Source organism: Schistocerca piceifrons, chromosome 10 (assembly GCF_021461385.2).
Source record: "Schistocerca piceifrons isolate TAMUIC-IGC-003096 chromosome 10, iqSchPice1.1, whole genome shotgun sequence".
NCBI lineage: Eukaryota > Metazoa > Arthropoda > Insecta > Orthoptera > Acrididae > Schistocerca > Schistocerca piceifrons.
The window spans coordinates 2,476,592-2,721,070 of record NC_060147.1 but is presented as its reverse complement, the minus strand read 5'-3'; the positions used below and the strand labels follow the sequence as shown (position 1 = coordinate 2,721,070).

Here is a 244,479-nt window from a genome sequence, read left to right as displayed (position 1 = left end):
AAGTGGTGTTATTTCTAAAGCGTTTTGAAAGTTTAACTTTAATTATAATCACCCTGTACATTTGCGAGATAATAAGGCACATTATTTGGTACCAAGATGCAGGCCACACCCCTTTGCACACCATTCTTATGTCATACGTAAGTGTATTTCGCTCTGTAGAATTCGATTGTTTATATTTGCGCCAGAGATTGTCATACGTGAAAGAAATGACTATTGATATCGATACTTTCTCTGGAGAAATGTCTTTGTGGCGGTACCCAAAACCCAAATGAAAGTTCTAACAAATGTGTATGGGAAAAGATTGCCAAAAACTATTTTTGTGGGAAGAAATGCACTTGCCATTGGCGTTTATAATGCAGTTTCATGTTTTAATGATGGTATGCATAGCAGGAAATATGTTTTAGAGAAAATGGGAGGTTCGAGTCCTCCCTCGGGCATGGGTGTGTGTGTTTGTCCTTAGGATAAATTAGGTTAAGCAGTGTGTTAGCTTAGGGACTGCTGACCTTAGCAGTTAAGTCCCATAAGATTTCACACACATTTAAACATTTGAAGAAAATGGGAATGAAGGCCGGAGTGAACCGGACCAAAGCTTTGTATGCCATAGACAGAGAGCGTGTAGTGAAAGCAGATAAATCATTTTTGGAGGTAATAAAATCAGGAAGAGTACATCATAAGAGTGTGAAAAGGAAGAAAACTTATTTAGAAAATGGAAAAGAACCTGCTTATGATGCTGGACAGTTCTAAAAGAATGCCAAATACAAGCAGAAACTTTAACGGCCATTTTCCGCAATACACAAATTTCTGTACTTAGGGACATGTAACATCCAAAATAAATATCCTAGTGCTTTCAAACTTGGTATGTTTATTAAACACAAACTACTTAGTTCAAAACACTAGAATTTTCCAAATCTATTAAAAACTAGCTATAAAATTTAAGTTTTTTCCAAACACGAAGTTTAGAATTTATTCAATTTATGAAAAAATGAATGAGCTGTTATATTTTAGAGTTTCATACATCTGTAAGCGTGGTTTGTATGCTGTGCAAAATTCGTTCAAAAATCTCTCTTACTTATGAAGGAAAGTGTACGTATAGCAACAAATGCAGCCAATAGTAAGTGAGAAAACGATGAAGTTTCACATGTAAAAAAACGTATTTTTTTATGTTTTTGAACTTTCACTGCTACGAGTGTGAATCCTGAATGCTTCCTGGTCGTGTTGACAAAGTTTTATGAATTTATTTGTAAAAGTATAGTCAGTGGAAATTAAAATGTCCTGTGGTGCCTCTCCTGCTCCAAGTCAGCCCGTTTGACGCCCTACTCCCCTTAAGCCCAAAGACTGGTCTAATGCAACTCTCCGTGCCTGTCTCTACAGTGGCTGTGAGGCTGTGCGTAAAGCCCAAGTTCGGCTTTCTGGCCCTAGACTGGTCACTGTGGCCCGACCGTGCGCCGTGCAGGGTGTCTGGTGAGCACACCGCTCCCGCGGCCCTCGTCACCTTCCGTGACTCCGGAACCGCCGCTGCAGACTCGACTACCTCCCCAGGTGTTACACCCTCCGTTCCAGTCCCCCCACCGGGGGAAAACGCCCAGGTATTACCGGAAATCGGGCCCTGGTCCCCCGTATGACAGTCAAGTGGCTCTGAGCACTATGGGACATAACTTCTGAGGTCATCAGCCCCCTAAAACTTACTACTTAAACCTATCTAACATAAGGACATCACACACATCCATGCCCGAGGCAGGATTCGAACCTGCCACCGCAGCGGTCCCGCGGTTCCAGACTGTAGCGTCTAGAACCGCTCGGCCACTCCGGCCGGCCTGCGCTCAGAAGAAAGCGTGGATGGACAGACAAATATTCTGTCGGTGGTTCCATGGAACTTTTGTACCAGCAGTGAGAAAAGAGGTAATTCCAAAATTCCCTGGTCTCTGGTCCGTGGGCTGAATTAAGCTGTCACATCGGGTGGAAGAAAGAGTGCTTGTACATCGGACACGGTTCTGAGCCACCCAGTCTGTGATCACAGCTGCTTTCTCCTAGGTGAGATGGCTCAAAGAGTCCCTCCTACCAATGGTGTCCTTTGCCGTTGCCCATCTTTGGATCTTCCGCCTTTAGGGATGATTTCTCAACCCGAGAACATAGGATGTCTTAATGCCCTAATCTCTAACCGCTCATCCGCCCTGCAAGGAGGACGTTGGCATGGAAGAGGGCGACTCCTTATCCCGGGAGTCACTCGGTCACCAGAGCCTCGTCAATTTACAGCAGGTGAGGATGGCGTTTCTCACCCCTTACACGCCGTACATCGGACTTTAGAGAAACATATGAAGGACGACTGGGAGCATTGTCAATTATAAGGATAGCTTTCAGTGGAAGCTTTTTCTTCTTTAGCTCTTTTCTCACTGCTGGTACAAAAGTTCCATGGAACCACCGACAGAATATTTGTCTGTCCATCCACGCTTTCTTCTGAGTGCAATACTGCACTGGTAGAGTATTTATGTCAGTGTGTTGAAAACAACGTGGATGTTGAGATTTTCCAATCACCATAAGCGGTAGTTTATGACTCCCATTTGCATTACAACACACCGTTAATGTTACACACTGTTTCTGTTGCTTGTAACCACGAGTTTCCTCTCCTTATTGGCAGGTAACGTTTTTGAATGAAGCATCTTGTAAAAGAGTCCTATTTCATCAGCAGTTAAATCTTGTTCCTCTATTATCTTCTGTATCTTGCCTTAGTGGCCGAGCGGTTCTAGGTGCTTCGGTCTGGAACTGTGCAACCGCTACGGTTGCAGGTTCGAATCGTGCCTCGGGCATGGATGTGTGTGATGTCATAAGGTTAGTTAGGTTTAAGTAGTTCTAAGTTCTAGGGGACTGATGACCTCAGATGTTAAGTCCCATGGTGCTCAGAGCCATTTGAATTTACAAACTAATCAACATCCTTATCGTTAGCTGAGCGACTTTCCCCGGTGACTGTCAACTGCCGAATGCTGTGTCGTTTTTTCCAGTTTGACAGCCAACCTTGGCTCGCTGCAAACGAGCTGCTACCTCCAAATGGTTCAAATGGCTCTGAGCACAATGGGACTTAACAGCGGAGGTCATCAGTCCCCTAGAACTTAGAACTACTTAAACCTAACTAACCTAAGGACATCACACACATCCATGCCCAAGGCAGGATTCGAACCTGCGACCGTAGCGGTCTCGCTGTTCCAGACTGAAGCGCCTAGAACCGCTCGGCCACACTGGCCGACTACTACCTCCAAGTCGTTTGTTAAATGCAGCTGCTTTTTCCTTTATAATCAGGCCACTGACTGAAGAACTGGACGTTGCTAGCTGTTTATAAACGGTTCGTACAACAACGCAGTAAAGGAATACCATTCTGTCTTTTGCATAACCTTCCGTTTTCCCAACTCCCTATCCATTTGTGTTGAGTACTGTCGAATAACATCTTCTTTCTTGAATGATATTTTCACTCTGCAGCGGAGTGTGCGCTGATATGAAACTTCCTGGCAGATTAAAACTGTGTGCCCGACCGAGACTCGAACTCGGGACCTTTGCCTTTCGCGGGCAAGTGCTCTACCATCTGAGCTACCGAAGCACGACTCACGCCCGGTACTCACAGCTTTACTTCTGCCAATATCTCGTCTCCTACCTTCCAAACTTTACAGAAGCTCTCCTGCGAACCGTGCAGAACTATCACTCCTGAAAGAAAGGATATTGCGGAGACATGTCTTAGCCACAGCCTGGGGGAGAGCACTTGCCCGCGAAAGGCAAAGGTCCCGAGTTCGAGTCTCGGTCCGGCACACAGTTTTAATCTGCCAGGAAGTTACATATCAGCGCACACTCTGCTGCACAGTGAAAATCTCATTCTGGAAACATCGCCCAGGCTGTGGCTAAGCCATGCCTCCGCAATATCCTTTCTTTCAGGAGTGCTAGTTCTGCAGGGTTCGCAGGAGAGCTTCTGTAAAGTTTGGAAGGTAGGAGACGAGATACTGGCAGTGGTAAAGCTGTGAGGACGGGGCGTGAGTCGTGCTTGGGTAGCTCAGTTGGTAGAGCACTTGCCCGTGAAAGGCAGAGGTCCCGAGTTGGAGTCCGGCACACGGTTTTAATCTGCCAGGAAGTTTCATCTTCGTTCTTTTTGATGTCACAAATAGTTGCTCGTCCAACATTGAACTGAGCAACAATGGCTTTCTGCGAAGAACCTCGATTTAACTTTATCTAAAAATTCTAGTTTCTGCTTGAGGTCTATAACGTGTTGCCTTTTAGAAGACATAATTCCGAACTGTAAGGAAAGCTACAATTTCAAATACAGTATATAAAGCATTGTTTAACTAAGCATTGTTGCGCACGATAATTCACTGTGCACGTGTTTTTGGATGTGCGCCAGGTTACTGAGGGCCGGATTAGCGAGAGTCTAGTGTACGTGCAATGGCGACGTGGATTCGACGAAATTGTATGCCCAAGTCTGCTTAGAGGTTGTCTAGCGTATTCAGTGCGAAATTGACGGCGGACAGTTGTTTCACACTTTGTTTCACGAAATCAAAACACTCCGAGAGCATGCTCCACACCAGTGAAACTAGTCATTTTAATTGTGCAATGCGTTGGCGCTCCTGGTGACGGAAGGGGGTACTGATGCCCTACGTCAAACAAACTTGAGGTTGTTTGCTACAAAACGACACGTCTACCGATTGTGAAAGTTACCACAGTAAAATTCTACACCATTCAACATTTGTAAAGTCTTCATTTTTTTCTGTTTTCCGTAGTTCCCTTCATTACTATAAATACACTAACTGAAGGCATAAATACTTGTTTTGTAAATTGAACTGCATTTTCCTGCTGCCACTTAATTTAATTTTCCCAGACGCGTTTCGGCTTTTTCTTATTCTAAAGCATCCTCAGTGGGGTGGTTTGTTTCCTCTCAACTGGTCTGGAGGTCGCACTACCACTTTATTTCCGACTTACTTGTTAACCACGGTTAGCGAGTGGTTGAAACATGGCGAACAGTGTGAAAAATGTCGAAACTCAAAATTGTGCCTACATGTCGGTAAAAAGTGGTAGTGCGACCCCCAGACCAGTTGAAAGAAAACACAGATCAGAGCAAATGAGCGCACTGATGATGCTTTTAAACATGAAAAAGGCGAAACGCGTCTGGGAAAAATAAATTAAGTGGCAGCAGGAAAAGGCGGTTTTATTTACAAAACAAATATTTCTGTACTTCCAGCGAAGGAGGGCCATGCAAACAAACTGAAGGCTGTTTGTTTATTGCCATACGCATGTCTCTTCTTTTATTTGGGATGCATCTTCAGTGGCCTGTAATGCATGTTTCTTTTTATACCTACAATAAACTTATTATGTGGTAGATTGTAATAATACCTATATTGTATGTATAAAAAGAAACATGTATTACAGGCCACTGAAGATTGAAGATGCTTCGCAAATAAAAGAAGGGAAACGCGCATGTCAATAAACAAATAGCCTTCAATTAGTTGCACAGATGAACCATACCTTCACGAATTGTAAAGTCGTTTTTGACTGACCCTGTAATATATCATAACGTACCAGTGAACAAAAATATGCAAAGTTAACTTACCGACTTTCACGAGGCAACTCGAAACCGTAAGTTACCGAGCGAGGTGGCGCACTGGTCAGCACACTGGATTCGCTTTCTTGAGGAGAACAGTTTAAACCTGCCTTCAGCCATTTTGATTTAGGTTTTCGAGATTCCCCTGAATCGCGCCAGGAAAATGCCGGGACGGTTCCTTTGAAAGGGCACAGCCGATTTCATTCCGCATCTTTCCGTAATCTGACGGGACCGATATCAATCAGCGAAACAGTAAGTTAAACATGTTGTTGAATGTTAACAAGGGGATTGCGCCTGCTCGTCATCACTGATTTGGTCCAGACTCATGGTGTCTGCAGGGCTTGGCGAGATATGAGAGTGACAGAACTGAGGGCCACAGGTGATCAACAGTTTAGGGGGGGCAAAAAGAGTTGGGCTCGACTCAGCCACGTTAGGTGGCAGGAGCAGCTGGTGCAGCCGGAAGAGTCACGGAATCACGTGCCTGTGTGCACACTTCCGAATTTTAATTTTTTCGTTACTTACGTTGCAAATAAACGGAAATGATTGTTAATTTACATTATTTATTACTACACTACTGGCCATTAAAATTGCTACACCAAGAAGAAATGTAGATGATAAATGGGTATTCATTGGACAAATGTACTACACTAGAACTGACATGTGATTACATTTATAACACATTTTGGGTGCATAGATCCTGAGAAATCAATACCCAGAACAACAACCTCTGGCCCTAATAACGACCTTGATGCGCCTGGGCATTGAATCAAACAGAGCTTGGATGGCGTGTACAGGTACAGCTGCCCATGCAGCTTCAGCACGATACCACAGTTCATCAAGAGGAGAGACAGGCGTATATGACGAGCCAGTTGCTCGGACACCATTGACCAGACGTTTTCAATTGGTGAGAGATCTGGAGAATGTGCTGGCCAGGGCAGCAGCCGAACATTTTCTGTATCCAGAAAGGCCCGTACAGGACCTGCAACATGCGGTCGTGCATTATCCTGCTGGAATGTAGGGTTTCGCAGGGATCGAATTAAGGATAGAGCCACGGGTCGTAACACATCTCAAATGTAACGTCCCCTGTTCAAAGTGCAGTCAATGCGAACAAGAGGCGATCGAGACGTAACCAATGGCAACCCATACCATCACGCCAGGTGATACGCCAGTATGGCGATGACGAATGCACGTTTCCAATGTGCGTTCAGAGCGATGTCGCCAAACACGGATGCGACCATCATGATGCTGTAAACAGGACCTGGATTCATCCCAAAAAATGATATTTTGCTATTCGTGCACCCAGGTTCGTCGTTGAGTACACCGCGCAGGCGCTCCTGTCTGTGATGCAGCGTCAAGGGTAACCGCAGCCATGGTCTCCGAGCTGATAGTCCATGCTGCTGCAAACATCGTCGAACTGTTCGTGCAGATGGTTGTTGTCTTGCAAACGTCCCCATCTCGACTCAGGGATCGAGACATGGCTGCACGATCCGTTGCAGCCGTGTGGATAAGATGCCTGTCATCTTGACTGCTAGTGATACGAGGCCGTTGGGATCGAGCACGGCGTTCCGTATTACCCTCCTGAACCCACCGATTCCGTATTCTGCTAACAGTCATTGGATCTCGACCAACGCGAGCAGCAATGTCGCGATACGATAAACCGCAATAGCGGTAGGCTACAATCCGACCTTTATCAAAGTAGGAAACGTGTGGTACGCATTTCTCCTCCTTACACGAGGCATCACAACAACGTTTCAGCAGGCAACGCCGGTCAACTGCTGTTTGTGTATGAGAAATCGGTTGGAAACTTTGCTCATGTCAGCACGTTGTAGGTGTCGCCACCGGCGCTAGCCTTGTCTGAATGCTCTGAAAGCTAATCTTTTTCATATCACAGCATCTTCTTACTGTCGGTTAAATTTCGCGTCTTTAGCACGTCATCTTCGTGGTGTAGCAATTTTAATGGCCAGTAGTGTATATTCATAAAACACATGAAGAAACAAAGAAGAAAATTTGGAACTGGAAAGAAGTTCCACGGAAGGACTGCGCGTGCAGTGTCGGCGAGGACTCTGGAAATAACGCTTTAAGAAGGGACTGTAATTAATGCATACAGGACTTCCTAATCCGTTTGTTTCATTTTGACCGGCGAGCAGCCCTCGGCTGCCGTATGCGAGCAATAGTTTCTCCACGGAGATAAAATCGGCCGTTGGGGAGGCCAGTGACTAGTTACGGCTACGGGGCTCGTCCGCTTGCACGCTCTTCTTTCGGTTCATTCGCAGTGTAAGTAACGGAAAAATTAAAAATAAACAAGTATTCTGCAGAAGGACCGGTCCCCACGATCTCGGGATCACTGTTCCGCACTAACGTAACGGCTCGCGTTTCGCCCGACCCACGCCAAAAATGCTGTCTTTCCCCCAGCAATTGGCCATTTGGAGCTGACATTTCTGTCGCTTTCTGCGTATACCACAAATTCGGACGAAATCGGCGATGACGAGTTGGCGCGATCCCATTGTAAGACCGCTCTGTGCAACGAGAGTGGCGGCACGTTGTGGGGAGGAGAGTCGAAGTTACAGGTTTCCTGCACACACAGCTCTGCCGCGGTACAAGTAACAGCAGGTGCTCCCCGGTGGGCGAGCGAAGTCGCGCGACAGCTGGAAGCGTACTCGGGGGCAGTGCGATTCTGGCGGGCAAAACGTCTGCAGAGCACGCGGATTCCAGCCGTGGTGGAAGTGTGCCAGCGATTCGGCTGCAGACGACAATGAGCGAACAATCGGCGGCCGATTGGCAGCAATCGCAGATTTTCTGTCAGTGACGACGTTCGCACATAGGGTGACCAGACGTCCGGATTAATCCGGACATGTCCTCCTTTTTAGATGTTTGTCCGGGGTCCGGGCGGATTTTTACAGTGTCCGGCTTTTTCGCAAAGTTGAGCGTAATACAGTTAAATCTACAACTCGTCCCGTTCTATTGCTCTTTTCTTAAATACTTTAACTATTGGCACAGCCTTCGTGATAAACACGCACGAAGCCGACGTTAGTACGTGGCACCAGGATCGTCGATGTTATCGTTGCTCGACCTATAAGCGAATGCAAATATCGATTATTTAAAATTTTCGTTTCGTATCTTCGCTTTGTATTGGCTTGGCTTCCTGTAGTGCACGTGTGATTTGTGAGTGTAATTTTTAACCGACTGAGTTACGTAAAATATTTAGCTACGCCTAAACTAAAGTGTACATTTTCTGATGTCCTTTCCTGCAAATATCCTGCTTTCAAGAAAGGGAGAAATGAATTTGAAGCGGAATGTAAGATATGTTGAACTGGAACGTACGACTCAGTGGCCAATAAAGGTAAGAAATAACTCGACAGATTAACTGTCACGGTTTTATTTCATCCATAATTTAGGACTTTATCTTGTAGTAAAAAAACGGGCAAAGATTTTTTTGTGAAAGTAACTCAGATGAGTGTCACTCGGAGTTGCTGAATACTTTTTCAGTATTTCAGGGCACAATTCCGAAAGAATATTTTCTTTAATTACCACATTGTGAACTGATGAGTGGAATAGATTAAACCTTGAATCAGTGCAACGCCTGTTGATGGCCCAATATAATTTCAAAGAATTTTTGTGTGTCATCTTACAATTGTCTGTTAAGTAAGCCTAAACTTCTCGAGGGAACGAATTTTTTGCAGAAGTATCAATAATTGTTAAGGAATGTATGTATGTAATGTCTATAAATAATAAACTCATTTATTAAAATTGAACGTATGTTTGATGGGGAATACTACAGATGAGAATACCACCCGTCAGCTTTGTCCAAGTCACATGAAAGTAGCCAATCGGGAGTGGCGTTTAGGCAGCCGTCTTTGTTAAACTTAAGACTACACATATATATAAAAACAATTGATGCCACACTGTCACCGCAATCAGTGTTTTTAATTTAAAATAAAAAATATTGCTCTGGGAATCACCACCTGACCACCAGTAACAATTAACTACTAGTTATACTGGTAATTCCCGGCAGTCACGTGACTTGTCCAAAGCTGACGGTGGTATCCTTATCTGCATTGACCCGTTCGATGTGTCCTCTTTTTTCTTCCTTTGTCCTCCGTTTTGAAGCTGTTTGCCCTTCTTGTTAAACAACTGCATCTGGTCACGCTATTCGCACAGAGCTTGTGGAATGGCTCCGTGACCGAAGAGCTCGGTGCTGACCGATTGGTAGAACGTTCCGATTGGTGTTGGCAAAGACTTGGGAGACTGTGTTGGAAAATAGTGTCACGTATCTGTGTCAGTATGAAAAAAAAAACTATTAGGTTGCTCCACAAAAAAATAGAGTTTTTCTGTACGTTTAGTAAACGCAACAGATACACATAATAGAGACTTTACTCGTCAATAATATATTCCCCTTCAACGCCAGGGAAACTTCTCGATTCCGAACTGTAGAAATCGCGTGGTTTTAAGGCGAAGCCACGATCGGAGCGCAATTTCATTCGGAAAGGAAGTTCCTTGAAAGTTGTTCGATAGAGATCGGAAATGGTGGAAAGCTGAGGACGCAAGATCAGGCGAATAAGGTGACTTCCCAGCGCAACTCCTGTGTAGTGTTTATTGTCGGGCGGGCGTTATTGTGGAGCAGCATCGCTGAATGCAATCTTTCTGGTCTCGTTCTCGGATCTCTCGGTTGTTGACAGTAAATGTGAGCGGCGATGGCCACTTTCCGGGGAAGCAGTGCGTAGTACACCACACAGCTGCTGTTCCACCAGCATTACCTCTCGTGGACGCTCGCAGATCTTTGTACGAGGGACTTACTGCTTTATTTGGTCCAAGCCTCTCCTCTCTTTCCCTTATGTTAGCGTAAAGACGCCATTCCTCGTCACCAGTAACGATAGAGTATAGGAATGATCGGTGCCAGTCACGAGAAAGCAGAGGTGCACATGTGGCCACCTGCTGATTCTTGTTTTTTCATCTTAGAGCATGCCGTACCCATACACACAAGTTGTAAACCTTTCCCATTGCATGCAAATGTTCCACGATGATGGAATGATGACAGTTCATCACTGAATGCTCTGGCGTTAGGAACTTGCTTATTCTGTATAAGAAATAGTAGTAGATAATAATAGTGATGCTGTAACTGTCGGTTGGTAATATTTACTGGCAAAATGCAACCTAACACCAGATTGCGTACTTACGGCTATCCTGTGTGGCTGTTTTTTAGTACGACTTAAAAAGAGAGAGAGATTATTAATTGATCACCGATGCCTCGGTTCTGGGTTGTGTTCAGGAGACGTACGGATTGATTACGCGAAGGGGTTTCTTAATTGACCTTTTGACCCGGATTGCCTTCACGCAATCAGACTCTTCGATGAAAATACCTAAGAGACCTATTTGAATATAAAAATAGAAATGAAGGCAAATTAGTGTAATTTCGTAAGAGAAAGATTAACAGTTCGGAAGTTGAAGACACTGGTGGTCTCCCAAATACAATCGAGACACCGCGATAAAGAGCGAACCTATAACGAAGCTCATATACAATTTGAACATCATTTTTGGTTAGTGAAAGAAAAGAATAAGAAGAAAATTACTGCATCGTAAAATATTAATATAGTTTGAACAAATTGGCTTTAAACTACTAGACATTGACAAATACACAATAAATGCGTCACTTACATCTGATATTTCTGTTGTGGATGGCGCAGTCGAATAATCGCTGCTCTGTCAGTCCGTTCCTTCTTAAAATTAAATGTCCTTGCGTGTGCGTAAGTACATTGTATCCTCACCCGAGTTACCGAAATGTTTGTTCGTCGTTTCACATAGTTTTCACACAAAATAAAAATACAACTTGTAGCAATGCTATGTAGTACGTCTTAACATGTCGGCGACCGAAAGTACAAGTGATAATGAAGTCTCTAGAATATTTCTTAACAAAAGATAGATCGTTCTTCCAAATGTTTCGCAGCTTATTGCTACCGAGCGCGGTGTGCAATGATTTAAATATCTGCGCCCAGCGGGTCATAGCGTTTATTTGAAATATTTTAACGCTGGACGCTACAACGATATGTTTACGTAGTGTTGTATACATAAACATACAGTTATAAATGTCCCCGTTCGTAGTCGCTAATTGTAACAATATGTTTACTTTTGTGCTGTAACATATAGCTATAATCAGCGGTGGAAATATATTTGCGAACGCCGACCGTGTGCGGCTGTTTCTTGTCGGATCGTCGAATCAGTCGGAAGTTGCATTGCAGAGGAGAGTAAATGCCTATTCAAAATATAATTACTTTTGGATAGCTCAACATGAATTTCCTAAGAGATTGTAGTTTATCATGCATTTACCAGTAGAATATGGCGCGGAGAAAATATTTCGCCGCATGCAACTTCCGTCCGATTTCGACGAAAGAATTCGTGAATGTGAACACTCTATTCGGCAGAAACATAAAGAAAATTAAATAACTTCCTGAAGGAGTGCGACATAGATTCTATATTAAATAAATAGTCTATACACCATCTATTAATTGCCATAAATTCATATTTAAATGGAACTGAACTTACATTGCAATGAAGGATTTAACGTGGATGCCGTTTTGACTGGCACTTCTCTTCTCGTAATGTAAATAATTCCTTTGACGTTTTCACATACACGTCGCACAATAAATCTACTGCTATGCAGTATTGCACTTTTAGTATTGCACTTTTACTTTACACTAAAATAATATTATTTTTAACAATAATAATACGAACCGACTGGAACAGAGAAACTGGCTTACGAAGACAGACAACAGAAGACACGGAAATCACTAGGCATGGTACGAAACGTCTACAAACAACAATGCATTTCCAGAAACACCAAGATCAGACACTATAACACAGTGATCAAACCCGCCGCACTGTATGCCAGCGAAACACTAGCACTCAACAGGAAAATCAAAATTGAAGAAATCGAAAAAGAAGAACGCAAAATCATGAGGAAAATTTTAGGAGGAAGACCCACACCAGATGGCTACAGACTACAGAAGAACTCAACAGTAGAAGCATATTCGAACATCGAGAACGATATGAGAAAAAGGCGCCTTAAATTCTACGGACATTTAGATAGACTCCCTGAAACAAGACTCACCAAGAAAATTCTAGAACACATCAAGACACTTAAAGTCTCGACACCCTGGATGGAAGGAGTCCGAAAAGACCTACAAGCAATTGGCACCACAAACACCACAGACAGAAGCACCTTCCGAAAACACATAGACAATTGGGAAGTAAAGTCAGAAGTGCTAAAACAGCGGACCAAACAAGAATGGTCTGAGGAGAGAAAAGAGGCCCTCTCCAAGAGAATGAAGGAGTACTGGAAGGACAAGAAGAACAAGCCTTCAAAGTCATAAGCTTAACGATTTCCTTTTAGGGAAAATTCGCCAAAAATAAATAAATAAATACGGCGGCATGACATGCGCGTCCGACACAAGTTACAAGAGACAAGAGAAAAATGAGTAACTGTTCATCGACAATACCTCGTACATCAAAAAAATGTGTAAAAGTGAAAACCGCGGCGAGAAAAACGGACAGAAGAACAGTCAATAATTACTCACTGCATCTCTGACGGCGCTTCGACAATAAACACGTTACGTCACAGGACGTTCACCTTTTACAGTCTCGCAACATTATTTGCTAACTGTAGCTGTTGCCGAGCGACTGCTCGATTAGTGAATCATTTAAAATGATAAGCAATCACATAATGTTACACGGCGCGTCTTGGTGTAGCCGCACATTATATAATATTATGTCTCTTTACGCTCGCGCTGTGTTGCTTAGCATCTTTACGAACTACAGCTCGTTGGCTTACCTTTTCTTTTATGGCAAATATCTCATATGCAAAGTATCCAATAATATTACAATGCGTTTAAGCGATCTTCATCAGATCCTCAAGGTTTTCCCGAACGTCGAGATTGACCTATATTAAAACTAGAAAACCATTTTGAGTGCTCTGTCCTGTGGTATTATCCCCCTACACTGCGCAGATGTTTCTACCTGCCTCCGCTGCTATTGAAAAACAGGCGAATACATCGGAAATGTTCCGATTTCTCCAGCAGGCACTCCATTTTCTAGTGCCCACAGCTCCACTTACCATCTTCTCGCAAACTGACCACAAATAAAAAATGACAAACGATGAATAAACCTGTTGTTGCTGTTGTGGTCTTCAGTCCTGGTTTGATGCAGCTCTCCATGCTACACTAACCCGTGCAAGCTTCTTCATCTCCCAGTACCTACTGCAACCTACATCCTTCTGAATCTGTTTAGTGTATTCATCTCTTGGTCTCCCTCTGCGATTTTTACCCTCCACGCTGCCATCCAGTACTAAATTGGTGATCCCTAGATATCTCAGAACATGTCCTACCAACTGATCCCTTCTTCTGGTCAAATTGTGCCACAAACTCCTCTTCTCCCCAATTCTATTCAATACCTCCTCATTAGTTATGTGATCTACCCATCTAATCTTCAGCATTCTTCTGTAGCACGACATTTCGAAAGCTTCTATTCTCTTCTTGTACAACCTATTTATCGTCCACGTTTGACTTCCATACATGGCCACACTCCATACAAATACTTTCAGAAACGACTTCCTGACACTTAAATCTATACTCGATGTTAACAAATTTCTCTTCTTCAGAAACGCTTTCCTTGCCATTGCCAGTCTACATTTTATATCCTGACTACTTCGACCATCTTCTGTTATTTTGCTCCCCAAACAACAAAACTCCTTTACTACTTTAAGTGTCTCATTTCCTACTCTAATTCCCTCAGCATCACCCGACTTAATTCTGCTACATTCCATTATCCTCGTTTTGCTTTTGTTGATGTTCATCTTATATGGTCCTTTCAAGACACTGTCCATTCCGTTCAACTGCTCTTCCAAGTCCTTTGCTGTGTCTGACAGAATTACAATGTTATCGGCGAACCTCAAAGTTTTTATTTCTTCTCCATGGATTTTAATAGCTACTCCGAACTTTTCTTTTGTTTCCTTCACTGCTTGCTTAACATGCAGATTGAATAGCATCGGGGAGAGGCTACAACCCTGTCTCATTCCCTTCCCAACCACTGCTTCCCTTTCATGTCCCTCGACTCTTACAACTGCCATCTGCTTTCTGTACAAATTGTAAATAGCCTTTCGCTCCCTGTATTTTACCCCTGTCACGTTCAGAATTTGAAAGAGAGTATTCCAGTCAAAATTGTCAAAAGCTTTCTCTAAGTCTACAAATGCTAGAAACGTAGGTTTGCCTTTCCTTAATCTTTCTTCTAAGCTAAGTCGTAGGGTCAGTATTGCCTCACGTGTTCCAACATTTCTACGGAATCCAAACTGATCTTCCCCGAGGTCGGCTTCTATCAGTTTTTCCATTCGCCTGTAAAGAATTCGCGTGAGTATTTTGCAGCTGTGACTTATTAAACTGATAGTTCGGTAATTTTCATATCTGTCAACACCTGCTTTCTTTGGAGCAACCCCAATACCAAACTGCAAAACAATAACGGTACAAACTTACACACAACCTAATATTTGGACAAGCAAAAAACCTGTAACCTGCTTTTTGAATACACCCCATTTATCCCGACAGTTGGAAATTACTCTTATGGCACAAGCAGCCGAACGTAACCGTCTTACCGCATCTTCTGTAAGATTTTTTCCACTTTACGTGTTGTCCAGTACGCGACTCCCAGGGACAAGTAGTAGTCGATGTTGAGCGGGAAGTCGCTCGAGTGAAACGGGACACGGGCGCGCACCCCCGCCCAGTGTTCTCGTGAGCGGAAGGGGGGGGGGGGGCACGCAGAAGACAGACGGAATGCCTGAGAGTGAGGGGGGGGGGGGGGGGGGGGCAAATGGTGGGTCGCAGGAGGCCCGCCTAACAGTATGACTCCGCATAGTGGCGTCACAGACTGACAAGGGGAGGGCACGACGTTTGGAACGTGGATTTACTGCAGACTTCGTACACTCGTAGTACTCCACGAGGACAACTAAACGTGTAAGCAGTAGCGCGCACTTCTCAAGCGTTACTGAGAAAATCGCAACATAACTTCGGTCGTCGAATATATATATCTGTGCGTGGCCATTTTAACCAAGAAGCGGCTGCAGCCGAGTAAAGCCGGCACGGTAGCTCAGCGTGTTCGGTCAGAGCGTTGGCTACCCTTTCTAATAAAAAACTGAGTGAACGGATCATCGACAAACTGAATGGGTGTCATTGGACGTCCGCCCTGAACAAATTAAACGAATAATATAGAACAATATTTGTAATCTCTGTGATAACTTCACATGTGGCAATTTCTTTTTGGTGTGTGTGTGTGGGGGGGGGGGGGGGGTGCTTTCCACAATATGGTGCTGTACAAGTTACGTAAGTGCTGGGTATATTTAGGAATATGCGAAAAATGCAATCCTGCAACTTCGCAACAAAATTGCGCGGAATTTTCGACGGCAACAAGACACCAAAAATACTTTGCCACAGTGGAATAATAAAAATCGAAAATGGACGATAATGTAAAGAGTATCTTGAAAGTCATGTGAACAGCCGTCTGATGATGAACTTTCCAGTTCGAAACCGGTAACGGCGCTATTTACCTAAATAAATAGCAGTATTAATAGTGGCTGGTTGCTGTTTTCTTCTCTGTAAGAATTAACCTACATTAATTGTACACGGCCACGGTTTCACCATGTCAGTTTTACACAAAATAGCAATTTTTTTCAAGTGTTTGGCGTTCAAGCCGCTGGATCGCTGGATCGAGTTGCGTTCGTCAGTTATTTTTTTTATTTTCAACTGTGGTGTCACCGCCAGACACCACACTTGCCTTTAAATCGGCCGCGGTCCATTAGTATACGTCGGACCCGCGTGTCGCCACTGTCAGTGATTGCAGACCGAGCGCCGCCACACGGCAGGTCTAGTCTAGAGAGACTCCCTAGCACTCGCCCCAGTTGTACAGCCGACTTTGCTAGTGATGGATCACTGACAAATTACGCTCTCCTTTGTCGAGACGATAGTTAGCATAGCCTTCAGCTACGTCATTTGCTACGACCTAGCAAGGCGCCATTATCATTTGCTATTTATTATATGAAGCATGTACCGTCAAGAGCGATGTACACCCATTATGGATTAAAGTTAAGTATTACATCAACTACGTACTTTATTTGCTACTATTAATTCCCTTAACTGTTACAGACCTCGCGCCAGTCAGCGTGTAATTAAACGCGTGCATTTCGGCCTCCTCTAGCAACACAGTGTTGGCTCTTCTGCCAACACTTCATCAACACTGTCATTTTCTTTATTATTTATATTACAACTGATATAATGGTGAAAGTACGTGTAATCGGATGAAGTATTATTAAATTTACAATGTTATTTGGCAGTCTACTAATTTTTATTATCACAAATAATTTAATATTCATAACTATCGACTAGTAAACGACCAAATGCATAGTCATACTAAAAATGTATGCTTGTCCGTGATTTGAGAAATCCCTTATACCTGGAAGGAGCCCGAAACGACTTGTTACCTCCAAGTTTTGACCGGCACAGACTGCTTTCGAAAGATGTACTCGTAATGTCGAAAGCGACGATTAATTGTACAAGTTGCAGGATGGTATTTTTCGTAAAAACATGGAAAACATAAAGTTAAACGGCACCAGCTCCATTGAATAAATGCCATGTTTCCGCATACGTGAGGTCTTTTGACGTTTTCTGTGGAAAAACAAACCTCGTTAACATTTTCAAAAACCTCTCTTTCGGACGATAGTTTGGAAGCAAACCATGCATAACTCAGTATTTCCTTAAACATCGGCGCTGATAATTAGTTGTGCAGTATCGAGTGTATTTTAATAGCGTCTTTAAATAAGAAAAAATTTTTGTTTTACACTGCTCGCCGAATATGTTCAGGGCGGACGTGCGATGACACCGGTTCAGTTTGTTCGTTCATCTATTTTATTATGAAGGGAAGTTAACGCTCTGACCGAACACGCTGAGCTACCGTGCCGTCACCACTTGGCTGCAGCCGCTTCTTGGTTAAGATGGCCACGCGCAGATATATATATTTGACGACCGAAATTATCTTGCGATTTTCTCAGTAACGCTTGAGAAGTACGCGCTAGTGCCGGCCGCGGTGGTCTAGCGGTTCTAGGCGCTGTCCGGAACCGCGCGACTGCTACGGTCGCAGGTTCGAATCCTGCCTCGGGCATGGATGTGTGTGATGTCCTTAGGTTAGTTAGGTTTAAATAGTTCTAAGTTCTAGGGGACTGATGACCACAGATGTTAAGTCCCATAGTGCTCAGAGCCATTTGAACCAGTACGCGCTACTGCTTACACATTTAGTTGTCCTCGTGGAGTACTACGAGTGTAGGAAGTTTGCAGTAAGTCCGCGTTCCACACGTCGTGGCCACCCCTTGTGAGAGCTACGCACGGACACTGGTGCTAGCAGTTGTGGCCCCGTTTCTAGTAGGAAATTGTGGCGAGGATGCGTATACCGTCATATACAGAACATCTCACGCAGGTACCTTTACACCGCCCAGGAACTGACAAGGGGAATAAAGCCTATATATAAACTCCCCTCAGCAAAAACACTACCACCATCCAGGCGGTCAGTTGCATGCGGCATAAAAAAGAAAGGCACCTCAGAAAAGGGGGCAGGCAAAGTCACACCACTACACACACTTGCATTTATTTTGAAACTGGACAAAAGAAAATTTCAATGTAGTTTACAAGGAAGTAGATCCTTAATTTAAAATAAGTGTTTATGAAAACACTTCCCAAAACTTGACATATCTTTGAAGTACACTACTGGCCATTAAAACTGCTACATCAAGAAGAAATGCAGATGATAAATGGTTATTCATTGGACAAATATATTATACTACAACTGACACTTGATCACATTTTCACGCAATTTGGGTGCATAGATCCTGAGAAATCAGTACCCAGAACAACCACCTCTGGCCGTAATAACGGCCTCGATACGCCTGGGCATTGCATCAAACAGAGCTCGGATGGCGTGTACAGGTACAGCTGCCCATGCAGCTTCAACACGATACCACAGTTCATCAAGAGTAGTGACTGGCGTATTGTGACAAGACAGTTGCTCGGCCACCATTGACCGGACGTTTTTCAATTGGTGAGAGATCTGGAGAATGTGCTTGCCAGGGCAGCAGCCGAACATTTTCTGTATCCAGAAAGATCCGTACAGGACCTGCAACATGCGGCGTGCATTATCCTCGTGAAATGTAAGTTTCGCAGGGATCGAATGAAGGGTAGAGGCACGGGTCGTAACACATCTGAAATGTAGCGTCCAATGTTCAAAGTGCCGTCAATGCGAACAAGATGTGATCCAGACGTGTAACCAATAGTTCAAATGGCTCTGAGCACTATGGGACTCAACATCTTAGGTCATAAGTCCCCTAGAACTTAGAACTACTTAAACCTAACTAACCTAAGGACATCACACACATCCATGCCCGAGGCAGGATTCGAACCTGCGACCGTAACAGTCGCACGGTTCCGGACTGGGCGCCTTAACCGCGAGACCACCGCGGCCGGCTGTAACCAATGCCACCCCATACCATCACGCCAGGTGATACACCAGTATGGCGATGACGAATACACGCTTCCAATGTGCGTCCACCGTGATGTCGCCAAACACGGATGCGGCCATCATGATGCTGTAAACAGAACCTGGATTCATTCGAAAAAATTACATTTTGCCATTCGTGCACCCAGGTTTGTCGTTGAATATACCATCGCAGGCGCTCCTGTCTGTGATGCAGCGTCAAGGGTAACCGTAGTCATCGTCTCCGAACTGATTGTCCATGCTGCTGTAAACGTCGTCGAACTGTTCGTGCAGATGGTTGTTGTCTTGCAAACGTCCCCATCTCTTGACGCAGGGATCGAGACGTGGCTGCACGATCCGTTACACCCATGCGGATAAGATGCCTGTCATCTCCACTGCTAGTGATACGAGGCCGTTGGGATCCAGCGCGGCGTTCCGTATTACCGTCCTGAACCCACCGTTTCCATATTCTGCTAACGGTCATTGGATCTCGACCAACGCGAGCTGCAATGTCGCGATACGATAAACCGCAATCGAGATATCCTACAATCCGACCTTTATCAAAGTCGGAAACGTGATGGTACGCATTTCTCCTCCCTACACGAGGCATCACAAAAACGTTTCACCAGGCAACGCCGGTCAACTGCTGTTTGTGTATAAGAAATCGGTTGGAAACTTTCCTCATGTCAGCACGTTGTAGGTGTTGCCACCGGCGCCATCCTTGTGTGAATGCTCTGAAAAGCTAATCATTTGCACATCACAGAATCTTCTTCCTGTCGCTTAGATTTCGCGTCTGTAGCACGTCATCTTCGTGGCGTAGCAATTTTAATGGCCAGTAGTGTAATTTCCTTCAGGTGCTTACCATAAGTACATGCCTCAGAATTGCAAGTTAGTGACTTGTCATTTCCAGAAGCCTTTTAAAAGCTTCTCTGTAATTTTTGCTTCTTGGGAACGAATTTCGAATGACCACATGTAAATGTTTCAAACAATTGGTATTCGTGAACGGCAATTTTAAGCCCTGATTTAAAGCTTGAAGGCAGCTCGGCACACATTGAGTAAACATAAGAACACCGTTCCTCCCGCTTGTAGAGAACTCGTCACCAGTGATAACAAGTGGCTTACATTTATTGCTACCATGTATGAATTTTCGTAAATAGTGCTAAACATACTGGTAACCTCCTGTGTGGTTTCTACTTCATTTCTGTGTTCCTGGAGGCGCACCAAATGACTAACAAACACTAGTTCCTCAGGCGTTGCTACATCTACATCTACATCTATACTCCGCGAGCCACCTTACGGTGTGTGGCGGAGGGTACTTATTGTACCACTATCTGATCCCCCCTTCCCTGTTCCATTCACGAATTGTGCGTGGGAAGAACGACTGCTTGTAAGTCTCCGTATTTGCTCTAATTTCTCGGATCTTTTCGTTGTGATCATTACGCGAGATATATGTGGGCGGTAGTAATATGTTGCCCATCTCTTCCCGGAATGTGCTCTCTCGTAATTTCGATAATAAACCTCTCTGTATTGCGTAACGCCTTTCTTGAAGTGTCCGCCACTGGAGCTTGTTCAGCATCTCCGTAACGCTCTCGCGCTGACTAAATGTCCCCATGACGAATCGCGCTGCTTTTCGCTGGATCATGTCTATCTCTTCTATTAATCCAACCTGGTAAGGGTCCCATACTGATGAGCAATACTCAAGAATCGGACGAACAAGCGTTTTGTAAGCTACTTCTTTCGTCGATGAGTCACATTTTCTTAGAATTCTTCCTATGAATCTCAACCTGGCGCCTGCTTTTCCCACTATTTGTTTTATGTGATCATTCCACTTCAGATCGCTCCGGATAGTAACTCCTAAGTATTTTACGGTCGTTACCGCTTCCAATAATTTACCACCTATGGCATAATCGTACTGGAATGGATTTCTGCCCCTATGTATGCGCATTATATTACATTTATCTACGTTTAGGGAAAGCTGCCAGCTGTCGCACCATGCATTAATCCTCTGCAGGTCTTCCTGGAGTACGTACGAGTCTTCTGATGTTGCTACTTTCTTGTAGACAACCGTGTCATCTGCAAATAGCCTCACGGAGCTACCGATGTTGTCAACTAAGTCATTTATGTATATTGTAAACAATAAAGGTCCTATCACGCTTCCTTGCGGTACTCCCGAAATTACCTCTACATCTGCAGATTTTGAACCGTTAAGAATGACATGTTGTGTTCTTTCTTCTAGGAACTCAATGTATGCACAGAAGACACCAAACAATGCAGATTTCACATTTAGTTCACTCATACTTTTGGCTCGATCGCTATGAGTGTTATTCAGCCCCCCGAGTTTCCTCAAGGCTCCTACAAGGGAGAGCCACAAACGACGGACTCATATCGAGCAAAGCGAATGTGTCCAGAAATTTATCCCACAGGACGCAACATTCCTAAACTGCTATCCTTAATGTATCTGAGTCTGACAATGTTTGGAGTCAAAAGAAAGAAATTTAACAGTAATTACAGGGGAGACGTCCGCACTTTAGCTGAGTTTCCAGTGTGGCTGACTCCCACTTGGAGGATCTGGCTTCGATTCCTGGTAGTGCCAGGGATTTTCCCTCAGTGGGAGGATTGGTACGGGGTGCAATCAGCCTCGTGAGGCCAACAAAGGAACTGATCTTCCGATTACCAGCAGTTCCAAAGTCAAGAAACCCGACAACGACTGGGGGAGTGATATGCTGACCACATGCCCCTCCTTACTGATGACGCCACTGGCACAGGGTGACATGGCGGTCGGTCAGGCCCGATTGGCTCTTTATATATATATATATATATATATATATATATATATATATATATATATAGGGTGTTACAAGAAGGTACGGCCAAACGTTCAGGAAACATTCCTCACACACAAAGAAAGAAAATATGTTATGTGGACATGTGTCCGGAAACGCTTACTTTCCATGTTAGAGCTCATTTTATTACTTCTCTTCAAATCACATTAATCATGGAATGGAAACACACACCAACAGAACGTACCAGCGTGACTTCTAACACTTTGTTACAGGAAATGTTCAAAATCTTCTCCGTTAGCGAGGATACATGCATCCACCCTCTGTCACATGGAATCCCTGATGCGCTGATGCAGCCCTGGAGAATGGCGTATTGTATCACGCCCGTCCACAATACGAGCACGAAGAGTCTACATTTGGTACCGGGGTTGCGTAGACAAGAGCTTTCAAATGCTCCCATAAATCATAGTCAAGAGGGTTGAGGTCAGGAGAGCGTAGAGGCCATGGAATTTGTCCGCCTCTACCAATCCATCGGTCACCGAATCTGTTGTTGAGAAGCGTACGAACAAATCGACTGAAATGTGCAGGAGCTCCATCGTGCACGAACCACATGTTGTGTCGTACTTGTAAAGGCACATGTTCTAGCAGCACAGGTAGAGTATCCCGTATGAAATCATGATAACTTGCTCCATTGAGCGTAGGTGGAAGAACATGGGGCCCAATCGAGACATCACCAACGATGCCTGCCCAAACGTTCACAGAAAATCTGTGTCGATGACGTGATTGCACAATTGCGTGCGGATTCTCGTCAGATCACACATGTCGATTGTGAAAATTTACAATTTGATCACGTTGGAATGAAGCCTCATCCGTAAAGAGAACATTTTCACTGAAATGAGGATTGACACATTGTCGGATGAACCATTCGCAGATGTGTACCCGTGGAGGCCAATCAGCTGCTGATAGTGCCTCCACACGCTGTACACGGTACGGAAACAACTGGTTCTCCCGTAGCACTCTCCATACAGTGAGGTGGTCAACGTTACGTTGTACAGCAGCAACTTCTCTGACGCTGAATGTTCCGTGCTCCATAAGACGCTGATCAATTGCTTCGAACGTCTTCCTGTCGGGACACCTTCGTTCTGGAAATCTGTCTCGATACAAACGTACCGCGCCACGGGTATTGCCCCGTGCTAATCCGTACATCAAATAGGCATCTGCCAACTTCACATTTGTAAACATTGCACTGACTGCAAAACCACGTTCGTGATGAACACTAACCTGTTGATGCTACGTACTGTAGAGCAATGAGTCGCATGTCAACACAAGCACCGAAGTCAACATTACCTTCCTTCAATTGGGCCAACTGGCGGTGAATCGAGGAAGTACAGTACATACTGACGAAACTAAAATGAGCTCTAACATGGAAATTAAGCGTTTCCGGACACATGTCCACATAACATCTTTTCTTTATTTGTGTGTGAGGAATGTTTCCTGAAAGTTTGGCCGTACCTTTTTGTAACACCCTGTATATATATACACGGTCATTCATCTGCCACTGCCGATGGGTTTTATGCAACCTGCACTGCCTTCAGATACCACACACAAGATGTTAATATTCTCTCACTCGCTTCACGCAAACTCCACTGAGGAGCCAAAGAAACCGGTACGCCTGCCTAATACCTCTGAGGGCCCCCTCGAGCACGCAGAAGTGCAGCAACAAGATGCGGCATAGATTCGGCTAATGTCTGAAGAAGTGCCGGAGGGCTGTCCGTAAATCCGTAAGAGGACGAGTGGGTGGAGATCTCTTCTGAGTGACACGTTGCAAGCCATTGCAGATCTGCTCAGTAATGTTCACGTATGGAGAGTCTGGTGGCCAGCGTAAGTGTTTAAACTCGGGAGAGTTTTCCTGAAGCAACTCTGTAACAGTTCTGGACCTGTGGGGTTTCGCATTGTCCTGCTGGAATTGCGCAAGTCTGTCGGAATGCACAATGGATATGAATCAGACAGGATGCTTACGTACGTGTCACCTGCGCGGGTCATATCTAGACTATAATGGTGTGGAGCATGTGCAGTTGGAGTGACACAGGACTCATTACAGACCCGCCACCAGACTGAACAGGCCCTTGCGGACATGCAGGCTCCGTCGATTCCCGAAGTTGTCTCCGTAACTTTACATGTCCATCTGCTCGATAGAATTTGACACGAGACTCGTTCGACCAGGCAACATGTTTCCAGCCATCAACAGTCCAATGTCGGTGATGATGGGTCCAGGAGAGGCTTAAAGCTTTGTATCGTGCAGCCATCAAAGGGTACACGAGTGGTTGATGGCCCAGCATTGAAATCTGCAACAATTTGCCGTTCTGTCACGTTGAACGGTCGTCGGAGATTTGCTATTTTACCGGATTCTTGATATTCACGGTACACTATTGAAATGGTCGTATGAGAAAAATCCTCACTTCATCGCTATCTTGAAGATGCCGTGTCACATCCGTCTACAACACCACCTTGAAATTCACTTAAATCTTGATAACCTGCCATTGTAGCAGCAGTAACCCATCTAACAACTGCGCCAGACACTTCTTGTCTTATATAGGCGTTGCCGACTGCAGCGCCATATTCTGACTGTTTACATCTTTCTGTGTTTGAACGCTCATGCCTATGCCAGTTTCTTTGGCGCTTCAGTGTAATTACAGCATATATGTTTGTATAGGGTGACTCGGCTGCCCTGCCAGTGGGTTTTATGCAACCTGCAATGACTTCAAATGCCACGCATAAGCTTTTAATATTCTCTCTTGTAGGAAAATTCTGTAATGAGATACGCTTTCACTATTGGCATAGTTTCCGAATTATTCGAGAAAACCTACAAAAGTGACCATCAAAGCCACTTTTCTTGAGTAACTCGAAAACCAGTCCTCCAGCGGAAACATGTCCTAGATGACTATTTAACTTCATTAAATTTCCTGCAAATAGGTTATGTTCATTCATTCTGTAGGATTAATAGTTTGTGCGTAGCGAGCGAGAGAATATGAAAATCACGCACGCGGTTTTTGAAGGCATTGCGGGTTGCATACAACTCATCACCTCGTGTACACGGAGTGTAACAGGTACAAGTGCACATGCTACAGCGTAAAGTCAAGTGCTGGCACGCCAGTTGGGAACGATAGAGGAGAGATGGCTGTGAGAAGAAGTCAGGCGATCTCACTCTGGCCGACCTCTCTCCAGGACGACAGCACGGCGGCAGCGGCCTCTAGGTGAAGAGGACACGAGCGCCGTGCCCGACTGGTCGCGGCCCAGTTTAGTAGTAGTTTCGAGACTAGTGACATGAATACCAGCGACTTAGGATTGTCTGTACTGAAGAAACTGGATTATTTCGTACACTCTGTGATCAAAAGTACCCGGACACCCACAAAAACTTTTGTTTTAAATGTTAGGTGCATTGTGCTGCCACCTGCTGCCACGTACTCCATATCAGCGACCTCAGTAGTCATCAGACATCGTGAGAGAGCAGAATGGGGCGCTGTGTGGAACTCACGGACTTGGAATGTGGTCAGGTGACTGGGTGTCACTTGTGCCATACATTTGTACGCGAGACTTCCACACTCCTAAACATCCCTAGGTACACTGTTTCTGATAGTGAAGTTGAAATGGGAAGGGACACGTACAGCACAAAAGCGTACAGGCCGACCTCGTCTGTCTACTGACGGAGACCGCCGACAGTTGAAGAGGGTCGTAATGTGTAATAGGGCAGACATCTATCTAGACCATCACACAAGAACTCCAAACTGCATCAGGATCCACTGCAAGTACTACGACAGTTAGGCGGAATGTGGGAAAACTTGGATTTCGCTGTCGAGCGGCTGCTCATAAGTCACACACACCGCCGGCAAATGCCAGACGACGCCTCTTTTGGTGTAAGGAGAGAAAACATTGGACGATTGAACAATGGAAAAACGTTGTGTGGAGTGATGAAACACGGTACAAAATGTAGCGATCTGGCAGGCTGTGGGAATGGCGAATGCCCGGTGAACGTCATCTGCCAGCGTGTGTAGTGCTAACAGTAAAATACGGACGCGGTGGTGTTATGGTGTAGTCGTGTTTTTCGTGGAGGGAGCTTGCACCGCTGGTCGTTTTGTGTGGCACTATGACAGCACACACCTACATTGATGTTTTAAGCACCTTCTTGCTTCCCACTGTTGGAGAGGAATTCTGGGATGGCGATTGCATATTTCAACACAATCGAGTGCCTGTTCATAATGCATGGCATGTGGTGGAGTAGTTACACGACTTTAGCATCCCTGTAATGGACTGTCCTGCACACAGTCCTGACCTGAATGCAGAACACCTTTGATATGTTTTGGAACGCCGACTTCGTGCCAGGCCTCACCGACCGACATCGGTACCTCTCCTCAGTGCAGCACTCCCTGAAGAGTGGACTGCCATTCCCCAAGAAACCTTCCAGCACCTGATTGAACGTACGCTTGCGACAGGGGAATCTGTCATCAAGGCTAAGGGTGAGCCCACACCGCATTGAATTCCAGCATTACAGATGGAGGGCACCACGAACTTGTAAGTCAGTTTCAGCGAGGCGTCCAGATACTTTTGACCTCGTAGTATATGTCGCCCTCTGCTTGCGACTCCTCTGTGTAATCGCAAAGTTAATTATTGTATCTTTTCATGTTGTAAAAAAACTTATGAATACTATTTGTTTGAAATGTTTGTCTAGTGAACTGAGCACATAGGATTCCTAGACTGTTCATATTCGATGACGAGCATAGAGACATAAAGGAGGCATTGCTGCTGGTGACTGAGGGAAGTCTACAACATTACCTCAGTATTTACGTTATTTGCAGACCATTAATTATAACTATTAGGAGTAGTATGCTTTTAGGTTGAATAGTACCTCCAAGTACATGTGAAAACAGGCAGTCAAATGGTTCAAATGGCTCTGAGCACTATGGGACTTAACATCTGTGGTCATCAGTCCCGTAGAACTTAGAACTACTGAAACCTAACTAACCTAAGGACATCACACACATCCATACCCGAGGCAGGATTCGAACCTGCGACCGTAGCGGTCACGCGGTTCCAAACTGACGCGCTTAGAACCGCACGGCCACACCGGCCGGCCTCTTTATACCAACTGCTTCATATTCTATTAATTAATTAAATCAAACAACCAAATAAGCATCCTAATTCAGGCGATAGCAAGGAAATTCATTCTCACTAACCGCTTTTTCACTATAAAGAACAGTGGTAATTGTTTATTTCCTATTGTACTTCGACGAAACGTGAGTAATTCATAGTCATACGAACAGCGTTTGTCTGTATTTTGCGTGATTCATTAAGTACTCCAGGATGGGTGTAAACGACGTCGGCGTTAGCGTAATGGTTAATGTGTTTGGCTGCTAAGAAAAAGGTTCTGAGTTCAAATCTTGTTCGGTCTTACTTCATGAACTTTATTCGTTTCAATGTAATTTTTTGAAATTTCTAGTGGCAACCAAAATCGACCATACGGAAAGTATACGCTGTGGACTTTTACCTCTACAAACTCTTCAAAATTTCCTGTAATGGTTTACTACATCTATAATGCTGCACAACAACTGCGTTGAACATCGAAACAAAATTAAGTCATTTATGGGGGGAAGGTATCAGTCTAGATGTGTAAAAATCAAATTTTTGGTCCAGATAGTTTTTGTGAAATCGAATGATAAGTGTGACAAAACAGTCGGAACACCGTGTGTCTGCACAGGCGAGAAGTGCAGTGATGACAAAATCGCGCACAGCGCGGAATGCGGGGAGCACGTCTCTGTAGCAGCGAAAGGGTTAATGCGGCCGTGGTGACTTTAGTTCATAAACTGCGCGCTCCCCCCTAAACTTAAGTTTGCGAACTATACTATGGCGCTGCTTCACTTGGCGCGTGCAACTGGCAACGCAGCAATCTCCCGCGTCTGGGCGGGCATGCGCGAGCCGTCAAGATAAAACAACTGAACTATAACAGAGTAGTTGCGCACAATCGAGTGTCATTACACGTCCCTACCTTACACCTCGCTGTTTCAAACTGACGTTACACCACGACACAGACTCAAATTTGAATAAAACGAAAAATAAAAATAAAAATTAGCGGTAGGGAGGTTTGAACACGGCCCGCCTGCTTGGTCGTTGCCCTACGCCGTAACCACTTTCTTTTAATCTCATTTTGTTTCGTTATTGGTCCTTGTATTTGTTCAGTGCAGGTGCCCCATGAAGCTTGTCGAAGTTCACCGTTGATCCATTCACTCAGTTTTCTTATTACAGAGGGCAGCTAACCCGCGCCGGCGCCTCTTCACCGCGACGCCATTTCTTTTTTCGACTGCTGCTTTGTATTGCACTTCTTGAGCTTGGACATTTCACCGTTTCTATTTTGCTTTTTCCACCTTCTTCCTGTTCTCGTGCCTGTCCACTGGACCATCTTACCTCTGAATCTCTGACGCGTGCGATGGCCAGTTTCCCTTGTAGGAATCTATTCTTGTAGACTGAAGAGACGATTCTCAGTACATCGGCCTTCTTCTCAGAAAAGGAAGCTTAGTGCCCGCACTGGTTAGAAAACATTCTTCCTCTGCACCATTCCTCTCCATAGCTTACTCCGCCAACAACCTGGATCCGGCCTACTGTCCCTAAATCACTTGATTTCTGGGCTTCTTACCTATGAATTGGCAGAAATTGGAAGACTTCAAGCTGGCAATGCTTTGTGTCTCACTGATACCACTTATAATAATAATAATAATAACAATAATAATACTGTTTCAGCACTACAACAATAGAGCTGTCATTACATAATTACTGTTGTATTGTGCTGCCAGTTAGTTCGTTTGTTTATTGTGAAGTGAATAATGAAACAATTCCTGGGTAATTGTGGGAACTACTCGCGACTGAGAGAAGGTATTTTCCTGAGATATTTAAGCATGTATGACGTACACTGAAGAGCACAAAGAAACTGGTACACCTGTCCAATATCACGTAGGGCCCCCGCGAACACGCAGAAGTGCCGCAACACGACGCGGCGTGGACCAGACTAGCGTCTGCAGGGAACTGACACCACGAATCCTGCGGGGCTGTCTGTAAATCCGCAAGAGTACGCGGGCTGCAGATCTCTTCTGATCAGAACGTTGCAAGGCATCCCCGATATGCTCTATAATGTTCACGTCTGGGGAATCCGTTGGCCAGCGTACTCACAAGAGTGTTCCTGGAGCCACTGTCTAGCAATTCTGGACGTGTGGGGTGTCGCATTGTCCTGCTGGAATTGCCCGAGTCGGTCGGGATGCACAATGGACACGAGTGGATGCAGGTGATCAGACAGGATGCGTACGTACTTGTTACCTGTCACAGTGGTATCTACACGTATCAGGGGTCCCACATCACTCCAATTGCACACGCCCCACACCATTACAGAACGTGCACCAGCTTCAACAGCTGACGTGGAGGGGGCCTTCGGCTCCGTGAGCCCGTATCGATGATGCGTCGTCGAATGGTTCGCACACTGACACTTGTTCATGGCGCAGCATTGGAATCTGCAGCAGTTTTCGGAATGGTTGAACTTCTGTGACGTTGAACGATTCTCTTCAGTCGTCATTGATCCCGTTTTTCCGGCCGCAGCGATGTTGGAGGTTTGATGCTCTACCGGATTCCTGAAATTCACAGTACTGTTATGTCAGATGGCCACTTGTTACGGCTTCTGCAGTACTTGTTATGGCCGTTTGCTACTTGTTACGACTTCTGCAGTACTCGTAAGCAGCAGACACAGTGGCTGCGCCAAAGACTGAGACGGCGTGGAGTTTTACAATTGTTTATTGAGCTTTCTTCACAATTTCTCCCTCGTCGTCGCCGCCCATCCCTGCGGATCCTTCCGCCCGGCTGCTGCTGCGTAGATTCTCCGACAATGCGCGCCGCCAGTGCTCCGCTGAGGTCAGGATGCCCTGTGGTGGAGGTGAACTCGTCGCCGTGAGGTCAGCTGCCGCCGCCTGCTGCACCGGCGGCTGGGAAGCCGTCAGTCGCGATGCCCCGTCGTGGGCGGACCACGCGCCGCGGGTCCGGGTTGCCGTGGAGTCCGGGCGTCAGTCCCCGGCGGCGCCTGTGCCCGAGACCGCGCTGCGGCCGGTCCTGCTGGAAGTTGTCGCTGTAGTCAGTCAGCCTCGGTGCCGACCGGACTCGGGCCGACCTCCAGAGCTGAAGTTGACATCTGGCGGTGAGAAGATGACTCCTGCGAGCTGGAACAGACTTCTAGAATCGTCACCTACGCAGATTGAACATTCGGACACGGACCACGTCCGTCCTCAGATCCGAACTGCTTCCTAATGGCTTCTGTCCGTTGCTGTCTGCGCTCTACTATTTATATCCGGCAGGAGGAGGTTTTTTACCGTCGGTGGCAGCTTCTTGTTATTACTCCCGCAGTATATTGCAGCGTAACTTAGCGTGCTGGCCTCACTTCCCTTACTCATCAGTCTCCAGGCTTCGTTCGGTCTGCGTGAGTCCTTGCGTCAGCCGGTTGGTAGACTGCTGCTGACAGCAAGGCTATCTGTGCCGCGCCTACTTCGCAATGCCGCGATCGCCGGCTGCCTCTGTTTTGCCATTCTCCACTGTGTGAAGCAACAGTACACTCGCAAAATGTTCGTACGGGAAAATCCCCACGTCATCGCTACCTCGAGCTACTGTCCCGTTGTTCGTGCGCCGACTATAACACCCATGTTCAAACTCACTTAGGTCGGTTACTACTGCTACAGTGGCAGATTATCGAGATTTAACAACTCCGACAGCCACTTGTCGTCTTACATAAACGTTGCCAATCGCAGCACCGTATTGTGCCTGTTTACATCTCTCTGTATTTGAATATGCATGCCTATACTAGTTTCTTTGGCTGGCTGGGCTGGGCGGATTTGTGGGGAGGAGACCAGACTGCGGGGTCAACGGTCTCTCAGGATTAGGGAAGAATGGGGAAGGAAGTCGGCCGTGCCCTTTCAAAGGAACCATCCCAGAATTTGCCTGAAACGACTTAGGGAAATCACGGGAAAGCTAAATCAAGGTGACCGGACGCGGATTTAAACCGTCGTCCTCCAGTGTGCTAATTACCGGGTGATCAAAAAGTCAGTATAAATTTGAAAACTTAATAAATCACGGAATAATGTAGATAGAGAGGTACAAATTGACACCACATGCTTGGAATGACATGGGGTTTTATTAGAACAAAAGAAATACAAAAGTTCAAAAAATGTCGGACATTTTGTGACCCTTTTTTTTGGTTCTAATAAAACCCCATGCAATTCCAAGCATGTGTGTCAATTTTTACCTCTCTATCGACATTATTCTGTGGTTTATTAAGTTTTCAAATTTATACTGACTTTTTGATCACCCGGTACTGCGCCACCTCGCTCGGTGTTTCTTTGGCGCTTCAGTGTATGTCTCTCAGTTTTAGTGTGAGAAATGCTAGGCACAAAGTAGATGGTGTGTGTGTGTGTGTGTGTGTGTGTGTGTGTGTAGTGAGTGGGCTATGTGAGGAAGGTAATGGATAGATTCGTTTCACAGGCTGTAACCTCCACCACAGTCTGCCTCACGTTAATGCTAGTGTTGGCCGGCCAGGCGCGAGAAGCAATCGCGCACTGCGGGTCCGAACGCAGTTACGTACGTAGAGAGTTACTCCATTCCAGGGATCGAGAATCACGACCATTTTTGCCTGTTATTGACATTGACACTGGCAACATATTCGGGCCACGGGTTAGAAAGCTTTTCGAGAATGTTTTGATTTTGTGACTGTTTACAACGCATCCGGCGGGAAAGCTTGAACAGTTTCCACGGGTTTGCCGCCGGATCACGTTGTGCAAATTCCACAATATTTCCTCGGAGCAACTGCTGGTGGCTAGGTACGACTGCCGGAAATGGCGCATGCGCTATGATTTGCAGATAGATGGATGGTGCCATATTCAAACTCCCTCTGCCGAAAATCGCAGACCGGCTCTCCCTGCGCGTGCGCTGTACGCTGCGTTTGCCAGCAGTCAGGCCAGACGTTACTCACCAACGGCCGCACTAGACAGTGTTATGACGGGCCTGTTATCGAAGAATCTGGATTTAAGGGGACCACACCGTGGTTTTCATCATATTTCGATAGATTAAAGTTTTATTTAAGTACTCCGAAAAAAATTTTTCAGCAAAATCTTTTTCAAGCATTTAAAGAGGATTTGCCTACCAGGTGTGTTCATGTGCCACGCTCACTTTTCTGTCACCCACTTTTCTGCATATATTTTAGATCTTTGTATCCCCTACATTGCACTTTAGGGATTTTTTTTTCACTCCCGAGTGTGTTGGCTATCCTTGCAATGCAACGGTCGGTATTCTTTTGTATCTGCTGTTTGTAAACAACACGCTTTGAAACACGCGGTTAGTTTTGTTCAAGTGTGATTGCGAGTAGTTGTTATACTTATGTTTGCGGTGCTTGATGACTTGTGTTTTCTTGTTCAAAATGGTTCAAATGGCTCTGAGCACTATGGGACTTAACATCTGTGGTCATCAGTCCCCTAGAACTTAGAACTACTTAAACCTAACCAACCTAAGGACATCACACACATCCATGCCCGAGGCCTGCCTGCGACTGTAGCGGTCGCGCGGTTCCAGACTGTAGCGCCTAGAACCGCTCGGCCACCTCGGCCGACTGTGTATTGTTGTGTTTATTGAAGATGACGAAACGTAAAGGCGTTTTCAAGAAACGACAATTTAGAGGAAACAAGTTTAGAAAGCTTTCTGTACAAGAGTTTACGTCGCCTGGCAACGATGTTTCTAATTGTAATTCTTCAACAAGTGCATCATCAAAGAAGCTCTCACCGTTTCAAGAGAGTTACAACGAATTTACTGTAAGTGACAAGGTGTGCAGTGAAATTATTATAAATTTTAGAATATTATGAGATGTAATTTCTAAATTTGTACAATATACACGGTGTGATGAGTCACAGTCTGTGAAAATTTGTGAGAATGCCAGTGGCAGAAAAGGCCTAGCAATTGCTTTGGATTTAATTTGCACTAAATGCTCAGCTGTGATTTCAATTATGAGTTCTTCAAAACCAGATGCAACTGGCCCTTAAGAAATCAATTCTAGATTAGTTTATGCCTTACGATCCATTGGATAGTTTATGCCTTACGATCCATTGGCAAGGGCATGGCTGCAGGTAGGACATTTTGTTCAGTGATGACCTTATCAACCACCAAATAAATTTGAAAAACTGACTGCAATATTAGAGAAAGCTGTATGTGAGGTCAGTGAGAAAAGCATGAAACTGGCTGCTAGAGAAGCAGTGGAAGAAAATGATGGGTGTTCGCATATTCCAGTTGCACTTGATGGAAGTTGGCAGAAAAGAGGACATACTTCTCTGAATGGAGTAGTGACTGCCACGAGTGTAGGCACCGGTAAAGTGTTAGATGTGGAGATAATGTCTAAATATTGCAAATGTTGTAAAGTCAATGAACATAAAGAACACACCTGTGTGGCTAATTTTAGAGGAACAAGTGGTGGTATGGAAGTTCATGGATTACAAGAAATATTTCATCACTCCGTAGAAACAAGAGGCGTACGTTATACCAAATATTTGGGCGATAGTGACAGGCATACAACAATGTGGTGAACTCTCAGCCATATGGCGATGCCATTATTAGCAAAACAGAATGTGTAGGCCATGTTCAAAAACGTTTGGGAACAAGGCTGAGAAAACTAACTGTTGATATGATAGAAAAAAATTAGAAGGAAAATTGTTGACCGGATAGGGTCGGTTAACTAAAACTGAACTAGAAAACTTGCAGGTATACTTTGGACAGGCAATTAGTAGAAATAAAGAAAATCTCGAGGCATTGAAGAGAGATGTTTGGGCCATATTCTTCCATAAGTCCTCTACTGATGACAAGCCATGTCATGGATTGTGTCCATCAGGAGAAAATTCGTGGCGCAAATACAATAGGGCTCAGGCAACTGGAGAATATTATTCTCACCAGCATTCTCTTCCTGCTGCTGTTATTACAGCAATTAAATCTATTTTCTGACAGTTGGCTCATCCTGACCTTCTAAGGAAATGTCTTCATGGGCAGACACAGAACCCAAATGTCTGTTTCAACAGCATAATTTGGAACCGCCTTCCTAAAACTGTATTTGTGGGCATGCATACAATGAAACTAGGAGTGCATGATGCTGTTATTACATTCAGTTGTGGTAATAATGGAAAGTGTTGGGTACTGAAAAAGCTGGGAATTAATCCCGGTGAAAATATGGTCACTGGGCTGCAACACTGCGATAAAATGAGGATAGCCGATGCAGACAGGTCTGCATCTAATATGGCCAAGAAAGCAAGACAAACATCCAGGAAGGTGAAAAAGAAGCTGAAAGACCTGCTAGCGGCCAAAGAATGGCCACCATATGCAGCAGGGCAGTTTTAATTAACTGTAAGTGACTTTAACAAATTTAAAAAGTTTTTTTCTTTAATTTCCCACAAACTAAAATTTTCAGTAGATATGCCCCATTATATCAGAAACTATGATAAATAAATGAATGAAATTTTCAGAGACTCTGCATGACATAAAAAGCCACCTCTGGTACTACATTCATTAATATTCCCCCATTAGGAAGTTCACAAAAAAATATTTTCTGCAGTAAAAACTTAATATTTTTTGTTGATAAAGTTAAAAAAGTATTTCTTAAAAACTATACAATGGATACAGTAGATTTTAGTAAAGTTGACTCTGTTAGCATCATGTAACATAAAGTAAAAATGTTAAGGTCCTGCATCAAATAGTTTTTCTCAGAAATGGGTCAAATACTTGCCTAAATTAACATGGGTTAGATAGGCAGGGTTTGGTCCCCTTAATAGCAGCCAGTGCAAGGTTGCAGGCTGTGCTCAGTTGAAATCCCGCATCCTTGTTGATGAGATTATCGGCTGTACGGATATGTACTGCTTCGTTAATGAAGCAATCCCAGAAAGATGATGCCGGGGATGAAACTTCCGTCTTTTCATAAGTCATCCGATGTCCTGTATTCAGGCAGTGTTCCGCCATTGCCGACTTTTCCGGTTGACGAAGGCGTGTATGACGCTGATATTCATCGCAACGTTCTTGTACTGTGCGGCATGTCCGGCCTATATAAGCTGCGCCACATTGACAAGGAGTCTTGTACACACCACGTTTCCTCGGGCCAAGGTCATCCTTAACCGAACCCAACAGGTTTCTCAGTTTTGCAGCCGATTGAAAAACACACTTAATTCCGTATCTTCCGAGGGCTCTTCCAATTCTTGACGTCATGGCACCAAAATACGGCAAATGTTGTATTTCACTCGACAGGCTTTGAGGATCAGATGTCACATGTGCTCTATGAACTAACGTACGTAATGCACTACCGCATTGTGCAGGATGATGGCAGCTTGTGGCCTGCAGATACAGATCCGTATGCGTTGGCTTGCGGTAGATGCTGTGTCGCAAGGTTCCATCTGCTTTCCTTCGTACCAAAACATCAAGAAAAGGTAAAGTACCGTCTTTTTCCACCTCCATTGTGAAGCTTATATTCGGATGCAGCGAATTCAGATGCTGAAGAAACGTAGGTAGAGTATCAAGTCGATGTGGCCACACCACAAATGTAGCAGCATCCACACATCGCAGAAAACAAGAGGGCTTCAGAGTGGCTTGGTGCTTTTTCTTCAAAGTCCTCCGTAAAATAATTGGCCCCACAGGAGACAGAGGGCTTCCCATGGCGACACCATCCAATTCTTCAAAATATTGGTCATGAAATAAGAAGTATGTTGAAGTAAGCACGTGTTTAAATAATGCTACTATGGCCTCCTCAAACTTGTTGCTAATGAGCTCCAAAGAGTCCTGCAAAGACACGTTTGTAAATAAAGACACAACATCGAAGCTTACTAAGAGGTCCGATGATTGCAATCTAAAAGTTTTCAGGAGACCTAACGAAATCTTCAGAGTTTCGAATGTGGTGGTCGCACTTGCCTACGAGAAGTCCCAATAGTGATGTCAGGTATTTGGCAACAAAATAAGTGGATGCTCCTGTGTTACTTGCTATGGGACGGAGAGGCAGCCCACTCTTGTGGGTCTCGGGTGGGCCGTGGAGTCTAGGGGGAAGTGCAGCCTGTTGACGCAAACTCTTCGACACTTCCGCTGTAATCGAGCTCTTCCTCACGGGTTCCACAGTCTCTCTCTGGACCCTCCCCGTCGGAACACTTTTTAATTTACTATATGCAGGATCGTCGAACAGTTTGTGTATCTTGCTGTTATATTCTGTGCGTGAGAGAAGCTCAGTAGCATTTCCTTTGTCAGCAGGTAAGATGACGATGTCTCGGTCTTCTCTCAATTCTCCTAGAGCAGGGCTTCCCAACTTGTGGTCCGCAGGCCGGCTTTCTAGGGGGGTCCGCGGCCACCTTTCACCAAATCGTGAAAAATAATAAAATTATTGAATAAAAATGTGAAAATCAAATTCATATTTATTTTTTTCGTGTGAAAAACATGTGTACTTTCACTTCAGGTCGTATCCCAAAGCAGCCTTTGCCGTTCCTAAGTGAGAACGTATACACAGTTAGAGAATGCGGCTTCTCTGATCGACTGTTTCGCAAGAATACGGGGGTCGTTTGTGCGCCGGCTCACGGCACCAGATGCGCTGAAACCTTTTACGCATGCGCGGAGCGAGCTTTGTCGACCAATCACAGCGCTTGCTGGCACGTATGCGGCCCCAGGCATCATTAAATGTTAAACTCGCTTTGTCAGTGCACTACCTATTTCATAAGTCGATTTTTGACCAGTTTACTACTTCTAACATGGATCGGTGGCTGAAGTCAGGATCATTGAAGAAGGGTGCAGTTTCTCCATCGTCTTCACAACAAGGGAAGTTTCCAGTTGAAATGAATGAGGAGGGAGGACGACCAAAGAAAGACTTTACATACATTTGAACGTTTTTCTTCGAATTTCACGAAAAACGACACACACACACACACACACACACACACACACACACACGACTGTTACGAAATATGCATGTTCCTTACACAACAGTAGCCAAATAGTGGAAGTGAACAGACCATAAGCGGCAGCTTGTCAACAGCGAAACAGTTCGGACGTGACGTTGATTACTTAGTAATCGAAATTTCACACGATGGAGCTGTCTTCCTCCAAGAGCAATTTTAATCAGGCTATAGTGTGTTGAACAAAGGGAGTAAATCCACTAGTAAGTGTCTGGATAAAGTGGGAATTCAAATTGTATCGTTAATTTCAAGTTGTTTTCATTCATCTCTAAACCAAAGACAATTGATACTTCGGGGGGGAAGGGAAGGGGGGGGAGGTTCATTGGGAACATGGCACTTGCATTAAGAAGCTTTCAGTTCCCATGGGTTTCGCTCTGAAATTTAAAGTTCCTGTGCTCTTGACTGACTAGGGGTCCGCCATGGATTTTCGACTGAAGAAGGAGTCCGCCAGCTGAAAAGGTTGGGAAGCCCTGTCCTAGAGCATTTCTTTCAGCTGAGGTGATATTAAAGTTGGACCTCTTAGATGAAGCTCGAGTCAAGATGCGGCATGTGCCGCGCCTAATCTCTTCGGCAGCATCCTTAGAAAGTTTCCACTGATCACACCTCGCATGGGAATGGTCCCTGGTGTAGGTGCAAAAATCAGACCCTTCCCTAGCACCGAAACTGCAGCGTCGTTTAGAGTCTTCTCCGTGAGATTAAACGCGGTACGTCTTCTTGGCAAGTCTTCTTGCGTTCTGGCTTCGAATCGATCGTGTTTAGTCATCTGACGAACCTTAGCCTGTCGTTCAGTCCAGTTAGCGAGTGCCCAAGCGGCGCTGGCGCTGTCTACCCACTTCCAGGATACTGCTGAGAGGTTCGCTGAAATCTTCAGATGGAGTGATAGTAGCACAATCCCTGACGCATATAGCGCACCCTTTCTCTCGCAAGTGCCCGTCGTTTAATACTAATGGCAGCCGCAGAATTTATACAATGTTTAACTTTAGCAAACATAGGCATGTTTGCTTGTCGCGGCATCGCTGTAAAAATGCAAGGCTGCTTAGCAATCTACCTCTCTTGCGACGTAACTTGTCAAACTCACATACGTTCTTCGCAATCTCCTCCCCGTAAAGACACCAGATGTGACTCTTCAAGCTTTCCCGGCGGACGTTTTGATTTTAATCATATAAATGTGACACAGGAGGCAGGCGACCATTATTATAATAATCACAAGTTCTGCATTCCGGCTGACTGGGTCGCAGTGGTAAAAGTGAGACATCGGACTAGGAATGGCTTCATTGCTCCTGTAACGCGTTCCGGAATGTATCCCTCGCCAGATATGCAGGAGCGACTGCTAACGTAGATACGGCACGTCAACAAACATCAGCAGACAAGTCTGTGTGCAGTAATATCAGCGGTAGAGTCATTCCTTGCCGGATGTCTGACTTTTACGTTGCGACCCACTCAGCCTGAATGCAGAACTACTTACTCATTGTTTTAATTTCGTGTTTAACGTCGGATAACAGATGACAAAATAAATATTATTCTTGTTGTGATATAATTACACTCCTTCGGTTGTTCTGTGGAACCTTGCTCTTAGCCAAATTGCCTGATTCTAGGCCAACGTGAAGTGCGCTATAGATTTTGAGGTGCGACTGTGTGACTATCGAGACATTTGACATATGTGGCCGCGTCATTCGACTACACTGGCGTAGAAGCCAACGTACGTTATACCGCCACGGGACCTTAGTACGTGACATCAATTTCAACTTGACACACTTATGTGTTCCTGAGGAAAAGTGGTCTTGACAGATATATGCACAGAGGGACAGTCTAATAAATAACAAAAAATTTTCTTTCATAAGATATAACGACAAATTAAAAATTCGATTTTTCGCATGACTAGTATAGTGAAGCCATTCTTCTTGCCAAATGTCACGATTCGAGACCAACGGGAAGAACCGTACAGATTTTGATGAGTGAGTTTTTCTGTGTCAAAATCTACGACAACGCCATCAAAAGATACGGACGTTTATTTCGCAAAGTGACCACACACCTCAGTTCAACGTGATACGTCAACCCACTCCTGAGGAAAAGCGCTCTTATCAGCCAGACAGGCACACTGTCGGTCAAGAAATGAGAAAGAAATACTTTTTCGTGTGACATAATTACAAATCAAATTTTTTTCCCATTAAATGGTTCAAATGGCTTTGAGCATTATGGGACTTAACATCTGTGGTCATCAGTCCCCTAGAACTTACAACTACTTAAACCTAACTTACCTAAGGACATCATACACATCCATGCCCGGGGCAGGGTTCGAACCTGCGACCGTAGCGGTCACGCGGTTCGAGACTGAAGCGAGTAGAACCGCACGGCCACGCCGGCCGGCTTTTTCCCATTACTTGTAGTGTGTAACCTAGCTTCTCGCCAAATTTCATGTTTCGAAGTCAACAGCAAGTGCCCTATAGGGTTTGGATGAGTGAGTTTGCGAGTATCAAAACATGTGACAGAAATTGGCGCATCTTTTGATTGCGTCGACTTAGAAGCTTCCATGTTTTACATCCACAAGGGAGTCGTAAATTTCAACTTGATGTATGTCCCCGCTCCTGAGAGAAGATCGACGTAACATACGGACGGACAGACAGACATTTCGATAACAAATGACAAAAAGTTTTTTTCGTGTGATGTAATTACAAATTAACAATTTTCAGATATTTTCCCTATGCTTACTCTGTGATATCCCCCCCCCCCCCTAAGAACAATGGACCTTGCCATTGGTGGGGAGGCTTGCGTGCCTCAGCGATACAGATAGCCGTACCGTAGGTGCAACCACAACGGAAGGGTATCTTCTGAGAGGCCAGACAAACGTGTGGTTCCTGAAGAGGGGCAGCAGCCTTTTCAATAGTTGCAAGGGCAACAGTCTGGAAGATTGACTGATCTGGTCTCGTAACACTAACGCTATAGATACAGCAGTAAGGAATAGCGCAGTAGGCAGTACAGTTGAAGAGGAATGGACATCTCTAAAAAGGGCCATCACGAAGTTGGGAAGGAAAACATAGGTACAAAGAAGGTAGCGGCGAAGAAACCATGGGTAACAGAAGAAATACTTCAGTTGATTGATGAAAGGAGGAAGTACAAACATGTTCCGGGAAAATCAGGAATACAGAAATACAAGTCGCTGAAGAATGAAATAAAGAGGAAGTGCAGGGAAGCTAAGACGAAATGGCTGCAGGAAAAATGTGAAGACATCGAAAAAGATATGAATGTCGGAAGGACAGACTCAGCATACAGGAAAGTCAAAACAACCTTTGGTGACATTAAAAGCAACGGTGGTAACATTAAGAGTGCAACGGGAATCCCACTGTTAAATGCAGAGGAGAGAGCAGATAGGTGGAAAGAATACATTTAAAGCCTCTATGAGGGTGAAGATTTGTCTGATGTGATAGAAGAAGAAACAGGAGTCGATTTAGAAGAGATAGAGAATCCAGTATTAGAATCGAAATTTAAAAGAGCTTTGGAGGACTTACGGTCAAATAAGGCAGAAGGGATAGATAACATTCCATCAGAATTTCTAAAATCATTGGGGGAAGTGGCAACAAAACGACTATTCACGTTGGTGTGTAGAAATATGAGTCTGGCGATATACCATCTGACTTTCGGAAAAGCATCATCCACACAATTCCGAAGACGGCAAGAGCTGACAAGTGCAAGAATTATCGCACAATCAGCTTAACAGCTCATGCATCGAAGCTGCTTACAAGAATAATATACGGAAGAATGGAAAAGAAAATTGAGAATGCGCTAGGTGACGATCAGTTTGGCTTTAGGAAAAGTAAAGGGACGAGAGAGGGAATTCTGACGTTACAGCTAATAATGGAAGCAAGGCTAAAGAAAAATCAGGACACTTTCATAGGATTTGTCGACCTGGAAAAAGCGTTCGACAATATAAAATGGTGCAAGCTGTTCGAGATGCTGAAAAAAGTAGGGGTAAGCTACAGGGAGAGACGGGTCATATACAATATGTACAACAACCAAGAGGAAATAATAAGAGTGGACGATCAAGAACGAAGTGCTCGTATTAAGAAGGGTGTAAGACAAGGCTGTAGCCTTTCGCCCCTACTCTTCAATCTGTACATCGAGGAAGCAATGATGGAAATAAAAGAAAGGTTCAGGAGTGGAATTAAAATGCAAGGTGAAAGGATATCAATGATACGATTCGCTGATGACATTGCTACCCTGAGTGAAAGTGAAGAAGAATTAAATGATCTGCTGAACGGAATGAACAGTCTAATGAGTACACAGTATGGTTTGAGAGTAAATCGGAGAAAGACGAAGGTAATGAGAAGTAGTAGAAATGAGAACAGCGAGAAACTTAACATCAGGATTGATGGTCACGAAGTCAATGAAGTTAAGGAATTCTGCTACCTAGGCAGTAAAATAACCAATGACGGACGGAGCAAGGAGGACATCAAAAGCAGACTCGCTATGGCAAAAAAGGCATTTCTGGCCAAGAGAAGTCTACTAATATCAAATACCGGCCTTAATTTGAGGAAGAAATTTCTGAGGATGTACGTCTGGAGTACAGCATTGTATGGTAGTGAAACATGGACTGCGGGAAAACCGGAACAGAAGAGAATCGAAGCATTTGAAATGTGGTGCTATAGACGAATGTTGAAAATTAGGTGGACTGATAAGGTAAGGAATGAGGAGGTTCTACGCAGAATCGGAGAGGAAAGGAATATGTGGAAAACACTGATAAGGAGAAGGGACAGGATGATAGGACATCTGCTAAGACATGAGGGAATGACTTCCATGGTACTAGAGGGAGCTGTAGAGGGCAAAAACTGTAGAGGAAGACAGAGATTGGAATACGTCAAGCAAATAATTGAGGACGTAGGTTGCAAGTGCTACTCTGAGATGAAGAGGTTGGCACAGGAAAGGAATTCGTGGCGGGCCGCATCAAACCAGTCAGTAGATTGATGACCAAAAAAACACTAACCAAAACGGCCTTGCTGTGCTGGTACTGCGAACGGTTGAAAGCAAGGGTTAACTACAGCCGTAATTTTTCCCGATGGCATGCAGCTTTACTGTATGGTTTAATGATAATGGCGTCCTCTTGAGTAAAATATTCCGGAGGTAAAATAGTCCCCCATCCGGATCTCCGGGCGGGGACTACTCAAGAGGACGTCGTTATCAGGAGAAAGAAAACTGGCGTTCTACGGATCAGAGCGTGGAAAGTCAGATTCCTTAATCGGGCAGGTAGGTTAGAAAATTTAAAAAGGGAATGGATAGGTTAAAGTTAGATATAGTAGGAATTAGTGAAGTTCGCTGGCAGGAGGAGCAAGACTTTTGGTCAGGCGAATACAGGGTTATAAATACAAAATCAAAAAGGGGTAATGCAGGAGTCGGTTTAATAATGAATAAAAAATTAGGAGTGCGGGTAAGCTACTACAAACAGCATAGTGAACGCATTATTGTGACTAAGAGAGACATGAAGCCCACGCCTACTACAGTTGTACAAGTTTATATGCAAACTAGCTCTGCAGATAACGAAGAAATTGAAGAATATGATGAAATAAAAGAAATTATTCAGATAGTGAAGGGAGATGAAAATTTAATAGTCACGGGTGACTGAAATTCGGTAGTAGGAAAAGGGAGAGAAGGAAACGTAGTAGGTGAATATGGATTGGGGCTAAGAAATGAAAGAGGAAGCCGTCTGGTAGAATTTTGCACAGAGCACAATTTAATCATAGCTAACACTTGGTTCAAGAATCGTAAAAGAAGGTTGTATACATGGAAGAAGCCTGGAGATACTGACAGGTTTCAGATAGATTATATAATGAGAAGACAGAGATTTATGGACCAGGTTTTAAACTGTAAGACATTTCCAGGGGCAAATGTGGACTCTCACCACAATCTACTGGTTATGAACTGTAGATTAAAACTGAAGAAACTGATTTAATCAGTTTATCCAGGTCCCATCTCCTTAAATTCCCACCTTTTTGCAGAGGTTGCACAAAGTTTCAGGGAGAGCATAAAGGATCAATTGACAGGAATGGGGGAAAGAAATACAGTAGAAGAAGAATGGGTAGCTTTGAGGGATGAAGTAGTGAAGGCAGCAGAGGATCAAGTAGGTAAAAAGACGAGGGCTAGTAGAAATCCTTGGGTAACAGAAGAAATATTGAATTTAATTGATGAAAGGAGAAAATATAAAACTGCAGTAAATGAAGCAGGCAAAAAGGAATACAAACGTCTCAAAAATTAAATCGACAGGAAGTGCAAAATGGCTAAGCAGGGATGGCTAGAGGACAAATCTAAGGATGTAGATGCTTATCTCACTAGGGGTAAGATAGATACTGCCTACAGGAAAATTAGAGAGACCTTTGGAGAAAAGAGAACAACTTGTATGAATATCAAGAGCTCAGATGGAAACCAGTTCTAAGCAAAGAAGGGAAAGCAGAAAGGTGGAAGGAGTATATAGAGGATCTATACAAGGGCGATGTACTTGAGGACAATATTATGGAAATGGAAGAGGTTGTAGATGAAGATGAAATGGGAGATACGATACTGCGTGAAGAGTGACAGAGCACTGAAAGACCTGAGTCGAAACAAGGCCCCGGAGTAGACAACATTCCATTGGAACTACTGACGGCCTTGGGAGAGCCAGTCCTGACAAAACTCTACCATCTGGTGAGCAAGATGTATGAGACAGGCGAAATACCCTCAGACTTCAAGAAGAATATAATAATTCCAATCCCAAAGAAAGCAGGTGTAGACAGATGTGAAAATTACCGAACTATGAGTTTAGTAAGTCACAGCTGCAAAATACTAACGCGAATTCTTTACAGACGAATGGAAAAACCGGTAGGAGCCGACCTCGGGGAGGATCAGTTTGGATTCCGTAGAAATATCGGAACACGTGAGGCAATACTGACCCTACGACTTACCGTAGGAGCTAGATTAAGGAAAGGCAAACCTACGTTTCTAGCATTTGTAGACTTAGAGAAAGCATTTGACATTGTTGAGTGGAATACTCTCTTTCAAATTCTGAAGGTGGCAGGCGTAAAATACTGGGAGCGAAAGGCTATTTACAATTTGTACAGAAACCAGATGGCTGTTATAAGAGTCGAGGGGTAAGAAAGGGAAGCAGTGGTTGGGGAGGGAATGAGACAGGGTTGTAGCCTCTCCCCAATGTTATTCAATCTGTATACTGAGCAAGCATTGAAGGCAACAATAGAAAAATTCGGAGTAGGTATTAAAATCCAGGAAGAAGAAATAAAAACTTTGACAGAATTACAATGTCATCGGCGAACCTCAGAGACAGCAAAGGACTTGGAAGAGCAGTTGAACGGAATGGACAGTGTCTTGAAAGGAGGATATAAGATGAACATCAACAAAAGCAAAACGAGGATAATGGAATGTAGTCGAATGAAGTCGGGTGGTGATGAGGGAATTAGATTAGGAAATGAGACACTTAAAGTAGTAAAGAAGTTTTGTTATTTGGGGAGCAAAATAACTGATGATGGTCGAAATAGAGAGGATATAAAATGTAGACTGGCAATGGCAAGGAAAGCGTTTCTGAAGAAGAGAAATTTGCTAACATCGAGTACAGATTTAAGTGTCAGGAAGTCGTTTGTGAAAGTATTTGTATGGAGTGTAGCCATGTATGGAAGTGAAACATGGACGATAAATAGTTTGGACAAGAAGAGAGTAGAAGCTTTCGAAATGTGGTGCTACAGAAGAATGCTGAAGATTAGATGGGCAGATCATATAACTAATGAGGAGGTATTGAATAGGATTGGGGAGAAGAGGAGCTTGTGGCACAACTTGACTAGAAGAAGGGATTGGTTGGTAGGACATGTTCTGAGGCATCGATGGATCACCAATTTAGTATTAGAGGGCAGCGTGGAGGGTAAAAATCGTAGAGGGAGACCAAGAGATGAATACGCTAAGCAGATTCAGAAGGATGTAGGTTGCAGTAGGTACTGGCAGATGAAGAAGCTTGCACAGGATAGAGAAGCATGGAGAGCTGCATCAAACCAGTCTCAGGACTGAAGACCACAACAACAACTCTCTGAAACCGTGCTTCGTGCCAAATTTAATGATTGTAGATCAAAGCGAAGTACACTGTCGCTTTTGGTGAGTGAGTTTGTATCAAAATTTGTGACGTAAATGGCCTATCTTTTGATTGTATTGACCTAGAAGCTGCAGATTCTTACGTTGTCAGGAAATTGTAGACCTCAGTAGGGTACATAAATTTCCACCCGTTCCTGGGAAAAGGGGGGGTCTTACAATCCTAATGCTCCTTAATTTTTAACGGATTGTACAGTGTAATTGCCCTGAATGACTGTATTTATCATATTTTGGAAGTATACAATGAAACAGGAAATCACAGCTGCGAGAGCAAATTAATTAATTTTTTTTTTGTTAATGGCTCGTAGTTGAAAGTAGTAAATTACAGTCATTGGAAAAGGAATGGACACAGTACAGGGACACAGTACTAGAAGTGACTAAAGAATGACTTGGAACGGTAGTGTGTAAAGATAGGATGAAGCAAACAGCTTGGTGGAATGACACAGTCAAGGCAGCCTGTAAAAGGAAAAACAAGGCGTTTCAAAAATGGCTAAATACTAGAACTCGGGTAGACAGCGAAAGTTATGTTGGAGAAAGAAACAAAGCCAAACAGATAATCGCAGCATCCAAGAAGAAATCTTGGGAAGACTTTGGAAACAGGTTGGAGACTATGGGTCAAGCTGCTGGAAAACCAGTCTGAAGTGTAATTAGCAGTCTTCGAAAGGGAGGTAAGAAGGAAATGACAAGTATTTTGGACAGGTCAGGAAAACTGCTGGTGAATCCTGTTGATTCCTTGGGCAGATGGAGGGAAAATTTTGAAGAGTTGGTCCATGTAGGTGAAAATACGATCAGTAACGTTTCAGATTTCGATGTACAATGGGATAGGAATGATAATGGAAATAGGATCACATTTGAGGAAGTGGAGTAAATGGTCAATAGATTGCAGTGCAATAAAGCTGCTGGAGTGGATGAAATTAAGTCGGAACTCATCAAATACAGTGGAATGTCAGGTCTTAAATGGCTACACAGGATAATTGAAATGGCGTGGGAGTCGAGACAGGTTCCATCAGACTGGACGAAAGCAGTAATCACACCAATCTTTGAACATGGAAACAGAAAAGATTGTAACAACTACAGAGGTATCTCTTTAATCAGCGTTGTGGGTAAAATCTTCTCAGGTATTGTTGAAAGTATAGTGCGACTATTAGTTGACGACAAATTGGATGAAAATCAGTGTGAGTTTAGGCCTCTTAGAGGTTGTCAGGACCAGATCTTTAGCTTACGGCAAGTAATGGAGAAGTGTTACGAGTGGAACAGGGAACTGTATCTATGCTTTATAGATCTAGAAAAGGCATATGACCTGGTTCGTAGGAGGACGTTATTGTCTGTTCTACGAGATTATGGAATAGGAGGCAAACTTTTGCAAGCAATTAAAGTTCTTTTCATATACACTCCTGGAAATGGAAAAAAGAACACATTGACACCGGTGTGTCAGACCCACCATACTTGCTCCGGACACTGCGAGAGGGCTGTACAAGCAATGATCACACACACGGCACAGCAGACACACCAGGAACCGCGGTGTTGGCCGTCGAATGGCGCTAGCTGCGCAGCATTTGTGCACCGCCGCCGTCAGTGTCAGCCCGTTTGCCGTGGCATACGGTGCTCCATCGCAGTCTTTAACACTGGTAGCATGCCGCGACAGTGTGGACGTGAACCGTATGTGCAGTTGGCGGACTTCGAGCGAGGGCGTATAGTGGGCATGCGGGAGGCCGGGTGGACGTACCGCCGAATTGCTCAACACGTGGGGCGTGAGGTCTCCACAGTACATTGATGTTGTCGCCAGTGGTCGGCGGAAGGTGCACGTGCCCGTCGACCTGGGACCGGACCGCAGCGACGCACGGATGCACGCCAAGACCGTAGGATCCTACGCAGTGCCGTAGGGGACCGCACCGCCACTTCCCAGCAAATTAGGGACACTGTTGCTCCTAGGGTATCGGCGAGGACCATTCGCAACCGTCTCCATGAAGCTGGGCTACGGTCCCGCACACCGTTAGGCCGTCTTCCGCTCACGCCCCAACATCGTGCAGCCTGCCTCCAGTGGTGTCGCGACAGGCGTGAATGGAGGGACGAATGGAGACGTGTTGTCTTCAGCGATGAGAGTCGCTTCTGCCTTGGTGCCAATGATGGTCGTATGCGTGTTTGGCGCCGTGCAGGTGAGCGCCACAATCAGGACTGCATACGACCGAGGCACACAGGGCCAACACCCGGCATCATGGTGTGGGGAGCGATCTCCTACACTGGCCGTACACCACTGGTGATCGTCGAGGGGACACTGAATAGTGCACGGTACATACAAACCGTCATCGAACCCATCGTTCTACCATTCCTAGACCGGCAAGGGAACTTGCTGTTCCAACAGGACAATGCACGTCCGCATGTATCCCGTGCCACCCAACGTGCTCTAGAAGGTGTAAGTCAACTACCCTGGCCAGCAAGATCTCCGGATCTGTCCCCCATTGAGCATGTTTGGGACTGGATGAAGCGTCGTCTCACGCGGTCTGCACGTCCAGCACGAATGCTGGTCCAACTGAGGTGCCAGGTGGAAATGGCATGGCAAGCCGTTCCACAGGACTACATCCAGCATCTCTACGATCGTCTCCATGGGAGAATAGCAGCCTGCATTGCTGCGAAAGGTGGATATACACTGTACTAGTGCCGACATTGTGCATGCTCTGTTGCCTGTGTCTATGTGCCTGTGGTTCTGTCAGTGTGATCATGTGATGTATCTGACCCCAGGAATGTGTCAATAAAGTTTCCCCATCCTGGGACAATGAATTCACGGTGTTCTTATTTCAATTTCCAGGAGTGTATAATCAGTCAGCAGTTAGAGTTGACGGTAAATTGAGTTCATGGTTCAGAGTAGTTTCAGGGGTAACACAAGGCTGCAACCTGTCTCCACTGTTGTTCATATTATTTATGGATCATATGTTGAAAACAATAGACTGGCTGGGTGAGATTAAGATGTGTGAACACAAAATAAGCAGTCTCGCATATGCGGATGTCTTATTTGTGATGGCAGATTCGATTGAAAGTAATATTGCAGAGCTAGATCAGAAATGTAAGGACTATGGTATGAAGATTAGCATCTCCAAAACGAAAGTAATGTCAGTGGGAAAGAAATATAAACGGATTGAGTGCCAAATAGGAGGAACAAAGTTAGAACAGGTGGACGGTTTCAAGTACTTAGGGTGCATATTCTCACAGGATGGCAACATAGTGAAAGAACTGGAAGCGAGGTGTAGCAAAGCTAATGCAGTGAGCGCTCAGCTACGATCTACTCTCTTCTGCAAGAAGGAAGTCAGTACCGAGACTAAGTTATCTGTGCACCGTTCAATCTTTGGACCAACTTTGTTGTATGGGAGCGAAAGCTGGGTGGATTCAGGTTACCTTATCAACAAGGTTGAGGTAACGGATATGAAAGTAGCTAGGATGATTGCAGGTACTAGTAGATGGGAACAATGGCAGGAGGGTGTCCACAATGAGGAAATCAAAGAAAAACTGGGAGTGAACTCTATAGATGTAGCAGTCAGGGCGAACAGGCTTAGATGGTGGGGTCATGTTACACGCATGGGAGAAGCAAGGTTACCCAAGAGACTCATGGGTTCAGCGGTAGAGGGTGGGAGGAGTCGGGGCAGACCAAGGAGAAGGTACCTGGATTCGGTTAAGAATGATTTTGAAGTAATAGGCTTAACATCAGACGAGGCACCAGTGTTAGCACTGAATAGGGGATGATGGAGGAATTTTATCTACATCTACATGATTACTCTGCAATTCACATTTAAGTGCTAAGCAAAGGGTTCATCGAACTACAATCTACCATTCCACTCCCAAACAGCGCGCGGGAAAAACCAACACCTAAACCTTTCTGTTCGAGCTCTGATTTCTCTTATTTTATTTTGATGATCATTGCTACCTATGTAGGTTGGGCTCAACAAAATATTTTCGCATTCGGAAGAGAAAGTTGGTGACTGAAATTTCGTAAATAGATCTCGCCGCGAAGAAAAACGTCTTTGCTTTGATGACTTCCATCCCAACTAGCGTATCATATCTGCCACACTCTCTCCCCTATTACGTGATAATACAAAACGAGCTGCCCTTTTTTGAACCCTTTCGATGTCCTCCGTCAATCCCACCTGGTAAGGATCCCACACCGCGCAGCAATATTGTAACAGACGAACGAGAGTAGTGTAAGCTGTCTCTTTAGTGGACTTGTTGCATCTTCTAAGTGTCCTGCCAATGAAACGCAACCTTTGGCTCGCCTTCCCCACAATATTATCTATGTGGTCCTTCCAACTGAAGTTGTTCGTAATTTTAACACCCAGGTACTGTCGAATTGACAGCCTCGTGAATTGTACTATTTATCGAGTAATCGAATTCCAACGGATTTCTTTTGGATCTCGTGTGGATCACCTCACACTTTTCGTTATTTAGCGTCAACTGCGACCTGCCAAACCATACAGCAATCTTTTCTAAATCGCTTTGCAACTGATACTGGTCTTCGGATGACCTTACTAGACGGTAAATTACAGCACCATCTGCGAACAACCTAAGAGAACTGCTCAGATTGTCACGCAGGTCATTTACATAAATCAGTAACAGCAGAGGTCCCAGGACGCTTCCCTGGGGAACACCTGATTTCACTTCAGTTTTGCTCGACGATTTGCCGTCTATTACTACGAACTGCGACCTTCCTGACAGGAAATCACGAATCCAGTCGCACAACTGAGACGATACCCCACAGGCCCGCAGCTGGATTAGAAGTTGCTTGTGAGGAACGGTGTCAAAAGCTTTCCGGAAATCTAGAAATACGGAATCAAGTGTGAGATCATCCACGTGGGTGCTAAAAGGAACTCGTTAAATTTCGGTTACACGATAAATCAGTCTAATCTAAAAGCCGCAAATTCAACTAAATACGTAGGTATTACAATTACGAACAACTCAAATTGGAAGGAACACATTTAAAATGTTGTGGGGAAGGCTAACGAAAGACTGCGTTTTATTGTCAGGGCACTTCGAAAATGTAACAGACGTAAGGGGGACTATGCCCCAGACTGAACGCTGAAAGGCATAATCAGTCTTAAATTATGATAATGATGACTGGCTCGTAGTCTGTTTTCATTTCTCGTGGACGTCGGGTTGACAAATCGAGGACGGCGTAGTGTCTGGCGCCGAATCGTGGTTATAAAGTCTGCCGTCACAGAAGACGACCGACTGGTTGCAGTCATTTCTGGCAACGTCTATTCGCTATAGCAGCAGTGGTCCGCATCCGTATTCGATTAAAAAGTTTTGTTGGTACTTTAGTTTCCAAACTTTCAAGAGTACGACAGTTTCATTGCGATATTACGAACGAGTAAGGTACGGGCAGTTTTGGTCGGATACTGCGACCCGAGATTTGTGTACGCCCGGACGCCAGACCTCTGTGTTGTGTGTACTGCTGGTCAGAGCGCGAGTTCTGGGAGAGGGCGTGGCACGGCAGCGGCGGGCGCGTGCGGCCCTGGGCTGGTCGATACAGCGGCCAGCGAGTCAAAAGGGCCGGCCAGGGCGCAAGGGCACGTGTGGCGAGGGCCGGGGGCACCTGTAGCGCGGCGACGCGGGACACAGCTGTGGGGGAGGGGGGGACAAGTCCGCGGGGAGGGCCCCGGCGCTTCTGCATCTGTTGTTGTTGTGGTCTTCAGTCCTGAGACTGGTTTGATGCAGCTCTCCATGCTACTCTATCCTGTGCAAGCCTCTTCATCTCCCAGTACCTACTGCAGCCTACATCCTTCTGAATCTGCTTAGTGTATTCATCTCTCGGTCTCCCCCTACGATTTTTACCCTCCACGCTGCCTTCCAATGCTAAATTTGTGACCCCCTGATGCCTCAGGACATGTCCTACCAACCAATCCCTTCTTCTCGTCAAGTTGTGCCACAGACTCCTCTTCTCCCCAATTCTATTCAATACCTCCTTATTAGTTATGTGATCTACCCATCTAATCTTCAGCATTCTTCTGTAGCGCCACATTTCGAAGCTTCTATTCTCTTCTTGTCCAAACTATTTATCGTCCATGTTTCACTTCCATACATGGCTACACTCCATACAAATACTTTCAGGAACGACTTCCTGACACTTAAATCTCTACTCGATGTTAACAAATTTCTCTTCTTCAGAAACGCTTTCCTTGCCATTGCCAGTCTGCATTTTCTATCTTCTCTATTTCGACCATCATCATTTATTTTGCTCCCCAAATAGCAAAACTCCTTTACTACTTTAAGTGTCTCATTTCCTAATCTAATTCCCTCAGCATCACCCGACTTAATTCGACTAAATTCTATTATCCTCGTTTTGCTTTTGTTTATGTTCATCTTGTATCCTCCATTCAAGACACTGTCCATTCCGTTCAGCTGCTCTTCCAAGTCCTTTGGTGTCTCTGAGGTTCGCCGAAGACATTGTAATTCTGTCAAAGTTTTTATTTCTTCTCCCTGGATTTTAATACCTACTCCGAATCTTTCTTTTGTTTCCTTTACTGTTTGCTCAATATACAGATTGAATAACATCGGGGACAGGCTACAACCTCGTCTCACTCCCTTCCCAAGCGCTGCTTCCCTTTCATGCCCCTCGACTCTTATAACTGCCATCTGGTTTCTGTACAAAATGTAAATAGGCTTTCGCTCCCTGTATTTTACCCCTGCCACCTTCAGAATTTGAAAGTGAGTATTCCAGTCAACATTGTCAAAAGCTTTCTCTAAGTCTACAAATGGTAGAAATATAGGTTTGCCTTTCCTTAATCAATTTTCTAAGATAAGTCGTAGGGTCAGTATTGCCTCACGTGTTCCAACATTTCTGCAGAATCCAAACTAATCTTCCCCGAGGTCGGCTTCTACCAGTTTTTCCATTCGTCTGTAAAGAATTCGCGTTAGTATTTTGCAGCTGTGACTTACTAAACTCATAGTTCGGTAATTTTCACATCTGTCAACACCTGCTTTCTTTGGGATTGGAATTATTATATTCTTCTTGAAGTCTGAGGGTATTTCGCCTGTCTCATACATCTCGCTCACCAGATGATAGAGTTTTGTCAGGACTGGCTCTCCCAAGGCCGTCAGTAGTTCCAGTGGAATGTTGTCTAATCCCGGGGCATTGTTTAGACTCAGGTCTTTCAGTGCTCTGTCAAACTCTTCACGCATTATCTTATCTCCCATTTCATCTCCATCTACATCCTCTTCCATTTCCATAATATTGTCCTCAAGTACATCAATCTTGTATAGATCCTCTATATACTCCTTCCACCTTTCTGCTTTCTCTTCTTTGCTTAGAACTGGGTTTCCATCTGAGCTCTTGATATTCATACAAGTGGCTCTCTTTTCTCCAAAGGTGTCCTTAATTTTCCTGTAGGCGGTATCTATCTTACCCCTTCTACATCTACATGGGTACTTTGTAAATCATATTCAGCTGCCTGGCAGGGGGTTCATCGAACCACCTTCACAATTCTCTATTATTCCAATCTCGTATAGCGCGGAGAGAGCGAACACCTATTTCTTTCCGTACGAGCTCTGATTTCGTTTATTTTATCGTGGTGATCGTTCCTCCCTATGTAAGTCGGGGTCAACAAAATATTTTCGCATTCGGAGGAGAAAATTGGTGATTGGAGTTTCGTGACAAGTTCCCGTCGCAACGATAAACGCCATTCTTTTAACGATGTCCAGACCAGATCCTGTATCACTTCTGTGACACTCTCTCCCATATTTCGCGATAATACATAACGTGCTGCCTTTCTTTGACCTTATTCGATGTACGCCGTCAGTCCTACCTGGTAAGGATCCCACACCGCACAGCACTATCCTAAAAGAGGACGGACAAGCGTAGTGTAGGCAGTCTCCTTAGTAGACCCGTTACATTTTCTAATTGTCCTGCCAATAAAACGCAATCTTTGGTTAGCCTTCCCCACAACATTTTAAATGTGTTCCTTCCAATTTAAGGTGTTCGTAATTGTTGAATTTACGGCTTTTAGATTAGACTGATTTATCGTGTAACCGAAATTTAACGAGTTCCTTTTAGCACCCACGTGGATGATCTCACACTTTTCGTTATTTAGGGTCAACTGCCACTTTTCACACCATTCAGATATCTTTTCTACATCATTTTGCAATTCGTTTTGATCTTCTGATCACTTAATTAGTCGATAAACGACAGCATCATCTGCAAACAACCGAGAGTGTCTCCCAAATCGTTTATATAGATAAGGAACAGCAAAGGGCCTATAACACTACCTTGGGGAACACCAGAAATCACTTCTGTTTTACTCGACGACTTTCCGTCTTTTACTACGAACTGTGACTCTCTGACAGGAAATCGCAAATCTCGTCACATAACTGAGACGATATTCCATAAGCACGCAATTTCACTACGAGCCGCTTGTGTGGTACCGTGACAAAAGTCTTCCGGAAATCCAGAAATACAGGTGTTTTCTAAATCCATGTTGACTGTGTGGTGTCAATAGCCCTGCTTTTTTTTTTTTTTTTTTTTTTTTTTTTTTTTTTTTTTTTTTTTTTTTTTTTTGTCATCAGTCTACTGACTGGTTTCATGCGGCCCGCCACGAATTCCTTTCCTGTGCCAACCTCTTCATCTCAGAGTAGCACTTGCAACCTACGTCCTCAATTATTTGCTTGACGTATTCCAATCTCTGTCTTCCTCTACAGTTTTTGCCCTCTACAGCTCCCTCTAGTACCATGGAAGTCATTCCCTCATGTCTTAGCAGATGTCCTATCATCCTGTCCCTTCTCCTTATCAGTGTTTTCCACATATTCCTTTCCTCTCCGATTCTGCGTAGAACCTCCTCATTCCTTACCTTATCAGTCCACCTAATTTTCAACATTCGTCTATAGCACCACATTTCAAATGCTTCGATTCTCTTCTGTTCCGGTTTTCCCGCAGTCCATGTTTCACTACCATACAATGCTGTACTCCAGACGTACATCCTCAGAAATTTCTTCCTCAAATTAAGGCCGGTATTTGATATTAGTAGACTTCTCTTGGCCAGAAATGCCTTTTTTGCCATAGCGAGTCTGCTTTTGATGTCCTCCTTGCTCCGTCCGTCATTGGTTATTTTACTGCCTAGGTAGCAGAATTCCTTAACTTCATTGACTTCGTGACCATCAATCCTGATGTTAAGTTTCTCGCTGTTCTCATTTCTACTACTTCTCATTACCTTCGTCTTTCTCCGATTTACTCTCAAACCATACTGTGTACTCATTAGACTGTTCATTCCGTTCAGCAGATCATTTCATTCTTCTTCACTTTCACTCAGGGTAGCAATGTCATCAGCGAATCGTATCATTGATATCCTTTCACCTTGCATTTTAATTCCACTCCTGAACCTTTCTTTTATTTCCATCATTGCTTCCTCGATGTACAGATTGAAGAGTAGGGGCGAAAGGCTACAGCCTTGTCTTACACCCTTCTTAATACGAGCACTTCGTTCTTGATCGTCCACTCTTATTATTTCCTCTTGGTTGTTGTACATATTGTATATGACCCGTCTCTCCCTGTAGCTTACCCCTACTTTTTTCAGCATCTCGAACAGCTTGCACCATTTTATATTGTCGAACGCTTTTTCCAGGTCGACAAATCCTATGAAAGTGTCCTGATTTTTCTTTAGCCTTGCTTCCATTATTAGCTGTAACGTCAGAATTGCCTCTCTCGTCCCTTTACTTTTCCTAAAGCCAAACTGATCGTCACCTAGCGCATTCTCAATTTTCTTTTCCATTCTTCTGTATATTATTCTTGTAAGCAGCTTCGATGCATGAGCTGTTAAGCTGATTGTGCGATAATTCTTGCACTTGTCAGCTCTTGCCGTCTTCGGAATTGTGTGGATGATGCTTTTCCGAAAGTCAGATGGTATATCGCCAGACTCATATTTCTACACACCAACGTGAATAGTCGTTTTGTTGCCACTTCCCCCAATGATTTTAGAAATTCTGATGGAATGTTATCTATCCCTTCTGCCTTATTTGACCGTAAGTCCTCCAAAGCTCTTTTAAATTTCGATTCTAATACTGGATCCTCTATCTCTTCTAAATCGACTCCTGTTTCTTCTTCTATCACATCAGACAAATCTTCACCCTCATAGAGGCTTTAAATGTATTCTTTCCACCTATCTGCTCTCTCCTCTGCATTTAACAGTGGGATTCCCGTTGCACTCTTAATGTTACCACCGTTGCTTTTAATGTCACCAAAGGTTGTTTTGACTTTCCTGTATGCTGAGTCTGTCCTTCCGACATTCATATCTTTTTCGATGTCTTCACATTTTTCCTGCAGCCATTTCGTCTTAGCTTCCCTGCACTTCCTCTTTATTTCATTCTTCAGCGACTTGTATTTCTGTATTCCTGATTTTCCCGGAACATGTTTGTACTTCCTCCTTTCATCAATCAACTGAAGTATTTCTTCTGTTACCCATGGTTTCTTCGCCGCTACCTTCTTTGTACCTATGTTTTCCTTCCCAACTTCTGTGATGGCTCTTTTTAGAGATGTCCATTTCCTCTTCAACTGTACTGCCTACTGCGCTATTCCTTATTGCTGTATCTATAGCGCTAGAGAACTTCAAACGTATCTCGTCATTCCTTAGTAGCCCACTTCCGTATCCCACTTCTTTGCGTATTGATTCTTCCTGACTAATGTCTTGAACTTCAGCCTACTCTTCATCACTACTATATTGTGATCTGAGTCTATATCTGCTCCTGGGTACGCCTTACAGTCCAGTATCTGTTTTCGGAATCTCTGTCTGACCATGATGTAATCTAATTGAAATCTTCCCGTATCTCCTGGCCTTTTCCAAGTATACCTCCTCCTCTTGTGATTCTTGAACAGGGTATTCGCTATTACTAGCTGAAACTTGTTACAGAACTCAATTAGTCTTTCTCCTCTTTCATTCCTTGTCCCAAGCCCATATTCTGCTGTAACCTTTTCTTCTACTCCTTCCCCTACAACTGCATTCCAGTCGCCCATGACTATTAGATTTTCGTCCCCCTTTACATACTGCATTACCCTTTCAATATCCTCATACGCTTTTTGTATCTGTTCATCTTCAGCTTGCCACGTCGCCATGTATACCTGAACTATCGTTGTCGGTTTTGGTCTGCTGTCGATTCTGATTAGAACAACCCAGTCACTGAACTGTTCACAGTAACACACCCTCTGCCCTACCTTCCTATTTATAACGAATCCTACACCTGTTATACCATTTTCTGCTGCTGTTGATATTACCCGATACTCATCTGACCAGAAATCCTTGTCTTCCTTCCACTTCACTTCACTAACCCCCTATTATATCTAGATTGAGCCTTTGCATTTCCCTTTTCAGATTTTCTAGTTTCCCTACCACGTTCAAGCTTCTGACATTCCACGCCACGACTCGTAGAACGTTATCCTTTCGTTGATTATTCAATCTTTTTCTCATGGTAACCTCCCCCTTGGCAGTCCCCTCCCGGAGATCCGAATGGGGGACTATTCCGGAATCTTTTGCCAATGGAGAGATCATCATGACACTTCTTCAATTACAGGCCACATGTCCTGTGGATACACGTTACGTGTCTTTAAGGCAGTGGTTTCCATTGCCTTCTGCATCCTCATGTCGTTGATCATTGCTGATTCTTCCGCCTTTAGGGGCAATTTCCCACCCCCAGGACAAGAGAGTGCCCTGAACCTCTATCCGCTCCTCCGCCCTCTTTGACAAGGCCGTTGGCAGAATGAGGCTGACTTCTTATGCCGGAAGTCTTCGGCCGCCAATGCTGATTATTTATCAAAAGTTAGGCAGTGGCGGGGATCGAACCCGGGAACGAAGATGTTTTGATTATGAATCAAAGACGCTATCCCTAGACCACGGCTACACCTTGCCAATGCTTTTCATTTGCACCGACAATATTTGCATTTTGAAAAGCAGAAAGTGAATATCGACTTGATTGAGAAAAGGGTAATTACGCAAAACCTGAATGTGCAGTATTTGCAAGATTTGGTTCTGTCATTTCGGATTCCTAAGGTGATCTGTTGCCGACCGATCGATCGACAATACTTCCCTGTTCACTGTTTCAGTATCTACCCCGTTATTTACTGCCTGCTCCATTTCCTTATGCTCAATTACCAAATTATTATGTTGAACATTTGTTAATTCATTACAAGGCGGTGCTAACACACTACTCTCGTCTTCACTGTCATTTCTCAATTTACTTTGGAGCCTAGTGTTGCACTTTTCACACGCCATGATTATCACAGTATTTCATACGATAATACAGAAAAGCACAATTTGAAGAGCAAAAATGAGAAAACACATCAAAAATAGCACTGAAAATAATATCTAATTAATTGCAAACGCGACTATGAAATACTTGGTGCAACTCCACATGCATGCCACAACTGCTTCATTACAGTATCGTACAACAATGAAAACTAAAACTACAAAGGAAATTCTCTATACAATTGTTGTGTTGGCAGAAGAGCCAACACCGTGTTACGAAGGGAGGCCGAAATGCACGCGTTTTAGCTCACGCAGGCTGGCGTGAGGAGGGAAGAACTATACTGACGTGAGGTCTGGAACATGACAAGGAATTAGAATTCAGAAAGCGGACATAATTAGTTTGATACTTAACTTTAATCCATTAATGATGAACGTCGCTCTTGACGGTACATGATTCACAATATTATCTGTTCAAAATAGTAACTGAATATGGCGCCTTGCTACGTCGTAGCAAATGACGTAGCTGAAGGCTATGCTAAACTGTTGTCTCAGCAAATGAGAGCGTATGTATTCAGTGAACCATCGCTAGAAAAGTCGGCTGTACAACAGGGGACGAATGCTAGGGAGCCTCTCTAGACTAGACTAGACAAGACCTGCCGTGTGGCGGCGCTCGGTCTGCAATCACTGATAGTGGCGACACGCGGGTCCGACGTATACTAAAGGACCGCGGCCGATTTAAAGGCTACCACCTAGCAAGTGTGGTGTCCGGCGGTGACACCACATTCCTCCCCCGCATATCGGCGGACGGTGGTGGTATAAGGCCTCCGCCCGCCGTGGGGAGGACCCCATGTTGACGTATGCGACGAGGTGGGGAGCCTAACAACAGGCGAGGCTGTGCCACCCGCACCCTGCCATTCGGACCGCGGGGAGCTAGGAAACGCCTGAAAACCTAGTCCAGGGTGCACGCCAACATGCGGTGGAAGCGCCCGCAGAGAGACAGGAAGGGGCCGTAGGGTCGACCTCCATCGGGCCGGGGCACCCGACGGGCGAAGACGACATATGGTCGGGAGCGGGCAAGAGTTCCATGTCGGAGGACAACTAGTCACGCAATCGGCGGCGCGTGACCCAGGGAGGCGCCCGGCGGTTGCAGCGACGCGTCCACTGCGGGCGTCGCCGGCGGGAGAACAGGCGGCGGCAGCGGCGGCGGCGGCAGCGCGTCGCCATGGGGCAAAATGGAAGGCAGCGTCGGTAACACCTGGGGCTGAGGCGAGCCAGTAGATGGGTCCCCAGGGCGCTGACCAGACGGCACCGTCGCTGAAAGCAGACGGCGAGCGGCAGATCCCGTGCGACGACAGAGGCGCAGCTGATTGGTTTTGGGGGCCTCTGGTGAGGTGCGCCGGCATCTCAGATACATAGCGCGTCCGAGGCAGCGAAGAATGCGCCCTGCGAGCCAACGCCGTGAACCTCTGTAGTGGCGGTAGTAGACAACGTCGCCTGTGGCAAAAGCAGGTGTCTGCCGCTGCACAGGAACCTCATGCGGCGGATGTAGCAAAGACATCAAGGTTCGATGAGGACGACCATAGAGCAACTCAGCCGGCGAGCGACCATCTCGGGGCTGAGAGCGATACGAGGACAAGAAGAGCAACAACGCGTCCTCCCGAGAATGCGACTCTTTCAACTTCAACATCTGTGGCTTGAAAGTCCTGACCAATCGTTCAGCGGCACCGTTTGACTGTGGCGAAAACGGCGCTGACGTCAGATGTTGAATACCATGGGCCTTGCAGAATGACTGAAATTCTGCGGACACGAATTGTGGGCCATTGTCGGAAACAATAGTCTGTGGAAGACCTTCAATGCAAAAGATAGCAGATAACGCTTGGATGGTGGCAGACGATGTCGTGGAAGACATCCGGACAACAAAAGGAAAATTACTGAACGAATCTATCACAACCAATCATCGAGTATTTCAGAATGGACCAGCAAAATCGATGTGTAAGCGTTACCAAGGGAAAGTGGCTTTCGGCCATGAAAGAATTTCCGCGGTGGTGCTGATTGTTGTTCGGCACACACCATGCAAGAAGAGCACACATTCGTAATCGCGGCATCGATTCCGAACCAAGTACAGTGCTGACGGGCAAGTTGTTTCGTTCTCACTATACCCCAATGTCTGTGGTGGAGAAACTTTTAAGACAGAGGACTGTAACGAGCGTGGGACCACGACCCTGGACTGGTCATTGTCAGAACGCAACAGCAAAACACCACATCGAACAAAAAGTCTCTCCTTGTGAGCAAAAAATCGACGAACCAACGTGTCCTCGATCCGTGACTTTGACAAGGGCCATTGCGTAGCAACAAAATGCAGAACGGTAGCAAGGACAGGGTCGGCAGTTGTGGCTGTAGCTACTCGACGAAAATCAATCGTAAACGATTCGATCACGTCATCGGTTTCCAAATCAATGAACATGCATGCAAGTTTGGAGGAATCGAATGCTGTATCCTCAGCAACAGGCAAACGGGACAACGCATCTGCGTTTCTGTGCTTATCTTGTATCGGTCCACTGCTGTCGTAGCGGTACTGCGAGAGGAAAATAGACCAGCGAATGAATTTTTGCACTGTAAGTGGAAGTACAGGCTTGTTCGGATGAAAAAGCGATGTCAAAGGTTTGTGGTCTGTGATGATGGTAAAGTGACGACCATACAAGAAATCATGAAACTTTGTAACACCAAGTACGAGAGCCAATGCTTCTTTTTCGAGCTGTGAATAATTTCTTTGTGCAGACGAGAGCAATTTGGAAGCAAAGGCAATAGGGCGATCATGGGAGCCAACTTTGTGCGCAAGCACAGCACCGATCCCGAAATCCGATGCATCTACCATCAACAAAAGGGGCTTCCGGGGATCGAATGGCGTAAGGCAAGTGTTGGAAAGCAACGCCGATTTCAACCGGCGAAAGGCGCGTTCGCATTCCGTCGCCCAGACGAACGGAACACCTTTACGGCGAAAGCGATGAAGCGGAGCTGAAATGGAAGAGGCGTGGTGCACATATCTGTGATAATAATTGAAGCAGTTACAGAGTGTGCTGGGAAAAATCAAACTCTGCGGTGAAGGCAAGTCTTGTATGGCACGGAGGTGTGTGGAACTGGGATGTATGCCTTGGGCATTGAGTACATGGCCCAGGTATGGCAAGTCACGAGCAAAAAACACACATTTGTCCTTCCATAAGTGAAGACCATTTTGTCGCAAGACCTGAAATAATGTTTTGAGATTGGCTAAATGTTCTACTTCCGTCTTTCCAGAGATCACGATATCGTCCAGATAGTTTGCTGCAGTAGGGACCGACGCACAAACAGTTCGTAGATATTGCTGAAACAATGCAGGGGCGGATGCACACCTGAATGGCAGTCGTTTGAATCGATGCAAACCAAGATGAGTGTTAACCACCAAAACGCGCTGGGATTCTTCGTCCATCGGTATTTGCAAGTACGCATCTGCTAGGTCCAACTTCGAAAAATATTTACCCGGGCACAATTTGTCAAAAAGATCTTCCAGGCGGGGTAAAGGAAAAGTGGCAATCACTAGTTGTGGATTCACTGTTGCCTTGAAGTCCACACAAAGTCTCAATTTTCCCGAAGCTTTTGGCAAAATTACTAAGGATGATGCCCAGAGAGAAGCCTGCACAGGTTCAATTGCACCTTGTGATTCCAAATCGTGTAATGTTTTTGCAACCTCATCACGCAATGCGTGGGGAACATTGCGTGCTTTTAAAAATTTCGGTTGCGCATTTACTTTTAGTTCCAAATGTGCTTTATAGTTCTTAGCGCAACTGAGGTCCTGTGTAAAAATGTCTGTTTCTCGTCTATGTGAAGAATTTGCACTGTCTGAAGGCAGTCTGGTTCACTGATTTACTATAGACAAGTTAAACAACTGAAATAAATCGAAACCAAACAAGTTCACTGCAGAAGAAGAACGAAGGACGTACAACACACAAGTTTTGTTTGTCCCTTGTATGTTGCAAGAAGGCTGCACTGTCCTAACACAGGGATCGCTTGTCCTGAATAACTACTTAACTTAACATTTGCGGCACGCAACGGTGTGCACAGCAGTTCGTAAGTGTCTTGATTGATCAGTGAAACTGCATCTCCGGTATCGAGCCGGAATGGTATCACTTTGCCATTAATGTCCAAGTCTACAAAAAGTTTATTGTCCTGCTGACAAGAGCGACTGTCTCATGCAACGTGAACTGACACTGCTACAAAATCACTTGCGACTTGACGAGATTTCCGGCGATGTCGATGCACACTATTAGTGGGACAAACACAGTCACTGTTAGAGAGAGTGGCACTGGGCGGAGTGGAATGAACGACATGAATTTCCATGGGCAAAGTTTTGCGAGCCGGAGTTTCCTTGGTTTGATTCTGATTCCGGTGCAAAGCAAAGGGCCGGGAATGGGTTTGAGTTTCCGAGCTGAGCTTTTTCTGGCAAACACTCTGAACATGTACTTTTTTATTACAGAAAAAGCAAATAGCTTGGCGTGACGGGCAATTCTCACGCAAATGTTTAGTAGCGCACTGCAGGCATGATTTGAGCACTGCATTTGCTCGCTGGCGCGTCACACATGGCCGACAGCCTGGTGGCAGCGGCGCGGCCGGGTGCGAGGGCTGTTTACTGCTCCGTGCAGCTCGCCCAGCTGGCCGGTTAACCTGACACACGGCTGGCGAAGTTTCAAATGATTCCTGAGCAAAGTCAAGTGTGTCCTGCCGATCCAATATGTCCATCACTTGTTGAAGGGAGGGATCGACTAGTTTCAAAATCTGTACACTTATACGAACATCAGAAACGTTCTGTGCAATTGCATCACGTACGATAGTATCTGAATATGGGAGTCCACATTGACACTCAAAAGCACAATCCCTAGTAAGGCCTTGCAAGGTTGCAACCCACTCCTGATTAGTCTGACCTGCCGTACATTTTGTACGAAAGAAAGTATACCATTTTGCAACTGCATTGACTGATTGTTTTTGTCTGCATTAGATGCATATTTCAATTTCTTCGTAGGACAGAGTTGCTACATCGCGTCGGGGAAATAATTTGACTGTCACCTGGTAAGTTTCCACACCGACGGACGACAAAAGAAAAGGCTGCTGCTTGTTACCTTGAATTCTTTAGGCGGCGAGATGGAATCCAAATTGGCGTGACCACTCCGTCCAGCTTTCCAGTGCAGCATCAAAAGGTCTGAAAGGCGGTGCAACTACGTGTTGTGGCTGTGTTAGCGGTGGAGCGGCGGCTGCCACTTCGTTTTGCATTGCCCGTTGACCCTGGACGAGCTGTCCAAGGGCATCCAGTAATGCCTGCGTCTGCTGATTCTGTAAGCGATAAAATTCGAACAGTACATCTGGAGATTGTGGCGAAGCCATTACACAATGAAATCAGGGCGGTATAGATAAGAACACCGTTTTTACACTCGTCGCCAATGTTCTGTTGGCAGAAGAACCAACACCATGTTGCGAAGGGAGGCCGAAATGCACGCGTTTTAGGTCACACAGGCTGGCGTGAGGAGGGAAGAACTATACTGACATGAGGTCTGGAACAAGACAAGGAATTATAATTCAGAAAGTGGACGTAATTAGTTTGATACTTAACTTTAATCCATTACCGATGAACGTCTCTCTTGACGGTCATGATTCACAATATTATCTGTTCAGAATAGTAATTGAATATGGCGCCTTGCTAGTTCGTAGCAAATGACGTAGATGAAGGCTATGCTAAACTGTCGTCTCTGCTAGCGATGGTTCACTCTCTACATACGCTCTCATTTGCAAAGTCGGCTGTACAACTGGGGCGAGTGCTAGGAAGTCTCTCTAGACCTGCCGTGTGGTGGCGCTCGGTCTGCAATCACTGATAGTGGCGACACGCGGGTCCAACGTATACTAACGGACCGCGACCGATTTAAAGGCTACCACCTAGCAAGTGTCGTGTGGGGCGGTGACATCTCAACAATTATGCGTTAGCAGTAAACAATAACCAATTTCTAATCTTGCACTAATTATTGAAACTGCAAGAAAAGTCAGAAGATTCCAGTGAGGTATCCTCGGCTAAGGGTCGACAGATGAAACTCCTTTATTTAAAATGATTCTGAAACAGCAGAGTGAAACTGAATGTACTGAGCCTACTTTCTCTTTACTCATTCTTAAAATGTCAACACTGGCCAATACTATCCTAGCACAACGCAATCTGACTACCCAAAAAAAGATAACCTGACTTCAAGTAATTAATACAAAAGAATGGCCCTGACTAAGAAGAAATCCTAACAAACCTATACAGTATTGTTCCATCATCTTTCGGGCGTGCACTCGGGACAGCGACAATTCTTCTTGCGATATTTCGGCTGGAAACCTCCCAGCCATCTTCAAGGCGAATCGGAGACTGAGTTCGTAGCATCCCTGCTGGTTGTTCGCCTCCAACAGCCCAACAGTACTTCCATCACTGCTGGCGACTAACTTCCAACTGCCCAACAATACAGGCGATTAACTTCCAACTAGTCCGACCAGCCACAGAGTCTCTGACCGCTTTTTTTTGTAAGAGATCCAATGCAAAGCACTACACAGCGCTGCCAACTCACAAGCAGCCCACTTACACAATTATACACTGAAGCGGCAAAGAAACTGGCATAGGCATGCGTATAACAATACAGATATATGTGAACAGGCAGAATACGGCGCTGCGGTCGGCAACGCCTATATAAGCCAAGTTTCCGGCGCAGTTGTTAGATGGGTAACTGCTGCTACATTGGCAGGTTCTGAAAATTTATGTGAGTTTGAACGTGGTGTTATAGTCGGCGCACGAGCGATGGGACACAGCGTCTCCGAGGCAGCGATGAAGTGGGGATTTTCTCGTACGATTCTTTCACAAGTGTACCGTGAATATCAGGCATCCAGTAAAACATCAAATCTCCGACACCGCTGTGACCGGTAAAAGATCCTGCAAGTACAGGAGCAACGACGACTAAAGATAATCGTTCAACGTGACAGAAGTGCAACCCTTCCAAAAATTGCTGCAGATATCAATGCTGCGCCATCAACAAGTGTCTGCGTCCGAATCACTCGACGAAACATCACCAATATGGGCTTCCGCAGCCGAAGACGCACTCGTGTACCCTTGATGACTGCGAGACACAAAGCTATACGCCTCACCTAGGCTCGTCAACACCTACACTGGACTGTTGATGACCGGAAACATGTTGCCTGGTCGGACGAGTCTCGTTTCAAATTATATCGAGCGGATGGACGTGTACGGGAATGGAGACAACCTCGTCAATCAATGGAGCCTGCATGTCAGCAGGGGACTGTTCAAGCTGGTGGAGGCTCAGTAATGGTGTGGGGCGTGTGCAGTTGATACGTCTAGATACGACTCTGACAGGTAACAAGTACGTAAGCATCCTGTCTGATAACCTGTATCCATTCACGTCCATTGTGCATTCCGACGGGCTTGGATAATTCCAACAGGACAATGCGACATCCCACACGTCCGGAACTGCTACAGAGTGGCTCCAGGAAAATTCTTCTGAGTTTAAACATTTCCGCTGGCCACCAAACTCCCCAGACACGAAAATTAATGAGCAAATCTGGGATGCCTTGAAACGTGCTGATCAGAAGAGATTTTCACCCTGCGTAGTCTTATGGGTTTATAGACAGCCCGCAGGATTCGTGGTGTCAGTTCCCTCCAGCGCTACTTCAGACATTATATACTTATATGGATGTGGTGTCATATCTATATAAGTATATAGTTCTGGCAATACCGGCCATGACCTTCTTCTTCTGTGCGGATGCACACATATTACCCGAACTCTTACGGGACTTGGTAAGAATGTCTTCCACGAGTAATGAGTGTATTGGGGTTGGACAATACGAATGTAGTGTGTGGACATATAAGGTGAGAATGTGGGTCTCGCGGGAGGCGTGCGCGAGATAGTCCCTGCAGTCGCACTATGGTCTGTGCCCTCGTTGGCTCGGATGGATGCCGGCACGGTAGGTCAGCGTGTTCGGTCAGAGGGTTAGCTGCCCCCTGCAATAAAAAACTGAAAAAAAAGGATAGAGCGTCTGCCATGTAAGCAGGAGATCCCGGGTTCGAGTCCCGGTCGGGGCAAACATTTTCACCTATCCCCATTGATATATATCAACGCCCATCAGCAGCTGAAGACATTAATATATAATTCTAAGTTCAGGCATTAGTCGAGCATGCCACGTCGTGTTTCGGCACTTCTGCGTGCTTGCCGGGACCCTACACGATATTAGGCAGATGTACCAGTTTCTTTGGCTCTTCGATCTATGTGTCTGGCAATTAACGTAAAACAGTTTTTTTCACGCTTTGTAATAATTTGGTGAAACTGACGCGTGTTTCACAGACCTTTTACAAGTCACTGCAGATGTATGACGCATTTTTCGAGATGGGAACGTTTAACCAAACTGCTGTGAGATACACCAATCTGTACTATACTTTATAATGTTTGAAGTAATCAGTGTCTTAGGGAATCCTCCGTTAACCATTCTAAAATGGTGTATACAAAGATTACCCTTGCATAGGCGTATTGGAATTCTATTGTGTTAAAAAGTTCTTTAAAAATTGAATCTAAGGTATGATTTACACAACGGCGTATTGGAAGACAAACAGTGCACACCAGCGACACGCGCCTGGTCCCTGAAGCTCTGTCCAGATCTGAATATTATGAGACCGTCCGCACTCGACCCGACACGTTCAGGACGTTTCGATAATACTGACAATATTTTAGGTCCACCTCAGTCTTTGGAGGGCTGCAGTGCCGCAAAAAATCTTTATCCCAGTACCTTCAGATGCCCAAAGTTATTCCAAATTCAGTCTAGTACCCCTGTATGTCCCTGCTAAATACAAAAGCCCACTGCCATTATTCCGTGTTCGTTATATGTTTAGTACGTTTTCTTGTGAATACTTCTATCTCTGACTCTCTACGGTATTATATGTAAACAAATAAATTTGTTCAATAAAAATCAGAAAAACTAAAGAGTCTGAAACAGTAATGGTATAGCACATTATTTGGCATTACCAATGACGCCTGGAAGATAGGTAAATAATATTGTGCGACCTTATTCTAACATTAGGGCGTGGAAATACTTTTCTCCATTTTATCTGGGAAAATATGAAACGACTAAAAGTACCACTAGTCTGAACGTCATCATTTTCATCTCCTCCCTCCTCTGATGTGTCATCATTACTGACGATAACAGCATCCTGTTCATCTCCACTAACGGAACCAGTTGACTCCTCGTCATTTACGTGATCAATCAATGCTCGCACGCACTTTCTCCACCTCTGGCTCAAAACAATCCATATACAGGGTGTTACAAAAAGGTACGGCCAAACTTTCAGGAAACATTCCTCACACACAAATAAAGAAAAGATGTCATGTGGACATGTGTCCGGAAACGCTTAATTTCCATGTTAGAGTTCACTTTAGTTTCGTCAGTATGTACTGTACCTTCCTTCAATTGGGCCAACTGGCGGTGAATCGAGGAAGTAATGTTGTCTTCGGTGCTTGTGTTGACATGCGACTCATTGCTCTGCAGCACTAGCATCAAGCACATCAGTACGTAGCATCAACAGGTTAGTGTTCATCACGAACGTGGTTTTGCAGTCAGTGCAATGTTTACAAATGCGGAGTTGGCAGATGCCCATTTGATGTATGGATTAGCACGGGGCAATAGCCGTGGCGCGGTACGTTTGTATCGAGACAGATTTCCAGAACGAAGGTGTCCCGACAGGAAGACGTTTGAAGCAATTGATCGGCGTCTTAGGGAGCACGGAACATTCCAGCCTATGACTCGCGACTGGGGAAGACATAGAACGACGAGGACACCTGCAATGGACGAGGCAATTCTTCGTGCAGTTGTCGATAACCCTAAAGTCGGCGTCAGAGAAGTTGCTGCTGTACGAGGTAACGTTGACCACGTCACTGTATGGAGAGTGCTATGGGAGAACCAGTTGTTTCCGTACCATGTACAGCGTGTGCAGGCACTATCAGCAGCTGATTGGCCTCCACGGGTACACTTCTGCGAATGGTTCATCCAACAATGTGTCAATCCTCATTTCAGTGCAAATGTTCTCTTTTCGGATGAGGCTTCATTCCAACGCGATCAAATTGTAAATTTTCACAATCGACATGTGTGGGCTGACGAGAATCCGCACGCAATTGTGCAATCACGTCATCAACATAGATTTTCTGTGAACCTTTGGGCAGGCATTGTTGGTGATTTCTCGATTGGGCCCCACGTTCTTCCACCTACGCTCAATGGAGCACGTTATCATGATTTCATACGGGATACTCTACCTGTGCTGCTAGAACATGTGCCTTTACAAGTACGACACAACATGTGGTTCGTGCACGATGGAGCTGCTGCACATTTCAGTCGAAGTGTTCGTACGCTTCTCAATAACAGATTCGGTGACCGATGGATTGGTAGAGGCGGACCAATTCCGTGGCCTCCACGCTCTTCTGACCTCAACCCTATTGACTTTCATTTATGGGGCCAATTGAAAGCTCTTGTCTACGCAACCCCGGTACCAAATGTAGAGACTCTTCGTGCTCGTATTGTGGACGGCTGTGATACAATACGCCATTCTCCAGGGCTTCATCAGCGCATCAGGGATTCCATGCGACGGAGGGTGGATGCATGTATCCTCGCTAACGAAGGACATTTTGAACATTTCCTGTAACAAAGTGTTTGAAGTCACCCTGGTACGTTCTGTTGCTGTGTGTTTCCATTCCCTGATTAATGTGATTTGAAGAGAAGTAATAAAATGAGCTCTAACATGGAAAGTAAGCGTTTCCGGACACATGTCCACATAACATATTTTCTTTCTTTGTGTGTGAGGAATGTTTCCTGAAAGTTTGGCCGTACCTTTTTGTAACACTCTGTATAACAATATTTGCTACTAATTAATGTCGTGTATTATGCAAAATACTCCCAAAATGGAATGAATTAGCTACTTTAACTTTTTATTCTTTGGGCGAGAGTGGCGTGCTGGGCTTCCACAAACCCCAGAATCCTCAGACTTGTTCCAGCAGCGTCTCACGTGCTCCTGTTCACAATTAAAGTTACAGAAACACACTTGTACCACTCCACTGACATCTCGTTGCAGCTGCCAGGAACCACAAGGCAATGTGGCGTGGCATCCACCAGCCACCTGTAAAAATTCGTCGTAAGGAGTGTACCACAGCGCTACACACCGTACACCCTAGACTAGGCCGACGAGCGACAGACTGGACTCGGTCAGTGCATCGGCGTTCGCCTTCTCGTCCACACCAAACGAAGGGCTTAGAGCCGAACGGATTCTGTCATCTGGAATCGCAGTTCACTCTGATAACGTTCTCTTACAAAATAGCGTTTTAATCACTGTTTCACCGGCCAGTGTTATGTGAATAACATACGCGGCGCTCAGAGCTAGTGTTATATGGTTTTTTCCCCGCGTCAGTTTAACCTGAATGTTAAAACCGCTGAAATAACCGATTTTCTGTTTTTTCTTCCCTTTTTCTATTATTCCCTGTAATTAACATAGAAATCGAACAAAAATTGAAAAATTTTACCTTCCTCAGTTAAATTAAATAGGCGAATAAAAGAAAATTTATGCTACGAACAGAGAAAGGCATATTATGTTGGTGCAGGCAGCAGAGAGACTACGTGTATGTAAGTGAAGAAGGAGAACTTCAGCCAAGATCGCTGTTGTACAGAATTTATTGTGATGAGTGGTTTCGTGCAGTACATTTTACTGAATCTTGATCAAATACTTACTACACCGTATCGTATCATAGAACGATATTTCAAGAACATCAGAACAATAGTATATCAGCAAGTCAAGCATAAAATAAACACTACTTAAAACAACGTACATAGTGCACTGATTATGCAATCTAACGTTCGTTCATTAGCAAAATGAAAACTATTTTGGTAATGTACGAACATGAGATTGTATAATCAGTGCAATTTGTGTACGTTTATTTTATGTTTGACTTTATAAGCTCCCTTCTCCTTGGAGATTATATGGGTTAATTAATGATTATAATGTTACATTCCTCTTGTTTTAGTTGACCGTGAATGTTGAGACTTCGTTCATTGTTAAATGCAATGGTGTGGTACTAACTGATGGAGACGCGCTAAGAACTGGCAAGATTTAATTTTTTTTCCTTTATCACACTGCACAGACATAAACACACTATTATTCAAACTGTGTGCCACTACTATTAAACACAGAGATAAATCCTTCGCTACATAACCGGCTTCGGCTCACGCAGCCTACACCGTCCGCAGCCTCTCGGCAACTGCCTCTGCTTGCGACTCTCTGCGCCACTGGGCATTGTCGCCCTCCAAAGATCAACCACTTACAGATACTACACACCACTACCCTCACAACTTGTTGATATACTTTATTCTCATGGTCATGAAATATCGTTCTGTGATACGATAGTATGTAATATGCATGATCGCTTGACAATTCATACAGTGAACAGTTTTTTTCTTTAAATACCACTGTGAAAACTATTAAAATGAAACTAAATGAATTGTCCAATGGTCCGCTGTTGCTGTATTTGTTCAGGTCACTTTATAAACCAGACAACCAGTTTCGCAACTTTTCAGTTGCATTTTCTGGTGCATATATAAATGCTATGTCATAGGTTGAAGAATGCCACAAAGTAACAATTGTTTGTGGCTTGGTAAAGTTTTCCGCTCTATTCACATCGTCAATTGATAAAGACCATCGTCAATCGCGAATCTCGTGTCTGTGTTGTGTCGCGAACTGTACACTTTCCGATTAAAATACGCTCTTGTCGGCCCATGTCAAGCAACAGAATGCCCCTCACAGATGTTAGTCACAAAAGCCGACACGCCCGTGTGTTTCTGCCACCAACATACCAGCTGAGAAGGTAATCTGCGAGCATCCCGTCTGTAGAAGCGTGTGCAATGGCTGCCATCCCGGTATACTGCTCACTGTTTGAATCGCCAAGCAGTCATATATAATTTTAGCTGCGGTTGTCGCAGCTTTAAAATTTTCTGTAACAATGAAGTATGCATTTGATAAAGATTCAGTGAAAGGTACTGCAGAAGATCTGATGATGGCAACTTAGTCTGCTGAAACTGATCATTACAATAAATGCAGTACGATAGCGCTCTTGGCTGTTTGAAGTTCAAGTTCTGTTCCTATATTATTCCAGATTGTTCACCAACATGATAATGTCAAGTATATGTATTATAAATGATTTGTTATTAAACAGAAAACTTGATCACGTCAACTTCCTGCGTAGGGATAGTGAAACGTTTAATAACTTGTTTTGAGTCACTTAGTCCTCATATTGAAAATGAAGGCAGACATATACGAAAATTTATTCTTTTCTTCTTGGTCCTCTAATGACAGTTCATTAAAATGCAACAGTGTGGGAACATGTAGCCCACATCGTCTGTAGAACAACCGGAGACCTTCGATTTCTTTTACTTTATGGCACTTCCGCTTGTATGTTACGTCTGTGGCTTTCTCCACCAGACATCACGGCGTCTAGAGTATCAGCAACCAGCCTGCAGCCGCGGGTTGCCCGATTCGCAGGCACACCGAAGCACTACACAACCGACAGGCAATATTGATGAACGGCCACAACAACAACAACAACAACAACACAGCAAAGACACCAGCGGCCACCAGGGGCCACTACCTGCCCTCATAAACATAAGGATGAGGTCGCTGCAGATCCCGGAACTCTTCTCACACGTAAAAACAACTTGATGGAAGATAGTTCCGAGGTACACATCCGCCGAAGCGCTATAAAGGCCGGCGCTCGGCCGCACATCGGCAGTTCATCGACCGGCAGCAGACGTGGATAGCTGCCGCCCCGGCAGCCCGGCTTGAATCTTCTCGCTGATATCTGGATTAGGCTCGGTATATCGTAGAAGTCTCTGGCGGAGGCTAGTAAGTTTGTTTTCTATATTATTCTTGTATGTAGTTGTGATTCGAAGACGGATCACTGTTTTGTGTGGTGTTATACTTGGAGAATTTGTTTTGGTTAATTGAACAGTCCAGTAAATTGTTTTCGGACTTTGATCGTTACTTTCTTCTGCTTACGCAGACATATCATCTACCATTTTGGTAATTGTCAGTGCTATTTTGTTTGTTTCCATAGTTGTGGAAACTCACGACACAGTGCGACAAACTGTAATAAAACAGTTCGCTACTAAAAAAAATGCGGCGAAACATCGACAAAACGTCCGCCATCTTGTCAAATTTTCCGTCAGTCAAAATTTCTCGGAAACATGTCAAACACGAAAATGCTTGACAAACACGTCAAATAGCACCGTACAGGCTCAAATGTTTGGCGAACATAGTGGAGTTTGACAAATTGTGCGATCGTGTACGGGGGTCTTTGCACGGGTCTTGCAATGCTCATTTTTTGGTGTTCTGTGACGCACGCTACCCGGGGAGAGCGACGCGGCAATTCTGCCCGCCATTGCTCCACCGGAGATGCACGTCAAACAGGGAATTTAGTCTTCGTGCGTTTCCAGTTGGTGAAGAGACAAGTGTCGTTGGCTTTCCGATGTTGCATTCGGGGGGTGGTGTCTATTCAACGGGAATAATCATTTCAGTTTGAGTGCACAGAATGTAGAGGTGGATAGAAATACAACGAAAATATGCGGGGGGCGCGTTTGAGCGCTCACCCAGAGAAACTTGACGATATCGCCGATATCGCGCAGAGTCTAAAGGCGCGTTCACAACATTGTTCGTGGCTAGTAATGGACTACCGATGTTCGCAACATGTTCGCAACACAAAATCAGTGTTCCCCGGCTGTGTTGGTTGAGATCAAACAAACATTGTTGGTGGCCTGCTACCAGTAAATTCCGCTACGCAGCGCTAGTGTTCGTTTGCTCTGAGTGAGTGTTTTGGTGTTTGTTTTGCTGGAGGGTAGTGGTGCGTTTATTTTATGTGCCTTCATTTTTATCTGAAATGGAGTGGTCACGAGACAAAATTTTCCAGCTGCTGTCGCTCTGAGGAGTGCCTGTGGAATGTACGCTGCGCAGGTTACTAAAATACTGAAATCAAACATGATTCTTTACAAAAGGTTGCTGCGGCGCTTGGCGCATGCAGCAGTGACGTGGACAAAAAAAGTAAATCTCTCTTGTCTCAGTACCGACGAGAGAAACGAAAAGTTGAGGAAAGTAAAAAATGTGGATGTGGTACTGACACACTTTACGAAACGAAGTGGTTTGGATTTAAATGTTTACTTTTCCCGGATGATATGGAACCATTTGGAACTATTTGAGATATGAGATATGCCTGGCTTTGATAGGATAGAAAACGAAGAGTAACAACAAGTCTTTGGTTCACAGGGATTGCTTTTCTGAAATTTGTGACTTTCTTTGAAGCAACTGGTTCTATAATATTCAACAACATTTCAAAATCTGGCGGCGACATCCTACTGAAGTTGCGAAATGCGAAAGCCAGAACCGTCTTCCAAATTCAGCTCACAAAGCATGTCATTCCCGCCACGTCTTCTATAGTATGTTTTGTTCCACCGACGACGACTACATCGTTTCTGTTTATTTCGTTAAGTATTATTAATGCAGCACCAAATGTCATTAACTCTTCCTCTTCACTTGACATAGAATATCTCTTGATGTGAATACACAAAGTAACCTATCAGTTCACCGCAGCAGACTACGCGAATACGTAGAAATGTTGCTCGCTAGTGTAAACGGGAATGCGAACAACGAACAACGTTGCCAACATGTTGAGGGAACAAGTTGCACACAGTGTTCCGAACAAAAACATGTTCTGAGCTCAACGTAAACGCGCCTTAAAGCGACAGGGATGTTTCGCGTTTAGCTGTCAAACCTGTGGCAAGAATTTCAGTTGCGAGTTCAATTTTAAACATCAGCGAGCCATCGACTGAGACAAGATCAGTGAAGTGAATATGTCATTACGAACTTGTGCCAATCGTGTTTAAAATAATTGTCCATTGTAACGAGTGACGTCCAAAGAGCTTCTCTTTTCATGATTTGATTCTCTGTACGTGGCTTACATTCTCGTGCTGACAACAGCGTCAGGCATTATAATGCACTAAGAAACAAATCCGCCATTACATGCGTATTAATTTTGCCAATTTCGTATTACGAACGAAAAGAAAAAATGAACTCTGTTTGTGGTGTAATGAAAAAAAAAAATCATTTCGATGTATCCGTGAAAACACCGTTGAAGTTATGAAATATTTGTACAAAGAAATATGCATAATGCAACATCCAAATCTTCTGTAAGGTTTGTTTAGCTCAGAACTTGATTAGAAGAAATATTTCTAGTTACATGTCCAGGAAGTATGATGAACTGATTTAGCAGCAAAGATGTAATATTATATTAGTGCTAGTTATTGTTATGACTGAGTGTTCTGAATGATCAGTGAAGCCACAAGTGTCGGTGTCGGTGCGTATGCGCAGCTACTTCCCGCCTTGAGAGGGGAGCTGCGGACAGGCGCGAGACAGAACCGGGGGTGGGGGAGCAGCTGGCGCAGCTGCCTATATAGTAAGCAGGAGGTAACGGGTTCGAATCGCGGTAGTCGAACATTTCGACTCATCGCCGCTGATTCCGCACCAAAGTGCTAATGTAACTAATATGGACAGTTCCTCCTCTTTCCATTCCTCTCTCTCCCCTTCATCTTCAGTTTACACAAAGAAGTAATACATTTAAATATCACGCATGATGCGGCTGTTTTTCACTCTTCTCAGTGTTTATGGCGTTAGTTCCTCATCTGTATGTCATTCAATGGCATAATTTTGTAGGTACGTTCAGCGACATATGTGGATATTGTCTGCAAAATGTATTGCGAATACCGTTAGCAATAAAGAAGTAATAAATATAAACGTCATGCGCAATGCGGCAGCTTTTGACGCATTTCGGTGCTTATGATGTCGTACCTCTCGGGTGGAAAAGCTCTCAGAACCAACTGATTTTCGCCAGCACGATAATAAAAACACAAATGTACATGGCATAGACAAAACAATGTGAACACCTGCACTTACTTGGGAATGGTTTATTAATTAGGGGGTTGGACCCCCATTCGCCCGTAATACAGCTGCGATTCTTCTTGGAGTACTGGCATATAATGACTGTATAGTATCCAGTGGAATGTTACGCCACTCTTCGAACAGAACCTCTTCTAACTCCTGTAGTGAGGAGGGAGGCGGAAATCTGCTCCGGAGTCTGCGCTCCAATACCGCCCACAAGGGTTCCATAATGTTCGAGTCCGGGGACTGCGCTGGCCAGAGATGACGCTGCCGTTCAGTCGCATGCTGTCCTGGCTGTCTGAATGGGTGCGTTATCGCCCTGAAATGTGACATAATTGTAGGGGAACAACATCTGAATCGTGGGGTGCGCCTGATCACCTAAAATGTTCACATAATCGTTGGCGTTTGAGAATAATGATGGGACCAGCAGAATACCACGATATGGCTGCCCACACCGTCACACTTCCACCTCCGTGCTTAACCGTTGGAATCAGGCAATCAGGATTTTAGGCTTCTTTTGGCGTTCTCTAGATGTAAACCGGGCCCGATGTCGGAAATAACGATAACTTTGACCCGTCGGACCATACGATGTTTTTCCACTGATCATCCATCCAGGATTTATGCTCCTGACACCATATTTTACGCTGCTTTGCGTCGGTTGTCGTCACCAGTTGCTTCGGTACATCAGCTTGTTCTCGGCGAACACTGTCAATAGATACGGAGTCTCGAAGATGGCTATTGAGCTCTGATGTCACTTTAGCCCCCATAGTTTTGTATTGTTTTGACGCAATTCGTGTTAGCGTACGACGATCTCTGTCATTTGGTTTTGATTTGCGCCCACTATTACGTTCACACGATGATGTCTTTCCATATTTTGTGGGGGCTGTCATGACTGTTGAAAAAGTTGCTCCTGAAACATTCGGTAAGTTGGCTGTCTTAGTTACTGATGCCCAAGCTAATCGGGCCCCCACAATCTGCCCTCTCTGTAACTCTGGCATTGCACGTCGACTTCGGCCTCTGAATGCAAACACGAAGTGTGCACTACTCGTAACCAACCTGCACTGGCGCCTCGTCCGTACTGAACACGAGCAGTCCAGCGCGACACGCGCCTCGCCTGCGTTGTTGACCGTCAAACACAACCACCCCATTACTACCCCTGTTCACGTTATTTTGCCCCTCCCCTGTATGTACAATCAGGCGTTCTCAGTCGGCTATAACAAGGGGAGGCCACGACGTGTGGAACGCGGATTTACTGCAAACTTCGTACAATCTACTCCACGAGGACAACAAAATGTGTAAGCAGTAGCGCGTACTTCTCAAGCGTTACTGAGAAAATCGCAAGATAATTTCGGTCGTCGAATATATATATCTGTGCGTGGCCATTTTAACCATGAAGCGGCTGCAGCCGAGTAAAGCCGGCACGGTAACGCAGCGTGTTCGGTCAGAGCGTTTAGCAGCCTTCTGTAATAAAAAAAAAACAGAGTAAATCGATAAACGACGAACTTAACGGCTATCTTACGACGTCCGCCGCGAGCTGATGCAACGAACGAAAGCGAAAAAAATTGAGATTAAAAAAATAAAATAAAAAAATAAAAACGCGTTCGGTCAGAGCGTTAGTGACCCTTTATAATAAAAAAAAAAATGAGCGAACGGATCATCGAACAACCTGAACCGGTGTCATCGGGCATCGGCCATGAACAAATTCAACGAACAAAATGTTAAAAAAAAACCGTTTGGCGTTCAAGTCGCTGGATCGAGTTGCGTTCGTCAGTCTTTTTTTTTTCTACACTGTCATTTTCTTTATTATTTATATTACAACTGATATAATGGTGAAAGTACGTGTAATCGGATGAAATTTTATTAAATTTACAATGTTATTTGGCGGTCTACTAATTTTTATTATCACAAATAATGTAATATTCATAACTGTCGACTAGTAAACGACCAAACGCATAAAGTGGTACTGACAATGTATGCTTGTCCGTGATTTGAGAAATCCCTTATGCCTGGAAGGACCCCGAAGCGACTTGTTACCTCCAAGTTTTGACCGGCACAGACCACTTTCGACGTTACAAGTTGCAGGATGGTATTTTTCGTAAAAACACGGAAAACATAAAGTTAAACGGCACCAGCTCCATTGAATAAATACTATGTTTCCGCATACGCAAGGTCTTTTGACGTTTTCTGTGGAAAAACAAACCTCGTTAACATTTTCAAAAACCTCTCTTTCGGACGATAGTTCGGAAGCAAACACTGCATAACCAATTATCAGCACCGATTTTTAAGGTAATACTGCGTTATGCATTATCGAGTGTATTTTAATAGCGTCTGCAGAGAAGCAAGTTCTCGTTCTCTTTCGATTAAATACGAACAGTTTTGAAGACACGGACAAGCATACACTTTCAGTATCACTTTATGCATTTGGTCGTTTGCTAGTCGATAGTTATGAATATTATATTATTTGTGATAATAAATGTGGTGTGTGTACTGTAAGACCTTCGGTACACACACCATCAAATTATTTGACTTGTTGCTCTAACGAAGTAGGCAAGTGTCACCAATATGTCTCGTGGTCTTATCGTGGCGTGTTTATCTTCTGCCGTTAGGTCAGACGATAGAAATGCCACTTGCACGCTTAGAGTAGCAGATTGATGGTGACCAACTTTAAACAGAACTTGATTAATTTTCACACACATTTATTAAAATAAGAACAAACATAAACATTATGTAACTTGATTCTTGATGCTATTTACAATTGACAATCTGAAGTTCATTTGGTCTTGGTACCTTAATCTTATTCTCACATATCTCTGTTACTTGACAAAGTGTCTATACATTTATATTCATGACTATGTACAGGAATATGGTAATCTTATTAGGCGCAGACTGAAACTTGACTATAGACTGGTATAGACTAATGTAGACTGGTACAGACAGGTGCAGATAAATGCAGACTGATTAATCGGAGGTCTGTACACTCTCAGGTATCACTGCGCGAGTGTGATCCGTGAGGAGAAAAGGTTCTACGTTAGCAGCAATCTCATTGGCTACGTTACATATTAATACGCGGATTGCTGGAAGCAGAATTTGGTCCGTCTCTAAGGCAGCGCCATCTCGTAGTGCGGAGACGGACGAGCGCTGCGCCTGCGCTGTTGTGCTTGGCGGGCCGCGCTCTAGTGGGAAAGTTGTGTACGCGCTGACTACGCAGAACTATGTACACAACAATAAAAATTAGTAGACTGCCAAATAACACTATAAATTTAATAAAAGTACATCCGATTACACGTATTTTTCCCATTATACCAATTGTAATATAAATAGTAAAGAAAATGACTGTATTGAAAATAAAAAAAAAACTGATGAACGGAACTCAATCCAGCGATCCAGCGGCTTGAACGCAAAACACTTTAAAAAAAATTGTTCTCTATTGTTCGCTGAATTTGTTCAGGACGGACGTCCGATGGCACGGGTTCAGTTTGTTCGTTCATCTATTTTATTATAAAGGGTAGTTAACGCTCTGACCGAACACGCTGAGCTACCGTGCCGTCACCACTCGGCTGCAGCCTCTTCTTGGTTAAAATGACCACGCACTGATATATATATATATTCGACGACCGAAATTATGTTCCCATTTTCTGAGTAACGCTTGAGAAGTGCGCACTACTGCTTACACATTTTGTTGTCCTCATGGAGTACTACGAGTGTAGGAAGTTTGCAGTAAATCCGCGTTCCAAACGTCGCGGTCCCCCCTTGTAAGCCGCGGCAGCGTGCGGAGCTACCTCCACGCGCCGGCCACCGCCCCCCTCTAGGAGCTGTTCACTTCCGCGTCGCGGTAGGCCTGTTTGTGTATGTGTAGTCCCCTAATAACCAGCGTACCTCATGCCGCACTCTTATCGACGGGTGACGATCGAGGCGGAACATCCATGACCGAGAGCCTCTGAACCTGAACAGTTCATACGAGAGGATCTGCGTTTGATCGCCCTGGACGTGACCGTAATAAACTTTTCCATCGCGGGAAGTGTTGTACACGTCAAGACGTCGACTTAGGCGCTTTATGTTGAACCTGTCCAATGACGTGACGCTGGAGCAAAATTTAAACACACTGATGGAGGCGTAGCTGCGGTGAGTGTGGAAAGTGAGGCTGCAGTGCTTGAGCTGCCATTCAGAGTACCTCACGAAGTGGTCACTGCCGCTTTCCAACCGTATGGCAGCGTATTGGGTCATCTCGCGGAGAAGTGGCAAATATACACCTCGTATCACTAGCAGTCGAGATGACAGGCATCTTATCCGCACGGCTGTAACGGATCGTGCAGCCACGTCTCGATCCCTGGGGACGTTTGCAAGACAACAACCATCTGCACGAACAGTTCGACGACGTTTGCAGCAGCACAGACTATCAGCTCGGAGACCATGGCTGCGGTTACCCTTGACGCTGCATCACAGACAGCAGCGCCTGCGATGGTGTACTCAACGACGAACCTGGGTGCACGAATGGCAAAACGTCATTTTTTCGGATGAATCCAAGTTCTGTGTACAGCATCATGATGGTCTCATCCGTGTTTGGCGACAATGCGGTGAAAGCACATTGGAAGCGTGTATTCGTCATCGCCATACTGGCGTATCACCCGGCGTGATGGTATTGGGTGCCATTGGTTACACGTCTCCGTCACATCTTGTTCGCACTGACTGCACTATGAACAGTGGACGTTACATTTCAGATGTGTTACGAGCCGTGACTCTACCCTTCATTCGATCCCTGCGAAACCCTACATTTCAGCAGGATAATGCACGACCGCATGTTGCAGGTCCTGTACTGGCCTTTCTGGATACAGAAAATGTTCGGCTGCTGCCCTGGTCAGCACATTCTCTAGATCTCTCACCAATTGAAAACGTCTGGTCAATGGTGGCCTAGCAACTGGCTCGTCACAATACGCCAGTCACTAGTCTTGATGAAGTGTGGTATTGTGTTGAAGCTGCATGGGCAGCTGTACCTGTACACGCCATCCAAGCTCTGTTTGACTCGATGCCCAGGCGTATCAAGGCCGTTATTACTGCCGGAGGTGGTTGTTCTGGGTACTGATTACTCAGGATCTACGCATCCAAATTGCGTGAAAATGTAATCACATTTCAGTTGTAGTATAATACATTTGTCCAGTGAATACCCGTTTGTTGTCTGCACTTCTTCTTGGTGTAGCAGTTTTAATGGCCAGTAGTGTATACGACCTACCCCGTGTTAAATGGCGTCCAGGAGATCGTAATTGAGGTGACGAAACACGTTCCACCGTACTTGACGATTGGCGGTGTGCGCGCCAGGTCGGAATGTTTTTGCCGACGTTTGACACTGACACGGCTGGGTGAAGTGACCGCCACCCGTGCGACAGCAGCACAGAGCCGTGCCACACCACTCCAGGATACGCCCGAAGCCTCGTCGACGCCACCCACCACAGGACAACACGCCGACGAGACCAGCCTGGCATCACCGGGACTGTCCAAACTTAGGAACGTGATGGACGAACGAGCGTGTTCGAACAACACCGACTCAAAGGAAGGCCTCGGCGCTTGTTGGTGACGTCACGTCAGCTAGGCACGGCGAACGCCACGTCTGTTGCAGGCAGAAACGCCTGGCCGTGCTTATCACTTTAAATCTCTTATTTTTGGAGAAAGTGTTTGGTATTGTTTTGGATTCTGCAGTTTTATTTAGATAAAAGATTTTCTTACTATCGTAAAGCTACAAATGAAGGTCATAGCTCCGTATTACTGAATCCTGTCGAAACAAACGTAGATCAATATGAGAAGATGCTTTTCCCCATTACAAGCTTCGGAAACTTTACATTCAAGTGACTAAATTTACTTGATCCATTTTGTTATCGATACTTACCCCAACCCCCTTACAATTAACTCGTTTCTTTTATTTCTTGCCGGCCGGAGTGGCCGTGCGGTTCTGGGCACTACAGTCTGGAACCGAGCGACCGCTACGGTCGCAGGTTCGAATTCTGCCTCGGGCATGGATGTGTGTGATGTCCTTAGGTTAGTTAGGTTTAAGTAGTTCTAAGTTCTAGGCGACTGATGACCTCAGCAGTTAAGTGGCATAGTGCTCAGAGCCATTTGAAGCATTGATTTTATTTCATTTTCGTTTGACATCGTCACTGGCAACAGTTGGGCATTTACACATGTAAATTAGTTCACATTTTCAGTCATTATATTACAGTCGTTTTCAACGAAAGGAATTCTAAACAGGAAACAAAATAGCTTCATACATCGAAAATACTGCTGAGCTTAAACTTTTTTAAACATGCACATTAGAAAAGATAAATATTCCCCTCTTGCAACTGAAAGGAGAAACATTACAAGATAAAAAATTTTATTTGATAAAACTAGTATCTCTCTTTTGCCTTGTCTTCTGTCCCCCACACCCTTCCCCAACGTGTAAAATCGCAAGATATTTCATTGACATTCAGTGCTCCTCACCCCATAGTCGACCGAGATACCCAAAGAAGGGCACCAATATGTTCACAGTTTCTTGTAAAAGCAACCCAGCACAAACGTAACTTCCTCAGACTTACAAATAAGGTAAAGAAGCACGAATTCTGTTGCTGCTGGACCATGAAGTTGTTTTTGTATGTCAATCCTTAAGTTCAGGAGTACACTATTTGTTAAGAAGTGTAATGAATTGCTCAATTAATTGATTGCAGAAATGTCTCAGAACAATGTGTGTCGGTCAACTACCGCCAATAGTTTTACATTCTCCTGTGTCAGAGAGGGAGACACCACCATTACGAGTATGCCTGCAACAGACCTGGCGTTCGCCGTGCCTAGCTGACGTGACGTCACCAACAAGCGGCGAGGCCTTCCTCTGAGTCGGTGTTGGCTCGAACCGCGGACGTCTTTTGCCTTTCTGCAGTCGGATACGGTATCGGATGATAGCCGACCACATTCAGATTCGGAACAACACATGAGGAAACAGTGATCACCCAGGAAGCACAAGAAATGCTGACGAAACAGTCCGTAGACGCCTTCCTTGACATGGCCTCGTGGGATGACGACCTTCCGTATTGTGTCACGTGACACGTGGCGGCCCTCCTGTGTCGGATCCTCTCTGAGTCCAGAACACGTGACCCAGCGCTGCCGGTGCGAGAGGACTGCAGTCTTTGTCGCAGCACCCACTTCCCCCACCCCGACAGTATACGACCTGGCATGTCCGAGCGGGAGCGCCCTGCCGGTAGCCGGGGCATTTACACCTGCATCGACTGAAAGACACTGTAATCAGCAATATCGTGTCTTGCCAACATCTGAGCCCCCCACAAACTGGCCCCGTCTACTCTGCGGCTGTCGATACTACACTTCTACAGGAGGTATTCGTCCCGATTTCCCAGTGCCCATCAGCTACACCTCCGACACTGGCACTGGCGTCGCCATCCTCCTCCGCAATGGGCTCCCTGCAGAGGTTGTCCTACACCTCCCTGAGCCAGATCGCTGGTCGATCATCAGCGATCGGCTTGTTATCTTTGGCGCGTCCCCGGGCACGAGCATCTTTGGGTTTTCGGCTGGGGCGCGCAGGACGGCGAGAGGCAGTCGGTTTGGGGCGGCCGGTGAGGCTGGCGGAGTCGTGACTCGGGCGTAAGCACACGGGTGACGTCTGTTACGCTGGGGATGTTTACTAATCGTGAAACTGCTGCGGCGGTCACTGGTTGCCTGTAAGGCAAGCCTGGCAGTGAGAGGGGAGTCCGGAGTTGGTGTCGGCCTAGGTGTTTGTGCAAACTGAGGTGCCCGTGTGAGAAGCAAGGCGAGGGCCTGTCGGTCGCTTCGTCCTTGTGGCAGCCACCGCAAGATTATGTTCGGCCGGAATGTCTGCAGTTTGTGGTGAGCGTAGTGTGGACAAGTTCTCGTAGGGTGTGCTCCCGGCCTGACTCTTAGCCTGTGTTACTTGTGGGTGCCCACCCCTTGTCTGTTACTGCTTCCGGGTGTCCTCTAAGATTTCACAGCAAAACTGTGTTTCTGGCTCAGCCTCCGCCTACAAAGGAGAAAGATTTGGAATTCCTTTATGCCGTAATTTAAACATATATAAAAAGAAATTGTTCTTTCAGAATAAGCGACTGTTTCTTTGGGACACTGCAGTTCCAACAGGAGTGGCGTAATGTTAATGTTGTTCGTCATATGAAGCGTATTTAACGTCTTGCAGTTTTCTGGGGCACACAGCTGTGTTATTGAACTCATTTTGAAGTGTTCTGTTGGGTGAATGACTGCTCCCCACTTCGGTGTATTCTTTTTAGTAGTACTGAAAGGTTTTTTGGATATTTGTCAGTGGGGCGTATTGATTCATTTTGTTTCTTTCTTTTGAATTAAGGAGAATTATTTAGTTTACCTGGTTATTGGCTTAACTCGCGCTTCACGCACTAAATGAGCTGATATTGAAATTGTTTTTGTTCCTCTTTGATGTCACACAGATTCAAATGTAACTTCATTTATGTTATTTGAAATAAATGTGTTGGCTTGACCTTAATGAATCATGTGCAATCGAAGTAAGGGACCCAGTCCTTGATCAGTGCTTCACAGCGGCGTGTGGTTCGGGTCGTGAGCACCGTGCTCGGTCCACTCCCCACTGCACGGGGTGTGCCCTCGCCCTGTCTGGATGTAGCCGCCATCACGAACACCGTACATTCTTTGCCGAGGAGGTGACGCCGCTTTTCAGTTGCTCGACGCGGACTCGACACGTGGCCCCGCCGACCGACTCCCCGCGGGGCTCTCTCAGTGGTTGTTGGCAGCTGGGCGGAGCTCTACGGAACCGGACCAGGTTACACGTTTTGCACTGCTCACTCGTCAGGCCACGTACACCAGTCACGCCTCATCTACGTCTACATCCATACTCCGCAAGCCACCTGACGGTGTGTGGCGGAGGGTACCTTGACTACTTCTATCGGTTCTCCCTTCTATTCCAGTCTCCTATTGTTCGTGGAAAGAAGGATTGTCGGTATGCCTCTGTGTGGGCTCTAATCTCTCTGATTTTATGCTCACGGTCTCTTCGCGAGATATACGCATGAGCGAGCAATATACTGCTCGACTCCTCGGTGAAGGCATGTTCTCGAAACTTCGACAAAAGGTTGTACCGACTTGCTGAGCGTCTCTCCTGCAGAGTCTTCCACTGGAGTTTATCTATCATCTCTGTAACGCTTTCGCGACTACTAAATGATCCTGTAACGAAGGAATCTGCTCTCTGTTGGATCTTCTCTATCTCTTCCATCAACCCTATCTGGTACGGATCCCACACTGCTGAGCAGTATTCGAGCAGTGGGCGAATGAGTGTACTGTAACCTGCTTCCTTTGTTTTCGGACTGTATTTCCTTAGCATTCTTCCACTGCATCTCAGTCTGGGATCTGCTTTACCGACGATCAACTTTACATGATCATTCCATTTTAAATCACTCCTAATGCGTACTCCCAGATAATTTATGGAATTAACTGCTTCCAGTTGCTGACCTGCTATACTGTAGCTAAATGATAAGGGATCTTTCTTTCTATGTATTCGCAGCACATTACACTTGTCTACATTGAGATTCAATTGCCATTCCCTGCACCGTGCGTCAATTCGCTGCAGATCCTCCTGCATTTCAGTACAATTTTCCATTGTTACAACCTCTCGATACACCACAGCATCATCCGCAAAAAGCCTCAGTGAACTTCCGATGTCATCCACAAGGCCATTTATGTACACTCCTGGAAATTGAAATAAGAACACCGTGAATTCATTGCCCCAGGAAGGGGAAACTTTATTGACACATTCCTGGGGTCAGATACATCACATGATCACACTGACAGAACCACAGGCACATAGGCACAGGCAACAGAGCATGCACAATGTCGGCACTAGTACAGTGTATATCCACCTTTCGCAGCAATGCAGGCTGCTATTCTCCCATGGAGACGATCGTAGAGATGCTGGATGTAGTCCTGTGGAACGGCTTGCCATGCCATTTCCACCTGGCGCCTCAGTTGGACCAGCGTTCGTGCTGGACGTGCAGACCGCGTGAGACGACGCTTCATCCACTCCCAAACATGCTCAATGGGGGACAGATCCGGAGATCTTGCTGGCCAGGGTAGTTGACTTACACCTTCTAGAGCACGTTGGGTGGCACGGGATACATGCGGACGTGCATTGTCCTGTTGGAACAGCAGGTTCCCTTGCCGGTCTAGGAATGGTAGAACGATGGGTTCGATGACGGTTTGGATGTACCGTGCACTATTCAGTGTCCCCTCGACGATCACCAGTGGTGTACGGCCAGTGTAGGAGATCGCTCCCCACACCATGATGCCGGGTGTTGGCCCTGTGTGCCTCGGTCGTATGCAGTCCTGATTGTGGCGCTCACCTGCACGGCGCCAAACACGCATACGACCATCATTGGCACCAAGGCAGAAGCGACTCTCATCGCTGAAGACGACACGTCTCCATTCGTCCCTCCATTCACGCCTGCCGCGACACCACTGGAGGCGGGCTGCACGAGGTTGGGGCGTGAGCGGAAGACGGCCTAACGGTGTGCGGGACCGTAGCCCAGCTTCATGGAGACGGTTGCGAATGGTCCTCGCCGATACCCCAGGAGCTACAGTGTCCCTAATTTGCTGGGAAGTGGCGGTGCGGTCCCCTACGGCACTGCGTAGGATCCTACGGTCTTGGCGTGCATCCGTGCGTCGCTGCGGTCCGCTCCCAGGTCGACGGGCACGTGCACCTTCCGCCGACCACTGGCGACAACATCGATGTACTGTGGAGACCTCACGCCCCACGTGTTGAGCAATTCGGCGGTACGTCCACCCGGCCTCCCGCATGTCCACTATACGCCCTCGCTCAAAGTCCGTCAACTGAACATACGGTTCACGTCCACGCTGTCGCGGCATGCTACCAGTGTTAAAGACTGCGATGGAGCTCCGTATGCCACGGCAAACTGGCTGACACTGACGGCGGCGGTGCACAAATGCTGTGCAGCTAGCGCCATTCGACGGCCAACACCGCGGTTCCTGGTGTGTCCGCTGTGCCGTGCGTGTGATCATTGCTTGTACAGCCCTCTCGCAGTGTCCGGAGCAAGTATGGTGGGTCTGACACACCGGTGTCAATGTGTTCTTTTTTCCATTTCCAGGAGTGTATATTGTGAATAGCAACGGTCCTATGACTCTCCCCTGCGGCACCCCTGAAATCACTCTTACTTCGGAAAACTTCTCTCCATTGAGAATGAGATGCTGTGTTCTGCTATCTAGGAACTCTTCAATCCAATCACACAATAGTCCATATGCTCTTACACAGTCGTTTAATCAACAAACGCCTTGCGGAAGTCAAGAAACACGGCATCTACCTGGGAACCCGTGTCTATAGCCCTCTGAGTCTCGTGGACGAATAGCGCGAGCTGGGTTTCACACGACCGTCTTTTTCGAACCCCATGCTGATTCCTACAGAGTAGATTTCTAGTCTCCAGGAAAGTCATCACACTCGAACATAATACGTGTTCCAATGTTCTACAACTGATCGACGTTAGAGATGTAGGTCTACAGTTCTGCACATCTGCTCGACGTCCCTTCTCGAAAACGGGGATGACTTATGCCCTTTTCCAATCCTTTGGAATGCTACGATCTTCTAGAGACCAACGGTACACCGCTGCAAGAAGGGGGGGCAAGTTCCTTCACGTACTCTGTGTAAAATCGAACTGGTATCCCATCAGGTCCAGCGGCCTTTCCTCTTTTGAGCGATTTTAATTGTTTCTCTATCCATCTGTCGTCTATTTCGATATCTACCGTTTTGTCATCTGTGCGACAATCTAGAGAGGGAACTACCTGCCCCCTCGCTGACGGCACGCGTCAGGCGAGATTCAGACCGTGAAGCACACACCTGTCACACCACCCTCTCTCTCGACAGCGTGTGTGGCACAGTCTCGAAATTCGACGTCGCCCACCTGACCTCCCCAGACTGCCGCCGTACGATGCTGGCGGCGTCGCGACGCCTCTGACTCCACCTTATCTCGGTGGCTCTCCTGAGCAGAGCCGACCGTCCGTAAAATCATTGATGAGTTACTGTAAGGAAGTCGAGGCATGCAGTAATAGAAGTGCAAGGTTATTAGTTCGCCATTCTTAGTAAAGCCGTCGGCACACGGACCGTGCTGTCGAACCTGAACGTTGATCGTGCCAAGTTCAACGTGCTGCTGAACGCTCAGGAGCGATGCGACTTGTGCATACGGTACGTGGGGCCCGACGTAGTATACGCGATCACAACGCACTCCAGCGGCAGTTTGAAGGATGTTTCTAGTTCGTAAACCATACTGTTTACTCAACGGGCGCGCGTAAAATTCACACGTTAGCTCTATTAAAACGCACATTTCCCCCATCGTCCACGAAAAGGAAAGTACCATGTCCAATCAATAAGGACACACGCTTACAAAAGTTCCATTACAAACAGTGCGGTACAAATTTGGAATTATTCTCCGCATAAGATAAACATTATTTCATCATTCCCACATTTTAGTAAAACCCCGAGGTCAGTCTTACTTGATCACTGTTCCTACCCAGTAGCAGAATCTTCGCAACATGTGAATTACGAAGCGTAAAAGAAGGAGCAAAATATCTTTATACAAGTAGCGAGAGCTGTCCTGTAATTGAGCCAATCGAACAAAGTCACCCCCTCAAAAAAAGGTGAACTTATATTTACATAACATCAAATATTATAGTATATATTTATATTAAACTAATAATAAAGTATCAGAACTAAATAAAAACGTGAATGTTAGGCAAAAAAATGTGGGAGTGTAAAGACGTGAATCACCGCCTCAACATAGACTTTTTACCGGACAGAAACGCTACCCATTGAGCTAAACCAACAACAAGCTCCTACTGCTTAAAAATATTGTGTTAGTCCTTGATAAAAACGTTAATCGTAGATAATTATGTTATTACTTGAAATTTAATTATAACAAATTGTACGATGAACATTGCGTTTTAGGTGGATCTTCAGTGTGTCGCTGCCTTCAAATAGCCTACTCTCATAATACGCTCGTTACAATAATTCTTTATCCATGAATATGATGTTTCTGATTATTTTATTGGAACGAAACACACAGTTAACAACGGGTTTTCCAGTAATTCTCAATTTGCTAGTGCTCAGAAACGGCATATATGCATATAGGCTTGACATGAATGCCAATATCGCTCCTCACAACTCTGTACTGAAGGGAGACGACGTGCGTGTGACGTAGGTGGAGTTGAGCCATCTCATTGGTCAACGCTCAGACGCACGCTCAGAATATCTGACATGACAGATATTGCTCTGCACGTTCGGAAAGACTCCCGGACGTGCTGTTCCACGCTATGACGTCAGAAACTCGGCACGCTCAACGCTCGGATGCACGGTCCGTGTGCCGACGGCTTAACCGTGCGACGATGCCTTTCTCGCCAGCCTGGCAGGTTGTGATACACTGAACGAAGCTGCAGATGTCCTCGATCGTGTACCGTCCGAGGTCGAACCTCGGATCGTACACATCGAGAACATCCGCCGATCTACCACCTCCTCCAGGGAAGACGACGAAAAACGCAGGGCTCTGATCCACATTCTTACTGACGCAGAACACCACGGGCACGACACCTGGCAAACCATCGGCCGTGCTCTCCACGACCATTTCGTCGCATGTGTGCGGCTCTAAAGCGTCGGAGATTATATATATATATATATATATATATATATATATATATATAATCAGTTCATGATAACCAATATTACAAATTTACTCTTTCTGATAGACACACGTCCAGATCGCCCGCTCTCAAAATTCCGCCATCTCTCCCCCCACATCCACCACTGCTGGCGGCTCACCTCCAACTGCGCAACGCTACGCGCTGTTGACATCTAACTGCCCAACACTACAATAGCAATATTCAAAGAATGCAAATCAGCCACAGACTGCTCACAGCACAGCCAGTGATTTTCATACAGAGCGCTATGTGACGTTACCAACATAAAAACCTAAACAGCCTACTTACATATGTTGCATGCAGTTTGATGTTCATAATGTTGTAGGTCACTATCGTGCACATAATGTAAATTGTATCGAGCATCCTTGAAACGCGCGAGCACCCGTTTTTGTAACAACTTTTGTACTATGCTGTGGATGATTTTCCACGTGCGTAATTATGTTCAGTACCTGCTCCTTGGACAACGGTTGTCTTTTACTACGTTTCACTGGAGACGGTATTTGTGCCTCACTGCCTGTTGTGTACGTAGTTCCGCGTAGTCGGCGCATACACAACTTTCCCACTAGAGCGCGCCCCGCTAAGCACAACAGCGCAGGCGCAGCGCTCGTCCGTCTCCGCACTACGAGATGGCGCTGCCTTAGAGACGGACCAAATTCTGCTTCCGCCGGTCCGCGTATTAATATGTAACGCAGCCGATGAGATTGAAGCTAACGTAGGACCTTTCCTCCTCGCGGATCACACTCGCGCAGTGATACCTGAATGCTCGAATCTACAGACCTCCGATTAGTCAGTCTGCATTTATCTGCACCTGTCTGTACCAGTATACATTAGTCTGTACCAGTCTATAGTCAAGTTTCATTCTGCACCTAATAAGATTATTATATTCCTGTATATAGCCATGAAGATAAATGAATAGACACTTTGTCAAGTATCAGAGATATGTGACAATAAGATTAATGTACCAAGACCAATGGAACTTCAGATTGTCAATTGTAAACAGCATCCAGAACCAAGCTAAGTAATTTTATGCTTGTTATTATTTTAACAAATGTGTGTGAAAATTAATCAAGTTCTGTTTAAAGTCGGTCACCGTCAATCTGCAACTCTAAACATGCAAGTGGCATTTCTATCGTCTGACCTAACGGCAGAAGATAAACACGCCACGATAAGACCACGAGACATATTGCTGACAATCGCCTACTTCGGTACACACACCATCAGATTATTTGACTTGTCACTCTAACGAAGGTCTTACAGTACGCACACCACACTGCCCAACAAGGACAATGAACTCGTCGCTCACACCTGTTTCAGTATCAATCTCACCATTGTACTCCTCATGTGCACTGTCCGCACGCTCGATCGTATTTGGCACCACACATTTGCACTGACTCGTCATTCAGAAACTCTAATATTTCAACAGCCACTTCTTTCTAACTCTGTGAAATTCCTTGGGTCCCTTTCTGACTAAATGTCAATTTCGGCAAGTGTTCTTGTAGATATGACACAGTGTTTGCTTCGTTTATCTTTGCTTTGTATGAACACCACTAGCATTGTGGCACTGTCTTGAGGTACTCGTCGACTAAGCAGTACCCCATGCTGTGCTCACCCTAGGATACCTCTATAGTCTGGGAGACGAGTCGTTGGTATTGACAGCTCGGTAGCGTCTTTCCGTTGCCTAGCGACCGCAGGCAGGCAGCCAATGACGGCCTGACTTTGAGCGGGTAGCAAGGGCCACGTTGCCGCTCTGAAACCCGGTCGCGCGCGCTTATGAAACTTACCAGTGTCTCACGTGCAGGCGGTGCGGTCGTTCGCCGTTTGTCTGAAGTTGAATTCGCTGTTTATTCCGTTTTTGTTGTTTTTAGTGTTTCTTTGTTTATGTTTCGTTGTAAACAATGTCTAGTGGGGCGGGTAGTACCAGCCCAACACAAGAAGTGAAACGGAGGAAGAAAAGTGTGCTACACACCCAGCCCCGTGAATTCGTGTTGTCTGTGAGGGATTACTTTGAGAAAGAAAAGGACAAAGGTGGGCCCTTAATTCCTGTTGTTCAGGTTGTGAAGAGAACTGCAGCAGCATTGAAAATAAGTAAGAACACTGTTGTAAAGATTGGGAAAGAACAGTATAGTGTAGATTGTGTCGAGAGTGGCACAACAAAGCTGCACACACCAGGAAAGAAGCGACCGAGAAATAAGCAGGTGACAGCTTTGGACGATTTTCAGAAAGACTCTATTCGTCGTCATATATACACATATTATAAGAGAAGGGAACATCCCACTCTATCTAAATTACAGGTGTCGCTTCAGAAAGACGATCTTTTTAAAGGGAGCAAATTTTCATTGCGTACACTGTTGAAAGACATAGGCTTCAGCTATTCACTGTTTAACGGACGCAAAATATTAATGGAAAGGACAGATGTAGTTGCATGGCGGTGCAGATTTCTGCGCAGGATCATGGGTGTGGAATTCGAAAGTATAGTGTGGTTAGATGAAACTAGGGTCAATACCAGCCATTCTTTACGTAGAGGCTGGAATGATGGAACGCCCGAGGGGACAATGACAGTGCCTGTTGGCAAAGGAGGGCGTATTATTGTCTTAAATGCAGGAACATCGAAAGGTTGTGTGCCAAACTGCTTGAAAATGTTTCGGTCAAAGAAGACGGGAGATTACCATGAAGAAATGAACAGTGTAGTATTTCAAGAATGGTTCGAGACATCGCTTATGACGAATCTGACAAGTCCATCAGTGATTGTTATGGACAATGCGCCTTATCATTCCGTTGTTCACGATAAGGCACCAACCTTGGCAACAAAAAAAGACGATATCATTCAGTGGTTGAAACGGCGAAGAGTAGATTTCAGAGTTTAAGGAAGGCGGAACTGCTCGAAATTGTGGCACAAAAGAAACCCCAATTTCCAACATATGTAACTGACGAGATTGCTAAAAGGCACGGGCATGAAATCGTTCGGCTTCCTCCATACCACTGTCACTTCAATGCAATTGAAGGAGTGTGGGCGCAGATAAAAAATTACATTGCTGCAAACAATAAAAAATTCACGACCTCTGAAGTGGAAACTCTTCTTCCAGCAGCTATCAATAAAGTGACAAGCGAGACGTGGGCTAAAATTGTAAACAGCACTGCAAGTGCCATCAGAGAGGCGGCCAAAACCGAAGGGGTTGTGGAAGAATGCATCGAAAATTTAATTATACATCTGAGAGAGAGCAGTGGTAGTTCGAGTAGTGCTGACGAAGACAATGTCAAATCAGATTCTGACAGTGATGTGAGTGGTGTTTTTCCATTATAGTAACTACAACGTATTCAGGAACGTAAGGAGGGATTTTGCTATCGATCTACAACCAGATCATCATATTGTGAGTACTTTCTTCAGATTATAACTCTTAATACACTGACCAATTATTCTGTAGCTTGTAGTAGAACAAATTAATAATGCTAATACTTAACAGTGGAAACCAAAACTGCTAATGTTCAACAACTTGCGAAAATAGTTTTCATTTCAGTTGTGAAGTTTAACAAATAACTTTATTATGTTTCAGCATCTTAGATACTTGTACTAAATAGCTCTTATCAGTTTTCGAGTTAATATATTTCAAGCATCAACTTTAAATAAATTCACGCGTACCAATACGACTTGTATTTTGTCTCGCTTATATTTCTGCCGCTAGAGAATGCGTGTAGCAGACAGGGCGCCGCGTGCTGTGAGCCACGTTCGGCAACAGCGCCGTCTGCCCGCCGGAACTGTCACTACCAATCACTCGTCTCACGGACTATAGTGCTGCCGCAGCCAATATTGCGGTTGTGTGGCGGGCAATATGTGGGGCGTCGAATGCCGTCAACATCATCGGCCTTTTGCGACCTCGCACTCGAGGCGGTTGCTTGTCAGAAGTCGTGGCAGTTTATTTCGTCAAAGACAATCGAGTGAGATGCACCCGTTAATTGATATGCCCCGACTGCAGAACTTGGGATAAATTCTGGTGTCGGCTTTGAGCAATGACGTGATATCCGAGGCAAGGACGCTACATGAGATAATATTTGAAAGTTGCGGATAATATGAGTAAACATAGGACTTCAGCGTACTATAAAATTGTAATCAAAATTAATGCAATTATTTACTTACATGTTAGCCGCTAATTATATCGGACCAAAATGAAGATAACGGAAATAAATAAGTACAAAAAAGTGTGAATTCCTAAGGGACCAAACTGCCGAGGTCATCAGTCCCTAGATTAACATTAATCTAACTTATGCAGGCAAACCTACGTTTCTAGCATTTGTAGACTTAGAGAAAGCTTTTGACAATGTTTCAAATTCTAAAGGTGGCAAGGGTAAAATACAGGAGCAAAAGGCTATTTACAATTTGTACAGAAACCAGATGGCAGTTATAAGAGTCGAGGGACATTAAAAGGGAGCAGTTTTTGGGAAGGGAATGAGACGGGGTTGTAGCCTCTCCCCGATGTTATTCAATCTGTATATTGAGCAAGCAGTAAAGGAAACAAAAGAAAAATTCGAAGTAGGTATTAAAATCCATAGAGAAGAAATAAAAACTTCGAGGTTCGCCAATGACATTCTAATTATGTCAGAAACAGCAAAGGACTTGGAAGAGCAGTTGAACGGAATGGACAGTGTCTTGAAAGGAGGATATAAGACGAACATCAACAAAAGCAAAACGAGGATAATGGAATGTAGTCGAATTAAGTCGAGTGATGCTGAGGGAACTAGATTAGGAAATGAGACACTTAAAGTAGTAAAGGAGTTTTGCTATTTGGGGAGCAAAATAACTGATGATGTAAGGTATGTTACTTTTCGCCAATTAAGTTATAAATGCAACTTTTACATAATGTTGTAAACGACGCAAATGTTAATATGTTAACAACAAATTTACAGTTAAAAATAAAATTGGAACCCACTGACAATAGCACAAAAGTGCTGAAACATGTATGGGTGAAACAAAAGAAAAAATTTTCTTAGCAAGCACGGAGACAACAAGAAGAACTGCACCACAAGATGATTAACTGATGATGGTCGAAGTAGAGAGGATATAAATTGTAGACTGGAAATGGCAAGGAAAGCGTTTCTGAAGAAGAGAAATTTGTTAACATCGGGTATAGATTTAAGTGTCAGGAAGTCGTTTCTGAAAGTATTCGTATGGAGTGTAGCCGTGTATGGAAGTGAAACATGGACGATAATTAGTTTGGACAAGAAGAGAATAGAAACTTTTGAAATGTGGTGCTACAGAAGAATGCTGAAGATTAGATGGGTAGATCACATAACTAATGAGGAGGTGTTGAATAGGATTGGGGAGAAGAGGAGTTTGTGGCACTACCTGACAAGAAGAAGTGACCGGTTGGTAGGACATGTTCTGAGGCATCAAGGGATCACAAATTTAGCATTGGAGGGCAGCGTGGAGGGTAAAAATCGTAGAGGGAGACCAAGAGATGAATACACTAAGCAGATTCAGAAGGATGTAGGTTGCAGTAGGTACTGGGAGATTAAGAAACTTGCACAGGATAGGGTAGTATGGAGAGCTGCATCAACCCAGTCTCAGGACTGAAGACCACAACAACAACAGCATGCTAAGAACAACAACAACAACACACACACACACACACACACACACACACACACACACACACACAGAGGGGCACACAAGCGGGCGCGCGCGCGAGTACTCGAACCTCAGGCGGGAGGGACCGCGCAATTCGAGACATGGCATCTCAAACCGCACGGCCACTCCGCGCTGCTACGAACAAAACAATACATAAATATATATGTGTCAACTTCCCCCATGAACCATGGACCTTGCCGTTGGTGGGGAGGCTTGCGTGCCTTAGCGATACAGATAGCCTTACCGTATGTGCAACCACAACGGAGGGGTATCTGTTGAGAGGCCAGACAAACATGTGGTTCCTGCAGAGGGGCAGCAGCCTTTTCAGTAGTTGCAAGGGCAACAGTCTGGATGATTTACTGATGGCCTTGTAACACTAACCAAAACGGCCTTGCTGCGCTGGTACTGCGAACGGCTGAAAGCAAGGGGAAACTACAGCCGCAATTTTTCCCGAGAGCATGCAGCTTTACTGTATGATTAAATGATGGCGTCCTCTTGGGTAAAATATTCCGGAGGTAAAATAGTCCCCCATTCGGATCTCCGGTTGGGGACTACTCAAGAGGACGTCGTCATCAGGAGAAAGAAAACTGGCGTTCTACGGGTCGGAGCGTGGAATGTCAGATCCCTTCATCGGGCAGGTAGGTTAGAAAATGTAAAAAGGGAAATGGACAGGTTAAAGTTAGATATAGTGGGAATTAGTGAAGTTCGGTGGCAGGAGGAACAAGACTTCTGGTCAGGTGAATACAGGGTTAATAAAGACAAAAACAATGGAATAGATTTCACTAAACATCTCGTTATGATCATGTTTAATGCTCGCATTAGCTACGGCATTCACAGCAGAGTGCTCAGAACACTTCTGAATGTTCATTGGTTGTAGGAGTATGCGTGACGTGGGTGCACAGAACAAGTCTAACCTCCGCACTGAAAACCAACTCCAACAAACTCGATTGTCAACTGTTCTCAACTCGAAGTTTGACTTAGTTTTCAACTGTTGTCAACAGTTGTTTGAAGTCTCGAATCTGAACAACTAGTTCAGGGAAGTTTTGTCTCAAGTTTGTAGTTTATGGTCGGTTTTCAAAAACACGGCAGAGTTGTCTGAGTTGCGCATGTGCATTTGTCGTGTCGTCTGCTGTGTTTCTTTCTTCGTCTGCTGTGTTTCTTTCGACAGTGGCAACTCGCGAGCCGTCAACAGATCCACCAATTCAGTTTTTGTTAGAAATTTAAATGAGGAAACCTCTGTAGGATCCTTCTGATTCTGCATATGTTGTTGTTGTTGTCTTCAGTCCTGAGACTGGTTTGATGAAGCTCTCCATGCTACCCTATCCTGTGCAACTTTCTTCATCTCCCAGTACCTACTGCAACCTACATCGTTCTGAATCTGCTTAGTGTATTCATCTCTTGGTCTCCCTCTACGATTTTTACCCTCCATGCTGCCCTTCAATGCTAAATTTGTGATCCCTTGATGCCTCAGAACATGTCCTACCAACCGGTCCCTTCTTCTTGTCAAGTTGTGCCACAAACTCCTCCCCAATTCTATTCAATACCCGACTCTGGAATAACATCCCTCGTTATGTTAGAGAACTTAAAAACATGTCCGGCTTCAAAAAACAGTTAATGACGTATCTACTTAAGCAACAGTAATGCCTTCCTCTGTACATGAGTGCGGAGGGTACTTTGAGTACCTCTCTAAGTCTTTAATTATATTTGTCTTTTTCACTCGATATTTATTTATTCATATTTCTTGCCATTTCACTTTAACAACACCTGGTGCAAAGTAGTTTGCAAATTCATCCCATATGTTCATTGCGGTTGTTCCTACGTTGCCTCCATTTCTCTGAAGACATTTATTTTGCGGAGACATCCTCCATCTGCCATCCGGAGCCCTGCCTATTTCTGGATCTTCCAGATCAAAACTGCCGGCTGGTGAGTAAACTTTCTTTATTTCTTCTAAGAAAAATGTGCAAAGACGCAGTTGCAGAAGTCACTAATGTTGCTTTTTCAGAACTTAAGTGCATAGTTGTCCTAAGACAATATACCAAAAAAATTATCCATAATTCTTCTAGCGCGAGATATTCGGTAATTAAACAGTCTTTCCTGGCTGCCTCTCTCTTACAATCCTGCATATGGTTTCATCATGTACTCTGAAAGAGCAAACGCATCATATCGCACCGTAACAAATGGATAATCTTCAGTCAGAATCAATTTCCAATGCTTTTCTTTAACAAAAAGTAAAAACGCCGACTGTGTGTTTACAAGGGTTTCAAACCGGCCGTAGTGGCCGCGCGGCTCTAGGCGCTACAGACTGGAACCGAGCCACCGCTACGGTCGCGGGTTCGAATCCTGCCTCGGGCATGGATGTGTGTGATATCCTTAGGTTAGTTAGGTTTAATTAGTTCTAAGTTCTAGGCGACTGATGACCTTAGAAGTTAAGTCGCATAGTGCTCAGAGACATTTGAACCAAGGGTTTCAAATTGTTGTCAACAGTTGTAAGGTTGCCAAACTCACATCAGTTACAACAGTTGTAAGTTTGGTAAACCTGTATGATTTTGTTTGTTGGAGTTGGTTTTCGGTGTGAAGGTAGCTTAAGCAGCAACTTCGCGTTAGGTATGACGTCTTTGCTCAAGGCTGACGGGTGGAATCGGACACTAGAACTTGCATCCGTAGGTATTCTTGCAGATGTGTCGATTCGAGTGTGCAAGCACGTACGCTGCGTATGCCAAATGACTGCCAGTTGTTCTCAGCATCCGGCCGCCACGAAAAATGGCGACGGTCTTTCCGTTCTGAACGAACGAGAAAAAATACCGCAGCAAGTCAGTAAATATAGCACATGTCAGGCTCCTGTAGTCCTGAAGCAGCGGAAGGACAGATTCGGATCTGAACGATTAATCAACGAGATCTCTACAACTATACTCCATTCACCGAAACAAGAGACGTACTGTAAACATGGCAAGGCCGTCGAGGGGCGTACAAGGCAGGGGCGTCAGAATTAAAAAATGAAAGTCGTGTTTCTTATAATTTGCACCTGAACATGATAAAGTGATCCGACAACTACCTTCCGAAACCTTTCTTTACATTACATTAAAATTTATTGTCACTGAAAAAGAGAAATATTTAAGCTTTCAGGAAAAGTTGTTTTTTCGCGTTACTCTATATTTACCACGCCATATCTCCTAAGCTGTGTGTCGCACAGCAAAATAATTTTATAATTGCCTTCAGTGCTATATGTTGATGACGTCTGCAAATTTTCTGCCCAATAGAGTCAGTAATAGTGAAGCAATGAATTAAAATCTCACGTCTGATATAGAACTTTTACCAAATCATCATCCGAAATATAGTAAGCGACAAACGTTTTCCCTTTAAATTCTTTTGTGGGGGTGTAAGCGAGAAAAGTTTCAGAAAGGTATGAATTTAATTTTGTAGTTTGTTCGAATGCGATGGGTGCAACCGTTTGTCCTTTACGAGCGATGCATTGTGCGGTTCGCAGGCGCGGCGCTCAGTGTGGCCGTCTCAGTTGCAGGTGTGAGCTCGTCAGTGGGTGTTGTACAGCGGCGATTTCAGGATCTCTTAAGTTCATCTGTAAAGACTAGTTGTTGATTATTAGAGTAAGTATATGTGTTTGTAGTCACGCTGAGCATTCACTGTTTATGTGCGCATCCAATAGCATCGCATGGTTTCTTATTTTATATATTCACTTATTTCATTAGCATCACATACGGCTGTCATCATTACGTCATCCACGGATTCAGCGAGCGAGGTCAACGTGTCAGTTCTGAGTCCACCAAAGAAGCGAGCAAAGAAGAAATCATTCAGTTCTTCTGAGAAGCACATGGTGCTTAATGTGTATAAAACGGAACTGTTACATCCAGAGCAGTCGATGAGTGACATTGTTTCGAAATCAGCTGCAGCTACAGGTGATGTACTCACTTATCACACGATACACTGAAGAACGTCCAAGGCCACACACTCTTTGAAGTCTCCCAAGAAAGGAAAATTACGACAGAAACTTTCTGAAAGTGTTGATGACTTCGATATAAATACGATACGAAGGAAAGTACACGGATTTTTTTTTTCGTAACGAATTGCCAACAATTGACAAAGTGCTTACAGTCGTGAACGAAGATGCAGATCTGGGCCATTTTCGGAGAACTACATTTTATAAGTTATTGAGAGAATTGAATTTCAAATATGTCCGGCGTGGGCGCGATAGCATGCTAATAGACAGGGATGACATCATTTTATGGGGGCGGGGGGGGGGGGGGGCGTTATCTTGCACCATTAAACGGTTGAGAGATGAAGGCAGACCCATGTACTATTTGGACGAGACGTGGGTGAAAGCAAGACATATCCGAAGTTACGTCTGGGTAGATGACATGATAAATTCCTCAAAACAAGCGTTTCTGTCCGGATTATCCACCGGAAGCAAGGGCCCACCAGGAAAGGGAAACGTCTGATTATCGCACACATTGGCTGCAAAGCAGCGTTCGTTGAAGGATGTTTGTGGACTTTCGAATCCAAGAAAAGTGGAGATTATGATGAGGAGATGTGCGCCGAAACCTTCGAGAAGTGGTTCCAAGATGTTCTTCATCGGCTTCAGGAAAATGCAGTTATTGTTCTTGATGACGCGCTGTACCATTCTCGGAGAAAAGAAAAAGTTCCCAATGCGAATTCCAATAAGCACGAAATATCAAAGTGGCTAAAATCTAAAAACATCGATTTCGAAGACGGTATGTTGAAGAAAGAACTTTTAGATATAGTTAAAAATCACAGAACAGCGCACAACGAATACGCAATAGATGAAATGGCGAAGAATGCAGGGAAAACTGTTCTCAGAATTCCTCCGTACCACTGTGAATTAAACGCCATCGAGTTAGTGTGAGCCAGAATCAAAGACTATGTTGCAGCGAAAAACAAAGCATACAAAATGCCGAAAGTTAAAGTACTGCTAGAAGAAGCGGTAGGAACAGTGACTGCAGAGGACTGGAACAAGTGCGTCCTCCATGTCGTAGAAAAAATGGAAACTCAAATGTGGAAATTAGACTGCATTTTAGAGGAGAGAGACGAGCGGTTTGTTATAAACCTCAATGAAAACAGTTCAAGTTCGACAGAGTGAACCTTGTTTCGTCTTTATCATTATTAGTACTGGTATTGTTATTAAAATTAGCAATTAATTGTGTTTGAATGGAGCGTTTTGTTAGCAATCTGAATGAAAATTTATCTGCTTCGACAGAATGAACTCAGTTTAACATTATTGTTAAATTTATTTCGCGCATTGTTGCCCAGGTTTCTCACGGTCCTCTGAGACAGCTCGCCAGCCAGCCGAACGCCACCAGCTGCAAAGCGTGCCCCAAGGATTTTCCACATCCCTACGTATCACGTGAACACCGAATGCTTTCTCTGGAAACGAGCATAGTCGCTCACGTGACACTGTTTATGTTTCGTCCCAGCTCTCGGTGAATAGACTTTAGTGTATTACGTGTTATCGAAAAACAGTTTCCACAAAAGCAACGTTAACTGCAATTCGCAGTCACAATGATAAGCACTTCATGCCAGAAGAGAAAAATCGATCTACAACGAAAAAGAGAAGAGCTGTACAGCGCATTCTGTTTGGAAGGGCTGACCCAGCGGAGAGCCATAAAATAGCGGTGTCTTTGCTGAAAGATCGGGATGAAGAAGCTGATATTTCGTCGTGTCAAAACACTGCAACAATGACTCACGTTTGTGAGAAAATGGACAGTGGGCAAAATAAAGTTGTGATAAAGCAGGCTGGAACAATATAAAGCCAGCCATAAACACTGTGATCAAGTGCTTTCTATTTTAGTTTCGTATTATCTAGAATGTAGCGTGGAAACCCAGGATGACGTCGTTCCGTCTGCTACGCGATCGATGCTAGACCGCTACCCTTCGGCTCTCTTCGGCGCTATTCGGGACAGCGTCTCACAGTATCGATTGCGAGACCGTGTGTGTAGGTGTGTACATGTTGCGCGCATCGTAAGCAAGCGGAGCGCGGTAAGTTCTGTGCTTATTTCCTTTACACGTTTAACTCAATCCTCGTATTGTTTAGTTTTTGTTTCAAATTCGCGAACTATCGGACCTTACTACGGCAATGTGTCCGTGCAGTATATACAGCTAGACGACGAGTTTTATTTCTTTATTTAGCATCAAAGCCACCGTACAAACGGTATTGGACTTGCCATACATAGAAATTAAAAATATGGAATGTACGAAATGTAACTGCTTACAACATTTACCAGTAAATTTATAGTTTCTTTGCATGTGAATGGTATATAATAGTTTGTTTCCCAGTAATAACTACATATAGAATAACGAGTAATAAAGGTAGTAAAATACTATAGTATAAACTGAAACATACAAAGATATAAGCTACTCACAGGACTTACCAGAGAACTGCATTATATTGGAGATAAGTTTATAAAATCATTTCCTTGATATGAGAGGGATTCATATACTGAGTTGCAACGTTTATGGGTTACAAAATTTTCAAAGTTCCAACTTAAAATTTATATCATCCGTTAAGTCTTTAATGCATTGTAGAGCTTATATGATTCTGAGTTGCTGATGTTTTTATTTGTTCGGTGTGTAGATTATTCCTATTCCATATGTTAGAGTTGTTATAGTCGGCATTTGTGTGGAGAGTGCTTAGATTTGCTTTGGTTAAGAGTACACTTTTAAATATATAGAGTGATGACAGAGTAAGTATTTCTAATGTCTTGAAAAGAGACCTGTAGATAGGTTTGTACGGCTGTGGGTAATTATTCGAACAACTCATTTTTGTAAGATAAAATTTCTTTTTAATCAGATTCTGAGTTTGCCGAGAATGCTATTCCATATGAGGCAACGGAATGAAAATATTCCAAGTCTGCCATTCTGATGCCTTCTAAAGTGGAAACACTTGCGACAACACTCAGTGGAAATCAGTGAAGTCTGTGTAGAAGAAATCTTACATTATGTTTCCAATTTATAGCCTCATCTATAAGAATCCCTACAAGTTCTGCAAACTGCACTCTCTCTGTTAGTCTGTCATCCAGTAATAGATTAATGTCTTCAACCTGAGTGCAATTTATTTGCATTGCATTCATTGTAAGTTTATTTGCACGAAACCGAGTCTAAATACTTTTTTACTGCTTCATCAGTAGTGGAATGTGATGAGTCTAAAATTGAGTGACTTCAAACCCTCGTCATTGCATGTAATACGATTTTGGCTGTATCATATTGTAGCTGTAAGTCATTTACGTATATCCTCTTCAGTCCCGAGCATATATTAAAATTTCAAGTGAGCTAAATGTGTGTTAACTGCAATCTGTTAATGCTAGTTAACTATGAATGACCTCAAAAAAAGTTTTTAACCACTCACAATTTTTTATAGATGGTATCACGCATGATGCCTTGGGACTCAAGCAGCGCATTTATACACACAACTATGCAGTTTCATTTTGATTTATTCCAAAAAAATTCCAGTCAGAAATATTACACACATTGTTCATATTTTCTGTAGATACCATGATAGGTGAAAACAGAAATTTGGTATCAAAATTTTTAACCATATTATGGATACAATTAAAAATATATAAACGAAATTACCATAGCAAAATGTGTCAAATTATTGCCCCTCTTTTGGTATTATCACAAGTATCAATAAATTAACAACACTTACACTAAATTTATTTTAGTTTTTGTGGAATTTGTTAAAACAGTTCCCCTCAGCAATGAAGCAAGGGAACATTTTGCACTGCTCACATTGCACAAAAGCAAGACCTCCACAGCCTTCTGCCCAGCATTTTGACCTGTTCTTCTGAACATGATTCATCATTTCAGGCAAATGAAGCTTGCTTGCTTTTCTTTTTTCCATTGGTGGTAGTGGGATGAGACATCATGGTCTTTTCCTTCATCTTCGGAGTCTAGTTCTTGCTCCACAGGTTCGATCAGTAAACTTGACCGTGGGTGAAAATCCACCAAATTTTCTGCAATATCAAGCTTGAACTGATAGTATGGCACTGTATGTTTCTTTGCAATACCATTCTGCATTGCAGTCTCTCTGTATTCCAACCATGCAGCAGCAATTGCAAAATCAATAAAGTGATGAATCACTCTGATGGTCCATTTGTGGGCCTGGGCTCTCATGCCATACTTTCCCACCATCCTATCTAACTGGTCAACACCTCCCATGTAAGTATTGTATGCCTTTACTACACATGGGCGAGGAACTTCAATGTACTTTTTCTCTTTTTTTGACCACCAAGTGCATTTTTCAGTTGGCTCAACACCTGGTTCTGTTGAAGCCAAATAAATCACTCAGTTGTCAAACCATTTGATAATTGCTAGGTTCCCGTCATTCCTTACCACCTGATCATGGCTGCCTCTTGTTTTTCTCATTGTTGTATCTTCCTCAAACCGTATACGTCTGGGGATGCAACTCAGCATTATTGTGCCAGTGGCAGTAATGTTCCTGTCTCTTAGTAACTTGTCGAGGAGGGGAACAGAAGTAAAATATCTGTCAACATAAATTGATGACTTCTCTGTCAATGTATCACTAAGTTTCACCACTACTCTGCCTCCTACATCTAATTTCCCTGGGGGGGGGGCACTTTTTCAGACTGAATTTCTTTCCCTTTTCCTTCATACATACAGAAATCCAGGGGTATGCCATGAGGGTGTGCCATGACAAAATTCTTCAAACCTTCTGGGTTAGGTTTTCGCTTTACATACTGCTTCATTTTCACTTGTCCATAAAACAATCATCTGCTCATCGATAGATATTTCCGTTGACTGATGGTTTTCTAAACATCCCTTTCTAACAGCCTCCAATATTGGTTTTATTTTCCAAAAGTGGTAATGTTTTCCTGTTTACTAACAGCACTGTCGTCAACTAATTTTATATTGTTCCTCAGTAGGTAAAATATGTCTCTTGAAACATTGTCTGCAACTAGTGGGTACCTACTTTTCCTCTCCCAGCACATTCTTGGATGCTGCAACAATGCTCACTCCCCAAAACTTGTCCATTTCTTCTACAGTACATTTTAGTGATTTTCCTGTTTTACTGACATGCCTATAATTTGTGAATTGAGACATATCCTTAAAAAATGCACCATGGAAGTATTTGCAAAAGTATTCAAATGGTTTCTTGAGTTCATCTGTGGCTACTGATGTGCTGGCAGCAATGTTGCATCGGAGGTTTTTGGAAGTGCTAAGCACCTGAAAACTAAAAAAAAAGGCAAATTAGTTTTTGTTTAAGTAAACCATCTGGTAAGAGACCGTAATTTCTTTAATAACAAAATCATCCTTACACATCTGTATACCTCCAAAACTCGCTTCTTTCTCGGATTTTAGCAAGAGGTACAGATTCTTCATCTGATGAACTTTCGTCACTTTGATTTCTTTGTATCAAAGCGTCATCTTCATCATCAGACTCTACGTCAGACTCATCTGGATCAATTCTGTTGACCAACTCTGTGATCTCTTCATCAGTCAAGCCTGAGAATCAAGCGGAAAACAAATATAACCTCACTTCCACTGACGTGAACAAAATCGACATTGAGTCCCAGGGTATAGTATGTAAAACGTTAATTTATAGTTGACTATTGAGTGAGTATTGTCTGTAGAGGTTTCCTAAGTTGTTAAAGCACGTGAAAGCACATGTAATTGATAAAATTATGTCTTTAACTTTGTTTCGCCGAGACATGCTGTGCAGTTCCAGAATCAGTATTTTCCAATCTGTGCTGTCACCTAGTGGCGCTTGGCAGAAGCACGAACAAGCGAGCTGCGTCCCAGAAAAAAATAATACCTGGAGGTATCATTTATGATACCTGGGGACTGAAGAGGATATGAGAACTAGTGGCCCTAAGATGCTGCCCTGCGGCACACCTCGGGGAACATCTTTTGTTTTGCTTTTGAAACTAAACTTGTTTTTCTATTCCAATTATCAGTGGTGAGCACCACAATCAGAGATCTGTTTTTGAGATATGACTGAAACCACATTTTAGCTCTTCCTCTGAAACCTGTTGCTTCCAGCTTATCAAGGAGTATTTCATGGCAGATGGTATCGAAGGCTTTAGAGTTTAGACAAATCCAAATGGTAAAAGTCTAGAATTGGGCCAATGGCGTACTTACGTTTTTCGTGAAGGAATGTTGTCAGCGCCTGCCGTGAGGCATGATAACAAATGAAGGCGTGGAGCTGTTTGTGCTACGCAAGCGGACGACGTGTCTCGAAGTAATACATTCAGAAGAGAGGGTGAAACAGTCCTGTAAACGAGGATTGTAAATTTAATTGATCCTCGTTTGAGTCGCAGCTATTTAAGCTGTACTACTATCTGCAAAACAAGGATATCGTCGAAACCCATGATTTATCCAAAAAAGCAGTGAAATATTTTTCTGCTCTGTGTTGCTACGGAATCGACTTGTGTGAGCACGCTAACAAGGAGAAGTGTGATCGACGTTTTGAATCTATCACCTGCATTTCTTCTTGGTGTAGCAATTTTAATGGCCAGTAGTGTAAACAAGTATTCTTTGGACAAATATATTATACTTGAATTGAAATGTGATTACATTTTCACGCAATTTGGGTGCATAGATCCTGAGAAATCAGTACCCAGAACAACCACCTCTGGCCGTAGTAGAAATCAGTACCCAGAACAACCACCTCTGGTCGTAGTAAAGGTCTCGATACGCCTGGGCATTGAGTCAAACAGAGCTTGGATGGCGTGTACAGGTACAGCTGCCCATGCACCTTCAACAAGTTACCACAGTTCATTAAGAGTAGTGACTGGCGTATTGTGACGAGCCAGTTGCTCGGCCACCATTGACCAGACATTTTCAGTTTGTGAGAGATCTGGAGAATGTGCTGGCCAGGGCAGCAGTAGAACATTTTCTGTATCTAGAAAGGCCCGTACAGGACCTGAAACATGCGGTCGTGCATTATCCTGCTGAAATGTAGGGTTTCGCAGGGATCGAATGAAGCGTAGAATCACGGGTCGTAACACATCTGAAATGTAACGTCCACTGTTGAAAGTGCCGTCAGTGCGAACAAGAGGTGACCGAGACGCGCAACCAATGGCACCCCATACCATCACGCCGGGTGATACGCCAGTATGGCGATGACGAATACACGCTTCCAATGTGCGTTCACCGTGATGTCGTCAAACACGGATGCGACCATCATGATGCTGTAAACAGAACCTGGATTCATCCGAAAAAATGACGTTTTGCCATTCATGCACCCCGGTTCGTCGTTGAGTGCACCATCGCAGGCGCTCCTGTCTGTGATGCACCGTCAAGGGTAACCGCAGCCATGGTCTCCGAGCTGATAGTCCGTGCTGCTTCAAACGTCGTCGAACTGTTCGTGCAGATGGTTGTTGTCATGCAAACGTCTCCATCTGTTGACTAAGGGATGGAGACGTGGCTGCACGATCCGTTACGGCCATGCGGATAAGATGCCTGTCACTCACAAGGGCATACCCAGGATCTGAACTGGCGGGGGGGAGGGGGGGGGGGGGGGCAGGTCATACTAGTCTCAGGAAACAAGGACTCGAGACAACATACAGTACTTCTTATTAAATGAAACAGTAAACCAGTGAAAAACTGCTTTTAATAAACATTTTAAATACAAGAATGCACTTGTGCAATCCGAGAAAACATGCAGCATTTCTTATTAAATAAAACAGTAAACTAGTGAAAAACTGCGAATATCTTCTAGGGGAGGGGGGCAGCTGCCCCCCCCCCCCTGCCTTTCGCTGGGTACGCCCATGGCCTGTCATCTCGACTGCTAGTGATACGAGGCCGTTGGGATCCAGCACGGCGTTCCGTATTACCCTTCTGAATCCACCGATTTTATATTCTGCTAACAGTCATTGGATCTCGACCAACCTGAGCTGCAATGTCGCGATACGATAAACCGCAATCGCGACAGGCTACAATCCGACCTTTATCAAAGTCGGAAACGTGATGGTACGCATTTCTTCTCCTTACACGAGGCATCATAACAACGTTTCACCAGGCAACGCCGATCAGCTGCTGTTTCTGTATGAGAAATCAGCTGGAAACTTTGCTCATGTCAGCACGTTGTAGGTGTCGCCACCGGCGCCAACCTTGTGTGAATGCTCTGAAAAGCTAATCATTCGCATATCACAGCATCTTCTTCCTTTCGGTTAAATTTCGCGTCCTTAGCACGTCATCTTCGTGGTGTAGGAATTTTAATGGCCAGTAGTGTATCTACATGGTCATGTGTACTGAAGAACGGGATACAACCTTTCGACTTTGACCAATGATGTCATAGATTACTCATAGATATTATTTGTTTACTTGCGAGCCATAGATAATAAATAGGTTGTCTGCTGTGGATAAGCGCCATCATTGTACATTGAAAAAAAAGAATGTGGCTTTAAAAGACAGCGCTAGACTCGCATAAGATTTTTTTCGTGTGCGTCGATTTAAATAATTGGTTCTTTCCAATTCAGTCGGTACTTAATTTCATTCTTAGTAAGTTTGAGATAATTTGGACGAATAGTTTTTTAATTTAGAAATATTTTTAGTTTTTCATTTTCGTTTGTAGGTATGGATATAGATGATTTAAAGGAGCCTGTGGGCGTAGACATGATGGAAACCATTCGATTTCTGCAAATGTCTGGTCTTCTTGCCGATTACGTTCGACATCGTGAGTGCGGCGACCATATGCTTCTGATAAGAGTGTCTGCTCGTCGTACTCACGATTTACTCGTATGGAGGTGTAGCAAGGATCGGCTATGGCACTCAATTAGACGAGGAACATGGTTTCAGCAATCTAACCTGGCCTTGAAGGATATAAAAAAATACATACTGATGGTGTTTGAGGTATCCTGTGTGGCTGCGTGTGCGTGAATGTCGTGTATCTGAGCATACCATTGTAGACTGGTGCTCGTTTTGTATAATATATAAACGAAGTACAACAGGAGGGAACCTGCGGTAGGATTATGGATTTGGGGGGCTGTAATTTCACGGCCTAATCGGACGAAGAAAGTTTTGGTGAAATTAATTGAAGATGATGTTGCAGAGGATTCCGTTGTCATTTCTGATGGTTTTTCTACATACAGGGGTTTTCAGCATCTTGTTGTCAATCATAATATTGAATTGAGATCTACATCGACTGGGGCTTGAACCAATAGTACAGAAGGTTATTGGTCAGCCAGAAAATCTGCACTACTAAAGGCGAAAAGACCGACACACGTAAAATTTGTTTCCCGTGTGTCGTCCTCTTCCGCCTTTGCGTAGTTGAAGTGAAGTACAGGTTGCCAATGTAACGTACGTCGATTTCCTCGTTTTCGTTAGCAGTAGTATCCTATTTGTATTTTCTGCCTTCGCTATTAATATTAACTACGTAAGAACAGACTATTAGTGATAGCGAAGGCGAAAGAAACAACGCCTGTAAAATTTGTATCCCGTATTTCAGTTGACTTATGCAGTTCAGCTGAAAATAGGATACTAATACAAACTAAACCGAAGAAATCCACGTACATTACATTTGTGTCCCGTACTGCAGTTAACCTACACAGCTTGACTGCAGTTCGAGATACAGTTCATAAATATGTCAGGTGAAGTATTCTATGCTACAGCTACTTCTATCCCTTTTCTTTCCTTTATTTTTTACAGAAGTATTAGGACTCAAACAAGCGATTCCCTTAACATTATGGTCGAAATATTACTGGCTGCTATCCGTTTTTTTCCTGCGTTTATGAACACTCCTCTCAGCTGTTAAATCTGTGTAACAGATGATCTCTGGCAAATTATGACGTCATTGGCCAAAGCCGACGGGTTGTATCCCGTTCTTCGGTAGTCCCCAATCGACCTGCGTGAGCACGCTAACAAGGAGAGGTTTGATCGACTTTTTGAAGTATCTACATGGTAATGTATGGCTATTATTGTGCAAAAAAGTTGCTCATCTGGTAACAAAAATACATTTTTCACACTACTACACAAGCATAAATAGATTATTCCATCTTTTTTTAGCTGATCGAAATTGTCAAATAATTGCATATTATGGTAGGTAAATATAATTAAATTCATATGTATAAAAATTTCAATTGGAAAAAGAATGATATAAAGAAAAAATGAAATAAATGGTTCAAATGGCTCTAAGCACTATGATATAAAGAAAAAATGAAATAAATGGTTCAAATGGCTCTAAGCACTATGGGACTTAACTTCTTAGGTTATCAGTCCACTCGAACTTAGAACTAATTAAACCTAACTAACCTAAGGACATCACCCACACCCATGCCCGAGGTAGGATTCGAACCTGCGACCGTAGCGCTCGCGCGGTTCCAGACTGTAGCGCCTAGAACCGCACGGCCACTCCGGCCGGCTGAAATAAATAAAAACTCTCATACTGTGATTAAAATAATTTTAACAAAGGAATAGAAATAAATTGCATTTAAACCAGTTAATGGAATAAAAATAATGGTCGAAGCAATTTCGATAAAGATCTAAAAATAAACAAATTTTTTGCTTGGGATAAGGTTCAAATCAATAGTCTACCGGATGAGAAGTTGTTATCCTATCCATTATACCACACAAAGGGAAGATGTAATGCAAGCTTTTTTTAGCACTGTTATCATACTAATTTCGGAATGTTTTATCCGTCAGTTACTCGCAAACGAGGGCCCACGAGAGTGAATGGCTGCAGTGTGGTACCTGCGTCACCGTTCAAAAAGTTGATGGACCTCTGCTTGTAAGTGGACCAATGTTTTTTAATTAAATAACGGGAGAAGGTAGGTGGATCAATCTTTATTAATACATCGAACATGCGATTCTATTATTAATAAACATTGATCCTCTACCTTCTCCCGTGATTGAACTAAAAAACATCGATCCGCTCCATTTACTCGGAGTAGCAACTTTTGCTGCACTTTCGGATGATTCCATCCACACAAGTTTGTGACTCTTTAAAAGTCATTTCACCACCGCATTTGATGCATTTTCGTGCCTCTGCAATTAATCCAAGCGTCATGCACCCACGGACGATGTCGCCGTGCACAACTAAATTATTTAAATCAGTTCCCTTCATAGCACTCGCTGCCATAATCGCATAATATTCCTCTCGGAACTCGCTAATACACCGAAAAGCAACAAACGAGACACTGGTTTCAGTTTTGGCGCTAGAAACACATTGACACTCCTCTTGCGTCTGATTGGTTATGTTAGAGAATCGTGCTATTGGCTACGCGAAACTGACATATTGGCAACCTATGAGCACTAGATCAAGCATCGCCGTGACTACCGCTGACCCGGATCATGACTTCAACCGATTTAAATTGATTCCTACGAAACTTTTTATTTTTCGCCGAACATTTAATTGTGTCTTGCGTGTAGTCTATGAGCGCAATTTCCGTACTGCGTCTTGGACAGAGACCGTGATGGCTGCAATTCTGAAGTTCATTGTTGGCTGGGTAAATAGTGACTTTCAATTTCTTCAGCTCCTGTGATATTTTTGAGAAAGCAGAAAAAAGTGATATGGGATGGCAGTTTTATATTTTACGTCTGCCTCACTTTTGGTACCTTAACTGCAAAGGAAACACTAAAGGATAAATTTTCAATGAGTGCTGAAGGTTTTGTAGTCTGCACTGCAGTCTTCACTATCCTTGCCACTGGTATTTCATCTTCCCCTGCTGCCATTTTTGTTGTTAAGCTCCTAGTCACCCTAATTTACATCTTGTTCATCTGTTGAAGGAATGCTGCAGGCAAGAAGTTTAGCTAAGGAAGAACTTAAATTAAGAAGGAAAATAATTTTAGTTTCTGCCCCGTGGTGCACAGTTTTGGGTGCAATGGTACTGTTCCTCGATGAACATTTCAGTTTAACATTTGACATCTCATATAAATCTTGTGATCAAGGCAAAAATTGCGGAACTATGAAGTGTGTTGTGTATGTCTAGCAGTGGGTCCGCAGTAAGTTTTCTTCTCCCTCTTTCTGTAATCTTAAGAGAAACAAATTTGTTCAAAAAACAAACTTAGTTCTAGGTCTAATGCAAATTGTTGCTTCTTGCGAGTATCCAAGGTAGCCAATAGAATTTTATACATACTGGATACGCTGCTGTGTTATTGTTGTCAGAAGTTTAGTGGAGAAACATTTTCACTTGCTCTGGCGAAAAAAAAAACTGGAAAATCTGCATTAACACCTGGTGCCCCTCTGTTGTCTGTGTGCATACTACTATTTCAGACACTTATCTTTGATCTCAATTTTATTAACATCGTTATTGGTGAACTGGTCCCAGAATTAAGAATCAGGAAAATGGATGATCTACAGGAATTATACAAGTGATGGTACTTAATCTGTACTCTAGTGTTTCTGAATTGTTTGTGAATGTTGTTAGTGCAGCATTGACTTAAATCTGTGTGTCACTCGATCTTTTGGGAGTTTGTGTTAACTTGACAGTGAGTTATTTTTTTGTTGTTGTTGCTAGTTATTGGCAACTGATTTCTTTTCCGTTTTGAAATTGTTAGTTCGTCATATGGTTAATAGTTCGATGCTATTTGGTAGTATGTTAGTTGGTATGGATTTTACAGTATGTTAGTTGGTATGGATTTTACAACGAAATTTATTTTAGTGACGTTATGGACGACATATTGTATGTACTAGAAATAGGGGTGTCCTCCATCTTGACACCAACACAGATCAAAGTAGATGGGCGGAATCGGAATGTATTGCTGATGAGTGGTCCATCAAAGAGAATCCAGCTGTAGAGACTTCAGTTGGAAACTACTGTAGAAATTTTTAAACAGTGGGAAATCCAGGACAGAATATTCATAACATTATGAAAAGGACATAGTGAAGATGCTGAGTCCCAGACAGGCACAACAAAACGAAGCAGTCTTCTTGTTGTGCCTGTCTGTAACACAACATCTCCGCTATATGGTGGGTAGCAGTCCATACTTTTCATAACATTGTACAAATTACATAATATTGTACACATTTTTACATGTTTATGAGTGAAGTATGGAGTTTCTACAGAAAAACTCCTTCTGCAAAACATGTCTTTTTTTGTTTACATGTGTGTGTTTTCACTTCGTGTATGCAAATCTTTCAACAGCCATGGTGCCTTGTTTTACTAAATTGGTATTAGTATTGAAAGCCTGTGATGCAAGGTAACACTGAAGTGGCACAATATTTGAATAAATAGTGTGAGTACACAGTTACAAAAAAAGACATATTCCCACACTTGGAAGTACATAACACAAGGTCCCATCCTTTAGAACTCATGCTTTAAATGATATATCTAAATTAATGTGATTCAAAAATGATCGCGGGGGTATCTATGATTACAGGGAAAAGGGGAGATAACTTGAAGAAGTATTGCACATTTTTGTCAGTTGAGCTTGTGCTAAGACTAAGATAAAGTGAAGATTAAAAATGCTCAACTCTCCTATGTGTCTCAAGGAACATTAAGCAAACAGAGTACAAGAGTTACAGTAGTGGGTTACTCGTGGAAAATTACTTACAGGAAGGAGGATGCTCATCAATAATAAATAGTTAAATGATGTTCTGTAAACTGGCATATGAATACAAGATGGGCTGTGGGTTGATAAATTATCTGTTCCATATAGAGTAGTGCTGGGAATCCACTTATGATCATCTGAAGAACAAATCGATATAGGCTATATGTTAACTATAGCAAAAAGTTTAAAATTACTTGAAAAATAGGAGATAAAAGTTACAGCAATTGAGTGAAATAGAAAAACAATTAAACAAAAAGTACTGTAATGATGGGCCTAGAAACAATCTATGTTTAATTCCCTTTTAGGAGCCAGAAAAAAGGTTTTATCCACATAAACAACTCTGTTAGGGTCATTTAACATATCCTTATGTTTCAGCGTTTCAGATGCTTTCTGGGATCAATTTCTTATTTCTGTCCTCTGTAGAAGAATCTCGAGTTCCATTAACCTTTACCATGTTTCTGTGACAAAAATTTACCTCTCTTATGAAAGCCACGGTATCACTTTTCTCAAGGTTGATTGTTTCTAATGCAGCCTACAAACTTCATGTATCTGCTCAAAAACTATTGAAAAGGCAGATATGTGGAGATTTACCTGGAAATCGCATGTTGAAACAGTCCAGAACCAAACCCACCAATATAATTAATTTTATTTTCGTATTTTCCATCTTTCAACAGAATGTAGGCCACAGTGCAATGTACATTCTTGTGGAGATCGACCAGAAATTTTATTTACTAATATTCTTGGAGCATTGTACAACTTGTTTGCAGTAGTAGCCATATTACCATCAACAATAGTCTCTTGTGCGTTTTAACTTTGCTTATTCATTCGTTGACTTCAAAACTTTGAGCTAAAAAACATTATATTTTCATAATATGGGTAGCATATTTCACTATTATGAGGTTAGATAAATTAATATGAGATGTTCAGGCAAGACAATTAATTAGGTATATCTTGATATAAAAAACAGCAGAAATATTTCAAATATGCCTAATTAAATAAAATTTGTCTACGTAGAATGCAGACCAAAACTGTATTATAGATGCATTGTACGTATTTTTAGAAGTGGCCAAAATAGGTTACATGTCTCTACTTGTGCCGTAACAGTGAACCAAGATCTTGTAATGGCCATAGAAATTCAGTGGTTTGGTTGGTTGGTTGGTTTAAAGATTAAAGGGACCAAACTGCAATGGCCATCGGTCCCTTGTTTCAGAAACACACAGAGCACAGTGAAACCATACATTAGTCATTCTAACCACTAAAAGCAAAACTCCGGGGGAAGAAAAGCCCCAAGGTCAATAATAAAGAAACATGGAAAACGGTTTTTGAGTTGCATCATATTTAACGTGTAAGAAATGAAACTATAATTCTTAGCCCTACCTCCCAAAAGACACAGTTTTATTTAAATGTGTAGGAAACTAAAATCAGATTATGCTTTCCGTAAAGGAAACGCTACAAAACTCATCTTTTTCAAAAAATTATGACTCCAAACATGAACAGACAAAGAAATGCGCCGGCCGAAGTGGCCGTGCGGTTAAAGGCACTGCAGTCTGGAACCGCAAGACTGCTACGGTCGCAGGTTCGAATCCTGCCTCGGGCATGGATGTTTGTGATGTCCTTAGAACTAGTTAAACATAACTAACCTAAGTTCTAGGGGACTAATGACCTCAGCAGTTGAGTCTCATAGTGCTCAGAGCCATTTGAACCATTTGAACAAAGAAATGTTTCAATATCTAATGGAATCGAACAGTTCATATTGATCATACCTGTTGGTGTTCAAAAGAAGCTTTACAGTTCAGTAATCACATCAAATTGGCCATAAGTGGTGTAGTGGCCAGAACTGGAGACTTGGCCCTAATTAGTAAATGTTGGGTCTTGTGAAGAGTCCTAGTATTTCTTATATGCTTTAAAGTATGATGTCTTATAAATCTGTTACGTAAATGGTGACTTGGATGTTTTCGTTTATATTGTATGTACCCGATTATACAATGACCTTGAACTTAAAAAGACACCCCTTTTTCTTGAGAAGTTTCTTGAGGAAAAATTATTTTTTTAAATATTCTCACTAATCAAAATTTCAAACTTTTTCTGCCTAAACAGCTAACATACACCTAAGCTACACTCGTGCCATTTATTGTTTTATAAGGAGAAATAAAAAAAGAAACTGTTTACATTAAGTTTTACTTCACTACCTTTTTTGTTTACTTAGACTGCTCTTCTGTTGTATCAATATTTTTCATCATCATGCCGTCATGATCCTACAGGGTGATGATTATTGAACTACACGAAATAAAAACATCAAAACTTCTGAACGGTTTGCGTTAGGACGTTCAAGCTGCACTGTTGGCAGTGGGGCATGATGGGAATTAGTGGTTTGGTTTATCGACAGAGTTGACTTTCATTTAGAAGGGTTCGTCAAGAAGCAAAATTGGTGCGTTTGTGGGACTGAGAATCCGCATTTCGCAATCGAGAAGTCCTCCACCCTCAACGGATGGCTGTGTTCTGTGCAATGTCCAGTCACGGAATAATCCGTGAGATATTCCTTGATTGCACAGAGATTATTGAATGGAACATGGTTTTGGAAGACGATTTCATCCCCATTATCCAAAGTGACCCTGATTTCGACAAGATCTGGTTCATGCAAGACGGATCTCGACCCCATCGAAGCAGGAGAGTGTTTAATGTTCTGGAGGCGCACTTTGGAGACCGAATTCCTGTCTCAATGGCCGGCATATTCTCCGGATCTGAACACATGCGACTCGTTTTTGTGGGGATATATTAAAGACAAGGAGTACAGAAATAGCCCTAAAACGATTGCTCAGCCGAAAACAGCCATTCGGATCATCGACAGCATTTATGTTCCGACGCTTCAGTTGGTCATGCAGAATTTCGCAGTTTGTCTGCTCCAGCCATATCACCGCCAACGATGGCAGGCATATCGAACATGTCATAATCTAAATCCGAATATCTGTAGAGATGTTGAATAAAGTATGTGAACGCCGTAGTTTGTACCTAATTTACATTTTTTTCATATAGTTCAATAATTGTCACCCTGTATATCTTCATTGTCACAAATACAGGGTGACACAATAATGGGTATGTTTGAAATGAGTAGTGGCAGCCATGGGCAGGTGGCAGCACTGCGTGTGCGTGACAGCTAGTAAACAGTCCGCCATTTCAGTAATCGTGGATCAGTGTAAATGACAGCAGCGTGCGTTAGCCATAAAAATGTTTTATGAAAATAATGATGGTTTGGTAGCGGCGCAGAGGGAATTTGGACGTTTTTATAATTTAGGCAGTCATGATGCCGTTCCGTCAAAACGCGCGATATAATAAATAACTTTGAAGAGACTGGATCTGCCCTAAAGAAGAAACCAACAGGACGACCGAGAAGTGTGCTTTCTCCAGCGAACGCTGATGTTCTACGCAGGTGTGTCTTACGCAGCCCACGGGTTTCAATTCGTAAGCGAGCAGCAGTGGTTTGAATGTCCCGACAGAGTGTTTCGCAGAATTATTCATCTTGATTTAAAACTTCATCCGCACAAACTACAACTGAAGGACAACGATTAGGATTCTGTCAACAAATAACAAAAATAAACAACGACGATAAATTTTAAAATGAGCTGCTACGTCGTAAAGAGAAAATAAATACCTAACTTGACCTTTGACTTTGACACAGATAAGACAGGTACTGCATTTAAAACTCTCTTTTGATTTTTTTGCCTAGATGCGTACATATTAAAATTTTTTACCAGTCTAATACAAATAGTCTGTAAAAACATTTGACTATAGATGAATATGTTTTCTTCGTGGCTGCTGTAAGGAGAGAGAGGTTAGGTACAGGATGAGTTGGCGGTCGGAGGTTTCCGTTTCTCACAAGGGAACCTCCCCATCGAACCCCCCCCCCCCCCCCCCCCCACTTATTTAGTTATAAGTTGGCACAGTGGATAGGCCTTGAAAAACTGAACTCAGCTCAATCGAGAAAACAGCAAGTTGTGTGGAACTATGAAAAAAATAAGCAAAATATACAAACTGAGTTGTCCATACGCAAGATAGGCAACATCAAGGATAGCAAGAGCTCAGGAGCGGTGTGGTCCCGTGGTTAGCGTGAGCAGCTGCGGAATGAGAGGTCCTTGGTTCAAGCCTTCGCTCGAGTGAAAAGGTTACTTTATTTATTTTCGCAAAGTTAAGATCTGTCCTTTCGTTCATAGACGTCTCTGTTCACTGTAGTAAGTTTAGTGTCTGTGTTTTGCGACCGCACCGCAAAATCGTGCGATTAGTAGACGAAAGGACGTGCCTCTCCCATGGGAATCGAAAACATTTGATCGCAAGGTCATAGGTCAACCGATTCCTCCACAGGAAAACACGTCTGTTATGTTCTATACGACACTGGTGACGGCATGTGCGTCACATGACAGGAATATGTTGCCGATCCACCCAACTTGTACGCTTGGCGAATGGGTAAAAAGATTCTTCTACCTTGCCCGATTTAAGTTTTCTTGTGGATGTGATAATAACTCCCAAGAAAGTAGCGAACAGTCAACTGCCAGCCAGGAGCCTCGTTAGCAGAAATACTCTCTCTTTCGTGCACTGTTCGTTTAGGTGTAGCGTCCCCATACTACGGCGCAGTTACTTCGCATCGGACGGACGGACGGACAGATAATAATTGTCTGAAAATAAAAAAATTAAACTTTTCACTCGAGGGAAGACTTGAACCAAGGACCTGTCATTCCACAGCTGCTCACGCTAACCACAGGACCACGGCGCTCCTTGGGTCCGTTGATGTTGCCTGTCTTCCCATGGACTACTCAGTTTGTATATTTTGCTTATTTTTTTCATAGTTCCACACAACTTCTTCCTGTTTTCTCGATTGATCTGTGTTCAGTTTTTCAAGGCCTATACACTGTGCCAGCTTATAACTAAATCTGAGGGGGGTGCGATGGGGAGGTTCCCTTGTCAGAGAACACCAGGGAAAGTCGGAGAAAACTGCTACAACTCGCGATGAAGACTCCGTCTCTCGTGGCAGCTACAATACTCACAGTTGCCGTAAGATTTTCTGGAAACACTTGCAGAATGGGAAGGTATAACAACAGTGGTAGTATGATGATATCTTCTGACTAACAAACTGACGCTTAGGGAGCGTCTCGAACACACAGGCAGACGGCGAAATATTGCGCGTCGTTCGGACCGTGATAGTAGCAGATTCGCCCAGTATTATTAATTCGCGAAGAAATCACTATGCACTGTATTACTTAACACACTAATAGTTGTATGAAGGCCCAGGGATCCAACACCGAATAAAAGTTCGTAGACGATATTTACCTTCTTTTTCACATTTTTTTATTCTTTATAATTGCGATTACAAGTTGTATCTCCCTTGCACTTCAAATTTACTTGTATATGCATACTTACCTGACCTCAAAAAATCACAACGTCCAATCCGCATTCCTTACCTCCAACAATTACAAAAAAAACATAATGCTTTTTCACAGAAAAGAGCGTTGTCGCCACAGCAAAGAGCGTTGTCGTCTCAATTACGGCAGCGCATCATCGCTGGTACTCGCAGCGGGAATATTACAATAACATTGTATTACGTAGGGGCATTACAGTTTCTAAACAAGTTGTGGATATCAGATGGGGCACATTTTGATGTCCCAGGTTATGTGAATAAACAGAACTACCGTTGCTGGTCAAAAAAACACAAATTCTAATGACGTTCACGTGCGCCCTTCACACGCTAGTAAAGTGACAGTGTGGTGTGTTTTATCACACGGGATTATCGGACCGTATTTTTTCGAAAATGATCAGGGAAACACAATTGGTGTCAATGCAGATCGTTACGTGGAGATGTTACGAACTTTCGTTACACCTGCATTGAACAACTTTCCGAACGTTCAAGAGGCCTGGTTTCAACAGGACGGAGCGACATCACACACTGCACGGCAATCGATGGCATATGTGTGTGGGAATTGTTTGGCAGCCGTGTGACCTCACGATTCCGTAACATTCCCTGGCCCCCTAGATCGCCAGATTTATCCGTTTGTGACTTTTTCAAGTTAAAACAGAGAAATCTGGATGCAATTCACAGTATCCCAGCTGAGATGTGGCAGTGGTCAATGAGGAATCTCAACAGCAGATTTCACTAATGTATTCGTACAGGAGGACGCCATCTAAAGAATGTAATTTAAAAAAAAAAATGATAAACATCAATGTTTCGTAAATGATACTGATGTGTGAATGTTGCAATGACTCTTGCTTCCAAACATATCGTGTGCCCGCCGCTCTCTCGCTGGTTGTGTAGAACCAGCAGCTGATACACTCCCAATTATTCCCGTCATATCTCACTGTGAGCGTCGACAACATCGTCGCACGAAACACGTAAGTACACCACTGGTCCCCAATCTAGGTTGTTAGCATATCCTGCAGAAATACACGCTATTGTTGAGGATTTGTCCAATTTTAAAGTCAATTCGATTTCGAATGCAAATGAATTTAGGCAAACTGCAGTTTAAATGTGGTAGATGTTCATAAAAAACCAAACTATGCAGTATACATTACCATGGTTGGCAACACGACGTAATTTCTGCTCGCTCACAGCCAAACTTGTTTGACTGTGCCGCATCCAACGTTCCGTAGTGCAGTTCTTGAGCAACGTGGACGATAAAATCTTCCACGGTGCAGGTCATGTGCAACAACAACAACCAGTACATAATAAAAGATCACAATCGCGATTCAATCCAATTCTCGAACCCGCGACGTATTTATTTCTCTCGATACTATCTCCAAAACGCGTCTTTCCTCTGTAATTTATTCTTGCGATAACAACTGCAATCAGTCTAATGTGATTTATTTCGTTCTTTAGACTTTTAATTCCGGATTAATTTTCTTTCTCGTTTCGTCTGAATTTCGTCAGCTTGCTCCAAAACTGATTAAATGCTGGTAACGTTTTTCCGCGGTTTTCTAATACGTTATGGGAGCCTTTATATTTTATGAAGTAACAGCTTTTTCGTGAGATGAGAAAACATTTTATTTTCCAAGCCCAGATCAAAAACTAACAACTCGTAACCAAGCCGACTACGGCAAAGATAAATATCTATCAGCTGCAGCTTTCACCCGCTGTTTTTGGCGCAGTGGATAAATGACGTCGCCACATCGTGAACATCGAGCGAATTTCTCATTTGCAACCCAAGCGGCAAATCGTTATAGTTTCTCATAAACAAAATATTGACTTGGGTTCAGAATCAAGTAATGGTTTTCGAAGGAGAACATCTTCCCGTTTGAATGTTACCTTTACTTTAAAAGCAACATAGATGAGTGTATACAGTATCCATATGCATGAGAACTTTTATTACGAACCTGTTCAAATACAATAGAAGTTTTTAAGTTGATATAATTGAATGTTATTTCCTCGGGCGTTTCACAGAATTGTCAGGTTTTAAGCAGATCATTTGATTGTCGTAGTTTCTAGTACATAGCTTCTCGCGTATCCCTAGCGCCAACGCCACCTAGGAACAAGGCCTCGGCCTCACAGCGCGACTCGTGACGTCACGACTAGGGGTCCGAAATACCGAGCGGCTTGTTAGGCTCTACGCCACGTATATGAAAACATTAAACAGTTTCCTGGTAGACTACTCACTGCTTTATACACAAATCTGTAAACAAACGCTAATCATTCTCACAGGAGAATTACATTGTTCAAATTTCGTAAACTATAGCTCCAAAGGTGAAAATACTTTTTAATTTCCGTCACTCGCGTTTTGAAAATGCGAATTTCTAATTCCATAACTCTGACAGCACTATTTTCACCGTGTATGTCACCTTGCATAATTTAATTTAAAATGAGGTACCGCAATTGGAAAGACTGACAATCTATCAAAGCAGGTACTCTGGGACTTGTATCTATGTCAAATTCTAGTTTCGTATGACAGATACCTCATTTGGCAGTCATCTACAGTTTTATACTTAAGAAAACATTAGCGTACAGAAATTTGTGTAAACTTCACTGAACCTTCTACATACTACTTAGTTTAAGAGATTTGCCAGTAGAAGACTAGGTAGTGTTAAGTTATTAGGTATTATAAATTGACATGGGAATCACACATTAGAATCATTACAAACTCTGACAAACTTGCCCACTGTAAGCCATTGTTTATCAGCTTGAAAATATTAATTGTTATAAATTTGCACATTTTCACTGTTCTACTGTATACAAAGACTAACTTAACAGAATACAGCTTAGGCAGGATTTACACTCTCATGGAACTGAGGTTTATCTGAAGAATGGGACACCACCCATCGGCTTCATGTAACGACATATCTTAAGAACCTATTATTACTTTTTACTGTACAAACTGATCCATTTATATTCACCCATCCACATATTGATCCCCATCTTTTAATTAAAATACTTGTCATTTGATACACTGATCATTGGCAATGGGTATTACAGCATTGTAAAAATTTAAAATGTCATCTATAGTGCCATTTGTGAAAGCAGATGAGTGGTATCCCAATCTTCAGTAATGCCAGAACTAGAAATAGTGTGCATCTTCACATACCTTACTGCAGATTATCTAAATCATAGAACAGCAATGTAGTGAGTATGAAGCTGTTCAACAAACTGCCTCTAGAATGGGTAGAAGCTTTATTTGATTTATTCAAGCACAAGTAGTACAGTTGGTTATCAGTAAATCCTCCCTACTCACTTGAATGTATGAGTGTAAATATCACAGTGATAACTGCTCGGTGAGTGTACCATAATTTCCTTAATGATTTCAATTTAAGATGTACTACACAAATTGTTTTAGCTTGAATATTTTACTTTATGGAAAATCTGTTGTAACATTGTTTTTTAATTTGTGTAAAGTAATTTTTGTATACATGCTGTATACTTTTTAAACATTTGTAATTTGACTGTCTATTGCTGCAATAGCTAAATGACAATTAAATTCTTTTACTATTCACTATTTAATGTTGTCCCAGAGGAAAAAAAGCACTGCTATTCCAAACTCCAAAAACATTATCAATTTCTCTCAAATGAAGAATGGCTTAAGTTATGTATTGTCCTCCCCCCTCCCCGAAATATTGGTTGTATTGACAGACTGGACCTGTTCTGCAGATTAATATTTACTTATGATGGCAGACTAGCATGCTAATACTAGCAATGAATTGTTCTCCTTGTGAGAATAATTAATTTACTGATTGGACAAAAATATATACAAAAACTTGTCAACCACAGAGCAGGAGCAGCATTAATTATATATTTACTTATGAACAGAAAAGACTATTCCCCTAATTCTATGAGATTGGGGTTTCACAGAGAATTTGTGGTAACAAATTAATCTGTAGCAAAGCCTCATGTTTACGGCTGCACCATTTCGAAGAGAGCAGAAGGGGTCCAATACATAACATTTACCAACAAGATGTATGGGATACTGTGCATGAAATAAAAACAGAAAATAGAAATAAACATTTATTTCACATCATCTTCCCAAGCCCCAAACAGTATAATTTAACATTTTTTCAATCTTTTGTACACAGTTACATTTTTAACAGTAGTTACATCATTTCTCCTCTTGGTGTAATTGTTTAGCAAAATATTTGCACAGCAAAACAGTATGCAATTCATGACTGAATCAATTGAGTGTTTATTTTTACAGTGAAACCCATAAAAAAGATTGCTGGGAATGTTGTGGGATGCTACCTTCACAAGTACATTTCTCTGATTTGCCTGTTCTAAAAATAAAATTTCCTGGTCTTTCAGAATTTTCTGTAGAGTTAAATAGACATATGTCACACACACTACTACATCATCTGCAGGATATGTCAACCCTCCTCTGTCTTTTACCATAATCAAATCATCACCACCCTGCTTCATTTCATCTGTAGTAAGGAATACCTTACAATATTCACAATGGTTTTTTTAATAGCTTGGTGTGAGCAGTAACCTATGTAATGCAACAGTGGCCAAGTATTCTCATCTATTCCATCAACATCATTTTCATCTACTGCTACATTTAAAAATTCTGGTATTGATGTTTCTTTTAATCCCTGAATTTGAGTATGAGTAGAAAAAATATCAGTGGTCTTAATAACAACATCCCCAACTACTTTCGACCGAAGCACAAGGGAAAACATAGACTATGCCCTTAGTTTTTGTTCAGTTTCAAAAACTTGTCTCAGAGAAACATGATAATTTCCCCCACATAGCTGGCGGTATTTGCCGAACCTGTCTTCTAAACTGTCTGTCTGTACTTTTCCTAACAGCAAATATGATCTGTTTTTCTCAGAAAGCCAGTAGTCACTGAAGTCTATCAAAGCAGCAGTTGTGTGTTTCAAAGCGCTATGTGTCTCTCGAGTAAGTTTTCTTTCATCACTACACTCTTCCCAAGAACATAACCTTGAGATGAAGCACTGTAAGAATTATTGTATGTGATGGGATTTACTAGTCACAGGTTCTTGGAAAATATTTCTTAACCTCTGTCCCTTGAGTAATGTTTTTACATTTACAATATCCCACCAACGATTTATTATTTTTATGAATGTTGCAGTACTTTCCCAGTTGCTAATTGCTTTCTTTGAACCAAATGTGTCCAAAGCAACAACTGTCGTATCACTGAAAACACGCAACACTAACTTGACATTTTGGCGCTCAATTGAGTTAGGAAATAGAGACTTCAAAGTTAAGAAACTGCCATATTGCAATAGTTCATCTTTTTCTATCAAGTGCAATTCTTTCAGTGCTCCAACAGAAGACAAACCTCCCTTCAAACTGTCACTGAAGTCGGAAAACACAAGATCTGCTCCTTTTGGTTAAACCAGTTATTGCGGATACACTTCAAAATATGGACAGTGTCCACAAAATAATACAATGGGCGATTTGGAGAAGACTGTACAGGGTGATCATACTTTATTTTCACATCTGGAGGAGTAGAAAACTTAGACATTGCTTTCTTATTAATTGCATTATTGTCTGCTACTATACCAACCACCTCAAATCCAACTGCTTCTAATTTAACAATGACTGCTTTAATGTAAGAGAACAGAACATCACCCTGAATAGTATGAACTGGCAGAATAGATACCACATCCTTGTAAGGTGATTCCATGCTCTGAACCATAAAAACATAGGCGCTGGTTGCACACAAAAATTTTTCAGTGTTAAAGGCACATCCTACAACATTTCCAGCTTTGTAATCAAGCTGAGACTTCAGATGAATTTCATCCATCAACAGGAGCACAGTTTTATCATCTGAGGATAAAGTACCTACTTTATTTGTGATGTAGCTCATAAACTGATGACCCTGTTGCTCAATGACAGGATTTGTTGAGAGTTTACTACAAAGCCTTGAAAGGGTGTTAGTCAGGCATAGAAAAACTGTCAGTGTTCCTCAAAAATTTGTAAGCATGTGGGCTTATAGAATGTACTAATGACCACATTATCATAGAGTTAGTATCATACCTAAATTGAGTTGAACTTCTGCACTTCAAAAATGAAATCTGTTCCTTCAAAAATGTAATTTTAGTTTCGTTTCCTGGCAACTTTTCTAATAAATTTTGCAATAACTGGTCAATTAAAGACAAAATGTTATCTACAGGAGCCTCAGAACTATTATACAGAAGATAAATGTTCTTAAGAACATCACTTACCACCTGTATGTTGTTTACTTTCATGGGAAATTTCATGTTTCCAATACATTTCACTTCAATATCATTATTGAAGACACTGAGTAATAAACCACTGCTTATAACTACGTGGCAAAAAATTCTTGGGTAAGGATTATGCTTTAGTAACACTAGTCTCGCACTGTCAGATTTGTTTATCACTACCCAGTCACTGTGCTTTTCACATTCACTCAACTTTGTTTTCATTTGTTCTAAACTATCGAACGATATCGCATCAATCATTTTCGCATGTGTGTCCACACTTTCTTGGATAGCAATTTGAAGAGCACGATTTTCTAAACGCCCCCTAGGAATTTCTGGGTCCTCTCGTACTGCAGTTTGATGACTCGACAAGTAAGATGGGCATCCAGGCAACTTCGATGGGATAGCATCTGAAAAAATTAATAACGAAGTATGAAACCGATCTCACAGCATATAAGTGAAATAAAGATAGTTCTTATGCCACTGTACTTTACTAAGAGCGTGTTTCGTAACTCACCTTTTCTCAAGCGTCGACGATCCAACGGTGCTGTCAAGAGTATACCAGTTTTCGGGTCATACATACTGGTACTGCTTAAAATGTCGTCCTTGTTGAAATGCAGTTCACATATCTAAAAACAAGCATACAGTTCTCTTTAAAACATATAACGAAAATTAACGAGGTATGAGATTATAAATATGTTCTTCTGTTTACTGTATTTTGTTCAGCTGTACTACATTTCAAGTAACTACGACACACTAACCAAACAAATACACTGATACTTACAACAGAGTGCTTACTCGGTGTCCAGTCTTGTCTGTGAACAGCCGATAACCATTTTCGTCTTAAATTCTCGTCAGATGGAAAATAAAATACACTGACTTTAGGTCCATTATCGTAATTGCCCCTGCAATTCGGCATACAACACCTTCGGGGCATCGTAACTGAGTAATGAGTATAGATCAAATAACCACTCACGAACAGCACAAAGTACAACATGGAAACGCTACGAATCACGTGTGTCGGTAGTCGGTTCCTAGCTTCTCAGACCCCTACCCGTGACGTCACAGGTTCCTTGGACTCACGATGTGAGGCCTTGTTCCTAGGTGGCGTTGCTAGCGCTCGCACGAGGAGTCTAATGTCACGTGATTGATCGAGAAAGTCAATATTGTATCGAGTGCTTCGGCATATCGATAAATCCCTTTCTCTTTGAACGCAAGCATTGTTTTCTACACACGACCGTTCGGGATCGTTCAAAATACATTTTTATGAATATGAGACCTCAATGGACAAAGCTTCATCTGTAAATATAAGACGACCCTACATTCATCTATTAAACAATGTAAAAACGTTGACCTGAGCAGCAGTTACTCGATATGCGAATATAAGCGACCCTGTATTTCTCGGACAACCGATCTAGGAAAAACCTCGTCTTATAACCGGATAAATGCGGTATTTGGTCGTAAGTTTTGCATATAATGTCATAATGTTGTTAACTGAAACTTCCTGGCAGACTAAAACTGTTTGCTGGATCGGGACTCTAAATTGTGTTTCACGAGCAAGTGCCGTACGTATTGCAGCTTCAAGTCCGTTAGTAACTCTTCTCCTATCTTCCATACTCCACATCCGTTCTCCTGCATGCTGTGTGCTGTTCCGTTTTTGTTGGTGGTGGCGTAGGTTTTCTGTTTACTGGATCCATGTGGGTCTATTGGCAGTGGCATTTCGTTGAGGGGAACAATATTCGTGTAAGTTTTTACCGTGTTTAAGGCATTAGTAAGAACAACTTTCTCTACCCAAAACCATCTATGATCTAGTGGTTGTTGTTGTTGTTGTTGTGGTCTTCAGTCCTGAGACTGGTTTGATGCAGCTCTCCATGCTACTCTATCCTGTGCAAGCTTCTTCATCTCCCAGTACCTACTGCAACCTACATCCTTCTGAATCTGCTTAGTGTATTGATCTCTTGGTCTCCCTCTACGATTTTTATCCTCCACGCTGCCCTCCAATGCTAAATTTGTGATCCCTTTATAAAATAAATAAAATAAAATAAAATAAAATAAAATATTATATTAATTATTTTTATCTGTATGATTGGCTCTCCTATGAGTCGTCAGGTTTTGATTATTCGGTATCAGACGCTTGACAATGGCTTTTTCGTAAAGGCAATGTTACTCGTAGTTGACCGTGAAATAAAACTGAAATAATCGGACTTCGTAATTAAATCGTTTCCAAAGACTGCTGCGGTAGGTGCGGACTCATAAACTAAATCTCAATATTACAATAATTTGCCAGCCATGCCAAAACGTCGTACAGAGGTGATTGTCTACTAAACAAAAAAATTACACAGTTAGTTAAATCAGATATATTCAATGAATAAGCCTACAGTTCATAATCCTACTTACTTTTATAAATATAAATTCTTTACAGAATCGAGTGCCTAGTATGGTTGCAACTCGCAGTAATTTTCTATATCATGAAATATGGCGGTGTGCCAGACAATAAACTAAAATACGTGCTTCTCGCACCACTTCAACGAGAGCTCTTTTTTCTTAATCAAACATACGAGTAACGTAATTCTGTTTTTGTTTTATCAGCGACACAGCGCTGCAGTTCTGTGCCATAGGCTTTATTTATTTGTCACTGATTATTTATTTAATTAATATCTCGCGTTTCCGAGGAAACTCACGCTCGGCATGCAAATGTGCCTTTATACCTTGATGCCTCAAAACATGTCCTACCAACCGATCCCTACTTCTAGTCAAGTTGTGCCACAAACTTCTCTTCTCCCCAATCCTATTCAATACCTCCTCATTAGTTACGTGATCTACCCACCTTATCTTCAGCATTCTTCTGTAGCACCACATTTCGAAAGCTTCTATTCTCTTCTTGTCCAAACTGGTTATCGTCCATGTTTCACTTCCATACATGGCTACACTCCACACAAATACTTTCAGAAACGACTTCCTGACACTTAAATCTATACTCAATGTTAACAAATTTCTCTTCTTCAGAAACGATTTCCTTGCCATTGCCAGTCTACATTTTATATCCTCTCTACTTCGACCATCATCAGTTATTTTACTCCTTAAATAGCAAAACTCCTTTACTACTTTAAGTGTCTCATTTCCTAATCTAATCCCCTCAGCATCACCCGATTTAATTTGACTACATTCCATTATCCTCGTTTTGCTTTTGTTGATGTTCATCTTATATCCTCCTTTCAAGACACTGTCCATTCCGTTCAACTGTTCTTCCAAGTCCTTTGCTGTCTCTGACAGAATTACAATCTAGTGGAGAACGTGTTAATTCGTGATATTTTATTTTGCTATCCTTTTTTCCCTAGTAACGTCACCCGCTTGGTTCTTAAGCCTTGTATCTGTCACATAAATGACGTCAACGCTCTGTCGGCATGGTATCGCACTGTTAACTCGCCACTTACGATTTTCACTTGTAAGAAATGATTTCAAAAAAACTGTCAAGTGATAGTGCAATGAATAACAGCATCAGCTCACTAACATTGTTGCCAGCAGCTGCAATCCACAGATTCGTATGAATCTAGGTTTATAACGCATTTTGTTTTCTTTCAGCGCTTGCAAGCATACCTGCCAGACATCCACATGACAACTCCTTCCACCTCGCCGCGGGCTGAAGGCCTACCTGACAGCAGAATGGCTTCAGGCTGCAATTACAGAGGCAGGCGCCACGTGCCCGCTGAAGGCAGCGTGATGTGGCATACGGGCATCAATGACTTACCAGACGAACTGCTGCTAATGATCTTGTCCCACGTGGCTTTCACCGATCTACTGGATGTGGTACCGAATGTGTGCCGTCGTTGGAAAAAGCTGTCTCAAGATTCCAAGTTGTGGGCTGACAGGGAATTCAATATTGGGTAAGAAACCTACCAATACATAAAATGCGAATTGTTCTGCTTTTAAAAAATATTTTAGGGTGATACCTTTATTTATTATATTGTAACATTGATGTTGAAAACTTTGCATTTAAACATACTGTCAGGTCAACTCATTGGAGTAATCTGGTTTTAACCGAAAATGTATTCCAGTTTTAGAATACTGTTTTCCTTTTTTTGTATTTGTTAGATTGAGAGAGTGTTGGGTAGATGTGATAGAGGCACTTGGTATGTGTGTGTGCTATTAATTCCCCGTTAATCTTTTTCCCTCTGCCACCTATGAACCAGTGTGTATAGCAATCTCTTTACTTTTCTATTTTGCTCCTTTAGGTTTGTATGTAAGCGTGTACCTGTTCATTTATCCCCGCCCTCATTTTTATCCCGATGTAGTTTTAGAAAAGTGTGAACGATCTGGTCTGGAGGGACAGTTTAAATTCAGCTCCAGTTCAGCTGGAACGAAACATGCCACTTCTCACAAAAAAATTACAATCGGAATCGTGTTTTATAGCAACTGAGGTGAGTTCTGCCACAAGCATACGGTGTGTGTAAAAAATCTGGGAATACTTAATAAAACTGAACCCACCCATTGCGCCCAGTGACAGAGGCCACCTGTTTGAGGGCTGTGACGTACGAAAAGTACTTTCTGATTGTCACAGTGTAGGTGCCTTGGACGAATACGGTATCATCGTCTAGGATACTCTAATTCCTAACACCTTCAGATATATCGAAAACTCGAAAATATTTGAGCGTTGTGGAGAAAAATAGGATTGTCATTGGGGTCACAAATACAATGATGGAAAAAAATCGCAGCACCGAAAATTAATTACTGTAGAGTAATGAAATTTTGGCCATACATCTGTCTAGGTAACATATTTAACTGATTAACATTTCGAGATCACAGATTAATCTTAGCAAGAGAGAAACCTTTGCAAATGTGAAATGCCGGTACATTAATAACCGGTGTAACCACCAGAATAATTTCTAACACGCAAACGTGCGTGCGTGGTGTTTGTAGAGGTGCCAGATGCCAATTTGTTAGATGGAGTTCCTTGCCTGTTGCACTCGGCTGCCCAACACGGGGGTGGTTAATGCAGTTTGTGGCCGATGCCGGAGTTGTCATCTCGTGACGTCCCGTACGTGCTCAATCGGAGAAAGATGTGGCGATCGAGCAGGCCGAGATGACACGTCGACACTGTGTGGAGCCTGTCGGATTACGACAGCGGTATATGGGCGTGTGTTATCCTTTTGGAAAACACCTTCTGGAATGGTGTTCACGAATGGCAGCACAACAGATCGAGCACTGAGGCAGAATCAGCTCGATCAGAAAACACTTGGCAACACTGAAGTCGCAGGAGGTGGTGGTGGTTTGAGGTAAGTGAGGTGCACGTGAGACAGTGTCTGGCTCTCAGCTGTCCTCGAACTAACCAATTTGTAACAGTTCGCCGTGGCATTGTGCTGCAGACGCACGTACCGAACACGACGGCCTTCCCCTCGGCAGTGCCACACGGTCGTCTGAAGCGCGGTCTTCTCCCAATTGTACATTCTCTCGACCACCACTGCCAGTGATCAGTGTACAGTGGCTACATTCCTGCCGAGTATTTCTGCAATACCACAGAAGGAACGTCCAGTTTCTTGTAGCCGTATTACACGACCTCACTCAAATTCACCGAGGTGTCGATACATCTTTGTCGTCTTTAAGTCTTTCGTGACTGACGTCAACTCACCGTGTCCGATCTCGAAGGTAACTAGTGCTCACAACAGTTACAGTGCGTATTTGAAGCAAATCTGATTTGCATCCTCACAGTGGCATTACTAGTGCCACTGCTACGCGACTGGTGTGAAATCTGGACAGATGACATCTTTCAGATATAGAAACACGCCTTCCAACTTTTATTTATGTAGGACAACTCCCACTGGGTGTTGAGATTTTTTTATCCATTAGTGTATTATGACTCAGTTATTAGCATCCAGATAGGCTATATTTGATTCTGTCTTACTTTCTGAGGTTACTCACTGTAATATGACACTATTTAGCATGCCTGTGGCCTAGTTTTGACTGAAGGAGAAGAAAGTGCATGAAGTAATTTTTAGCCATAATATTGCCTGGTGCACTGAGAAATAAATTCTCTCGGTACCCTCGTGCAGATTTTATTCGTTTACATTACAGCAGTATAGGCTTTTATAATTTCTGATTTTTAAAAAGATATTTAGCCTTGTTTACTATGACCAATTTGTATAAACATTTTACCTGCAATTGTAAGCAAGATCTTTTGTATGGCTTTAGTGTTTGTCATGTTTCTCTTTGTGAATAAATCTGGAAACCTATCACAATCCCATCCACCTGCTGTGGGCTGCGTATGCTAGCCGTTTCTATTTGTACGTTTCTTTTCTCAGTAGTACATGAAGTGTGAGCAACTGTGGCTGCTACGTATTTACTGCGTGATGCATCTGTGTAGGCTCGAGCCCATTCTAGTAGACATGGACGGTGCCGCTTATCTGAAAAGGCAATCTGCTGCATATTTATGCAGATGTACGTACTTCTTGTCAGACTGAGCTGGTCATTTGTTTTTGAATACATCTCAGCTATTCTTACGGTAATGTGTTTTATAGGACACCACGCAAGGCCTTGTCAAAAAAATGTGGGCAGCTACCTGCTGGGTCTTTCGTATGTTTTAGGCCCAGTTGCCCGTGTATTTAATATCTTCTGTATCAGTAAGTTTTTTTTATATATTTTTAAATTTTTTGGGCTTTTAATGCATTGACTGTTACTGGCTTTTTTGCTAAATCACGGTCATGCCACTTGTATGCAAGGTTGTATTTTTTCTCATAGATCAATCTGAAGATGCCTTGTATAAGGTAAAATGCATCATTGGAGGAGAAATAAAATAAAAAAATCCAGTTTTGCAACCAGTACTGTTCGTTCATTTGTATTCGAGATTTCGTAATATTGGAAACTTTCTTTAAATGTACAGAAAAGTAAAATTACATACTTAACAAAACACACGAATGTGGTATTCTACGAGTACGACATCCCTGAGTTATTATTGGAATCGTTCAACTCGTAGAAACACTTCTTTAACCATTTGTGGGAATCTGAAATGGGGTGACCACATAGGCAATTGGAAGTAAAGCAGATGGTATATTTAATTTCACTGGGAAATTGCAATCAAATTCCAAATAATATTGCTTACATACATCATTCGATCCATCTTAGAGCATTACTCGAGTGTGTGGGACACAAACCAAATGTGACTAACAGCTGATATTAAACTATAAAAAGTAGAATAACATGAACGAACAGATTTTTTCGTGTATTATTTAGAATCCAATTGCTTCAGTATTGCTGTCGATGTATATTCATGATACTGTTGCTTTATATATTGTTATTATTAATATTGTATTGTTAGTAATGATAATTGTTATTACCACCATCACTATCACCAGAACCACTACCAACGGATGAAAGGATCCAGTGGCAATACACGGGACTCACGCTTAGGACAATGACAATTCAAAACTGTTTCCAGTCATCCATATTCAGGCTTTGCACGATTTCATTAAATCTACTGAGGCAAATGATGAGACAGTTCCTTTGAATGTGCATAGCTAATTTTCTTCCCCATTCTGCTCCTGTACACATCTTCAGAAACCACCCCCCACACCCGACCCTTTCCCTCCTACATAGAGATTTCACTGTGTACCTCCCACTGTGGGAAAGTACAAGGGCTGTCCACAAAGTAAATTACGTTTTCGTTTGTGTCCGTTAGGGGCGGGGCTAGCGCGGCCATCTTGGTGTCATGGCATTCAGCCACTCAGTCGGCATCCTGCCGTGCTAGTTAGAGGTTCGTGCTGTACTCCGTTGAGTTACTGTGACAGTTTGAAATTTCAGCGTTAATTGAAAATGCCACGAAATGTGAAGTTTCTGACTGCAAAAAACTGTACACCGATAGAAATCTATCGGCAGCTTTGTGAAGTGTATGGGGACAACATAATCACTGAAGGTGGAGTGCGTCAATGGGTCATAATATTTAAAAATGGCCGAACTAACGTTCACGACTAAGAGCGAAGAGGAAGACCCAGTATAGTGACTGCCGAACTTGTCGGAAAAGTCGATGCCGCGGTCCGTGAAAACCGTAATTTCACAGTAACGGAACTCTCTGTGAATTTTCCACAAATTTCATGAAGTTTGTTGCACGAAATCTTTACCGAAAAGCTCGGTTACCACAAGTTTTGTTCAAGATGGATACCAAAGACGCTTACGAGAAAGATGGCGACTCATTACTCGATCACATCGTTACTGGTGACGAAACGTGGGTTAAGCGTGTGAACTGTGAGACAAAATTCCGGTCAATGCAGTGGGGGCACACAAATTCCCCCCAAAAACCCAAGAAATGCATGCAGACAATGTTGGCAAGGAAGGTGATGGCGACTGTCTTTTGGGACAGAAAAGGTATGATTTTTGTGGCTTTCCTGGAAAGAGGCACTACAGTAAACTCTCAAAGGTATTGCCAAACTCTGCACAACCTCAGAAGAGCAATACGAAATGAGCGCAGGGGAAAGTTGGGCTCAAAGCTCTTGCTGATTCACGACAACGCCCGGGCCCACACGGCAAATGCCACTCGTGAAGTTCTCGAATCTTTTAAGTGGGAGTTGTTTCCTCATCCGCCGTACGGTCTCGACCTGGCACCGAGCGACTTCCACTTATTCCCAGCAATGAAGAAGTGGTTGGCTATGCAGCATTTTGATGGCGACGCACAGCTTCAAGAAGAGGTAACCACGTGGTTGAAGGCGCAGGCGGCCGAATTTTACGACGAAGGAATTTCCGAGCTCGTCCATCGCTACGATAAGTGCCTTAATTTAAATGGCAACTATGTAGAAAAGTAGTATTTAAGTGTGGCTTTCATCTGTATATAATAAAAAAGTTTTCCAATACTTTATTTATTTTTAATTCCAAAACGTAATGCACTTTGTGGATAGCCCTCGTACTAAATCATCTGGTAGGAGCCTTCTGATTGACCAGGTTCTTTCCAATCTTGATCTGTCTCTTGCCAAAGAGAGTTGTCCTAACCATATCAGTGTTGCCTGTGGCACTTTTTCAGCTGTCGACCTTGCGCTCTCTTCCCCAAACTGATGGACTTGCTACAGTGATTGCTACGTGACAATCTTTTTGACAGTGACCACTTTCTAGTGATTTGCCACTTCCTGGTCATCGTCGAATGGTGGCTGATGCTTAATGATCAGTTTTCATCCAATATGTAGGGTGAGTTCATTCATTTGTTTGCAAAGGAAGGCCAATGTTGTTTGCCCCATTTTGTCCGGTCGGCAACACGCTTTGATGACAGAACCGAGGTGCACATCCTGCAGTCTTTCTCAAACGATTTTACAGAGACTGTTTGGTAAAAAACTTGCATTTTTGTGTTAAATATATCTTTTATGTCAGATTCATGATGATGTGCCCATCATTTCATTATGGGTCATTGTTATTGTGATATTGCACGAACTTCGAAAAAGTTTGTAATGAAAACTGGGGGTCGCTATGATTTTGCGTGTGGTCCGTACTGCATAATATGTAGCCGTGTACGAAATCTAGCAGACATATTGAATTTTTCTTTAGACTTTGGTGGAGGTCTTTACTTGTAACCAGTCTGAAAAAAATTGATCTCATTTGCAACCCACAACATTCCTCATATTTTTCAAACAGTTTCAGTTGTTGAAATGTTGTTGGCAAATGATAGCGAACAAAGAGGAGAATATTTTTCCAAATGGTTATTGTGCAAAACTTCATTATCTACCTTGTTATTTCCACTAACTACAGACTTTTTTGACGAAAGAGTGTAATTCTTAAGGGCCATCGATAGCTGGTGAAACGAGATATGCCGTTGGGTTTTGAAACAGCATCAGTGAAGACATTACACATTTATTTTTGTAGTGAGGATGTGCTTTTTCATAAGCTATTGACTTGACTTTAGTTTTATTAATCGAGGAATTGAAGAAAAGTACAGTTTCAGAATTCTCTTGCAGCTGCATGTGCACAGCATGTAACTGAGGTGAATAAATGTGTAGGTTTTACTCAAAACTTGCAACACGTGATGCTTCTCTAAAAGTTACAAATGGCTTTTAGACTGCTGAAAACCAAATCACTGCTTTTGTTGCATTTTCAGCGGAATTCTTTCTAGACACTAACCAAAGCAGAGGTGACAGTAGCTCTTTTTGAATGCTCACTATACAAGTGTGGGCACTGAGAGGCTCCACTTAATTCTACACTCACATTTTTTGTAAGTATTTAGTTTAGAACAGCGCTTCCCTCCACTGCTCGGCATTCCCCGTACAGTACGTGCCTGCAACCCCCATCACTATTGCCCCTCCATCCGTGCCGTACCGATTGCGCATTTATCAGCCACATTATTTTGCACGTACTCTACCACTTTCGCTCTTCAGAGAGCTAATGGCAGTCGTATACCTCTGCCGTCACCTTTGTCCCCTCTGTCGAGAGGGCATCGGCAAAGTCTCGGACACTACCACCCGTACTATTGGAGCTGTTATTCCCCTCTCCACGAGTCCCCCCTACCTCTGGCTGCTGCTAAAGTGGACCAAAGACACTGCAGTGGCTACTCAGCTGTGAAAGTGTACTGCAACGTCTCTGATGACATTACATCACGACAAATTATACGATGACGCTTTCGCCGATTGAGAACTCTTCGGGCTCTTCACTCGTCACGTGATGTGACTCCAGATCCTGATTCAATTCGTCATCTGATTATCCAATGCACTTTTCTACTGTTCCTAGAAAGTATTTTCCATTCACAATGTTGAGATAATATAGTTAGCCCAATCCTCGAACTAGACAGAATCCTAGCCATTTCTTGAAGGATTATGTAGTTTCCAAAATAAGTTTCTTCTTATGCCCATCTATAATTAGTCATTGTTGTTGTTGTGGTCTTCAGTCCTGAGACTGGTTTGATGCAGCTCTCCATGCTACTCTATCCTGTGCAAGCTTTTTCATCTCCCAGTACCTACTGCAACCCACATCCTTCTGAATCTGCTTAGTGTATTCATCTCTTGGTCTCCCTCTACGATTTTTACCCTCCACGCTGCCCTCCAGTACTAAATTGGTGATCCCTTGATGCCTCAGAACATGTCCTACCAACCGATCCCTTCTTCTGGTCAAGTTGTGCCACAAACTTCTCTCCTCCCCAATTCTATTCAATACCTCCTCATTAGTTATGTGATCTACCCATCTAATCTTCAGCATTCTTCCGTAGCACCACATTTCGAAAGCTTCTATTCTCTTCTTGTCCAAACTATTTATCGTCCATGTTTCACTTCCATACATGGCTACACTCCATACGAATACTTTCAGAAATGACTTCCTGACACTTAAATCAATACTGGATGTTAACAAATTTCTCTTCTTCAGAAACGCTTTCCTTGCCATTGCCAGCCTACATTTTATATCCTCTCTACTTCGACCATCATCAGTTATTTTGCTCCCCAAATAGCAAAACTCCTTTACTACTTTAAGTGCCTCATTTCCTAATCTAATTCCCTCAGCATCACCCGACTTAATTAGACTACATTCCATTATGCTCGTTTTGCTTTTGTTGATGTTCATCTTATATCCTCCCTTCAAGACACCATCCATTCCGTTCAACTGCTCTTCCAAGTCCTTTGCTGTCTCTGACAGAATTACGTCATCGGCGAACCTCAAAGTTTTTATTTCTTCTCCATGAATTTTGATACCTACCCCGAATTTTTCTCTTGTTTCCTTTACTGCTTGCTCAATATACAGATTGAACAACATCGGGGAGAGGCTACAACCCTGTCTTACTCCCTTCCCAACCACTGCTTCCCTTTCATGTCCCTCGACTCTTATAACTGCCATCTGGTTTCTGTACAAGTTGTAAATAGCCTTTCGCTCCCTGTATTTTACCCCTGCCACCTTTAGAATTTGAAAGAGAGTATTCCAATCAACTCTGTCAGAAGCTTCCTCTATGTATGGGAAAATTTATTTTCAATTTTCTTGTAAGCTACAGATATCTTTTGAAGAATAACCTTTTTTTTTTAAGAAGAAAAAATTATTAGTAAACAGCAGAAGATGTTTTGTAGAAAGATGTTGTACATCTAGTGAACATTGTGACGTCTGCTTTACTAACCTTCCAGTCACATGAATGAGTGAAATAAGCCTCCTAGCTTTCTCTAAGTCTACAAATTCTAGAAACGTAGGTTTGCCTTTCCTTAATCTTTCTTCTAAGATAAGTCGTAAGGTCAGTATTGCCTCACGTGTTCCAGTGTTTCTACGGAATCCAAACTGATCTTCCCCGAGGTTGGCTTCTACTAGTTTTTCCATTCGTCTGTAAAGAATTCGTGTTAGTATTTTGCAGCTGTGACTTATTAAGCTGATAGTTCGGTAATTTTCACATCTGTCAACACCTGCTTTCTTTGGGATTGGAATTATTATATTCTTCTTGAAGTCTGAGGGTATTTCTCCTGTTTCATACATCTTGCTCACCAGATGGTAGAGTTTTGTCATGACTGGCTCTCCCACGGCTGTCAGTAGTTCCAGTGGAATATTGTCTACTCCGGGGGCCTTGTTTCGACTCAGGTCTTTCAGTGCTCTGTCAAACTCTTCACGCAGTATCGTATCTCCCATTTCATCTTCATCTACATCCTCTTCCATTTCCATAATATTGTCCTCAAGTACATCGCCCTTGTATAGACCCTCTATATACTCCTTCCACCTTTCTGCTTTCCCTTCTTTGCTTAGAACTGGGTTTCCATCTGAGCTCTTGATATTCATACAAGTCGTTCTCTTATCTCCAAAGGTCTCTTTAATTTTCCTGTAGGCGGTATCTATCTTACCCCTAGTGACATAGGCCTCTACATCCTTACATTTGTCCTCTAGCCATCCCTGCTTAGCCATTTTGCACTTCCTGTCGATCTCATTTTTGAGACGTTTGTATTCCTTTTTGCCTGTTTCACTTACTGCATTTTTATATTTTCTCCTTTCATCAATTAAATTCAATATTTCTTCTGTTACCCAAGGATTTCTACTAGCCCTCGTCTTTTTACCTACTTGATCCTCTGCTGCCTTCACTACTTCATCCCTCAAAGCTACCCATTCATCTTCTACTGTATTTATTTCCCCCATTTCTGTCAATTGCTCCCTTATGCTCTCCCTGAATCTCTGTACAACCTCTGGTTCTTTTAGTTTATCCAGGTCCCATCTCCTTAAATTCCCACCTTTTTGCAGTTTCTTCAGTTTTAATCTACAGGTCATAACCAATAGATTGTGGTCAGAGTCCACATCTGCCCCTGGAAATGTCTTACAATTTAAAACCTGGTTCCTAAATCTCTGTCTTACCATTATATAATCTATCTGATACCTTTTAGTATCTCCAGGGTTCTTCCATGTATACAACCTTCTTTCATGATTCTTAAACCAAGTGTTAGTTATGATTATGTTGTGCTCTGTGCAAAATTCTACCAGGCGGCTTCCTCTTTCATTTCTGTCCCCCAATCCATATTCACCTACTATGTTTCCCTCTCTCCCTTTTCCTACACTCTAATTCCAGTCACCCATGACTATTAAATTTTTGTCTCCCTTCACAATCTGAATAATTTCTTTTATTTCATCATACATTTCTTCAATTTCTTCGTCATCTGCAGAGCTAGTTGGCATATAAACTTGTACTACTGTAGTACGTGTGGGCTTCGTGTCTATCTTGGCCACAATAATGTGTTCACTATGCTGTTTGTAGTAGCTTACCCGCATTCCTATTTTTCTATTCATTATTAAACCTACTCCTGCATTACCCCTATTTGATTTTGTGTTTATAACCCTGTAGTCACCTAACCAGAAGTCTTGTTCCTCCTGCCACCGAACTTCACTAATTCCCACTATATCTAACTTCAACCTATCCATTTCCCTTTTTAAATTTTCTAACGTACCTGCCCGATTAAGGGATCTGACATTCCACGCTCCGATCCGTAGAACGCCAGTTTTCTTTCTCCTGATAACAACATCCTCTTGAGTAGTCCCCGCCCGGAGGTCCGAATGGGGGACTATTTTACCTCCGGAATATTTTACCCAAGAGGACGCCATCATCATGTAATCATACAGTAAAGCTGCATGCCCTCGGGAAAAATTACGGCTGTAGTTTCCCCTTGTTTTCAGCCGTTCGCAGTACCAGCACAGCAAGGCCGTTTTGGTTATTGTTACAAGGCCAGATCAGTCAATCATCCAGACTGTGGCCCTTGCAACTACTGAAAAGGCTGCTGCCCCTCTTCAGGAACCACACGTTTGTCTGGCCTCTCAACAGATACCCCTCCGTTGTGGTTGCACCTACGGTACAGCTATCTGTATCGCTGAGGCACGCAAGCCTCCCCACCAACGGCAAGGTCCATGGTTCATGGGGGGAAGTAGTCATACATCACCCAAAATTGCAATTTTGTGGTTTGAAAGCTCACAAGTAAGACCTATGTTGGGCATTAATAACACATGTACTTCCTTCACAAATCATGCCAACTCATATACAATTAAACCTCCTGGATTCAATATATTATGCCCAAACTGAGATTCAGACAGGATAATGGGGATCTGTTTCCTTAAAAACCTTAAAATGTTTCTACCTATGCTTTGGAACTCGGTGCACCTCTAAGGATGGCAGTATGTGTATCTTATGTTTCTGTGTCTGAGCAGATATTTTCTCTCAAAAAGCTGCTACAACCGCCACCCCATCTCAGAAGATGTCTTTCTTTGATAGAATTCGTCACGTGCAAATAAAACTTAACAACCCCAAACGATAACTGTACTCTTGCCTATGACATCTTATTTTATAATTTTCGGTTGCAAGTATGATTTGTTTGTTGGAAGACGTAGGGGCACACAACTCCTCTGGAGTGGTGTATATTACCACAGTCGAAACGAGGGACTCATTGCATTGGCGTAGCGAGGTGGAATGAAAGCACAAATTGCATTGGCATAGCGAGGTGAAATGAAATCACAAATTGCATTGGCACAGCGAGGTGAAATTAAAGAATAAATTGACCAGATGAGAGTAGGACTTTGACACTGAGGGTTCCATACAGACTTATTTATGTAGATGAAACAGTTTATTCATTTATCAATCTAGAATATTAATGACTTGTGCCTGGTATTGACATTGATACATGCAAGGTATGAGTCCCAGAGATTCCAAGACTTCCAGGAATGTTTTAATTTCATGTTTGAAATGGCAAAAGAAATATATTATTCATATAACAAAATTACAAATTCATAATTTTCTTTTTTTTCCCCTTTATTTATGCTGTGAAAACATGCTTTTTGCCAACTTTCATAACTCTACGTCGGTGAGGAGTACCCTAAATTTTAATGAGCAAGTTTGCGAGTATCAAAATTTGTGATGTAAATAATCTGTAATAATATGTAATAAATAATAAATCTTTGGATTACATTGACTTAGAAGCTTACATTCTTCACACTGCCGAGGGACTGTAGACGTTAAGGTGTGACAAATTTCAACTTGATATGTGTACACATATCTAAGAAAAAGGGATTTTAACAGATTGTGGACAGTCAGTCAGTCTGATAACAAGAGACAAATAAAATGTTTTTCATGTGATATAATTGCAAATTAACAATTTTTGGATTTTTTCCTTTGGTTGTGCTGTAAAAACTTATTTCATGCAAAATTCCATGATTCTGCATCCTATAGGTTTCAATGAGTAAGATTGTGAGTATCAAACTTGCAACGTAAATGTCCATATCTTTTTATTGCACTGACATAGAAGTTTATTGCTCCAGTGGGTGTGTAGCACACTTTGTACACATGTGACGAATAGTTGTCTTTACGTTACTGAGGTAAACGTGTATGTGCAAAATCAGAGTTTAATATTAGTGTTATTAAACAGTGATAAAATAAACTTATATTATATGAGCTAAATCACTGTTTAATTAAACAATAATAAAAGAAAACCTTTCTCTTGTCATGCTGTTGCCACGCACAAGTGTTACCCCACAGTGATGGCCCACTCAAAGCATTACACGGCACAGTCGGGTCAGGTCCCTGCGGCCCACACTTGATTACTAATTATCTCATAGGTAACTGTCCGATTGTGCTGGCTCAGAATCTGGGCATTTTCTTGCTTGAATCGTAATTTTTTTTCATCTAGGTTGCTGTTTATTTTATATTAGTGCTGCTCTTTTGGCTGTACGACAACACAACTTATTACTGTGTTAGCTGAAGAAACAGTGAAGGAATAGATATGGACTTCAAATTGTAAAATGAGGGAACAGAACAAAACAATATCATTTGCGATCGGTGCACTTTATGCGCAGGCACGCCATTTCGAGGGTTAAATTTTTTTCTTCACCGAGGGACCGTAGATGGTAATATGTGAGATAAATTTGAAGTGAATATGTCTACGGATTGCAAAAAAAAAAAGGGTTTTTAACAGTCTGACACAGACAGACAGTTGGACAATAGAGTGAAACAGTAAGGGCTCCCGCTTTTAGCAATTGAGGTACAGAACTGTAAAGATAAAGGTACTTCAAATGATCTTTTCGTTCTATTGCCATGTGAAGGAAGCGGTAGTTCTGAAAGGTAGTGTTGTTCTTGTTCTTCCATTTTTGTGTCTGTGTTTGTTGCCATTTAATTTTTTTATCTGTTTACTTCTGGTTTTATGAGAGCATAGCTTCAATTATAGATGCTAAAATAGGTTACTACACACTGTTTGCAAATTGTCAGAGATACTATTTGCGAATGAACTATCGACACATTACTTTGTCACAGGGCCCTGTGGCAGTGCTACCTGGATGACCGTAAGGGTGGTGGGAACGAGCAGGAAGCAATAGAGATCTTCCGAAACATCCCGAACCTGTGTATAGTGCGCATGTGGTTCAATGTCAACCCCCTCGTCATCCAGGAGCTCTGCGATCACTGCCCGAGGCTCTCGGAGTTGCACCTCCATCCCAGTCAGAAGCTCACCTACTCGGTAAGTGTCACATCTTTTAAAGTGTAAGGTAAGTAAACCTGCCAGTGGTTACGCAGGGCAGCTGTTCACATCTCAGGAGATACACAAATTTTCCCTGGGCCTTCATTAGATCATTAGGGGCATCGTGGAAAGGCAGTGGACACGGTGTGTAAATTTTCTGACATTTAAGGTTCAAAATCGACCACTTTACGGTTTGTACTAGTAAAGTATCAGCATATTTATTTCTGAAATTGGTAACTGTCAGAGAAATTCAGTATCTGTATCCGTAGCCTCTGTAAGTGCCACAGCTGGAAACAAAACTACAGTCACAGCACACTTTCTCATTTCTGTTATACACTGCCACCAGCAGAACTCCGAGCAGACATAAAGCTGAACCTCTGGATACAGTATCGGATGAGTGAGAATAGTTTGTACTGACTTGTAATATAATTTTTGCAATAGGAAGTATGTGTGGTGCCATAAATATCGGCAGTCACTAAATGCCTTACTTTCGTAAGGGCCTGAAATGTACGAAACGGAACTGTTGTTGTTGTGGTCTTCAGTCCTGAGACTGGTTTGATGCAGCTCTCCATGCTACTCTATCCTGTGCAAGCCTCATCATCTCCCAGTACCTACTGCAGCCTACATCCTTCTAAATCTGCTTAGTGTATTCATCTCTTGGTCTCCCTCTACGATTTTTACCCTCCATGCTGCCCTCCAATACTAAATTGGTGATCCCTTGATGCCTCAGAACATGTCCTACCAACCGGTCCCTTCTTCTAGTCAAGTTGTGCCATAAACTTCTCTTCTCCCCAATTCTATTCAATACCTACTCATTAGTTATGTCATCTACCCATCTAATCTTCAGGATTCTTCTGTAGCACCACATTTCTAAAGCTTCTATTCTCTTCTTGTCTAAACTATTTATCGTCCACGTTTCACTTCCATACATGGCTACACTCCATACAAATACTTTCAGAAACGACATCCTGACACTTAAATCTATACTCGATGTTAACAAATTTCTCTTCTTCAGAAACGCTTTCCTTGCCATTGCCAGTCTACATTTTATATCCTCTCTACTTCGACCATCATCAGTTATTTTGCTCCCCAAATAGCAAAACTCATTTACTACTTTAAGCATCTCATTTCCTAATCTAATTCCCACAGCACCACCCGATTTAATTAGACTACATTCCATTATGCTCGTTTTGCTTTTGTTGATGTTCAATTTTATATCCTCCTTTCAAGACACTGTCCATTCCGTTCAGCTGCTCTTCCAGGTCCTTTGCTGCCTCTGAGAGAATTACAATGTCATCGGCGAACATCAAAGTTTTTATTTCTTCTCCATGGATTTTAATACGTACTCCGAATTTTTCTTTTGTTTCCTTCACTGCTTGCTCAATATACAGATTGAATAACATTGGCGAGAGGCTACAACCCTGTCTCACTCCTTTCCCAACCACTGCTTCCCTTTGATGCCCCTCGACTCTTATAACTGCCATCTGGTTTCTATACAAATTGTAAATAGCCTTTCGCTCCCTGTTTTTTACCCCTGCCACCTTCAGAATTTGAAAGAGAGTATTCCAATCAACTCTGTCAGAAGCTTCCTCTATGTATGGGAAAATTTATTTTCAATTTTCTTGTAAGCTACAGATATCTTTTGAAGAATAACTTTTTTTTTTTAAGAAGAAAAAATTATTAGTAAACAGCAGAAGATGTTTTGTAGAAAGATGTTGTACATCTAGTGAACATTGTGACGTCTGCTTTACTAACCTTCCAGTCACATGAATGAGTGAAATAAGCCTCCTAGCTGAAGAGGGAACCACACAGGCATCAAAAGCAATAAAACTGTTTACCCACACAGAAGATACAAATTCTGTAAGTGTTGTTATACCAGAACTACAGACAGAAAGAATCTTAAACACATTTGATTTTCAGGCAAAAGTGATTACATTTACAAAAATATTTGTGTATTCGAAAGTTGATTGAAATGTAAGATTGTGCGAATCGTTAGACTCCGTACAAAGCTGTAATATTAAGGGAATTGTGTATCATAATAACAGATAACCTCTCATAGAACTGACAGTAGAAATATATGCTTCTCGTGTATGACATATATGTTTAAATTCTCTTGCTTTCAGTGGAGTGAACTGAAAGTGAAAGTATTTTTTCATGAACAAGTTGTAGTTTATGTCACTGAATCAGTAAGATTAGTCCGCTCGTACATTTATTTCACATGAAATAACTATTTTAGGATGCCTGTAAACAGGGAATATAAGGAATTATCAGGGAATTTCATGCAACTGCAAAATATCAGTGGATTTCATAAAGTATCAGAGAATTTTCTTGCAACTACTCAATACTTTTTTTTAATTACTGCAGAGAGGTACTTTGTGCCAGCATGTTCATCACAGTGATTCATGCTCTTTATGGATTGCTGTTGAAAGCTTAGTACACATTATTGTTTACAGTAACACCATAATTGTTGAGACCTGTATTTGTGCTTGTTGTTCTGTGATATAAACTGTGGAAACTGAGTCATGAAACATACGATGCATATGTATCATATAATGACCTTACATACTCTTTGCCATTGTTAAACATAACAGTATAATATAAAGTTCCATAGTCCTAATATCATTCTCTCCATTCGTGCCAAAATATAATCACCATCATCATCATCATCATCATCATCATCTCTCCACTCTCCACTCTTTTCAACATTTCACGAGGACCCTATTTCACCATAGTATCACCACCTGATAATTCTCAACCAACCAATTTAATATTCTAAAATCAACCTATACATTACGCATTTATAGTCAAACTACAATCAATTCCAGTACACATGTATCACTCAACTATTCCATTAAAGAATATTACTATCATTATCAACAGTTTTCATCTATGTGATCTGAAAAACAGTTTCCTTACTTAATTGGCATTTATTGCATTTATACAGCATGACAATTATTGAACTATATGAAAAAAATGCAAATTAGTTACAAACTATGGCATGCACAGACTTTATTTAACATGTAAACATCACTACAGACATTCGGATTTAGGTTATAACGTGTCCGATTTGCCTGCCGTCATTGGCGACGATATGTTGCAGACAAATAGTGAAATTCTGCACAACCCGCTCAAGTGTCGGTTCATTGATGCTGCCGATGACCACCTGAATGATTGTTTTCAGCTCAGCAATGGTTTTGGGGTTATTGCTGTACACTTTGTATTTAATTTAGTCCCACAAAAAGGAGTCACGTGTTCATATCTGGAGAATATGGCGGACAATTGAGGCCCGTGTCAGTGGCCTCTGGGTACCCCAGAGCCAGAATGCAGTCCCCAGAGTGCTCCTCCAGGACATCAAACACTCTCCTTCTTCAGTGGGGTCAAGCCCCATCTTGCACGAAACAGATCTTGTCGAAATCGGGGTAACTTCAGATAATGGGGCTGAAATCATCTTCTAAAAGCTTCACACACCATTCGGTAGTCATCGTGCCGCCGAGGAATAGCACACCGATTAATCCGTGACTGGACATTGCACACCACACAGTCACCCTTCGACGGTGAAGAGACTTCTCGATTGCGAAATGTGGATTCTCAGTCCTCCAAAAGTGCTCGGCCACACTGTACTGTGACATTTTCACATGCAAATGGCCGACAACAACAATGCACGTGCACGTGTGCGTAATAATTCCCGTCGTGCTCTGTGGCCAACCGTGCAGTTTGAATGTCCTAACACAAACCGTTCAGAAGTTATGACAATTGTATTTCATGTAGTTCAATAATTGTCACCCTGCATATTACATAATCAATGTATAATACATGTATCTATGTACATTACATAGTCAATACTCAAATGTGCTCGTAGATGAAGGTTCGTATCAAATTCTTTTACTCACAAAGTTTGTAGAAATTCTAGATTTTTTCCATAATAATTCAGATGCTGACTGTGAATCTGCAGTGTAACAAGTCTGAACCATCCTCAAAATGATACAACTTTCGAATAACAACACACACTATTTCACCTAACTAAATACCGTGTGTCTGCAAAGTCTCTCCACAGTGGTGAGCCTCGTGTGTCTCGCCTTGTGGCGCACACAACGTCGGCACCACATTTGAGTGTCTCCTGCAATAGGAAGGGAAAAGGTAAGTTAGCTCCTCTATTAGCAGATACTGTAAGGGGGGCCACAGTCACATAGGGGACGATCCCTGTGGTTAATGGGACCAGACAGACAGGTTTTTTAGTTAAAGTCAAAGTCCAAACAGACAATAATCAAGAAAAATAGAATAAAAGAAGTTTCATGTACAGTAAATAGGGATAATGCTAAGTGCGAGGGTCTACGGTTTGTGCGCAGACGTACGGTACGTAACACGCGCTCGCCAGTTGACCTGTCTGAAATGCTGACAATTTGCTGGGTCAGTAGATGCGGCCCGGCGGCACTGCGACGAGGGTGCACCACCTGTCCGCCGTCTGCAGCGCGCCAGTTAACTAGTGAGGCCTCGGGCGCCAATATGTCTTTCTTTGCTCACCACGGAGCCTTTCGATATGACCGTAATTAGCCAGTGTTAGGACGTCGGACACAGTGGTCGTGGGTGTGCGTAGTGTGCGTATTTTTTATGATCTGTCTTTGTTAATAAAACTGTTTAAACTTACTTCTCGTGTTCGCGTATTGCCGTACCTCGAGGACCCGCCGCTTACTAGTCCTCACAAATATTTTGTCTAATTATCATTCGTGGCAACAATACAAACTACCCCCTTATATAAATGGTGTCAGCACGGGGATAATTATGGAAAATCTACAGTCCTGAAGAGGTGTGGCACGACGTGAACTTCGATCGGCAGCAGCGTGAACGTCTTCTGACTACACGGGGACATCTGGTGCTGGAATTCAGGTCGGTCTACTCCAGTTTGGCTAGAATACGAAAGGCAGTGACGGATGTTTATTTTACATTCGAGTGACTCATTGGCGTTAAATTAGATGAAATGTCGCAGTCCGATCTGGGTAACATTGTCAATCTACAAACTGTTATTAATGAATTGCGAGAAGAGATTCGGCAGTTAAAAACAGAAAGACGTGAGCGTAACATTCCGAAAGACTTGTCAAATGATAGTTCGTGCAGTACAGGTACAACTACAATAAACAATTTTTCATTATTGCCATCAGTACCAGTGTTTAGCCGGAAACCCAAAGATGATGTGTGAAGGTGTTTTTTCGTAAACTTGAAGCTGCCACACAATTAGGATCCTGGACAGATTCCAATAAGCTAGTGGCCGCCAAATTAAGAATTCAGGGAGCAGCACAACATTTCACTAGCGTGGAGCCTACTTGCGTGCAAACAGAAGATTTACAATAAGTTTAGAGTGATTGTTGTTCAGAGATTTAAATGTAAAAACACAATCAGATTTTACAGAGAGCAGCTTCTCAGTTTGCGAATGCGACGAGACGAATCTATCGAGCAGTTTGCTGACAGAATTCGAAACATCGATGCTCAAACGTGCGAGTTAGTAGAAGATGAAAATGAAAATCACATTCAGTTGTTCGAAGCCGACCAGAGAGCCTTGGACACATTCATTCGTGGGTTGCACAGAGAGGAAGTAAGCAAAGCTGTTCTATTGGCATGATATAAAACGTTTCAGGAAGCAGTAGAATCAGCTGTTGATTTTATTGAAGCACTAAGAAGACCGAATGAGATGCAGAAACAAGAATGCAGAGTTTTCAACACCACAGTACAATGCTACAGATGCAGTAAGCTGGGTCACAAGCATAAGAATTGTAAAGCGAATCGAATCTGCCATCAATTGCAGGTTGCAGGGTCACGTTTTGAGAGATTGTCGCAACAAGAAGAAAGGTAATGCAAATAACAGACAATCTGCCAGATCTTTAAACAAGTACGGGGATGTATGGGCTACCCCTCCCTCTGCCCGTTGCCAGAGGCAGTGATTCTTGTTAGTTCCAGTGAAAATCAGACTGAAAATGACTTCTTGATAGGTGCTGGTGCTCTATATCGTGGGAGAAACATCAAACTACTTATTGACACAGGAGCACAGACCTCATTAATGTGGTGTGGCATGCATAAACGGGATAAATTGAAACAACCGCTATTAAAAGTGTGAGGGTTAAATGGAGGGAAGCTACGGAACTATGGAGAAGTCGACGTAAAATTAATTCTTGGCCAAGGCCAAGATGAAGGGGAAAATATAGATAAAGATAAATACACAGCAAGGGTGTGAGTAGTTTCAAATAACGAAACACATTATGACGGTGTACTTGGATTTGATTTCTTGTTTGCTAATGAAGCAGACATATTTGTCGCAGAAAGAAAGATCAGACTAGGCCGTAGCAACTACAACCTAGGAAATCGTTCTCCAGATCATACTCAAAGGAGCAGCAATACTGACGTTGTGGGAATGGACTGCCCAAATGATGCATCAGTTCAAATCGTTGAGTCGATGTTCAAATTGATCAGCCTCAGCAAATTCCCAAGGGTGCAGGAAAGACAATCTACGGTGAAGTTAAGTCACCCCGATGCAAGGAAGGAACTTTGTTATTAATTGAGCGATCTGAGAAAAGTGAGTTACTGGATACAATGAATTGTTATGTTTCTAGAAGTGTAGGTGTCGCTACAATGGTAAGACAGAATGTCGCAAAAGTCCCGGTTACAATAACAAATATGAACAATGAGGATGTTGTTTTGCCCCGAGGAACAAAAGTTGCTGAAGTGTTGAGTGTAAGTAACAGTGACGTAATACAGATTCCAGATGAGGTAACAAATGCTGCAGTTATAAACACAGATTTTTGTAACAGTACCGCAAAATTACAATGAGGAGACGAAGTTAAGAATGAACTGAAGCGAAAGATTTGGAAGAAGAGAGAACATTTGACAGCTGATGAACAAAAGATTTTAGCTCCTGTTTTGTTGGAGTATGCAGATTTATTCGGAGAACGTGCAAATTTACCTGTCACTCATTTAGTTCAGCATCATATTCATACAGGGAATGCAGCCCGAATTGCACAGAAACCTTCCTGTGTACCATTCAGTCAAAGAGAGTTGGTAGAAGACATGGTTAAAGAACAATTAGAAGCAAGAATTATAAAACCAAGAGATCCTTCAGACCCACTGTGGAGTTCGCCTGTTGTAATTGTAAAGAAGAAACCAATTTCTGGAGAACGACAGTACTGAGAGATAAAGAAGCTTGCACAGGATAGAGTAGCATGGAGAGCTGTATCAAACCAGTCTCAGGACTGAAGACCACAACAACAAATACAGTTCTGTTTTTGTGTTGATTACCGATCTTTGAATGCTGTGACCACACAAGACATTTACCCTGTACCAAATTTAGTGGAAACCTTGGATTACTTGGGCAGATGTCGAATTTTTCCAGTATGTGATTTAACAAGTGGTTATCACCAGTTAACAGTGCGTCCAGATGATCAAGCAAAAACTTCATTTGTAACAGCAACAGGAGTCTACAAGTATCTTTGTATGCCACTTGGACTTCATAATGCTCCAGCTTTATTTCAATGCCTGATGGATTCAGTTTTACGAGGGCTCACCCCAACGCAAGCACTTGTTTACCTTGATGATGAAATAATTTTTGGTGAAAACATGAAGCAGCATACTGAGAGACTACAAGCTGTTTTTGAGCATATAAGAAGCTCAAACCTGTCTTCATCAATAGATAAATGACATTTTGCACAAAGTAAAGTTAACTATCTTGGTCATGTTATAACCAGTGAAGGTGTTCAACCTGATCCAAAATTAATTGAAGATGTAAAGAATTTTCCTGAACCACAGAATTTGAAAGAACTACAATCATTCTGGGGATTGTCAAATTTCTACAGATGATTTATTTCCAGTTAGGCGATTGTAGATTGTAGATTGTATTTTATTGGTCCTGTTGTCTACATAGCAGCTTATGCATAAGACATTGGACAAGTCAAGTTATAAATATACAGGCTGAAAGTAATTTCAAGGCATACATATTTAAGCTTACAATAATACACTTTACGCACAAGTATTTATATAACACATTTCATAAATTTAAATATTCTTCAATGGAATAAAAGCAGTGATGCTGTAAATATGACTTTAGAGATTTTCCAAATGTATTGACCTCAGTGATAGCTTTTTTGTTTTCAGGAAGTTTGTTATAAAGCTTAACTCCCATGTGAAAAGTACCTTTTTGGCACAGTGCTGTGCTGATTTGAGTCATATGTAAGTTCCTGTTTTGTCTGGTAAAGTGCTCATGTATATCACAGTTTTTTTGTAGCCTCTGGTCCTTGCCTATTACATTTAATTTAAAGAACAAAAGGGTTTCCATAATGTATACACACGGTAATGGGGGAATACCAGATTTCTTAAACAGGGGTTTACAAGAGTCTCTAGGCTTGCACCCAAACAAGATTCTAATGGCCCTTTTTTGTAGTTTAAAAGTGCTATTAGCTATTTTAGAGTTTCCCCAGAAGGTGACCCCATATCTAAGACGAGAATGAAAGTACGCATGATATGCATTCATTACTGTTTTCTCACTACAACATGATTTTAATGAACAAAGAAGATAACATGTTTTGCTCAGTTCTGTATTGAGACATTCAATATGCTTATTCCATCTGATGTTACTCTGCAGCCAAAGTCCTAAGAATTTGGTTTCAGTACTGTTACCAACTGGTTCGTCATTGATAGAGACTGATGGGATAAACATGTCCTTGTTAGGAACATTGTGGAATTTTAGAGCAACGGTTTTCTTACTGTTTATTACAAGCTGGTTACTCTGTGCCCAGCTGCTAAGTTGTTTCATGACCGTGTTTACTGTCTGCTGTAACTGTTCGTCGTCGTCTCCTTTTAATAGAATCGTGGTGTCATCTGCAAATATGATTGATTTGTGTGCATCAATATTTAAGCTTAGATCATTTATGTACAGAAGAAACAGAAGGGGTCCCAATACGGATCCTTGGGGTACACCACATTTTATTTGTTTATAGTCAGATAAGTGATTAGATACAGTTTTTAGTTCAATATCTGTGTGCTTGACGCACACTGCCTGCATACGATTTGTCAGGAAGGAACTGATCCACTTGTTGGACAGACCTCGAATACCATATCTTTCTAGCTTTGATAGCAGAATTTTATGGTCCACCATGTCAAATGCTTTTGACAAGTCAATAAAGACTCCTATTGTTTCCTGTTTTTTGTCCATCAGGTTTAGGATGGAATTGATGCACTCATAGACAGCCGTTGTCGTTGACCTCTTATTTCTGAATCCATGTTGTTCATTACATAGGATGCTGTTTTTATTTATAAATTTCATAAGTTTCTCATACATAACTTTTTCCAATACTTTAGAGATGCGGGAGGAAATTGTGATGGGTCTGTAGTTATTTACATTGTCTTTATCCCCTTTTTTATATACAGGAATAACTTTTGATGTTTTTAACACATCAGGGAAAGTGCCTGCCTGAAGTGAGCAGTCGCATAAATGTGTGAGTACTTCAATTAGGTTTGATGCGCTCTTCTTTAACATTGTTGCAGGTATACCATCAATACCTGCCGATTTGGAATTTTTTAGTCCTTTTATTGCTTTAGCTACTTCATCTTGTGAAACAGAACTGATGTACATTGATCCTCTACATGTACTTATTTTATATTCATTTGCCTGGATGCTCTTAAAGTTTGATTGTAACATATTTTGAGCAACACCTGTGAAAAAGTTGTTAAATGTATTAGCTACTTCTAAGGGGTTTGTTACTTTTTTATTTTTATGTGATAGTGTTATATTTTTCCAAGGTTGTCTGTATTCTCCACATTCTTTTTTTATAACACTCCACATAGCCTTTGATTTATTAGCTGAATTATAAATGATTTCATCATTATGCATTATTTTTGCTGCTTTTATTACTTTTCTTAATATTTTGGAGTATTTTTTATAGTATGCGCGTACTACAGATGAGGAATTTTTTGAGTTACATATTTCATGAAGTAGTCTTTTCTTCTGGCATGAAACCCTTATTCCCTTTGTGATCCAGCTGTTTGTTCTCGAGTTTCCCCGTATGGTCAATGTTTTCAGTGGGAATGCAAGTTCAAAGAAATGGGTTAATGTATCAATGAAAGAGTCGAATTTTTCATTTATATCATTCATTTTGTACACTCCTAGCCATTTTTCTTTCTGTAATAAGTTGTTGAAGTAGTTCACATTATGCTGATTATAGCTTCGATATGTTGTTCTAAGAGACATGTTGTTAATAATACTGCCTTGTACTTTTATGCTTAATATTTGAGCAAGATGATCACTAAAACCTGCATTGAAAATTTTTAGTGAGGTGTTGTGTAAACTCTTCTTTACTAGAAACTGATCAAGAGCTGTTTGACAAGTTTCTGATACTCAGGTAGCTGCTTTTACTTCAGCCTTTAAATTGTAGGACGTTGCAAGGTTCAAAATGGTCTCCCTATTTCCACTATTCGTGAGGAAGTCAATATTGAAGTCACCACAGATTATCAATTCACAATCTATTTTATTTACTTTATTTAGCAATGACTCCATTTTGTTTAAGAAAAGTTCAAAATTCCCGGACGGTGATCGGTAAACTGTAGCAATAACCAGGTTGAACTGAGTAATTTTTATAGCTGCAATTTCATAATCCTTTTCGACATTTGCCCTAGTTAAGTCAGGTAGTGTAATAAAATCTACATTTTCCTTTGTGTAAATTGCTACCCCACCCTGTTTGCTGTTTTTCCTGCAGTAGTAAGCAGCCAAGACAAATTTGTTTATTTTCGTATTCTGGATTAATTCTGGGTTAAGCCAGTGCTCAGAAATGCATAACACTGAGATATCATTAAGTTCATGTGTCAATAGAACGTTAATTTCATCGATCTTATTACGCAGGGATTGCACATTATGGTGATAAATTTTTAGTTCGGGCGTATTCACGATTTGGTAATTGGGAATCATATTTACAGCATCACATACCTCTAGTTTAAATTAGGAACGTCAGCAGCGTTGTATTTTCGTTCTTCTTTCTTGTTTATTTTGTTTTCCTCGCTGTTGGAAGGATGTTCAGGAAGCTGATAAATTGTTCTATCCCTTACAAGTCTTTCTTTGATTATTTCACTAACACGATCACAAACAAATCTTTTCCCCTCATAGTTCAAATGCATTCCATGCTTCGTGTGCAGATTTCCATGCAGCTTGCTTATATCCAGTACATCGCACTTAGTGTATTGAGAACACAGTTTCCTTATTTTAATGTTTGTTTTCCGAATTTCTTTGTTTACACACGAATTATAAATCAGATCATGCCTATGAGGAAGTGTGGCAACTACTGTGTTTCTACATTTATTAGCTTGTAAAAAATTCTGTAGCGTTTTCACGCAAACCTCTGCTTCATTTTTTGCCACATCGTTTGAACCCATTATACAGACGATAAAGTCATTTTCTTGCATTAATTTCGTCTGAGAGTTAATGTCTACAACATTTTTACATCCCGCTCCCGGTTTCACTACACTAGTTACTGCTATGTCGCGATTTTTCTCACGGAGCATGCTGGATAGATTCCTGCCATGACTGTCTGCTAGTAATAGTACACTACTCTTTTTCTCTGATGATCTGTGTTTGTTGTTGACATTATTTGAAAAAACGCTATTCATTTTCAGTTCACTGTCTCTTTCAAGTTCACGATCATTTGGAGAGTCGTTATCACAGTCACTTGTTTGCAAAACATGATATTTGTTTTTCTCCGAAAATGTGACATTTTTAGCGGACTTTGTTGTTCTTTTTGTAGTTGGAACACTATTTTTGTACGGCACTTTTACCCACTCGGACGATATATTACTTTTGTCTTGCATCACTTCACTTAGTGTTGGCTTCGATCGCAGATCCCGATTTTCTTTCTTGAGTGAGTCAATATCGCTTCTTAAGGAACTGACTATGAATTGTAAGCTAGCAATTCGTTCTTTTAGCGTTGTTATTTCAGTGTTACAATTCTTACAAACTCCCTTTTTAACAGCATAACTATAACTATTTCTCAAGTTAGATTCACACACTTCTACACTCGCGGCCATCATTTCACTGTGTCAAATATAGCACGTCCAAGGACACAGCTACTGAAGAAAGGAGCCACATTTAATTGGTCAACAGAATGTAAAAAGGCAATGGAAGGACTTAAAACTGCTCTAACCACAGCCCCAGTGTTAGCCTATCTGGATTTCAGTAAACTTTTATTCTTTCAACAGATGCATCCAATTTTGCCATAGGTGCAATCTTGCCTCAAGAAGTTGATGGTCATGAACATCCAATCTCATTTGCTTTTCCAGACAATTAAACAAAGCAGAATGTAATTATACCAAAAACCAAAGCACAAAGCTCCTTCTCAGTAGTAGTATAACACATAGCAGATGTTTCTTAACAGGAAGAGAATTTACAGTTATTACAGATCATGCCACACTTAAATGGTTATTGAGCTTAAAGGATCCTAGTTCCAGATTAACAAGATGGGCATTAAGACTGAGTGTGTACCAATTTAAGGTTATTCACCGACCTGGTAAACAACATGTGACTGCTGATGCAATGAGTCGAAAAGTCAATGTTTGTTTTACAATAAGTCGAACAGAAGAGTTAAAGGCAGCTCAAGAAGAAGATCCACAATGAAAATTATCGAAAAATGATCAATGTTTTGTCGAAATAGATGGATTATTGTACAAAATCACTAGTAAAAGAAACTGCCTAGTTATTCCAGAAAGCATGAAAGAGCAAATCATGAGAGAACAACACGGTTCTTTATCATCAGGACATTGCGGTAAAAAAGCAACAAACATTAGAATTGCCGATCCACAAAGTTGACATTTTCGAGTTTCTTTCACAATGAGATTCCTGTAACAGATGGAATAACGTAGGGAAAAGTAGAACACCATTGCAAGAACTGCCAGAGACAAGCGAACCATTTGAACGAGTAGGACTAGATGTCGTAGGACCATTGCCTAAGACTAAAGATGGAAACAAATACATATTGCCAATGTTAGAGCATTTCTCTAGATACCTTCTCATGATACCGATACCTGACGTCCGCCCCCAGTAGCTGAGTGGTTAACGCGACAGACTGTCAATCGTAAGGGCCCGGGTTCAATTACTGGCTGGATCGGAGATTTTCTTCGCTCAAGGACTGGGTGTTGTGTTGTCCTAATCGTCATCATTTCATCCCCATCGACGCGCAACTCACTCAAGTGGAGTCAAATCGAAAGATTTGCACCCGTCGAATGGTCTACCCGACGGTGCAGTGGCCCGGTGTAATGTTAAGCTCTCTCTGTACAGCTTAAGCGTTTTCGTGGACTTACTTGTTGAAGAATGCTGGTCCTGCTTTCTTGCAGCGCCGATGTCTTCTGCTAGCACCGGACACTTCTCCAAAGATTTCACTGCTAGGAAGGGGAAATTTTCGTTCTCTCGCTCTCTCTCTTCTTATTTAAACAATTCAATGTACCAGAACATATTTATTTCCAGTTTGTACAAAAAAAGCAACAACTTTATGACGTAAGCCCACACATTACCGGACACCCAGAATCGGTTAATTACACATTTTTGAACACAATTAATACATAAGCTTTTATCGTGGCTGACTATCCACGTCCAGTCCACGTACTCTCGACAGCAGTTACACGTCTAATAAACAGTCACTATCTCGAGTCTCTCCATTTGTTTTTTTAACAATGTAATGCTACATTGCTCTCTGCAGCCAGCCACGGAGCTTCCGGTCCGTATTTGTTTATTCTTGTCAGGTCGCGCCGAACACTTGCCAGCGCCGACGAATTATCTCCCTTCCAGTTTCGCCTTATCTCCCTTCCAGTTTCGCCTGCACAAACAATAAGTGGGTGCAGTATCCCGTGCTCATCCTTACGCCCTGCTTTAAAATAACGCATCTTCGAAATGGCTGGAACACAAGTGTCTCCAGACTTTCATAAAATTCTGGGGGCACTACAACGGGAGGCCCTAGTCACACAACATTTACATTTTTTTAATACGTGATCAGAGCGCTGAGACTATAGCTAAAGTTTTTGTAAAAGAATGGATTCTTAAGTTTGGATCACCATTAAGTATAGTTAGTGATCAAGGAACGAATTTTATGAGTGAATTACTTAAACAGACTTGTAAGCTCATGCAAATAACTCGGTTAAGGACTACACCAGCACACTCTGCAGGAAACGGAAAAGTCGAGCGAGTCCACAAGACAATTATTAAAAGGGTTTGCCATTATGTTAGCAGCAAACATGACAATCGAGATGTCTGTTTACCGTACTTGGTAAGTGGTTAGAATGCCAAAATGCACAGCTCAACTGGCCTAAGTCCATACGAGATCGTTTACGGAAGAAGAATGCGTTCACCCTCAGACGTTGCACGATCGACTGCTGGAATCGGCAACGAACACGTAAGGGGAGTAGCACGCAAGCTAAAGGAAGCACGGTGGGGAGTGAAACAGCGAAATCGTCAATCCTTTCTTCAAAAACAGGACAACACGACCGCCAAGCAGCAGTGCCACAGTGTTGAGTTGGAGTCCTTGTGTATCTGAGCAACGTGGTGTTAAAGAAGAGACAAGGCAAAAAGTTTAAGAAGTTTTCGAAAGGACCATATCCAATCTTGGAGGTGTTGTCACCAGTCACTCATAAGCTCCAACTGCCCTTTCATTCGATTGTCGTTCGTGTCAATTGTGTAAAAGCCACTTTTAGGTAGATTTCCTGTAGTATCGCAAGACGACGAGGACTGACCAAGAGGCAGACCTGCTGTTCTCAAACCCAGGAAGCGAGAATTGCGAGGTCGCAGTCCGAACTTTGAGGCCGTGGCATCGCCACCTTCTGAGCGATCCTGTTCCAGACACCCCTACAATCTGCATTAACATGTGTAGTGGGTGAGAGTACAATGTGTGTGTTTATTTCAGCCATGTGCTTCTGTGAATGTGTTGTGAAAATTTAATATTGAAGCTATTACACAAGTGCACAAGTGAAACTAAACCTTTTATTCCACAGGTTACCATGAGAAACTCATTTATTTTATGATTATTGTTAACTCTAGTATTCATAACTAATTAACCATGCTCATTTTTATTCTAATGTTTGCTATGATAGCTTATTCTACTAATGCTGTAGTAATAGTACCACAGAGTACAGGTGTTTCGTTTTACAGATCCTACCATCAATTGAGCGGAAGCTAGATGCGACCTATACTATAATTTACCCTGTTAACTCTTACAATTTATATGATTACTGTAAGTTAACCACCACACACTCTTTAATGATTGAAGATGAATTAACTGTTATACATTTCAAAATTATGCTTTCATCTAGCAATGGGTATAGAAACAATAAGATTTATACTTACCCTGTGAAATGGAGACAGGCAGGTATTCATATAAAGTACATACTGAATGATATCTACTGATCAGCAAGGATCAAGGATATTTTGTGTCCCTAAACGAAAACGATTTGCATATGTGTGAATGTAGTCATAAGTTAATTTGCCCTGAATCGGCAGTATTCTTAGATAGTAGAGTGTACAGCTGTGAGAAAGAATTGTGTATGAATCATCCCCCAAGAGATGATTGCTCTAGAATTTTAACGCATCTTTATCATCCATTTGTTAAACGATGTTGTGAAGGTATAATTTTCTCATTTAACTCCACCCTTGATGTCACATTTACATGTAGAAATTGTGATACACATGAGCTACATTCAAATTGAGTAATAGTGGATTAATCTTGAATACCACACATTGTGGTTTATCATGTGAACTATTTGATATGCCTAGTGTATTGCCAACTACATTTCATGCAACTGGACAGTTGCCATTAATGAGAATGTTATCTGTTTATTACAAGGATTCATACATATTAACATAAGGAAAGCGTTCCTTATCTAGTTTTTCTGAAGACAGTAATTTAATTAAGCACATCCATGAAAATGTAATCTCTTCCAATAATGAGTTAAACTTCACTGAAGCAGCAAATAGAATTAAGTCCTTTGATTCATCCAGTGATGTTAATGCATACTTGATTGTCAGTATTGTGTTTTTACTGCTTTTATTAATTTGTCTTTTGTGAACAGCATTTGTCACGTACGAAATTGTCATCCTGACGGCACGCTTCTCTGTACCGAATGTTACTGTGTCTGCAAATGAAATACATGTTGCAATGCCCTCTGATGCCACAAATGGCAAAATAGATTCATAACACCCAGGAGGTCGTTCTGAGCCACCTACGGTTGCTCTTTTTCTTTGGGGAGAGTGATGTAAGGGTCTACGGATTGCGCGCAGCCGTACGGTACGTAATACGCGCTCGCCAGCCGACCTGTCTGGAATGCTGACAATTTGCTCGGTCAGTAGACATGTGTCCGGCCGCACTGCAACGAGAGTACGCCACGGCCGCCGTCCACAGCGCGCCGATTAACTAGCGCAGCCTCTGGTGCGAATATGTCTCTTTTCTTAGCTCACCACAGAGCCTTCCGATACGACCGTAATTAGCCAGTGCTAGGATGTCAGACACAGTGATGATGGGTGTGCATGGCGTGCGTGTTTTATGATCCGCCTTTGTTAATAAAACTGTTTAAACTTACTTCTCGTGCTCGCATATTGCCGTACCTCGAGGACCCACCGCTTACAGATACCGACAGATATTTCGTCTAGTTATCATCTGGGGTAACAACACAAACTACCCCCTTATATAAGGATGGTATCAATTTACTTTATCAAAATATCAGTGGAATAAAAAAATAAAGTAGGTGAGCTACTACTGTGTTTAGATGATCTCAAAAATAAGAATGAGATTGATATACTTTATCTGTCTGAACACCATGTAACTGTGGGGATGGAAAGTGTCAGCATCAATGTGTACAATTTAGCATCTTACACTTGCAGATCTGGCATGGATAAAGGAGGAGTTGCCATTTACACAAAACAAGGGTGTATGTACAAATCTGCAGAAGTAAGCAAATTTTGTGTCGGTCAGCACTTTGACGTTTGTGCGTGTGAACTACAGCTTGATAACGTAGTGTTAATTTTAGCAACAGTGTACAGGTCCCCATTAGAAGATTAGGAGCTATTCGTAAACACTTTGACTCCCTACTATGCTGTCTGACAGGCAAAAAGAAGAAGTTATTAATCTGTGGGTGATTTCAATATAAACTTTCTAAGCAATTCTGATAGGAAAAATGAACTAGAAGTGTTATTAATTCCATATAACGTAGAATTGGTGATAAATAAAAATGAACTAGAAGTGTTATTAATGCCATATAACTTAGAATCAGTGATCAATTTCCCTACACGTATAGCTCGAGACAGTAGCACTCTAATATATAATGTATTTGTGCAGCAAGAGGATGTAAAACTAACACATACTTTCCCTGTGATAAATGGATTATCAGACCGTGATGCACAACTGATTTACTTAAAAAAACTTAGCAGCTTGTTATATTTCAGAAACCATTAAGGTGTAATGCTGGTCAATTTGTTATTTAGAGAAAGTTGAAGAAATGTTAATTGAGGAGATGCATTTATCATTGGCATATGGCTCATTACAAACAACATATTTCTTGATAAATGTGTATCCCATTTTGAACACTGTTGTCCCAAAAAAATTACTAACTGTAACACCAGTTTTCCAAGAAACCTTGAATGACTACAGGTATTAAATTGTCTTCAGAGAGGAAAATAAAATTGTATGAGGCAGCAAGAATTAGTAAAGACCCAGAAGTAATTTTACACTATAAAAATTATTCTAACTTCCAGAGAAAAGTTCTCAGAAAATAAAAGAATATGTATATTACAGATGAAATTAACAACTCGGGCAATAAAATCAAATCAGTATGGAATGTTGTTAGAAGAGAGGTAGGAAAAATAACCACTGGGGTAGGTAGTATTACTATTAAAGAGAATGAGACCATCCTAACCAACAGTACACAAGTATATAATATATTTAACAATCATTTCTTAAGTGTAGGTGAAAAAATTGGTGAGAATAGTTCAAACGAAAAAGCCAAGCTGTACACGGAAGAGTCAGTTTTGAGAAATCCTAGTCAGACTAATTTTAAATCTAACAACATCTTCTGAAATAAGGAAAACATTAAATCTTTGAAAAATAAATATTCTGTTGGAGTAGATGACATCTCTAAAAAGATATTAAAACAATGTGGAATGGCTACGGGTGATGTTCTGAGTCACATATGTAATGCATCACTAACTCAAGGTATTTTCCCAGACAGGTTAAAATATGCCATCATCAAGCCTCTCTACAAAAAAGGGGACAGCACAGATGTCAGTAACTACTGGCCAGGATCCTTGCTCACAGCATTTTAAAAAATTGTTGAGAAAGTAATGTACTCGGGACTGGTTAGCCATCTCAGCAGTAATGGGATATTTAGTAAATCACAGTTTGGATTTCAAAAATGCTCGTCCACTGAGACAGCAATATTCAATTTCACTGAACACATAATTGTGTCTTTAAATAGTAAAATGTCATCCATAGGAATTTTCTGTGACTTATCCAAAGTGTTTGATCATGACATTATGTTACAGAAATTACAATTCTATGGGATAAATGGAACAGTATATGAGTGGTTTAAGTCATACCTACAGAACAGGAAGCAAAAAGTCTCTTTGTATGGTTTAAGTGATTTAAGGAAGTTTTCCATCTTATTGAACTGGGGTGAAATTAGATTAGGCGTTCTATGGGGTCTGATTGTGGGTACCCTTCTGTTCATCTGCATCTACATCTACATCCATACTCCGCAAGCCACCTGACAGTGTGTGGCGGAGGGTACCTCGAGTACCTCTATCGATTCTCCCTTCTATTCCAGTCTCGTATTGTTCGTGGAAAGAAGGATTGTCGGTATGCTTCTGTGTGGGCTCTAATCTCTCTGATTTTATCCTTACGGTCCCTTCGCGTGATATACGTAGGAGGGAGCAATATACTGCTTGACTCTTCGGTGAAGGTATGTTCTCGAAACTTTAACAAAAGCCCGTACCGAGCTACTGAGCATCTCTCCTGCAGAGTCTTCCACTGGAGTTTATCTATCATCTCCGTAACGCTTTCGCGATTACTAAATGATCCTGTAACGAAGCACGCTGCTCTCCGTTGGATCTTCTCTATCTCTTCTATCAACCCTATCTGGTACGGATCCCACACTGCTGAGCAGTATTCAAGCAGTGGGCGAACAAGCATACTGTAACCTACTACTTCATTTGTTTTCAGATTGCATTTCCATTATTTATTTCTTGATATATGTGAATGATGTCCCTTCTTATTTGAAACAGGAAGCTAAACTAACTCTGTTTGCTGATGATACAAGCATCACTATTAATACAGTAAAAGAAACTCCAGTAGAAAATGATACGAATAATGTCTTTGTGGAAAAGTTATTGATTGGTTTTCTGCAAATGGGCTTGCTCTGAACTTTGAAAAAATACAGTACATCCAATTTTCTACTGGAAGGAGTACAGTTCTTCAATAAATATAACACATCAACTGAAGTCAGTAGCCAGGGTAGAGCATACTAAGTTCTTGGGTGTCCATATACAAGGGTCACTCCAAAAGAAATGCACACTATTTTTGTAAAAATACAGTTTTCATTCTGCATGTGTGAAAGTTTTGCAGTGTGTAGATACATCCTTCCCGCTTGTTTTCAAACTTAGTTCAATCTGTTCTCGTGAGTGGCACCATCACAGCATGTCTTCAAGATGGCTGCTACACTTGACGTTCATCAGAAGCAACATGCTGTCATAGAATTCCTGTGCTGTGAAAACAAGACAGTGGGAAACATCCACAAGAGGTTGAAAAAGGTGTATGGAGATGCTGCTGTCGATTGCAGTACAGTTTGTCGGTGGGCAAGCAAGTTACGTGATGAAAGCGGGCATGGCAAGGACTCTTGTTTGTGGACATCATGCCGAGAGTAACCATCATAAATTCTGATGCATATGTGATGACACTGAAGAAACTTATAGCTCGACTGAGTCGTATTCGACCACATCGGCAGAAGCACGATGTTTTGCTGTTGTACGACAATGCACGGCCACATGTCAGTCAAAAAACCATGGAAGCGATCACAAAACTCAGATGGACAATACTGAAACACCCGCCTTACAGTCTTGACCTGGCCCCACGTGATTATCATCTCTTTGGGAAACTGAAAGACTCTCTTCGTGGAACGAGGTTTGAAGATGATGACTCCCTTGTGAACACTGCCAAACAGTGGCTCCAACAGGTTGGTCCAGAATTTTACCGTGCGGGTATACAGGCGCTGTTTCCAAGATGGCGTAAGGGAGTTGAGAGGGATGGAAATTATGTAGAGAAATGAAAATATTGTTCCTAAAGGTTGTATCTACACACTGTAAAACTTTCAAACATGTAGAATAAAAGATGGATTTAAAAAAATAGTGTGCACTTCTTTTGGAGTGACCTTGTAGATGAGAATCTTAATTGGACAGTTCATATTTTGGATCTCCTAAAGCAACTAGGTTCAGTAACTTTTGCAATCAGAATAATTTCTAATTTTGAGGATATAGAAATAGCTAGCTAAAATATTTTTCATACTTCCGCTCTCTGACATCATATGGAATAACATTTTGGGGTAACTAAACACTTAGGCAAAAAGTAATTCACTGCTGAAAAGAAAGTGGTTAGAATAATGTGTGGTGCTCATAGTCACACATCTTGTAGGCATCTCTTAAAAGGTTAGGAATTCTTACAAAAGCCTCACGGTACATTTACTCAGTAATGAAATTTGTTCTCAACAACATGGACCACTTTGGAAACAACGGTGACATTCATGATTATAATACCAGAAGAAAGAAGGACTTACGCTATCCTCTACTTAACCTATCTTTGGCACAGAAAGAGGTAAAATATGCTGCTATAAAACTTTTCTATAAATTACCAGATGAAATAAAATTTCTGACAGAAAGCAGTAACAGTTTTAAAAATAAATTGAAGTCACATCTCCTTGACAACTCCTTCTATGCCATATATGAATTCTTGAATAGGAATAAATAAACCTGTAGGTATAACATATGCAATATATGCATTTTGTACCATTTAAGGGAATGGGATAGGTAATAAAATTGTAAGGTTTTTTAAAAAGAATCCCTACATTCATGTATGCATTTTTTATGCACTTGACATGTTCCTTTTTACGCACTTGACATGTTGCACTGTGAGATTGATCAGTGGAACGCTAAGTGTGCTGTGGACCTGCAGTGGTAGGCTGGGAGTAGTAGTGTTGCATTTGCATTGCAGCTGTTAGTTGTGTGGTTGCCCAATTCTTATGTAAGCTGTGTGGTGAGAATGCTTACTACTGCACAGAGAGCATTTTTAGTGGAAGAGGTTTTCTGTGCGGGAGGAAACTTTACGGCACATGTGAGACAGTAATTTAGATTGGGTTTTTCCTGCTTCGAGGTGTCCATACCGTTGACACGATACGTGATTTAGTTCGCAAATTCCAGTCGGCAGGTTCAGTTTGTAATGCACCGCGATCTGGTAGCCCACAATTTTAACAGAAAGGGAACTCGGTGATATTTCAGGAATCGTGTGGCAGAATCCGACAAAATGAGCGAGGAGATTATCGCGAGTGGCTAAATTCTTTTGTACGACAGCTTGTATGGCTGTAACAAAAGGATTGGGGATGTAACTGTATAAAATTACTGCCGTGCAACAATTACATTCTACGGACTGTGCGAAACGAATACATTATTGTGAATGGTTACAGAAATTTGTGAACCACCATGGAGTTGGTGTTTTAGATAGAACCTTTTCCCCTGATGAGGCTCGGTTTCACCTATTTGGCTACATTACTTCCCAAAATTCACGACTTTGTTCATCGGAAAATCCACGTGTCTTTAGAGAAAAGCCATTGCACCCAGAGAAAATTGCAGTGTGGGTTGCCAGAATGTGTGCACGAATTGTAGGGCCGCTTTTTTTGGTACTACGTTCACTTCTGATGTCTATTGTTCCCAGATAATTTTTCCCTTTATTGACCTGTCGGATAAAAATTTCCAACAAGACAGTGCTACTGATCATATGGCACACCCGTCCCTGTGACTTTTACCTGAAATCGTGGGAGACAGAGTAATTACGAAAGGTCTCTGGCTCCTACACTTACTGGACCTCTCTCTGCCTGACCGTTTCCTTTCGGGTGCAGCTAAAACGTTTGTGTATCAAAAGCACCCAAGACAATAGATGAACTGAAGACAACGATAATAACCGATTACCTGCACTCGATTACATGTGAAACATCGGTAAAGGTTTTCACAAATAAATGTGGGTGTGTTGAACTGTGCCTTCGAAAGGTCTGGCATTTTATGTGACTGATTTTACTGATGTGGAAAGCCCTCGATTTTAGGGGCCTTAACTTTTACAAATGGATGTACAGATCATTGCCGACACATTTCACATGGAGATGTTAGATCGCTTCACTAACTGTTTGCTAAAGTAAAGTTTGTTTCGTGTCCTTCTGAAGAAGACGTGTTTAAAGCTGTTGAAAATGTGATTAAGCTTAATTGAAAACTGCCATTTATTGCAATTGACTGGCTGCTTATTCAGCTGCTGAACATCGTACTCTTTAGCAAAAGAAAGAAGAGAAAGGTATAGTCTGAACAATGCAACAAGGGAAGAGCGATGCTTAAAAATAAGTGCACGGACGCAAAGATGGAAAACTGGTACTGCTGGAGAAGTTTAACTAAAACTACCACTCATCAGAACAATAAAGAAAGGATAATAACTGTTATAACTTCAAGTTGAACAAATATATTTCAAGGACGATGCGTATGCTTTGGAAAATAGACGGGCAAAAGTGAGCACATTTCAGCAAAGGACAAAGACGCAGGATCTTTCAAAGGAGCCAATTGCGACAACAACCGATACATTTGAGGTGAAATCCATGAAAGGAACAGAGACATACATGTTTGGTCGTCCACGACATGAAATGCCAAGAAGTGCTGTCGAAGATGTTTTTCGTAATCAGACCATTCTTCCGCCGTCTCGTCGAGGTAGAGACGAAATCACGAATTGCATTTGTGAGAAGTATTTGCTGTTCGATGAGACCTTGCAATAGTTGCTCTAAAGTAGCCGTGGAAACATGTGGGTCAACGATGAAAAAGAAAAATTCACTACCTCTTCGCCACTTGTTATAACTTCAAGTTGAACAAATATATTTCGAGGACGACGCAATACATGTAAGTCACAGATCAAGTAAACAGACTCAGTTGTGATTTGACTGTTAACGTGTGTACTCGTCTTACTCTGAGTCTAGCGGCCGCTGGCTGGCTGGCCGCTTAGGTGGCGCTGCTGCTGCACGGCTGGCAGACAGCGCCGCATGTAGAGGACGCGCGTAAGATCGGCGAGTCACAACACTTTTCCCCCCTTTGAATTTTTTGCACAGATCTCGATGGAGGTGGCCTGTAGATTGCTAACGTCCATAGGTGTTGTTTGACTGGCCATAAAGTCTCGAGGAGGAGGCTTCCCGTACAGACGGAAGTGTCCCCAATGATAACGGGTCGAGATGACAGGAGACGTAGGGGTAAAATCTGTTGCGGCCCCGTGCACCGAGCCGGCCGGGGTGGCCGAGCGGTTCTAGGCGCTACAGTCTGGAACCGCGCGACCACTATGGTCGCAGGTTCGAATCTGCCTCGGGCACGGATGTGTGTGATGTCCTTAGGTTAGTTAGGTTTAAGTAGTTCTAAGTTCTAGGGGACTGATGATCTCAGGTGTTAAGTCCCCTAGTGCTCGGAGCCATTTGAACCCGTGCACCAATCTGCCCATTGCGGCAAGTCCAGTTGTTATAACAGGAGACATGGCTGATGTGTCCGTAGGAGAAGGAGGCAAGTACAGTTGCTCTGACAGATGATGGTCATCTGGTTCCTGCATGGGCACATCTCCTGTTGGCATCAGTTCTTGTGCTGACACCGATATGATGGTGAGAGGACTGCGTTGTGAGTAATGACAGATTCCAGGATCCCGAGCGTCAGGTAGAGCTGAAAGTGGTGTAGTGGCATCCGGAACAGGCGTTGCCGGCACACGAGGCCGAAGCTTGTCCGAATGACGCACTGCAACACCCGTGTTAGTCTGGATTTCATACAGGTGTCGACCACGGTGTTGTAAGATGCGGCCAGTACTCCATTTTGGCTGCCTGCCGTATCCCCGTACCCGTACGAGGTCGCTGGTGGTGAACTGGCCAAGTGAAGGCACCCGTGGCCAAGAGGTGGAAGGCCGCAGAAGGTGAAGTAGCGTGCGGGGCTGTCGGCCGTGTAAGAGCTCAGCCGGGCTGTGGTCGCCCGTGGGGGTGAAATGGTAAGAAGCCAGAAATTGGAGAAGCGCATCATCAGCAGCAGAAGAAGTCAGGAGTTTCCTCATCTGAGCCTTAAATGTGCGGACCAGTCATTCAGCCTCACCTTTTGACTGTGCACGGAACGGAGGGGCTGTGACATGCATGACGCCGTGACGGGCACAAAATGCCGCAAAATTGAAAGAGGCAAAATGCGGACCATTATCAGTAACAAGAGTAGAGGGAAGGCCTTCCAAAGAGAAAATGCGAGCTAGAGCATTGGTGGTTGCCGTGGTGGCAGGTGATGTGCAACGGACGATGAAAGGAAAGTTAGAGTAGGCGTCAATAACGAGAAGCCAATAAGTACCTACAAAAGGTCCCACGAAGTCAGCACGAATACGATCCCAGGGATTCTCAGGCGAAGGCCACGGTGACAAATATGACATCGGGGCGGCGGACTATGACGCACGAGGGCTGCAGGCAGTGGCCGTGCGTGCGATTTCAGAGTCGATGCCGGGCCAGTACACATGACGGCGCGCCAGAGATTTTGTGCGAGACACACCCCAGTGCCATTGGTGAAGGAGGTGCAAGACCGAAGCACGCAAAGACGCAGGTACCAAGACACGCGGCGAAGCATTGTCGGTGGAAAGGACGATAACACCATCCCTAGCCGTGAGGCGGTAGCGCAAAGTGTAGTAGTTCCGCAACGGATCAGAAGTCTTAGCGGATGGTGATGGGGAACCCGTCCACAACCCGCTGCTCGGCAACATCCAGGTGGAAACACAAAAGTTCGTCCCTATCGAATGCCAGATCAGGACCCGTGGGAAGGCAAGGCAGTGCATCAGCCATTTGCATGTTGAGCCGTCGGCCGGAAATGAATCTCATAATTGAAACGGGACAAGTAAAGAGCCCAACGCTGGAGGCTGTGTGCAGCCTTGTCGGGAAGTGACGTGGATGGATGGAACAAGGAAATAAGTGGTTTGTGATCCGTAACAAGATGAAATTTGGATCCGTAGAGAAAAACACCAAACTTATGAAGAGCATAAATAATGGCCAAAGCTTCTTTTTCAATTTGAGAATACTACTGTTGGGCATCTGTGAGCGTTTTAGATGCAGAACTGTCAGAAAAATGGTGCGCAAGGACTGCACCAACCCCGTATTGAGAGGCGTCGGTGACAAGAACAAGATGTTGGCCAGGTCGATAAGTAGCCAGTCTTCAATTTCTGGAAAGCCACATCACATGACGCGGACCAGTGAAACGGCACATTTTTATGCAACAGGCGATGCAACGGCTGAGCCACCAAAGCAACTGACGGTAAAAACCTATGATAGTATGCAATTTTCCCCAAGAAGGCCTGCAGTTCCTTAACAGATGTAGGGCGAGGAAGGGCATCGATTGCAGCGGCAGTTTGCTGAAGCGGACAAATACCATCCCGAGAGAGTTGAAACCCCAAGTACGTGATAGATGCCTGAGAAAAATGTTTATTTCTGAAGATTACACTTAAGACCGGCAGTCTGGCACACTGGACTCGCATTCGGGAGGACGACGGTTCAATCCCGTCTCCAGCCATCCTGATTTAGGTTTTCCGTGATTTCCCTAAAGCGTTTCAGGCAAATGCTGGGATGGTTCCTTTGAAAGGGCACGGCCGATTTCCTTCCCAATCCTTCCCTAACCCGAGCTTGCGCTCCGTCTCTAATGACCTCGTTGTCGACGGGACGTTAAACACTAACCTCCACCTCCACCACCGGCAGCCTGTAAGACATGAAAAAGTGTGCGGAGGTTTTGAAGATGTTCGTCAGTGGTGGAGCCAGTGACAACAATGTCGTCTATGTAATTTATACACCCAGGGACAGTGAGCAATAATTGTTCCAAGAATTGCTGAAAGAGAGCAGGGGCACTGGCAACCCCGAATGGCAATCATTGTTATTGATAGAGGCCGAAAGGCGTGTGAAGGACCAGAAACTGCCGGGAAGCAGCGTCGAGAGGAAGTTGATGGTAAGCTTCTGACAGGTCAAGTTTAGAAAAATACTGGCCTCCAGTAAGTTTAGTGAACAATTCTTCAGGTCGAGGCATAGGGTAAGTGTCGATAAGGCATTGAGTATTTACAGTGGCTTTGAAATTGCCACAGAGACGAATATCACCATTTCGCTTAGCAACGACGACGACAGGAGAGGACCACTCACTGGAAGTGACAGGAAGCAAGACCCCTGAAGCAGTGAGACAATCCAGCTCCCATTTGACCTGATCACAAAGGGCCACAGGAATGGGCCGAGCCTGAAAAAACTTAGGCCGAGCAGTGGGTTTGAGCGTGATATGAGCTTCAGAATCATTTGCACGGCTTAACCCAGGAGAAAAAAGGGACGAAAATGTCGTCGACAAGGAATCCAATTGAGCATAAGGAATAGCATCAGAGACGATATTGACGGAGACATCTATGGAGAACCCAGAAATGCGAAAGGCATCGAAACCAAAAAGATTCTCCGCGTTACTATGGTCGACCACAAATATGGGAACAGTGCGAATGACATCTGTAAGATACCTCAGCATCATATTGTCCCAAGAGAGAAATATTCTGTTTATTGTAAGTCCGTAATTGCCTAGTGATGACAGGTGACAGGATTGGAGAACCCAACTGAAGATACGTCTGAGAATTGATGATAGTGGCAGCAGAACCAGTACCCATCTGCATGCGAACATATCAACCAAATATTTGGACCGTGAGGAATAACTTCCCTGAAAGGGAAGAAGTACAATTGCCAGACAACACAGAATCAGAATCAGCGTCATGTTCATGAACATCATGTATGCGCTTGGATTTGCAAACGGATGACACGTGACCCTTCTTTTTGGCATTTGTGACACACGGCCCACCGTTGTGGACAAACCTCTCGTGAATGTTTCGTAAAACACCGCGGACATGAAGGAAGTTGCCGTGGATTTTGCTGCAGTTTCTTAGAGGTTTGTTTACAGTTAGGCCGAGGCTGCACTTGGGAGCGTACTGTGGCCACGTCGGCCGGCGGGGACACGCCACACGCTTCGTCAACAGCACACCGATGTTGTATTTCCCCGACGTCACCCCGTGCCTCTATTTGCGCTCCAGTGGCGTGAGAAATTTCAAAAGACTGAGCGATGGATAGGACTTCATCTAGAGTCGGATTTGCCAACTGAAGGGCACGTTGCCCAACTTCTTTGTCGGGCGCCGACCAGATAATAGCATCCCGTACCGTGGAATCGGCGTAGGATTCTTTGTGAACTTCAGTAACAAATTGACACTTTCGACTGAGGCCGTGAAGTTCAGCAGCCCAAGTGTGATAGGATTGATTCGGTTGTTTTTGACAAATAAAAGGCAACACGAGAGGCTACCACATGCGTATGCTTTTGAAAATAGAAGGACAGAAGTGAACACATTTCAGCAAAGGACAAAGACTCAGGATCTTTCAAAGGAGCCAATTGCGACAACAATCGATACATTTGAGGTGAAATCCATGAAAGGAACAGAGACTTACATGTTTGGTCGTCCACGACACGAAATGATAAGAAGTGCTGTCGAAGACGTTTTTCGTAATCAGACCATTCTTCCGCCGTCTCATCGAGGTAGAGACGAAATCACGAATTGCATTTGTGAGAAGTATTTGCTGTTCCATGAGACCTTGCAATAGTTGCTCTAAAGTAGCCATGGAAACATGTGGGTCAACGACGAAAAAGAAAAATTCACTACCTCGTCGCCACTTGTTATAACTTCAAGTTGAACAAATATATTTCAAGGACGACGCAATACATGTAAGTCACAGATCAAGTAAACAAAGTAAGACACGTGTACACTTCAACAGTCAAATCACAAGTGAGTCTGAGTCTAGCGGCTGCTGGCTGGCTGGCCGCTCGGGTGGCGCTGCTGCTGCCCGGCTGGCAGACAGCGCCGCACGTAGAGGACGCGCGTAACTGCGCGGCGGCACTTTGAAAGATCGGCGAGTCACAACAGTAACAGTGATAAGACAATAGGGTAACAATATGAAAGGGGTGGCGTCTAAAATGAAGCTAAGTAGTGTCACATAACAACCACCCTCCAGTGCAAATTCACTATTCAGATTGGCTGAACAGACCATTGTGGTTGTTCCCTTAACAATGTAGAAGCCTGTATCACAGAGACTGGTCCGAAATTTTTTTCTGACTGTTAAAGAAAATGTAAAAATGAACATTAGTATGTGTATATGTGTATTTACAAACAGTAGTAACACGAATATAGAATTTGATACAGATGTGCAAACAGTAACTGCTCAGCAAATGATCGTAAGACTGTAACGAAAACTGATTAGGTATGAGTTATGTTGCAAACAAAGACCAGTAGACAATGAAATAATACTCAAGACAAAAAAGAACATCAAAATTGTTCCTTAAAATGAAAGAGGGATACTATGGATAGAAAAAGATGAAATGGGTAGATTTAAAGGTAAAGAAGAACTAAGAATAAAACAGTGCGACAACAGCTCGAAGCCGTGTGCCCACTGAGCTCGTAATACACTAATGAATGTATATTCCTCTGAAGGATTCATTTACCTTTCTATACAAAATTGGCATATTGCAGACATTATATTGAAAATCACAAATGGATCTAATATTTGATTAATACAAGAAAATATCCGATTCTTTTTCATATGAAAAACCTGCTTTTTCCAATATTAAATTCTTCAGGAATAATATACGGTTTCAAAGAAACAATGTTGCTAAGCCCAATAACCTTCCTTTTTAATAACCAGATTCATCTTATCAAATGCGTGGGAGCATATACTGCTCAGCACACTTCATTGTACTAAAGTACCATGGAAAATGGTTAATTACTTCAATAATCTATAATCCCATCATGTACTTTTATCTCCATGATTATTTAATGCAATCAGTATCCTTCTTTTACCACAATAAGTACATTATAAACTTTCAGCTCATTCTCTGTTGCAAACATATACTTCATGTTACAGCTGAATATAGCATACTGTGAATCACAATACAGTTCCTTAACTTTAACTTCATCACCTTCCACATCATATCAGCTTCCAATACAACAACATGTCGGTATCACCTTAATCACCTCATTTATCAAAACACGTAATCAGCTGACGACAAAAATATTCTCCACATTGCAAAAATAAAAATGAAAAAGTTCTGATTGTGATTATAACATACATATCATCCAAAATAGAGTCATTCCATACCTATCCATAGCTTCCCTCTCCTATATCTTATGACAGTTTTCAAATGCTACCTATGTGGTCTGAAAAAAAAAAAAAATTTCTCTCTGTAGTCAACGTTCTCTTCTAATGACTGGGACAAGATAAAAGTTATAAAATAACTTCTCTGCTTAATGCATTATATACTTAATGCTAAACCCTTTTCTTGTCTGTTCAGTTTGTTGTAACAATTCTGTTAAAATGCTGACTGTAAATAGTAAAAGATCAACTCTTAAGTTAAATATTGTGCTAAATGTAAGCCAAAACATGCAAAAACAGTTCCATGAAACTGAACACCTAGGAAACCTAGAAGAACATGAAATGACATTACTTTCCCAAAAGTATTTTCAACACAGATACTGTAATAATGTTCCAAATAATCTTATATTTCATTTATAAATATTTTTCTATTCCACAAACTATGAAAAAGCTTAAAGGATATTTACTGACAAATTTAACTTCCTAACTAAATCAGTAAACTGCACATTCCACTTTAATGTCAGGATAATATTGTTTTAAATAATGAAAAAGTTTATATGTCAGAGTTTTATCACAACCCAGACAGAGTAAGATGATATAGCACAAGATAACTAACTACTTCATACAAATTATTAAATTACAGTATGTTTCATCCTCAGTACTAATCATTCCACAACATAGTTCAAATTGTAAACAAGGAGCATAATAAGAACAAAAGCATTAGGAAATCACAATATAACACCGATCCTACCATTTTCAAAGCCCGTAAGAGAGAAATTTGTTTATCGATCACTGTTGTTGGTCTGAAATGTAATTTTGTCATTGGGCTTTTTCAGTTTTTTAATTAATACAAATTTTGATACTTTATTTTTGTACCCTACTGCTAATCTTTTTACATTTGTTGTCACGTAGAAGCTACATAGCTTGTGAGAATCAATTGGCACAGTTTTGCTTTCATAGATTACAGCTCTTCACTCAACAGTATTCTGCTAAAAATTATGATTATTGTTGCTAGACTCAGACGAGTGTTTGTGTAAACAGCATTATTAGAGCGCTGCTTTGACATATTTGTGGATATTAATGCAGTTAAGTAATGTAGGAAATACATTTATTAAACACCGAATAACTAGACGCAAAACAGCAGAAAGGAGGAGCGTTACAGCACGTAAGAAAGCTGGCAACAGACTCCTCACAGAAAATCGTTCACAGATAAAACCTTTTTTCACTTACTAATAGTCACCACAGAGACCCCCCACCCCCATCCCAGATGTGCGGAGCACGGTGGAGAGATTGTCCACAGTCCTGTGGCAGTGTGTAGGAGACTGGCAGCAGCAAGACGTAGTATCTTAATGCCAGGTGCAGAATTGTCCCGTAACGTAACAGAGTGACACATTTTCTAGTCCTTACGTGTGGAGTGGTGTGAAACTTAGGTGGCGGTGTCCGAAGTTGGAGACGTGCGCACGGGTGCGCTCGGCCGGGGCAAGCAGTGAGTCTCGAGAGGGAGGTGGGACGTCATCCGCCGCCTCAGCGGGCAGGATTAGTGGTTCGCCGTACAGAATTTTTGCAAGTGATGTATCTGGGTCCTCTTTGAGTGCCACACGTATGCCTAGAAGTATCTGGGGAAGTTCCTCAGACTAGAGTCCACCACGGCACACGAGCGCAGCCTCGGATGTCCCGTGCCGGCACTCGACCGGGCTGTCACTCTGCAAGTGGCGGGGTGCGGTGTGGATCTCCGACACGCCACACAGAGCACACAGCTGGTCATACAGGTTGCACTTGAAGTGGCAGCCCTGGTGTGTCATCAGGGAAAAAGGGCAGCCTAATCGGTAGACTCACACACTGACGAATGTGTGGGCAATAGACGTCCTCCAGAGGAACCGCCTCAACCTACCGAGTGGCCTGATCTGTCACAGACAGTACGTATTTGAAACCCTCAGACAGAGGGAGAGAACTCACGAGATCGACGTGGACGTGCCCCGGCCTGCCGGTGAAGGTGCCGAATCGTGCCTGCTGACCTCACTACGTTGGTACGGGGTGCACGCCCTTGCCCACGTGCAGCAGTCATTCTTGACTCCTGGCCAGATTTAACGTTCAGTTACCAGTGTGGTGGTTGCTCTTATGCCCGAATCGGACGAGTTGTGTAAGGCACTGAAGATGTCACGTCACAGTTCGGTCGGATGACTCGTCAGACCCTGCCCGTCGACGTGTCGCAGAGTGCCGGTGTCGTCACTGCGGGAAGGTGGCGCATTTTGAGAGCGAGGGAACTCTATCGGTCGGTACGTAGATGTCGGATCGATCTGTCGGCTGCCTGCCGGCGTGCCAGGTCTTCGAGGTTGGTAGGCACGGAGACGGTACTGACCTGTGAGAGATAGTCCGCCACCACTGTCTGTCTCGTGAATGTATCACGCCTCTGTGGAATTGAGGTTGGGGTGGCGAAACCGACTGGGAGGGAGATCCTGAGACGAGTTGCAAATAGCATCAATAAGAGGTTTACGGTCCGTGAATATAGTGGGTGAAGCCCTTCGATATCATACAGAAGTATTTGATCACCTTATGAACCAGTAAAAGTTCTCAATCAAACACCGACCGCTTACACTGAGACATTGTCAGTTTTTTCGAGGCAGATCGGAGTGGTTCTGTAGTGTCACCCACGCCCTGTTGCTGGCACCTGCCGTGAGGGTCGTAAGTGGATTTAGCTTGGAGCGGGCGAGGGTAACAGCTTCGGAAAGTGTGGTTCTCAGACAGTTGGACGTGTCGATCGTGTCGTTTGATCCATTGGCCAGGAACACATCGGGCAAACAGCATCTTGTACGGAAGCTGCACGGGGGAGGTGTCGGCGATAAAAACTGACCCTGACTAGAAGGCATCTTAGTGCAGAATAATCTTCTAGAGAGGCAAGCTAAGATTGGAGTTGACCCATCTGAAGGGGGGTGCATGCCTGCAAATGAAACAGTGTGTCCCAGAAAAGTGACAGTGGTGTTACTAAGCTGCGACTTTTCACAATTCATCTCGATGCCGTTCAATTCTGATGCCGTGCGAACTTGACGAGGTGCTCCTGACGGTCGCTGATAGATGATGAGTACATGAGAATATCACTGAGGTACACATAGGCAAAAGGAAAGTTAAACACCACTGATTCGATAAAACGTTGCTACGTTCGTGTAGCATTTTTAAGGCTGTAAGGCACGAATTGGTATTCAGAGAGCACAAATGGTGTATCGATAGCAGTCTTAGGTATTTCGGGTGGGTGCACGGGAACACGCCGTACAGCAGTCGGGCACTGTAAACACTCGGACACCGTGCTGCAGTTGTGTGTAGTCCTGGATGTGGTGAGAATTTAGCTCAAATGGCTCTAATCACTATGGGACTTAACATCTGAGGTCACCAGTCACCTAGACTTAGAAGTACTTAAACCTAACTAACCTAAGGACATCACACACATCCGTGCCCAGGGCAGGATTCGAACCTGTGACCGGAGCAGCCGTGTGGTTCCAGACTGAACTGCCTAGAACCGCTCAGCCACAGCGGCCGGTGAGAATTTAGCATTCAGTAATCACCATATATACGGAATGTACCATCTTTCTTTAACACGAGGTGTATCGATGAGGGCTAGTCGACGGTTGAGGCCACAGGATATCTGCGTCTTTGACAGTGTCCTCAGCACAGTGTAGCTCGATTGGGTTAAGGTGCCGAACCTTGTCGAACCAGAGTCCCCTCCGCGGTATTTATCTCGTGACGGGTGCCACTGCTGATAGCGACTAAGCAGTAGGTGAGACGGCAGGGGGGGGGGGGGGGGGCGCCTCGATCGTGAGAGCTGCAGGTTGCCGGTAGCAGACGAAATATAACATTGGTTGGAGATGGAATGTTGGCGCATGGGAGGTGGAGTAGGTTCACTGGCAGTGTGAGTGACGTGTCAGCCGACACCGGGAGATCGCGGGTGAGATGCGGTGCGACGGTGGGCAGTGAGTGTGACGGCGTGCTAGCTGTGAGGACGATGTCGCAATTTCTACGCACGTCACACGGAAGCAGGTGCGGTTGCTGGGCCTCGTGTATTGGCGCCCGTGTAGTTGCCGTGGACAGAGAGAGCGGCACGTCTGCCAGGGTCGCAACTGTGGGGTCGAGATCGTGCTCGGGAAACAGTATCGGCAGAGAGGCGGCGGAAGTTTGCCGGTACACGTGACAGTCGGGGACATCGCCGAGTCGAAAGAGATCTGCTTCGAGTTTTGCGTGCAGAGGGCTGCCGTCTGAGAGCGCTCGTGTGAGAGCTTAGAGATCGTAGAGGTGATCTGAGAGGCCCTTGGTGCACATTCCATGAGGATTGCCAGTTGCGGGGCCCAAGGAATGGGCATCGGATGCGATACGCGGCTGTCGCCACAGGAGATAGTGGCACTTGAAGAGTGGTGTAGTGCAGTGCCTCGAAGGTAAGGTGAGAGGTCACAGTGGCAGAGAAAGTTCAACCTTATGACGGGTTCATCGATTTCTACCATGTAAAAAGTCCATGGAAAAGCCTATTGTGGGAAAAACAGAGTGATAACCTTACGTATCTGTGAGAGGGGATACGTGGTCCGTTTGCAGTGACAAAAGGTAGTGAAGCTGGAGAGGGGTCAGCAGATGTGACAGTGGCGAGGGTCACGCCGACAGCTGCTCCCGTGTGCACGAGGAAGTGGAGGCTGAACATTACGTCATCACGTAGAGACGATGAGCGTGTGTCCGAGGTGGGCGCCGTGTGGCGTAGAGGCGGACGTGGCACCTAAACGTGACTGCCGTTCATGTTTAGGTGACTGCGCAGAGGCCTGCAGTTGTGAGCGGTGGGCAAAACGTCGCACGAAGCTGACACTGTGGGCAGGTAGGGAGGAGGGGACGGAGAGGCAGTGTCGGTGCTCAGAGGCCGGTCGGGCGCAGCTTCGTCCGTGTGGGGTGCACGTCGGGTCGTCGACTCCGGCAGTGTGTGGTGGAGGCTGACGGACGGCAGTGGTGTTGCAGTGGTGGTCTGGCCCGGGTGTGCGTGACTGTGAGCACGTGAGGAACGGGGTAGCGGGGACGGCACTGCCCCCACCGCCGCAGTCGGCGACGACGCTCGAGGCGTGCGCCGGCAGAGGCGAATAATAGCGAATGCTCGGTCAGCGGAACGGAGGCTCGACTCCGGAGCGGCAGTGATATGCGGAAGCAGCTCCGGCTGTACCTCCTGAGAAAGTTTGATGAGCCAAAGGGTCCAGAGAGTGACGTCGGTCCTAACTTAACTGTCAATTTCCGAGTGAAGGTGCCGTCAGAACTCGGACGGCGTTCGTTTGCCGAATAGTTCGGCGTGAATAATGTGGTGTGTGGCCTCCGGAGGAGGACAGGAGAGGTGCTCGATGAGGCAACTTTTACACGATGTACAGTTCCGAGTGAAGGTGCCGTCAGAACTCGGACGGCGTTCGTTTGCCGAATAGTTCGGCGTGAATAATGTGGTGTGTGGCCTCCGGAGGAGGACAGGAGAGGTGCTCGATGAGGCAACTTTTACACGATGTACAGTTGCAGTCTGTAGGTGATGAAAGCAGCAGATCATTGATGAGATCGATGTGGTCATGCCGATGACTGGTAAGGTAAATTATGCTCACGATATCGTCAGATATAGCACGGAAATCGGGGATATTGTCCACTTGGGCAAACCACATCTTAGGGTTGTCCTTTCGCACCTCGGGAAAGCTCGGAGTGGTTGTATTAAGAGTGGGTGAGGAAGCAGCCGACGTGCACTGAGACAGGGGAGCTGTACCGGCCTGCGGTGTCAAATCGTGACCGAGTGGTGGGACGGCCGTTATCGGAACGGTGCCCGAAGCAGCGGAAGCCCGGCCCGGCTCGTAGTCGGACGCGTGCCGGAGGCTGCTAATATTGAGAGTGGGCATGGTCAAAACGTGTGCGTCGGTGAAAGGGGCCATCGGAAGGTGGCACAATCGGAGCAGGTGCAGGCACAGCAGGGGTGGTGTAGTGGAGGGCCAGGCTTTGGGCAGCAGCGACGAGCCGAGTAGGTCCTGAGGGGGCTGCGGCGCCACAGTCGGAGGCAGCAGGTGCGAACGGTGCAGGTGTGGACGAGAAAAGGATGCTGTGGTCTGTAGCAGCAGGACCGCGTGCGAGTGAGGTGCGTAAGGAGGGTCGCTGCGGCGCCGTCGGCCGATACGTTTGGAGCGGGCACGAGCAGAGTACGGGTGCCGTAGGGCGGTGCCGCAGGAGCTGGGGTCGAAGGTGCGAGAGCGTAAGTGACCGGTGCGGCAAAAGCGACCGGCATCACCGAAAATCTGTGCACGTGGGAAGCGAGACGTGCGGAGATGCGGTCCTCCGACACGGCGGAGGTGACCCGCGTCACCGCTGAAGCGGGCGGTAGAGCCAACACGGAGAGGTGAGCGTGCTGGCGTACTGGTGCGGCAGAGGTGACTGGCGTCACCGAGTGAGCGTACGAAAATGAATCTGTGTGACCGGAACCCGTCGCAGCAGAGGAGCCGGTCGTCGTCATCGCAAATTGTGAGAACACTGCAGAATGGGGCAGCACGCTTTGGACTCACCGGACGGGCCGTTTAGTTCCAACCTCGGCCACGGACCGGCAGTGTGATGTGGCGACGTCCTTTACGGGGACGAGGCCGGTGAGTGGGTTACTCGCCACGAGGTGGTAGGCGTGCAGGGCAGCAGATGTTGTCGGCCGTATAGTGCCGGGTGAGGCTGGCTCGGTGGCATCGGAAACCCGTCAAATGAAGTCGTATATTTCTGCCTTATCCACGAGTGACGAGGCACTGTAGGCACGGAGGAGTCCGAACGCGAAGGAATAATATGACTCGTGTCGGTAGTGAACGGAACCGGAACACAAGAAAAAAAGGCGATGCACACTCACAGTTTTTTAACATAATTAACAGTTGTTGGAGTCACCACTGTGGTTATTAATGCAGTTAAGATAATTCCTGTTACTAATGACACACATTTTGAGGGAAATACATTTATGAAACACTCAATAACTAGACACATTACAGCAGAAAACATGAATGTTACAGCATGTGAAAAACCCAGCATCAGACTTCTCAAAGAAAGTCTTTCACAGATAAAACACACATTTCCCTTATTGACATTTGCCACATATTTTTGAAAAAATTTTGATATGAGCTAGAGATTGTGAGTTTAAGTTTTACATTTCTACATCAGAATTGCGTACAGTAAATATTATGTTGTTTGCATCACTACCACAAACTAGTCTGCCACTGTTTCTAAACCAACCACCAATTGAGCTGTGTTTACAAAATTGAAATTTTCAAGTTTTTGTACTTTGGAAAAACTATTACAGATATTTTTCTCCACACGAAATATATGCAAGTGCCGGGTTCCTAATGATTTTTAGCAACTAATACTGAAACTTCATTTGCCCTAGCCAGTTCGAGTAATGCTTACAATTAGACTTTTACAGCAGAAAACAGTTTGTCTGTAGAACAGGATCCTCTACTGTGCTTAGAGCATTACCTCAAAATATTATCTTCTACAACATTATCGTTCAAAGTTTGCAACTTTGCTACATCACCATGAACACTAATTTCAGCTTTGCAGTATTCTTCAATTAATACTCTTGGTGCTACAACTTTATTCACAGTTTCATAAATTTAACATATTCACTCAAATTGAAACACCTCAACACAAAAGTTTCACGAGCTTCTAAATTTTCTTCACTTTCAATCACAATTCATTATTCTATTGCTTTTAACCTGTCTTCATTTGTAACCTGAATACCTTTAAAAGCATTGCTAAATTGAACATGCATATTTTTTAAAACATGGTCCATTGACTGACCCAGTGCTGAAATCATTCTTTTTCATTCTGGATATTCCAGTTCTGCTGGTTCAAATGATTCATCTTCATATTCAATTGTTATGTCTAATTGCGCCTGTCTGATGCTTTCTTAGTCCCCCCACCTGTCCTGATTTGAACATTGCTTAAAAATAGTTACTTTTGTTAAATGTTCCTTTGCATGTACATAGTGTGAAAAAATGAAAACCAAAATAAAAGTCACTAAACTGACATGCCACTGACTCATTCAAAATGTGTTTATTCTTCAGCATAATTATCATATACCTCTTTTTTATGTTAAATGAGTGTTAGTCCAACCATAATTCTTGCATTTTAGAAATAATTACTGTTACTTTCCATACAAACCCACATAAAATTCCTTCTCCTCAATCTGCAAACACGTAGGTCCACAGCAGTATCCAAATTTTTATTCTGTAAGATCCCAGACCTGAGCTTCCAAATTGAGCTGACTCTCTCCTCTACTGTTGTCCAGAAAGAACTGAAAAATAAAAGCTGAGAGAAAGCACACTTTTTTAGCTACGTGCGTGCAGCTAATAAATTGGCAAGAAGGAAGGTCGCACAGTACCTTCTTTTTATTGCTCCTTGTTGAATTTGTGGCTCTATGGAATTAGCATTTTTAGATCTAGGCAGAACGACTGACCTTCACTGTAAGATAAGGACAATGCTGCACGATGAAACTTTATCCTTCTCTCTGTTTATTGTTTCCATCTCTCATGTAGTAATTTATAGCAGTTCCACATTGCAGTACAAAACAAACCTCAGCCAGCCAGTGACCCCAAAAAGAAAGGGATACCTCCCACGTCATTCACCTCGTGACTTCACAGTGAAACTATTTGCTCCGTAACTAACCGACAACTGCTCGTTACACAAATTGACGAGAGCAAAGATAGGAGAAGTTTCAGTTCGGCTATCTTATAATACGTCGATATTTTACATCCGGAGATCTTCGTATGTGGTTAAATACTTCTTTTATAAAATTGTCAAATTATTGCTCAAAATATTTCATACGATGAGATTGATAATTTCAGATATGATTATAATTTTGAATTAAATTAGAAGTACAAAGAGTAATAGTTTTCTGAAAATAAGGCTTACAATAAGGTACAGAGCACATCGTTCAGAAGTGCAGTGTAATATTCCTTCGGGCACGCACGCACGTCCTAAGGAACATGGGCTGTGGTAAGCTGCAGCCATTATGACGTACGTGAAATGTATTTGCAGTTGCAAATACGGACAAATCTCAGCTGTATAATGGAATGGTGACAGCGAAAATTTGTGCCGGACTGAGACGTGAACCCGGATTTTCCACTTATCGTGAGCGGTCACCTGTCCATTTGCACGCTTCACGGCCAGACCCAAACTTCCACATGTCGAAAACCGTGTGTATACAACCTGCACCGGTGCGTTCATTATGTACGTTTCTGTACAGGGGAGGCATTTTTAATCGAAATTCACGTGCCCAGTGTCGGTGGATAAATACGATATTGTAGTGCCTGTGTTGTCCAGAAGTAAAAAGCGTGCATCTCTGAAGGAATATTGCATCATACTTCTGAACAATACAGGCACTGAAATATCATATTTATCCATCAACACCAGGCAAGCAGCATTCAATTAAAAATGCCTCCCCTGTATGGAAAAATATATAACGAATGTACGAGTGCAGGTTGTAGACATACGGTTGACAATATATTGAAGTTTGCATCTTGTCTGGAAGTACGGTCAGATAGCCTAACGGCAAACCGACTGCTCGCAGTAAGTGGGAAATCTTGGTTCGAGTCCGTGTCTGGCACAAATTTTCATTGTCATCATTCCATCATACAGCCGACGGTTATCCGTATTTGCAGCTGCGAATACATTTCGTGTTAAAATAAGGCTTACGTATGTTGTATCTTTTTTTGAAAAATATGAGACTGTTATATTATCAGAAGTACAATATAAAGTCACGATTTCTTCGGATCGTGTCATGAACTGAATGAGTGTACACAGTCTACAATACTGAATGAGTGTACACAGTCTACAATACACGACACTGACCAGCTCCGTAACACAGGGGGGGAGTGATCTTTGAGCTTGCTGCTGCTGTTGTTGCCACTGTGCCTGTTCTTTCCCTTCCCTCTTCTCTGCTTACAAATACCCATGCTTAATGGTAGTAGCCAAAATAATGACCTGACCATGGAATATGCACAAATAGGTTGCTGTTTTGCCAGGTGGTGTAAGTGGAATGTGGTTTATGGTTGGCTTACTACAGGTATCTGTGGCATTGCTTTTAGCCTGCTTAATTGTGAAAATGTTAGTGCCTGATGCTGATTAAATATTGAGTGTCTTGTGAAACTGCCCATGGGGGTCTGTAACACTGCATACGCATACCAATGGGGCACCTATGCTGTGAGATCTGTATCACTAAATAGCTAACACAGATTTGGAACTTGCAACTGGGATTGTACACTAACAACTTCAGGGACAACAAAAATTGGATTTTCGGCCTTTCATGTAATTATTGATCAAATTTAAAATTCTGCCATAATATACTCACTAAGATGTATGATCTTATGTTAAAGGTTTAACACAATAAGACCAGTATTGTTTTGTTTTATTTTAGGGCACAAGAACAACTAGAGTCGTACGTGCCCATTTCAGAACTGTAGGACACGAAGATGAAAGGGAGTACAAATGACTACACATTAAGCCCAATTCACAGAAGGAAAGACAGCTAATAAAACAAACTTAAGTTGGCTAAGGAGAAGACCATTTGCCTCTGTTTGATTTCTCGGAGCCTTTCTGGTCGGCAGAGGAAGACTCGGACGTTTGTCGGCCGGAGAGACGTAAGTGGGCTTCACGGGAGTATTCCTCCTGTCCTTTCCGGCCTGCCGGTCTGGTAGCAGGTGACTCTGCCCCGAGGCAAAAGTTCGGTGGCTCGTCGCACACCCGGAGCAGGAGACGGGGACACCGTGCGATTTCACAACCGCGGTGCCGAATTGAGGTCGCATGTCCGCACACTTCGTGGACTGACATGTAGCGATGACGGTACTTTAAGTGCCAGACGGTAGAACACGTGGTTTCCGACTGGCCGACAATTGCGAGTGACCGGGTGAGGCACTTTTTCCTTCGCACAGATCTTCCGGACGGCCCACTCGTCAAGATACGCAGACAGTCTCAGGAGGAGACGGCACAGTCGCCACTGCAATCGGTAGGGCGGGGAGAAGGAAATAGAATGTCACCCTCTCGAGCATCCCTGTCGCAGGCTACACATTTGGCCAGGTGTCGACAGGACATTTGAGTGTGGTTATAACGGTGACAGTAGTAGCAGCGCATTGGGTTAAGAACGTAGCCTGCTTTGATCTTTGACAGAAACATTTTTCTATAAAAAGTGAGAAAAAGAGTGCACACGAGCACTAGTGATTACACGTAACGGCACCCTGATCGGAGAGGTACATTTGGATTTCTGTCTTGATCGGACCGTCGAGCTACTCAGTGTAAATAACACCGCGGGACGCATACGGCATTCGGTGGGCCTCGACACGGGCGGGATAGTTGCGGAGGAGCGAAGCTGCGAGCTATCGTCGTGCTCGAGAATCGGTAGTAGTCTCCAAAACTGAAGTACCGTCGTGTAAACGAGAACAGGATTTCACGTGCCTGGCAATTGCGTCGACACCTTTCCGAATAATAAATGTATTTACCATAGCTAAAGGACAGACCATCTTCAGCTGTAAAATGGCGAGGAACTGTGTTGCAGAGGGTCACTGAATCTTTAGCCTCATTCCACTTACGTTTGGTAGACGTCTTCTACGAAGAGACGATCGGCTCGTGGCGAGAAAATCCCCTGCGGTTGTCGGCGCCTCTGACGGCACACTCCTTCCGACCGTCAGCCTCCCTCGGAGGGGAGCGCTCCTGGCTCAGGTGGTCGTTCGCACCTCCCGAACGCCTGACAGAGGGACCGATTGGCAGTTTGGGAAGGTGGCAGCACGGGCAACCGCCCCTCCTGGGCCGGGTCCGTACCGGGGGGTACGTGCGAACCCCACCTGTCAGTCTGGGGCTACGAGTTGTGCGTTACCGCATCACCCGTTACGTGTCGGACGCACGGGTCGACCTTCGGGAGCGCACAGTGAGGAATAAGAAAAGGAGGAACCTCAAACACTGGAGCGGAGGAAGGACGGGAGAACGGGAACGGAGAAAGCTAAAAGGACCGTAAAATGTTGGACTGTTCTGATATCGGCTACTGAAAATTCGGAACACACTTCAACGAGAGGACAGACACGTGGAACGAAAGGGAAAAGGTGCTGCAAAAGCTGGGCCCCCGTGGTGGCCTAAGAATGGCAAGCCCCCTGGGGGGGATGAGACCAGTACGAGACTTAAAAACTGTGTATATGTGTTGTGGTAGAATAACTCATCCCAGACTATACTTATCCTATTTTTGATAATGAGAGCACGTAATAACTTCTACTTCTAATTCTGCATCTACATCTAATCTAGTCGTACTCTGAAAACCACCGTGAAGTGCGCGGCAGAGGGTATGTCCAGTTGTACCAATTATTAGGGTTTCTTCTATTGCAGTTACGTATGGAGCTTGGGAAAAATGATTGATTGAATGCCTTTGTGTGTGCTATAATTATTCTAATTTTAATTCGTGATCTCCGTGTGACAGATATGTAGGCATTTGTAGAGTAATCATTTATAAGTCAGTTGTTGAAACTTTGTTAGTAGACTTTCTCAAGATAGTTTACATCTATCTTCAAGAGTCTGACAGTTCAATTTCTTCTGCATCTCCTTAACACTTTTCCGTGTGTCAAATTAAATCTGTGACCATTTGTGCTGCCCTTCTCTGTATCCATTCAATATCCCATATTAGTGCTATTTGGTACTAAATCTATGAGATCATTCCGTTTAACATCCCTACAATGATATGTCCAGGTATTTAAATGAGTTGGTCGATTCCATCTTTGACTCATTGATATTGTAGTCATAGGATACTACATTTTTTGAGGTGTGCACAATTTTATATTTCTGAACATTTAAAGCAAGCTGGCAATCTTTGCACCACATTGAAAGCTTATCAAGATCTGACTGAATATTTATGCAGCTACTTGCAGGTAATACTTCATTATAGATAATTGCATTATCTACAGAAAATATGAGGTTACTATTAAAATTGCCCACAAGGTTATCAGTACACGACATGAAGAGGAAGTTTCCCAACACACTTCCTTGGCACACACCTGAAAATACTTCTACATCTGATGATGATTCTCCATCTGAGATAACACCCTGTTCCCTCCCCACCAAAAAGTCCTCAATCCAGGTACAAATTTCACTCGATTCCCCCCAACGATTGAACTTTTGACAATAAGGATAAGTCTGGTACTGAATCGAATGCTTTTCAGAAATCGAGAACTTCTGACAAAGTTCAAACATAAATTCAAACTTTTCCAAAACTTTTTCTTCCTTCCATCCTTAATGTCTGACATTTAACACATTAACACATTTTGTAAAATAATCAGACATCTGGAGCTGTTTTACATATGTAAGTTTGTTTCTTTAAGGGATTCATTTTGGCTAGTTATATTGGTTTGATACTAAAGCTAAAAACCATTACGTAAACTGTCATTGAGCCAAAATAAACTTTTCATACACTAAGCATTTCTTCCAGTTATTGCTGTCAGTGTGGATGCATATAGATTCTGCTCCTTCTTTCAACTTTTTCCCAATAGAAATTTTGTTCCGATTTGTTTATGATTAGTGAGAGGGTACACAGTCAGTTAAGAACAAGAAAACGAGGCAAATTCAGTTGTCGTGCAATGTAGGTCATGAGAACAGAGAATTTGGTCGGACTAGAAAAGAACCGGGGCGGTCGGAAGCAGCTGCGACACAGACAGTACGAACCGACTCCTCGAGGATTTGCCAGATGAGATTGTAACCTGTTCACAGTGAATACCAGCCGTTTCTTAGCTGACAACCAGTTGGCCCAGTGAGTGTGGACGATGTGGGAGCTGTTCAGTCCACAGCTCGTGGTCTAGTGACTAGCGTCGCTGCCTCTGGATCGCGGGGTCCAGGGTTTGATTCCCGGTTGGGTTGGAGATTTTCTCTGCCCGGGGACTGAGTGTTTGTGCTTTCCTCGTCATTTCACTACTGTCGTCATCATTCGTGGCAGTGACTACATTGGATTGTGAAAAAATTGAAACTTTGTGCGGATGCTATTGACCGTGCAATTGAGCTCCCGACAAACCGCACGTCGTCATCGTCGTCCTCGTCCTTCTGTTCACCACTAATACTGACTTCGTTTGCGTCCACCTGACTTGCTGCTGTGCATCTTCTGTCACTGGAATTTGATTATGTGCCTCAGAAAAGACAGAAAGCATCTTTTTAAATGACCGGTAACGAAGTTTCTTTCTTCTTGAGGTTTGCCATTGCTTTCTTTGTAGGTGTTTGTACAGAAGGGGAATCGTTCGGTTGCAGGTACTGAAGACCTTGGTGGAGAAGTGCACCAGAATACACACACTGACGGCTCCCTACAAACTGCTGAAGTCTGAAAGGTGCTCGGAGGCCCTGTCGCAGCTGCACAACCTCCGTGTGCTGAATCTGGAACCGGAATACAAGGAATTCGATCGTAGCTCTACCCAGGAACCTTGTTTGGTGCGACCTCTGGTCAACGGATGCCCGCAACTAGCCGAGGTCGACTTTGGGTTTACGTATATCAATATGGAAGACCTGAGGTACTTTCTGAGAGCCAAGAGGAACACCCTCAGGTCGATACGCATAAAGTGGGCGATGGGTGGGACGAGGTGAGTGTTATTACCTGTCCTCCTAAGATTGTCTAACTTCTACTCGAAATTACTTTCGGTTGACGAGTGTGCTTCCCGTGTATTCGATATCTTCACCCTACACGGTACAACCTGCGCCTTTCTCGTTACGGTAAGTGGACTTTTGGCATATTTCTTCTCGCGTACGTATAAAGGGCTATTAAATACAGATTGTTATGTAGATAGCTAAATATTGCTACGATTCCTTTAAAAAAGCTGCAGGTCAGCTTTCGTCAGTTTGGTACGGAATTACTTCCATTCGTAAGTGACCGTGCCACTGTTTAAGCCTCCGTATTTAACAGTTGTACCCAGTTCAGTTCTGTGCAATTCAACAATACCTAGCAAGCCAGCCTCACCCGGGCATTTTGGGTTCTGAGTTTGTCGTGAAAATTATTCTGCACATTTCGTAGTGAAATTAACAGGCAGAATGTGTCATTTCCAAATTAGCACTTACAATTTAAGAAATGCTGATAATGATTCATTGCATAGACACAGCCTATGGATGAGGAAGTTTTCGAAACATGTATCGCTCAGGGCACCATTCTGGATCCATTACTTTTTCTGTTTATGTCTATAATATTTTACCATAAATTATTTCTCTTCAACTTGTTGGTGTACATTATTATCACCCAAAGTAGAAAGCAGCAACATTATGAGGCACTTAGCAACTTGTGTACGAAGGAGCTGTTCACGTTACTACGGGAGCTTGTACTGGAGCAGATACCTTAGTTATTTACTGGTACTACGTAGCTTCGTTGTGAAACGTTTGCCGGAAATATCTGTGTACATACTACGGTAAATTCCACAAAGCAAATATATCACAAGTTGGTCCCGCCAGTTGTGTCTTTAAATTCAGTATACTCCAGTTCCTTGACATAGTTTTTATTTTATTTCCACTGATAAATTAATGACTGTTGACAATTAACTGTTATCAGGAATCATTGTGACCTGGACTATCATTGTTTCATTAGTAAGCATCATACAGAGAGACACAGAAACTATAAAAAAAAATTATTCATTCCAACACGTGCAGATAGAATGTAAATATTGTGAAAATAATGTTCATAAAAATACTCGGTGAGCACATGTATTTGCAATGCTGGTAGATGATGCTGACTTTCAAACAGTGCGGTAATATCTAAGTGAAATAAATGTAACAACTGGGAAAAAAAATTATAAAAAATAACTCACGATCTTTGTTATCATCCAGCACAGAACAACAGATTTCGAGCAGTAACAAAAGCTTCACTCTGAAACACATAATTCGAGCTCACTACAATCACTGGTGTACGAACCTACTGAGTGGTGAACTGATAAACTGATCAGGCCCTGACTGAATTACAGCAGTCGGTCGGGAAGTTACCGTAGCTGTACCGTAGGAGCGGCTGCCGACACCTCCAGTTTAGTCTCGCAAGTACTCCAGTACTACACTCCATTCACTGAAATGACAGACAGCCTGCGGACACGACGAGGCATGTGACCGCAGCACTGCCACCGAGAGGTGAGCAATACGGGGCACACTTCACTCAGTTTGGCCACGTCCGTTGCGATTGTAAGTCATTAGTGTGTGATCTTAGAATCTGATTGTAAAGTTCGTCTCGTTTGAAAGCCCAGTTTTTGATTATTCGTGTGTCAGTGTCAGTAATTGTAATCACATTCGTCATTCATTATTTTTGTGGTCACCTAGTAGCTATCCCCTTTATTTCTATTTGTATAACATAGGAGTAAACTTGTCACGTTGTCCTCTGCGGAGACGGTGAGCGAGGCCGACTTGTCAGATTTGACTCTAACTGAGAAGTGATCAAAGAAGAAGTCATTAACTTCTGTGGAGAAGCACATGGCTCGTAATCTGTGTAAAATGGAGCTGTTGTATCCAGAGCAGTCAGTGACCAATATTGTTTTGAAAAAAACTTGGTTGTCACACTCTTCAAAGTCTCCCAAGAAAGAAAAATCATGACAAAGTTTCAGGAAGTATTGGTGACTTCGATAGAACTGCGATACGAAGGAAATTTTTTGTAACAGGTCACTAACAATTGACAAAGTGCTTGTGGCCACGATTAAAAATCCACATTTGAGCAACTTTCATATATCATTTTATTATCATACAGTTTTAAAAGAAATTAATTTTAAATACTTTCGGTGTGGATGCAGTAGCGTGCTAATAGACAGAGATGATTTCAGGGAGGCAGTGTCACCTACAAATGATAAATTGTTGAGAGATGAAGGAAGACCCGTCTATTGTTTGGACGAGACATGGCCAAATACACGACATACCTGAAGTAACGTCTGGGTGCATAAGTCCATAAAATCATCTAAACAAGCATTTCTATCTGCATTATCCACTGGAAACAGGTAAAGGTAAATGCCTGATTATCACACATATTGGGAGCAAAGCAGGTTTTGTCAGAGGCAGTGTGTGAACTTTCAAATCCAAGATGGGCCCAAGAAAAGTGGAGGCTACTGTGAGGAGATGTGCAACAGTACATTCGAGAAGTGGTTTGAAGACTTTTTCTTTGGCTTCAGCAAAAAGAAGTTACTGTTCTCGATAACGTGTCGTGCTATTCTTGTTGAAAAGAAGAAGTACCTAATCTGAATGCCAATAAGCGAGATATACCGGAATAACTAAAATCTAAAAATATTGTTATTGGAAAATGGAGTATTGAAGAAAGAATTACTGGAAATTGTTAAAAAAGAACAGAGTAGTGCACAAAGAATACGCAGTGGATGAAATGGCTGATGGAGCAGGGAAAACTTTTCTTCTAATTCCTCCATACCTGGTGAATTAAACATAATCGAGGTAGTTTGGGCCAAAATCGAAGGCTGTGTTGCAGAAAAAGACAGAACATACAAAATGTCAGAAGCTAAAGAACTATTAAAACAAGAAGTGACTGCAGAAGAGTGAAACAAATGTGTTTTCCATGTGATGGAAAAAGTTTAACCTCAAATGTGGAAATTAGACTGCATTATAAAAGAGAGAAAAGAGTGTTTTGTTATAAACTTAAATCAAAGCAGTTCAACTTCAACAGAATAAGTTTTATTCTTCCTTTACCATTATTGTAACCAAAATCACTTGTGTTTGAGTCTGCTATGCCACCTGTTGGGTTTTTATGACTTCTTGGATTATACTATAAGCCAATATTGAAATATAAGGTTTTTCACAAGCGACGTATGCTTCACTGCGATGTCAGCGTGACCGCCACGTGGAGAGTGTGCACGAAGGATTTTCGACACTCTGTTTTTGCTGGAACAGGTCGTGCGTAGTCACGTGAAACTGTGTCTGTTTCATTCCAGCTCTCAGTGAATAGACTAATGTGGAGATTTTCCACACTCATGTTATCCTCTGGACTCAAATTTTCCTGATTTCAGCACATAAATGGTAATTCCTATAAACATGTAACAATACCACTGTGGCTTTAGCTAAACTTCTGCACAGACTGTTCAGAATTTTTAACTTTTCTCTGTCTAGGATCACTGGAATTGTGTTTGTATCTTTTGTAGTTTGTCAAATGTTAATTCTAGATATCTGTTGCCCCCTTTTGCGTAAACCCTGTACTTTGACAAGAGGTCATCGAGCCAATGTAGTCTTTCGAAATGACTGTTTTTGCACGTGAGACGACGATTCACGGGCAATAGTAGAAGAGATGCTCCACACTGGCTCTAAATACACGTGGGTGTCCGATCGACTGACGGGCACTCGTCAATGGGCAATACCGGCAGCGTACCATTTACTTCTGAAGATGTCTCCCAAAACGGGAGACAAAGAGCCAGAGAAAAGTTTTATATATTGACCTCAGCTTCTCAGCCCAGAAGTTTAAACTGGACTAAACACCAGCTTCGAGAACCTACGTGTTGTTTACGAAGATGTCTCATACAAAGATTTTCATTTCGGCAGTATATTCTCACGAACAATTGTGCCTATATATGTCAATAATCATTTAAAGGCAGAATGTTGTAACAGAACTTTTTGTTTTACTTATTTTACTGAATTACATGAGCAAGCAACAGCTGGCAGCACTGACTTATTGGTCATCATGTACACACAATAAATAAATATGAAATGCCCAGTTTCTGAAGACAAAAAACAAAAAAGAGAAAAAACTGTATGTTGAAGCCTCAGCAGTATTAAAAGCTGACTTCGGAAACACTATTTCATCACCAACTTAATGTGTTAATATGTTGGGCCTTAACTCTCACCATTATGTCTAACGTATATTAGTATAATTTATCAAAAAACAAAGATGATGTGACTTACCAAACGAAAGCGCTGGCAGGTCGAAAGACACACAGACAAACACAAACGTACACACAAAATTCAAGCTTTCGCAACAAACTGTTGCCTCATCAGGAAAGAGGGAAGGAGAGGGAAAGACGAAAGGATGTGGGTTTTAAGGGAGAGGGTAAGGAGTCATTCCAATCCCGGGAGCGGAAAGACTTACCTTAGGGAGAAAAAAGGACGGTATACACTTGCACACACACACATATCCATCCACACATATACAGACACAAGCAGACATATATTAGTATAATTCATCCCTGATGGGTATACTTTCTGTGACACTAATAGTAATGATCTCAGCAGCAAATGATGCGATAGTGACAGTTGAACATGTTGTTGTTGCAAATACAGTATAAGAACTATTAATTTAGAGTTATAATATAAAGTACTCTGTTTCTTTGGTCTTTTGAAACGTGACGGGAGACGAATAATTCTGAAAGACCCCATTTCTGTTGTTACACAGCTGTGTCCCACCGTTGCTGGAGGCCTGCACCGAGTTGGAACGTCTGGAACTCTGCGAGGATGACGACTTCGAGATGGCCCACAGTATACCGAGAGAGGCGTTCACTGCCCTGGGAAAGCTGAAGAACTTGCAGGAACTCAGGATATCGATCCCTATTCGACTACCGCCTGGAGTTGCTCCTCTGGCATTTAAGTAAGTTAAGTGGTGAACATAAACATTTCTTGTGAGTGCTTAATGCATTGGGGATGGAGTCTATTAAAATGGGATAGGAGAGAAAAAGAGAAGGAGAAAGGAATATGCAGGTACTCCGGAGGGATAGAAAGTGCGTAGAGGCCGGGGCGAGGGCACCGTAGAGGTTACAGGACGGTGGAGGCCGGGGACTGGCAGAAGTCGGGCTAGGGGAGTTACAGGAATGGTAGATACGTTCCTAATCAAGTTCCTACCTATGCAGTTCAGGTAAAAATCCAGACGGCACGGGCCGCGAAGTGGTCGTCGAAGTCGAGCACACCGTACCGGGTGTGACTCTCGGCAGCCGTGTGGCCGCCGTCTCTCGGCCACAGTCGGACAGTGGCCATTTGCGTGGACAGACAACTTGTCAGTTCCGTGCCTACGCGGGATGCTACCTCTACATTCGCACTCTGCAAGCCACCGTACCCTGTACCACTACTACTCATTTCCTGTCCTGCTCCACTCGCAGATGGTCTGAGGGAAAAATGTACGACCTACTGCAGATCCCAAACGCTCGAGCAGGACTCGAGACTAGGTCGCACTAGTGCCCTATATGCAGTCTCCTTTACAGACGAATCGTACTTTCCTAAAATTCTCCGAATAGATGAAAGTCGACCGTTCACCTTACCTACCACAATTCTTACCCGATCGTTCCGTTTCGTACCGCTTTGCAGTGTTACACACAGATATTTAAATGATGTGACTGTGTCAGACAGGACACTACTAATGCTACATCCGAACATTACGGATTAGTTTTTGCTACTCATCCACATAAACTTACATTTTCCTACATTTAGGGCTAGCTGCCATTCATCACACCAACGAGAAATTCCGTCCGAGTCATTTCGTCTTCTCCTGCAGTCACTCAGTGACGACACATTGCCGTACACCTCGACGTCACTGGCAAATGACGGCAGGTTGCTGCCCACCCCGTCTCAGATATTATAGATATAGATTATTATATATTATATATATAGATAATAACAGAAGTCCCGTCGCATTTCCCTGGGGCACTCCTGACAATCCCCTCGTCTCTGACGAACACTCACCATTTCTATAATTTAAAGTGTCTTTGAGCCACTCACGTATCAGGGAACTTGTACTTTCATTAAGAGCCTGCAGTGGAATACTTTCTGAAAATCTAGAAGTATGGGATCTGCCCAGTGCCGGTGCCCTTCATCTACAGTTTGCAGTATATCACGTGAGAAAAGGACGAGCCGAGATTCACACGTGCGATGCTTTTTATAACTGAGTTAATTTCTGGACATGAGATTTTCAGTCCCTAAAAAATTTATTATATTAGAGCTCAGAACATGTTCAAGAATTCTGTAGCAAACAAATGTTAAGGATATTGGTGTCTAATTTTGTGAGTCAATTCCTTTACCCTTCTCGTATACGGGAGTCAGCTGCATTTTTTTACAGTCGAGTAGGCCTTTGCGCTGGGTGATTTGCGATAAATGCCGAGCCGTAGAGTACTCTTTGTAATACTGAATTACAATTTCATACAAACCTGGTGACTTATTTGTTTGCAACTCTTTCAGTTGTTTCTTTACACGAGAGACGCTTATTACTATGTCATCCGTATCGGGCTCAGTGCAGTGTTCAAACGACGGTACGTTCGTACGGTTCTCTCGTGTTAACGATTTCGTACGTGTGGAATTTAAAGCTTCCATTTTCACTTCGACTGCCACACCAGACTGGACATCGAGTGACCGGACGAAAGCCTCAGATACACTTAGCGAGTTTATGTAGGACCAGAAATGCCACACAGTGGTTGCAGGTAAGTACACAGCCGACGTGGCTGCTACCACAGGTGGCCCAGATTTTGATGGGGTGGGAAACTGGAGTAGTTGTTAGTGATAGGAAGTACGGAACAGGTCTCGCACGTAGGTCTATTACTGGGATATCGGCACGAGGGTAGGGTTTAGGATCGAGGGTGGAGTAGGAACAGACAGAGATATCGCGTATGTCAGATGAGCGGTGGGATACTACTGTAGGGGGGTCGGGGGAGATAGTGAGGAGGACATTCCTCATTTCAGGACACGAGAGGCAGTCCCAACCCTAGTGGTGATTCACTTGTTCCAATCCTGGATGGCACTAGTCACAAAGTGATCTGCTCCTTTGTGGCCAGTCGGTGGGTACGAGGGGATTGCTAGGTGACTGGGGAGAGAAAGTGCAAGGGATCTGTTTCTGGACTGGGTGGTCAGGTCAATTTCGGTCTGTGAAGGCTTCGGTGAGACTCCGAGCTCGTTTAAAGAGAGTCTGCTCGGCACTGCAGGTGGTAAAGCCACAGATGGCTAGGCTATACGTAAGGGATTTCTTAGTATAGAATTGGTGGCATCTTTCATAATAGAGCTTCTTCGTTGGGTGGTAGGTTTGAAGTGGACGGAGGTACTTACGGAACCGTACGTGAGACATTTGTCGTCACTGAGGAAGGCAGCTTGCTGGTCTGAGATGGAACTACACCTACTGAAATTAACAATATAATGGAAAGGATAGATTGTTACTCACTATAAAGATGCAGACAGGCACAGTGAAAAGACTGTTAAGGTTTAGCTGTAGGCCAAAATCTTCTTCAGAAAAGGAAAGGAAACACACACACACACATTCACATTCACATGCAACACATGCAGTTTTGTGTGTGTGTGTGTGTGTGTGTGTGTGTGTGTGTGTGTGTGAGGTGTGCTTGCTTGTATGAATGAATTTTTTTTTTTTTTTTAAGAAGGCTTTGGCCAAAAGCTAAATTGTAACAGTCTTGTCTGCAACTGAAAGTATCATCTTTATGGTGAGTATCAATCTATCCTTTTCCATATATTGTTGACATTCCAAACTGGTGTTTCCATTGTTAGATTCTGAAATCAGATATTAGATTGTAGGGTGCACCCAGGAGCACATACAGACTAAGAACCCAGTTAAGTAACAATGAAGAGCAAGCTGAAGTTTGATCATACAGAGGAATCAATGCCTAAAGAAGTGGGACACCGACATCCTGATGAATGATGTACCTTTAAAGCTTTCCGAGGCTCTAGTTACTGTGATCATGAATACCACAGTATTCTGTCAGTGACAGAAGTTGGACAGGTATAAGGAAGATAACTTTGAGGAAACCTTATGTAACATAAGAAATACTTAAATTAATTGACAAAAGGAGGTGATACAAAAATACCTAGGCGAATATAGGACTATAACAATAAAAATCATTAAGAACAAAATAAATAAGAAGGGCATGGAAGCCAAGGAATTATGGCTGCAGGAAAAATGTGGAGAAATCAAAAAAGAAATGGATGTTGGAAGGACTGATTCTGCAGATAGAAAAGTCAAAACAATCTTTGATGAAATTAAAAGCAAGGCTGTCAATATTAAGAGTGCAACAATAGGAATTCCACTGTTATACACTGCTGGCCACCGTAAATGCAACACCCTGAAGGAAGCATCCGAATCGAGTGAAATTTACACCATGGGTTTGCAGTGATGAGATATGCAACTGATTAGAATTTCAGCGCAGACGCACATCACGCGCGCCTGTGGCGCCACCTCATAGCGCCATTTAAGGCTTGACGATTTCAACGAGTGTACGTTCGGCACGTGTGTTTATCTTGTGGTTGTTTCACAAGATGATCAGTTATGCCTCGTAGACAACAGCGAACATCTTTTGATCGAGTATCCGAGTTCGACAGAGGAAGGATAGTGGCTTACCGAGATTGTGGATTATCAACAGAGAAATCGCTAGTCGTGTTGGACGAAACCGAACAACTGTAATGCGGATATGTGACCGTTGGATGCAGGAGGGTACGACGGACTGACGTGGTCGATCGCATTCACCTCGGTGCACCACTGCACGTGCTGATAGGCAAATTGTGCGCACGGCAGTGACGGATCGCTCAGTGACATCCCGAACCGTACCACAGCACATTGCATCTGTAACGCATCATCCAGTGTCTGTGCATACCATTCGACACCGTTTACAGCAGAGTGGTCTGTCCGCAAGACGTCCATTGCTTCGTCTACCATTGACGCAGAACCACAGACGTCTCCGTCGCCAATGGTGTGATGACAGACGGATGTGGACGGCAGAATGGAATGACGTTGTCTTTACTGACGAGGCACGCTTCCGTCTGCAGCACCACGATGGTCGGATTCGAGTGTGGAGACACCGTGGAGAGACGATGCTGGACAGCTGCGTTATGCACCGCCACACTGGTCTTGCACCGGGTATTATGGTATGGGGCGGTATTGGATATTACTCTCGCACGCCTCTAATACGCATTGCCGGTACTTTAAATAGCCGGCGCTACATATCCGAGGTGCTGGAGCCAGTTGTCCTTCCTTCTCTTCAGGGCTCGACCACAGCCATATTTCAACAGGATAATGCGCGACCACACGTGGCACGCATTGTCCAAAGGTTCTTCGTCAATAACCAGATAGAATTGCTTCCCTGGCCGGCTCGCTCTCCGGATCTTTCGCCGATAGAAAACGTGTGGTCCACGGTTGCTCAACGAGTGACCCAGATTACATCCCCAGCTGCCACACCAGATGATCTTTGGCAACGTGTGGAAGCTGCTTGGGCTGCTGTACCCCAGGAACACATCCGACGTCTCTTTGACTCAATGCCGAGACGTGTGGCAACGGTGATCTCCAACAATGGCGGCTACTCTGGCTACTGATTCTGGCAGGAACCACATGTCACAGACGTCTGTAAACGTAATTATTTGATACTTGGTCAACATGTTATCTAAAAAATAAATCTTGTTGTGCTACCTCTTGTCTTTCTCGGTGTTGCATTTACGGTGGCCAGCAGTGTATGTAGAGAAGAGAGTGAATATGTGGAAAGAGTACAGTGACAGCATGTATCACTGATGATGGGAATGAAGAAGAATGGTAGTTGGTATGAAATACGTAGCAGATCCGGTATTAGTTAGAACTTCAGATTGCTTGCTGTCAAATAAGGAAGAAGGGGTAGATAACACTTCTCTGAAGTTTTTGAAATTATTTTTGTAAGTGGCGACTGAGCCATTATTCGAGTTGGTGCATAGAATCTAAGAGTTTGGAGACAAACCACCCAACTCTCTGGAAAAATATCACCCACACAGTAGCAAATATAGCGAGGACAGACAAGTGCGAGAACTGTCGCAGAGTCGGTATAACAGTTCACGCGTGGAAGTGGCTGACGAGAATAGTGTACAGGAGAGTGCAAAAGAAAACTGAGGATGTGTCGGATGAGAATCAGCAGTAGATAGGCAGTTGTGACATAATGGAAGCAAGACATAAGAAAAATAAACAAATTTTTGTAGGATTTGTTGACCTGGAAAAAGTGCTTGACAATGCAAAATGGTTATGTTCTAAATTTGGAACACAATAGAAGTAAGGAATAGCAAAACACATAATATACAATATGTACAAGAACAAAGAGGCAACAGTGAGAAGGAAGATCGAGAGTGAAGCACTCAAATTAAAAAGGGTGTAAGAGAGGTATGTACTCTTTTGCCCCCACTTTTCAACCTTCAGCATTGAAGAGGCAATAGTGGAAATAAAAGAAAAGGTGCCAGAGTGGGGTTAAAATTTAAGTCGAAAGGATACCATTGATAATATTCACTGACAGAATCACTATCCTCGGTGAAAATGAAGAGGAATTATAGGAGCTGTTGACAGGAATGAACAGTTTAATAATGGTAAATGCGGCTTGAGAGTAAATTGTAGAAAGATGAAAATGATGAGAAGTAGTAGAAATGATATTAGTGATAAACTGAACACCAAAATTGGTGACCACAAAGTAGACAAAATTAAAGAATGTGCTACCTTGGAACAAAAAAACGTGATGGGCAAAGTCTGGGAAACATAAAGAGCAGACTAACATAGAGGGTATTCATCATCAGAAGAAGTCTGCTAGTATCAACCATTGGCTAAAATACGACAAAGAAATTTCTGGGAATATATGTCTGGAATACAGGACTGGGTGGTAGTGAATTGTGGACTGTGGGAAAAACCAGGAAGGGAAGAGGCCCAAAGTGTTTGAGATGTGACTCTATAGAAGGGTGTTGAAAATTAGGTGGCTGATAAAGAGTGAGGAAGTTGTTCACAGTACAAGTAAAGAAGATAACATACGGAAAACACTGACAAGAAGAAAGGACGGGATGACATGACGTTTAAAAACATTAGAGAATGATTTCCACAGTACTAGTGGCTAAAAACTATAGGGGAAGACAGAGACTGCCAAACACCTGACAAATTCAGGGTGCATCATAACTAATTGTGTACACACAGTTGAAGATGGTGTAATATTCTGGTTCAGAAACAAAGTGCAAAAGTTTTGTTTTTCTGTGTATAAAAGCAGCCACATACCATCCAACAAACATGACATGATGTACGCCAAGTAAAAAGACAGCAACAGAAAAAAGAGCACAGAAAATACATCACAGACAGTGCCAATAATTGCTTAAAACGTGCTGTAACATACAATAAATAAGATTAAAAAAAAAACACCGATGATGATGATGATGATTGTCGCCGAAACTAGTTTGGGATAATAAAGAAATAAACAAGTAACAAGGTGTTTTGCATCAAGGCGAACTCAATTTTCTGATATTACTATTTTTCTATGCAAACACGGACCAAATGGAAAAGTTCAAAGATAATATTATTGTCAGAGACACACTTGTCTGATTATGAACTAATGGGATTGCCCAATTGAAGGTTTACACCAGGTATCAAAGTCGTGGAGTCTTTGTTGCAGCTAGCTTTATAAGCTTGGGATCAGTATTTGGGTGCTGGATTGCAGTTCTTTCTGTGGATGTGGGGTTAGTTTCTGTGTTGAGGGATTTGGGGAATGAGGGTGGCGAAAGGTTTGAGATTAGGGAATTCAGGAAAGGGATAATTGGGGGGAGTGGGGTGCTGATCACGATTGAATGGAGAGGAAATTGAGCAAGACAGAGTCCAATATTAGTTTTGGGTTGAGTCTTATCAATACAGTTGGTGCTGAGGAGGTGTTTCCATTGTGGGGAACTGGAGAATTCTGGAACGTATTCTGGGTTCAAATATAATAAGTTTCCAAGAGACTGAAAAGCTTATGTCGACAAATCGACAGGTTTTCAAGAAGCGTCACTCACATGAGACTCAGCTTGCCCTTTTCTTACATGATATACTGTGGACTATGGATGAAGGGCAACATGCAGATTCCATATTCACAGATTTCTGAAAAGCATTTGACACAGTGCCCCACTGCAGTCTCTTAATGAAGGTACGAGCTTACAGAATAGGCTTCCAGAAATGCGAACATGTGGTGGAAGTAGGTCTGTAAGGGAGGGTTTGATGGAGGCTCTTGTGATTGTTGTGGATTTGGTATTATGTGGGATTATGAGGTTAACTGATTGGTGAGTGTTTTGAAGTGGTGTTGTCCACCTGCTTTAATTCCTGGATGGCATTTGTTTCATTAATTAAAACTTCCGGGCTGAATTGCCGTGGTCCGTATATAAAACTTCTTCTCCTTCCTGACATTTCGTTGCCTACTGCGGGCAACATCTTCTGAGGTGAGTCGGCGACTGGCTGCTAGGCGCCGGAGGTCCCGCTTATACAGAGCGCTTAGATGGTGCCACCACTCGTCACGTGCTTTCGACTTTAAAACTATCTCTGGCTAGTACCATCTCTGTCGATTACAGCTTCTAGCCGGAGATAGTTTTAAAGTCGAAAGCACGTGACGAGTGGTGGCACCATCTAAGCACTCTGTATAAGCGGGACCTCCAGCGCCTAGCAGCCGGTCACCGACTCACCTCAGAAGATGTTGCCCGCAGTAGGCGACGAAACGTCAGGAAGGAGAAGTAGTTTTATATACAGACCACGGCAATTCAGCCCGGAAGTTTTAATTGATGAAGACACCGGCCGTGAAAGCTTACATGTTAGGGCATTCGTTTCAGTTTAGGATTGTCGGTGAGAGCTATGGACTGGTGGAATATGAACAGGTAGGTGTCATTATGGAGGAATGGGTTGCAGCTGGAGATGGATAATTTGATGATCAGACCTTTTGGGAGATGTCAGAAGCTGAGCAACAACACAGGAACAGTATGTGGGTCTGTGTTCTGGCTAGAAAAAGGGAAACTTTTCCATGTTGGTGCATATGGAAGGAGCAAGGATCTGTAGTGGAGGACAAAAAAAAGTAAAAATATGATGGACTGTCTTAAAACCCCAAAAAAGACAGAACGAAATGAAGAATAGTGAGGAAAGGAAAAATCAGATGAAATATAACAAAAAAAACAAGGTGAAAATGAAAGGTGGATGAGGTCACAAACAAAATAGAAAAAAAGTATAGTAATTATGTGTGGTGCAGATTGGTGGGTATATCTGAGTGTAGAGAGGAAAAGCAGCACGTGTAAATGGATCGGACGAGGTCAGAACGGTGTGTGCCTGAGCGGATGAGGCAAATAACTGTAAACTACGAGGTGTAAGAAAATGTGTAGTGCGGGCAGGCCCACGAGGAATGTGGAAAATGCAGGAGTGAAGTGAAGGGGTGCAATCAGTTTGACAGTCCAGGAATAATTACGTCATCAGGGAGAATGTGTGAGGGTTGTGCACCTAGGGTACACTCGGGCACACTGCTGTGCATTGTAAGGCGCACGGTGACTCGGCTGTCGGTAGTTCGTGAGGTGCGTGGTAAGAGAGTGGGATGGTGTGTAGTTTAGGAACTGATGAGGAAATTCAGGAAAGCAGAGAAAGATATTGACACACTGTATAATGTGATGCGATAGAGAACGGTAACAATGGGAAACAGCACTAGGACTGGGAAATCTGGGTACGAAGTAACAACAGTATGGAGTTGGATGCACTGCTTCTCACCACACAGGTGGGAGGCATTGTGTGGCATCTTCATGATCTGTAGTGAGTGGGAGGACACTATCCTTATTCCTCCAGAATTTTAACACCTTTTCCCCTCCTCGTCAGAACAGGCCACCTTCCTCGAGGTCGACTGCCTCCGGATGGCTCCGTCGGCACCTCCTTACATGTGGGACCTGCCTACCTATCTCGCTCGACAGCTGACATCCGCTCCTCGGCCAGAGTCCATTCTGTACAGCTGAGCCACCTGTGGTCATTTTCTCTGGAGAGACGAGTACTTCCTCTCCAGACATGTTGAGGGTCTCAGTGAGGCCTTCACAGATAGAATTTACTCTCCTCATTATGTCCAGAAACAGATCTCCCACACCTTGTCTCCCCAGTCACATACTTGGAGTGTCTGCAAAAAAAGTCTCGAACAATCTTCTTGTTTTTGAGTGGAAAGTCTTAAGGTAGATCTTTGGTCTGGTACGAGATGAGATCACTGGAGAATGGAGGATCAGATATAATTGTGAGCTAGACAAAATATACAATAGACCAAACATTGTAGGACTGATGAGAACCGAGCACTTTGTACGGGCAGGACATCTCAGCTGGATGGGTAAATGCCGACGGCCGTTGAAAGCTACGGATTATACTCCCTGTGGAAGATGTCCACTAAGAAGACCGAAGAAGAGAAGGGGGGATGGGATCCGTAAGGACTTGCTGCAGATTGGAATAGAGAATGATTGATGCCAGGAGGCACAAAACAGAACTCAGTGGAGGAGGAACCTCGTAGCAGCGCGCAGTCCTCTGGGCCTGATCGCGTAAACTAAAGTAAAGTAAAGTAAAGTAAAGTAAAGTGAGTAAGTAACACAAAAGAGACTTTTACCTATCGTACACAAAATGGTATCGTGGATGCCCAGCTTCGTGCCTCTGTTTTACAAAGCTACTTTATTTATCACAAATAAGATACTTCTTTTTCATATTATGTTATTACAAATACCATTTTATTTGTTTCAAAGTACTTATTAACTGGATAATTTGCATTCAGAATTGTCATTGACAATAACCGTGGACCACTGCAATGATCCATTCTCTCTGCCCATTGTACAAGCTGACTTTTCTAAACCAGTATACTTTCCAAAACGACAAACTTAGTTTTCATTCTCAACAACTATCCTTGTGCCTACAACTACACTTATTCTAAATACTATCATTATTTAAAACTATAAAAGGGTGAAAGTTTCACATGCATCCCCTGTTTGCAATTAATGCTCAGCTGACTGAAACTGGGAAAACTACTGCAATACCACAGATAAACTTAATAACATGTCATCTGAGCATACCTTTTCAATTAACAAGAGAGAGTTGCCTATTAAAATTGCATTTGGAATCATTATAAATGAGTTGCAGGGAGAAATGGTTCAAAGAGCAGAACTGTATTTACTAAATGCCGTCTTTACGCGCGGAAAATTGTTCGTAGCCTTTTCGAGGTCAGCTACCGGGTAATCAAAAAGTCAGTATAAATTTGAAAAGACATAGGGTTTTATTAGAACCAAAAAAATACAAACGTTCAAAACATGTCCGACAGATGGCACTTCATCTGATCAGAATAGCAATAATTAGCATAACAAAGTAAGACAAAGCAAAGATGATGCTCTTTACAGGAAATGCTCAATATGTCCACCTTCATTCCTCAACATAGCTGTAGTCGAGGAATAATGTTGTGAACAGCACTTTAAAGCATGTCCGGAGTTACGGTGAGGCATTGGCGTCGGATGTTGTCTTTCAGCATCCCTAGAGATGTCGGTCGATCACAATACACTTGCGACTTCAGGTAACCCCAAAGCCAATAATCGCACGGACTGAGGTCTGGGGACCTGGGAGGCCAAGCATGATGAAAGTGGCGGCTGATCACACGATCATCACCCCCAATGACGCGCACAACAGATCTTTCACGCATCTAGCAATATGGTTTTTTTTTTTTTTTTTTTTTTTTTTTTTTTTTTTTTTTTTTTTTTTCCTAATAAAACCCCATGTCATTCCAAGCATGTGTGTTAATGTTTACCTCTCTATCTACTATATTCCATGGTTTATTAAGTTATCAAGTTTATGCTGACTTTTTGATCACCCGGTAAATCCGCTACTATTTTTGTATCCCGTATAGGCAAAAAGTACACGTAGCTTACATTCTTATGTCAAGTGTCGTTTGCACTGAGACATTGTAATGCTCTGTAAAGAATTTTGTTCAAAATTATATATATATATATATATATATATAAAAAAACCAAAGATGATGTGACTTACCAAATGAAAGTGCTGGCAGGTCGACAGACACACAAACGAACACAAACATACACACAAAATTCAAGCTTTCGCAACAAACTGTTGCCTCATCAGGAAAGAGGGAAGGAGAGGGAAAGACGAAAGGATGTGGGTTTTAAGGGAGAGGGTAACGAGTCATTCCAATCCCGGGAGCGGAAAGACTTACCTTAGGGGGAAAAAAGGACGGGTATACACTCTCTCGCGCGCGCGCGCCCGCCCACACACACACACACACACACACACACACACACACACACACACACACACACACACACACACATATACAGACACAAGCAGACATATTTAAAGACATCAGAGGCAGGGTCACCTGTGGAAGCAGCCGTGCAGTCCGCCAGTTTAGCTGCGACCACTGTGTGGCGTTCTACACGGGCACCACTGCCGGTGAGCTGTTTCTCCACACGAACGGCTGTCGCTCAACTGTGGCTGACACACAGGTGGTCTGAGTACCGAGTGTGCTATCTGACAGTTTATTTTAATAGTTTTATAAGTTTAATGATAAATGGTTTTTTTAAGTTACCGAATCAGCTCTCAAAAGGTACGAAACTCGTTTGGATGGAACTTTAGAGCGTATCTGTCACTGTCTATAATGTATCCGAGTTAAATGTTGCACTTCAATGGACGAAATTCGTCGTTGCTTTTTAGAATCTCACGAGCAAAGGACAGACACTGTGACCCAGTAATTCTGATGAACTTAAAGTGGGAGTTTACAGCCACTCTGACGTAGCTCCTGTGAAAGGGTGTGGTTGACTGTCGCTCCATTTTAGAAATAATCTGGGTGTGATGTTGCAGTGTGAGATCTTGCGAATGGTGGGCTCCATGTGGTTCCCAAGTTGTGCAGCGGCTGTAAACTGAAAATTTATGGAGTAAGCAGCAACCGGTCACAAAATCGTGTTTTCTTTATTTACTTTTGCAAATCGATTTCAACTGATTAACAGCTACAAATACGAGAATAAAAATAAAAATAATTAATAACAGTGACCAAATGAATAAATGTACATAAAGCAACGTAAAACCAATTAAATGTACATAGATGCATTAAACCATTTAAAATGCGCATACAAATTTACCTTTCAACAAATATGTGCCCTGAGTAGTAACACTGTCTTAAGCAGAGGCCAAACATAAATTGATTCATCGAGAATTGACTGTGACAACGAGAAACTGTAAGGGGGCGCTGCAAAGCAAACCCACCCTCTATGCGAAAAGATACAGTTAAAATAAAAATGAGAAGAAGAAATTAAATACAACGTGAGGTAAAATATAATGATAGAATACTGAAATATTTACAAAAAAAGGGATATATTGACAAAGATTTTGTCAGCCACATAGTACTGTTATATACGCCAAAAAGCGATTGTACAAATTAGTAAAAAGGAACAAATGTAGGTCGATTTGCAAAAGTAAATAAAGAAAACATGATTTTGCGACTGGTTGTTGCTTACGTGGTAATTTTAATGCGAGATCTGTTTGTGAGCAGGTGGAATTTGTTGTAGATTCACATGGGGAGAAACTCCTGGCTTTTTTTCTTTTTATGAAGCATACAACACACAGGTGTTTAGGCATCTTCTATTATTAGTATCGGTGTCCTTTAAACTGTCATCACCGTATTTGTATACGTGTAAGAAAGTGTGAAACGGGCAGAAATGCTTAAAGTACAATCACTTATATGTGAGATGATATAAGCTAATACTGACAAAAGACCAAATATTATTCACATAACATAACATATCATCTCCCCCAAGAACCATGGACCTTGTCATCGGTGGGGAAGCTTGCGTGCCTCAGCAAAATAGTGTCGTACAGTAGTTGCAACCACAGCGGAGGGGTATCTGTTGAGAGGCCAGACAAATGTGTGGTTCCTGAAGAGGGGCTGCAGTCTTTTCAGTAGTTGCAGTTGCAACAGTCAAGCTGATTGACTGATCTGGCCTTGTAACACTAACCAAAACGGCCTTGCTGTGCTGGTGCTCCGAATGGCTGAAAGCAAGGGGAAACTACAGCCGTAATTTTTCCCGAGGGCATGCAGCTTTACTGTATGGTTAAATGATGGTGGTATCCTCTTGGGTAAAATATTCTGGAGGTAAAATAGTTCCCCGTTCAGATCTCGGGGTGGGGGCTACTAAGGAGGATGTCGTCATAAGGAGAAACAAAACTGGTGTTCTGCTGATTGGAGTGTGGAATGTCAGATCCCTTAATAGGGCAGGTAGGCTAGAAAACTTAAAAAGGGAAATGGATAGGTTAAAGTTAGATGTAGCGGGAATTAGTGAAGTTCGGTGACAGGAAGAGCAAGACTTCTGGTCAGGGGAATACAGCGTTATATATACAGAATCATATAGGACGAATGCAGGAGTTGGTTTCATAATGAATAAAAAAATAGGAACACAGGTAAGGTACTATGAACAGCATATTGAATGCCTATTTGTAGCCAAGATAGACACGAAGCCCACATCTATCACACTAGTACAAGTTTGTATGTCAAGTAGCTCCACAGATGATGAAGAGATTGAAGAAATGTGATAAAAGAAATTATTCAGATAGTTAAGGGAGACTAAAATTTAGTAGTCATGGGGGACTGGAATACGATTGTAGGAAAAGGAAGAGAAGGAACAGTAATAGGTGAATACGGACTGGGGGTGTGGAATGAAAGGGGAAGACGCCTGGTAGAATTTCGCACAGGGCATAACTTAATCATAGCTAAAACTTGGTTTAAGAATCATGAAAGAAGGTTGTATTCATGGAAAAGGCCTGGAGACACTGAATGTTTCATATAGATTACATAGCGGTAAGACAGAGAATTAGGACCCAGGTTTTAAATTGTAAGACATTTCCAGGGACAGATGTGAACTGTGACCACAATATAGTGGTTATGAACTGTAGATTGAAACTGAAGAAACTGCAAAAAGGTAGAAATTTAAGGAGATGGAACCTGGATAAACTGAAAGAACCAGAGGTTGTAGAGAGTTTCAGGGGGAGCATTAGGGAAGAATTGACAAGAACAGGGGAAAGGAATGTAGAAGAAGAATGGGTAGCTCTGAGAGATGAAATAGTGAAGGCAGCAGAGGATCAAGTAGGTAAAAAGAAGAGGGCTCGTAGAAATCCTTGGGTAACAGAAGAGAGATTGAATTTAATTGATGAAAGGAAAAAATACAGAAATGCAGTAAATGAAGCAGGCAAAAAGGAATACAAACATCTCAAAAATGAGAATGACAGGAAGTGCAAAATGGCGAAGCAAGGATGGCTAGAGGACAGATGTAAAGACATAGAAGCACATATGAGTAGGAATAAGATAGATACTGCCTACAAGAAAATTAGAGAGACCTTTGGAGAAAAGCGAACCACCTGTATGAACATCAAGAGCTCAGATGAAAAACCCGTCCTATGCAAAGAAGGGAAAGCAGAAAGGTGGAAGGAATATATAGAGAGTCTATACAAGGACAATGGACTTCAGGGCAATATTATGGAAATGGAGCAGGCTGTAGAGGAAGATGAAATGGGAGATGTGATACTGCATGAAGAATGTGACGGAGGACTGAAAGACCTGAGTCAAAACAAGGCCCCAGGAGTAGACAACATTCCATTGGAACTACTGACGGCCTTAGGAGAGCAAGTCCTGACAAAACTCTACCACCTGGTGAGCAAGATGTATGAGACAAGTGAAATACCCTCAGACTTCAAGAAGAATATAATAATTCCAATCCTAATGAAAGGAGGTGTTGATAGATGTGAAAATTACTGAACTATCAGTTTAATAAGTCACGGTTGCAAAATACTAACACAAGTTCTTTACAGACGAATGGAAAAACTGGTAGAAGCCAACCTTTGGGAAGATCAATTTGGATTCCGTGGATATGTTGGAACACGTGACACAATACTCACCCTAAGGCTTATCTTAGAATATAGATTAAGGAAAGGCAAGCCTACATTTCTGGCATTTGGAGACTTACAGAAAGCTTTTGACAATGTTGACTGTAATACTGTCTTTCAGGTTCTGAAGGTGGCAGGGAGCAAAAGGCTATTTACAATTTGTACAGAAACCAGATTACAATTATAAGAGCCAAGGGGAGTGGTTGAGAAGGGAGTGAGACAGGGTTCTGGCCCATCCCCCATGTTATTCAATCTGTATTTTGAGCAATCAGTAAAGGAAACAAAAGAAAAATTTGGAGTAGGAATTATAATCCATGGAGAATAAATAAAAGCTTTGAGGTTTGCTGATGGCATTATAATTCCCTCAGAGACAGCAAAGGACCTAGAAGAGCAACTGAATGGAATGGACAGTGTATTGAAAGGAGAATATAAGATGAACAACACTAAAAGCAAAATGAGGTTAATGGAATGTAGTCAAATTAAATTGGGTGATTCTGAGGGTATTAGATTAGGAAATGAGATATTTAAAATAGTAAATGAGTTTTGTTATTTGGGGAGCAAAATAACTGAGGAGGGTTTGAGTAAAGAAGATATACTTGTGACATGTAAATTGGCTATGACAAGGAAAATGTTTCTGACTAAGAGAAATTTTTTAACATCTAGTACAAATTTGAATGTCAGAAAGTCGTTTCTGAAAGTATTTGTGTGAAGTATAGGCATGTATGGAAGTGAAACATGGACAATAAATAGTTTAGACAAGAAGAGAATACAAGCTTTCGAAATGTGGCACTACAGAAAAATGCTGAAGATTAGATGGGTAGATCACATAACTAATGAGGAGGTACTGAATAGAATTGGGGAGCAGAGGAATTTGTGGCACAACTTGACTAGAACAAAGGATTGATTGGTAGGACACATTCTGAGGCATCAGTGGATCACAAATTTAGTATTGGAGGGAAGTGTGGAGGGTAAAAATCGTAGAGGGTGACCAAGAGATGAATACTCTAAGCAGATTCAGAAGGATGTAGGTTGCAGTAGGTACTGGGAGATGAAGAAGCTTGCACAGGATAGAGTAGGATGGAGAGCAGCACCAAACTAGTCTCAGGACTGAAGACCACAACAACATATCACATCACTGTGTCTATCCATGAAAATACTGCCCCATCTGAACTACTGAACATGCACAAACTATCTTTGTTCTTTATTTTGTGATAGTAATACAGTCATGGAAAAAAACACTGGCAAAAATGTATAAAGTCAGGTATTTTTGCACAACAGTTGGTGTGTCCTATTATAACTGATCATCTGCTAATTGTAAAAAAAAAAAAAAATCTGACCATAGATGTTTGTTACAAAGTGAAATTGAGGCAAAGATACCACTAATGCTGCTTCATGCTTTGAGTATTGAAAGTTACCGCAATGTGTCAAACAAAACATTCACTCTAAACATAAAAACAATAAAAAAAATTTCTGTAAAAGTACAAGCCAGTTGTACAAGAGGTCAATGAAAGACGAAAGTTGGTAAGCTATCAGAACCATTGCAAAAAGTCAAAAGTGTAGAATAGCACATAGGTGTAGATAGTAGATACAGGTATGAGTAGTAGCATTACATTAAAGTGAAGTAATTATATCGAAATCATATGAAAAGTATAGCACGCATTTAAAAATGTAGGTCACCACATAGATGTTTGTGGAAGAATAGTAATCACAGCTCAAGTCATCTTGCTGGTATTAAACATCTTGTCTCATAAAGTACAGAAACATAATAAAGCTTTCGGATGTACTTGTGCAAACATTACAGTCAATGTAAATGAAAAGATATTCATATAATGTAAATAACTGACAGATTTTAGACATTTAACATTAGACTTTCCTAACACATTAGTGGGTCAGATCCACGGAATAGGTGCTAGCGCAAGACAATTGAAGTCACAACAAAGTCACGTAACTAGTGTTATGCGTGACAAAGATCAAGCCCTGCAGGAGGCTAGAGAGGCTGAACAAACACAGTAATAGCCTTTATGTCAGTACAACAGCAAACAGTAATAACCTTTATGTCAGTACAAGTAATTCAACTTTGTAACCGTTTGGAGGAGAGATCCTTTCATGAGCTATAGTGTACACACACACACACACACACACACACACACACACACACACACACATTCTCCTCTCTGCAGGCTGGACACACAGTGTGAGTGGGAGTGTTCTCTAACTCACAGAAGGATGTTTTCCCAGAAGTAGCAAGATTTTCCTCCTCTTTTTGTGTGATCTGTTGAAAACTCAACACTCCTGGTATTTGGTGAGGGGCCTCATTTACTCCTAATTATAAACAAACAACAATTTTTTGACCAAAAATTAGTGCACAATATTTGCAGGAATTAACACAATACTCCAATCAGTTAATGTCTCTACACTTATGTTTGTAAAAAATATTGCAACAAGTTTGAGTCAGACACTTATAGCATTGCACACAGTCAGTCGACAGCCCCAATATTTCAAACATATTGTTGTATTTAGGATACATGCCACAAGTAATCACCACAAGTACCGTTTTCGTAAAGAAAAAATAAGTTGGCAGCTTTCATCCAATGTGCCTGTCGCAGATGATTTCTCTGATTTCCCTACTCCCATCCTGAATTTCTTCCAACGTAATTTGAAGGCTTACATCGCAGGAAAGAAATTAGTGAGTCTTCAATGAACATAGTGAGTTTGTGTGTGGTTGTGGTTGTGTGTGTGTGTGTGTGTGTGTGTGTGTGTGTGTGTGTGTGAGAGAGAGAGAGAGAGAGAGAGAGAGAGAGAGAGAGAGAGATTCCAGCAATAATTGTGTTAACACATTTGCTTGACTGTTTGTATTCATATTTCATTAGGAAAGAAAAAGGAAAAGTATACATGACGGTTTCTTAATTATTATTACAGACTTCTGAGGGTTGTGGAGGAGACTTAGATTCTTCATCCAAACTTTGTCTACTAAGTCTAGAAATTTGCTGTTTCAATGTGAAATAAGTGTGAAGCTCAGACCAGTTTGAAGTAACCCGCTTCACGGTACGCACACAGTGGAGATACGGGCACTCACCGTCAGGTCCTCTTCTGTGTGACAAAAATGTCCTCCTGAAAAGTAGAGTGTGGAGAAATCTGTGAAGAAACGCAGTCAACCATTCCAGTTGCAAAACATACCAGTTTCTAACAATCATTGTTGTGTTTGGAGGGAAATGGTAAGCAGTATCATAATTACAGTAGAGAGTGACGGCACTGCCCTCTCCTCGGTTTGTGTGTGTGCCGTGGAGTGGAGGGTTTGGAAGTGATCTGATATTAAAACTAAACTTATATCAAAATGGTACATTTCCACAGACAGTAACTCAAGTTTTGATGACGAAACTCTAAGTCCCCTTTACAACTGTAGAAGTGCCCGTAAGCTTTTCCTCCTGCAACCCTTGAAGACTGCAAGAGGACACAAATGAATTAATGACATTTAGCTGCTAGTGGGCTTTTATTTACATCAGTGGGAAAATTTGAAAATTTGTGCCAGACCAGGATTTGACCCGGGTCTCCTGCTCACTTGGCAAATGCTCTGACCACCGAGGCATCTGGACACGGTAGTCATTGCAGCTTCACGGACTACCGTATCACACCTCCTGTCAGACCTAGTTCTCAATTTACGGGTGTAATGAGCAGGGACACTATCTCAGTAGTGTGTGGATAAATGGAGAATTTGAGTCTAAAGGGAGGTGAGCCAGCATCTGCCTAGCAAGCAGGAGGTGCAGGTTCGGATCCCGGTCCAGCACAAACTTTTAATTTTCCCCACTGATGTAACTCGATGCCCACTAGCAGCTAAATGTCAGCAATTCCTTTGTGTCTCGATTCGTACTGGTTGCAGGATCAAAAAAGGTGTCTGTTCTCTTGGACACGTGAATTTTGCAGTAACTTTCATTTTCGAGTTGGAGAGGAAAAAGTACTGCGAGAACAGAAATTATAAGTCCTGCGTACGGGAGTCGACTGTGCAGACACGGGTTTCGTACCGTTCGGCCACAGTCGGTGAGGCTTTCCTCGTGAAATGTATCTCTGATAGTGGATGACATTTCACTGTGACAGGTACCGCAGCTGTATACATTTTAAGAAATCGTTATTTGCACAGTCTCAGGTGTATGACATAAATGATTGAGGACTAGCTTTGATCAAATATAAGAGAAAGGAAAAAAAAATAAAAAAACTGTCCTGAGTGGGATACGGGTCCATTTGACCAAAATTTTCAGAGTAACTGTAGGCCATAACTCGACTATTGCGAACCTACAGCAGATTGGTATGAGTGCACGGAAATGTGTGTGATTTTAAACTGACTTGCCCCCAGATAGCTACCTGTTATGCTAAAGAGCACAGTTACAAAACACAAAGGAAGGACTAGATAGGTTGAGGAGAAAGGGCACTACGAATGGGAAATGGCAGTTGGTAAGAAGGCAGCTAGGAGGAGTAGATATTCGGACAGTTGTCATATAACAGATAGATTTTACCAACTGTCTGTGTTTAGTGGAGTGTCTCTTGCAGCCTCTTGTAACTGTAGGTGTAGGAAACATGCAGAAGTCCTCAGCAGTTAGAGAGCCTGAGTCAGTTGCAAATTCTAGCAGCAGAACCTTCTTCTTCCTGTTAGATAATTCACACGGCAGAGGTATGAGCCCGCAGTTGCAGGAAGTGTCGGGGGGAGAGTAACAGGTCACCGGCATTGTGAAGCCTAGTGCAGGATTGGTTCAGGTGACCGTTAATGTAGAGGAGTTACGTAGGAATTTTACAAAAGAGGATCACATTGTGATTGTGAGTGGCGCTGGGAATAGTCTCGATAGGGTGAGGGAGTGTGATGCAGGTGGTGACCTGGTAGAGATAGCTACTCAAACTGGTGGCACTAACGTGCACTTTGTGCAACCGTTTCAGCGTCACGACTGGCCTCGTCGTAGTGTTGCCGTTAGGCATGTTAACGTGGGGCTGGAGAAGGCACTGATGGAGGAGGTCACAGACTCGACTGGCAGCACTGCAATGTGATCCATCAGTAGATCGGATGTCACTAGGCATGGCCTGCACCTCAATAGGTATGGAGAGGGGAGGCTGCCAAAGCTTATAGGTAACAGTGTAGTGGGTGGTGGTGGGATCACTCGTGGAAAAATTCCTGTAGGAATTGGTGTTAGAGCTGCATCTTTTTTAGATTGAAGTCAGCTGATAGGTGTTTTGTTGTGGTCTTCAGTCCTGAGACTGGTTTGATGCAGCTCTCCATGCTACACTATCCTGTGCAAGCTTCATCTCCCAGTACTTACTGTAGCCTACATCCTTCTGAATCTGCTTAGTGTATTCATCTCTTGGTCTCCATCTATGATTTTTACCCTCCATGCTACCCTACAATACTAAATTAGTGATCCCTTGATGCCTCAGAACATGCCCTTCCAACCGATCCCTTCTTCTGGTCAAGTTGTGCCACAAGCTCCTCTTCTCCAGAATTCTGTTAAATACCTCCTCATTAGCTATGTGATCTACCCATCTAATCTTCAGCATTCTTCTGTAGCACCATATTTCGAAAGCTTCTATTCTCTTCTTGTCTAAACTATTTATAGTCCATGTTTCACTTCCATACATGGCTACACTCCATACAAATACTTTCAGAAACTACATCCTGACACTTAAATCTATACTTGATGTTAGCAAATTTCTCTTCTTCAGAAATACTTTCCTTGCCATTGCCAGTCAACATTTTATATCCTCTCTACTTCGACCATCATCAGTTATTTTGCTCCTCAAATAGCAAAATTCCTTTACTACTTTAAGTGTCTCATTTCCTAATCAAATACCCTCAGCATCACCCAACATAATTCGACTACATTCCATTATCCTCGTTTTGCTTTTGTTGATGTTCATCTTATATCCACCTTTCAAGACACCATCCATTCCGTTCAACTGCTCTTCCAAGTCCTTTGCTGTCTCTGACAGAATTACAATGTCATCGGCGAACCTCAAAGTTTTTATTTCTTCTCCGTGGATTTTAATACCTACTCCGATTTTTTTCTTTTGTTTCCTTCACTGCTTGCTCAATATACAGATTGAATAAAGTCGGGGAGAGGCTACAACCCTGTCTCACTCCCTTCCCAACCACTGCTTCCTTTTCATGTCCCTCGACTCTTATAACTGCCATCTGGTTCCTGTACAAATTGTAAATAGCCTTTCGCTCTCTGTATTTTAACCCTGCCACCTTCAGAATTTGAAAGGGAGTATTCCAGTCAACATTGTCAAAAGCTTTCTCTAAGTCTACAAATGGTAGAAACATAGGTTTGCCTTTCCTTAATCTATCTTCTAAGATAAGTCGTAAGGTCATTATTGCCTCACGTGTTCCAACATTTCTACGGAACGGATGGGTTAAACAAAAGGTTTCGAATGCTAGGCATCCTTTTTTATTTAACTAAGGCATTTGATTGTGTTGTTCAAAGAATATTGCTGCAGAAGTTGACCATTATGGAATACAGGGGGTAGCTCACAATTGGTTCACCCCTCATTTTAACAATACAGCACAACATCATGATCCACAGTGTTGAGAATGTGTACAATGTGGGGTCTGAGTGGGGGGTGCACCAGCGATCAGTGCTGGGCCACTCCTGTTCCTTATTTATATAAATGATATGCCTCCAAGTATTACAGGTGATTCTAAAATATTTCTGTTCACTGATGACACCAGCTTGGTAGTAAAAGATGTGTGCAACATTGGCTCTGTTTCAGATAATGCAGTTCATGACATAAGTTCACAGCTTGTAGAAAAGAAACTAATGCTAAATTACAGTAAGACTCGGTCTTTACAGTATCTAACAGACAATTCAACAAAACCTGACATTTTAATTTCACTGAATGGGCATGTGATTATTGAAATTGAACAGATCAAATTTGTAGGTGTTTAGGTAGATAGTAAACTATTCAGGATCTTGTCTAAAGACTTAATGGTGCCATTTTTGCTATTTAAATGGTATCTGAAATAAGTGATAGTTTGATACAAAAAGTCATTTACTTTGCTTATTTTTATTTTCTTATGACATTTTGTATTATATTATGGGGGAACTCTTCCCATTCTCAAAGGGTATTTGTGGCTGAGAAACAGGCAGTTCGGGCAATAACTGAATCTATTGTCGACCCTTGTTCATTAGTCTGGACATTCTGAAATTGGCCTATAAATATATATAGTCTTTACTGTCATTTATTGTTAACAATATCAGCTTATTCCCAAGAATTAGCAGCTTTCACTCAGTTAATACTAGACAAAAGTCCAATCTCCATTTGGGTCGCACTTCGTTGGCTCTCGTACAGAAAGGGGTGCATCCATTTTCAATAAGCTACCACAAGAATTCAAATGTCTTAGCAGTAATCCACACTCTTTCAAATAGAAACTGAAGAACTTCCTCGTGAGCCACTTGTCATGTTCTGTCAAGGAGTTCCTTGAAAAAATAAGCCGATTCCTGTGTTATATTGTTGATTTTGTTTACATAAACTTATGGCTTGTCTTTTTTGGGTTCATAAACATTTTATTTTATCTGTCAATACTTTTATGCTGTAATTTCATGTACTGACCAGTCCCATGACCTTAGAGATTTGTTCCTCAATTTGGTCCTACAAAACTAGTTGCTTAAAATAAAAAAATTAAAAAAAAAGTTCCTGAAGATTATGATTCCTGCTGACCAGTCAAATGTAGGCAAACTTTAAATTACTGCCTGTGGGTAGTTATGTTTGTGGCAAATTTTCTGTGGTGTCTACTGGGTGATGCACGACTGTGCTAATTATAGCATACTGTCATTAATTTATTAAGATGATAATTTATGTTGGAGAAATGGACTACACTAAGATAGTAGACATGTAGTACCATAAGATTTGATGTTGTTAACAGTGAAATCTAAGGGCTAGCTAATGTGGAAAGACACTGAATTAACTGTTATTGTAACAAGTAGAGTAGCACCTTATTCTGACAAAAGCACACTGGTAGACACACACAGACTGATTCCCTTCCTGGAGGAGGTTTTGTATGCTCATTGCTGACTCTCCTTAATTTTGTGGCCATAGCTTATCATAAGTGCCCTTCTGACCTCTGATTATTCCGAAAATTTTGCTCAGTTTGATGTTGCTTATGCTGTTCTGGCATTATCTTGAGTTTTTTGCCTCCCTGTTTATTGATCATATTAATATCTGAGTGTTCACAGTTGGTGATGAGTCAGGTATATGTGAAACAAATTGAAATTCAGTCTTTGATATCTTTGAAGCTATTATACTTACAATTCCCTTATTTTTAAGTATTCTGAAATTCTACCTGCCCCAAATTGGCTAGTGTATTGTGACCTGTGACTTGGATATTTCCTAAAAACTATTTTATCTTCGCATGGCACTCAGTTAGAATATCAAAGTCGTCAAAACTGGTGAGCAGTTTGCAAGCAGATCATTTAAATTTTGTCTCTCTCATTTTTCTCTAATAAAGACAAGATAATCTGACACAACTTTAACTATGTATTTAATTGTGTTTTAAAGGGGTCGAGGGCTGAAAAGATTGAGAAAGCTGGACATATGGTGTGGACCCGGCTTGGACAATGAGACAATAATTGCCATCAGCCGTGGGCTCCCTGCTTTGCGGGAACTCTCTGTCTGTGATGCAAAGGTGCTCTCGGCTGCTGCCTTCTCTGAGATCTACCGCCTGGAACAGCTTGAAATGTAAGCACTGCTACTGACTTTGTAGTGTAGTTCAAACAAAATAACTGGTTAGGTGATGAAACTGTAACTGGTGAAGGAGTTGAGAACTGTATGAGTAATTCATAAATGTGATGATTGAAAATGTGTTAAAAATCATAAGTGCAGCCATTAAATGAAAACACATTGGGGGACATTAAAATTGCAACAGTACACAACTGGAACATGAGGAACATCAAATTTGCTTGAAGGGTACTGAATGTTTGGATACGCAAACAACTGGCATTTCAGTGTAACCCCACAGAGTAAGTAGAAGTAAATTCACTACCTTCTGTACGTGAGGAAAGATTACACAGTGGATTTCACATTCAGAAATCACATTAGATGTTGTTCGTGAAAAGGTTGCATTATACCTCATGTAAGATGGAGAAATGTCTGTCGGCACATGTCAGGATATGAGAGCAGCACGGTTGTGGCCTGTAGAGACTGTTGTTTATCGATGAATGATGTTACTGCTTACATCAGTCGAGATCCGACAACTCTACTGCAAATATGGAACCGATGTATACTTCCACCAAGAATGATCAAAAGTACTGTTTGTTAACAAAACCAAAACTCAATTATAATGTCCTCGGACAAATATCCACACGACTATATGCACATGTCAAAAAAAGTTTTGCATCACCCCTGTTCCCAGAACTGTTGAAGATAGACATTGACTGTGTATATTGTATCACAGACACAGTCCCTTTGTCTGTTGAGAGATGTCACTAAACCTGCCCAAAGGTGTAAACAATCCTGCATGAGCAGCACCTATTAGACACGAGGGGGTCCGATAGCCAATCAGTTCCAGTCATCTACCAGGAAGTAAAAGGTACACGGCTTGTGTTGTCTGTATTTCAATCGTGCCTAGACAGTCATGGTCACAGTTTGATCACATCCCCATTGTTACTTTGTGCCAGGAAGGGCTTTCAACAAGGGAAGTGTCCAGGCATCACGGAGTGAACCAAAGAGATGTTGTTCAGATGTGGACAAGATACAGAGAGACAGGAACTGTCGATGACATGCCTTGCTCAGGCCGTCCAGTGGATGACCGCTGTCTACGGATTAAGCCTCACAGGAACCCTGATAGCACTGCCACCGTGTTGAATAATGCTTTTCGTGCAGCCACAGGACGTCATTTTATGACTCAACTGCATGCAGTAGTCTGCATGATGCGCAGCTTCACTCCTGATGCCCGTGGTGAGGTCCATCTTTGCAACCGTGACACCGTGCAGAGTGGTACAGATGGGCCCAACAACATGCCGAATGTACAGCAGTCCAGACCACTACGTCTGAAGGTCTCGCTGTATGGTGGTACAACATGCAATGTGTGGGTTTCACAAGCAATAAACATCATTTCCGCCCTTTTTATGTTGATCTCTATTCCAATTTTCTGTCTTGGAACCGAAGTGATGCAAAACTCTTTTTTGATGTGTGTATAACAGAAATGTCTCTGCTGTGGACATCGTGTGTTATGTTCCTACACGATGAATCCTAGAGTTGCAGTAGGAGGCGGCGTGAAGTGTGGGGACGTTGTTGTTGCTGCTGGCATGCAACAGCTGATGTGCTGTCTGTGAAGATCGGGACAAACTGGGCTGAGTTGCCAGCATGGAGTGCCGAGATGGAACTGCCAGTACTGCCAAATGGTGGCGTTGCATCTGATCTGCTGGTACTGTCCGCTCCATAGCATGTAAATGACTTTGTATGGTTTTGTAATGGCTTAAATAGTCGGAGCAGACGAGTATTTGCATGGCGCTGCAAGGCAGCGTGACTAGGCGTAGCGAAATAGTGTTGTGCCGATAGCGTTCTCTGCTGTAACAGGCAGACTTACGAAAGAACATTCCAAAATCAAGATAGGAGATGAGGTACTGGCAGAAGTAAAGCTTTGAGGACGGGGCGTGAGTCGTGCTTGGGTAGCTCAGGTGGTAGAGCACTTGCCCACGAAAGGCAAAGGTCCCGAGTTCGAGTCTCAGTCTGGCACACAGTTTTAATCTGCCAGGAAGTTTCATATCAGCGCACACTCCACTGAAGAGTGAAAATCTCACACTGGAAACATTCCCCAGGCTGTGGCTAAGCCATGTCTCCACAATATCCTTTCTTTCAGGAGTGCTAGCTCTGTAAGGGTTGCAGGAGAACTTCTGTAAAGTTTGGAAGGTGGAAGACGAGGTACTGCCAGAAGTAAAGCTGTGAGGACGGGGTGTGAATCGTGCTTGGGTAGCTCAGTCGGTAGAGCACTTGCCCGCGAAAGGCTAAGGTCCTGAGTTCGAGTCTCGGTCTGGCACACAGTTTTAATCTGCCAGGAAGTTTCAACATTCCCAAATGTCAATAAACGATCTCGATGAAACTTGGCGGGTGTGTTGAGGGGCCAAATAGTACAGTATACAGCCTGAAAGACAATTTGGCAGTTTAGGTTTAGAAGGAATATCTTCAAGACAATATATAAAAAATGTTTTTCGTATGAAAGGTCATGTGTAATTAATATTCTTGAAAACTGTATAATCAGCTTCTGTAATAATTTGAAATTTTGCAAAATGCTGCCTACTGCAGTTCTATTGTGTTGTTTCTCAGGTGGAGACTGACATCATAATCATTCAGCAGATGTAAATCAGAAAGTCTTCTCACAAAAACTTCCAACATCGCCAACTGTATACTTCCCACAGCTGTACCTGTGCTGTCGATCCCTTTGGTATCACTAGGTGAGGGTGAACGAGTTCTTTGTCTTCAGGTACGATGCTCTATATGGTTCTTTCACACTGACCACTGCAATAATCTAACAACAATACAGATATTCTCCCTCACTGGGAAAGAAAACAGCTTTCAAATATCTTTCGACTTGGTCGGGTGTTTGTTTAGTGACATTTTGATGGTATGACAAGGACATTTGTGGCTTCAAAAAGAAATTCTCAAGTTCTCGGACCAAACTCACCATTGTTTTCTCTTACAACTATGAAAAGGCAACTGGTCAATGTGATAAAACCATTTAGAGCATTGTACATGAGAAGGAACTTGTTCGTAAGGCGATCTCAATAGGCTCGATGGCACAGGTACAGCCGTGGGACGTATACAGCTTTTGATTTTGGAAGTGGTGTCAATCTTCACTTGTGAAACAATGAAATCAAGCTGCAGTCACTAGCACTACACAACCAATTCTCTTCGCCAAGACTTATAGATATATTGAAATATGCCTGATCCACAACAGAATATTTTGAGTACCATCTGTGACAATTTGGAATCCTGCTGAATTTTGTTTTATATTGTCTTCTCTGTCGCGTATATTACATGAAGAAATTTCATTCATTTTATGTGCATGCTGTAAGAAAACATGTTTCAAGAATTTCTTTACAAATTATCATCGTCATTATTTTCTACAATAATAAGTAGTTACTTATTATTTTCAATTAACAAAATACACACATGTGAAATGCTAAACGAAGAAAGAAAAGGAACAAGAATGTAAAATAACAACTGAAGAAATAAAAAAAATATAAGTGAAATGAATAATTTGAATTGTAATGAAAGTTTATATATCTTTCAAAGTAAAGTCCAGGATGGAATGTAACAGTACCGGAGAAGGAAAGTTGCGGAGATGAAGAGTCGCGATAGGCACAGTGAAAAGATTCACACCATCATAGCTTTTGGCCATGAAGGCCTTTGTCAGCAGTAGACACACGCACACAAACACACACAAACAAAACTTGCACACACGTCTGCAGTCTCAGAGAGCTGAAACTACACTTTTACATATCTTAATCTACGTTGAAAATACTCGTGACAGCACACATTGTGTACAGCTTGTTTTCAAAAAATTGTATTTCAGGAAACAGCTTTATTGCATAGGGAAGCTTGAAAGCTTCTTTAATTTATGTTATACAAAAATTTTCATTTCTCGAAATTAATTTGATTTGATTTGATTTATTATTGGTCCAGTTTTATCTTACATCACAAATTGTGCAATTAATATTGGACAGGTCAAAGATAAGTTGCAATAATACATAGTATTAGCAAAATAGTAGGCAAATTAAAAATAAGTACTTATTACAATTAATTTTGTTACATATTTAGAAATTCTCTGGCAGAATAGAAACAGTGCTTTATTAGAAATGCCTATAGTTTAGCTTTAAATATTGGATGAGTAGGATTTTTTATTTCCTCTGGTATCTTATTGTGTAGTATTACACCAATGTTAATTATGCTCCTCTGATAGGTGGTTGTTCTGTGATATTTTTGATGTATACATGATGTCCCTCTGGTTCCATAGTTGTGTACATTTTTGTTCTGTAGCAGTTTATCTTTTTCACTATGGACTACCACCTGAAAACAGGCAGTTTCATAAACGAATAAACTTGGAACATTTAGAACACCAAGCTCTGTAAAATGGGGTTTACAGGACTCCATCCATCTTTTTATGGCCACAAATTATTCTTAGAGCTCTTTTTTGCATTCTAAAAACCTTTACCCTGTGAGTTGAGTATCCCCAGAAAACTATCCCATATCGGACTAGTGAGCGGAACTGTGCATAGTATGCCTGCAGTACTGTTTTGCTTGTTGTAGCCTTTAAAATTCTTAGGCCATAGCACACAGATGATAGTTTTCTACACAAGTTATTTATATGTGTGTCTCACTTTAAGTCTTGCTGAACCCATAGACCCAAAAATTTTGTGACACTTACATTTTCTAGGGGATAATTTTTTAATCGTGCTTGAAGAGACATTTGATTAGTTGGAGGAATTAAATGAAAATCGACACACACAGTTTTTCAGTATTTATAATGAGTTTGTTTTTTGTGAACCAGTTTTCATAGAACTTTCTGGTGTGGGCTGCAAAGTTTCTGGACTGGATCCAGTGAGCAATATGCTGGTGTCATCGGCAAACAGGATAGTTTTTGTGGAACTCATATATTCGACTAAGTCATCCACATAAATCGAGAAGAGTAGTGACCCTAAGATTGAGCCCTGTAGTACACCATATTTTATTGGTAATTCGCTAGATAGAAAGGAGTTCTTTCCTGTTTTATTCATTTTGTTGAATTCATACTGAAGTGATACTTTCTGCCTGTAGTTTTTTAGGTATGGACACAACCAGCTATGTGCTACACCTCTTACTCCTCGTCTTTCTAATTTTTCAAGCAGAATGTTATGGTCCAGGATGTCAAAGGCTTTTGATAGATCTAGAAAAATAGCTGCAGCTAATTTATGTTGATCAAGGGATTTTAAAATGCAATCTAAGAATTCGAAAATTGCTGTCTGTGTAGATTTAGACTTTCTAAAACCATGTTGTTGTATTGTAAGAGGTGCATATTTATTTATGAAACTTAAAAGTCTGTCATAGAAGAGTTTTTCTAGAATTTTTGAGAAGGAACTTAACTGTGACATGAGTCGGTAGTTCGATATTTTATCAGAAGAACCTTTTTTAGCAGTGGTGAAACTTTTGCTATTGTAAAAATACCTGGGAATACACCAGTTTTTAAAGAGAGGTTGAAAATTTTTGCCAAGGGGTTTGCTATGTTGTGAGCACATGCTTTTAATATGAAATTAGGTACTTTATCATGACCACTTGGCGTTTTATTGCTTAATGATTTAATTTTGCTTATAATTTCATTGGGGTTCATTTCATAAACATACGTAGAAGCAGCCGAGATCACTGACTTGCTGGAGAAACTTGGGACCGGTCCTTGACAGTTTACTTGAATCAGGTCTTCAGCTAGTGAAGTGAAGTATTCATTGAATTTTTCCACAACTGAATATGGGTCTGTAACTTTTGAGCCTTCTAGTGTTAGTGATACAGTCTTTTTCTTTGGCGCTGAACTACAACTTTCTTTCTTTGTAACTCTCCACGGGGATCTCATTTTGTTAGATGAGTTTCTTATCAAATTGTCATTCCACATAATTTTTGCCTCTTTGACTGCTATACCATAGATTCTTTTGTAGGCTTTTGCATAATCGGCGAATTCTTGGCTTACTCTATATTTCTTACAACAGTAGTGCAGAAATCTGTTTCTCTCACTGGAAATTTTTATGCCTTTAGTTACCTGTTGCTTATTATTCTAAGGTTTTACTGTTTTTGCTACTTTTGGAAACGCTACATTAAAATAGAAAGATGCTCTGAAAACTCATGTACATGCTATTAACATTTTTTGAGTGGCGATGCTTTCCCAGTTTTCCTTCGTTCTAAACATAATAAGCCAAATTACCTTTCAGGGCATGTATCACCCCTTAAAAGTGAAACTGGGCACAGACAAAAAAATATGAATCACACTATTTTTCCCCTCTACACACCCACGTAGTTTCATCAAGGTTGTTTATTGACACTTGGGATTGTTCTCGGGACATTCACCCAGCAGCAGTAACCGGTGTGACCATTTTCACTGGCAACATGTAGCCAATCAGGTTTACAGAACGTGGTATCCAACGCAAAACTTCTATTTCTTTGCACTCACACTGTGAGTATAATTGTAAAAAGGGAGAATAATCGGAGAAAGGATTATAGGTGGTTGGTACATAACTTCTCTGTAAACGGTTTAGTTATGGAGGTTACAGTTAAGTGATGAGTGACCTAAAAATTTTTTTCGTATGTCTGAGACGGACTTCCAGATGTTACTAAATATGAAAGCTCAGTACGACATACTGAGGGTTACAAATTTTTGAGAAGTTGTAACCCCTGCTGAATATCTTTCTGTTAGATTACGCTTTTAGCTACTGAATATTCGTACAGCTCTTTAATGTACATGCATAGCATTTCAATATCTAAAATTAGTGAAATAGGCCTGAAAGTGTTGGTTTGTTTACATCCTGGAGGAATAGCAGTGAGTCATAGGCACGCCACTTCAGTACGTTCAGCTCTTTTCTGCCTGATCTTCAAGAAGGAACATCTGCTAAATTCACGGAGCAATTGTGACCTCAGATTGTGAATTCTGCTGTCCAATTCTTTATCCAAAATACCAAATGGAGGTGCGAGTTGGTGAACTGCATCACGTTGGCAATGTGGTTTTTGTAATCAGAGAATGTAGAATCCTACAACGAATGTCTTTCACGAAATTCTTCAATTAGTTTAATCATATTATTTTTTGTCCAGTCTATCTTCACACACTGCTACCAGCTGATTGCCTGCACCTGAGACGTAACACGGGGAGCCTGCCTGTGAACTGTGCAGGGATTTGTGCTGCGTTTTCAGTGAGCGAATGGATATGGGCATGTGTGCCAGGATAGAGTATTTCTTGGAATTCTAGCACTGATGTTTCAGGCACACGTTTAAGTGACAAATCTACTTGCTGAAGCTATGTCTGCAATGATAATGTCCGAGAGGACAGATTTATCGTTTCCTCAGCCTCGCAGGGTCGTAGAGCCACATCACATCTGCCGAGTCGGTTTACGGGTCATTTGCAGCAGGACGAATACACGACGTGGATAGTGGGACAATGTAGGGGGCACAAGATCACGTCTGTTAATTTCTTACTTTTCTGATCTGTGACATGACTTCTGAGGTCTCTGGAACGTCACGACACGGCAATCGTCGTCGCGGCTTCCCTCGACGTGGACGCGGTGAGAGATGTGTCGGTAGGAGTGTGTCCGACAAGGAGAGTGGTCACAGGAGTGAAACCGCATCATTTTTCCATAAAAGTCCCCGTTCTGAGCATACTTGAAGATACACGCATCAACATGTGGAGGTCGAGAGGAGGAAGAAACATTGCGAGATAACATTTGTGGTACTCGTTTGAGCCTGACACCTGGCGCAGTAGTACGAAGTGGCATCAAGTACATAACAAGATTACGTCTGTTAATTTCTTACTTTTCTGACCTGTGACATGACTTTTGAGGTATCTGGAACATCTTCTGACAACATAATGCGCAAACCGAATCACCTCAATCCAGAGGGCGGTCAGCTGTTGCCGTGGCCAGCGAGTTCTCCGCACCTCTCGTCTGTTTCATAAATTTGGCCACAGGCTGCTGAGAGAATATCGTGCCACCACTGTGACTGATGACCTCTGGCACAGAGCATATGTAAGAATAAAATATAAGAATTAATATAAGGACTGATATAAGAATGAAATGTACACACATATATTATATAATAAATGTATGACACTTATTGTGAAACACAGTCATAATTTTACAATTAGTATAATGCCCTTGTATACTTAACTTGATAAGAAACATTCATGTAGTAATCTTCTATGGACATGGGTAGATAAATGTAAAATAAATAAATAAATAAATAAAGAAATAAATAAAAGCAGTAATTGGGTTTTGAACGTGGGGCACAAAACTGAGAGGCTGCATCACTAGCCATTGTGACACCATTTCACCTGAGATTACTGCGCTCTAAAAGGTACAGACGTAAAGTAGCTAAAAAACTTTGACTGTTGTTTTCCCGATTAAGCTTAGACATGTGTTAGCTTATTTTGACTCCTCTTGCACTGTGCAAAGTTTAAGTTGAGCCAGCTCGATGTACGGCCAGGTCAGAGTCGAGCCGCTGATGCTACCTGAGGTGACGGCTCTCTACTAAATGTATCCCTCAAATCACCTAAAATATAATAGTGTATGTTCCTACTATACTGCAGACCCACAATAAGAAAAGTGGTATTTGTTGTCATTCCTGATGTTGCAGTTTTAATGGCCACATTTCTGATGTTGCAGTTTTAATGGAAAGCAGTGTAATTTCCCAGACGAGTGAAGATACAAAGTGAGAAACTTGTCTTACTTTCAAATTTCTTACGATAATCAAACTATTCGAGCAAACCAGATCTCTGTAAATTCATTTCTACATCTGCAATCTGCAAGACACCTTATAGTTTGCAGTGGAAGGTACCTCCGCTACCACTGTCACTGCAGAAGAAGTTATCAAAACTTTTCTGTTCGAGGGCATTGTTGTAGTGTATATGTGACACAGCACGTGTCCGACGGTGATATATGAGCTCTGATGTGTAGGGACAGCTTAGTGAGGCATTCGTGTCTTCCTGACACGTGTACGGAAAAAGTGTGCCGTGAAAATATTAGTACCAAATGTGTCCAAACTGGACCAATGTGCTGCTGTTCTTTTCTCAGCCACTGAAGAACAAACACCAGTCAGAGAATGTGTTTCGGGCAGCACATCTGTTGAAAACCACAGTTCAGGAATCGTACACCAACTTCTGTGCCTGTGGCAGTTTGACACGAGACGCCAGCTGATCTAGGAGGTTGGCTTCACCCGTTAGAGATAAGGGGGAGACACTCGAGCACCTGCCCTTCAGTCCCAATTTCTCCCTGTTCGATTATCCTGCCGCCGGTCCCTTAAAAAAGTCCCCGAAAGGTCGACAATTCCTGCCGGACGAAGGTGTGCGGCAGGCAGTTACGGACTTATCTGCGTAGCAGGACCCGGTGTTCTTCCGAGCAGGTGCCTTCGACTCGGTGTGTAGGTGGGAGGATTGCCTCAGTGCTCACAGCCATTTTGCCCGATTGCAATCCCAGACTGTACAGCCTTCGAATGGGAACTTTTTGATTGCCCTTTATAATTAATGTTTGTCAGAATGTCTATACACAAATAGTACCAAGGAATACATTTCACTGTGAGTACTTCACTTACAAAAAAGGAAAAATCGATAATTTGTCCTCGTACTCCTCCACGTAGTAGGTGAATTTGGATTGGGGCTAAGAAATGAAAGAGGAAGCCACCTGGTAGAATTTTGCACGGAGCATAACTCAATCATAGCTAACACTTGGTTCAAGAATCATGAAAGAAGGTTGTATACATGGAAGAACCCTGGAGATACTAAAAGGTTTCAGATAGAGATTTAGGAACCAGGTTTTAAATTGTGTCTTACCATTATATAATCTAAGACATTTCCAGGGGCAGATGCGGACTCTGAGCACAATCTATTGGTTATGAACTGTAGATTAAAACTGAAGAAACTGCAAAAAAGATGGAAATTTAAGGAGGTGGGACCCGGATAAACTGAAAGAACCAGAGGTTGTACAGAGTTTCAGGGAGAGCATAAGGAAACAATTGACAGGAATGGGGGAAAGAAATACAGTAGAAGAAGAATGGGTAGCTTTGAGAGATGACATAGAGAAGGCAGCAGGGGATCAAGTAGGTAAAAAGCCGAGGGCTAGTAGAAATCCTTGGATAACAGAAGAAATATTGAATTTAATTGATGACAGGAAAAAATATAAAAATGCAGTAAATGAAGCAGGCAAAAAGGAATACAAACGTCTCAAAAATGAGATCGACAGGAAGTGCAAAATGGCTAAGCAGGGATGGCTAGAGGACAAATGTAAGGATGTAGAGGCTTATCTGATGAGGGGTAAGATAGATACTGCCTACAGGAAAATTAAAGAGACCTTTTGAAAAAAGAGAATTACTTGCATGAATATCAAGTGCTCGAATGGAAACCCAGTTCTAAGCAAAGAAGGGAAAGCAGGAAGGTGGAAGGAGTATATAGAGGGTCTATACAACGGCGATGTTCGTGAGGACAATATTATGAAAATGGAAGAGGAGGTAGATGAAGATGAAATGGGAGATACGATACTGCGCGAAGTGTTTGACAGAGCACTGAAAGACCTGAGTCGAAACAAGGCCCCGGGTGTAGACAACATTCTATTAGTGGATGCATATTCAATAAAGTGAGGAAACGTCAAATTTCACCTGTAAAAGGTACAGGAAATTTAAATAACAGTGCTGCAGACGCTATTCCAAAGGGTGTAGTACAATTTTCGGCAGAGTCACAGAGTTCATCGAGGATGGTGATGCTGTGCCAAAGATGAGTTTCCCAGTGGATTTACAAATACCTGCCTATATGATTGTTTCGCGTGCATATGGTAACTGTGGGCACTGTACGGTGACAGTGACCGTATTAGCATTTTAAGTAATTGATAATAATAAAGTGTAAAGTTTGTAAGTACGCTGTTCAGTTCAAGACTTCTGCTCTCCACGGGAAGATGTATGAGGTGAGTAGAAGATTGAGTTGTGGCATGAGATGCTTAGGTGTAGGCAGAGAAGGCACAAATCTGTTTTGTGGCTTGATGAACTTGCCTGCCGGCCGGTGTGGCCGAGCGGTTCTAGGCGCTACAGTCTGGAACCGCGCGACCGCTACGGTCGCAGGTTCGAATCCTGCCTCGGGCATGGATGTGTGTAGTGTCCTTAGGTTAGTTAGGCATAAGTAGTTCTAAGTTCTAGGGGACTGATGACCTCAGCTGTTAAGTCCCATAGTGCTCAGAGCCATTTGAACCATTTGAACTTGCCTGCACTAGTATCTAGGATCAGTGATTACAACAAAACACTTTTCAGTACTCTTGGAGTTGAGTGCAAGGATATGAAAGCAGCTGTTGTGGAAGCTGTAGACATTAACAATGAAGGGGAAAAAGACATTGTGAGTCTCTTGTGATGAAACCTGGATGAAAAGGGGCAATACACTACATCGTGGTGTAACATGTCATTAGTATAGATACAGGGAAAATCTTAGTCTTCCAAGTAATGAGCAAGTATTGCTCTCAGTGTGACACAAGAAAGAACAATGATGGCAGTGAAGAAGAAAGGTGGCAGCAGGAGCAGCAAGAAACTTGGGGCTAAGTGGTGGAATGGAAGCAGCTGGGACAAAACTAATATTCCAAAGGTCAGTTGAAAAATATGGTGTTAGTTATGTGAAGTTTCTAGGTAATGGACCTTCCAGTGCTTTTAAGACTGTTTGAGAGAGCAATTGTTATGGCTCACAAAAACTAAATTTGAAAACCTGGTCTGTGTGTGGCATATTCAAAAGTGAAGGGGGGTAGACTACTCTAATTGAAGATAGAAATGAAAAGCAAGAAATTAGAAGGAAGTTCACACTTACGAAAAACCCATCGGGGGTAACTTCGTAGTGTGGAAACAATGTGCAAGCCGTGTGGGCAAATTCTTTCGTAGACTTTCCACAGATGGTGATCCTCAACATTCCCTTTGTGACATATAGTGATGCAAATATCTTCAGGCAGATGCCAGTGGAAAGCCATACACTAACAAACATCATTTGCCACTTGCTGTTTTAGATGCTATAAAACTAACTTTCAGGTATCTAGCCAATCCTGAACTGTTGAAAAAATGTGTACATGGGAAAACAGAGAATGTAAATGAGAACTAGAATCACCTTGTTTGGATGCATTGTCCAAAACCACTATTTGTATCCTCAATTGTTGTGAACATCCCTGCATGTGACGTCTGTCTAGCATTCGATAGTAGAAATGCAGGTAAGGTTAAGCGCATGCAGAGACCGGTCTTCCATCCAGGTGCATTCACACTCGAGATGCACACAAGCATTGATGAAGCATTACTGGAGAAAGCTCAGGCAGCAGAAAGAAAAATGCAAAATTTGAAGTATCAACAATGTAGAAAAAGACAGATTGCGATTCACCGTAAAGAAGACACGACACGTAAGTTGCAGACAGGCCCACCCAACCACCCCCCCTCCCACACACACACACACACACACACACACACACACACACACACACAGCGAGATGCTGCAGTCGGCAGTCATGTGTGCATGAGACGTGCCTGCTACTCGAGGAAGACGAGGAAGATAAAAAAGATTCAGGACATGGACATCATTAGTCGCTAGATGTACACCAATATTGTCAAAAATTTAAATAAAAAGTTTAAATGTTAATTGCCATAAACTGACTTTTCTTAGCTATAATGTACCTTTTTCTCAGGAACTGTAAAAGCTAACATTCTGATATTTGCTGTAGTTCTTAAGATTACTGAATAATCCTGCTCAGCAGTTTTCCATTATAATTTCTCTGAGAAAAGTTCTCCTTTAAAATTTGAGAAATATAGAGCAGTCCCCGGTAACGCAAAACTGAAAAATTAATTTCAAAGCAACTACGACCTTAAACAAAAATCGGTTCCACACATTTTATTAGCCACTTACGTAGATGTAAACTGTGAAATTCCACTTTTATTGCTCGAGTAGTTTACGAGAAAAGGTTATAGAAACAATGGTTCAAAATGGTTCAAATGGCTCTGAGCACTATGGGACTTAACATCTGAGGTCATCAGTCCCCTAGAACTTAGAACTACTTAAACCTAACTAACCTAAGCACATCACACACATCCGTGCCCGAGGCAGGATTCGAACCTGCGACCGTAGCAGTCACGCGGTTCCGGACTGAAGCGCCTAGAACCGCACGGCCACTATGGCCGGCTAAACAGTGGCAATTGAAAAATAAAATCCTTATAAAATGTTTGTCAACATGCATTGTCAACCAAAAACTGCACAGAATATCAAGCATTATGTTGTACATAATAGCCTTAAGTTTTAGTATTTTAGCTGTCATATTGTTGGAGATACATATGTTAAAGTACAAGAAGACATTTTGCCCTGTGCCTGTCCTTAAAGAGTATCATTTTCTTATTAGTACTCTCCACATTCAGGAAGACCTTCAGGGTTTGATGATGATCATTCAAATGCTTGAACCCACAATGATCCATGTTGGTGTTCTTGAGGACTGTCAAATGTGATGAACTATGATCATTTCACCATCATATGATATTTGCAGGCAGGGGGGAAGGTTCAAAAATTGGCTGCATGGATACCACATGCTCCAAGCCAAAATCACAATAATCAGTGGGTAAGCATACGTGCGTCTCTGCTTATTTATCGTCCACTGGCTCGTGAACACTGACCATTCATATCCTGTATCATGAGTAGTGGTGAGAAATGGTTCCTTTATGATAACGTAAGGAAAAGAAATGAGCCTGAGCCCAAGTTAAGCAGCAACTCCCCGCGTAAAGACCTGTGCACATCCACAAAAAATAATTTTATGCATCTGGTGGAACGGCAACGGAGGGGTGTGCTTCCCCGAGGTGTGGCCGTCACTGCTGACGTTCACTGTCAAAAACTGACACATCTTGCAGATGTAATCTGAGAACAGTGACCGGGAAGATGGGGTCAAGTGATGCTGCTCCACAATAATGCCTGCCTGCATTCTGCTAGACAGACAGGAATTGGATTGGGAAATCACACCACACCCATCTTATTCACCTGATCTTGCACCCTCAGTTTTCACCTTTTCTACTCTCTATCAAACAACCTTAAAGAAACTTCATTTCTGGATGAAAATGTGCTTCAAACATGGCTCATCAAGTTCTTTGCCTCAAAACCAAATGATTTCCACTGCTGCAGAACTGAAATGTTACCCCATTGTTGGCAGACGTTGTAAATAGTGATGGAGAACATATTATTGACGACTAAAGACTGTTACGTGTATCTTTTGTGTTTATTAAACTTACGGAAAAATGCTACGAACTTATGCACTAAACCGATACATTGTATTGGAGTTTAATTGCTTTTACTTGAAGATATTCATAATTTTTTGATTTCCATCAAAGATTCTCTGTTTTGCAGGCAACAACTGGAAGTAAAATCCATTACAATTTTCTCTACCAGCTTGTCCCCAAATAAACGACAGCACGCTCGTGGTTTGTTTCAGATTGGACGTGACAGATTGCAGAACACTCGGCGGGGCCCTGTTCCCCTACCTCGTTGGGCTGCCGCGACTTCACACGCTTCGAATGGAGAATATGGCTTTTGCGAGGCTGCAACCAGGTGTGAGCAGCATCCTTGAATTGTCAGGTGTGCGCTGCCTGACATTCGATTATTCCGTTGTCGCTGGAGTGCCGTTTGAAAAGTTTCCAGAAAAGCTCGTCAATCTCAGGTAACAAAAGATCTACACCTGTTAGATTACCCTGCAATTCACACTGTGTGTTTGGCAATGGGTTCCTAAATATAGAGCATACTAATAAGTGGTACAGAATGGGACAGTGCTTTAATGCCACTGCTTATCAGTTTGACTTCCTGAAGACACATTCCAGTTGGAAACGGCTGTCTTCCAGCCACATATTTGAGCCATCGTATCCCTCTACAGTTTTTATCCACCGCACTTCCCTCCGATAACAAACTGACAATTTGTTTGTGTCCCAGGTTGGGACCTACTGACAAATCCTTTCTTTTAATCAAGTTGTGCCATAAATATTTTTCTTCCCCATTTTCTCTCTACTTTCTGCTTGGGTATTCGATTTACCCATCTGATCTACAGCATTCTTTTGCACCACCTTATTTCAAAAACTTCTATTCTTTTCTTATCTGAACTGTTTATTTTACATGTTTCACATCTATATCAGGCTTTACTCCAGCCAGAAAAGACTTCCTAAGCTCTTTTTCAGAAGTGATTTTCTTCATATTTTCACTTGCTGCTTCACATCTTCTCTACTTTAACCAGCATCATTTATTTTGCTGCTCAAATAGCAAAACTCATTCACTCGTTTAGTATCTCATTTCTGAATCTGATTCTCTCAGTACTGCCTGATTTAATTTTACTACATGCCATTACCCTCATTTTACTTTTGTTGATGTTCATCTTATAATCTCTTTCCAAGACAGTAGCCATTCTGTTAAACTGCTTTTCCGAGTCATACGGTCCCTCTGACAGGATTACAATGTCAGCAGCAAACCTTTTCTCTGTCAGAATTAAAATGTCGCCAACAAACTTCAAACAGAAAACAACACAACTAAGAAATTAACAGGAAAGCTGCACCTTAATAACATCATATTCGTATAAGTGATTGACAGGTAGATAATAAAATGAAATTAAATTAAAGCATCGTCACAAGAGCTCATAAAGGGAGCAGCACAGTACTGATCAACGAAGAGCAATATATAGAAAAAAAATCAAAGATTTCATCTCCTTGAACAATATCAGAAAACTGAAATCCAATCCAGCAGCACACATGAAAAAATTGTAACACAGCAATATGAAATGAAGAGCAGCAGTACAGTGAAAAACACAAATGACTCCGTAACACAAATAAAAGACTTACACATATCACAAACAGCACCTCTCATCATTTTCAACAAAGAGAATATGTACAACTTGATACCCAATGCAGACACAATAAAACTAATTGAAGAAAATCTACTGACATTTAACAAACTACCTGCAGAAATGAAAAGACCAAAACCCTTCAAGCAATCACATCCAAAAATTACTTCCAGTTTGAAAAGGAATTTTACTTACAAAAAGATGGCCTTCCAGTGTGATCGTCAGTATCAGAAACATTGGCAAACATATTTATCAGCCACACGGAAAACACATTCTTTGATAAAAACATCATAAGGAAATGACACATAATTGTTTACTGGTACAGGTGGCAGGGGTAAAATACAGGGAGCGAAAGGCTATTTACAATTTGTACAGAAACCAGATGGCAGTTATAAGAGTCGAGGGACATGAAAGGGAAGCAGTAGTTGGGAAGGGAGTGAGACAGGGTTGTAGCCTCTCCCCGATGTTATTCAATCTGTATATTGAGCAAGCAGTGAAGGAAACAAAAGAAAAATTCGGAGTAGGTATTAAAATTCACGGAGAAGAAATAAAAACTTTGAGGTTTGCCGATATCATTGTAATTCTATCAGAGACAGCAAAGGACTTGGAAGAGCAGTTGAACGGAATGGACGGTGCCTTGAAAGGAGGATATAAGATGAACATCAACAAAAGCAAAACGAGGATAATGGAATGTAGTTGAATTAAGTCGGGTTATGCTGAGGGAATTAGATTAGGAAGTGAGACACTTAAAGTAGTAAAGGAGTTTTGCTATTTGGGGAGCAAAATAACTGATGATGGTCGAAGTAGAGAGGATATAAAATGTAGGCTGGCAATGGCAAGGAAAGCGTTTCTGAAGAAGAGAAATTTGTTAACATCCAGTATAGATTTAAGTGTCAGGAAGTCATTTCTGAAAGTATTCGTATGGAGTGTAGCCATGTATGGAAGTGAAACATGGATGATAAATAGTTTGGACAAGAAGAGAATAGAAGCTTTCGAAATGTGGTGCTACAGAAGAATGCTGAAGATTAGATGGGTAGATCACATAACTAATGATGAAGTATTGAACAGAATTAAGGAGAAGAGGAGTTTGTGGCACAACTTGACAAGAAGAAGGGACCGGTTGGTAGGACATGTTCTGAGGCATCAAGGGATCACCAATTTGGTATTGGAGGGCAGCGTGGAGGGTAAAAATCGTAGAGGGAGACCAAGAGATGAATACACTAAGCAGATTCAGAAGGATGTAGGTTGCAGTAGGTACTGGGAGATGAAGCAGCTTGCACAGGATAGAGTAGCATGGAGAGCTGCATCAAACCAGTCTCAGGACTGAAGACCACAACAACAGCAACAAATCTGTGGATGACATAATCTGTAGGGTGAATGAACCAACAGAGTAAATAGATAAACTTCATACAGACATAAACAGCATGAAAATAAATAAATAAATTCATTTCACCATGGAAAAAGAAACATAAAATCAAATACATTTCGTGGATATAACAATAAAGAGAGACAACAGTAGGCACACATTTGACATATTCAGAAAGCAAAGAGCCACAGATACAATTACACATGCTTCAACCAACTATCAGTAAAATAAAAAATTATCAGCCCTATGACATATACCACTCAGCCAAGAAAACCATGAAAAAGAATTACAACCATACAACTAATTGCCAAACAATGATTATAAAATCCATAGAGTGCAAAAGACTCAACCCCAAAATCAAAATATAACTAAAGAAAAATGAAAACAAGCAGAGAACACAAACACCTAAAAATGCCATAGACACTACAACACACACAGTAACACAAACTAACAGACATAACTAACAGAAAGAAATGGCGCAATTTAATATACACGCAGAATAACAAATACACTAGAGAAACAGGGATTACACATTGCTTATGGAATGAGATACACATTCCTGTCACATTTACAGACAACAACAGACAAACCAGATATATACCAAGGAGTGTACCACCGAGACTGTATGGTCTTCCTGAAGTGCATAAAGGAGGTCTGCCTTTATGGCCTATAGTCAGTAATATTGATGCACCCACATATGATTTAGCCAAACATCTAGCTTCTTTGTTGAGACCATTTGTTGGCAAATGTTCACACCATATACGGAACTCTGCTGATTTTATTAATAGACTGGGGGCTCTCCACTTAAGGCGGGGTAGGACATCAGGCTTGAAGCAGGAGAGGCACCACAGGACTTTTTGTTTTCTGCTGTCTATACTTTTACAAATAAAGTCATAAAACTTTGTCAGCATGACCAGGGAGGATTCAGGATTCACAATCATAGCAGTGGAAGTGAAAAAATATAACAAAATGATTTTTTTTTTAGGTATGAAATTTCATCATTTTTTCACTTACTGTTGGCTGCATTTGTTGCTGTAGGTACATTTTTCTTCACAAGTAAGAGAGATTCTTTGATGAATTTTGCACAGCATACAAACCATACTTACAGGTGTATGAAACTCTAGAATTTTCCAAATCTATTAAAAACTGTGGTAAAAATTGAGATAATTAACTACAAATTTTTTTTTTTTTTCTAAACATAAAGTTTAAAACATAACAGCTCATTCATTTTTTCAAAAATTAAATAGATTCTAGAGTTTCAGACAGCTGTAAGTACGGTTTGTATGCTGTGCAAAATTCATCGAACAGTCTCTCTTACTTATGAAGAAAAGTGTACCTATAGCAACAAATGCAGCCAATAGTAAGTGAAAAAATGACGAAATTTCACATGTAAAAAAAAATTATTTTGTCACGCTTTTTAACTTCCGCTGCTACGAGTGTGAATCCTGAATCCTTCCTGGTCATGCTGACAAAGTTTTATGAATTTACTTGTAAAAGTATAGACAGTGGAAATTAAAATGTCCTGTGGTGCCTCTCCTGCTCAAAATCGTCTTGTTTGACGTCCTACCCCCCTTAAGTAGTTCAGATCTTCTAGTGAGTTTTGATGTAGTTTCCCTTTTCACAAAAGTACCTCTTGCAGATTCCTTGATTCTAATTGGTCAACAGTTTGAATCAGACATTATGTTGAAACAAAGCAGTACTCTTTCCTCAACTTATTTTATGTTTAACCAGGAATATTATGAACAGTCTGACGGTGTCACCATGGGTAGCCCTCTGTCTCCTCTGGTGGCTAACCTCTTTATGGAGGATTTTGAGGAGAGAGCACTTGAATAAGCGGTCATCATATTAACTTCATCCGTGAGAATATTCGATTTACTATGGAACTAGAGAAAGATGGCTGCCTTCCATTCCTGGATGTTTTGGTTAAACGGAAGAGTGACGGCACTGTGGGACATTCTGTCTATCGGAAGCCCACTCACACTAATTTGTATTTGCATTCATCAAGTTGCCATCACCCATCCCAGGCTGTGAGTGTACTTAAAACCCTTGTACACAGGGCACACACGGTGTCGGATGCAGAGAATTTGCCTATGGAACTGGCACATTTGAGGACAGTGTTCAGAGACAATGGGTGCTTGACCCGGCAAATTAACAGGGCCTTCTCAACTAGAGCCAGGAACCGGGAAGTGGATAAAGAGGAGAACGTCCCAGCCAAGTCCCTAGCTTTTCTTCCCTTTGTCGGAAATATCTCCTTCAAGATAGCAAGGATTCTTAATCATTTTCATGTGAAAGTGGTTTTTTGTCTGCCTTCTACGATTTCGGATTTGCTGGGATGGATGAAGGCTGATTTGTTACTGCGGAAGGCGGGAATTTACAAAATACCATGTTAATGTGGTATGGCCTAAATAGGACAGACAATGCATACAGTGGAAGAGCGTTGTACAGAACATCAACGTTGCACTCACCTACTGCAACCCAGTAAGTCTGCAGTTGCGGAACATTGTATTTCTAATGGACATTCGATGGAGTACTACAAAACTTCGATTTTGGCCACTGCAAAAACTTTTTGGACTCCATTATCAAAGAATCAGTGGAAATAACGCATTGCGGGAAATCTAATGAACCGTGACAGTGGTTACCAATTGAATAATGCATGGAATCCCATTGTCTCCGAAATTTGCTCGAGACGAAGACCCCAGAAGAGTTCGATAGCTGCAGCCAGTGACAATACCCACGGCAGCTGAGTATTGCAATTCCACCAGTGAGGGTGCTGCCGCTGGGAGGTGTGGCCCTATCTGTCTCTGCGCATGCGCAGCATTACTATCAGTGCACTATATAAGCTGGAGTGGAGAACGTCTTTGTCAGTCCTCGTTCGCCTCAACCTGAATATGGTTGGCAGTTATACAGTCAAAATATCGTGCAGTGAAGTTTATGACGACTGGCTGCAAGCCCGAAATCTTTTTGAACACAGGAATATACTAGTTAGAATGCCGAGAACATGAACCAGTATATCTGGTGATGACAGGTGGGAATTTCAAAACAAGGTATAAAGAACTTATAAGAAGTTGGAAATATAAGAATAGCAATTCTACCTCTGCTGGATACCTGATAAAACAAGGGCATGAACTATCCAACATGGAACAGGACATGAAAATTATTAAGGTGAACAACTACAACAAAAAACTCCAGACATTACAGGAAAACTTTCATATACAAAGAGTCCTTGCAATGAATAAGGAAGTACTTAATGAGAAAATCAATAAAAGCATTTACTCACAGATCAGTCATTAAAACAATAACAGAGATGTGGAACCTCTCTCTCTCTCTCTCTCTCTCTCTCTCTCTCTCTCTCTCTCTCTCTCACACACACACACACACACACACACACACACACACAAAACAAATGAAAAATATCAAGCTATACACACAACATAAACAAAAGACGAAAGATAAGCACACAGCGACAATTGGCAACATTACCCGTGGCAAACACCACATGGTGAACACATAGTGAAAGTGCAAGTGAGTTGTTGCAATAAAGGTGGGTGAAAAAATAACAGAAATCCGCCATCTGGATTATGGGGAACAAGTGAACACATCTCCAGGACCACACATATGAACTAGCATCAATGGAAATCATAAGTAACACCAAATGATAATTTAACCTCATGAAACTAGTGCTATAAATGTTGTTTCTAATCGGAAAAGCAAGAGAAAAACATAAGAAAACATAACATAGTAACATATTTGGACTACTACCTAATACATTTTTATCATAGATATAAAAACAAATATGTATTTCAGGCCACTAAAGATGCTTCATAAATGAAAGAAGTGAAACGCATATGGCAAAAAACAAACTGCCTTTCATTTAGTTGCAAAGACAAAATGTACCTCCAAGAAAAAATATTTCTTCTCGCTGAACTTCAAAACCCTTTCCAAATTTTTTGTCCATATCTGTCACAGCTTCCCAATATTTTCACTGAATAACATTACGATAGCTGCAACCCTGTTTCACTCCCTTCTCAGCTGCTACCACCTTCATTTTATCTGCATCTTTTTCCACTCACATGAAGCATATGATACCACCTGGTGTCACTGTAACTCGATCCCATGGCTCTGATTTCAAGCTTCGGGAATCTGCGAGTCCAGTGGCTACACATACTCCTTATTTTTTTTTTTCTTTTAAGATGTCTTGAGGCCTTCAGCTGCCATTCTCTTTATTTCCTGTATGATTGTACAATTTCGGCCTTATGCCATTTTCAAGTATTTTTATGCATGATTTTTTAGTAGCAGATTATGTCATTCACATCGTTGCTCCTGTGACATCATGTTATGCTCATAAAATAAATCCAATGTGTTCATGCTATTTTAGGAGCATGTTACTTTTGAGCAGTTACATTACATTACATTTTTATTGGTCCTTTTGATCATTTGTTGTACAAGGTATACCGTACAATATTGGACAGGTCATTGTGATTTACAATACATGTTTTTAAATCATACAACAGTATTTAAATTGTTTTAGCCTTCATATTATTACAACTGAAGGTTCAGCTTCCATACATTATATTTAACGCAAGTAATTCTTTTTTTTGTTTGTTTGTTTTTTTAAGTATTTGACAATAAATTTTTATGTTTCAAGATATTCATTTATACTATGATAACATTTTTGCAATAGATATTATGGACAGCAGTTTTAAATCTTGAAATGTCTCTTATTGTTTTAATGTTTGTAGGTAGCTTATTGTATAGTCTTGTTTCCTTTTGCAACTACTTGAAAGTAACATGCTCCTAAAATAGCGTGAACACTTCGGATTTATTTTATGAACATAACGTAATGTCATAGAAGCAATGACTCATATGACATAATCTGCTACTAAAAAATCATCCATTAAATACTTGAAAACGGCTGCTGGTAAAACTTTTGGGATGTGAGGTCGTGGTCTGAGAAACTCTTCTGTTCCTGACGTTTTGTCCAGGACTGTGCTGGACATCTTCAGAGGCAGTCCTCTGCCGAGTCTTGCCGACTGACTGGTCGGACGTCCGAGAGCAACATACATACTGTAGGAAAGGGGGCGTGGTCGGAGTAACACGTGATTAGCAGAGATAATCCTTGTCAAAGATAAAACTTAACTATCGATTGTCATCTTGTCAAAGATAAAGTTGTCTAGCGATTCTGCAGAGCTACTGTCCATATGTCACTAAGTTTCATTGCCTCCTCTTTTCTGTTAAAATCATCCTGATGCTTATAAATTTCAATGGCTTCTCTACATAACTGTGGATAATAATTTGACGTTGTAAATAAAATTTCTGTTTCAGAAAACTTCACTTCATGGTTTCCTGACTGAAGAGCATGCTCTGCCGATAGGAAAAATAGAGAAATCAGCTGTAGCAGAGACTTTTGTACTCTTTTAGCCATGTATTTACACTCCTCTTGGGAGTTCCAATATAAACTTAACCACACGTACACAGAATTTTGTATACACCAATTGTCAACACAGGAGGGTGTTTATCCTTCGCAGATTGCAGTACTCGACTTATTTTCTTTGTTGGTCTAAAGAGTAGAAAACTCATGTCATGTTTCTGTAAAATCTTACAATCTGATCCATTACTTTTTTAATAGTACCTGAAAATGGCCTAAAGCCAAAATTGTACAATCGTACAGGAAATAAAAAGAATGCCAGCCAAAGGCTACAAGAAATCTTTCAAAAAATTGCACTTAAAATTATAGACTCCTTATATGACGACTTTTGCTTGTGGTACGGCTATGAGTCTGTGGCCTTAGCTGAACGTCAACTTCAAGGTGTCGTACAGAGAGCCCATTCTTGGGACCTGTAGCACGGCTCCCAGTTTTCCTCCAATAAAGCACATATCATACATTTTTGTCGCCACAACACGGTCCGTGCAAATCGAAAGCTCTACTTAGAAATCCAGTGCCGTGAGATACATTGACTTTCTTCTGGGCTCCTATTATAATAGACACTGTTACACCATACCTGTCAGCTTAAAACAAGTTGGATGCAGAATCTCAATGCTCTCCACTTTCTTACTTCTTTTTCCACTTTTGTGTGTGGTTCGTACTGCACGGCTTGTAACGGTCGTCATCACTCGGGTACTCTTTCCAGATGGTCCTTCCATTTAATTATAAATTCATATATCTCATCATTTTTTTATTCAACTTTAAACTGTTTTTGTAATATGCATTTTTATTTTGTCTATTTTTGTGTATCCTTTCACGATTCATAGGAATCTCATTTCCAGCACTTGAATCTTATTTTTTAGTGCATAATGATTGGTATATAAGTTCATAGTGGTTTTCCATAAGTTTAATAAACACAATAGATACTCATAACAGAGACTTTAGTCATCAGTAATATATTCTCCTTCACTGTTTACATCAGTCTGCCAATGCCGGTGTAAATTTTTGATTCTACGACTAGAAATCGTTCTTTCGAGACGAAGAACTCGTCGAGCCACTTTCGGAGCACATTTTCGTGTCGAATTGAATTTCCTTGAAGGTTGTTTGATGAAAAGCAGAAGGGTGAAAATTTTAGGGTACAAGATCAGGTGAATAAGGTGGGTGTGGAATGACTTCCCTACCCAACTCCTATGTAGTGTTTTTTGTCAGTGATGCAGAATGCAGTCTAGCATTATCGTGGAGTAGCATCGCTTCACGCAGTCTTCCTGGTCGTTGTTCTCAGACTGTGTCTGCAAGATGTCTCAGCTCGTAACAATAAATATCAGCAGTGACGGTTACACCCCACCATCACTGCTCCATCAGATGCATTACGTTATCTTTTGTGAATACGTGCAAGTCTTTGTACGGACAGTTGCTAATTTGTTTGGGCCTTAACCATTCCTTTCTTTTCCTAATGTTAGCAGAAAGACACCATTTCTCGTCACCCGTAAGGATCGGTCGGAGGTGTTCACGAGTCAGTTCACGACGAGCGAGAATAGGTGCAAGTACGGCCACCTGTTCATTTTTATGATTTCGGTTTAGAGTGTGCGGTACCCATTTGCCCAATTTTTGAACCTTCCCCATTGCGTGCAAATGTTGCACAATGGTGGAATGATCACAGTTAATCACATTTGCCTGTTCTCAGGCACACTGACACGGACGAGTATGGATTAATGCATTTAAACTATCTTCGTCGAGCCCCGAAGGTCTTCCCGATTGCGGGCAGTCACTAATGTCGAAACAATACTTCTTAAAATGAGAAAACAATTTTCTTGTCACGCTCTGTCCATTGGCATTATCCCGATGTTTCTGGCCACCTCCACTGCTGTCCGAAAAGTTCAGATTTCTCCACTCGGCCCTCAGTTTTCTACTCTACTCACTATCTCAAAATGACAAAATGGCAATATGTGAATGCAAGTAGCAACAGCACACTACAAAGAAAAACTGATAATCGCTAAATAAACCCATAGCGACTGGATTACCAATAAGCAAAACAAAAACGCTATGAAGTTATTCGCCAAACTAATGTTACACTTATATTTCCTGCAGCCATTTACCCCCTTTCCTCGTTCAGCCCCTCTCTCTCTCTGGAACTGCTCCTTCCCTGTGCATACTGCCACTCTCCTCTTGTTACCTACCCCCCCCCCCCCCCCCCCCCCCCCCCCCCCACTGCACCCTTTCCCACCTCGTACCACAGTATGTCACTTCCTTTTAGATTCTTTTCTCACTGTTTTCTCTGAGATAAATATGAGCCTCCATGTATATAATTAAATTTTCTGTTGTTCAAACATGCACAATATAGAGGTAACTCCATTGGATGGCCACGTTGTCACAGTAAAAGCAGTGCTTTCATTCTTATCACAGGGAGCTGGGAGTCAAAGAGTGTCAAGGTGACCCGAAGGCCGTAGAAGGGCTGGCCAAGCAGATGCCCGGTCTTAAAATCCACGGCGTCATTCGACCTTTGTAACCGGCTTTCTACGTGTCCGATAACGAGAGTGGTGCAGAACTTGAAGAGGAGGAGAACGTGTTGCTTCGCAGTGCAGAGGAAGCAGTGGATGACTGGAGAGTTGCAGTGATAGTTAAAGAGTGATAACGATGTCTAGGATTAAAGCAGTATATCTGTTCTCTTTCTAGAGAATGTATAAAACTGATGTGATATTTATAGGGGACTAATTTTAAATACTTATTGCATCTCAGCTGGAATATTGGAACTGGGCCAAAATTTAATACTTCTCAACTTTTGTTACTAGACTGTGTGTCGTAGTGGACTGCTGCAGGCTGTCAGGTCGAAAATATTTATTTTGGGTGTAACGTCACATTAAGATTGGTGGAAACTGTTTTGAAACAGGGTAATTACAAGTAATTGTGGAAATGTGTAGAAAGAACATAAATTATTTACAGTAATATTAAGTAAAGGATAGTGTGCAACTCAGTGGGTCATCTTTACACTGATTAGCAGACATGCACAACGAAAAGACTGTTATACATTCTAGCTTCTGGCCCTGTTCGCTCGTGCGAACGTACGCGTATTTTCTTTGCCGGAGGAGGCTCTGACAGAAAGCGGTAATGTGTAACAGTCTTTTAGTTGTGCCTGACTGCCAATCCTTTTCTTAAAATTGTTGATATTCCAGCCTGAAGTTTCCATTGTTTAATCATCTGCAATAGTGTTTGAATTCTGGCTTTAACGATCTGCAATGACGCTCAGTTTCTCGTCGTAATGACAGTGGATTTGAAACGACTTTTTCTTTATGAGATAAAGTGGCAAGACTGATGAGGTAGCCATTCTTAAATATCACTGGCTGGACTAGCATGTATTATTGTGTACAGTAATTAATTTAAAATAGTTATGAAATATTTGTTATCTGTTTATCCAAAAAAAATTTTCTTGAGTATTTATTCACTTTTTATTTGTATTATGTGCAAGTTTCATCAAAATAAATGTTCTCTTTGTGGTAATCTGAAGTTATAAACTTTTGTCAGTTTTTATGAACTAGTGAAACAATAATAAATTAGCACCAGATACCCTATTATTTTAAGTGTCAATTATACAGGTATTTATCAGGTTACTACTAATTAACATTTTTAAACTTGGCGATATCACGTTCCATTCAGAGCAACGCACCCCTTGAGTTATAAGATGTGATAGACGTACAGAGACGTAAATTAAGCACAGTCGGTGTCATCAGCAAATCTTCTTTAAAGTAATGAGTTCATAGTTCATGTCCGAGAGGGGGGGGGGGGGGGGGGGGCGGGGAAGAAAAGAAAGAAATACCCAGAAGGGGAGGAGGAAAAGAAATGAAACTTCACAAGTTGAGAGGGTATGTGATGTAGGAATGATTACAGAATGGAGTCAAATTTACAGAAACTTGGCAGTATGAGCCCACTTAATCAGTACGATGTCCGGCCTGGATGCGTGCACTGACTTGGTTGGGAAGGATGTCGTACACTGGCTGCATCCTCTCCTGAGGGGAGCTGGCCCCCAACTGGCACTCAGTACCCTGCGTACTGGCCTGGCACTCGGATGGGCTCGATGCCCGAAGTGGTCTCGCGCATCTTCTATCAGTGACGAAACTGGCGATTTTTTTTGTTTGCAGAACTCCCTCAATATCGTGCCGTCAGTTTGTAAAGACACCTCGTAACAAACCAGGTGGATTCTTTCACACTGTTACATTTTTCTCCCCCGCCGCTAGCTCCCTCATCCCCCGCCCTGCCCTCTTTCCTTTCCTTTGTGTGTGTGTGTGTGTGTGTGTGTGTGTGTGTGTGTGTGTGTGTGTGTGTGTGTGTGCGCGTGCGTGCGCGCGCAAATATCGTTGGCTTATCATTTGTATGGCATGTGCACAATATCAAAAGTCTCAAATATTAGCTCAGGATGATTTTATTATCCATTACATTCGTCTGGTTACCTAGAAGCCATTGGTGTAATTAGTTTACTAAAAACTGTGATGACTACAAATACCAGTAACATAAAACTTTGTTATCATTGTTCATGTGTAAACATATATCTCATTACTGGCTTTCAGATAAAGTATTTATAGATGCAGCTAATGTCGGGAAACTGGTGGTGAGTTTTGCTCACAACTAGTTTCAGAGTAATTAGCATTTATAGTTAAAGTGTTGTTACCAAAACAGAATACCATATTTTGGCAAACTGAGCAGCATAATCCAATACCAATTATTGTTTTATTTAAAATTCCTCAGTCACACTGTGGTGGGCGTACTGTAAGACCTTCGGTACACACACCATCAGATTATATGACTTGTCGCTCTAACGAAGTAGGCGAGTGTCAGCAATATGTGTCGTGGTCTCATCGTGGCATATTTATCTTCTGCCGTTAGGTCAGACGATAGAAATGCCAGTTGCATGCTTAGAGTAGCAGATTGACGGTGACCAACTTTAAACAGAACTTGTTATTATTTTAATAAATGTGTAAGTAGTTTTTAGGCTTGATTAATTTTCGCAACTTGGTTCTGGATGCTATTTACAATTGACACTCTGAAGTTCCTTTGTCAAGTATCAGAGATATGTGAGAATAAGATTAATGTACCAAGACCAAAGTGTCTATTCATTTATCTTCACGGCTGTGTACAGGACTATGGTAATCTTATTAGGTGCAAACTGAAACTTGACTATAGACTAGTACAGACAAATGCAGACTGGTGCAGACAAATGCAGACTGGTACAGACTAATGCAGACTGACTAATTGGAGGTCTGTACACTCATTATAATACCTCGAGCATTCAGGTATCACTGCGCGAGTGTGATCCACGAGGAGAAAAGGTTCTACGTTAGCAGCAATCTCATTGGCTGCGTTACATATTAATATGCGGATCGGCGGAAGCAGAATTTGGTCTGTCTCTAAGACAGCGCCATCTTGTTGTGTGGAGACGGACGAGTGCTGCGCCTGCGCTGTTGTACTTAGCAGGGCACGCTCTATTGGGAAAGTTGTGTACGCGCTGACTACGCAGAACTATGTTTACAACACACACAAATCTTATTCCACTATTTGACCGAGCGAGGTGGTGCGTGGTGAGCACACTGGACTCGAATTTGGGAAGATGACGGTTCAAACCTGTGTCATACACATTTAGGTTTTCTGCAATTTCCCTACATCACTCTACGGAAATGCCGGGACGGTTCCTATCGGAGAGTGCGGCCAATTTCCTTCCCTGTCTTTGACACGACCTGAGCTCGTGCTCCATATCTAATGACCCCGATGTTGACAGGATGTTAAATCCGACCTTCCTTCCTCGTTTCCATTATTCACAAATAGAAATCTTTAGCTATAATTTGTAGAAGGACAGCAAATAACAGTGACTTGTGTGGCTCTTAGCAGCCTCTCTTTTATAAAGTGCAAAAATCTGCAGTACATTCAGTTAGTCTCCAGAAGTGTATAATGTGAGCGAGATCTGTTCCAAAAATTGCTGCACACTGTCGGCAGAAGAGTTAGCACTGTGTACTGAGTTTTATATGAATTTCACATCTGGGAGATCATTCTGTAATTTAGTTGTTGCTTTTGAATGATTCACTGTGAATTTGCAATTAATCTCGAGAACTCTGTCAAACTTCGACAATGGTTTCTGGAAACTGTAACGACAGTATTGGACTGTGACCTGTGTTATCTCAAATGATATTTACTGTGCATATCATTTTCATTTTGATGTGATTAGTTACTTGAAAGGATAACAATTTAAGGATGTTAATCAGTGACTGTGTTAATTGTATGTCAGCCACACATAAACTTCTGTCACTTTAGTGTTTAGGTTACTGCACTTGAACAACCGTCATCATTGTAACATCAGTCGAGTGTACTATGTGGCTTATCCTTTATCTGTGCATAAATTACAGTGAATGGGACTCAGATCTGACCATAAACAAAAAGCTATTTAATATCAAAGTGCAAATAAAGTGTTTTGGATTGTAAATCTGGTGCAGACAGTATCATTTGACATAGCCTATTTTTGACAATCACTTTTCAGCCAAATCCGACGGAGGTGCTTCTACCGATGATATATTAGCACGGGTAAATAGGGTAATGTTACAACTTGGGAGTGTTATGCCATCAAAACTGGTGCCAGAGACAGGGAATTGTATGGCACTGTTCTGGACGTCTTGTCCAAAAATTACCTCGAGCAGATAGTTAGAGAACCAACTCGTGAGGGTAACATCTTAGACCTCCTGGCAACAGACAGACCTGGACATACAGAATCAGTTAACGTAGAGGAAGGTATCAGTGACGTGACGACGGTGAGCCGTGTGGCTCGATCGGCGATATTCGCACCGCCGGTATGGGTCATCTTTCCGGTGGTGTGTGCAGAGCACATGGTGGCGCCACCTCCTGGGCCGATCGAGGAGGGAGGGGCTCGTGCTGTAAATTGTGGCCGGAATAGACTACTTGGTTCTGTGCTGTTGACTTCATTTTCTTGGCCGGCCATTCCTACTCCTACTGAGTCTGTCCTTGAATGTGTTAATTTCAAATTGCCTAGTACGCAAGGTTCTAGTGAGAGCTGTATGTGATGTCACGATTAATGTTTACTAGGGCCTGGAGTGCTGATACATTCTGTTTGTAGATTGCTAATGTCAGTGTTAACCGCCATTGAAAACAGTTTGTCTGGCCCTTGTCTAAGTGCCGCCCGGTTATTGTATTTATATCACATGACGGAGTTAAGCTGGCTAGTTGCTATAGATATACACGGATAAAATGTTCCCTGGATATATTTTGCTGCAAATTGCAATAACATTACTGTTACGTTTCTAGCTGAAGCGATAGTGTCTTTGAGAGACACGTGTCTAATTCTAAATGAATAGTTTCATAAATTCTTACAAGTTACTGAGAGGCCAGTTGTTATTATGTGTTTCAATAGTTTGAAACTGATTCTATTAATGATAGTACAGGAAATCCTTCAATGACAGTATGTGGATATGGTAATTAATTCTGATTTAATCAAAAATTTAGGTGTGGCTATTTGCTGTAAGTCACCTTGTGTTTTCCATCAGGAAGGGGAGGGAGGGGGGGGGGGGGGGGGGGGGGAGGCGGTCTTGATATACCGTTAGCCTCCACGCTACTTTTGTGCATTTGATTTCGTTTTATCGGGACTTCTGCTGTTTGTCTTGGTAGCAGGTGCGGGATCCTGGGTTGCGTCCTGCTTGTGCTGTTGTGTATTTTCGCCCCCTTTGCCCGCGCGTGCCGGCTGGCTGTGTATCTAGTTCGCTTGCGGCTTGATGTATACCGCACATAAGATAATAAATTTGTTCTGCTTAGCTGATGTTCATTACAGCACATCATCTGTAGAATTAATCAACCTATTAATGAATTATTGTGTTTCTAGTTACTTAAGGCAGATGTCAGTCTGTTGTAGATACCCACTAGTTCTGGGATTTTTCGTGCCTATTCGTGACCGTTGCAGCTCCCGTTTGGGGGTCCGTGCCGAGCCTGTATTGGAAACAGCTGAGTGGGCGGGCATCCACTTCTGGGCGTAGTTTGTTGAATTCCACAAGGTTGCTTGGTCACATGAAATTTTGTATTTTATATCCTACATTGTAGGGTGCCTGCCATTTAAGTAACATGGTTGTGTGCCATATTACGTGATTTGTTGTTTAATTACTGTTGTTTGATTACTATTGTTGTTGTTTAATTACTGTTGTTGTTTAGTTACTGAATTACTTTGGAAATACCAATCACTGCAGTAACGAAAGACTATATTTCCTCATTAAATTTTAGTAAATTGTTCTTCAGGTTGATCATAGTTTTTGAGTAAATAATTTTTTTAACTCATTTCACTAAATGTGTAATAGGCCATAAGATATTCAACACATTTCCACAGAACATAAAGAAAGAAACTGGGAGTAGTAACCAATCCAAAAGCATATTAAAAAAATACCTCATTACCCAGCTATATACACATTATCTGAACATCTAGAACTAGGGTTCAATATATTGTTGCTAAGTACCAAAGTTTCATATCAAACAGTATGACAAAAAGTAATGTACTGTAAATAGAACTGAGTAATTAAAGTTGTAGGTACACATTTTCTTTGAAATATTCTGTTGTGATCAAGTAAATATTAAGCTGTCAATACCAAATAAGCAGCAGGAATATAGTATAACAGAGGTGGCAGCAGCCTTTTATTCAAGGAAGCAGATTTCTTTCTGATTTAGGCTATGCGATTAAATTTAGCTGACACAAGCATGAAAAGTTGTAAGCAGTTTACTGATGGGTCATTCCATCTCAAATCCACTAACAGTCTGAACCTTGATATCTCAGATTTGGATGAATTTTTTTTCAAGTAATGTACCCACTAACACTAGTTTAAATTTGAAATTTCAAATTTTTCTGACCTTTGGTTTTTGAGTTTCAAGGGGTAAGTCACATCATCTTTGACTTACCGAACAAAAGCGCTGGCAGGTCGATAGACACACAAACAAACACAAACATACACATAAAATTCAAGCTTTCGCAACAAACTGTTGCCTCATCAGGAAAGAGGGAAGGAGAGGGGAAGACGAAAGGAAGTGGGTTTTAAGGGAGAGGGTAAGGAGTCATTCCAATCCCGGGAGCGGAAAGACTTACCTTGGGGGAAAAAAGGACAGGTATACACTCGCGCACACGCACATATCCATCCACACATACAGACACAAGCATATATATATATATATATATATATAAAATAGAGGGAAACATTCCACGTGGGAAAAATTATATATAAAAACAAAGATGAGGTGACTTACCGAACGAAAGCGCTGGCAGGTCGATAGACACACAAACATACACACAAAATTCAAGTTTTCGCAACAAACTGTTGCCTCATCAGGAAAGAGGGAAGGAGAGGGGAAGACGAAAGGAAGTGGGTTTTAAGGGAGAGGGTAAGGAGTCATTCCAATCC

General features: G+C 42.6%; 1 protein-coding gene across 1 annotated transcript; it reads left to right on the top strand.

Annotated features, from left to right (window-relative positions):
• Positions 1-99,574: 99,574 nt before the first annotated feature.
• Positions 99,575-238,540, top strand: LOC124719007. Its single transcript, XM_047244676.1, has 8 exons — positions 99,575-99,645; positions 126,340-126,641; positions 139,451-139,652; positions 183,399-183,724; positions 188,482-188,673; positions 212,248-212,427; positions 226,881-227,105; positions 237,461-238,540. The coding sequence occupies exons 2-8, from the start codon at positions 126,370-126,372 to the stop codon at positions 237,561-237,563; spliced, it is 1,500 nt and encodes a 499-aa protein (XP_047100632.1). The 5' UTR covers positions 99,575-99,645; positions 126,340-126,369; the 3' UTR covers positions 237,564-238,540.
• The last annotated feature ends 5,939 nt before the right edge of the window (positions 238,541-244,479 follow it).

Coding starts and splice junctions, on each gene's coding strand:
- LOC124719007 (XM_047244676.1), top strand. CDS start 126,370: ATGACAACTCCTTCCACCTCGCCGCGGGCTGAAGGCCTACCTGACAGC. Junction 139,653..183,398: donor GTCAGAAGCTCACCTACTCG/GTAAGTGTCACA, acceptor GTTCGGTTGCAG/GTACTGAAGACCTTGGTGGA. Junction 183,725..188,481: donor TGGGCGATGGGTGGGACGAG/GTGAGTGTTATT, acceptor GTTGTTACACAG/CTGTGTCCCACCGTTGCTGG.